This window comes from Camelus bactrianus, chromosome 21, assembly GCF_048773025.1.
Source record: "Camelus bactrianus isolate YW-2024 breed Bactrian camel chromosome 21, ASM4877302v1, whole genome shotgun sequence".
NCBI classification, from domain to species: domain Eukaryota; kingdom Metazoa; phylum Chordata; class Mammalia; order Artiodactyla; family Camelidae; genus Camelus; species Camelus bactrianus.
This window is the reverse complement of record NC_133559.1, coordinates 16,587,353-16,823,650: the sequence shown is the minus strand read 5'-3', so window position 1 is coordinate 16,823,650 and position 236,298 is coordinate 16,587,353. Positions and strand designations below refer to the sequence as shown.

Sequence of the window (236,298 nt, the reverse complement as noted above, 5' to 3'; positions counted from 1 at the left end):
GTTAAGCATTTAGAAGCACATCCATTATGAAATATGGCATAAGCAAAAAAGTTTATTAAAGTGTATATGTTGAGTTGGTGTTTCACATCCTTTTCATTAAAACCTGTTCTTTCCTATGTTGGTTCTCCTAAGCCCCACTGTCAGTCAGATTCATTGTAGCATTTAGATGTAGCAGTCACACACAGTCTTCTTGGTTCTCAGAAGCTCCACTGACAGACCGTCTCATGCTTCCTTTCTGCCCAAAAACTTTCATCCATCCCATTATTGAATCTTAAAAATAAAAGACTCCAACATGTATCCAATTGAAAACTCTCGCTGCCGGTGATCAATTTCACAACTGCTCTCAATAACTTAGAAGGTAGAATCTGTATACTAGAAGTCCTTCCTATCCATGGAGCTACTCAACTCCATAAAAGAACCCTTCACAGTGGTAAAAATCACTTTATCAGTCCAGTAGAGCTGAATTCTATATCAAATTTTCTAACAAATCCTTATTGATCACTTCATTGGGTAAATTTTCTCAATGCCAGGTCTGACAGGCCTGTGTTTCAGCTCAACTCTGCCACATATTAACTATGAGACCTTGTTAATGTTTGTTTCTGAGCTTTAGGATTTTCAAGAGTAAAATGGGGATAATAATAGTACTTACTTAACAGGATTGTTCTAAAGATAATTGAGATAATGTTTTAACACAGCTCCTGGTCCATGATGGGTGTCAAATAAAAGGTAGAAAGCTTCAGAAAATGGTAAAGTTAATTGAAGATAGACCTGAAAAGTACTTTCTTAGACAAAGGAGTTTTAGCTGCAAAAAGGATATAGTATATTAACCTATTTGCACATCTTCTGAAGTAATAACTATTGGAACTCTCACGGCTTTCACAGGTTAAAGCAGAAAACAAGCTGCTTGGGGTGGTGGGCCAGAAACAGGGATAGAAAAGGCTCCGTAAGAGATAAATTCTTAACCTAATCTGTTTTGTGGCTTGGCATTCATTTCAAAGAAACATTGATTCAAAGTACATCAATACTGTTGTTTCTCCATCGTAAACAGATTGTTTTTTAAGTTGTTAAAATGATGGTGAAAGGTTGAATCTTAACAAGGATTGACCTCAAAGCCCAGATTCCTCTCTATAAAGCAAAACAGTTTCTACTGGAGCTTTTTTAGATAAAGGAATAGAAATAGAAAGTACTGGTATTTATTAAGACTGGCTTTCTCTCTAAGGGGTCTGTTTAATTATATGAACTATGATTCCAATAATATTAAGACTGGTTTCCATGGCACCAGAAAATTTACTCAGCAAACATAATTAAATGAGCCTCTCTTTTTTTCCTCCCTTAAGACAACTATGTTTTACAACATTTTGAAACACAGAGTAAATTTAATTATAGGGCTGGACCTTGAGAATGCTTGTTTTTTCAGCTCAGCTTTTTAAAATTCAGGTTTTACAAATGTGTCACCAAATATTAATTGTAGTTGTGATATACATAAGAACAGCTAGAAAATCAAAACTCGATTTAAGCTGTTAGAAAATGTGCCATCCTCTTAAAACACATTTTGCCAGTGTCCATTGGATGAAGAGACAGATCCAGTGCCACATTGGACTGCAAGTCATCTTTGGGATGAATTTGATCAGAAGTATGTACTTGATCAGTAGGAAAGGATGGGTCAAAAATTAATCTCACAGAAATCTCTGAAGATACGTATTATAACTGGTAAATTTCATTGTCCTGGTAAAAGTCACAATCATTATTGACCAAAACTGGGTGTTTACTCAGGAGATACTTGCCTTTACAATAATCACCTACCAACAACTGCCTAATTTCAACCACCCTCCACGTAGTCAGGGAAAGAGTTGTGAAAATGACTTTGGGATCAATCAGTCTCCCTGACCCTTGACCCAAACATCCAGTCAGGAGAACCTGAAGCAGTACAGGTACCAGCTATAGGCCACTGGCTGGTGGGGGAGGGGAGGGCAGTGCCAGCCAATCAGAAGCAGTCAGTGCCCGTGAAACAATGAGCTTCTGATGAGGGTGTGGCCAGCAAAACGGCTTTTAGACAAAACTGTCATTTTATGTTCAGCTCTAGACAGACATGGCACTTTTGCTGTCTTCAGAATAATGTCACCCAGTCCCCTTTCCTGTTTTCTGCGCTCCTGAAAGAGCTAGTCCCTGATCTAGGCTCTCGCTCCTCCTCAACCCTGGAGAAAGGAGGTACGTGGCAGTAGGAGTCTGAGTAGGAAGAATGGTTGCAGAGCTAAAGATGAGGGCAACCCTTGGGGAAGAAGACAGGTGTGGGAGCTTAGAGAGGAGTGGGAAATCCTTGGGCTGGGAATGGAGGTTCAACTTAAGTATATCAGTCCTTTAAGCGAGGTTAGAAGCCTGAAGGCTTAAATGTTATCACATTTATCCTAGATGCCCTATTTTTCTAGCTTACTATCTATTTACTTCTCTTCTGCAACTTCTCAGATGATAACCTTATCAGTCATCAAATAGCAAATGCCTACCATGGGATGGGGCTCTAGGAAAATGCTGTGGAGAAAGCAAAGATAAATATGTAGAACGTGACTCTAACATAGAGGAGCTTACAATTCAGAGGAAGACGTAATATGAGCAGATCAATAGATAATCAAGGATTTTTAAATAGATAATAAGGCATGTAAGTTTATAGACAGTAAGTGCCCTGCTGGCTCAGAGGAAAAATTGCCTTGGCTAGAGTGGTCTGACAAGCTTTCCTGACAGATAACATCCCTTTAAGTTCAGAGTATCTCCTTTGGATATATGTAAAACCTGATTTTACATATTGATGAAAAATTGGATGAAAACTGAAATGTATTAGAGGTTTCTTAAAAAGATATTTAGAGAAACAATCATATATATAATTGATCTTTAGTTTTGTTTTCATTTAGGGAAACGGTGGTGTTTTCTTTAAGCAGAATAAAGCCAGACACTCTCCTTCACTCAGGAAGGTCTGTCTTGGTCTGTCTTTGGGGCCATGCTCTTTCACTCTGTCATGTATCCTCATCCCTAGATGCTCTCTTAGTGCCCACTCTCCACAAGCTCTATTCTTGACTGTGATTGAATTGGCCAAATAATTGATGAGGCTTTATCATCAATATGCATTGAAAGTGCTCTGAAATTAAATATGTATTTTCTCTAGGTCATAAACATCCCCCAAGTGTCATAAAATATATACACATGGGATGTACCATGGTCTAATAGAAAGAACATGGACTTGGACTTTGCAAATTCCAGAGGCCTGGGCTTTCCATCTGGGTAACCTAAGGCAGATTCATCCAAGCTGCAGTTTCTGTATTTATAAAATGGGCATGAGGCCTACCCCACACCACAGTGCTGTTTTGAGGATTAAATTAAGCAAGCCTGTAAAACGCTTCACATAAAAAGTCTTAATGAATTATAGTTACAGTGTGGGATGTGCCATATCACTAACCATTTTCTGACACTGCAAAACTTAAAGCAGAACACTAAGTCTTCAAACACAGAAAATTTCGATTGTCTTCTTATGGGTCTTCATGAGAAAAGCTCTACCAGGTTTTCATTTTAGATAGCTTTGCCTCTTCAGCCCATGAACAATTTTGTTATTCTAGTTTCCCTTCTCCATTTGTCATCTTAATCTCCAAATGCATCTACTTTCCTTGCCTAGTAATCATAAACTTAGAAAAATCTGTCCAAATCTTCAAATCACCTTATTTAAAACAATGGAATCTTAGCAGTCGTCTAAGTCATCTTTCCACTAAAGACAGGAATCACCTCTGCAACCTTACAGAGCCAATAGACATAACAACCTCTCATAAGGAAAGCCAGTCCTTCCTAAGACGGGTTTCCTAATTCCTAGGGAACGTTCATCCTCACATTGTTTGAGTTTGCCTCCCCGTGATTGCCAGCTGTCGATCCTACTTGATCCTTTTGGAGGAAAAAAATAAATAAATCTAACCCATTTCCCATGGTGTTAAAACCAAAGCAAAACAGTCTGTCCTGTGCACATGAGGAGGGTATGGTGCTGTCAAGACTGAAAGGACTGGTAAATGATAAAATGCAATATTTGGAATATATTTAAACTAAAAAAGTATTCACTATTTATTTAAAATTCAAATTAAACTAGATGCCCTATATTTTTATTTGCTAAATCTGACAGTGTTATAAGCAGTAACCAAGGAGAAAAAAGTTAAGATAGTCAATGAACAGGGCCAGGAGAGGGAGAAATAGAGCCTCCCCCTGCTCACCTCTGCTCAGTCCTGTCTCTGTTCACATCTGCCCAAGCACATCTGTTGAAGCCTCTTCAGAGCACCCATTCCTACAGAAATCACATTAAGCTCACCTATTTGATTAACTAGCTCCCTCCACTGAAGAAAAAGAAAAAAGAAACTTTCCTTTCCCTCTTCAACCCTTCTGTGAACTTTCTTCTTGCTTAGCTAAACTAAATCCCTACCTGAAGCAAAAAGTAGGGGAATTCTTTTGTTAAATGCAGGGATCAAAATTAGACTTTGAACAGGGACCTATGTTTTCTAGTTACTCCACAACCTTCACATTTCAGTTCAAATAAAGTGGGCAGAGCTAAACCCAACACTCTGGATCAGATTTGAACACTGTTTACATACCTTAAGATTTGCATTGCATCCAAATGGCCAATTAACATATGAAAAGTGCTTAAGTTCCTTAATACCACCAAGGAAACAAAACTACCTATATTACCACTCACCTACCAACATGGCCAAAATTTTAAAAGACTGACAATAGCAAGTCTTAGGTGGGATATGAAGTTTCTGCCTCTCATTTTTGCTTGTGGGGTGTAAGTTGGTACAACCATTTTGGGTGTGTGTGTGTGTGTGTGTGTGTATCTCTCCTATGACCCAGCAATTCCACTCCAAGATATATGCCCAAGCATATGTATGAAATGCATATATATGTTCACCAACACACACAAGCAAGAATGTTCTTAGCAGCATTATTCCTAATAGCCTAAAACTGGAAACAACCCATAGGTCAATAGTAGAATAGATAAATACTTTGTGTATAATCTAGTGATGAAATACTATACAGCACTGAAAATGAATTTTTTTTTAATGGAGGTCCTGGGGATTGAATCCAGAACCTCATGCATGCTAAGCACATGCTCTGCCACTAAGCTATACCCTCGCCTTCAAATGAACGATTCTTGATATACACACAACATGGATGAACATCACGAATATTTGAGAAAAAAAGAAAAGAATATATATAATATTGATTCCATTTACATAAAGTTAAAAAATAAGGTAAAGGTGATCTTTGATGTTAGAAATTAGAAGACAGGTTACCTTTGGGAAGAAATGGGGGAGTGACTGGGAGATGGCATGTAAAAGGGGCTTTTGTAGTGCTGGTCATGTTCTTTCTTGATATAAGTAGAAACTACATGGATTTGTTCACTTTATAATTCATCAGGCTATACACTTAGGAATTTTGCATTTTTCTGCACATACGTTATGCTTCAATAAATAAGTTTTTTAGAAGTTAGCACTGAGTTTGCAGTTAAATCTAGTTTTTCACACCATATGCTTATACATTTGATTTTGTTAAAATTCTAAGTACAGCACACTTTGCATTTATTCATCCGAAATTTCATTGTTATTTCAGTCGATTAAGATTTTAACATCCTGATTCTATCATTCAGTACATTAGCTCTCCTTCCAACTCTATCTTTATCTGAGTCCTCTAGCACACCCATGGAGGCTTCCCTCTGAGTGGGCACTAGAACACAAATCCTTTAGGTCTAATTGTTAACCAGCTAACTATATTTTCATCACTTCTATAATTTGTATCTTACCCACAAAGATGTGAGAAGTTCGGCCAAATGCCTTATTGAAGTCAAGATATACTTTGTCTATAGCATTCCCTTGATTTAAAAGTTTAGTAAATCTTCAAAAGAGAAAATAAGGCCAGTTTGTGCTTGGCTCTAAATTCATTTTGACTCATATAAGAGCTCGCATATTACCAAGTATGATAACTCAATAAGTATTCCAGCTCTCTCCCGCTGCACACATGGTAGGATTGCACCTTTCCACTTAGGTAAACTTAGATGTGTCCCATAGCTTGCTTCGGCCAATGTCATTTGAGTGGAAGTGAAATATGTCACTTCTGGGATGACACTTTAAGAATGAGTCTGCCCTCCAGACAGAGAAAGACAAATACTGTAAGATATCACTTACATGTGGAATCTAAAAAAATACAGCAAACTAGTGAATATAATAGGGAAGAAACAGACTCACAGAGGTAAAGAAGGAACTAGTGGTTACCGGTGGGGAGAGAGAACGGGGAGGGGCAAGATGGAGGTGGAGGATTAAGAGGTACAAACTATCAGGTATAAAATAAGCTACAAGGATGTATTGTACAACATGGGGAATATAGCCAATATTTTATAACTATAAATGGAGTATAACCTCTAAAAATTATGAATTACTATATTGTATACCTATAACATGTAATATTGTACATCACCTATACTTCAGTTTAAAAAATATGACATTGTAAAATAAATTTTTTTTTATACAAAAAAAAAAAAGAAAAAAAAGAATGAGTCTGCCCCCTTTTCCCAGTGCCTTGGCAACCAGAATATCCCAGCCTGGGTCCCAAAGTCAAGGCAACAGTGGAGTAGGGCCTCAGCCAACCTACAATGAACATGTAGCATGAGCAAGAAATGAACAAAAATAGGCCTTTGTTATTTCAAGACACTGAGATGTTGGAGCTATTTTGGGGGTTTTTTTTCCCTTTGTGGGGGGAGATAATTAAGTTTTATTTTATTTACTTATTTTTAATGGAGGTACTAAGATTGAACCTGGGACCTAATGCACACTCTACTACTGAGTTATATCCTCCCCCTGCTGGAGATATTTGTTAATGAAGCAAAATCTAGCTTATATAGACTGATTCATCATGTTTACCAGACTGTGTCTTCTGGAATCCACATGTAGGCTCATCTTTTGAAATTCAGAAGAGAATATACCTGTCCCTAGTTTTCTAGCCCATTTCTCATTCTCCATTATTTTTTGAGATTACTGATATCACATCTGTGAGTTCTTTCTATATATTTCAGTGGATGTAGGTTATCTGGGGATAGCTACTTGAATTTAAATGGCTTTTTCACTACTTTCTTAGCACGGACTTCAATTCTTTCTTACCAGTATTTGTCGTATTTTCAGTTCTCCATAGTGGAGAAGGTAGAAACAAAAGAAGAGCTGTGTATTACATCATAGTCAAGCTTCATCCTTGTTCATCTAAATTACCTTGCTTTCAATAAAGTCTAAAACTCCCTCCAGGTTTTCTTAACTTCAACATTTTTCCTACGTCTCAGCTCATTCTGGGCATTCATCCTTCTTAGAAGTTCATATACCGCTTATCAAACTCACTATCTGAAATTATTTATTGGATGTACTTGATACCTATTGTCTGTTCCTGGCATATGCTGTGGTTTAATGATACTCTTTTTTTTAACCTTAGTTATATGCTTTTCTTTCTACCTTTTGTTCGCTTCTTAATATTTGAGTTTACCAAGGTTTTCCTTTTAAAGGTTATATGAAACCTAATATTTAGTGCCCATTTTTAGAAGTTTCTATCCATTTTAAAGTTTGTTAACTATACCAATATACTGTTTTCCCTGATTAAAAAAAAAAAAAGCTTCCCTGAAGTCTAAGATATGTTCATCATCTCACTTTTTCCTTCTAATTCTCTCATGTACCCCAACATGACCTGTGTCTGGTTGAAATTACTAACCAGTTCCTCCCTGTTGGTGAGTATCAGTTCCCCCTTTTTTGTTTTTAATTCTGTCACCTATTCCAGGTACTTGGATTGCTCTGAAAATAATCAAGATGCTACTCCTGTTCAGGGTGGTAGAGCATGGTCTTGACAACATTCAGGCATGAGTGTCTCATTAGCTCCAGCAGCTAAAGGCCTTAGTAAATCCTAGTTTTCTCAAAACGAACTAGGTAACAAATTAAAATTTCAACATTCCACTTACAGTTTAAAGCCTTCCACACACACACACACACATACACACACTTGAATTCTTTCCCTCTCTTTCTTTAGAACTAGATCCTAATTCCCTTACTCTCTTACTTATATATAATACTCCACTTTGCTACTCACCTTTACATAAATATTCACACATAAATTTACATTTATACTTTTTTAATTTTCAAAAAGGAGAGAAAAGATGAGATGTCAATAGAGGGGGAGGGAAGGAGGAAACATGAGGAGAGAAGGAAAAGGGGCCTGGTCTGAGGAATTAGTGCCGTGGGCCCCTCTACCACAGCACTAGCACCCTGAGAGGCTCTTCGTGCAAATGGATGGACCTGTTCAGCTACCCCCTTCTCCCCCATGCTGTTTGTAGGGGTGCTCATTGATATAACAGCTGTTCAGGGGTGGAGGCCTGGAGTGCGAGGGGTTCTCCTCTGTATAGAAAACTGACCCTTTTGAAGTATAACTCAACAGCCCACCCATTTTCACCACTCAGTCACTCAAATAAGTAGTCCACAGGTGAGACAAGGCAAATGGAGAAAAAGAAATAGGAAAGTGAGTGCCTGGATATAAGTCAGATTGCCTCCATTCTCAGCTTTGCTTTTTAGAAGGTCTATTTGGGGACTGTGTGCTGTGACCATAAAAGCCTGAACATTTGCCTTGAGCATGAACACTCGAAGAGAAGCGTCACAGGACCGAGCCATCGTCAAAATAGCAGCGCATTTACCGGACCTCATTGTCTATGGAGACTTCTCTCCAGAGCGACCGTCTGTGGATTATTTTGATGGCGTCTTGATGTTTGTTGATATTTCAGGCAAGCGCACAAGGGATGTTTAACGTGGGTGAACGACAGGCTCACGTTGGAACCACATGCAGAGCTTGATGGCAGAGTGGGGGTGGCATTTTCGAGGTGTTGTGCTGTTCCCGCAGATGTTCCTACTGAGAAAACAGGAGGGAGCAGGGATAACCTGTGGACCTGGCTCTCGTCTTCCCTTACCCAGCATGTCCAGTCATGGGCAAATCTTTAAGATGCCCGAGTCCCAGGCCTAGAACTTCAGGCTTCAGTGTCCCTGTCCCAACTTTACTGACTCAACCCTCCCAAGCCTCACACCCCCCCAGGTAAAACTGACCTCAGGAAACGGTCTCTCTGGAGACAGCAAACTTGCCACCTCTTCAGAAGTCTTTGAATTTTGTGTGTTTTCATTACCATGAACTAGAAGTTCTGTACCCAGTTAAAGAAACTGCAGTCATCCCTGTACTAAGTTGAGAAATTTGGAGGGAAAAGGTATCTGGTGCCTTTCCTTGACCCCTAAAATAATAAACGCAGATAGAAGAGGCCCCATCTCTGACACTTGACCAGTCACAAAGATCATTAAAAAGAAATCCAGCCAGTTCTTAAAAGTGGAGTCCCGCTGCTTGCCAGTGTGGTCCTCGTCTCTTAGCTGTTTGGTTCCTCCAAGCACCCACGGAAACTAGCTGCATATTTGTTCCAGGTTTTACTGCAATGACTGAGAAGTTCAGCACAGCCATGTACATGGACCGAGGGGCTGAGCAGTTGGTGGAGATCCTCAACCACTACATAAGTGCAATAGTGGAGAGTAAGTGTCCCCAGAGCTTTCTGGCTTATGCATATTCCAGTTCACTGTTTTTCTGTATTTGTCCATTATAATCTGATAGAGTACTGCTGCTTAACACTCATGTTCCCCATGCAATGTGTATGGCAGCAGTCTTTTTGGAAATACAGTACAAGTGAAGGAAGGTAATCAAACCTCCCTAATACAGACTATTTGAGGGATTAGTTTTGCATTCATTACAAGACTGAATCAGAGACTACTTTTCAAAGAGCTGTAATTCAAAAGAGAAACAGACTCACCGATATAAAGAAGCTTACGGTTACCAGGCGGTAAAGGGGGTGGAAAGGGATAAATCAGGAGTTCAAAATTTGTACCTCCTGGGGAGAGGTGGAAATGTTAGCTGTCTTGATTGTGGTGGTGGTTTCATAGGTGTATACACCTATCAAAATTCATCAAATTGTACATCTGAAATACGTGTAGTTTACTGTACAGGAATTATACAATAAAGGTGTTAAAAAAAACAGAGCAAAAAACAAAGGAAAACAAACAAAAAATGGATATGAAATGTGATGAAAGAACAAAGTTGCAATTCTTTTTATTAGTTACTTGATTTCATTTTTTAAAATTTTTTTATGGGGGGGAGGTAATTCGGGGATTGAACCCAGGACCTCCTGCATGCTAAGCATGTGCTCTACCACTTGAGCTATACCCTCCCCACTAGCTGAATCACTCAGTATGGTAATGTCTCCCGGGCTGCTGGGGAGTCTATATATATTTTTATATACAGGTGTACCTCATTTTATTGCAGTTTGCTTTATTGTGCTTCCCAGATAGTGCAGTTTTTACAAATTGAAAATTTGTGGCAACCCTGCATTATCAGATAATAGTTAGCATTGTTTACCAATAAAGTATTTTTTAATTAAAAATAAAACTGTAATAGTAATACTTTGAGTTGTATTCAGTAAGTCAAGAAAGCGAGCATCAGTATAATTCAAATGTAGTCACTAAGAGAACACTTTTAAAAGAAGAGAATATTGTATGAATAGATGAGTGATTTATAATTAACATATCAGTAATTTGTGTCCTAATAATGGATTCTGAAGCACTTAACTGCCAACTGAAAACTTTGGTCTCCTTTTCAACCTCTACCTACCATCTTGTTTGCATTATCAATTTGAAACTATCCATGAAAAAAGGATTCTTTCCACTCTATTAAGGTAAATTCTAGGTCTAGTCTATTATCAGGCTGTGAGTTCCCTGGTAATATCTTAATATCGCCTACTACACAAAATTTTAATCCTCGTTAAAAGCAGAAACTGCATCTAATTCCTTTTTGCATTGCACTCAGCAGAACAGTGCTCAACAAATTTGCAATGATGCAAAAATAAGAGGGAAAAAATGTCCATTTATGCCATAAAGCCTAAATAAACTAAATGCAAGTTGGTGACAAACAAAACCCAGGTTGACCATAGTTGTAGTTTTCCAATTTTCTGATTTTCAGTTCTCATGGAGTCCTGTCACTCATCCACTCACCCATGCTCACTGAAGCCCCCGCTCATAACATACTCTGATCAGTAAAGAACATTCCACTATCATGGGAGTAGGGTAGCTGTCCTCAGGCCTCATCAGAAATCCCACCTGCTTCTCTCCTGTCTTTTCCCATTCACAGAAACAGAGCACGTACATAACCTAGTTCACTGTTCATTTTACAATTGAGGAAACAGACTTAAATGGGTTTAAGTGACTTGTCTGAGATGACAGCTTTATTATAAGTCTATTTTCTGAATTGTTCCTCTTGATCTGCTGAATTCTTTTTATTAGCTTTAAGAAATGAGAAATATATATGTATGTATAACTGAATCACTTCTCTGTATATCTGACACTAATACTGTAACTCGACTACACGTCAACAAAAAATAAGAATTAAAAAAAGACATCCAGAAAAGTGACGCTGTACACCTGAAACTTATATAATTTAAAAAAAAAAAGTAACAAACCAGCAATTGATTTTACCTTCTTTTCTTTTTTTTTTTTTTTTTTCTCAGAAGTGTTGATTTTTGGAGGAGACATCTTAAAATTTGCAGGTACGGGGGCTTTCTGAGACGGCAGGGGTAAGAAAGGAGTGCCGAGATGCCTGTCCTCTGACAGAGGAAGCACCTCAGGGAGAGCAGTGGCCAGCACACAGGATGGAGGGATGTTTGAAGAGTAAGTTTCTGCACAGATTTCATACAAAATAGACTGATTCCCCAGGGCAGGTCAGGAGCCCCTGGTGTGTCTGTCTCTTCAAGGTGATGCATTGCTAGCCCTGTGGAAGGTGGAGAGGAGGCAACTGAAAAATATTATCACTGTGGTAATTAAATGTAGCCTGGAGATCCATGGATTGTTTGAGACCCAGGAGTCTGAAGAAGATCTGGATGTACGAGTCAAGATAGGTAAGCTTTTGTGAAGGAAGAGATGCTACAGCAGTCTGGATATGGGACCTGACTCCTGAGGCATCTCTCTCCTAAAGAGGAAACAGTGGAATGTGGTACCTCAGACCCACCTTCATGTCTTGAGCTTTGGAATTAGGCTAACCAGAATGTGAGTTTCGGTTCCTTCACTTGCCAGTTAAGAGAATTCAGGGGGGTAGGGGAGGGGTATAGCTCAGTGGTAGAGTGTGCATGCATGAGGTCCTGGGTTCAATCCCCAGTACCTCCATTGAAAAAAAGAGAATTTGAGCTAAATCCTAGTATCTACTTCATAGGCTCTTAGAAAAAGTAAATTTAAGTGGTTAGTATACTACCTGGCACACAGTAACCCCTCCACAAAATAGTCTTTATCATGACTATTGCTGTTATTATTATTAGGTCTTGCTGCTGTCAATGGTGTGTATCATTAAGCACAACAGGGAGTAGCTTGTGAGTACGTAGATTCAGCAATGTCGTGAGGCTGGTTATCCCTCACTTCATAAGAATTATGTGCCAGAAACGCTTAAAGGGTCAGCCTACAGCACAGCACCATGTAATAGAGAGCTTCCTAAATTCACACATATCATAACCATCACACAGATTCCCAGATTGTGCATATTGTGTTGCAGACATTACACACACCGTCTCATTTCCCCTTCACCACAGTCCTGAAGTATAGGCATCCCGGGGTCCATTTCACAGGTGGAGAATGAGATGCTGAGAGGTGTAAATGAGTCACAGCTGGTGCCTTTGGTGTTAGCTCCTGCCTAAACTTTGTAAACTTAGAATTCTCGAGTATCAGAGGTGATGAAAAGATCAGAGGTTATCCAATTAACTGTTTCTCTGTTTTCTTTAGGTTATTCAGAATTTCCAAATATGTTAAATCTTCTGTTGGAAAAAAAATCCAAGTTGTTATAATACTGGGTATTTTTTCCAAGTTAACACCCCTGAGAGCTGATGTGTTCATCCTTCTTGAAAGTGATGGAGACCATTTAAAAGTGCATGCTGACTGGCTGTTAGAAAACTGGTGCCAGTACCTTTCCTTTTAAAAACCCTATGCATCAGTGTGCTTCAGAGGGGAAACAAGCCACATGCATATATCAGGGCAAGTCAGCCTTGACAAATCAGCACGGTGGAGAGAAAAGTTTAAAAACAAACTTTGATTATGTTAATTATAGTCACTTAAAAGAACTGTGTGTCACATATAGTTCATTTATACATACATTTCATACACATGTTCTGTTTTACACCATTCTGTCTTCTGTTGCTTCGGTACAAAAACCTTCAGCTCCCAACATTGTTGGGATAGGATACTTGACCGTCAAAATGCCCGAGCCTCTCCCCCGCCTTTTCTTCTCTGGCTTTTGCGTGAAATTCCACCCTAAGGGGTTCTTTTTAGCTAAAACCTCAGTCTCTGATAAGATGCAAATCCTTCCCAAATAAGAATTATTAAAGTTGTCCTCCATTGCCCTTAAGTATACATAAATCGAAGAAAAGGTAAAATAACTTTGGGGGCCAATAGGGCCATCTAGGGAGCTAAATGTCGCCGAAAGGTAGAAACTTTCTAGCTTTGGGAGGAGCTTTCCCAGAAGAGGCATTCTTTGAAGTCTCCTGAAATTTTAGAAACTAGATTTTGCTGAGATGCTCAAGTTCTGATTTTTCAAGGAACCCACGCTGCTGGGGAATAAGCCAGACCTTCTCGTGCACTCACCGCTTGCCTTCTCACCAGGACTGGCCGCCGGCCACATCACCATGTTGGTCTTTGGAGACGAATCTCGAAACTACTTTCTGGTGACTGGGCAGGCGGTGGATGACGTGCGCCTCGCACAGAACATGGCGCAGATGAATGACGTCATCCTGTCACCAAACTGCTGGCAGCTGTGCGACAGGAGCATGATTGAAATTGAGAGGATTCCAGATCAGAGAGCAGTGAAGGTAGGTCGTGATGCGGCCACTGGCGGAGAGTTCCGCCAGTCTGTGCCCTGGGCCGCCTCAGAAAAGCCACTGGGGAGGCTGCTGTCAGGAGGGTGCTGGGCCGGAGACTGGGATGCGGTCCGGCTGGGTTAGGTTTACACCGTATTGGTCCAGGACGCCGCCTCTGGGAGGAGCGAGGCTGGTGCGTTCAAGAGGAAGTGGTCAGGCTTCTCTGAGGTGATTAAGGGTGTGGAATTTGGTATGGAGGCCTCCGGAGGGACTAGTGCCCTTGCTTAATGAAAGGAAAAGTCTCCTGGCTGTTCCCCCGGAGCAGACGGTTGCCGTTTTGAGGGCTGCCTTTGGCCCTCACGTGCTCTACTCCACACCCTCCTAACTCAGGGCGAGGGAGGATTGGAGGTGAGCGGGGGCAGCAAAGGTTAATGAGGGAAGACAGACTTTCCCCATGGCCTTGCCTAGTAGAAAACACTGTGGTTAAGCCGAAGATTGACTATAAGCAGAACTGGGTCCTTGGGAGATAGCCAACTAGAGAAAGAGGAGGAGAGCTGTGCTGCCAGCTGAACCAGGAACGGGAATGCTTGGCAGATGGAAAGAAAAGATGGCGAATCCATGTAGTTGGGAGCAAAGATGAGAGGCACCCCCACACCATGCACTATGCATCAGGCTACATCCCTCATAGCCACTCGCTCTTTGAGTCATTCAATCCCCGACTACTTGACCTAGCTGGCTGGCAGCATTGTCCGGTTTCCAATTTTCTTCTATCATTCCTTTAAAACTTCTTTCCATTTTTTAAAAATTTAAAATTTATTTTTATTTTTGAATTTTGTTGAAGGGAGATAATTGGGCTTGTTTATTTATTTTAATGGAAGTGCTGGGGATTGAACCCAGGACCTCATGTATGCTAGGCATGCACTCTCCCACTGAGCTATTCCCCCCTCAAGATTGTTTTCATTTTTAAATTAATTTTAGATTCACAGGAAAGTTCAGACGTAATACAGTGTTTCCATATACCCCTTACCCAACTTCCCCAAATATTAACATTTTTCATATCCAGAGTGCAATAGTCAAAACCAGAAAATTAACATTAGTACAACACTATTCACTCTAATTCAAGGCCTTATTTGAATTTCACCAGTTTTCCCAATAATGTCCTCAGTGAAGTATTCCAGGATTCTATCCTGATCTCACATTGCATTTTAAAATTTTTACTTAGTCTCCTGCAATCTGTAACAAGAGTTCTTCAGTTTTTTCATGTCTTTTATGACCTCGACACTTAAGAAGAGTGTTAATCAGTTATTTTGGTGAGTGTCCCTTCATTTGGCTTTGCCTGGTATTTTCTCTTGACTGAACTAAGTTTATCCATTTTTGGAGGCAAGAATATCACAGAAATGAGGTTGTACTATTATCTGTGTATCACATGATGTGGTTCATGATCTTGATGTGAATCTTATTATTGGTGATGCTCCTAATATCCTTTTGGGCATCAGCCCCCTTTGTCTTTTTACACTTATAAGAAAGAAATGGTGTACAGTTTAACCAACTTTTATTTTAATTAAAATGTTACAAAGGAAAAAAGAAGATGTTCTAAGAGTACTAGAAGAAGATTATACAGGTTAGCCCTGGAATGGCTCTCTCTGTATATACTGAAGATTGAGATCTTAACAACTAATTGGAGAGATTTTTAATGTAATCACACGAAATGAAAGATCTTCATTATTTAACTATGCCAATCTCTGTTTATCACGTCCTGGATATTCAAAAGCATACTCCCTGCCCTTTCTGCTGAGAAATTACATTCAAAGGATCACACAGCCCTCAGAAAAACCAAAAACTTCTCTTTTTTTTTTTTTTTTTTTCCACTTAGGTTAATTTCTTAAAACCACCCTCTACATTTAACTTTGATGAATTTTTCACAAAGTGTATGACTTTCATGGATTATTATCCTTCTGGTAACCACAAAAGTAAGTACCCTCCATGGACAAGAGCCTTTGCTTCTACCAGTGGTCATTAGGGTCTCGTACCAATGCCAAGGGCTCTGTTACAAATGGCTGGTCTCCTGAGTACAGCTCAGGAGCACATAAAGGGGACCCCCTTCCCATTCGCCACAACAGCCATTCTAGGTACAACCCTCCTTTTCCTCTCCGTTGGCAGTGACCCCTTTCCTTCATCTTCCAAACATCTGCAAATTTCCCTCATCGTGAAAGGAAAAACTAAAAATCCTGTGAACCCTGCTCTTTCATCCTAACCTTCACCACCATTACTCTTAGAAGAGTAATCTGTCCGTGCCGCTTCTTCTAGCCTCTCACTTATTTATTCACCCAGTAAGCACTGACTTCCTGCTCCTGGGTTGGGGGTGGGGGATGTGTTCCCCTAACTTGTCAGGCTTGAACTTCTGACATCTAGCTTCTGTCCACTTCTCTTCCCGTCTACTGAGACTGTTTATGTCGAGGTCACTAATGACCGTCAATTTACCGAAGGAAACAGGAACCCAGAGAATGAAATTTAAGGCAACACTGCTTTCAAGGTCTTGCAAGTTGCTTGCCTCACCCAAGTCCCAGCCTTAACTGCCAGAATTCAGGCCAGACTTTGGTCCTAAATTCTAGACTCATAAAAAACTGCCATCTTTACTGGATGTCAAACAGGCACTCCAACCTTAACATGTTGTTAAAAAAATTATTAAAGAAGACGCTTTAGGTAATAAAAGCAAACCTAAGGCAAGAAGATTTTACAGGATAAAGAAAAAGAACAAAGAAGAGACAAATAGAAAACATCTGACTGACTGGGACCTCATGGTCAACCTTGTTTGGGGTGAGAAGGCCCAGAGTTGGCTTGGCCTTTGGGGATTGGCTGGCTGAACTGTTGCATTTCTGGTTAAACAGAGCATTTACAGGGACACTAAAGTTATCTAGATCTTGGTTTGCTGACATAGCACCCAGGGCAGGGAGCAGCTCCATCTTGGGCCTAGAAATTTATTTCAATAATGTCTAAATTCTATGCTACTTATCTTTCTCTACTTACCTTCATCCAAACTAGAAACTTCAGAAACATCTTTGAAACATTCTTTCTCATCATTTATGTATAGGTCCTGAGTATTTTGAACATCACAAATAGTAGACTGTAGTTTTACAAAACTGCAGTGGGTAATGGAGTGGGAGGGAGGCTGAGGGGAACTGTAGGAAAATTGACCAGGAAAGAACGAGAACCCTAAAGCACCAAACATGGAGAAAATCTACTGACACTCCTCGAGCTGTACCCCATCCCATCTCCTGGATCTTAATGGTGCCTTCAACAAAGGGCTTCTTCAGGCCTTATTTGGAGCACAATACCACACTGCAGTTCTGGTGCTAACTACCTGGGGTTAGTGCAGACAGGTGGAGTCCTTCACAAGATTCCCCTTACTTCAGACACCAGCCACAAATTCTGGGATCACCAGGCCACCTGCACTTCTGACCAACTGGCTACATATCCAAGGGTTCCCACAATGCCCTCATGTTCAATAATTCACTATAATGACACATGGTGTTCAGGGAAGTGCTATGTTTATGATTATGGTTTTATTGTAAAGGATACAAATTAGGACCAGCAATAAAAAGACACATAGGGTGAGGTCTGGGAGAGGGTTCATGTTTGGGAACATAAAACTTCTGTATCCTTAGGACACACCACTCTCCCTGCACATCAAGGTATGATTACCAACCAGGGAACCTCACCCAAGCTTTGGGAGTCCAGAGTTTTTATTGGAGTTTTATTAAGTAGGCGTGTTGATTGGATCATTGAAATCTCCAGCCCCCTTCCCCTCCTCAGAAGTCTGGAGGTCAGGCTCTTATCACTTGGCTCAAAGCCCCAGCCCTCTTAGCACATGCTTGGTCTTTCCAGAAAGATCAGCCTCTTTCCTGAGTCATCTCATTAGCATAAATTCAGATGTGATCCAAAGGGCCCACCATGAATAGCAGAGACAATCCTATGACCTGGGAAATTCCAAAGATTTAGAAGCTACTCTCAGGTCCTAGAAACAAAAAGACCAGCCAACTTCTGTATTATTTGTCTCCATACCCATTGCCACCATCATGGCCCAGGCCTTTACAATGCCTGCTCTTTTCCTGAACTCTTTGCCTCTCTCCACATTCTGCTCACTGTCATTTCTTCTTAATCTCCAGTTCTCACATGGGATTCCAGCCAGGCTGGAGTCTTCTCTAGTTCTTTAACATACTCTGCTCATTCTTGACTTTGACCTACTTGGTTCCCTCTGCTAGGCATGCCCTCCTCAGTCCTTCTAGTAAAAAGCCATTAGTCATTCAAGATTCAGTTAAATTCCTAGTTCTCCTGTGAACCCTTTTCTGATTAAACCAGTTTGGCTAGACCACTGCTTCCTCTGAATCTCTCTGGTCTTTATAATCTCTTAGCCCATTTGGCCTGAGTTTTTTCTATTTAACTTTTCCATACATATTATAGTTGAATGTCCATAAATAAGTGCTTCCAGGAAAAAGCTGAAGTCTCTAATCACTTTTTTATCCCCATGGAGTGCCTAGCATGGCTTTTTAAATATACTAGGTTTGGAATATATTCAATAAACACTTTAAAATTAAATGTGCTTCTTAATTTACATCCCTTGCAGACTCCTTTTTTACTTTTCATCTAATTTTTTTTAACATTATCATTATTCCATTCTCTGCTGAAAGCATATCATCATTTCTTTCTCCCTTATTTTTTGATTTCTTCAAGCTCATTCTTACCACCTCCTATCAGTCTATACTAGAGTATGGAACTATCAACCATTATAGTGAAGAGAACTGTAGAGATAATGAAACCCCGGTGCTTTTTTCCCAGATGAGGAAATAGGAGCCAATCAGGGCAATGAAGTGACAGGTCCAGGGTTACACTGTGAGTGGGTATAAACCTGGGATCAGAAGCCAGTCTCCTGAATCTTCCTCCTGCTGTTCTTTCAACTCTATCCTCCCCTGCATTCTGTCACCATTGTCCTCTGTTGTCATCCCCTTATCTGTCCCTTCCCATCACCTGTGGCAATACTTTTAGTTCAAGTATAGAGATGAAAACCTCCTTAAGTTCTGAAGTGTGATGACAGTGAGAGCAGGGTTTTGAGCTACATGCAACCGAATTTTGGGAAACCTGAAACTTCTAGGAACTTCTCATTGGATATCCCTTGGTCCTATTTGGCCACTGGGTATCCCAGGGTTTCCTGACTGAACGGTGAAGACCACTGCCCAAGGGAGTGGGGGCTGGGCGTGTCTTCTCTCTGTAGCACTGCAGAGCCAGGCTTCCCTTTCTAAGCCTTCCCTTCCTTCTGCCCTCTCAGACCTCCTGAGACTTGCATGCATGTTGGAGTCGGATCCGGAACTGGAGCTGTCCCTACAAAAGTATGTGATGGAAAGCATATTGAAGCAGGTATCTTTGTAACTTAATCTATTGCCTTTGGGGCTGTCAGGGATCTTGGACAGGTGTTAAGATCAAGAAAGCCAGTAGCTTGTAAAATGTTTTATTGAAATAAAAAGAGGTGGGGCTGACATACACCATGTGTAGGTGACAAAAAAATTTGTTTAAATCAGGATACTTGTTTTTTTTAAACCATAAATCAGGATACTTTTAAGAGTTAAAGGGGGCATTATTCATAATTACACTGTAACAATAGGCATAAACCAGAGCTGTGTTGCCTTATACAGCTGGGCAAACTGAAACCATCACAAGCATATAAAAATATATGGTTACCCTTTCTACATGCTGCATAGCAGAAAGACATCAAGTGAATAAGCATTGGTACAATGTTTCTTTAAGTCATTTGCATTAATTAAATCTTAAGCTTTGAGAGTGAATACAGATAATTAGAACTCTCAGAACTACCTCCAAGCCCCCAAAGTTTCCCCTTTTTAGATCTAGGCTTAGATCTCGGCTCTCTCAAATGCTTTAATCCTTGCAAATTATAACTGTTTCTTAGCACTCACTGTATATATGCCAGACATTCTGCTGTTTCATGTATTTATTCTTCACAATCCTTGGTAGATATACCCTTTATATCTGCACAATCCTTCATCCTTTATATATGAGAAAACTGAGACCCAGAAGGACACCAGGAACTTTCCTGAGGTTGTAAAGTAAGAAATGGATTTGAACCCTGTTCCCTGGAACCCTGCATTTTTTGCACATGCTATACACTCCCCTAATATATGCCTGTTTTAATCCTTAATCCCATCAAAATGCAGTTGTGTCCCGGAGGAAATCTTTGAAGGAGCAGCCTGATCAGTGGGCAGCTGCCTTCGCAGCGTGGGTTGAGGAGCTATCAGAATGCACCCCTCTGCCTTCAGCCCAGTTTAGAAACACTACCTCTGGTACCTGCAGTTGTTCGACTCTTCAAGAGTTTTGAAGCTCCAGAGAGCCACACCTCTTCCCCTCCCTTCAAGGGCTATAACACATTATGCGTCTTCAGTTGTAGCCACCTGAGAGCGAGGTCCACAGGAATGGGACGCAAGAGAGACTCCGTGAGTCACTGTGAAAATTGTGGGTAGGAATGATGAACACCAGGTGAAGAAATACAGCTAAGGGGGCTGAAAGGAGGCAAAAGACAAATCTTTTACAGCTTTCCCAAGGTCTGCCCTTGCACCTAAAGAACAGAGATCCTTAGAGATACCATGGTTGTATTTTCTAAGCCAAAACTGAGAACACGTGGCCTGATAGAATAGTTTTAAATTAATTAATTGATTAATTATTTTAACGTATTTAATATTTAATGATTTATGTTTAATATCAATTACTTATTTAAGAAATTCATTTGAAAAATCAAAGAAAATTATTACATTGGTTAGTTAGAAATTATTACATCATCTTCTATGAAAAGACTAAAATTACATGAAACCAGGACTAACTATCCCAGCCAGTTAAGAAGCATGGTTGCAAGATTCTCTATACACAATTTCTTCTTTCATCTAGAAGATGTGTTTCATCTTGTCAGTGGAGAATCTGACACTTTTGTGCTATCTGGGGGAGAAAAAAATTGCAACGATTCTCCCCCATTGGTTTGCTACGTACTTAATTTAACAAAATTCAGGCCTGGTGATATAGGCAGGGATGATTTGGGAACACTCTCCTTTCCTTTCATTTTTCTGTGCCTGCTGTGGATAGACTTGGAGGGAAGAGGGGAGCTGAGTGAAATATACCACCCCAGAGAGGCAGGGCAGTGTTGTCAAGGGACTGCTGGACAAGAAGTCTAGATTTGCGTTCTTGTTTGCCAAGAACAACCAAACCAATGGTTTGCTAAGAATACCATGGGACTTGGGAAAATGGTGTTATTTCTCCATGCCTCAGTCATCTAGTTAGTAAAATGGGGATAATAATGCTGATTTTATTTCATTTGAGGATAAAGTTGGATAGAATATGAAAATATTCCGGAAGGGACCTGGCTCTGAAAACATAAGGTTGAATTACATAGCCTGGCTGTTCTTATTGTTAAATTGTAAGAGAGCCAAAAGGAACAGTAGTCTTTTCTTTTATTGTGATGGCTTATATTGGCATGAGGGAGCTGGCAGTTGGGGCAAGGGAGTGGCGGCTGGCCCAAAATTAGCAAGTGCACAAGTGCCCTTTGGAAGAGATTTTGAGAGTCCATTCCATTTCGATCTGTTTGGCTTTCAGGTGGCTCTACTGTGTCGTACCTCCCAACTTCTGATAACTTCAGCTTCACTAGAGAATCTCAAAAGGCTACTTCCCTCTTAGTGATATTTGGGGTGTGGGGGTGATGTGGGAAGGAAAGATCCACCTCTGAGGACCTGTGTTAAGGAAAGCATCCCTCTACTCTGCAGATTGATGACAAACAGCTTCGGGGTTATTTGTCTGAGCTTCGCCCGGTGACGATTATGTTTGTAAACCTGATGTTTAAGGACCAAGACAAAGCAGAAGTCATAGGCTCAGCCATCCAGGATGCTTGTGTGCACATTAACTCTGTCCTGAGGGTCTTCCGAGGCCAAATCAACAAAGTCTTCATGTTTGACAAGGTAAATGTGAACTAACAGTGTGGGGACCTACCAATAATTTAAGGTTAGCATTCACGTCCACTGACACTTGGGAGAGGGAGGGAATAGGCACCTTCAACCTGGAACTGTCAGTCTTTATTTGTAGTTACAATAACGGCTTACATGGTGGATACGGAACATAAGTGCCAGGCATTGTTCTTAACACTTCACGTGTATTACTCATTTTTCCCCATGACTACTCTGAGAGGTAGGTACTGTTGTTGTCCCCATTTTACAGATGAGGATGTTGAGGTAGAGCTAAGGCTACTGAGACAGGATGAGATTAAGTTTTGCTCAGTCAGTGGTGGGCTGGGATTCAAACCCAGGTAGTCTGCCTTCCTAGTCTGTGCTCTTAACCACTATGCCCAGCGAGCTTTCACTACACATATATCTTCAATCCAGTGTATAATGAAACTCCCAGAGATTTTAGGTCAGGTTTCTAGTAATCGTCATACCTCTGAAGCTGTAATTTCTTTTAATCCCCACCTGCTATATCTATACTCCCAGTTCCCCTATCAGTGTCATGGGAACTTGGGGTCGGAGCAGGGGGGCGGGGGTTCCCCTCTGGCTTCCGGTGTTCTCAATCTGCTCTTAATCAGTTCAGAGAAAAGTGATGTGATAAATTATCACAGAAGTGTTAGTGAGACTTGGTTCCCCATCTCAGGTGTTTTTGTATCTCTCTGCTCTTAATTACTGCCCCACACTCATTCACTCAATAAGCATTTATTGTTCTGAGGGAGTGGGGACCTCCAGCCCAGTGTGCTCCAGTACCGTCTTCCATATTCATCCACGAGTCTCATCAGAAAAGAGCACAGAACCTAAGGGAACAGTCTTTAGTGTCTTGCAGACACTCCAGGCAGTTCATGGAGGGACAATTCCTGGGTCCAACAATTCCCAGCTGTGTGACCTTAGCAAGTCATTGAACTTCTCTGAGACTTGGATTATTCATGAATCATAATAGGGATATTTAAATAGGGACAGTATTTGCCTCAAATGATTGCTGGAGGTTTTAAAACATTTATGTGTGAAGCACTTGTTGCGATGCCTCGTTCACAGTCAGCACTCAGCAGATGAGAGCGGCTGGCCTCACTGCCAGAGCGAGTCAGATACTCACCTGGCCACACCTGCAGGTCAGATTTCCAGGCAAAGCAGACCCAATGGTGCCCCAAAGGGCTGCCCTCTGTCTCTTCGCAGACCTGGAATCAGGGCTTCCCCCTCATGTCACCACAGAGCCCAGGGCCAATTAGGATATGACACTTGGTCACTTTCTTTTCAGAGAGGGTTGAGGAAATTGAGGCGTTTTGCTGTTCTTTTGCATTTGATCAGGATATAACATATATAGGCTCAAATTTTTAACCCATTGGCTTTAATTTATTTTGCCCTTTTCTTACAGAAAATGGCATCTGACTGAGGTCATTTTTAAAGTGACTGATAGTAAAAGTGCCAAGCTTTAGTGTTTAATCTCTACCCGAAAGAGTTAGCTTTATGCAAAGAAAAACCACCTCCAGCTTAAGCCTTTATCCCCGAGAATAATGAATAATAATAATATCTGAAAAGAACTGCAGAGTTTATAAGTTATATGTATAGACATATAGATGTATAATGTTAATCCTTTTAGTAGCCAAACTTCAGGAAGTCTAAGTTATACCCATTTTCAGGTTGATAAGCTGCAGTTGATAGAGTATAATTGCCTTGTGCAAGTTTCTACACTTGTGAAGTAGCCTGAGATTTTCTGATTCCAGAGCTGGTGATTTTTCCACTACCCGAGCTGCTTCTTAAACTTAGTATCTTGCAGCCTAAGACCTTGGCCGCAGGCAGAGCAGACAGGAGGGTGAATACAGATAAGCTCAGTACAACCCACGTGTCTGGAGCCAAACAAGCCCTTCTCGGGTTCAAACCCTACTGCTCATGATACACTACAAGTTACATGAAGTTTACTAAAATTAAATTGGTGTGAGAGAAATCATGATGAAATTTGTCTCAGAAAGTGAAAATTGTTGCTCACCTTCCACTGGGCCTTCTAACTGGTCCCGTTTAAAGCTGACTGTCCAGCAGCAGTGTTTGCTGACTCTCTCCCTCACAGGGCTGCTCCTTCCTCTGTGTCTTTGGTTTCCCTGGGGAAAAGGCACCTGATGAGGTCACACATGCCTTGGAAAGTGCTGTGGATATATTTGACTTCTGCTCTCAGGTCCACAAAATCCAGTGAGTAATGATCCTGACTGCATCGGGTCCCTGACCCTGTCGTAGGATACAGGGAGACAGGACAAGGGGCAGGGAAGAGGAAGGCAGGAGAGGGCTGTCCTTGACTGAGTACCCTTCTGTCTGCATTCGTTATTCACCTAATGTACAGGTAGGGTGAGCAAACCCAACCTGATGCCATAAGATGGGGGATGGTAAAGCCCAGGTGGGGAAAGGACACTCCTAAAAAGTCAAAATGTACCAGGTCTGTGATATAACCTAAATGGGTTGTCTCTCCACACTTCAGACTTACTTCTTGGTAGAGGTCGCACTCCCAACACCATGTTGGAGACCTGAGTTGATTTTTAAGAACTGAGAGATAGAGTGAGTCCTTGGGTTGGAAATTTATATATTGATCTGACCTCAAGATGGTCCACTGAGTAAAACAGTTGAGACAGGTTTACCGTCCTCAACCCTGGCTGTCCCCGAGCCTGAGCACCCCAGTGACCCTGACTTGCTGCCTACTCTGGTCTGCTCTGACAGGTGCCACCCTAGCCCTAAACAGTCCACCTTCTCAGCCCCTAGTTGTGTATGCATGCAGCTGTCTTCCTGTATTAGCAAAGTTAACTTTTGATGCCACACATTATACCTGAGTTACTTCCCTTCAAAATAATGACTTTGTTCTTTTTAAAAATCAAAAAAGATAGTTAAATTGTTTACAACCACAGTCACTCTATGTTGAAAGTCCATTGGGGTGACGGGGTAATCTTCCTGAAAAATAGCTCAGACGAATACTTAATAATAGCAGAAAAATGGACTGAGTTATCACCTCTAAGAACTTAGTTCTGTGTCTCCACCGCTCCCGCCTTTACACCTCCAGGCCATGTACCATTGCCCTAAACTAACTACAAAGGGAAGAGAGTTATTTCTTGCAAATCCCTTCCTGCCCCTCCCCACCCTGTTGGTCACCATGCCCCAACACTCCCCGCCTTCTCTGTGCTCATTATCTTTATCTCTTTCCCCACAACCCCCGAGCCAGCACTGTTTCCATCGGCGTGGCCAGCGGGATCGTCTTCTGTGGAATCGTTGGACACTCTGTGAGGCATGAGTACACAGGTGGGCCGAGCTAGCTTATCTCTGTTTCTCCTTCAGCCTTGCCACTGGGCTGTGAGGGAAAAAGGACGAAAATACGCGAGACGTTTGCCCTCAGAAAGCTGATAGTCTTCCAGATGGAACTAAGCCATGTAGCTTTGCCCCTTGACAGCTCAGTGATTGCAGAGTGTGTATTTTTGGGGCTATGACTGACTATAAAAAATATGCAGTCATTAGAGGGGAGCGGTGGGAGGCCATGAGCTTGTGGAACAATGAGCCTTTATAATAACTTCCTGTTAACATTAAACAGTTACTCTTCTTAATTCCTCGGATAGGTTAGGACTACTTATTAAAAATTATGACTATTGGCATTACTGATAAATAGCACTAATCTCAAAAGAAAATAGTGAGTAGATATTATCACAAGATTTCACTGCTTTTCTCTTTAACCCAATTATTGGGGCCTTAAATGTTCACAAATAATACATCTAAAATACTGGGTACATCCAAGTTACTATAATAGTTATGTCTGAAATGACACAATGTCTGAGATTTTCTTCAAAATGATACAGGGTTGAGGGGAGGGTATAGCTCAAGTGGTAGAGCACATGCTCAGCATATACAAGGTCCTGGGTTCAATCCCCAGTACCTCCTCTAAAAATAAATAAGTAAACCTAATTACCTCCCCCCTCCAAAAATTTTTTTTCTAAATAATAATACAGGGTGGACAGTGCATGGCATTGAGGAGGGGCAGGACTGGCCATGGGTAGTAGCTTTTGGGATTGGCAGATGGGTATATGGAGATTCATAATACCATATGTTATTGTTTGGTCAAATTTCCCCATAATAAACAGTTTTTTTTAAAAAGGAATATCTTAATCAAAAGTATTCAAGTTTATGTTAAAGTTGAACATTTAATGCCTGATTAGTAGTATTAACTGAGGACTTACTAGCATCCCAGCACTGTTCAAAGTGTATTAACTCATTAATCATTATAAACTACCCACTGTTATCAACCCCATTTAACAGATCGGAAAACTGAGGCATGAAAGAGTTCAAGTAATTTGCCCAAGTACTTTGCACTTAGTAGTTAGAAGTAGAGCTAAAGATCAAACCTGCACAGCCTGGCTTCAGAGTCCTTGCACTGTAGTTTATCTCTTAAAATATCCCCTAAACCAATCTTCCACACCCTCCCCTTCCAGCCACATTTACTCACTCTTAAGAAATCACCAAACGAAAGTTCATGCATAGGAACATGCAGACCCAGTTTTGTGCCTCATTTGGAGGTCAGTGTTACAGGCTCAAGCTCATGCTTGTCCGTCTTATAGCAGCCCACCCGGTATACCTCACCCGAGAGCCCTCAGGCCTGTGACCATCCCACTTAACAGAATCTTCTGCATATTCAAGGCCCTTCTTCCCTGAGCAGAACATCCTCTTATCTTCCCAGATGAGGTAGCAACTTTATGAATGGCTGATTGAGTTACTCCCTGTATATTTTAATATTTTTTATTGAGTTATAGTCAGTTTACAATGTTGTGTCAATTTCTGGTGTACAGCACAATTTTTCAGTCATACATGAATATACATACATTCATTTTCATATTCTTTTTCCCTGTGAGCTACTACAAGATCTTGAATATATTTTCCTGTGCTGTACAGTATAAACTTGTTTATACTCCCTGTATATTTTAAAATAGCCATTGGCTCAATCTGGGTAGTAGAAGGTGAGATTGCAAAAGGAGTAAAGGGTGACAATGCCATTTGGGGACAGTCTGCCTCAGATTACACTCAGTTCAATGGCTGTTTTCTACCTGCTCTTTGCCTTTCTCTCTCCCTCCTCCTATAGTCATTGGTCAGAAAGTCAACATAGCTGCCAGGATGATGATGTACTACCCGGGAATCGTGACCTGTGACTCCGTCACCTACAATGGCAGCAACCTACCAGCCTACTTTTTTAAAGAGCTTCCAAAAAAAGTCATGAAAGGTGTTGCAGATTCTGGACCAGTGTATCAGTGTTTGGGCCTTAATGAGAAAGTGTGAGTGTGGGGCATTGATCTTGCAGTAATTTTTTAGTAAAGAAGTGGGAGAACTATGATAGCAAAATGAGAGATCCCCTCATTTGAGGATCTGTTTGGACCCAGATAGGGCCAGTCACCAACCATTAACTATAGATCATGTCAACTATGCGGTCAGGTGTTGGTAAGGCTAAAACACCTCCTCTAGGTGTTTACTGAAATACATCCCCTGAAAACCCAACTTGGTCTCTTACTTTAGGGCTTAAAGTCCTTCAGAATCTCCCAGTCATTTTCATGATAATGTTCAAATTCCCTGCAGTGACATACAAGGTAACCACCTGCCTTTCCAACCTCATCTCCTCCAGTGCCCCTTCCTCTGGGGTATCTGAGGGGCTTACCCTCCCTTTCAGTCATTCCATCCCCAGTCTACTGAGGACACCAGGGTCATATTTGGAAATCCAGCTCAAGGATCTATTCCCCTCTGAAGCTGCTTCTGGAACTACCTAACCCCCATTCAGACAGTTCAGTCTTCCCTCCTCTGCATAGCTCTGTAGCACATGTCTCTACCAGAGCACTCATAGCACTCATAGCACTCATCACAACCACTGCCTGGATGTGCTTTTCACTTCCTACACTGGGAGCTTTTTGAGAGAGTGATTATTTCTCGCCATTCTGATATTCCCAGTGCTTGGTAGGCATCCATAGTGATGAATAAATGGATGGTGGATGGAAATTGAAAAGGTATTATTCCTTATATTAACAAGCTAGAATCTAGGTCTTAAAGGGGTCAGATAACAGAATCAGGGCTGTCATTGGTTCAAGGAGTCTTTATTATTCACCTTTGTATTCCCAGGGCTCAGCACTGTTCTTGGCATGTGTAGACCATCAATAAAAAGCTGTTTGAATAAATGAATGGATAAGAATTCTTGTGAGCCCTTATTAAATATTAGGCACTTTTACATCCATATCAAGTATATGAGGTAGAAATTATTATTAACTCCATTTTATAAATTTCAAAACTGAGACTCAGAGATGTTAAATGACTTGTCCTGGGTCATAAATCTGGTAAGCAATGGAGCCAAGGTACAAAATGCCACAATAATGCTACATTATAGTCAATCACAAAACCTCAGTGGTATATGACAATATATGCTTCCTTATCTCTCAAATATATGGGGTTCGACTGATCTTGACTAGGCCTGGGGTTCAGCAGGTTGTTGGCTGATCCAGAATGACCTCAGGTGGGATAACTGAGAATCTGGGCTGACATAACTGGGACAGTTTGACTCTGTGTGTCTCATCTTATATCAGGCTAGCCCAGGCATGGAGTCGTGGCAATATCAGAAGAGCAAGAGAGAGCAAGTCTAATGCCCAAGCTTTTTTAAAGCCTCTATATCATGTTTGCTAACATCCCATTGACCAAAACATTCACAAGGCTGAGTCAGAGTGGGAGGGCGCTGCCAAGGTATGTTAACAAAGGGCACAGATACAAGTAGGGGTGAAGAAGTGGGGCCCTCAATCTACCACAGAAAGCCAGGACTATCTGAGTCCAAAGTCTGCCCTCACTATGGTTTCTCTATACTGTCTCTGCAAATAAGAGACTGTGGGAGTACACATGCAAATATGAACACGGCCTGGTTCCTGTCCTGAAATCTAATGGGCAAGACCAGCATACATACAATTTGCTGTGTATTACATGGGAGACTTCAGTATGTGCTATAACAGAGGTGTAACAAAGTAGGATGATAGTATAGACAAGGGAGTGGTCCATGTGTCTAAAAAGGCCCCTTCAAGAGATGCTGGTTGACAGTAGGCAAGCATATGCCCCTGGCCTAGCTTTAGATACTGACTCTGTCTGTATCCTCTGTCACCACTAGCCATGGGAATCTTGGGCAACCCTAACTCTCTGTATTTCAATTTTCTCATTTGTAAAATGGACATAATAATATTAATAATACCTTCTTAATAAGGTTTTTTGTCAGGAGTAATGGAAACGATACATGTAAAACACTTGAGACTGGGCCACCCCCAGAACATGAGCTTTATTTTTTAAGCAGTTGGTGGAATCTTCCCAGGATGTGAGACAATGTATCACATCTAATTTTATTGGGTCCCCTGTTGAGTGTGTGGCTTCCCGAGAGGGAGGTCAGTTCTACCAACGCAGACTCAACAAGAATTTATTGAACAAGGTACCAGGCTCTCTGGTAAAGGCCACAACATAGGTTGTTTGGAGACTCTGTCACCAGAAAGGAACTTCTCCTTTCCCTTCCTTTTGGTAACTGCATCCCTGACTCAGAAAATAGACTCTTGTTAGAGATTGAAAAGGAGGCTTTCTGGGAACTAAAAACTAGTCCCTCTGTCTCTCAGTGTTTCCCTGTTTTGATGCTAATGTCTTGTCTTCTCTTCTCTTCAGCATGTTTGGGATGGCATACCTCATCTGCAACAGAAATGAGGGCTACCCTTTGCTGGGTAGGTAGTGGGCCTTGATTTTTAAACTTCTTTATTGAACTACAACAAAACATTCAGAAAAGTACCCCCATGATAAGTCTTCAGCTTAATGAATTATCACAAAATGGACATATAACCACCATCCAGGCTGAGGAATAGAAAAATAGCAGTATTCTGCAAAACGTCACATGAGTTAGCCCTCTCTTTACCCAAAGACTTCTTTATTTTTTTAATTTTATTTTTTTGGGGAGCGGGTAATTAGGATTATTTATTTATTATTTATTTATTAGTGGAGGTACTAGGGATTGAACCCAGGACCTCGTGCATGCTAAGCACACACACTTCCACTGAGCTATACTGTCCCTCTTACCCAAAGACTTCTTATACACTAAATTAGTTAGGTCTGTTTTTAAAATGTATATAGATGAAATCATACATTGTGTAATTACATAAGTCTTTTTAAATCAATAGTATTTTATGAAATTCATTCGTGTTGTTGAATGTAGCTATACATCATTTTCATTGCTATGTAGTACAGTTGGCCCTCTGTATCTGCAGGGTCAAGTATCCATGGATTCAAACAACCACAGATCAAAAATATTTTTTAAGTGGAGGTGGGTATAGCTCAGTGGTAGAGCACATGCTTAGCATGCACAAGGTCCAGGGTTCAATTCCCAGCACCTCTTTGTAAAAGAAATATATATATATATATATTTGAATTTCCAGAAAATTCCAAAAGGAAGAACTTGAATTTACCACACACTGGCAACTATTTTACATTGCATTTACATTGTATTCCATGTTATGATTAATCTAGAGGTGATTTAAAGTATACAAGAGGCTATGTGTAGGTCATATGCAAATACTACACCATTTTATATAAGGGATTTAAGCATCCGTGGACTTGGGTATCCCCTGGGGTCCTGGAACCAATCCCCTGTGGATACCAAGGGATGATTGTATTCCATTTTATAAATATACAACAATATATTCATTATGTTTTTGTACATTTGAATCGTTTCAAGTTATTATTCCTATGAATAATGCTATAAGGATTCTTGTGCAAGTCTTATGGTGAACAAAGTTATGCATTTCTGCTGTTGAGTGTGTATATATATATAGGCAAAGAGTACAATTTTGGTAGATGATGCCAGTTTTCCAAAATGGTTGTATTTGGTTATATTCTGACCCATTCTGTTGGGTTTATAGTGGTATCTCATTGTGGTTTCCATCTGTGTTTCCCTGGTGTGGTTGAGCTCTTTTTTCAAATGTTTACTGGCCATTTGGAAATCATCTTTTATAAAGTGTCTGTACAAATCTTTGGCCTACTTTTCAATTGGATTGCATTTTGTATAGATCTTTTGGAATTATTTATGTATTCTGAAAATAGGTCCACTGTCATTGGTTTCTGCTATATGTAGCTTCTCCCATTCTATGCTGGCCTTTTGACTCCACTAGTGATGTCTTTAATGAACAGAATTTTTTATTTTAATGAAATCCAATTTACCAATCTTTTCTTTTATAGTTAGTGCTTTTCTATACTGTTTAAGAAATCTTTCCTCACCCAAAAGTCATGAAGATATGTTTCCAGAATCTCTTCCAGAAATTTTGTTTTACCTTTTACATTAGATCTACGATCCACTTGGCAGTGATGTTTTTGTGATTCTTGGTGATAGCGACTGATAGGGACCCTATCATAAAAAAGCTAACTCAAGACGAGACAGGGAAGTAGACATAAAATGAGGGAGGGTTACACCCTCTGAGAGAAGAGATTCAATGAAGATTAGCTTGTGGATTCTGAAGGCAGTCATTTCTAGTAACACTTGTAGCTTCCTTCTGTTAGACCTGAACATCCCAAAAAGTGTCATTCTGGATTTAAATCCTGGTCATAACTGTGTTAGCACAATTCAGAGGATGCTCTGCCTCAAACTTTGGGGGAATATTAGGACAGCATCTCGATGTCACCAGAGTCTAAAGATGGCAACAGTTCCAGAACGGCAAGAGCACCTGGGCCAAAAGCAACGCCCCACTTTCTCTGTGTTCAGGTAGTTTGCAGAGCCTGTAGGCTTGTCACTCCTTATAAGTCCAGATGCCCAAACTCCTGAAGGCTAGGAAGGAGAAGGAATGCCCATTCTCACTGTCCTCTGAGGCCTTCCTTTCCATCCTGGGGTATGTTTGTTGTGATAATGATTGACAGTAAATGGAAGTCCTAACCCCCTTTCTACAAGATTGAGGACTCACTGTGATAGTCATATTAGAGCACGGTGGTATACTATGCAATATATTTCTCAGTCTAGTCTAGTTGCCTTTTTGCCTTGAGTTCACCACTGTAAGGAAAAACCAGGTCCACATATCTTTCCTTAAAGCTATAACCAAAAACAGACTGTTGGAGGTTAGGAGTATGGGAAATACCCTTCTATTACAAGAGCTCCTGTAAATGAAATTTTATTTGCTGACAACAAAACTAAAATGAAAAAAGGTGTTTTCTTTTTTAGGGTCAAAAATGCATACAACAGCCTCAGATATTAGGGTCTTGTTTAAATAGAGACAACATACATGTAGTTCAAGTTGAGTTAGCTTCACTTCAGAATCCAGCTAAAAAGGCAGTCCCTAAGTTCTTACCTGTATGTACTCTATACAAACAGAACACAAAAAGCTAGAAGATTCTGCTGTGTGGCCTTCTGGGCCTTATCTTCTGAGTTCCTATGTGAGCCTCAGACCAAAGAAAAACCCTACCCATCTCACAAAACTGAAATTCGAATGCATTTTCAGAAAGGGAATGTTTCCCCTGAAATAAGCAATATGGTGTATAGAGTAGTTCCCACTAGATCGTAGCCAGAAATTCCCATTACCAAGTAAACACTTAGCTTCCCTGTATGAAACATCTACACTCAAGGTAGTGGTTTTCAGTGTTTTAGATAACAGTTGGGTGTGTGTTTACTTGATCAATGGGTAACCAGATGGGCCCTCCTCAGTGACCTCCCCAGCAAAGAAAGAAAAGTCAGCCCCACTGGGTCTCCAGCTTTTTGGACAGAAATTTGTCATTTCCTTCCTGCCCACCAGGTTTCAAAGATTGTAGGCTGAATTTCAGATTTCAGTCAGGGTATCCTGTTACACATACTTAAAAACACATAAGAAACATAAGACTGATGGGGCTGGAACCCAATGTGACTTTAATTTTCTTCTTTTCCTTTTCTAAGTGTTCTATATTTTCTACAGTGAGCATGTGTTAGTTTTATAATCAGAAAAAAAACTACAATTTATTTTTACCAAGAATTTAGGTTGTTCTTAGGGTAGAATTAATCTATACATGATTTTTTTTTAAAGCAAATTGAATTTTCCTCTCCACTGATAATGCTTCTAGTAGCCCTGGGATAAGTATAATTTCTCATTTGCAAAGAGCAAGTTTCTTTCACAGAATTGGAGATAAAAATATTTCATCCATATTGTTGAACATAGGAACCCGAACTTCAATAAGTTTATTTCTTAGTGTAATAATCTCTAGTTACCTCTAGTGTGTTACAGAAAAAGAGAAAAAAGAAAAGAAAACAAACATTAGTGTCAGATAGCCATGGTTTAATTCCTGGTTCTGTAATCTAAGCAGATCTCAGTTTTCTGCACTAAAATTAAATGGACATCATAATGAGCATTATAAGAATACTTTCCCTCACAGCTTGTGGGGATAAAAAAATCTGTAAAACCACATTGTTAACTGAAAAGTTCTAAAGAAAGATTTTTTTAAAAATGTAAAGTGCACAGGACCTAAAGAAGCTGCATGAACAACGCCTTGGAAACCCCCGGGGTGTCCTTAGAAGCAGTATCACTAGGTGCTTTTTTTGGTGTCTCTGTTTTATGTTGATTGGGTTTGCTCCCTTTTTAAAAACTAAAAATAACAGGACGTGATAAGGAGATCAAATACTTCATGTGTTCTATGAAGGAATTTTTGATGTCTAACTGCAGCCGGGTCCTGATGTACGAAGGATTATCGGGCTATGGAAAAAGCCAGATACTTGTGGAAATTGAGTACCTGGCCCAAGGTGAGAACCACAGGTGAGTGTCTTGCAAATGAGCATTTTTTTGTGAGCCCAGAGAATCCCGATATTCCGAAGAGTTTCACTCGTTTTAATTCTCCTCTCCTTTATGTAAATTGCCTTATGTAGTCTGTTCACAATCTATCAGTTATTATTGGGTGTCATGTCTCTTGTGCTAAATAATTAATGATAGACCTACTGAACTGAGAAAATGAGAAGCTGAGCTGACCCCTGGAGATCTTGATTTTATGCCAGGAGGGGCTTGGATATTGATATTGTAAAGTTTTCTAATATGCAGGCAGTTTGAGAATGACTGGTTTAGATGTTGAGTCCAAGGCTAGATGGAGTCTGCAGAACACACATTAGATTATTTGTGTAGTCGACAGGGCATCACCAGTTCAAACCATTCAGCCCTGAGAGTATGGTTAGAGAGTAAAAGGCCTCTGGACTTTCCTCTGGAAGTCAGGGCTAACACACTTACCTCATGCTGTCTGTCTCTTTTCATGTAATGGGTGTCATGCGGGCTCCCTTTGGGACAACCCAGCTCATGGAGGTGAACAGTATTGTACTCAATAACAGTGATGATGCCAAGACAATGGCAGTGGTCTCTCACATCCTTTCACCATCGAACCTAAAGGCTTTAAGGGGAAAATTCTTATTAACTTTACATTATTTTTAGCTGTGTTTCTACTCTTTTTTAATGTCAGGCCCGAGAAAGACTAGTTTTAAAATATCTTTAACATTGCTGAGGGGATAACTCAAGACAACCAGAAGACACTCATTTCTTCATTTATTGCATCGCTTATTGAGTACCTACTATGTTCCAGGAACCAAGAACTGCATGGGTTTGCTAGAGCTGCCAGGACAAAGTACCACACACTAGGTGGCTTAAACAACAGAAGTATATTGTCTTTGTGTACAGGAGGGTAGAAGTCCAAGATCAAGATGTTGCAATGCTGGTTTTTTTGACAGCTGAGGGATGATATGTTCTGTGCCTCCTTCCTAGCTTCTAGTGGCTTGCTGGCAATTGTTGGCGCATTGGCTTGTAGAAGCATCACCCCAATCTTCGCCTTCATCTTTACATGACATTCTCTCTGTGTGCTGTCTATGTTCAAATTTCCCCTTCTTATAAAGACACAGTCATACTGGAGAAGGGACCCACCCTACTCCACTAAGACCTCATCCTAACTTACCTAATTACATCTGCAATGACCCTATTCCCAAATAAGTTCACTTCAACATACGCATTTGGGGAGGGGAGCATAAATTAACCCACAACAAATTCCAAAGCTTTGAAGATGAATAATAACTGATCCCTGCACTCAAAGAGCTCTCACAAAAGAGCAGGAGAGAGAGAGAACAGTAAAAATAGAATGTAGCGAGGACAATGACAGAAGCATGCAACTGCGTATTGTAGGAAGCTAAGAGAAAGACGGGCATGTAACCCAACCTTGGGGCATCAGGGAATAGTTCCAGGAGGTCACCCCTGAGCTGAGATTTATGGACGAACAGGAAATGAGGGATTAGGAGGAATTACAAGAAGTAGTAACACCCCAGGCTGAAGAGGCAGCAAAAACAAAGACGTAGAAGAAAGAACTGGGTATGCAGGGAACTCTCACCAGTTTGTTGGTGGTGAAGGATAGACTGCGGGCAGAGAGTAGCAATAAATGACATAACGAGGCCTTGGAAAGTCTTACATGTCACAGAAAGGAATCTAAACTTAACGTGTAGGCAACAGGAGCATTGAAAATCTTACGTAGGAGAGAAGATTTGCATCTATCTGGACGCTCCAGGCTTCTGTAAAGGTGATGCTTTCAGAGAGTCATGGCGCCAGGCAGGGATAATACCGTGCTCTTTGGCAGTTTAGGTGAGAGTGTGAGGGCCTGAACCAAGGCGGTGGGGGCAGGACTAAAGAAGAGGGGATAGTTACGTTAAACTGTCAGGGTTTAGGGATGTAGTGGAATAAGGGAGAATATCTGAAGCACAAATAAAGAACAGCTTCCAGACAGCTCAGGAAATCTGTCATGATAACCAAATATGAAGGGTCAGAGCTTTCCTTCAAGCTTTATTGTTTTCAAAAAATATATTTTAAAATGCTCTTCTGATTCTTGACTTTCTTACAAACAGGACTATTGCTATTGGGTTGACTAAGATCAGCTTCCATCAAAATTTTAATACCATCCAGATACTCATGGCCAATGTACTAGGTCTGGATACCTGTAAACATTATAAAGAACGACAGACTAACCTTCAAAATAAAGTCAAGGCACTGTTGGATGAAAAGTTCCATTGTCTTCTTAATGACATCTTCCATGTGCAGGTAACTAGCTAGCATTAGACTTCTGCAAGAAATAGTGAAGGGGCAAGTGTGGCCACTCCTCCCTGATCCTTTATGACTTTGCGTCTCTTTGGCCTTTATTATCCTTTTCTTTCCTCATCTGGAGCATCCAGGTGTTAAGGAAATGGCCCCCAATCCTCCTGGAATGAGCATGCACCTTCCTGAGATATATTGGAGGTGTCCAGAAATACCAGATGCAAGAAAACCCAAATAGTCACCTGCTGACCCATTTTTTCCTCACCTTTCCATCATAGCCACACTATCCTAGCTAGTCCAGAGCACAAAGTCACCCTGCTCCCACGTGTAACTGTCAATACAAAGATGAGACTGTGCCCTTCCTTTCCTGTGTCTATTAGATTCAATGACATGGAGTATTAGAGCTGGAAGGCATGTTATGGACTATCTAACACATGAAGATTTTAAGACACAGGACAGTACAGTGATTTGCCCAAATTCATACAACTAGTGGTTCCCTTTGCTACTTTCCCACACTCAATATTCTCATAATTCTTTATACAGTTCCCCATTTCACGAGAGGTTTCCAAGATGAGCACCTCAAGAAAACAAAAGCAGTTGGAAGCACTGTTTATGAAGATCTTGGAGCGAGTAAGAGCATCTATGGGTCAAATAATGGGGAGGAGGAAACTGGGCATCTCACCACAAAGCTGGGTGGCCTCAGTCCAATGGCAGGAAGCTTTAAAGTATGTGAAAGCTTTAGCCTAAAGTGTTTCCTTTCCCTCCATCCTTCTGTTAGTGGATAGAGGGACCCCTAAATCAGGAAGCCCACCAAAGTGTGGGTCCATGCCGCCGGCTGGGAAAGAATGCACGCAGGAGAGGCAGAGGGATGAAGTGAACAGCCGCTTTATTGCTCAGAAGGGGGAAGTGGAAAGAAAGTGCCGGAGCTGAGAAAGGAGCGGGGAGCCGTCAGCCAAGGTGGCCGGTAGAGACAGCTCTGGCCAGGTCCAGGTCCAGCTGTGGGGTCTTTTGTTAGGAGGCTTGGCCAGTGGTGGTGGTAATTATTTCCTGCTATAGGCTCCTTCCTCAGAGCTCAGCCCTGAAACAAAAAGCAGTTAGCAGAAACTTCAGCGAAAAAAACAAAGGAAGAGATACTGGGGTATGTCCTCGGATTTTAAGGCGCCAGCCTTGGGGTAAGAGAAATGTCCAGCCTTTCCATCAGCTGTGCACTTCCTCTCCCTTGTTGTTAATTAACCCAGGTCCGTGAGTCCGCCTCATCACCTCTCTCACTTCCCAACCTCAAGCTTCTTTGCTGTTTAGAATTTAATTATGCTTGAAAGGAGACTCTTTTTTTTTTTTTTTTAAATATCTTTTTTTGTTTTTTGAGACTTGTAATAGTACTGCTGGGAGCTTGGCCTCTCCCTAAAACCAGCCTCCACCCCTTTTCTCGTGCTGTATGAGATGCAGAATATCAAACTGACTGTGTTTGTAGGCTCTGTAGTCAGTCAACCGAGGTTTGAACCCTTACTCCTGTCACTTGCTACCTGGGTAACCGTGGTCAAGTGACTCAACCTGTCTGTGCTTTTATCTTCTACAAAATGAGGAAATAATAGTACCCAGCTCAGAGGTTTGTAAAATTTAAATGACTAGATTATGCGTAAAACACTTAGCATCGAGCCTCCTTCCTCAGAAACACTCAACCAGTGTTAACTCTCTCTCTGAGTGATCTCATGACTGTCCGCTGTATGTTGATGATCACCAAATTTATATTCCATTCCCCAGCTAGAGAGCTCTTTGAGCACCAGAACTGTATTTCCAAGAACCTCCTGTGTATTCCACTTAGATACGGTGACTCACACTCAGTTTAGTGTTTAGTACTAAATTCTTTTTTTTTCTTACTCCAAAGCTCTGTCTTCCTCACCCTGATCCTTGATGCAGTTAGTAGCAGACTTATTCACGCATCATTTAAAGTTATCTTTGCTCCCTTCCGCACCAGTTGCCACATCTACTGCATCTGCTCAGTTGCCAAGTCCTCCTGTGTCTACCTCAGGCCACCTATGGAACCTCCCTGTCCTCTGTTCCCTGCGGTAGTTCAGACAGTTTCTCTTCCTGGACTGTTTCCATAGCTTTCTAGCTAATCCCTGTGCCTCCTACCATCTCTGTGCCTCACCCTTTCCACTCTAATTCATCCTCCGTGTAACTGCCAGAGTATAAGCACATTGCTCCAACTCATGCTTTATACTATCCAAATAATTCTTGATGCTAATGAGATAAAAGACAAAGGACTTTTTTTTTTTTTTGACCCAGAGAAATGCTACTCATCCTTCAATGTCACCTCTTTAGTGATAACTCCCCCAGATCACAAGGCATGACTAATTCCTCTTCCACTGTGCTTCTGTAACACTTTGAACATACTTCTCATTAAATTTACCGTACTGGATTGCAATTCCTTACTCACTTGTCTCTCCCCCTCAGGAGATTGTGAGCTTCTTAAGGAGAGGGAGCCTCTTACTCATTCTTGTATCACTCTTGACCAGCAGAGTGTCTGGCCCATAATAAATAAACAATTCAAGCCGGTGGCATTGTAATAAGTTTATAATACAACTTTCTCCTCCTTCTCCACTTCGGGCAAATAAGCGAGGCAGTATCAACAGCTTCTAAATATCAGGCTTTGTGGGGGGTGGGAACTAGCTCAGTGGGAGAGCTCGTACTTCGCATGCACGAGGTCCTGGGTTCAATCCCTAGGACCTCCATTAAAACAAACAAACAAACAAAAATAAATAAACATCAGGCTTTGGACTGTTTGCGCCACAAGTATCCGGGAAGCTCCTCACAATGTATGGATTTATGAGTTCTACTCCTAATTTAAAAGGGCTTGTTTTGGGCCTATGTTTAGTGAGTTCCACAGCTAACAATCTAGTTGGAAACCATGACTAAAGCCGTGCTTTGACTTTGTGCTATGACAGCGATCTTTAGACTGTTTACTATCCATATGACCTTGGGCGAGTTGCTTAACACCTCTGCGTCTAAATTTGCTCAGTAAATAGATTCAATAGTGCCACCTCCTGTATGTTATGAAAATTAAATGAAGTCATTTATCAAAGAGAGCACCGTGCTGGGAACATAGTCGGTTCAGTGTAAATGCTGGCTTTTATTCACATCAGAGAGGACCCGATTCCGTCTCCTAATTTTAAATGTGAAGAAGCTGGGGCCAAATGATGCATTATTGAATTCATGTGAGGTTTTTGGTTCCTGCTTTCCTCTCCTTAATTCACAAATACTTCATGGACGAGGCCACGATATGACAAAAACTCACATTTCTGTCTGCCCCGTGGTTTTAAAGACATTAATCAAATACCAAGCCAAACAAAACAATGGGATGCTAATCCCTGTTCGTTAAAATGTTCTCAGGGTCGGTGGAGAGCTAATGACCTGGTGACAGAACGGGGCCGTAAGAGGAGACGTGTGTAGGTGACAAGGCAGACTAGAATGCTGTATAATGAGTGTCTTCTGAAATTTGAAATTTGCAAGCAGCCTGTGCTGCTTTGGTTTATAAAGAACATATAGAGGGAAAGAGTGGGTTAACCTAGTCTCTTCTCAGAGGGAACCAGAAGAAGCCAAGAGCAGTCTGCAGCAGTAAGAGTGGGGAAGGTTTTTCTCCACTTAGACACTTCACACGGTGAAAATGCGGGGGCTCACACTAAAATGTAAGCTCTCTATTTTGATTAATACTGTATCCCCAGCACTTTGAACAGCACCCTAAAAGATGCACGATAAATGCTTAACAAGTAAATGAATAATTCAGACCAGCTAGGGAAGGGTAGCCTACACAAGAAAAAGGACACATGATCTATTTTTAAGTGTAACATATGCCATAGTTCAAGCTAGAGTAGTGTCAACTGCCGGCAGGGCGAGCACCAGGTCCGTTTCCCTCAGTTCTCTGTGTCCAGGACCCAGCCCAGGGGGTGCTTGAGAAGTACGGGCTGGATAGGTCTTGGCTGAATAAATGTCTATTAGACATTTCCAATGACTTGTAGCGCATGTCAGTTATTTTCAGGTCGTGGTGTTTGCCTGGGCTGCAACCCCTTCTATCCTCTACACAGCCGTTACCTTTACACAGAGGCTTGACCAAGTTGAGAGTCCATTCCAGCCAGTTCCGTCCCAATTGCCACTGAGTCCAAGTTAGCAGAATCTGAATTAGCACAAAATTGTTGGAAAGACAAGATTTAACTTAGCACCACCGAACTCAGTGGCTACATGTGCACACCCACACACGTGTATAAAAACTCAAATTCCTACAGCATTGTTCTTTCTGTTTCTCCACCTGGCCCAGACAATGAAAGAGGAAAGGATTATTTTTATCATTGACGAGGGCCAGTTTATCGATCCGGCTTCCTGGGCCTTCATGGAGAAGCTTATCCGGTCTGTTCCTGTCTTCATCATCATGTCCCTGTCTCCCTTCATCGACATACCCTGTGCGGCTGCCAGCGCCATCATGAAGAACAGGAACACCACCTACGTCACCCTGGGGGCCATGCAGCCCAAGGACATCCGCAACAAGGTCTGCCTGGACCTCAACGTCCGGGGCATCCCCAAAGAGCTGGACACGTGAGTGACCTATTTCTGTCCTGAGGTCTTGACAGCTGCATTCATTCCCCAGGTCCAGACTTCATCAGATTCCTTAAGATGTGTCTGAAAGCACCCATCTTGGTATTCGTGCCGGTGTCCGCCTTTCAAAGGGACCACAGAGCACACTTGGTGGAGTGGATGCTGCTCCCCTTTTCCTTGTCGTGTCCCCGTTACCCCATCCCCAGCTTTGCTGGGTGACACCAGATTTGTTTCCCTTTCATCACACTGGGTATGGGTACACCCACTCTTACCCACAGTGACCAAGGGCAAGTGACATGGGGAAGTGACACGAAAGGCAAACCGGTACACATTAAAGACCACACCCGGCAACTAAGCAGGGACTTACTCAGCTGGCGATAATGTGGTCTTGGTGTTCTCTGTCGTGGGGAATGGTGAAGTCAGGGCTTTCTGAGCTTCTCAGGGACTCCTCGACTTGGGTCTTGACAGCGGTCCCCTTAACCACACGACAGCGCCTCTTCCGTAACTGGCTGTTTGCAACCCACCTTGGTATCTGTATCTGTTCTTTCTAATGAGGTTGGTTGCCTTGCCTCTGGAAGAGAGATGTCTTGGACAAAGTCTCATTTAAAATAACTCTAGGCAAGGTGGGGGGTGTAACTCAAGTGGTAGAGCACATGCTTTGCATGCATGAGGTCCTGGGTTCAATCCCCAGTACCTCCTCTAAAAATAAATAAATAAACCTAATTACCTCCCTCCAAAAGAAAACTAATATATACACTAATATAAATACTAATATATAATATATATGTACATACATATATATATAATAACTCTAGGCAAAAATTTGGCATTCTCTCTCCCTTTGTCTGTTTCTCTCTGTATTTATTTACTTATTTATTTAATATGTATATGTTTATTATATGTGTATACATTTATTATATATGTATATGCATACATATGCATTTACCTTTTGATCTAGTCTTCCCAGTTCTAGGAGTATATCTCAAAGATATATTGACAGAAATGTGAAGTGACATATGGACAAAGTTTCTACTGAGGCATGGTTTATACAAATAAAAGACTGAAAATTATCCCAATGTCTATCTCTAAAGGAATAGTTAGAATAAACTAGGATGTATCCACAGGATGGAGTCCTACATAGCTGTAAAAAGAAATGAGAAAGATTTGCTGATGTGGAGGGGTGATCAGGATACAGTGTGGAGTGAAGAAACAAGGGGTGGCCTCGTGTGCAGTATGTGTAACATGCTGTCTTTTATCAAAGGAAGGGCTTGAAATATGTGTGTGCATGTTCTGTAGTTTTCAAAGGAAACATTAAAAAGATAAACCAGAAACTTATTTAAATGGTTACTTATAAGATGAGGAAGGGAAACAAGACTGCGGATGTACCTTCCTGCATAATTCTGACTTTGGAAAGATTTCAATGTTTTATGTAATTTTTTAAATGAAAGAAAAAGGGGAAAAAACCAATCCCTAAAAATGGAAAACAAACCAAAACAAATGGAGAAAGAGAGGCAGTTATTTTCAAGTGATTGAGAAGACTCAAATATTTTTTCTTCCTTAAAGATGGTTCTTAATCATAAACAGGTTGCCTTGTCTTCACTCCAGGTACCTGGTGGAGGGGAGCTGTGGGATTCCATTTTACTGCGAAGAGTTGCTTAAAAATCTCGACCATCACAGGGTACTTGTTTTCCAAGCAGTGGAGTCTGAGGAGAAGATAAATGTGACCTGGAATAACCTGTTCAGTAAGTCTCATAGTGATGGTCCTTCTCCCTATGTCGTCTACAGAGAGGGTGGCAAGGGTGGGCTTTTCCACAGGCTGCTTCCTGTAAGGGTCAGAGGGTTTGGGGAGACAGAGTATGTTGGACTTGGTAAGATTACCAGCCTCCCAAATACTTTACTCTGAAAAATTCCCCAGCATAATGATGTTCTCTTACATCACTGGAGTGTGGGCCTTACCAGATTGTGAGGGAACTTGACATTGCCTGGACTCACTGAGCTGGGAGAAAGAATGTAGACCTGTGATAGAAATGAAAGAACACTGGAGAATCTTAAAGCCCAGGATCAGAACCAAAAGGGGATTTAGATGTTACCTGGGAAAAAGGATAACTTGTTTTCCAGAGATAAAATTATTAGCTCAAAGTGAGTTGTCAGCCAGGCTCTCATGCTACAGACATCCAGAAGGATGAACTCTGAGACAATGTGTCAAAGAGGCCAAGTGGAATTTTTAGGAAAATGGTTTGAGTGAAGGGAGAGGGTGGGGGTTGGAGAATGGGGTAAGGATGCAAGCTGAGCCTCAGAGGACTAAGGCTAACAGGAATGATAAGAAAATGTCTGTGGTGGATGTCCTGGTTGTTTAGGGAGGTAGCAGTAATGGGAAGAAAAATTCATATGCTAGCCAAAAACAAAAGAAGAAAGACGCTATGTTTTGACACAAAGGAGATGTGAAGGTTTAAGGGATAGCATCTCTTTCATGAAAAGAGAGAGTATAAAGATGTAACCAAAAGAAAAATTTGAACTTGAAGTTAGGGATCTGGAGTTTCAGTTCCACATATGCCATTTAATAGCTGATATTTGGGGATTAGTCATGACCTTTATTGCCAGGTACCTGCTATAAAATGGGGGGTAAAGGAACTCAAATCATTTTTTATTTATTTATTCAACAAGCATTTACTGAGCATCTTCTCTGTGTCTAACATCACAGTAAGCATTTTACGGACCTCTTGGAGTATAAATGAAGTGACGGAATACAATAAGACTTCGCTGCCTCATTGGGTTTTTTTTTTAATTGAACTTTTTGAGATGATCATAAATTTACATGCCATTGTAACAAGTAACATAGAGAGATTCTATGTACCCTTTCCCCAATTGTCCCCAGTAGTAACATCAATAAAATTACAGTGTAATATCACCACCAGCATATAATATTGATACAGTCAAGACACAGAACATTTCTGTCACCACAGGGATCCCTCATGTTGCCCCCCTCAACTTCTCTCCCATCTCTACTTCCTTCTTAACCCTGGTAGTCACTAATCTGTTCTCCATTTCTATAATTTTGTCATTTTAATAATTTTTATAAGTGTAATGATACAGTTTATGTAATCTTTTGAGAGATTTTTTTTTTTCACTCAGCATAACTCACTGGAGACTATTCAGGTTGTTGTGTTTATCAATAGTTTGTTCTTATTAGTTGCTGAGTAGGCTTCCATAGTGTGGATAAACCACAGATTGTTTAACTATTCATCTGTTGGAAGACATCTGTGTTGCTTACCAAAAAAAAAAAAAAAAAAACACACACACACACACAAAAACCAAAAAATACTGCTAAAGAACATTATTGAATCAGTTGACAAAACTGAAATCTGGACAATAAATTATTGTATCAATGTTAAATTTTCTGAAGCTGATAATTATTCTCCAGTGATGTAAGAGAATGTCATTATTCTGGGGAATTTCAGAGTAAAGTATTTGGGAGTAAAAAGGCAAGAATTATGCAACTTACCACTTACCAAATGAAGTGCTTCAGAAAAAATAATGTACCTGGAGAGAGAACAAAGGATATAACAGACTGCATCTCCTCCTATATTTCCCAGCTTGGTTATTGGCAACATTCATGTCTCTCTCACCTCCATCACTATCTTGCCTGGGCCCCTTTTTCTCAACATTGTTAGTATTCCTTGAACCACCACTTGCCTAGACCTGTCTGTCCATTGTCACTTCGTGATATTCCATTGTTATAGTTTCTTACCGTTTTCCCTCTCCCATTCTCTCACCTCTCCTATATGCTACTTACAGTATTAGCTTTCTAAAAGTAATTGGATGGATAACCACTGTCCTCTCTTCAGAAACCTGGTGTATTTCCCCATTGTTGTGGAATAAAGTCCAAACTTCATAGTGTGATGTTAAATGCCCTCCATACTCTGCTCCCAAACTCTCTCTCCAAATATATGTCCCATAGTAGCACTCCAGCACACCATACACTGGTTTAGCCACACTGGTCTCCCATCCAAGTGCTAACCAGGCCCAACTCTGCTTAGCTTCCGAGATCAGACGAGATTGGGCACGTTCAGGGTGGTATGGCCATAGACTAGCCACACTGATCTCATTACACTTCCCTAACTTGCAGAGTGCTCTGTGCATTGGTCATCCCTCTATTTTCCACTTGGAATATCCCTTCATCCTTTAAGGTTCCATCAAAATGCTTCCTCCTCCAGGAAGCCTTGCTAAATCCACCAAGACTGAATTCATTGTTCTTTCTCCTCTATTCCTCTTTGCTCTTTAGCTCTTAGGTTGCTTTTCCTGTATTATGATCAGTTACTTAAATATCTGTCTCCATAAATTTGAAGATCCGTGAGGGCTGGAAGCATGCATTAGCCACGTTTATAGCCTTCACAGGTTATGGTGCATAAAAAGTCTGTACTGGGTTGACTTGAGCGCTCCAGCACTCACTGTCTGTGCCTACTGATGTGACACTTGTTTACTGCCTGGCAGTCTAGCTCTTTGTAGATACACCTTATCTTTCCAGGAGGTCAGGAGCTTAGTTATGTTCGCTCTCATCCACATCACCTATCACAGTGTCTTTCAACTCAGGTGTTAATGAATGACTGAAGGGACAAATAAGTGATGCATTTTGGAGTACAAGGAGAAAAAACTACGAGGCAAGCTTACTATTCAGACTTTACCATTATTAATATCTCTTTCTGACAATAACCACACATGGAGAGTACGGTCTCCCTCAAAATGTATCTGCATCTGAGTGTGGGTATTTCAATGTGCATACAAGTATATGTTACTATATACTATAAGATACATCCTGATAATCTTCAAATCAAATTTTTGTAAAACTGCATGTATTGTGGAAGGCATCCAGTAGTTATTATCAATCCTCTCTTTCCTGGAGGGAGGGAGAGAAAAAACATTTTTTGAGTAAATTTAGATTTTCATACATCAGTTTTCTTTAAAACACAGTATTCCAGAATATTTGAGGAGCCAGCAGACATCTCTGCCTGCTCTTTTTTGTGTGAGACCTAACTTAAGGTTTTTGGAAAATGGAGACAATAATAGGGCAATGGCTCTCAACTTTTCTTCCCTTTTATCGCCCTCTAGGGAATTTTGCCATGCCAACAGAGGAATTTAAAATGCTTGCTTTTGGTTATAATAAGGGAAATGAAGAAGTCTGTAACCTCACCAGTGATGTCAGATTGAAAAACTTGTCACCACCAGCGTCGTTAAAAGGTAAAGAAAATCTGACCCGATGTTCATTTTCCAGGACCTAGATCCCCCTTTGCTTTCTCTAGGATGCCTCCAACAAAGGAGAAAGGCAGATAGGCATGGCTTGTTGTCTGTTTTATGTTGCCCAGATGGTGGGAAGTCTCCATCGTAGGCTTGGCTTTTCTGCTTCTAAGTAGGAGCCACCTTCCCCCTGGGCGTATTCTGGAGTCTGATTTGAACAAAGTTGTATTCAACTGCATGAAAGAATGAGGTATAGTACATTTTCAATTAAACAGAAATCAAATAATGAGAGAGAAAATCTAACACTGATGTCTTTTCTGCTATCTACTTCTATAAGAAATGACAAACAGAATTTATATCAGAGATGTACTATTATTATTCATTTCAAGAAAAATGAATTTCAAGTAATGTTCTAGTATGCATTCAGCTCCAATCCATGCTATCAAATGTTTAGTAGAAGGATGATGTAGAAACCTCAAGTTCTCAGTCTTCAAAAGAGCATCATGTGTGTTTCACTCACTATGTCTACTCAAGTAGCAAAGTGGACTCGCTTGGTTCCTGCTGTGTTCTGCAGACAAGCTGAGAAGTTCATATTGTGTCCCCGATGAGGGTGATGTGATAGGAGGACATCCTGGTCAAGATGTCCAGGAAGCCACGTGAGCTACGATACTTGAGCTTAGATGAGAAGATGGAATCGGAGCTAGGAACTCTCTGACACTTGGTCATGAGCATAGAGATGGTAGTGGGGTGTCACAAGAATGAATGAGTCCCTGGGGCAGATAGAGAGAAGCAACGGCTAGGAGCTTCCAGGAGAAAGAGTAGCCAGTGAATAAGACAGAGGGTGACCAGCTGGAGAAGTCAGCACAGAACGTGGATGGCAGGCCCTACTCCTTTTGACCACTGTGGCCTCTCCTCTCCTCACACACCCTTGTCACACTTTAACACAAAAGCAGAACACCTTGAAATCAGTCTTGTTGCCTGGCCAATGGGACACGTGTATTTTTAGGTCATAGTGTCTCCATCTTTTGTGCTCCCAGTGCAAGTGCTTTCTGTGAAGTAGGTACTAAGCAAACACTTCTTTTGGCTTAGCTTGGCTGGGTACTGTTCTGTGAACTAGAGCTGTAGAGCAGGCCAGCTGTCCATCTCTAGAATGCTTATGATAAAGATGGATGACTGGTTTCCACCTGCAGAAATCTCTCTGGTCCAGCTGGATAGCATGAGCCTATCCCACCAGATGTTGGTGAGATGTGCTGCCATCACTGGCCTGACCTTCACTACTGAGTTGTTGTTTGAGATTCTCCCTTGTTGGAACATGAAGGTGATGATCAACGCCCTGGCAACCCTCGTGGAATCCAATGTCTTCGATTGCTTCCGGAATCGCAAGGAGCTCCAGGTGGCCCTAAAGCAGAACGCAACTTCTTTTGAGGTGAATTATCGCTCCCTCTCTCTGAGGCCCACTGAAGGAATGGGTGAGTAGAGCCTGGAAGTGACCCCTATTTCTTTTAGTTAAAGGCACATCTCGAGAAAAGAACGGATCTGTGTTTTGTAGCGGGGGCTGACTTGTTGGCCACGGCCTGCCTGAAAACCCCTCTCTGTCCTCTCCAGCCCTTGGTGAGGAGGAGGAGCTTCGGGAGCTGGAGAGCGAGGTGATTGAGTGCCACATCATTCGATTCTGCAGGCCAATGATGCAGAAGACAGCCTACGAGCTGTGGCTGAAGGACCAGAAGAAAGCCATGCACTTGAAATGTGCCCGCTTCCTAGAGGAAAATGCCCACAGGTGTGACCACTGCCGTAGTGGGGACTTTGTCCCCTTTCACCACTTCACGGTGGACATCCGGCTCAACACCTTGGACTTGGATACCATCAGGAAGATGGCTAGGTTCCATGGATTTCAAAGTAAATTTACTTCATTCCTAATTAGTCCTAACTATTCCTGGGGAATGTGGAGACTTAAGACCTAGAACAAGTGGGTCTGGACCATGAGGGTTTCAAGTCCCCTGAGGGCACAGGCACCGTGGGCGGTGGGCCTTCAGCAGCATAGATCCCCGAGGCAGGAGGAGATGGGGAGTAATGTGCAGCTGGGTGGGCAGAACCAGTCACCCTCTGAGACTGTCAGGGAGGATTTGGGGATGAGGATTCTGGAAACATGTGGTGTGACCAGAGCTCAAATTAAAATGTCCAAAGAGATAAAACAGACCTAACTTCACACCAAGGGATGGAATCCACGGAGGGTCAGGGGTGGGGAGTGCGGTCTGACATCATGAACTGGGAAGAAGAGTAAGACCCAAGAGGGAGGGGTGATTCTTGGCAGGTAAGAATGTTGTTGCTCAGTCAGTCTTGTTTGAAACAAGGTTCCAGTGGAAAGAGAGTGTGGGTGGAAGAGAATTAGGCAGGTACTAAGCAGGCCAGGGCCCCAGAAAAGAGGGCTTGGGTTCAGGTTAGAGATTCAAGACAATCTGAGACCCAAGTAAAAAAGTTACAAACCGATAGCACAGACCGGCCACAAGATCTGGGACAACACAACAGAGGGTTCAGGGGTGTAAGGGCCCAGGGACTCACCGGTGGGCACAGTGGGTGCCAGACTTAGGGCAGCGATGCCAACTCCAGCCCTCATTTGTGGGTGGCCAGGGAGCTGCCTGCCCTAGTCACAGGGCCTCGGTGATTATGGCTAAATCTGGTCGGGGAAGTAGAGGCTGCAAGTAGAGGCCTCCTGTATTGTAAGGATATTAAAAATTTGGCAGAAATGTATGTTAAGTGCCTGGCACATAGTAGGTACCAAATATTTATTCTCACTTATTCTCTATTTTACCTGCCTTCTCCCTTCATTCTCTTATCAACCCTCCAAGGTGGAGGGTTATTTTCATTTTATCGATAAGAAAATTGAGGTTCTGGAAGATTAAATACCTTGCCCAATGCCACAGAATGAGTAATAGACTTTATTCAGTCCCAGGTCAGTCTAACCCCTTAGCTCATGCCCTGCCTGTCACACTTGAGCTTTCCAAAGTGCAGGACTGGATTTCCAGGTAATACTGGCCAAGGAGATTGGAAGAGGTCCATAGTTGAGCATTAGGTATGAATCAGCGAGTGAGGAAGGTGACCCCGTGCTTGATCAGGGAGAAAGGAGCTTTGTACTGTGGTGTAAGCCTGTCGTTGACACTACACTAACACTTGCCAATCTCCCTTTTTAAAAAAGAGAAACCAGGCTTTAAATTCAGAGCCTTATAGAGCCTATACATACAGAGAGTCTATACGTGAAGCTTTCAAGTCCTTGAGGGCTTGGGCAGAAAAGTAGTGAGACTTCAGCAGTCGTTCCCCTGGGGCAGGGAAGAAGTAAGGGGATTGGACACGTGGCTGAGCCCAGTGTTTACTGCTAGTATTTATTACAATTCCCCTCATGTATTATGTTTTTCCGAATTTGGAAACACATTATCATCATTATACTTTTAGTAGTATACGTGTAACATGATATTGAAACTGAAATTCATACCAAGCACCAAGATGTGATGGATGTTGTAATCCAAAGTGAGGGAAATGGCTGGATATACAGAATCAGTTATAATCTGGGATCCTTCATCCACATTCAAGACATAACAATGAGGAAGAGTGTGGAGCGGGCCAGGATGTGTGGGGTGATTTGGCAAGAACTGAAGAGGTACTGTGTACACTCCTCAAGTGGATGGCTTCCTTCATACCTCAACCCTAGGAAGGTGTCTTCCTTGGAATGGGTTAGAGGACACCGAAGGTCTCATGCCTAAGATGGCTAAAGGGGCCTGTGGCTGCCCTCCCTGAGTTCGGGAAAGGATGTGTGAGGATTTCCCATAGAGCAGATATAACTCACCTGGGAGAAAAAGCCAGCCTGGAGCCATTTTAAGTTGTTCTCAAAAGTACCCTTGGGAGTGTGAGAAGACCCCAAGAAATGGCCTGCTAAAATTAAAATACAGGGACTAAGAAGGCAGGCAGTAGAGGGCGAAAGAGGCTGCATGCCTAGATCAAGGGAGCTTCAGTGAAGGATCCAACACAGGGCCATAGCCAAAGCACCAATGAAAGCATTAACAGTAGAGAGTAGACTGCCAGAGATAAGAGGAAAGGGAAAGGATATTCCAGACTGTGTGGGATTCATGAAACTTACTTTATATATAATAATATATGTGATGTAAAATACATATTAATAAATTATGTATAAAATACACATATAATTATGTATAAAATACATACACACATATATGTATAAAATACATATCTATGTATAAAATACACGTATAATATTATACATGGTTTGATTTATTTGGTGAGGGGTAAAATCAGCTGACAGCTAGCAGACGGGTCAGTCTGAGCAGTTGGGTGATCTTAAGCAGGCTGGCTAGGGCCATCAGAGAAACCAACTCACTATTTTGGGTTCTCCAATGTACTTTAACAGCTTCGCTCTGGAGCCCACGTGACCAGATGTCTCTGAGTCATGTCTGCTGACACCCTTCCCTTAGCACCTCCACCTGAGTGAGGCCAGGACCCTATTATTTCCCTTATCAGAATTTTTCACCTGTTTAAAAGGCTATCAACTCGATATCTTTAAATAGAGACATTTTTAGAGTTCCTGAAAGTTCTGCCATAAAAGCAATAATCCCATGGCTGACTGCCATGCATACCTTTGGGAGTTTTTCTCTGGGGCGAACATTTTTAACTTAGCTGTTCTTTCTGGTCATTACCTCCACATACTAAGTGGTGTGTTACGCTGCTTTTTACAAATTCAAATTGTGACATTATCTGTTTTAGTCTTGCCATGGTAGATGAGAATGTAACGCTGTTATACCACTCTTCGGCACCTCTCCCCTAATATTGTTATAGTACTACCTTAGATAAATCAATCAAGTGTTTGCATTAAGACTGTGTAAATGCTGTCCTTTAGAGAACCAAGTAATATACTGTAAATAGATTTCTTAACAAAAGCTTATTTTTCTTGGAGTTTCTAGGAAACTGTTTTTTGGGAAACTTTTCTTTTTGCAATGTCTTCCTTATAAGATCCTACTTCAATCTTGGTTGGACACTCTGTCCTTTACCCCTGAATCTCCCAAAGTGTGGGATATGCTTTTCGGTAATATTGGAACAGGACATAATTGTAAAAAGTTCAGGGACACAGCATTAGATATGAATCAGATAGTGAGGAAGTTGATTCCCTTTTCAATTCTCTCTCAATCCTCACATCCTTTCTGAAAACTTATTGTCTGAGTCTTGGTCCATTCGAAGGATCTGTAGCCCACAGGCTCCCTCCTGGGCTCCTTCCTCCCACTTTCTCCACCTATGTCTTCAGTGACCGCTTCTTTCATTCCTTTATCTTCTGGACATGCCTTCTCACCCCACGTTTCATTGACTCGTTCAGCAAGTATTTATTGGGTTTCTGACATGTGCCAGACATTGCTCTAGGCACCTGAGATACACCAGGGAACAAAACAGCATTCTGCTGGGGAGAAGTAGACAATGGAGAAAAAAACCTAACAAAGAAGTAAATTCTGTAGTATGTGTAAGTGATCCCAAAGAGAAAATGAGAAAAGAGTTATTGGGTAGGGCAAGGGGGATTCAGCATGCAGTGCCATGAGGATAGCCCTCAGTGGAAGGCGGGACAAAGGAAGTGAGAGATGCTGCTGGATGGATGGCTGGGGAAGAGCATTCTAGGCAGAGGGGACAGCCAGTGTAACGACCCTGAGACAGGAATTGACCCCTTCCAATCTGTACCTTAATTAAAAATTATTTTATTCTCTTTTTAATGGGTAAAATGTCCTGGTCTTGGAGGTCAGGAGATAAACAAAAGAGGTTAGCTTTTCACCTTTAAGTCTTATTTCTGAGTCTTTGAAACCACAAGGTGAGCAAGTAGTATCTACTTTTCTTCTTTCTTCTGAGAACCTATAAGAATTTTGCATATTTCTTTTCTTTTGGTGTTTACAGATCCTATTTGAAGAAGGAATTTTTAATATTTCCTTCATAAATGAAGAAAATGGAGAGCTAAAAATAATATGATTCTCCCAACGGATACATGATCTAATGACAAAAACTATATCTTGTATACCCTGACTTTATTTGCTTTATTTAACCAACATTGTTTTTCTCAGAATCTCATTCTATCACTACTACAATTTGAAATGTAAAAAATATATATATATTTTTATATAAGGTGTTAAATGAGGAATAGAATTTTGTTTTTACTAATTGATTTTTTTCAACAAACATACATTTATTCAGCAAATATTTATAGAATATCTTCTACGTGTCAGGAAGTGATCAAGGCACTGGGGATATAGTGATGAAAATGGTAGACACGTGTCTGTTCTTATATATTTGAATTTTAATGGAGGCTGATAGTCAATAAACAAATTCATTAATAAAAGCATCAGGGCTTGTAGGCCTGGAGAAATAGTCTGAATTTTATTCTAAATGGATTAGAATACATGGGGAAAGTATTGATTAGAATTAGCATTGGCTACCTATAACAAGAACCAAGCTAGAGTGGCTTAAATTTATTATTAAATTTGCTAAATTGATTTCTCTGTATGTAAAATCCTCTCTATGTCTCATCACTGGGACTGTATGGAGGCTTCATGATCATCAAAGACCCTTGGTCCAAAATGGCTGCTGGAGCTCCAGCCATCATGTTCACATCTAACACTAGAAGGAGAAGAAAATAAACCAAAAAATGAAATTAAAAAAATTCTTTTTTCAGAAATTTTCTAGATTCCTACCCAATACTTCCTCTTATAGGTCAGTGATCAATACTTTGTCTCATGGCTATATCCAGTTGCAAGGAAGGCTGGAAAATGTAGCTGCCATGAGTAAAATTGAACTCTCTTACTAAGGAGAAAAAGGATAATGGAGGTTGAGATAAAAAAAACAAGTTTCCACCATAGAGATCTGAATCATGTTTTTTTAAAAACTTATTCTATCTTCTCAATAGAAAACAGATTGAAGAGGATGGGAATAGAAGGGAGAGCAGTTTTTCACACTCGTCTAGATAAAATTTGGTAATGGGCTAGGGTGGTGCTATAAAGATGGACAGAAGATGGATCGAGGTATGCTTTGGGGTAGAGTCAGTGAGACTTTCTGATGGACCAGATGGGGATAGGAATGAAGGAAAGAAAAGAATCAAGGACATTGCCTAGTTTTTTTGCCTTGAGAAAATGGATATATACGCTTACTAAGCTAGGGGAAGTGTTGGTGGATATAGGTTTACGGAAGAGAGATTCAGGAGTTCCGTCTAGATCGTGTTAATTTTGAAATTGGGCATCCAAGTGGCGGTTGCCAAGGAGGCACTTGGATATGTGAGTCTGTAGTTAAGGGTGGATGTCAGGTCTTAGAAATGTAAAACCTAAAGTTATTGGCATATGAATAGAATTTAAAGTCACAGGCAGATGAAATTACCTAGGGAGAAACTGGATGGAGAAGGGAGCCCACAGTCAAACTGAGGCTTACCAACAATTGAAGTGTTGATAGAGGATTAGGAGCCGGCAAAGTAGGCAGCCAGTGAGAGAGGGAACCAAGGGAATGGGTGTTAGGAAAGCTGGTAGACGAGGGAATGGTCCCTTATATATAGTAAATGATGCCAAGGAGTGTAATAAGATGTGGACAGAGATGTAACCTTTGGATTTGGCGATTTGGTTGTCAACGATAAGCCTGACAAGATGAGTTTTAGAGGAGCAGGAGATTAAAGGCATAATTCAATTTATTCAACTTGTAGTCACTAGAGATGAACTAGACTACAGACTAGGGGAGGTGGGCAAATTAATCCTTATGCAGTGTGATAAAGGACTGTGATAGAGGTCTGCATGGGGTCAGTGGGCACACATGAGTTGAGGCACTAATTCTATGGGGCAAGGGCACAGAAGGCTTTCAGAAGATGGTGATAACAAAATGCTCAAACTGCACTTTATGAATTAGAGGACCTGTGGAGTAATATATTCCCCTTGGAGTCAGGAGACCTAGGTTCTGGTCCTACTTCATCACTAATAGATATATTATCTGAGACAAGTCCCTTCCTCTCTCCAGGGTTCTTCCTTCTCCCCGAATAGAGAAGTGGCTAGATTCGACAATCCTCATTTGTTTTCTGTCTTAAGATCATTATGGAATTTTCTAACCTATTGAAGTCTAGATAGACTGAAGCTTTTAAATTCAAAGCTCTCTGCCCTTAAGTTAGCTTTTTGGGGATGTTACATTTAAATGTCTGTATTTCGCCATTAGAAGCTGACGTCACTTTCTTCAGCATCATTAATTCATAGTTTGAGTTATTGCAGGGTAAATTAGTTAGGATAGTATTACCATCTATAACAAACCCCAGCATCTGAGTGGCTAACACAATAGGATGATCGCGTTTTCCTGCCCATGTCATGATGCAGTGAGAGTTTTGACAAATGGCCCTGTACACAGTCATTCAGGGACCCGGGCTCCTCCCATTTTGTGGATTTGCTCCTATCCCGTAGGTCCCCACAAGTGATTTGTTTTCTTGGAAGGAAAAGGTGAAGATATATAACCGCCTCAGTTCAGAGGTGACATATATTACTTCTGATTGAATCCCATTTTTTTTTAAACTAAACACGTGGCTTTACCTAAGATGCAGTGGGGAATGGGAAATGTAGATCTTGGCTGGGCAACAACTTTATCATGGAAGGGGAACAGGAATCCCTGTTGGGGGGTGGGTATAGCTCAATGGTAGCATGCATGCTTACCATGCACAAGACCGTAGGTTCAATGTCTGGTGCCTCCATTTAAAAAAAAAACAAGGAATCCTTGGTGAATACCAGACATCTCAGCCAATGACCTATACAACTCATTTGTGTGTCTGTTTTCCAGCTGAAGAGGAGATCACCTTTTCCAGAATAGAGACTCTTAAGAAATCTGAAGGATTTTCTGGAAATCCCAGGTACATGCACCGATAATTATTTAGGGGGTGGAGCATGAATAGTTGGCATTAAGTAAGAACACTGTTAGACTCATTTGTCTGGTCAGTCCTTTGGGCCTTTTAGGTACAAGTGGGCTATGCCGGAGGGTAGGCATGGTGAGTTTCTTCAGTAGTTACCTACATTAGGTTTTCTTATCTTGCTCTTTTATTTGTTTTTGAAGATCTTTTCATAGCAAAAGCTATACTATATCTACAAGTTATTACCCCTATTTATTTCTGCATTTGGACAGTTTTGAAGAAGTAAGAGAAAAGATCTTGACTTTCTTTGACATTGTTATAACAAGAATGAGGACGTCTGAGGAAGACATCACTCCTCTGGAAAACTGCCAGTGTGAGGAGATCGTGGAGATTGTCATCATTCCTCTGGCTCACCATTTTCTGGCTTTGGGAGAAAACAACAAAGCCTTGTATTACTTCCTAGAAATCGCATCTGCTTATCTCATCTTGGGTGATAATTATATGGTAAGCTGTTTCTACCCAGATTCCCTTCACCGTTGAAACAACGTTCAGACCCCAGAGCCAGCAGAGAAGCTCTAGTGTGCTTTTTTTATAGCTTCATGTTCTTGATTCCTACCAGCACACCCCTTTCCTCTGAAAATCAAATTGCTCAGAAGGGAAATGACCTGAGACTGAGAAAAGAAAGTCAGAACAAACTGCAAAACTACCATTATACATCATTTAAAATATTGCCACCTTTAGAAACTTGCTGTGAATTGTCTACCAATATGGGATCCCTGGCCTCAGCTCTTCAGTTTCAGTGGAGTCTTTCTCAGAAATATCCCAGCAACATTTGCCCTCTGTCTTTCCCAGATACCTGTGAGCACAAATTCCCATAGGTCTTTGAATAAGCACAGATCTGGATTTAACCTAGTGATCCCCAAAGGTGCTCACTCACTCTGGTCTTCGTGTAATTTGTGCTAAATTATTATACATCCCTTTAGGCCACTGAAGCACTAGTGAAAGTTTCTCCAGGATAATTGTAAATAGGTTTCCAGGGCAACATGCCCTCAGAAATGGGGGGGATTTGATACATATAATGAAATAAAAATAATTAATTGGTAAGTAAGTTGGGAAGTGCTGAGCTGAATAAAGCTAAATAGGTTTCTGTACTACAGGTATCTCAGGGCCTTCACATGCTGAGGTACATAGAAATCTCCCAGAAGGTCGGGCTAGGACTGGGCCAGTGTTTCTCTCAAATGTATTTGACGTTAGATCACTTTTCATAGAGCAGCTGGCTGGACTAAGCTTCCATGAAACTCACTTGAGGAGATGCCTTTCTGGGCCTCGCTTCATCTGACTCCAGCCAGCTTCAGGAAGAGCTTCGCACACCTGGGTAGCCAGGACCACCATCCTTCATTCCTGCACTGGTGGTTCCATAGTTTACAGTTGCTGTTGATCACAAAAGCCTAATCAACCCTCGCACCTTAGATTTATATAAAATTTTGAAATAAAACCATTAAAAATGTCAGTAAGCCCTGGTTCTTTCAAGTCTTTGTGTTAAGAATGAAAGTCTCCTTGGAGCTGGGGGAGGGTATAGCTCAGTGGTAGAGCGCATGCTTAGCATGCAGGAGGTCCTGGGTTCAATCCCCAGCACCACTATTAAAAATAAATAAATAAGTAAGTAAACCTAATTATCCGCCCCCTCCCCCAAAAGGATGAAAGTCTCCCGTGCATACTTTATACACACATGTGAAGAAAGGAGTGATGTGGCCAGCGGGTCCCAGGAGAAGAAGGTTTAAGTAGCCTTGGAGGGCAACTTGCTGTACCTCTGCATACCCCCATCTCGCTCTGAAGGGGGTGGTGAATGATCAGGAAGACAATGATTGGAAGCAGAGCCCCAGTAAAAGGTCCCAAAACATGCCTCTCCCACTGAAACAAATCTGGTAGGACCAGCGCTGGTGGCCAACTCATGTCTCCTTCTCTCTGCCTCCCACACATACTCGTTAGGCTGTGCTAGACTGCCTCACCTTATTTTACTCTTCAATTCTGACCTTACCTTGGTGTTCCCAATTACCAAGACACTCCTCATGATGTCACAGAACGTTGAAGATGAAGTGAGGAAGGCTGCCCGGGGCCTTACCTTCCTCTTCCACCTCCCAAAGATGGCCCTGGCAAAGGAAATGGGGTGGTTCATAACGCACTCCAAAGGTAGAGGCTGGCTTCCCATAGATGTGGGGATGTTCTCAGGGGCTGTGAGTACAGTGTTGGAAGTAGGGAGGTTGGGGGTGGAATTACTTTAAGGAGGAAATTGCCTTGGAGAAAGCTTCAGGAGAGGTGACTTCTGTGACAACATGAGGAAAGGGAGAGATTTCTAGATTCATCCTCTAGCGTGAGAGATTCAGTGGACCAAGATGGGCATGAAGGTGGCCTACATCTTCAGTGGGAACTTTCCCTGTCACCTCTGTCTAGAGCTTGAAGGCCCTTTATAATCAGGAGCTGAAGGTAGAGAGGTGGAGGTGGGAGCTGGAGTTGTCCTGCTTCTCTTCCTTCAGTAGAGACTGGGGCAATGGCCCCTCTGTGGTCCAGATCCCTGCTGACTCAACACCTTCTACTCCTTGTGCTGGTTGCAGGCTTACATATATTTGAATGAGGGAGAGAGGATGCTGAAAACTCTCAAGAAGGAAAAATCTTGGAGTAAGACTTTTGAGTCAGCTACCTTTTATACCCTCAAAGGTCAGGTAAGAAACCATTAAAAACATGATTACTCTGTTATTTACCATTGAGGCTTTACATACAAGAAGTAGAAGTCATCCCTATACTTTCTGCATCCTCCGCCCATCCTCTGCCACACATCCTTTCCAAGACTCCAGAACCCCAAGCCCCAGGACTCAAACCTCCTCACCATCATTTGCCAACAGCAAGATCTTCCTTATCCTCTTGCTTGACATCTTTATGAAATATTTTTCTATCAACCTCCCAAAATGGACATGAATGGATAGACATTTCCTTAGGGGTAGATGATGAACAAGGAGGATGCTAAATCATAGCCATTTAAACATTTTTCATGTATACATCCAATAAATATTTACGATTGTGCTAGGCACAGGGGGATTTTGTTCCTGGGCCTTAAATGACCTTTTTTGTTGTTAAGATTCCAAAACTACGTGATTTTGGAACATACCAACCAAGTCTGGAATCACTGCTTTTCTTCTTTTCCTCTCTTCCCCTTTCTTCTCCTTGTAGGTCTGTTTCAACATGGGCCAGATGGTGATTGCCAAGAAGATGCTAAGGAAGGCCCTGAAGCTCCTCAATCGAATCTTTCCTTACAATTTAATTTCCTTGTTTCTCCAGACACATGTTGAGAAAAACAGACACTTTCATTATATCAATAAGAATCAGCAGGCCCAAGAGAGCTCACCTCCAGGGTAAGGAGGAAGCTGAGTGTCTCATCTCACCACGCGTAGTCCAACAGTCAGTCCCCAAAGTCTGGGCCTCTAGGGGGCGCAAGGACTCCTTGTGGCTCACGGGTAGGGGAGGGAGTAAGTAGGGGCGGGGCTCCCAGGCCAGGGCTGGGTTACCTCAGAACAACTTAACAGATAGCTATTGCCAAGTGGAGTTCAGGGGACAAAAACTTCAGGGAGCTCCTTTCAAGGTGAGCTCCAAGCCCCTTCCTACTCATCTCACCCACTAACCCCTCTGGCCATCCATGTTCCAGTGGGAATCTGCACCACCTGTTCCTAGAGCCTCAATCACAAGCCCTCTTTCAATTAGGTGCTGAAACCCTGGGTATGGTCCCTGCCCCAAAGAAAAATGGCAGGCCCTCAAGACATCTGCCAAAAGACAAAACGGCCCACCCATTTTTGTGTCTCTTAGGATATATGGGTTAAATGGTGGTCGGTATCCATCGGTCAAGATAATACCATTAGGGACTTGTACTTTTCAATGTATGTAAATTTTATCTATAAAAGAACAACAGAAAAAATAATGAGGTGGGGTGGGGGAGGGAAGCAGTGAGTATAAGGATGGGTGCAGTAAGAATGTTGATAGTTGTTGAAGCTGAGTGCTGGGTGCATGTGGTTCATTATATTTTTGTTTTACTGTGTATGCATGTTTGCAATTTCCGACAGTAAAAGTTTTTAAAATATATTCTACCTACCTAGCAATTCATACCAAGGGAGAGGCCACCTAACTGGGGATCTGGAGAGCTGGCAGAAGAAATCTCTTCCATCTTGGGAGAGGCCAGCAGCAATATTCCTACAGGTTCTGCCTGAGACACAAACATCTATTTCTTTAAGCAAGTTGCTGCAATTCATTTGCAACCCCATGAAAAATGGCCTTCCCCAGTTTCCCAAAAGCATTCCCTTGACTGTGGGGGAGCCTAGGGTGGAAATGAGGTGGAGCTGAGCTCCTTTGTGGACTGGGGACAGGCTCCCAGGAATCTAAGCCTGCTGCCTCGGGAGACACCAGGATGGGGAGGAAAGGGGAGAGGTTCAGGAGTGATCTCTCTGAGAGGTAAGAGACAATTGGAGTTTGGATTACAACTCCAAGGATGGCCAGGTGAAATACAGGAGGCCTAGTTAAATTTGAAGTTCAGATCAACAATGAATGATTTTCTTTTTTTAGTGTACATTATATCACACAAAATATTTAGGACATATGCATTCCAGAAGAATTATTCATTGTTTGAAATTCAGATTTAACTGGGCATCCCTAAATCTGACAAGCCTAATTTACAACCACACTTTGTAAAAGGAATAAGAAGTACCCTCACAAAGGGAGAAGGTGAAAAAGTGATACATGAGAAAGAAACTACAGAACTATTGGCTTAAAATTACTCTCAGATCAAAAGGTTCTCATCTCAAGAATGAGGCTAATAGGAAAGAATATTTAATGTCAGAGTTTCTACAACTTCATGAACTCCCTATATTATAAGGGGTTTTACCTTCTCCATGTTTCCTTTAGAATCTTAAAAAAAAAAAATTACCACAACAGAATATGTGTCATAAGTGTCTAAAGTACTTGGAATTATTCTTAACTCTAGGATATCTCTTTCTTCTCATCTTTATTCAAAATCTACATTTGATAGCCATTTCTTGATTTTTTCAGTTGGTTTTTGGTGGGGGGCAGGGAATTAGGTTTATTTATTTTTAATAGTGAACCCAGGACGTCATGCATGCTAGGCACACACTCTACCCCTGAGGTATGCCCCACCCCTCATAGCTATTTCTAATGATATTTTGTTTTCTTGGCTTTGTTAAATCACTAATATTGCAATCAGTTCAGGATTCCATTTTTATCACCAGTAGAGAGGATTCAGGGCTGCATTATCAGTTAAATGACTTGTTGAGGCTGAGACCAAGACCCCGAGCATTTTTGGTAGGTGCTCAGCCATCGTCCCCTTGAATACTTCCAGCACAGGAAGCTCACCATCCCCTGTGACGTCCCATTCCATCATTGGAATGTAGTCTCTTTGGGCTCTAGAAGAAAACACCGCAGACTGAGTGGCTTATAAACAGCTAAGTTTATTGCTTACAGTTCTGAAAGGCTGGAAGCCTGAGCACCAGCATGATTGGGGGAGGGAGGGCCCTCTTCGGGGTCACAGACTTTGTATCCACACATGGTGAAAAGAGTCCAGGGAACTCTGTGGAATGAATCTCTTTTATAAGAGCACTAATCCCATTCATGAAGTTTCCACCCTCATGTTCTAATTATGTTCTCAAGACCCCGCCTACTATTACCATCACTTTTGAGAGTTAGAATTCAACATATAAATTTGGAGGGGGAAAATGCATTCAGACCACAGCAGACTGGAGTTGTTTAAAATGCTCATTTCCTTTTTTGAGCTGAGACCCTAGCTCCTGACAACAATGTGTAATGCAGGAAACCACACGCTGGACTGGCCAGGCTGGAGGTGGACAGGGCTGGAGTCCTGGCACCACCACATTCTAGCTGTGTGACTTTGAGTTAATTACTTAACCCGTCTGAGTCTCACCTTCCGTTTATGTAAATTGGGGTTAATTATTCCTTCCCTTCTTACAGGGTTGTCGTCAGAATCAAATGTGATGAAGGATATAAATGTGCTTTTTAAAATAACTTCATTTAAATGGCAATGACCTGACAGGGGACAGGTGATTTACATAGATTATCTTAATTCATCATCACAAAGTAGGTATTATGGTCCCCACTGTGCAGTGGAGAAAATGTGCATCATAAAAATTAACGTACATGTTAATTTCCATATAAAGGAAACAGACCTCAAACTCAAGCCTGTTTTGATGCCCAAGCCAGTAGTGAGAACTCTGCACCTGCGTTCTCCTCAAGCATGCTGGTGACAATACCTTCTTTTCATGTCCCCTGTGTATACTCTAATAGGAAGAAGAGGCTGGCGCAACTTTACCAGCAAACCACCTGCTTCTCCTTGCTGTGGCAGATCTATAGCTTAAATTACTTTTTTCACTACAAGTATTATAGCCACTTGGCAGCTATGATGCAAGTGAACACTGCACTGGAAACTCAAGATGACTTCCAGGTAGGGTGTTTTTGTAGCTGCTTTTTACATTTCTGAATCTCATTTGAAGAGAAAAGCCTAGTTAGTGAAAGCCAGTGGAAATTCAAAACCATGAAGATTTAATAAAAGCCTTCCTGGCTGGCTGGTTCTGCCGAGCCTTCAGTTCTCAAACATTTTGGTCCCAGGATCCCTTTATGCTCTTAATGATTGCGGACCTCACATGGCTTTTATTTCTATGGGTTGTAGCTATTGATACTATCATATAAAAAACAAAAACTAGATAATAAAAAAATAATTTGTTAAAGAAAATAAACCCATTACATATCAATATAATAAACATCTTCATTGAAAAAAAAAAAAAAAACTCATTTTCCCCAAACAAAAAATTTAGTGAGAATTGTATGTACTTCATTTTTGCAAATATCTTAGTGTCTGACTTCACAGAAGACAGCTGGATTCTCCATCTGCTCCTACCTTCACTCCCTTGTACTTAATTCTCCCCTGGAAGACTCCTTATTGTACTTCTGAGACAATGAGGGTGAAAAAGGAAAAGGTAAAAGGATAATTCTTTTTAAAAAGATAAAATCATGACTCACACAAATACAAAAAGAACACGTCAACGATTTTACTGAGCTCATTAAAATTAGTGAGAGAACTAGTAAGATGTTACAGCTGGTCCCAAGGAGAATTTGATTTATGAATGGATGCATAACTAGTCACAGGGCAAGAATCTATTCTACTGAACACTTATGTTTCTATGAAAAAGAATAATTTACATTATTATGGTTTCTACTGCATGCAGAATTGTAAAGCAGCCCAAAGACAATGAAAGGCAGAGACAACCTTGATGAGTGAGCTAGACAGGACACCCACTGAATTTTTTGGTTTGTTTTGGCCCATTTCAAGATCTTTCAGTCTTTTTCCTGACACAAATAATCGCTTGATGTCATGAAACTAGCTTTGCTTTCTTTGTGTAGTTTTTGAAAGGGTCTCAGGGACCCCAAGGGGGTTCCTGTTTTCTCGTTTACACCCTGAGTTCCTAGAATGGTGTCTAATACATAGTAGGTACTCGACAAATATTTATTGAATGAAATGGTTTACTCCTCCTCCACCCTTGGGGCTGTCTCCTAAAAATGTGATGGAGTTGGGGGGCGCAAGGGAGACTAAAATGGAAAAGTCACAATTGGAAAGTGAATCAAAAGATACTTGTTAACAAGAGGGCTGTAACTGAGGTCAGAAGAGCTGGGGAAAATGCTTCCCTAGAGAAAGAACCAGAATGAGTGCCCAGAGGGAAGTTTCTAGGACTCCACCTATATGTGGTGTGACCACTGGCAAATCATAGAACTCTGAGCTTTATATTTTTCTCATAAAGTGAAGCAGTTCAGTTGGGTTCAATTCTCTTGGTCCAAATACCAGAAGAACTAGGCTTCATTTCAGCTCTGATTTTTCATTTGCCCAATGATCCTGTCTTCCACCACAATTCCTTCCCTCCTGGTAGGGTTATCTGAAACATGTTTTAATCAAGGAATAAAGGAATTCCTTGAGATTCACTCTGTGGTTTAACAAGCACCCACAGACTTGCCTATAACACAGAATTTTCGGACTGTTTCTTTTCTGCGATGTGAGGAATTTCAAGAAAAAAGTTCCCTTCTCCAAAATGCCTCCCCCACCATTCTACCATGAGGGATTCTGTATTTCTCCTGTTTGCAGTTTCTATGTATTCTATTTTTGTTTTTGTTTTTTATAATGAACTGTCACTTTAGCAAGAACTGTTTTCCCTTCATCCTTCCCCAAGCAACTTTATCATTTTAAAGAGTTGTTTGAGTAACCAACTTCTCTTAAATCTCCCAATTAGGTTTAGAATTAGTCCTTATATATAGTTTTAAATCAAACAAAACCAAACCAACCTTCCTTTGCTATTAAATAACAAAAGTAACACATGCTGTTATAACAAATTAAACATCACAGAAATACATGCAGTAAAAAGCAAAGTTTCTCTTCTTAAATCTCTCCTTCAACCCCAGCAAATATGTAACTGCTATTTACAGTTTGGAGTGAATCCTTCCAGGCTTTTTGCTATGCAGTCATATATCCACATATTGCTTTTATTTTTCCTCCAAGTTAAAATTCTTCTGTTTTGTTTAAGGATGCTCTGAGGGCAAAAGGGGCCATTGAGCTTGTCCTGGATCATGCATTAAATAGGTGGCAGAAACTCAACTTAATTTCTGTGTCGAGGCCCATGGTTTGGTCAAATGTCCAGCTCCATTTCCAAGCTTCGTAAATCCCTGTTTACTGGCAGGCGTTGGATGATATCCTGGACTTTCTGCTTTGGGTTCCATCCCAGTCTTGCCCTGCTCTCCTTCTCTCACTGCTGCCATTTCAGATCATTAAGGCCTACCTGGACTATTCGCTGCACCACCATCTGGCTGGCTACCAGGGCACATGGTTCAAATATGAGATCATGGCCATCGAGCACATCTTCAACCTCCCCGAGAAACGCAAGAGCATTGAAATTGTGACCTACGTGGCCCATGCGCTTAGCTACATCAAGCTCCTAATGGGTGACTTGGACTTGGCCATTGACTTAGGTAAGGGCTGGCTGGTCAAGAAGGGATGTGCAAACGCAAGTAATGCCCAGAAATAGACTGGCATTGTTTTCTTCCCAGGCTCTCGAGCCCACAAGATGTGGGCATTGCTTCAGAATCCCAGCAAACACTGTCTGGTCCTCTGCTGGCTTAGTAAATCCTTATTCTTGAAAAACAGGTATTTATCTTAAGGTGTGTTCCAAAATTAGGGAAAGAAAGCCATATTAGTGGAATGTTCTGGGTTCACTTCACCCTGGCATCGAGTGGGGGAGGGAGTACAGTTTACCCTAAGCTGATGTAACTGATGACCGTCATCCTTTGGAAACCACCGCTCTGGTCCAGTGACTGGAGGAAAGTCAGACAGTCACCCCCACTGCGGAAATCAGGCCTCCGTCACAGGTGACAGAAAGGGAACGGTCTCACAGGGAAGGCAAATGCCCCGAGGACAGCAACCAAGACCAGAGACCCAGGCCAACATGGCCTGACTGCGGTCACTCTGATAGAGAAGTCTGTGAAAGAAAAGTTTGAACAAATTGCCCATTTGAGATTTAGGAGTGGGTTTGAAGTCTGTTTAACTGATTGCGTTTGGTCCCGAATCACTGGGCAGGACTGAGACCAGGACTGGACTTCCTCACCTCCCGCACACCACGTTTTAATCCCACCACTTTTCCTTTCCCGTAGATACAAGCAGCTGATCCAGGTGCTGGGGTGGCTGTGGGATCTTTCTGTAGCAGAAGAGCACATTTTCAGCAAGGCCTTTTTCTATTTCATCTGCCTGGACATCATGCTTTATTCTGGTGAGCGCGGCCTTGGAATTGATAAGAAACTGAGGGCATGACACTTGTGTAGGTGTGGGGTGGCAACTATCAGGGTGGGGGCTTTGAGACCACTGGGTTTCTGGCTAGGACAGGGAAGGGGGAAGAGCCTGGTGTTTGGAGCTCAGGAAGCTGTCTAGAAGGTGCAAGGATTTTAAGGGACCAGCAAGGAGGAGAATTTAGAATTTAAGCTGCCAGTTAGAAAAGTGTCAGATTAATTTGCACACAAGAGACACTGACTGATATTGTCAGTATGTGCCTTCTACTTTTTTTTTTAATTTAATTTTTAGCAGGATAGACTTGGAGACTTCATGCTTTAAAATGAAGGTTTGGGCTGCTAATGTGAGGGTTCCAGGCACTGGTAGCTGCTGGTGATTTGGACAACAAATTCTTCCCTGGTAACTTTCAGGTGACACCGGGTAGGAAGGCTTCAGGGTACATAATAAACCAGAGGGGCCAACCTGAGCATTCTTTTTCCGACAGGTATTTTCAAAGGGGATGCAGGTATCACTGCCAATGAGGGAAGTATGGGTGGGAAGACGAAGTCCCAGCCTGCACTGAGGCTGATTCCTCAGTCTCAGGCAGGGAGGGTTGGTTTAAAGCCCACTCCTGCTCAGTTAATACTGTGGCATTCTATCGTACATGTGTCAGCTTCCACAAAAGCAGGGACTCCGCCAACACAGGGCAGTGCAGTCACCTGGTTGATGTAATCCAGGGGACCCTTTGGATACATAAAGTCATCAGAGACGGTGGAAAATTCTCCTCCATCCACCAGCCAGGCTCTCCTGTTTCTCTCTTTTTCAGGCTTTGTTTATAGGACATTTGAAGAATGTTTGGAATTCGTATATCAAAATGAAGACAACAGGATCCTCAAGTTTCAGAGTGGAATCCTCCTGGGACTTTATTCGTGTGTTGCTATCTGGTAACAATGTGTTACAACCCCAAGTCCCCAAACTTGGAAATGTTGAATCCTGAAATGTTGAATCTCCTGAGATTTTTTTTTTTTAAAAGAAAAGAAAGGAAAAGTAATTTAAATTTATACGTGAGGCAGACTGAAGGTGACAGAGTGGATTTACACTGAAAGACACCTTAAGGGTCACCTAGTTCATCCCTCTCAACCAAGGCCAGAAAAGCCATCCCACTTCCATTGTATTCAGTGCAACAAGCATTTATTACATGCGTATCATGTTGAGGTAATACAGCGATGAATAAGAAAAAGGAGTCCTTGCTTCTGAGAAGTGCTGGGGTTTGAGGGAGACTCATAATTAGCACTACTTGCCCCCTCCCCCAAGATCTAATCATAATCATTGGTGATTAAGCTGATGCTGTAGGATATGGCTTAGATCTGCAGGCAGGTGGGCTTCCTAATATTGAATCCCAGGATTAGATTTACCCATCAGCAGCAGGCAGTTCTAGGAAACTCCATCCCCATCCCAGCCCCCTCAAGGCAGGCAGTGCCATGCCCTCTGTTGGTCTCTCTGGCTCTCAAAGTGAAGAAGAGGGATAGCTACCAAGGTGCAGCTGCCTAATTCCTCCCCCAAAGTCATCATCCAAGTCACTGAGTCACTCCTCATCGTTGGGGGAGGGAGCAAGACTGGGAAAGAGATGAGGTGCTTTGCCCCCGTGGAGCTACCTCACATAGAGGGGAACTTCAGGAGGGTGGGAGAAGCAGGCCTCCTGTACCTCACGAACCCATTAAGCTTGAGGCTGAATCTCTCTAACCTGTTAAATTTTTTCTTTCTGTCTTTCTTTTTTAATTGAAGTACAGTCAGTTACACTGTGTCAATTTCTGGTGTACATCACAACGTCCCATAGACCGGGTATCTTATACAACAGAAGTTTGTTTTCTCATAGTTCTGGAGGCTGAGATGTTCAAGATCAAGGTGTTGGCATCTTTACCCTGTTACATTTTTAACTCAATAAGCCTGCAGCTGGGGCCTCAGCTTCAAGGAAGTAGGTCAGGAGTCAGGCTCCAGAACATTAATTGAAGGACTTAAGTCATTCCCTCTTCTACTTCACACCTCAAATTGTACAGGCAACTGTGTTGTCCAGTATTTAGAGATTTTGTGCTAAGATTCAATGACAATATGAAAACATTCCAATATAAAGTCCTGCAAACTAGAGCAGTTCCAAATTTGAACAGAAATCTCCTCTTACTATAAAATTCATTGGGAGAAATGAAAGTCCTCAAACGCCCTTGCCAGTTAAAGTCAAAAGAAAGTAAAGTTCAATGTCAAATTAACTTGCCCGTGTGAGTTAAAAGTTCAAGGGATGTAAAGTCCAAAATGCGTCCTCATTTCTTATTCCGCTCTATCTCACCAGAGGAGTTCTCTCAACAGCTGTGGCCCAGGCCAATGCTGGTCGCATTTGATGGGCGTAGGAATCCTCTGCGGAGTTTATTAACTCAGTTTCCTGGCCCCATCCCCAGAGTCTGTCTCATTCAGTAGATCTGGATTTGACCAGAGAGTTTGCATTTCTCAAGAGCACTCAGATGACACTGAGGACACCAGGCAGTGGCCCACACTTTGAGTAGTCTAGTGTAGCCTAGGTGCTCTCTCTTTGGAATCAGAGCAATTTCTTCAAGCCTCAGAGTGAATAGCTCCAAGTGTCTGATCTGCTTCACATTTTAAAGAGTCCAAAGAGTTGAATAAATGATGGCTAACATTGCCCAAGTGTTCCCCCCAATTCTATTCACATCAAATCATCAAAAAACTATTTATTTTCCCTGAATTGGTCAGTGGCAGGCTTCCAGAGGCACAGGTACCTCCAGAGAGACCCATTTCAGAAATCCAGCCCATTCCAAGGATGCTACTGATTTTTCTTACTCTTCTGTGGTGGTACAGGTATGCCAGACTTCAGGAATGGGACAACTTTCAGGTCTTTTCCAATAGAGCCAAAAGTCTCGTGTCAAGAAGAACCCCCACAGCTCTTTACTGTGTCAGCATCTGTAGGTACATGGAAGGGCAAGTTCTCTACCTTCAAAAGCAAATTGAAGAACAATCTGAGAATGCTCAGGACATTGGAGTCGACATACTCAAGGTAAGGCCTATTCTCTGGTCCCCAGGATAAGTCACTCCTCATGTGGATTTTTCTCTACCGCCTCTGACAGTTATTTTCTCTGATGACAGAAGTTATACACGCTTATAGTGCAACTCTCTCCCCCAAATTAGAAGAAAATATAAATTGCCCATAACCTTACTACTCAGAGACAACCACTTTTTACATATTTTTTTCTCTCTCTCCCTTTTCTTTGGCTGAAGTCTGATTATTACAGTGTTGTGTCAGTTTCAGGTGTACAGCAAAGTGATTCAGTTATACATATACACACATACATACATACATATTCCTTTCTCAGATTATTTTCCATTAGAGGTTACTAACCACTTTTTACATATTGAGGAATCATTTTTCAAGTTTTCTTCTACGTGTGTGCATGCATTTCCATTTTTTAAACTTGCTACTAAATGAGACGTATTTATGAATAACCTCCTGTTGTTAAATTGCTTTCTACACCGTTAGTTAAAAGGAAGCATAGTATTTTATCTTGTAGATGTACTGTTAGATGATCTTGCCAAGGTATTCTTAGATAGAACTTTTCTGTAGTACTTTGCTGCTGTTGCTGAGATAAATATCTTGGAAGAGAAGTCTTCTGTGCACAGAAATTTTAAATATTCAACTGCTAGATAGTAAGCACCAGGTACTAGGTGCTGGGGTACAAGGGAAAGCAAATTAATCCTGGTGCCTGCCTCCCAGAGCTCATAGCCCAGCATGGGCAACCCCACCCCCACCCCGAGAGAATGAAGGGCTGGACCTCTCTGGTCGCCTTGGTGCCTGTTTGCCTTGTCCTGTTAAAGGCTGAGTGCAGGTGTATTCATTTTCTATTGCTGTGTCTCCAAGCACCACAAACAGCTTGAACAGCATCACTTCCTATCTCACGGTTTAGCAGGTCAGAAGTCTGGACAGGCTTGGCTGAGCGCTCTGCTTGGGGTCTTTGTTTTTGCGGGAAGTGGGTGATTAGGTTTGTTTATTTATTCTTGGAAGAGGTCATGGGGATTGAACCCAGGACCTCCTGCATGCTAAGCATGCACTCTACCAGTTGAGCTATGCCCTCCCCCTTAGGATCTTAACAAGGATAAAATCAAGGTGTTAGCTGAGCTACGTTCTCATGATCTAGGGAAGAACCTGCTTCTAAGTTCCTTCAGGTTGTTGGCAGAATCCAGGTGCTGACGATTTTAAGGCACATCCCTGTTTCAGAGCTGTTAAAATGTTTCGAAACAAGGCATCTTGGGCCCAGTGACGTGTAGCAGCTCATTTAATTGTCTGAGGCATTGTTATGGGGTGGGTCCTTTTCACTCCCGCTGGGTAGAAAAGCCCTCAGTTTGCCCAGGTGGGAGCCTACTCTCTACCACTCTCCCACCACGCTCAGCCTCAGCACCTCTTCCTGCGGCTTGCTCACAGCAGCTTACCTCCCTGCCCCCAAAACACACAAGTTCATTGTCGTCACTGCCTGGAGGTATGTGCTCGTTGGCATAGAACTTGTCTTTATATTTCTGATTCATAAAGCATTCTGCTGGCTCTCACTCAGAAGACGGAAATTGCTTGGTGGCATAAAATGTCATTTTGTTTTATGTGATTATTACGTATTATGGAGTTTATTTCATGTAATTTGATAGAGCAAAGGTCTTTCCTTAAGAAAATGACTTATGAGGGACTTAAAACACGCCTCACTTTCTGTTGTTCAGAAAAAAAGCAGATTTTTTTTTTTGTCATCTTAAACATGGTTTAATTGATTCCAACATTCTCTTCTTTCAAATACCAGGCCTGTTACATATGACAAGTGAGTTTGACTGTCATCATCACTTTTAAATATTGATTGAGGTCTAGTAAAGGGGTACCACACTTTTGGACAAACTGGTATATGAAAATCTAGGTAGATAGATTAGCTGGCAGTTAAAAGAAAGCGCCTCTTTATTTAATGAGTAGTAAAGTGATAAAACTCACCTCTCCCAAAGACAGTACAGGTGAAAAACACAATACGTGCTATTGGGATTACAACAAAGATGAGTAAGACACTGTACTCAAGGAACGTGTGATTTGAATTCCAGAAGCGGGTGGGGGTGGGAAGCCCGGGAATGGGAGGGAGTGGTGGGAGTGGAGAATCAAAAGAATACAAGAACACAAAATCAGACTTGGTATCTTGCACAGTACACAGAACAGTGCCTTGTACACGTTACCGAACCAAACTTGGGTCCGCTTGCCCGTGTGCAGTAAAGGCAATCTACTGACACGGGTTGTGGTGAAGGGCAGTGCAGTGTTCAGCGTAAGGTGCCAGACAAGGAGTCCAGGGCAGCCAGTGCTCAAAAGACCCCAGTTCCCCGATGGGTTTCAGGAAAGCATTTTTAAATGCCAGGTGAGAGAGGGGAGTCACAGGGTATGTGATCAGCTCGTGCACCGTTCTCTGATTGGCTGATGGTGAGGTAACAGGGCGGTGTCGCAGGGGTCAACGTGATCAATCCTCAGGCTCCAGGAGATGGGGGTGGGGAGGATACGTGCTCCTGATCATCAAGTAGTTAACATCTTCCATTTGGTGGGGGTTTTAGCATCTGTGAAGCAACTCAGGAAATGTGCATCAGATACTGTTATCTAGGTACTTCACAGAGGAACTAATGATTCTGTGACTGCCACATGGCTGATTTATTGTTTAAATTCTTACCAGTTCTCCTGGCCCAACTGCCATTTTTGTCACTGTGTGTTCACATCCTCTCAATCATTAATTCTACAGCCAGGCTTTTGGGACTCAGGGGAGCCCTGGGAAACTACAGCTTTCCTACAAACAAGGGGAAGGCAGAGGACATGGAGGGAGGGGTCTGTTCTGGGAAGGCCCCACGAGGTCCTGCCTGGATGCACAGAGATGTTTAATTTCCTGAATAAATAATGATAGACAAGATAAACACGTAATAGGTTTGTCAGGAAAGTTCAACATTTCAATTTCATTTCTATGATATTGAAGTAAGTGCAATAAAAGAATAAGGCATTGTTTTATTAACCATCAAATTAGCAAAGATATGAGAGATGTCACATTCATGCTCTGAAGGACTCTCGTAAAGTTTCTAGAGAGCACTCTGGCAAAATGCATAAGCATCTTCAAATTTTGCACATCATTTAATTCTCCTCCTAGTAATTACCCTAAAGAAATAACCAGATGGCAAACAAAAATTTATCTATAAAGATGTTCATCTCAGGTTTATAGTATTAGAAAAAAAAAACTAAAGGAAAATAAAAACTATATGCCCTTCAAAAATACTGGTTAAGTCAGAAATGGTATGTTTAAATATTGGGATATTTTCACATTAAAAAATCTGAATTTCTGACTCTTCTTTTAAAAATTGGAGCATCTGGTGACTCCAGGCCCCAATCCTAAAGGTCAGCTATTGGCTGGAATTGACAAGGGGTGACAGGGCATGCCCCCTCCAGTATGACATAATCCCCTCTGTTTCTTATCTTGTCACATTCAGCCTCTTGTTTATGTTACTTGCCTGGCTTCTGTCAGCATTTGAATTTATGAAACCTCATAAAAAATAATCATGTCATTGGAAAATGTTCATAACATGATGCTAAATGGGAAAAAAATGTTATCCTATGGGTGATGAGTATGACCCCATTTACGGTGGGTATGAGCACGAGAGTGTGAGTGTGTGTAAGTGACAGGCAGTGTCACAACCTAAAACCTGCAAGTTAAGTTTTATTTGGGGGTCTTACCGAGGACCACAGCTCTAGCCCAGAGGACAGCCTCTCAGATTAACTCTTGAGTAACTGCTCTGAAGAAGTAAGGGAGGAGCCAGGATATGGAGGAGATTTTTGCTGGGGAAAACGCCAGAAGATAACTAATTGTCCTGGGATTTGGTGGGTCAGTGCACAGATGGTAAAAGAATTTACCAAAGACAAAGGATGAAAATAGAAAAGGAGTTTATTAAGTGTGCTGCTATAGGCAACAGTGGGCCACTGGCGAGAGATATCTGTGCACTCCAACGGTAGGCTGCTGAGGTCTTTTATAAGGGAGGGTGACCTTTAAATCCTTGTGCTTACATGACATCGGCACGAAGAGGGTCACAGGGTGCGGGTGCGTGATCAGGCTGATGTTGAAGTAACAGGGAAGGGAGGATGTCGTGAAAGGGTAGGGCTAGGGATTTTGGTAGGGGGTTGTGACCGCCCCTGGTGGCTTGGTTTCCGGTCATTGTGAAGTTGATCATTGTCTAGAGTAGTTAGTTCAGCTAAGGCAGGTAGGTATTAAGAAAGGAACGTTCTTTGTTACCTTTAAAGGGCAGCACTGGATGCTTGAGGGGTCTTAGAGCAAGGATCTGCCAGATGTCTGTGGACCCTATGCTAATCACAAAGAACAGACATCTCAAGTTAATGATTTTAGCGCTTTTCTATGTATGGAAGAGGCAAGGATCTAGGTTCACTGAATTTATTCCTTAGATATGCATCTTAACTGTCTAGGGCCAATATGCGTCTGGTGGGTGGCTGCAGTGGCTAATGGCTTGGTTCTTGTAGAACTGGGGTGGTGGGCAATATTCCCTGCCCACAGCAGAGAAATTAAAAAGTGGGAGAGTGTGTATCCAAAAGCCAAAAGTATTTCTTTTTTAGGTGTTAGGGTTATGAGTGGTTCTTTTTTTTTTTTTTTCCAATCCTCATTATTTCCCTAAATTCTGGGAGTTTTGTTTCTTTCTCCTTTTTTCCTCCCATTTCCAGTCTCTACATTTTTTTTTACAGTTGAAGTATAATTCCTTACATTTTGGAAATTAACTTATATTGCTTTGGTAATCAAAAGAAAAAAATTTTTTTTGTTGTTGTTACCACATCGAATTTGGGTCCACTTACCCGCCATGCAGCAAAGCCAATTTACTGACACCAGGTCGTGGTGAAGGAATGTACAGTGTTTATTGTAGGGCCTTGCAAGGAGAACGGGCAGCTCATGTTCAGAACTCCTGAACTCCCCCAGTGGCTTTCAGGGAGGGATTTTTTAAGGTAACATTTGGAGTGAGGGCCGGTGGGGTGCATGACTTTCTTTGGATTGGCTAGTGATGAGGTAACAGGGTGGTGTTTCGGGGAATCTTAATCATCAACCTTCTGACCAGTCTGGGGTCTATGCACTTGTGGTCAGCATGTAGTCACCATCCTCTACCTGGGCAGGGTCTTAGTTCCTGTAGAACAACTCAAAGATCTGCATCAGATTGTATCTATATCCCTTCAGGTGGAACTAGAAACTAGTTTTATCACTGAACTGTGGTTTCTTGACTGCTTTTCTGCATTCTCTCACCTATGTAATTAGTAACTGCTTGAGTCTGCTCTTTGGAACTCAGAGATGGCCTAGGAGACCAAAGCCTTTTTCTACAAACAAGAAACGGGGATGCACATGGGCTTCTGTACGTGGGAGGGTCCTGCTTGGTTTCAACCCCACCCCCAACTTTCTTTGATACTCCCCAATCCTGAGGGGAACAGGGGGCAGGACAAGCAAGAGAATGAAGTTTGGGATAGAGAGGGTGACCATGAACTCAGCAGGGGGACTCAGTTTTAGGGGGATTCAGTTTCATTTTTTAAAAGTGATTGCTGAAGGAGACAGATTAAGGCAGGTTTACCTGGGGCCAGGAGGTTGAGCCCTGAACAGTCTAGAAAGCCCTTGGCTTTTCTCTCATTCCCGAGGAAACGTATAAGGACATTGTAAGTGTCTCTGTGAAAAGTTTCTTTCCTTTTTGTGTGCAGCTCTTTGACAAATATGCATACCACAGGCCTGATAAGTAAAACCCCTGTCTCACCAGCTCCCATCCCTCTTCATCCCATGAATGTTGATACAATACTTATTAAATCTTAAATAACACTGTTAAGTGCACATGTTGATTTAGAATGGTGGAGTGTGTCAACACAAGGAACAGGAACTCAGCTGCAGAGTAGTGACCCCCAAAGGACAGGTAGATGTATCATTAGCTAAAGACCCAAGCTAGCAAATGTCACCAGCAGGGAAGAACAATTCTTTAATTAGGGCTTTCCAAAAAAAAAAAAAAAAAAAAAGGTAATTACCGAGAAGGGTTAATGAGCCCACCCATATCACATTCTTGGTCTGGGTAGACCAGGGGGCTACTCCACCTGACCTTCACCATCTAGTCTCCACTACTTTCTATGTGTGTCTCTGTCATATGCTTTTTTCACTTGGTTGCTTATATGTTTGAAATGACCCCAGATCATCTGAGAAGTTAAAAATCTCTGCAGTCAGGGTCCCCTTTCTGATTCTGATGTGTTGCTTTTTCTTTAGAACTTGGAGAGTCTGATGGCTCAAAACACCACCGGGCCTGTCTTCTACCCAAGGCTTTACCACCTGATGGCCTATGTCTGCATACTGATGGGGGATGGGCAGAACTGCAACCTCTTCCTGAGCACAGCCTTACAGCTCTGTGAAACACAGGGGAACGTGCTGGAGAAATGCTGGCTGAACATGAGCAAAGTATGTACCATCAGCCAGCAAGCTGGGGAAACGGGTGCTCGCGGGGGAGGCCAAGGAGCCCCAGAAGCCCACTGCCTGCTGGGTTTCACCTGATGTGGGAGGCCATCGTGGGCCCTTCTGGGCTCTTACTGAAAGGGATGACATGTCCATAGGTCGGGTAGTCACACCTCCCCTCCTCCTTGAGTTTCCGTGGGATCGCCTCCTCCTCCAAACCCCCTTTAGCAGGATCTCTGCCTTCTTGTGGCCCTCACCGCTTTCCACTGTGTGTTACATTCTTGTGCGTGTCTCGTCTCCTCTTGAAAATGTGAACTCTTAAAAGGCAGAAACCACTTAGTCCCTCACACAGTGCCTTCTACTCAGTATTTGCAGAATTAGTGAATGGATGTACACTTTATGTGTTTATTTAGAGTCATGTGTCAGTATCCTGGTTTGGGCAACAAAGTTCTTTTCTTGTCTGTGGGTTCCCCTGGTTTTAAACGCTCAAGGACATCTGTCCACTTATGGTATTGGACCACTCTTGACCACGCAAGGTGAAGAGCACTGATGAATTCTGTGTTCTCTGTCTCTCCTCTCAGGAATGGTGGTACTCAAGCTCTGAGTTAACCGAAGACCAGTGGCTTCAAACAGTCTTGAATCTCCCCTCATGGGAAAAAGTTGTATCAGGCAAGGTCAACATGCAGGATATTCAAAAAAACAAATTCCTGATGCGAGTTAATATCCTGGACAATCCTTTCTAACGTTTCGTGAAAGAGAGCAAAGATTTTAGTAAGACTCCTTCTCTTGAGATGATCTGTTATTAACCTGTCTCTGTAGCCAGCATCCTCTGGGTCCTTACATACTCCCTTCAGTTCCAGACACAGAACCAGACATGGTTTCTCCTCTTTCCGGAGGGTCGGAAAGGGTCAGCAGTGTCCATGCTCTACTTTCTCAGCTTTACACAAATTCCCTTTGCCTTTCATGTTGTTCTCACTTAACCTGTTGATTTCTGCCCATGCAAAATTGTATCAGATCAAAAAATATTAATATCAAAATGGTACATCGTACAACTGATGCCCTTCTAGTTAATCTATTAAACTGAAAATGGCTATTTTTAAATGTCCAGTTGTTCAATCTTTTGTATGTAGCCCGAGATTACAAATAGCAAATTCTCATCATGGTCCCTAAGGGCAAGATTTGAAAAGACACATCTTCATCTTGCTTGACTGCAGCCTCCAAAGCCCTTGTAACCACATGCATCAAATATCTATGGAAATAAACTTTTAAAAAATGAAAATATTAGTAATTTTCATGTAGGTATCTTTTGCATGCTGAGAGTTTATATATTTCTGTATTTAGCAAAGTGATAGCATGCAACTTCATTTCCCAGATGTTGGAGAAGCTGCCCCCAGAGCCACCTGCAGTTACTGTCTCTCTTCATTGGCAGAAAGAACAGTTTTTGTAGGTATTTTGTGATTCTGAGGATGCAAGTGGAACATGTTAGATTCAGCCCCTCTCTGCATTATATGTATATAAATATATAGACAGTGGAATACCACTCACCGCAACTTCTTTACCCAGGACAGATGACTGATTTTAAACATAAACACATCATATATTAAACTTCATGTAAATATTGTCTCCTTCAAAGCTGTCATCCTGGAATTTGCATACTTGTTCCATGTGCTACATAAAAAACTCCTTGCTTTCTAATTACCTTCATTATTTTGTATATCATTCGTCTTATTCATTCACTTATTTACTCATTCAATTAACATTTTTTTTTTTGACTAATCACCATGTATCAGGCATTGATGAGGTACCAGAGATTGAGATACAAAGACATAAAAGCCGCAATTCTGGACCTTGGTAGGCCCGTAGGTCCAGAGAGGAAACAGACACACAACTAAACCTTACTTAGTCCGTATTTCACTGGAATCATGTAATAGAAGTGTGGACACAGCGAACGGAACATGGTGAAGAGAGTAACACATACAAAACTCAGGCATCGCAGAAGCTTGGCTGAACTGCCCCTGAAGTCATTTCGGTTACACTGTCCCTTCTGGGTGTGAGTAGAGTGCAAGCAGGGTGCAAATGGGTGAGTGTGTAAGAGCGGGTGTGCACACGAGGAGACAAGTGTGAGCAACGCTTGGCCTTTAGCAGAGAGGTGTGTGACATGGGGCTCCTAGGAGATGTAGGCCAAGGGCCTGGGGGTCCGCTCTCCAGAGGCGGCGCTGTCCTGGAAGTGAGGAGCTGCCTCCAGACCCCCAGCCCACACCCCCTTCCCGGGCAGACCCTCCCACTTGCACTCCTAGCTCCTCCCAGATGGAGTCCTCCAGTGAGACGCTGGGGGCTGGGCTGTGTCCACGATCCTCCATCCTCCAAAACTTCAGAAACTTCTTTCACGTCACTTTATTGGCTTCCGACCAAGCCAAAGCTCAGACTGGGAGGAGGTAGGCATCGGGAGGACAGGCTGTTACTGGAAGTGCAGTGAGGTCGTTCCCCAAGGACTGAGCAAAGAGAGAGAACAGAGGAAGCAGGAGGAAAAGGCCAAACTGAAATTTAAAGATTTTACATTCCATGGGTCTGAATCCAGAGGAGCGGGCATCAGGCTTTACGGGAATCCTGAACTTGGCTTCGGGCCCCAACTACAAAACAAACCAGTTATGGGACCTTTTTGTCGGTGTCCTCACCTCTAAGCTCAGCGGGTAGTGACAGGTTCCCTTCCTGCCCCATCAGGCTGCCATTCAGTCTCCTATCCGCCGGCGGGGCCTGGGTGCATCTCTGTGGCCAGCAGGTGGCGGCACCAGCTCTTTGCTATGGCTGTGCTGAAGAAAGAGTTTCTGGTCAAGCTCTGCAGGTTTTTGTCTTCAGACCCACAGCCTCAGTGCTTAGAACCTCATCAGCCTCCACAGCAACTCCCCTCATTACCTACAGGAAGCTTCTAGCATTGTCAAGAACATCACTGAGAAAGTAGATTCTGGCTAGAATTCTTTTTAGGAGAAGGCAGATAATTCATGAAGCTTTCAGGAACAGAGAGTGATGGAGAAGTGATGATCTTTTTTTCTTTTCTGCTCTCTCTTTCCTTCCTTCCTTTCTTTCTTTCCTCTCTCTTCCTCCCCTCCTCCCTCCCTCTCTTTCTTTCTTTCTTTCAGCATAAGCCTTTGAACTAACTCTCCTCCCCAAGTCTATGAACTCCTAAAGGGCAGAGCCTCCTTCCTCATTCTGTATCTCAAGATCAGTGCCTGGACATGTAGTAAGTGCTCAGAAAGTGTGCATTAGTGAATTAAAGAATAGTTTCATTTGATCATCTCAAGTTAATTCTTACAGGCACTCTTAAAAGCAGGAACCTAATACTTAATGGAACAAATAAACTATATGAACAAAAATTAATTATCCACTGTACTAGCCAGGCTTTGTACTAGGGTTACAACAATGAATAAGAAACAGTCTGCAAAGTAGTTATAGGTGTCGATTTTTAAAACACACACACTAAATAAATAAAGCCAATTACCCCACCCCACCCCTAATATGTTGGAAAAAACATAAGAGCTGTGAGTTAAGTTTGTTCAGTGTCTTACCGAGGACTGCATTGCAGGAGACAGCCTCTCAGATAGCTCTGAGAAATTGTTACAGAGAGGTAAGGGAGGAGCCAGGACATATAAGAACTTTTTTCCTGCGGGAAAAAAAAAACATGTGGTCAAACATAAAAAGATTACTGCTAATCACAAAGAACAGACATTTCAAATTAATGATTTTAGTGCTTTTCTATGTATGGGAAGATGCAAGAATCTGGGGGTCTTTGAAACTTTTCTATAAATATGTTTCTTAACCATCCAGGGCCAGAAACCAAAGCACAGAGTGCTTCCTGTTTTCCTCCATCCTCAGTTCCTCCCAGGCTCACTGTTGATGGGCGACTGCAATGGCTAATGGCTTAGTCCTTGAAGAACAGGAATGAATGGCAGGGAATGTTTTTCTTTTCTTTACACAGTTACAGACCTGAGGCCTCCCTGGATTGGATCTCCATACTACCAGATGCTAGATTTGTGTCCCTGGGCAAGTTCTTTAACCTCTCTGTGTCTCAGTTCCCTTGTTTGTAAGATGGGGACGATGATAGTGTTTACCTTGTAAGGTAGGTATGAGTTAATTCAGGTAAAGCACTCAGAATGGGGCTGAAGGGACAAACAGACAATTAAAATGCAGAGCTATGGAGGACATTGCACAGGGTTAGCCAGAGAGCAAATCTAGAGGTATGCACCCTCATATGGCTTTAGAAGTTTCTCGAAAGCTTCCGGGAAGAGGAAATAGGATTTAGCCAGGTGACGACTTTCCATGGTGGGACCTGGTATTCAGTGCCGGAGAAGTTTGGAGGCCATGGAGAGCCCGGCTTCTCCCATGTGGTCTGGACAGAACTCTAGTAGGTGAGGGGAGGCGTGTGCATGAGGACATGGGGACAGTAGGATCTGGATCATTAAAGGCCTTGAGGGCCAGGTGGTTTAGGGCCAGAGACCTTATCCTGCCAGTGACATAGGAGTCACTGAATGGTTTTACTGAGGAAGTGCATGGACCACATTTCTGTTTAGAAAGACCATCCTCTCTTGTTGAGAATGGATTGGAAGTAAATTGGGCCAAGATGAAGGCTGGGAGATGGTTGCTGTTGCAAGCTTGGAATAGGATGTCCTGCAATAAAGAAGGGACAGTGGAGATAGAGATAAGGGCTCTGACTTGAAAGATATCAAAGGAGGTAAAAAAAAAAAAAATCAGAGATTGGCTTTTCAAGGAGGCTGTTCGAAAGGAACAAACACATAGATAGAGGTCCTGTAAGCTAAGGACTGGGACGCTTCAAGCACTTGCGTGCTTCCTGGACTATCCAGCCTATCATATTCACCCCAGCCCTCCCCAGCTCCAACCGTTCAACCCCGCCTCCCCTTCGGATCACCTACTCGTGGCCCAGTTTGCCATCTCTGTTGACGGTACCAGTCACTGCTCAGCAGGATTCCTCTCTCTTTAATCCCCCAGCCCATCATTTTCTGCCAATGCCCTTTACCATTCTTCCTAACACTTCTCAGACCCCTCCGCTTGGTCTCCATCCCCACCACTGCTGAAAACCCAGGTCGGTCCTCTCCGCCTGAGCTTGGCAGCAGCCACGTCATTCACTGGCCGCTCACTTTCAGATGTCCCTCCTCCACCAGCTGGCAGGCTAAGCTAGCCGAACTGCAAATCCCCATCTGTTGCTCCTCTGCTGAAAGTCCTGTTTACCTTCAGGACAACATCCCAGTTTCTTAGCCTGGAGTGGAAGGCTTTCAAGGCCTGGCTCCCCACCAAATCCAATGCTGCAATCACAGCGGCCTCAGTCTCTTCCACCCTGAAGATTTGGGCTGGTCCCTCCGACCGGCATGGTCTTTCCCAGAGTCATGTGGGCTTCTCCCATCTTGCTTTCAAATGCTTCTGCCCCAGTGCACCTTCTCCCTGACCACTGGGTTAGGTGCATTCGTTTCTCCCTGTTATTCCCCAGCTATTTCTCCTTCCTCCTCCGAGCTGCTCCCACTATACTGCCTGGACCTGTTGGTGTGGGGCTGTCTCCTCTCTGAGCTCATCAAAGGCAGGGATTCTGTCTCCCATCATCTTGGTATCCCACTTGGCATAGGGCCAAGCATTAGAAGGCTACAGCATGTTCTGTCTTGTTCACAGTTGCATCCTACACACCCTCAGTGTAGGGGACACAGTAGGTAATAAAGGTTGACTGAGAGAGTGACGGAGTGTAACTCTATCTACCCGCCCGAGACTAGCGACCACCAGGACCACCACTGGGAGGTGTAGCCCCTTCCCTACCCACCATGCCTCAGAAGGGTGTGGGGAGATGCTGTGAGCATGTGTGTGTGTAACCTGGCACAACTATCCAAAAGTTTGACAACTCCTGCCTGGTCTACACTGTTGCTGTCCAACAGAACTTCCTGTGATGAGGGAAATATTCTATCTGCACGGTCCACTGCCACACATAGCTACGGAGTGCTTGAAATGGGGTTAGCGTGAAGATCTGAATTTTAAATTTAATTTTAATTAAATTAATGGCTGCATGCGGCCAGTGGCTATTATAATAGGACAGTACAATAAAGGCTTTAACCTTAAAATGCGAAAACAGATCCACTGAAGCTTGAACTGGGATATTAGTATGGCAGAAAATAATACCAGCTTGGATCAAAGGGGAATTACTAATATATAAGAGAAAATATAGCAGGCCACTTAGGCTGAACCTCTTGCCAATATGTATTTCTCCAGTTAATGTGATTCCAGGATGTCAAACTAGTGCTTCATAACCAAGCAGATGTTAGTCTAATGCCCCGGTCATACAGCAGCTCGGTTGCTTTACCAGGCCTTTGCCTCTACAGGAAGGGATTGCATTTGCAATGACTTTAATGCAAGCAGGCTGACAGGGAGGAGGAGGCCTGACAGGTGGCCCTGGAAGAGTCATAATCTAAAAGCCTGAAATGCATTGAAATAGAAAATTTACAACGAACCCAAATCTTTCACTTTCTTTTATGGTTATTTTTTTAGAGAGGACATGGAAGGAGGCCGGTTATTTCCAGCCAAGTGCTAGCTCGGCTCCTAGGTTTACTTCACTTTTCCCCCTTGGGCTTTTTTCTCTCTTACTCCACCTCAATTAGCCAACATTAAATCATGAGCTCAGCCTGCTGTCTGAGAGCCTGGCGTGTCCTGAGGTGTCCTGTGTCCGTGGATTCACGCTGCGCCCTCTGCAGTGTATGCTCCTTCCTGATGATGCAATGCTGGCTCATATCCTTTACCTTGGGAGCTCAGGTTGGCTGCCTCAGAGAAAGGATGCGGAGCAGCGTGGCACTTGCGGGCTGCCAGCATGCTTGTGTTCCACAGATGTTTTACATTCTTTGGGACCAAGATCCTCCAGCAAGCTTTTCAGAGCCATCTCCCCTTCTGCCAGACCTACTTCCTTTAGGAATGGCTTACACATAAAAAAGGCCAGGGCTTTTTTTTACACAGATGGGAACATCCAGGCATGTTATAAACAAGGCCTCTGGGGTTCTGCTGGGCCAGCAAGAGCAAAGACAGGGTTTTGCAAAATGATCCACATTCCTCTGGGTCTGTTGTACATTTTAAGCGATTCCCAACAAAGTAAGTTTAGATTTTTTTGTTTCTTTCATCTAGTTGAAAGAAACTCTACCTAAAAACAAACAAAACCAAATACACCCCCCCCCAAAAAAACTCTATTCAAAGCAAGAGAAAGAACCAAGAATGAATCTATATTCAAAGCTCAGTGTCCACAGAGTCCTTATCAGAGGAAGGAAAACTTCAGCTTTAAGCAAACCAGCCTTAGCTTTGCCACATCCTCTGCACCCACAGCAGAGCAGTGACTCAGGTACCCATGTCTGAAATGACTTAATGCCCCAAAGGACAAAATGAGCACAAATGTGTTAGCCACACAGCACTGGAGGGCAGGGCTGGAAAGCAAATGTGAGACTATTAAACCTGTCTGACCTCCTCTTCCCAGATGTTGGGAGATTAAAAAAAAAACAAAACCAAAAAACCCAGAACTTTCTGGAACAAGAAAGGCCAGGTCCACAAAGCCCACAGTGAAGAAATGAATGGACAATCAAATCCAAACCCTGAGCCAAGAAGGGACAATAGTTCAACATCCTGTCTGCAGGAGGAAACACACTAGAAGCCACAGCTCCCCTGGGACTCCGAGCTTGAAAGATTTGTGCTTCCTTCCCTGTAAACATAGCCAGGGCCCCCGGAGTTTCTAGAGCGCCCTCCTGCCTTCCGCCCCCATTGTTTTCCTTACAACCTGACTTGGACTTGAGAGCGACTGCCCCACAGATGGCTTTGGAAGGATGTGAGGAGGGGAGGGGAGCTCGATCGCCAACCTCAGACTTAGATCCCATTTCCAAGGTCCAGGGGGACTTGTCTCTCATCCTGAGCTACTTTTCTGTGGCTGCAAGTGATTTGCATTTGGCTTTTTTTTTCTTTAATAGTTCACACTGGACAAACGACAATTACAGGACCTCCTGTAATAGACAAAAAACAAGACGATCAGAAACAACCTAAATATCCAGACCCGGTTTATGGCGCATCTATACAAGTGAAGGCCCCACAGGTGTTAATAATGATGGCCTAGTTCTTTCCATGCTCACATGCAAGCTGCTCTGACAACGCCAAGGGGAGAAACTGCACAGCATCGTGGTCTCATTTTTGTTTTTCAAACAGGCAAGACATCTTTACTGGAACCATCTTTGGATCCTGATTTGAAGAAACCACTTGGAAAAATGACATTTTTGAAACAAGGGGGAATTTGAGTATGAACAGAGTATTAGAGGAAATCAAGGCATTGTTTGTTTAAACATGTTTTTTTTTTAATGTTTCTACTGAATGTCACAAAACATTATGGTTATGTAAGAAAATGACCATATTTTTAAAAAGATGCACGTCAAAGAACGTAGGGGGTGAATGGATACGATTTAGAGACTTATTTATTTATTATTTTTTTAAACAGAGGCACTGGGGATTGCACACAGGACCTCGTGCCTGCTCAGCACACGCTTTACCACTGAGCTCTACACCCCCACCCCGGAGATTTATTTTAAAATGAATCAGAACAGAGGAGAAAGGGAAAAAGGGTGGATGAGGTGATTATTGAGGATGCGAGTAGGAAAGTTGATTTTACTATTCTTTCTTCTGTGCATGTTTGAAATTCTTCATAATAAAAAACTTTGAATATACCAGAAAAACGTGTGTGGGGAAGCCCACTGTATGATCAGGCCACTCCAGGTGGCGGCTCTCTTGGTCTCTGTAGGTCCCCTGCTCCCAGTCTCCGCCTCATTTACACCCTGCACACCTGACTGACCTTCCCGCTTAATCAGGGAGCCTAACCAGTAACTGCCCACCTGCCTGGCCCTGCCCACCTTCCTCCCCAATTAGAACAATCAGCAATGATTGTTCTAATCCTTTAGGCCAGAACAGCTCCACTCAGCTAGTTTGCTTAAGGGAAAATCTGCACCAGGGGGCTATGAGGGACTTGCTCCTCCCCCTGGTTCCCCCTGGTAATCAATGAGCCAACCTGACGTCAATTCCTCCTACAACTGGCAACGTCCTACTCCCTCCCGCCCCCTGGTAGCAAAGGCTGCTGCCGTCCTGCCTGCTGTCTGTTGTCCGCAGTGGGGTGTCGCTCCAGGACTTTGCTTCAGACAGGTAAGATCCCCTTTCCCATGAACCACTGATGTTACTTTTGGTCCCTTTGAGCTCTTTCTTTGGTCTTGCAGGCCTGTGGGGTGCAGTCCAACAATTGTCAAGCCAGACAGGAGGCCAAGGAAACTCCTGTGAACACCAAGATGCTGGGAATTAAGGGAAAGGGGAAAGTCATGGGGGAATCCCAGGGTGGCTGTCCACTAGCATGTGGGGCCCCGTGGCGGCTGTCCTTGATGAATGAGGACCACCAAGAGAGTATGGAGAACTCACAGACACCCCTAAGGGTATTTATTGCAAAGCTATTGGCCTCTATTGTAGCGGGAAAAAAGAGGTTAGACAACAAGGCAGTGGCTGCAGCTGTGGGCTGGCCGTTGCTTGCTATGTTAAGAAAGGCCACAGGTACTGAGCTAGTGGTCAAAGCCAAGGTTAGGCATCTAGAGGAGGGTATAGCTCAGTGGTAGAGCACATGCATAGCCTGCATGAGGTCCTGGGTTCAATCCCCAGTACCTCCATTAACAAAAAATATTAAACAAACCTAATTAATTACTTCACCACCACCACCAAAAAAAAAAAAAAAAAAAGCCCTCAAAAGAAACACTAGGCTAGCCCAAATCAAAACTGCAGATGTGTCAGTGGCTGGATTGTGGGAACAAGATGGGAAGTGAGAGACATTAGCCCACCATGTGGCCCAGCGAAAGGGGAAGCAGCCTCCCCAGGCCTCCCTGACAGAGTCCGGATGGTCATAGCCGGTCCAGGTGGGGACCTCAAAGTGTAGGGCCCTCCTGAGAGCACTGATGAGGAAGAAGATTGGGATGAGGTCGTAGAAATCCCTCACTAGAAGTCCCAGTGAGGCCAGTGTCTGGCTCGGTGGTGACCGCGAAATATAAATCAGATCAGCCTAGACCACAAGGTGTAGATGACGATCTGCTCCCTCCCCTAGAGCGGAGGAGACTGACCACCTGGCTGAACTAGTTGAACTGGGCAATGAATTTAGGCAAAAGGGGAGGGAGGGAATCAGTCGCGGTTTGGTTGCTCCGTATATGGGATGCTGGCAGAGAAGGCATTATGTTAACTGGCCAGATGTCAAAAACGGCCTCTGTGCTGGGCACCTGGCCCTCTGGCAGCATTTATATGGGGCAGAAATAGAAAAGATACGGCACCAGCATATCTTTCAGAGCCACCAATTCCCGAGATGTAGAAGAAGGAAGTAAGACGACTCCTTGCTCCTCCTGCGGACCCACCTGAGTAACTAGAAAACAGATGTGGCAGGACCTAGTGGTGGTGGGGATCCCCCTAAACAAAATAGATAAGCGGCCCCCTGCCACATTAGTGGAGCTGTGGCAGACGCTGAAGCCTGAGCAACAGTTTACCAAAATGAGACCCAAGCCACTCCTCCACTCTTCCAAAGGATGAGGCCCTACCTTCAGAGGTAGAAGGAATGTACCCGCCCCCAAAGCCACTGGATTAGGGGTTTGGCCAAGGTCCCAGAAGGTCCTGGGCCACAGTGATGCAGGTTTCAGGGGACCAGAGGCCTCACAAAGAATTAACTATTTATCAGTCCCCAAAGAATAGGCAAACTGTTTTAGCCCTGGTGGACACCAGGGCTGAGTGTACATTAATATGTGGAAATGTCAGCTGGTTCTGTGGTCTGACTGGGATTTGGGGGTCAGTTGCCTACCACTGTTATCTTTTTATCATCCTGGTGTGGATGTCATTTGGGGGTCAGCAGTCTTTTCTATAGACCAGTCCAGTGTAGAGGCCCTTCTTAAGTGGGAAATATGAATTCCCATTAATTTCCTTCAGTTCTGTTGTATACTTAAGATGATCTAATAAGGGTCCTTTTGGCAAAGCCTCTGCTAACCCCCTTTATCGTTCACATTTGTAGGTGAAATTCCCCTGCTGTAGTTTGTAAGGTGAGATCTGCTACCACATCCGTCCCAAGTATATATTCTGGGACTGCGGCTATGAATCCTTCATATGTTCAGGGGGTAACAGCCCAATTTTTTAACAATAACTTTTTGCTCTTACAGTCCCATGCCCATCAATGACTTGTGAATGCGGTTACTGCTTGAGTTTTGCCTCATGGCCGTGATCTCCCCTGTGTTGTGCCTGTTACATGTCTAAGCTTTCATCCCTGGCCTGAGTGGAGGAAATCTATTCAGGGACTGGGTGGCAACGCCGGCCTGACGGCAAAATGAGTCTAACTGCTGGGTCTGCAGCAAGATGCTGCTGCCGTCCTTCTCCGGACTTCCACGGAAAACTGACCTGGCTTCCCCAGCCATATGGGGACAGCTGGCCATGTGGGGAAAAGACTGTCACCACCTTATACCCCACATGCCCGTACATCAGAAGGACTCCTGTCAGTAAACGTTACTGTACAACATACACACTTTGCCAGGGTGACTGCCCGCAAGCCCTCCCAGGCCATGCTGTGTGGAGTGGAATAGGCTGGCTCCTGGCCACACACATCCATGTAGTGAAATTCATTGCTTTTTGTTTGCAAGGACCTAATGGGTCCATCCCTAAATGGTACCCAACATAACATAGGGTGGCAGACCTGTACTGTGACTGCTGACTCCTGGCTAGGCCACCAGCATGCTTTCTTTAGTGTTCTGTTTTTGTTGTTGTTTTTGTTTTTTTGCAGGGGTGGGGGTGGTAAACTAGGTTTATTTATTTAATTTATATATATATATATATATATATATTTTTTTTTTTTTATTGGCATGTAGTCAGTTTACAATCTTGTTTCAATTTCTGGTGTACAGCATAGTGCTTCAGTCATACCTGAACATACATATATTCGTTTTCATATTTTTTTCAATAGGTTACTACAAGATCTTGAATATAATTAGTTCCCTGTGCTATACAGCATGAAATTGTTGTTTATTGGATTTTGTGAGAATCCTGTATTTCAAAGCGAGAGACACTCTTCCGGAGTTTAATAGACGTTCTGTGTGATTCAGTGGGTTTGTAGATGTAATTCTTGGTGTATTTGTGGGAGAGGGCAGGCTGTGGGTCCCCTCTACTCTGCCATCTTGGCATCTCTCCTCTATTTAATTATTTTTTAAATTAACAAACCCAGGACCTCATGCATGCTAAACATGCACTCTATCCTTGAGCTATACCCTCCCACCCCCAGAAGTTTTTCTTTAAAGCCAGGGCTTTCCCTTCCCCTTGGGGGTGGCTCTAGGTTTGTGGAAACCAGAAGTGGTCTTTGTTTCCTTATAACTCAACCCGACATTGCTGCCTTTGTCTCCCTCTCCTTTGACCCAATAAGCTCTTGGCTCCAAACTTTGCTCACACCCTGGAGAGCTACCATCTTTAGCATATTAGGTGTCCTTCTCTTAATCAGATTTAGCTGCTGCTGTCTGTATTGTATCTGTGGTATCTGGTTGTAGTTTACCTCTGCATACCTGACTCCAGGGATGTTGAGGAAGAGGGGTGGACCAAGACTGTGAGGGTTGTGCAGGGTGTGTAGGAGTGGAGTGTGTGGCCAGGCCACTCACGATGGCTGCTGTCTTGCTGTCTGGACGTTACCTGCTCAACCTGTCCCCTGCCCCCAGCTAGTGATTGTTCTAATCCTTAGGCCGAAACAGCTGCATCCTGTTTATCAAAAGGAAACACCTGTCCATGAGTCTTAACCCTAGGGGTTATGAGGGATGTGCCCCTCAGGTGGTTTCCTTGGTAACCAGTGAGCAAACCTGACAATTCCCCCCATAACTGGAAACCTCCTTCTCCCCCTGGTAGCCAAGACGGCTGCCCTGTCATTGGTTCCTAAATCCAGTTGGCAATGTGATCGCCTAGAGTCAGAAGGCAAGAGAGCACCTGAGGTTACGTTTGAAACACTGCTAAGCCTGCTCCCTAGGGCTGTAGCCATCCTCAGAAATAAGCATGTGTGGATTTGGTTGGTCTGTTCCCCGTGTAGCTTGGAAATCAGAGCCTCAGCCCAATACTTAGAGATGAGAGAACCCGGAAGATGTCATTATACTGCCCTGTGTGCTGGGGGAAGGAGCAGCTCTGGTCTCTTTGGCCACATCACATGTGATGTGGTTCACAGGGGATTCACCCCCACAGGCGAGCCTGCGCTGAAGAAAGCATCCATGTCTGCAAACCAGGAGCTTGCAGTGAATCCACGGTAATTTATAAAATAAATCGGGAAAACTTGAATGCTTTACTAGGAAGGCGTTGTTTATGACACACCTTTCAGTAGATAAAGTCACCATATGGTCTTCCAAACTGAGGTTAAGGCCTCCAGCTGGGCACCTGTTTCCACAGCCTACCTCCATCATTTCACCCACGCAGCACCTTTATTTGAACAAGGAAGAAGTTAGATTGTTCTCTTTGAGAAGCTGCAGGGCAGAGTGGTTAAGAACAAGGCTTTGGATCAAACAGCACCAGCTGCAGCCCTGCCTCCCTGGACCTTGTTACGGAGTGACCTTGGGCAAGTTATATGCCCTAAGCCTGACATTGTTTTTTTTTGTTGTTGTTCTTCTTTTATTGAAGTATAGTTGATTAACAAAGTTGTGTTAGTTATAGGTATACAGCAAAGTGATTCAGATTATATATATGTGTATTCTTTTCCAGATTCTTTTCCATTGGAGGTAGTTACAAGGTATTGAATATAGTTCCCTGTGCTTTATCATAGAACCTCATTGTGTATCTACTTAATATATATTAGTGTGTATCTATTAATCCCAAACTCCTAATTTATCCCTCCCCCTTCTCCTTTAATAACAATACATTCGAATCGTCTGTTTTGTAAATAAATTCATTTGTATCATTTTTTAAAGATTCCATATATGTGATACCGTATATTTGACTTTCTTAATTCACTTAGCGTGATAATCTCTAGGTCCACCTATGTTGCTGAAAATGGCATTTTCATTGTTTTTTATGACTGAGTAATATTCTCGTGTGTGTGTGTGTGTACACATACACACCACATCTTTATCCAGTCATATGTCAATAGACATTTAGGTTGTTTCCATGTCTTGGCTATTGTAAATAGTGCTGCTATGAACATTGGGGTGCATGTATCTTTTTGAATTACGAGTTTTTGTCTTCCGGATATATGCCCAGGAATGGGATTGCTGGATCATATTGTAGCTCTATTTTCAGTTTTTTAAGGAACCGCCATCCTGTTTTCCATAGTGGCTGCACTTACATTCCCACCAACAGTGTAGGAGGGTTCCCTTTTCTCCACACCCTCTCCTGTATTCATTATTTGTACTTTTTGATGATGGCCATTCTGACTAGTGTGATACTTCATTGTAGTTTTGATTTGAATTTCTCTATTAATTAGTGGTGATGAACATCTTGTCATGTGCCTATTGGCTATCTGTATGTCTTCTTTGGAGAAATGTCTAGGTCTTCTGCCCATTTTCTGATTGGGTTGTTTGATTTTTCTTTTTTTATTGAGCTATATGAGCCGTTTGTATATTTTGGAAATTAATCCCTTGTTGGTGGCATCGTGTGGGTATTTTCTCCCATTCTGTGGGTATTTTCATTTTGTTCATGGTTTCCTTTGCTGGGCAAAAGCTTTTAAGTTTATTTAGGTCCCATTTGTTTAGTTTTGCTTTTGTTACTGTAGGAGGCAGATCAAAAGAAATATTGCTGCGATTTACTGACACTGTTCTTCTAAAAGTGGGCTTAACATTAGTACAACTAGCATTAACTCACAGTGCCAAGTGCCTGCACACAGCGAGTACTTAGTAGCTATTAGTCCCTACTAGTGTCACCTTCTCTCACCTCTACTGTGACAAGCTCTTTGAGGAGCTTTGTGTTATTTCCTTATGCTTAGCATAGTGCCTGGCACAGGACAGTTCTCAAGCATAGATTTGAATGGATGAATCCATCTATCCATCGTCTATGCATTCAACATTTATTGAGCAGGTGCTAAATGCCAGGTACTTATTCTATGCACTAAAGATGGAGCAATGAACCAAACTGCAAAGTTCTGGTCTCTTGGTGCTTATGTTCTAGTAGGGAAAACAGATAAGCACATACATAGTTCAACACGGAGAAAAACAGAGCAGAGTTAAGGCGTTTAGGGAGAGCCAGGGGTGGGTGAGGCTGCTCTTTTACTACCATAGAAGGTCCCTCTGAGAAGGTGACATGTGAGCAGACACTTAAAGGAAGTGAGGGAGCAAACCACACAAATATGTGCAGCATATGTGTTCCAGGCCAAGGGAAAGGCAGGTGCAAAGGGCCTGAGGCAGGCACATGGGGGGTGTTTCTGAAGAATGAGATGCTGCTGTGACTGGAGGAAGATAAACAAAAGGGCTTTGATCTCTTGATTAAAAATGAGCATGCAACACAATCCAGTAATTGAAAAAGATGTATTAAAATATTCACAAAAGTACAGCAACTGAAAAAGAAAACAAAATAATGAGCTTGATGGTTTTTTACCTAGCTGGATACATTTCCATTGAAAAACTACAGATAGTTTGAAATGTTAACCTCTAATCCCTTTTAGATGTCCCCTTAGAAAAAATCATGTGTAATTTTAAGAGGTCTCTTTATTGCCCTGCCACTTGGAAGCAACCCCACTGTTGTCAAATCTGTGGCCAGGGACAGGGATGCTGGGACACAGGAGAAAGGGCCAAAAAAGATCCTCAGGAGGTGGCATGAAGAGGTTTTTGGAAAAAGCCCCAAACCTGAGGCACTCACACCCAAGCGTGAGCAGCTTCCCTCGGATGAGTCAGTCACAGCCCAGAGTGGGAGGCTCGTAACCGACCACCCTGTCCAGCAGTGGAGGGTGGAGAAAGGTGGGCAGGAGAAGGCCAGGCCGAGAAGGAGGCCCGGAGGGGAGGCAGGGCAGGGCAGGCCCACAGCAGCGGTCAGCGGCAGTGCCAGCTGGTGCTCTGCGTGGCAACTTCGCCAACATGCAAAGAAATTAGGGCTTCTGCTATCAGAAGATGTCAGAAATGTTTAGTAGATTCACTGGATCTGTCAAGAAAGGAGGAAAAGGAGAATGCCCCTTTTCTGTTAAAAAAAAAAAAAGACTACAAGGAAACTACACTTCTCAATACACATACTTGGTCTTAAAAAGTCTTGGATGGCAGTACAATTCTGACAGAGGCGAGGGCTCACCAAGAGCATCATTCTCCTGGCATCAGCCTGCAGAATGGTGCCATCCCAGCCCCCTCCCACCCCCTCCCCCACACACAGAAAGGTCTTAAAGCCTCCTGCAGTGATCACCATGGAGGCAGCACAGAGCTAGGGTGCAAGGCAAAGCTGGCCACTTGGCAGGGCTGTCTCGGGGGGAGGACTCTGTGTTCCTCTCCGGCGCGGGGCCTGTGAGCACAGAAGAGGGAGACACAGGACAGCAAGCACCTGTCCTCCTTTCACACCCGACCAGACCAGACGCATAAGACGGCAGGCACGTGTGGTGACAAAACCCCTCCCGTCTCCATGCATATAAAGGGGCTGGGAGTCTGAGCCCCTTTGTGGGAATAACAGCAAACAGTCCCTCAGAACATAGACGATCGATCGCAGGTGCGGGGTGGGGACGGGGCGGGGCTCGTTTTCATAGCCTGTGTGCCCTCTCTCTCTCTAATCACCTCATGCACACCTTTACCTCTGAATCCTTCTTTATTCCCGTAGAATTCGGCCTTCAAACGCCCTCACAAGGATGACAAGACAGGAAGGAAAAAACTGCATGGGAGAAGAACTAACATTACCCGTCACCCCCACTCACCCGACCACCTTCTGGGACCAGATCGTCAGCATTCTTCCTGTAACTGTGGGCTTTCCATTTGAAATGGAAAAAAATTCTTTCAAAACAGAAGAATCCAGAAAACGGGGGAGTGGCAATAGAAGTCCACGTTTAAAGATTTTCACGAGGCTTTTCACTCCCAGTTCAAAGAAACAGACATCGGTTTGAGATGGGGGCGGGGGCATTCAACGGCAGAAGGTGAGTTTTTGGGAAGGATGCCCAAATTATCTACATTTTTCCTCATCTAATTGTTTATCAATTCCATGTAATGGGGGGCGGGGGGAGAAGAAAACAGAAGGGAGAAAGGAAGAAAAAAAATAAGACAACCAGGATCAGAGAAGAGATTCCCAAAGCACAAGTACTACCCTTGTTTGCTGATTTAAAAACTCCAGACCCTCTGTAATGTCACAGGTCCCAGAGGCACCAGGAAGCTATGTGGACGCACCGTGACTGACGCTGCTCTCGCTGGAAGCACGACTGAAGCTTTATAAAGACGACCCTCTGCAGAGAGCTCTGTGATGCTGGAGACTGGCAGTCTAATTATTCCGTGTCTGCCTACATAGAGGGAAATGAAACGCCTCTCCTTCAGCTGAATGGGGACTGTCATGATAGGTAGGGAGGACTTCAGCAAAGAATACAAACCGATACCTGTTACTCTCCCAATGGTACAGAGCTCCTCGCCTGGGGTCACTACTCCAGGTCCATGTACGGGGTTGATCTACCAGTATCTGGGAGGAAGTGGCCTCCGGCGCTAATCCTCTGCACAGCTTGCTCTGATGACGATATGCTTGAAGGGTGTAATGTTAGAGTAAGTCTACACAAGAGAGAAAGCTAAAAACTGCCCTGTATCTTAGAAAAACACCAACAGAAACTTCTCAAACTGTCCTCAGGTGGCATAGCGAATCGACGCTTTCTAAAAACAATAACCCAATAGGTGGTGCACGTGGTCGAAGGCCACCCTGGACGTGCTTTTTTCATAGTATCTCCACTCTCTGGCTAAAATCAATGCTAAGGCGGGTTAAGCCCTTAGACTAAAAGGCCATGTCTAGTATCATACTAAAAGATCTGCTGCCGCCTCCATTAAGGCAAACCACTTCTAAACGATGGGGAGAGGAATGTGTCTGAATTTTCCCAACTGTAATTGAACCCTGAATGGAAGTACAAAAACCTCAAGACAATTTACATATACGTAGAATCATACCATCTTCTCGTCATGCAACACTGGCTCCTCACATCAGGAAGATTAAATAGAATATTTATACACATCCTTTATACACATCTTTTTCTCCCTCTCTGAATAAACATGTGCTTGTCCTTGCCCAGGTCTCCAAGGCCACACGTGGTCATGGGCTACATTTTTCTGCCCCAAGAGTCCAGTTTGGATTTGTTTCTTGCTTAGGAGATGATCGGGGTCGTCTCTTAGTTTTTCCGGATGTCTGCGTACACCACAGACTCTGACTTGTTAATCTTGTCACTGTGATGTCCGCCGGAGTGGTCTAGCTGCGCGTATATGACTGGGCCCTGGGGAAGAGAAGTACAATTAGAGGTCTGGAAAAACTGGGGGCCCCGTCAGGTGCAGGGACAGAAGCAATCACAAAGGTGGTATTGTTAGGGTTCCGGAGCAAACAGCTCCCTCTTTTGAATGTCTTCAGGAACATATGTTCCTTCTTAGGAACAACATGTCCAGGACAGACTTTTAAAACAAGATCGGGTACATGTCCGTAATTGTTAAAGCTGGTACGTGAAGATTTGTCACATTATTCTGTCTACTTTTGCATCTGTTTCAAAAGTTCTGTAACAATATAATACTCCTTTTCAGGAATTACCCTTATCTTAATATCTGCCACAGAACTCCTCACCTCTTGTAATGGGGATCAGAGTCTTAAGGACCAAGATGGATACTCCTAACAGCCTGAGACCCGCTGAAATCATGACTTTCAGAATGATACAAGAAACCAACATATTCAGTGCCGTCCAAAAATACAATCAATCTGAATTGGTCACTTTATAAACAGGTAAGTACTTAAAAGTTTTTCAAATATTCTTCCATGTACCCCCTTATATGATTCTTTTAGTCTAATCTTATCATAACCAATAAAATGATTGCTTCTTTGATATCTAAGATCAGGTAACCATTTTTCCTGATTTAAAATAATAATTAAAAAAAACTCCAAAAACTACAATCTATAGAGCTATAAGGAGAAGCTCTGGATGGACTGAAGTAGGAGAGGGCCTCGTCTTAGCCTTGGCAGTAAGGAAGGCAGAGAGCTGCCGGGGTGGCCCCCGAGGAGAGCAAGGGAAGGGTGGGAGGCTGGGAGTTCAAACATCAGACAGGTGATTGCACTGCACAACCCTGAGAGGCCCTTCCAACCCAGAGATTCTAAACTTGTAAACAACAACCAAATAGTCCTGGTTTTAAAAGAGAAGGTTCAGAAAACCCAAAGTCAACTTTTCTTCCAAGCCGGGGATACTCTCCTTAAATTGTCGACTATTGTGTTTAAACTCTCAACTTTGAAATCATAAGCTCAGTAGCCAAAAGCATGTGGCTTAAGATAAACATCCTCACTCTGCCTAGGAGCCCCACCACCTGTATCCTCTAGTGTGTTACGCGGATCCTGTAGTTCAGGGCCCTTGACTTCTAGGAAGGGACAAATGCAGCTGAAAGGGTTACAGCCCTAAAAGCGGAGCTGTGACACCCAAGGGCTAGACCCAGCGGGACTCGGGCAGATCCGCAGCCTGAGTGGATGAGATATTCTTCCCGAGCATGGCAGGAGCACTGGTGAGCATGAGTTGTGTGCCCTGGGGCATGTTTTTAAACCCCCGAGCACTGGCTTCTTCATCTCTAAAATGGCACGAACAATAGTCTTCTACCTCTTAAGGCGGTTGTGAGAATTAAATGAGATGATATCTACCAATGAGCAGTGCCTGACAGACAGCACTCGATACACATTAGGCATTATTGTCATGAATGTCTTGTTATCGCGATACACTTGAAACTACACCGAGGCAACCAAGCAAGTAAATCAAGCAGTGGAAGTCAGTGTGTTTGTCTTTAGTCAGTGTGTGATACCCTCACACCTGTCATGGGTAACAGAATGGATCCCACTGTTAATGCTGAATCAGACTGAGGCCCTCTAAATCCAACTCAGAAAGCCGCAAGTTAAATGTAAATCTTGGGGAAAAAGAGGTTTTAAATGCCTTCTATTTTCTACTACTAGGAAAAGAACGAAAACAAAGTGTTTTCTAGCAAGTTAACCAATCCCTGGTAACAGTCATTTCCAATAGGACGGACCCTGGAATTAAATTACATAACTTCCCAGACAAGAAGACCTCATATCATTAGGCGTTCTGGGGGAAGGAGTTTATACCATGTGATGGATTGTACAAACGGATATAAACGCTTTTCCCTACACCCTTGCAACACAGTGCTACAGCTCCCCGCACCAGGAATAAGAACCTGTTTCTTGATCCCCTGAATCTGGGCTAGTCTTGTCACTTGCTGTAACCCACAGAACGTGGCAGAAGTAACATATGCAAGTTCCACCCCTAGATTTCCACAGGCCTTGCAGCTTCCACTCTCTCCTTGATCTTGAGACCCGTGCGGTCACCACCACATGTGAAGGAAGGTCACACCATGTGAAGGAAGCCCCAGCTACCTGATGGCTGATGGGAGACCCAGGGCCCAGTTGTCCTTTGTCTCTCTGGCCAACTGCCTGCCAGCTGTCAGCCTACGAGACTGTCCAGCCAACTGCAGATGCACAAGTGAGCCAGCAGAGGTCAGCTGAACTGCCCCAGACCAGAGGGTCTGCCCAACCAGCCCACAGGAGCTGGAGCCAGATAAATGGTGGCTGTTGTTAAGCCATTATCTTTTAAGGCGGTTTGTTACATAGCAATCGATAACCAAGACCCTGTGAGGGTGGAAAAGAAAGAGAACAGATGAAGTAGAGAAGAAAGTAACAGAATAACCTGAGACAGTCAGTCAACATTAAAACACCCGTAAGGTCATTCACGTCAGACAGTACTGTCTCTCATGGCAAGAGAACGCAACAATTTGTTGAAAATGACCGGGAAATCATTGAAGAACAAAAGGAACTCCCTCCTATGAATGAACTTGGTTTCTTCAAATTGCTTCCCACTCTGATGTCCTCACTCCCTTTGCTCCTTAGAATTTGATAAGGTCCTAAGGTCAGACTTTGTTAGTTAAGTGCCTAAAACAGACCATAGGTGGTGGGTGAAAGGACAGATGAAATAATGGATCTAGAGGAATTCTGGGGTGTGAGCTGAGGTCAGGAATCTCCTGATGGATCTAGCTCAATCTAGAATGGCTCCAGCTCGGTCTAGAGCAGTTCTCTGTAGCCTGGTTCCGAAGCAGATTTGGAAGCTGAAGGTACCCTGGTTCTCTGGGGAACCTGCCTCAGGACCCTAATACTCTGAGGGCAAAAAAAACCACTCAGGACTTCAGGAGGAGCCAGTGAACCCAGATCAATGGAAATGAACCTGCCATCACTAAGACCCTCACTTTTGTGTGTTCAAGAATTAACACCAACACCACCACCTACACTGACTTAGCTGTTTTTACCGTACATCTTCACATTCCTCCTCCTTTTTTTCTTTTTTGGCTTCGCCACAAAGAATTACAATAACCAAGTGAAAAACTGCTCTGTATATAATATTTCCCCAACTATTTACTACACAAATAATCTGAAAATGTTTCAAGAAACTTTATTGCTTGACCTAAGTCTATTCTTTTAGTTCCAGTTAGAGATAAAACTATCCCTGAACTCTACCTGCAAGAAACTTACTCCAACATAAAAACATACTGGTGAAGGTGTAGGGGGAGGGTTCTGGAGGAGCAGGGAGATCTACCTCTAAACATGTATTTATCACTCAGAAGCTATTATGTGATGTCCTGAAGTGCACTTTCCAGTCTCTGTAAGCCCTTTATAACCTGAATCTGGACCTTCAGGCATGAGCAGAAACACACCTGACACCCCAGCAGAGGTATCACTAAGCGAGAACACCTGCTCCTAATGTGCTCGCTGACTGTTCACAGAACACATTTTCAGTATTCATTTCACGTCACCAAAATAGATTTGAAACACAGCTGTGTACTGTGACGTTCTTTGAGATAAATGAAACTGATTATCAAAACGAAGCTGAAAAGAACTGGACAGGCAGGACGCAGTAAGTACATGCCTCAGAGCCACACAGATCTGGGTCTAACACTAGCTCTGCCACTAACTCCTGACCTTGAGCAAGTGACTCAACCTAACTAAGCCTTCTTGGGTAAAATAGAGGCAATAAAAGAACTTAGCTCACAGGGCTGTTATGAGGTCTAAATGAGAGAACACATATGCTGTATATGTTTGGGAAACACAACACATCTACATACCATAGCTGACACGTACGTAACTATTCCACACAATCACTGTCCTCCAAAAACATTTGCCTTTTGCACACAAAGCATTAACCATTTCCAGAAAAGGATCTAGAAAACCAACGGTTCATATACTATAACAATAATTATTTCAAACTAATGTCAGTCAAAACTAAGCTTTTCGCAAAGAGAGGGTTGTACTTATCTTTTCCCTAGAGCCAGAATTCTCCAAACCCTAGGTAGTGCTTACCTACCAGCTTCCCAACTCAGCTTCCCACTCTGCTCACTGGAAGAGCCCTCCTTTGGTTCCGGTGTTCACCCTCCCTTTGCTCAGGTAAATGGCCCCCCCTCCCCTGCCCCCAGGGGTGAAGCCAGCAGCAATTCCTGTCCCCCTGCAGATGACTGGAAAAGGCATTAGCATGTGAGCCACTCTGACCAAGGGGACTAGAAGTTTGCTGGGGAGGCGCTTCCGGTCAAGATCTTCCTCTGTAATAAAAGCTGCCTAGGGGTGGATTCAGCTCTTCCTGCAGGTGCCTTTTTTCATGAGCAGCCAGTTTGAGGCTGAGGGAAGGCACCTGAGAATAAAGACAATATGCAGAGGATGAGCGACTAAGATGGAAAGAACTTGAGTCTTAACAAACTAACAAATAAATAACTTACCTTAAAAGAAAAAGTATTTAATCTCATCAATTCCCTAATAAGATAAACCTATCAGGCCAAGTGAGTTTTCACTAAACCGCGAAAACCTTTCTGCCTCAGTCTGAACAAACTGAAGGTGGAGTGTACCAAAAGGATTCTGGTGAGAACAACTTTCACAAAGTCCTCCACTGCTCTGACAGAGAGGTGCTTCCGGGACCCGTACTGAAGGCGGCATGTGAGACAAGTAACCAACAAGTAACGGCACGCCCCAGGGTCACCTGACACCCTGCAGTGCTGAGGAGCTGTGTGGAGGATCTGCAGGAAGTGTTTTAACCCTAGGAGAGCAGCCCCTGTTACGAGCTGACCACTGAATGCAAATCTAAGTAAAATAAAAATTGGAAGATAAATCTGCAAGGAAGTCACACAGTCCTCTTCCAAGTCTTGTGTTAACTGGCAAAGGATTTTTAAGCTCCAGAAGCTGGTAAGGCAGAAAAGAGCTTTAACAACATGTGTAACTGTAAAATAAAAGAGGCATCGTGACTTGATGAAAAGTGACCGAGTGAGACGAAGATGCTCCAGGTACGTGTCACCGAACAGAAACCTTGATCTAAAAAAATTAATAAATAAGTAAAAGATTTATCTATGTAAAGAAACCCTGATCTGCAGCAGGTTGAAGAGAGAAGAGGCCTTCGGGGCCTGCACTGAGCGCAGTGGGGGGAACCTAGGAGCCAGCCCTGAGGAACACTAGAATTTTCCTCTCAACGCTGACCTGGTATCATTCTGCAAATGCCGAAAAAATGATAATGTAGATTGACACAGTGCTTGAGTTGCTTCTCACTAACCTCCAGAAAATGCCAGTCAGGCCTGGGCAGAACCCCGGGGGTTTACTCACAGGAGAGCTGAGCCAGTCTGACTCAGGGACAGCAGGCACAGGGTGGGGTGTTGGCACTGAGAAGAGGCGGGCAAGTCGGCTGACAGCAGTGAGCCCTGCTCTCTGCTCCCTCTGCTCCGTTCCCAAGCATGAAATCTGAGGATTTCCTTCTGGAGAAGTCGACTAACCCAAGAGAAAAGACTCTTAGCAATTAACATTTAGAGGCCCCCCGATGACAGCCAGCCAGCACTTTATACAAACAGGAAGCCCACGATCCAGTAAACTCTGTCTCTGCACAAAGAGCTTGGGATCAGATTTGAGTACCTTCAGTGTGAACAGATAACCAAGGACATTTGAGGAAAGCTTCTATCATGAAAGGCAAAAATTATCAAAGAAAAAGGGAGTTCAAAAGAAACAGCAAAATCCAGTAACAGAAGAAAATATATTTTTTTAACGCATATAAAACAGAAGAAAAAAATGATATACTCAGAGAGATAAGTCAACGCATCCAGGATATTAGAATCAGAGAATAACAATAGCTCTTGAAAATCAGGAAAAAAATGATAGCAGAAATTAAATATTCAATAAAAGCTGGAAGATGACGTTGCAGAAATGTACTAGATAGAAGAAAACTGTAAAACAGGAAAAATAAGAAAACTAAAGGATTGCTGTGGGAGATGATTCAATTTCTAACAGGAATTTCCAAAAGAGAGAACAGAGAACAGAAAGTGGAAGGAGGAAATTTTCCAAAGAATAATGGATGACGGTATCCTAAAACTGAAGGACACAGTTCTCAGACTGAAAGTGCCCACTGAGTAGCCAGCACAATGAATAAAAAAGGCCCACAATTTTATAAAATTTCAGAACACGAGGGGTAAAAAAGATTCTATGAGAAGGGGAATAAAGCTGGTCTCACACAAAGGAAGAAGAATCAGAACAGTGTCAACTTCTCAGCACTGGAAGCTAGAAAAAGCAGCAATGCCTCAAAATGCTGAAGGAAAAAGACTTCCATCCTGGAATCCTACCCAACCAGATTATCAACCAAGCTTAAGGGAGAAGAATAGTAACAATTTTAGGCCTGCTCAAAACCAATGTGTTATCTTACAGTTCTGGAGGTCAGAAGTCTGAAATGGGTTTCACGGGGTTAAATCAAGGTAGCAACAGGGCTGCATTCTTTCTGGGGGCTCTGGGAGAATGTGGTTCCTTGCCTTCTCCAGTTTATGGGAGCTGTTTGCATTTCTTGGCTTACGATCCCTTCCTTCATCTTCAAAGCCAGCAAAACAGCATCTCTAAACTCTTTCTGATTCTGATCCTCCTGTCTCCCTCTTTTAAGGACTCCTATGATTACACTGGGCTCACATGGCTGATCCAGGAAATCTCCCATCTCAAGACCCTTAATCATAGCTGTGAAGTCCTTTCGATAGGTAACGTAACATATCCCACGGGTTCCAGGGATTAGATGTGGGCATCTTTTGGAAGTCATCATTCTGCCTCTCATACAAAGCCTCAAAATTTGTATCTCCTGTGCATCCTTTCTCAAGAAGTTACAGAGGATATATTCCATCACAATAAGGTAATAAACTAAAAAGGTAAAGCTCTGAGGTCCAAAAGAAGAGAGAAAGAAAATTACTTGGGAGGGGAGGCCCCAGATGACTTCCACACAGCAGTCTAAAGCACAACAAAGCCAGAAGACTCTTAACAAGTATGTCTCCAAGAATAAAATGAAACCAACAGAATTTCTGATGTGTTTGAATGTGCTCAGAGGTTTTTAACTGGAGAGTTTTGAGAAGGAATATAAATACGCACTTAGAAAACTAAGCAAATAAACAACAAGGAAATATTAGCTCCATGACAAACAAAAATATTGTACAAGAAAACAAATGTATGTGGTACAACAGTGAAAAAGACAGGGACATGTAACACTGAAAAAAACTACCTAACTACAGTGAGACAATCATACTTAGATGAAGCATGTGGGTATATATGTGCACGTAAGTGTGTGTTGGGAAGAAGGGTTGGTGGGAGAGAGGCTAAATTCCCATAATATGGAGTCAATCAGACTAAAAAAAATCTAAAAATAGCAATAGTATAGTTATTTAGAAATATGAAAAAATGGCCAAAAGAAGGGAAAGTGTTTGGCTATTGTTTCTTTAAATTGTTTTTCACTCTTCTCTCTTCCCTTTCCATCTCAGACTCCATTCAAACTGCTTGATACTGTCCACTGGCCTACTGGTCTACTACTGCATTTCTGCTCATGTTCCCCAGCCTTTCTTTTATGCTTCATTTTGGACAGTTTCCATTGTTTCTTCTAGTTTACTGAACTTCTCTTCTACAGTGTCTAATCTGTTGTTTAAGCCACCCCAGGTTTTTTTCATTTCCAGAAGTTCCATTTTGATCCTTCTTCTAATTCTCTCCTCACTGTTTAGCTTGCCTTTACATCCTTAAGTTTACTTATAAGATTTATAATACTTGTTTTAAGGTCTTTGTGTATGAATTCCATTAGCGATGTCATTTCTGGGTTTGTTTCTATTGATTGATTTTTCTCTTGGTTAGGTATTTTTATTTTCCTCGTTTTTTCATGCTTGGTAATTTTTGACTGGTGCCTGACATTGTGAATTTTTCACTGGCAGATGTTGGACTTTACTGTATTCTTGTAAAGACTATCAGATTTTGTTCTGGTGTGCATGTAGATTACTCTTACATTAGTATGATTCTCTAAAGGCTTCCTTGTGGTGGGTCCACAGTATCCATCATCTGGTGCTGATTTAGCCCCACTTCTAAGACATGACCATTCTGAGGACTCCAACCAATACCCTGTATGTTATGAGTTCTCTCCTCTCTGGCTTTTAGGAACACAAATGATTCCCAGCCCTGTGTATGTTCCAGACATTGTATAACCTAGTGCTTTTCAGGCGGTTCTTTCTCTGGTCACGGGGAGTTTTTGCCCAAACATGCACAAGTCTGTACTCAGCAAAGGCTCAAAGGGACCGACTCCAGATCCTGAAGCTCTCTCTCTGCATGGTTTCTTCTTCTCTGGTACCCTGCCCCCTACATCCTAGCCACCTTGGCCTCCCCAAACTCTGCTCTCTGCCTCCTCCATTCAGTGAGAGACAGCCGAGCTCCGTTTCCAACTCCCCTCAGCTCCGCAGTCTGGAAACTGCCTGGAGGCACTAAGCTGGGACAAGCACAGGGCTCCTCTTGTTTATTTCCCTTCTCTCAGGGATTACGGTGCCGCACAACCTGCTTTCCAGTGTTTAAAAACCATCGCTTCTTTTATTCTTTTTCCCCTAGTTTGTTTTCAACAGGAGAACAACTCCCATGGCACTTCAAGGGCAGGAGGAAAGGTTTCCATGGCTTCTTTAGGCGTTACGCCTGTCTGCAAATCTAATGCCTTTATTCACAACCCTATTCCCAGTCACAAGACAAAATAAGCGAACCAAGGTATCTGAAGTACATGATCCGAGAGAGAGAGAGAAGGAAGAGATGATGAAAGACCTGGACAGACAGACTAGGAACAAGGAGCCTGATTTAACACCACGATGCCTCAGCTTTTTCAGCACATATGACAACTGTGGACTACCCATGTGGGGGACTTCGTCCACATAACACAGTTATTCCTTTCTTCACTTCCTCTTAAATCCATCCTCCCCACCACACCCCCAGCGCCTCCTCCTCAGGGCAAAGTTATAACTGGCCAAATTCCTTATCGTGCTTTCTGCCCTAGAAGAACAGAACCACTAAGCTACGGAGTTTCTGCTACGCCACAGTTACAGTTACACCGGCACAGCCAAAACACAGCAGTAACCACAGTGCTAGATTCTGTGCTAAGCTCCAAATAAAAGTTATTTCTTCCCTGTACTTTCTATAAGAAGTAGAAGCCAAAGTCTTTACTTGTTCATCAGGCCTACTAATTATTCAGTAAGTGTTTACTGTCAATTTCTTTGAAAGGATTCATACAAAATAGCTTTTCTGTTTTACTATCAATACCAATTACATCTTCCTGTAAATTCCATGGCTTATAGGGTACCTCAGAATAGTCTCTAGTTCACTTTATTTCCTTGAGCAATTAAGGAAGAATCATTTACATCTGACAAAGCCATTTCCTAATTTCTCTTGGGCCAGAAGAACTACATTTTTTGTGAACAATCTGTTGGTGGTTTGGTGGAAACCTTTACTCAAGTCAGATTCTTCTCTGCCTATTTTCTTATGGTCCTCCTAAACCAGCCCTTTAATCCCCCCTGCTTCTCTTGCTCTGTCTGTCTGTTACTGTCTCTCTGTCTGTCACTGTCTCTCTGTCTGTCTCTTACAGCTCAGTACTCCCTGCTGCACGGCGGAAAGTGGCAGAGCATCAAAGGGCAGAGCGGGGGACAGTGGGCAGAACTGCATTCAGCTGTTACCTGGTGAGATCCAGAAGGCAGGCTCTTTACCAGACCCTCTGTGTCGGAGGGGGACTTCCGTGGAGCCTGCTTAACCGGTGACACATTCTCTGATGTGTTGCAGCTGATGAGGTGGCAATTTGGAGAACAAATGTTAAAAAAAAAAAAAAAAAAAAAAAAAAAAAAATTAAAATAAACGGAAACAAAAAAAAAAATCACAGAAATGCAAGTGATGACAAGACAGGGTAGCAGATGTATAAAAACAAAATTCAGCGAAACAGTGGGTATCAAAACAATCACATATCTTGAAACTACTTTTTATCCCTGACCCTGATTCTTCCAAGTCAGTGAAGCTACTCTGGGGGAGGTACAGAAACCAGTGCTGTGTAACCTCTTTGCCCCAGTTTACAGTAAAGGTATCTGCTAAATGGGATTCTGGCTACAATGTACATTTTTCCTTTTGGGGCTTTGGCTTTTTCCTCCTGCTGTCAATCCTCCTTTGGGATCAAGGTTTAAAGGAGCAAGCTCTACCTTCTTAATAGCAGTTCACTTATGTGATCATCAAAGGCAAAAGCTCTTCTAAATGTGCTTCCAAAACCACAGCTACAGATCTAGGCTCGCAGTCTTGACCCGTCTCATCCTTCCATTCCCCAGCTCCCCACAGTTTCCTTCCCTACCAATTCTGCAACCAAACTAAAGAAAGTCCAGGAAGTCATGAATAGAAAAAAAAAAAAAAAACTTGTGGAATGCCACATCACACAGGCTGAACTTTTTCAGAGGCACAGAGGTCTTTAACAGCAAGCCCTATCTTATTAAAAAAAAATCAAGGAAAGTGAATGCCAGCAGGTAACTCACTAGGAATTCCCCAGTGGGCTAGGTCATCAGGAAAGCTTAAATCCTTTATGATGTACATTTGAAAAATCTTAGGAGTTTGTAGAGGATCACATTTAAAGTGTCGTTACTAAGACCAAAGCCTACAATGCATTCTGCAAACTGTGTCTTCTCTGAAATGGGAGGCTATCTGTATGCCCTAAACCAAAACGGTTTGAGTACTCTAACACAAAGAGGGTCTCATTCATTAGTAATACAATTCATGTTTAAAAAAAGAAAACTAACACACACACACACACACATACACACGGCACTTTACATGAAGAACATATATATTCAGATGACCAAAACACCTCTGTGTAACCTGACAACCCAGTTTCATTGGGATGGCACACTCAACATGTTTCCAACACAGACACGTGACGTATTTGTGGACAAACCATGATAGCTGTCGGGTTAGCTCAGAGCTAGCCGGCTAGTTGTCAACAAGAGAGATGGGCTGAATACATACACATGAATATTAACAGCAACGGCCAATGTGATTAGTTACCATGTGTCTAGTGGGAGTGGAAGAGGAGACCCTGTTACAGTCCCAATGTGTCGTCTATGTCAGCTTTTCTTAAGAAGTGGAAGATAAGCAGGATCTGATCCCGGCACACCAAGGTAGCACAGGTAGGGGAGGGGAGAAAAAACCAAAGTAAGAAGACGAGCAGCAGCATTCACGATGCCATGCAGGATTCAGGCACACATGTCCGCGCCTTTATTAACCCGAAAGCATGAACTACAGAGACTGGCATGTGTCACCGCCCTGGATTAGTCTCACGTTGAAAACCAACGCCCCAGTTGTATTTCACCATAAAGCACTCACCATGCAAGGGGGCAGGGACAGTCAGCAGAATAGAAACATTTCAAGCAAGTAGTGTCTGAAATTTGAACACTCAAACCCGTTAAAACACAGCACTCCTGAAAAGTAGAGCAGCAGAACCCCAAGAGAGGGGAGCCCGGGGCATGCAATCCTCTCAGGTCACAGGCCCTTCCGTGCACCTGGGACACAGCTCGTGCTGCATCAGTGTGAATCCAGCCTTCACACTGTCTTACCACGTGAGCTCTACATAGCGTCTATGGGCTGGCTTTCCAGCTGGAGTGATGAAAAGAGAAGGTCCTTGCATTAGACACACACCCTATGCTCAAATGTGTTCTCTTTGAGATGCCGTGAACAAAAAGAAAGTCTGCTTTTCTATATTGCTGGTGTACTCTGGTGTTCAACTCTTATTATCCCAGTTTGGATGAGTCTAGCCACGCATTTGAGAATGACCAAAGGAAGGAAACGGCTTGCAAAACCACAAACAGGAAAAGCCCTGCATCATCACATGTGGGGGTCATTTATCAGCACAACTCCTCTTACACATTATATTATAATTATATGTTATATTTACCTAACTGAAAAGATGAACCTTATGAGATTATTACCAAGAGATTCAAATTAAACTCATACTGGGTAAGTGATGTCTGTGGCTTAGTAACACTAGCTGCAGAGTGGACGTTACTGAAACACAGAGCACAGGCTGCTGAGCAGTTCATTTCAGCAGACCTAAGAAAGAAACTGGAATGGGGATTAGTGTCACAGCCCACGTAAAATAGCAGGCCACTAATTTCCGCTTGCCCACATCAGAACACCTTCTAAGGAGATGACGGCTCCATTCCGACGAGAAAGCAAACAGTAGCTAATTCTTCACAATTCTTTTTCCATAAAACGTATAGAAGTTTTCATAAACTCTGATTCCTTCCCTCCACCCTTCCCCTCCCAAAGCAGGGTTTCTTACCCAGTGTAATCCCGTTTAGAGTTTTTCCTTCTATAGAGGACAGCCAGAATCATGGTGATGAGCAGAGTGAGACCCAGGACCACAGCTGTCACTATGCCCACCACCACCCAGACTGGAAAGGAGGGCAAAATCTCTAGAGAGAAAGAACAAAACAGTTTGAAGGTACATTGCTACAGACAAAAGAAATGGAATTTTATTAAATGAATAAACAGGTGTCTTCAGCAATTACCACACACTCGTTTACTATCCAAATAATGAGATCCTGGTGTCTAATCGATGACATAAGTTATCAGCTGATAAAGAATGAACTTCAGAACTGAAAACATTTCTGCATACACAATCCCTCTCAACGTTCTAAAATCAAAGAAAACCTGGGGATGTGAATTCACCTCCATCTCTCCTCCAAAAAAAGCAGATTTGGTCTCAAAATGAGACACCAGAACCTGCATTTCCCACTTAGTCTTGAAAAAGGGAAGAAATGGCTGTACTGTTTTTGCCAATATTAAAACCTTCTCCTGTAGAAAGTGAAAACAGTATTAATCTCCTTCCTTCCCAGTATCCACCCCATCCAACCATAAGCAATTTGGTCTTTCTTCTAATGAACACTGAAAAATTCACGGTCCTCGAATCAGATCAATACGCTCCAGGCAGCAGGTATGTAAGTGGAGAAATCGGCCACTCCAGCTGGAATGAGTTCCCTGACCCCTAGTCATGTCCGATAGAGCCGCAGGTCCATGGAAACAGGGAGCATAACTGTATGGCAAAAATATCCCTTTCAAACACACCTTAAAATGTAAGCTCTATTCTCTAACTGAGCATGAGACGAAGGGGACTGCATTGTTGCTGCAAAAATACTCAAGGAGGTACCTTTTTCTACGACATAGAGCCTAATGTGTCCCGGCTGGACGACAATGTCAGGAGGGTTTTTGACATCACAGATGTAGGTGCCATTGTGTATAAACTGCATATTTTCTATGCTGATTGATGCATCTTTCTTGTCAAGGTCTCCAGCCCAGCTGATTCGGTCCTTAAATGGTGGATAATTCCCAGCATACACTTGCCCTTGGGAGTAGTGGAAAAACTGCAATTAGAAAAAAGGAACACGTGAGCTATTCTCAAAGGCAGAAGTTCGAAACTCTGTTATAGGCGTGCTGTGAAAAAGGGTCTTTTTAAAAAGACATCATTCAGAAGTGCCACACCATAGTAGACTCCCTAAGCTATGAAACCATGGAGCTCAGCCCTGTTTTTCGGTTGAAGAAATAAACCTGTACATTTCCTTTAATCCTCTCAGTATCCCAGCGACATGGCAATTACCCTGTAGTTTTATAAATAAGGAAATGGAGGCTCAAAGAAGTCATTGCCCAAGGTCATAATGATAACAGGTGGTAGATCCAGAGTCAAAGTCAAGGCTACCTGACTCTTCAAAGCCAATGCTCTGACACCATGATTGAGGCCAGAGGGTCCAAAGGTTTCAGCATTAATTCACAAAGCTTACCGTTATGATGCACAAAGGTATCGAGAAAAATAAGCCTAATTATCATAGATCAGTTAATCTGATGTGTTTCTGCCTCTTACTTATTGGTTTCCTCCAGAAAAGTCATGGCTGTGTGAAAGGAACACAGCCCAGATAACCCAGAATGTTCCCACCTGCCTTTGCAGGTTCAGCCCTTAGTCCCATTCTCTTTCCATTCACACTCTCTCCTCAGATCTGCTTTTGGCCAAGGAACTTATTTCTCAAAGCAACTTTGTCAAACTCAGCCCCCTGGTAGCAAGGTCAGGCCTAGTGGGGGCAGGGATCCATCCTGCTTCCATCTGAGCAGCTCTGCTGGAGGCTTGCTTTGCTCTAGTTCACGGATGGGGCAATAGTGGGTCTGGAGGTGGAAATCAGCACTGGGCAATGACTGAGCTCCGCTGGCAATCCAACGCACCATTTCCAGAACCCTTTGTGGAAGGTGAAACCCCTGTGCAATCTCTCCCATTCCTATGATTTAATGGCCATCTACATTTTGTGAACTCCCAAACCTCTCTCTCATCCATAGCATTCCCCTGAGCTCCAGATCCCTCCCCCAGCTGCCTACTCAACTGTATCACCCAGCTGTCCCCACCCTCTCCTATAAACTCCACCTTCCACCTGGGCATCACCTTGACTGGATGGCTTCATGCCAGTCTCCCAAACCATAAATCGTTGGAGTCATCCCTGACTCCTCTGTCTTCCTTCCCATCCAATTAATCTCCTAATTCTGTCGATTTTATCAACTAAATTTCTCTCTTCTATTTAATTCCCAATGAACCTGACTTTATGCCCTCATCATCTTGGATTATGACCTCTTAACTGGTCTTGAGATCCTCTAATTCATCCTCCACCTAATGCCTAAATGATGACTGAAAAAAAAAAAACAACAACCATTTATCAAATATATACCTTGTACTTAATATAACCTCATGCTTGTTAGGAACCGTGAAGGCTCTGAGATTTTACCCTCCCAGCTAGTCTGCCACAGGTTTACAGATGCTGGCAGAAGACACAAGACTCCTGTGAAGTCTTTGTTCTCATGAAGAAGACTTGGAGACAAAGGACCCTATTACTTACAAACAACAAGCAGTATGTTTTTATCTGTGGCCCTTGCCCCCCATAGGGATGGCACGGAGGGGCTCAGGTGGACGCTGTGCACAGAGGTTTTGCATCACAACCAAGGAGCCCCGAGCTTGGGAAACTCAAACTTTTTACAATGGGCAGTAAGCTTGTCTGACCTCTGCCCCAAAGGGAGACATCCTCTTTACTATATTGGACAGTAAGCAGATCTGTCCTTTGCTCCCACAGGAGGCGCCATGTCTGTCTCCCAAGGTCAGTCACTGTACAAGAAAGGCAGCCAGTGCCTCCATTTGCAAGATGTGCAGAAACGTGAAATACCATGGAAAGTAATGCTCTGATGCTCAGAATCACCCTGCAAGGTGAGATTCGCCTGCCAGGTATTTCGCAAGTGAGGCTCAGAAAATCTGAGTGGCTTAATCAAAGTCACAGGTCTTAGAGAGAGAATTCAAATCCAGCTTTGATTTCAAAGCTTAAGCTGTTTCCACTATTTAATGCCTCTTGTGTCTCATCATGTCTCCCCCGCCCCAAACTCCTCAGCCTCTCTTCTTTACCAGGAAATGAACCATAAACTCTTAGCTTAGCGAACCAGTCCTTGTGGCATTTGGCCTCTGCATTCCTTTCCTACCTCAGCTGCAAACACTCCCTGCCCTGCATTTCTCAACTGGTCATGAAGACCCACACCACGCTGTTTCCCACCGCTGTGTCTGCACAGCCCTTCCGCAGCCGGCCTGCCCTGTTAGACCAGGCACCCTTTGAAGGCAGGGTCTAAGCTTTGTTTTTCTCCATACTTCTCCGCACTTAGCACATCACAGGAACTGGGTGTGTTTGCTGAAATGAACTGATTTAACAATGCTTTGGTCAGACCAGTAAGAAAGAGAGAAGTGAAACGGTTTAAAAAAAAAAGCTCACACACAAAAAAGGGACTAGATCTCCTAATTAACTAATATTTATTAAGTACAAGCCATGGTGCTAAAACCATGAGGGTCACCAAAGGTGTAAGATAGGTCTCTACCCTCAAAATACTTACATTCGAGATGAAGAAGAGAAAAACTGTCATAGAAAGGGACGCTACCTCACAGGACTGGCCCAGATAAGGTGGGGAGTGAGGTTTAAGAACAGCTAAAAAGGTCAAAAGAGATCTTACGGAGACATCAGAATGTGGGGATGGGGTAAAACCTAAACGGCAAGTGTTCAGAAGTGGAAAAACAAAGCATAAAGCACTTTTTATTAAGACTGAAGGTGATCCCATGAGAGGACAGACTTGGGGCTGGAGGCGACCTGGGAGGAGCTGTGAAGCCGAGATGAGTATGGTTGGCGGCGGGGACCTGCGAGGATTTGGACGAGGGTGGGGCGAGGTGGAAGCACCGCTGTAAGACGAGGTCCCTGGCGGACTATAGGGGTGGGATGAAAGATGGACGACTTGAAGTGGAGGAATAAGCAAGGGGGCTAGTGCGCCAGTCCCGGAACAGCATTTATTACTTAATGGAGAGCAGAGGAGCAGGAAGACTGACAAAAACAAAGTAGGAAGAACCTGCAAATGTCCTTATTTCTTGGGATGGGTATGAGGGGTGGCAGGGAAGGGTAGTGGATGGTGGATGGAAGGACAGAAAAAAAAAACAAACAAAAAAACCCCACAACTCTGAAGATTTAGAAAGTCAAGTCCCTAGAGGAACAAAAGTACCCAAAAAGAACCAGCAGAGAAGGGAAGCAGAGGGGAGAAAAGATGAATTCTGTTTTAGACATGCAGATCTTAATCTCATGGACCAGAAAAGCCACCGATGGCATGTCAGGCTTGATTTTACTTTTCCTGAAAATCTATAAAAATGAAGAGCATCCAGCTCATCTTACTGACTGTGCACTGACATCTGGGAGTTAAAGGACCCTGTATCAGTAGCTGAAAGTTCTGGAATTAACTGTAATCGGATTGGTGTGTAAGTATAAATTGATGAGCTAAAAACATTACTCAGAAATCCAGCATGTTCTTAAATATTAAGTCTTGAGGTGTGTAAAGACAGGAATGTTTTGAGCATAAACGGAACTGTTCTTGTGGAGAAAGTTATGACCTGTGGGTGTCTTCCCGATGACGCTTCACTTTCTAGAGATAAAACAATGCCCTCACGTCCAGGCTGGCCAAAGGTGTCAGGGGGAAATCTTCACCGGTTTCAGTAATTCTTTGGACCCTCCTGAGTAAATGTGTGTGTTTAATTCTGCATCCACAGGACACGTGTTTTGCAACAATGCCATGTCAATGGGAAGCTGGCTCTGCTTCTGCACGACAGTTGTGTGGGCTCCTGTCCTCACTCACTCTGGGACTCTGTTTTACACAGAGTCATACCCAGCTGGACGCAGTGAGGAAGTTACCTACATTTGTAATCTCTGACTGTACCTCACCTTTCCATCCTTCCCTTTCATACATCCTGAGGGACACAGGTCCGCTCAAAAACTTCGAAATCAGGTATGTATTCCAACCCAGCACCTATGTATCGATACTGACAAAAAGCTGCATTTAAGGGATGCTGAACTTATTTTTTCCTAGAGGGTCCAAAGGAAGAGAAGGGCCTTGAAGTCTGTAGTAGATAACAAACTCAGTCATCTTGGAAGTGGACAATCCAGAGAATGGATCACTAATTACACCACTGCAGGAAAGCACCCCGGGGGGCAGGACTAGCAGAGAGCAGACAGTCGTTCCTACCGACACAGTGGTGTCGGCTCCTTCCGGCTGGAAGCTCCAGGTGACTGACGTCAACGTGCCGGTCATGTTAGTAGACTTGAACGTGCACGTCAGCTTCCCTTGCGTCCCATTGGCCACGAAGATTTCTTTTGGCGTATATACCTCCAAGGCCGACACGCCAGCAGTCACTGGGGAGAGAGGAACGGGAGAGCTAAGGAGTGGGATTTATTAGCATCAATATCACTGTGCATCTTTATCAGAGGACAAAGAAAAGATACAAGAACGTTACCAGACATATACCATAATCCACCGCCACGGTGTACTACACATTTCTGGCGGAGTACTGTATAGCCAGGTACTTCCTATAAACAGGATAACTGGCTGAGAGTCTGGGATTTGGTTTTTTTTTTTTTTTTTTTTTTTTTAGTAAGAAGATATTTTTTACTAGTCCAGCTATACCTAATAGTTACGTTTTCTTTTGAATTAATAGACTTTATCTTTTAGAGCAGTCTGAGGTTTGCAGAAAGGAGAGAGCTCCTAGATATTCCTTCCCCTTTCCTGCAAGCTCCAGTTCCCCCTATTACTAACATCTTGCATTAGCGTAGCACTAATGTCCAGAATATTCTACAGTTGGAATCAGAGAGTAAATGTAGCCTCTTCATACTGGCTTCTTTCACTTAGCAATATTCACTTAAGCTTCCTCCGTGTCACTTCGTGGCATGACAGCCCGTTCACTGTATTGCTGAATAACAGCCACTGTGTGCATGGACCACAGTTTATCCTTTCGTCTACTGAAGGGCATCTCATCAGACTTCTCTGGTGGCCTGTTTTTGACGTGGAGGCCATATTTTTATTTTTCTATTTTTTTTTTGCAAAGAGGAGGTAATTTGGTTTGTTTATTTATTTGGTTTTTCAATGGAGGTACTGGGGATTGAACCCAGGACCTCATGAGTGTTAAGCAAGCGCTCTACCACTTGAACTATACCCTCCCCTCTACTTTTTAAAATTATTCTCATATTCACCCATTACATTTCAACTGAAACCACGTGGAAATGTTCTCATCTTCCATATTTAAAACAATTAAAACTATTCTAGGTAAGATATCACTTCATTTTAAAGCCATGTTTATTATTGAACTGATCCTTTTCCCATAAGGGATTTAAAGCAAAAAAAAAAAAAAAGTACATAACTTATCTTGTTCTCATTAGTGAAATCTTACTTACTGTGAGACTTCAGTGCACGGGATATGTGTGTACTCAAGAAACAGCTGACCACGCTGGGTCACATTTTCATGTACCCACCGAGTTTTTTCAGTCAGCAGAAGCTCAGGAAGTAGTAATTAAAATGTCTACTACTTGGAACACAAAAACAGCTTTTTTTGAGATTTGTAATAAGAGGCAACTGCAGGAATTCAGAGATTGCTGCTAAAGTAAAATAACCTGCACTCAAAAAGGACACTTTCGTGACTGAAGGTTAGAAAGAAGCTTAGTTGGCCTAAAAGTGGAAACAATGAGAGCTTGTGCGGGAAAGATTAAAAACACCCGTCTTCAAAAGAAGATAGTTTTTAAAGGAATAGTTGGGAGAGAATCCCTGTGTGCAGTGTTCCAGTTATTCTTAGAATGTAACCGATGAGCAGAATAAGGGAGGGTATTGTCACCCGGGGCTGACGGTCATATTCAGAATTTTTTCTTCCTCATGTCTCAACTCTGACTCCAGGCCAAGGAGAACAGGAGGCTTCCCCCACTCCTCCCAACCATCTTCCAAATGTTTATCCTCAGGAAACAATGGGCACTTCTGGCCATTCTTCTAAATAAACTGATAGCCACACTGCATCAGGCAGATTTTTTTCTGCTAAAGAGGGTAGATTATTATTCTAGGGAACAATGGATTATTATTTGTGGTCCAAACCTCAAAACAAGCCCTTCTTTCAAACAAGAAGCAAACAAAAGACGTTCCTAGCTATTGTGGGTAGGCAGAAAGCAGCCCTGGGGCACTTGAGTTCAAAATGAAGGACAAAGCACAAGACTGGACGACTGGACCGGCTTATCCCAGGGAGCGGCACTGGCGCATAACCCTTAGTTACTCTGTGTGATTTCGACTCGTTTTCTCCACCATGACGAGCGCTGCGAGGAAGGCCACGGTCTTTTAAAGTCGACAAATAAACTTTCCCAAGGACGTTCTCAAACCAGACCCCTGCCACAAGGCCTGGTTCCAAGAACATTACCCTGAGACGTTATTTAAAGATGGAACTAGGCCAGGTGCCCAAGTGTACAGTCATGGAATTTTGACCAAACAGACCAACCAAATTCCTAAATGGGCTTTCAGACAATCTATTTAAGGCAGACAATTTAATTGTGCCAAAGCTGGTTAATAAACAGGTGGCTTTTAAAAACAACAACATACCATCACTCTTTAGCTAATCTGGACAGGTAGCTCTCAGAGCCAGGATTATGAATTCCAACTCCAGCCAGTCAGCTAGTTCCAGAGAAATGAAACGACTCCATGCCAGCTAGTTAACTTCCTCTTACCCCTGGATAGAAAGATCTCCTATCTGTCATAGTTCCTGGAGATTCCATTAGTCATGAGAAGAGCCTTCCAAAACCCTGGCCTCTTTATCTTCTCCAATAATTGTATCCTCAGGCCTATCCCAGATGTTAATTCCCATGATCACACCCTAGACCAGGGCTTGTCAACCTTGGGACTGGTGATGATGGGGCCAGATCACTCTTCGTTGTGGGAGCTCTCCTGTGCGTTACAGGATGTTCAGCAGCATCCCTGACCGCTACTAAATGTCTGTACCATCTTCTCCCCTTCCAGTTTTGACAACCAAAAATGTCCTTAGACAACAGCAAAATGTCCCTTCCTTGGGGGCAAACTGCTCATGGTTGGGAATGACTGATTCTACCATCAATACCTGCGCCCCCTCCACAGTCTCAATTTCAGGCTCTTTACTCTTTGACTGACCACCTTGGACATTTCCAGAGCATTTCCTCCAATGTCCTGATCTTGAGACAGGAGGGAAGGGGGCAGGGCACAGCCATTCAAGGAATGGCACAGCAATTAACACCAAAATGGAGGAAGATTCAACTCCCAGCAGACCTTAAGGCTCAAGACGGCAGGAGATTTGACTTCTAGTAGACCTTGGGCTTCATCATATGCTCACTGTAATATTAACATGGTAAATGACACTCACACAGGTGCCATGACAGCTTCGAGGCTAACCATAAAAGGTCAAAGAGTGGGTGGCGGCCTAATTCCTGGGAATCCCAGCCCCTTCCCCAGGGTAGTTGGAATGGTCCTCCCACTTGTTGGCACGTGAAGCTACTGAGCCCATAAAAACTGGCAACACTGCGTGGCCACCTCTCTCATTGCCTCGTTTTCAGAGATGGCCCGCACTCTGCGGAGTGTGTACCTACTTTTACTTTAATTTAAGCACCCAACCCCTACATGTCATGGCCTTTCTCTCGCCTTCTGAAACAGCCTACACTCTATGGAGTATATATCTAAATAAATCTATGTTTACTCAACAGTGGCTCGCCCTTGAATTCTTTTCTGCACAAGGCCAAGGACCCACACTTGGTGGGCCACGTCCCAGAGAGTCAAATGAGAGCTGAGAAACAGCCCTCCTCTCACCCTACATTAATTTTTTTCCGGTATCAATTTTATTGATCCTTTAGCCACATCAGAGCCCAGAATCCTTCAGTCTTCCAGTCCTTTTACTGTCTCATCCCCAGCATGTCTTCATTTGCCCCCCTCAGATTAGATCCACGGTGCAGCAAGAGACTCACCCACTACCCTTGCCTCTCTCCTGGCAGTGCATTCACCCCACCAAACTTCAATTCTGGTTAAATCCACTTCTCCACCCACACTGCACAGACGGGAGAAAAGCAAACACTCCCACTGACTGGTTTCACTTTAAATTCATGACCACTAACTTCAAAGAGGACTCCTAACGGTGCCCAGCAATCCTTCCACATTTCCCCACACCATCTATACCCCACTCTCCTGCCATCAGCCATATAATTACATTTGTTTATATCTCAACGTTAGGGGAAAAAAACCTTGACCCTGCATCTGCCCACAGCTATGATCCCTTTGCCTTCCTCTAATTTACAGATCGTGAAAGAACTGCCTAGACTCACTGTGCCCAGTCTCTCTCCTCCCACTGTCTCCTGAACAAGCCCAGTTCCAGCTCTCATCCCCGGTACTGCACTCAAACTGTTCCTGTTCAGGAATCCAATGACCTCCATGTGGCTAAATCAATATTCATTCTCAAACCTCATCTTACTGATCCACCTGCAGCATGACAAAGTTATCTCTCCCTCCTTGGAACCTTTTTTTTTTTTTTCAGTTTGGCTTCTGAAACTTCATTCCCTTTTGATTCTCTTCTCATCTCATTACCTGCTCCTTTTCTAGCTCCCCTGACCCCTGTAAGGTGCAGAGTCCCAGATCATTCCCCTGACCTCTTATCTTTTCATCCTTGTGGTGACCTCATCTAGTTTCAGGGCTGTAAATGCCTCCTAAGTGCTGATGACCCCTGTACACACACACACACACACACACACACACACACACCCCCTTGCATACATATACAAATGTTTATCCAACAACTTCACTTGGATCTAATTGGCATCTTAAATTTAATATGTCCAGAATGAATTCCTGATTCCCACCCCAATACCTGTCCTTGCACGGTCGTCTCCATTTCAGTAAGTGATCACTCCAGCCTTCCAGGGGCTGAGGCCAAAACTCTGGATGCCTCCTCTTTCTCACAACTTACCTCCAGGCCATCCCAAAGCATGTGTCTCTACTAAGAACCTATCTAGAAACTGATCTCTCCTGCTTTTTCAGTGCCACATCTTAGTCCAAGCCACCAGCGTTGTTCATCCGGGTCATTTCAGTGACTTCTGGAGGTGATGTCTCTGCTTCCACCCTCAGCCACTTAATTGTGGCTAAGCTACGGACAGGCCAGAGAGATCTTGTCAAAATGCGAGTCAGATCTTATCACTCCTTGGCTCAAAACCCTCCAACGGTTCCCCATATCAGCCAGGATCAGGTCCGAGTCCTCAGAGTGGCCCACAGAGCCCGACATAAGCTAGTTCCCAGCCACCTCTCAGACCCCATCTCCCACGCTTCCCCCACAAACATGCTGAGCAGACACCCTGTCACCTTGTTGCTCCTCTACCTGTGACGAGTGCCCCAGTTCAGAGAATGCTACGGACACGGAGACAGGAAATCGTGATCCCATGAGAGACAAGAGAAGAATAATCAACCATGCGAACGGCTGAGTCAGGTGCTCAGCACAGCTGATCTCAGGGAGAAGTTTCAGCAGAGACCCTTCCTAAAACTGCACATAATAGAAGCCCAAAGCGCTTTTGCCAAGAACGGTACAACAGCTTCTGATCAACTGTGATGAGCACCAATGACATCTGCTTAGCAAGTTTCTCCAGTGTCAGGAAAGAAAGGAAAACAGACAGAGAGCTCCCCCTCATACATTCCACACAGTCCAAGTCAGGGGATGAACTCGCTGGGTTCTTAAACCAGGAATTGTTAGCCTTGCCCAGCCTTTTCTTTCTTCCTTTTCTCCCTTCGTCTCTTTCTCCTTCCTTCCTTCCTTCTATCCTTCCTTCCTCTTTTTCTCTTTCTCTTTCTTTCCTTTCTTCCTTTCTCTCTCTCTAAGTGCTAGGAGTATTATGGAAGTGCACAGTAAATTTATGGTGGAATTCAAATGGCTCACCTTCAGAGTCACAGAAGAGTTTTAAGGGGCTAGTTAGAATGGCTAAACAATGCAAATATAAAGGGCATTTGAAAGACAGAAAACTAACAAGATGGCTATTGAGTTGTTCAGGCCTGTACTTTTAGCTAAACTGACCTTATGACTAACACGCTCCCCCCCGCCCCCTGTGCACTCTTTTCTTCAAATAACTTATCCTTCTACCCTAGAGGTCTTGAAAGAAGGTCACGGGCTGAACCTTAAGAAAATGGGCAGACTCTTCTAAATTCCTCCATAACAGCAAGTTCCTATCAAGATGGAGAGAATGTAACACCCTGTAGAACGCCCTGATTGTTACCACCTTTTCTGTTGCATCCAGTTTTTCTATAAAACCTCAAGACCCCAACCCCACGATGGCTTCAGTTTCCAAGGCATGAGCCTGCTGTGACTCCCCTTTGCCGGGCAAAGCAATAAAGCTGCTCTCTTCTTTGCTCCCAAACTCTGTCTCCCAGTTTGAATTTGCTTTTCAGGGTGCAGAGGCCGATTTTTTGGTAACAACTTTTCGGTAACACACTGAGACATAGACAAACTACTGTTCTAATCTGCATCATCCCATGTCCCTGCGGACTGGAATCCCAGTCTGAGTAAGGTTATTACATAAGTTTCTTTCAGGCCTAAGATTTACAATTACGGCATGGTGGTAAAAAATCGCTGTGAAAACTATTAAAACTTTAGTTTAAAAACTCATAGATGGTTGGTGCATAGGGGGAGCCTCTTGTTGAGTCCTGGAAAAACCAACTGCCTCAGGAATAAAAACACAGAGACGAAATGAAATGAAATAAAAAGATTAAGTGATATGCACATGTTTTTATAACCGGCCAACTTTGGACTCTGAGTTACATATTAACTTACAGATAAACTTCAGAACAGTAATGGAAGCGGGGCTTACTTTCTTCTTGGGGAAGGAATAGTGCTAGGTACACTAGAGCTCAAAGGGCAAGAAAACAAACAAACAGAAACAACCCTTCTCCTGCTGAGCTCTGGGAAAGAAACTTCTGAAATACACTAGGTTGCCCCAAAATATCATTTAGCAGCGAAGTGACAATGACCTTCAAAAGAGGGAGAGCAATTCAAATGAAAAAAGGCTGCAAAGTCATTTGACAAGCAGTCAAGAAGTCTGTGAAATCAACTCACTAAGTAGTCAGATATGATACTCAGAACTTGATATTCTCTCATTGTGGATGGAGAACCTGACAGTTTAAGGGGAAGGGGGGGTGCAGATACAAGAAAACAAACAACATCCATCACAACCACAAAGAAAAATGCAAATTCGAACATGGTTTGCCCAAAGGGCTATTTCTGACATGATCTATTTCAATATTTTGAATCACTTAAGTCATATCAATGTCCATAAGGGTTTCCAACTAACATGTCAAGATAAACTTACTCCAGCAAATTCAAACTCTGATACCACAAAATCATTTTAAATACACCGGGGCAACATTATGACGAACAGGCACACCTTCACGGCCTGGCTTGAAATAACAGGGGTGTCACTGGCTTTGGTGGAAGCAACTCCTTGTCATGTTCCTGCTACGTCCATGTGTTGTACCCTGGTTTGTAAAAACCGTTTTTTAAACAAACTCTGTTAAGGTTTTCCTTGAAATCGAAAGGCTTTTGTTTTGACATGTTTTTAAAAGGGCTTTGATGTTACCAGTATATTCTCCTCCTTAAAAGAGTACAATCAAGCAATTTATTCAAACAGCTTTCTGGCCTCTCTTGTGTTGGCCGATGGCACACGGCAGTAGTCTGATACTGTAATATTTCCTAGTGCAAAAATAAAGATGACCTTTTAAAACACAGTAAAAGAGAGACAAAACAGAACATTGAACACAAAATTCAGACTAGTGGTTATGACTGGAGCTGGGTGGAGGGGGCAGGATGTGAACAGCGCACACTAATGGCCATGTTTAATGTCCTAGGCCAGGTAGTGAGGGCCTGGGAGCTCCTTTTAATGTGTGCTCTGCGAACTGCACACACACACACACACTCTTTTGTGTGTGTTTTATTTTTCAGAATAAAAACTGGGTTTTTTTCAAGAGAGAAAGGAAGACTTCAGTAGGTGATAAGAGAGTTACTCCTTTAATTTCCGAATTCTCCAGCACGGGGTCCCCTCACAGTGCAGCTGGGACTCCTGCGACCAGGCTGGATAAAGGAAAGCCAACAGACCACGTGGGTCCGCGGAAACAACGCTGGTGTCGGGTCAGAGGCCTCACAGCCCCCTCGGAACAGGGCCACCCTGCGGCTGACGTGGGCTCCTTTCCTCCGTGCATCAGGGCTATTCTGGCACTCCCTCAGCCAGATGGCACAGTAAGGGGAGGCGACGAAAATATACTCTATTCAATGAGCCACAAATACTAATCAATTAAGCTTTTCATTTGTCAGGGACACACTCTTCTGTACTCGGTCTGCAGTTAGGCTTCAGGCCACAGTGGAAAAGTGACTTCCTCCTGGCGTCTGCCCCCTTATACCCGACCCGGCCCCCCTCCCACTCTACTGGGGAGACTGGGGCCGTCCCCAGGGGAGGGTGGGGGGACTGTGTCCACCTTTTTTATCACACCAACCCCATTACCTCGCAAATGCCTACCCCCCTTGTCAGTGTGTTCGACAAATGTTTGTTTGAAAGTTGGAAAAAAATGAATGAATGGATGGATGAATGGAGAGAATAAAAAAGACCAACCTCAACTCATTTAAGCTCAGCCGTAAACATTATACTTGTGCCACAGCCAACAGCTTCAGCATCATGCCCAACACAAAAGGTATTTGCAGAGACTACTCAGGGTCAAGTTTGAATGCTGACACTATCTCAGAGGAGGCTTACACAGGTTTCCTCCAAGAGCCACCTTCCTCTTCAGGTGAGACTATCCCAGACGTGACTCATCTTTTGAGGTGTTCAATAATAAGAATAATTTAAAAATCCATGCACTTTAAAACACACAGGGTTACACATTCCTCTCAGAGCTGACTCCTTCCACTCATGATGGATGGCCAGCTGGCCACATCTCTATCCTTGACCTCTGTACCAACAAAGATCTTTCTGTTTCTCAAATGAGAGATATTCAAAAGGTCCTGAATCAGGCCAGTCACTGAACGAATCACTTGACTCCTTAAAGCACTGGTATTTCTTGTTTGCCCTCCTCTATGTGTCTACTGTTCATCTTTCTTTCCTGCTACGGCTTTCCTTTTTTCAATCAACCATTCATTCTTTCAAGCCACGCTGGGACTCAGCCTCTGCCCTCGAGGGCCTGACAGTCCCATGGAGACCACGGACACACATCTGCAGGGCAGGAGCAGAGAGAGGCCCCGTGCCTGGCCCCTGGGAGGCACACGGGGCTGGCGCAGAGACAGGGCAGGGCTTCCGCTCAAGACCAAGGTCTCCAAACAACCAAGCAGTCCACACAAATGCCACAGTTGTAGACAACCTGCATTGCATGATTTGCATCCAAACATTAGTCCAAAATTGTCCAAACATTTCTCAGTTCTTAGCAAGCAGATGAAAATAAAGACGTTTTGGGGAAGAAATCAGATCGCTTTACTTCCGACAGGTTACAGTGGACTAAAATGTTCAGCATAAAGAACACGTTGACAGCTCTGGGGGCAGATCTCATGGATAACAGAGTAACACTCTCACATAGTTTATACTTCCCAGGGGCCGAAACAGCATATCGAACTTTCCATTGAAGCAAAAGACCACTGCTCTGGAAATCTATTTTTCCGAGCTGTTAAATTTTATCAGAAAGCCTGCAGTGTGTTAGAAGATACCTGAACCAAAATTTAATCTAGTCCAGAAAAGGCTACTACACAATATTACAGGAACAAAAAACCAAAAGATGGTAAAGTACTTGCCTACGGTTGATGGCAAGAAGGGTAACTCCTTGTCTCCAAAACAGGGCAAAAGAGAATGTGCAACGGCCAAACCACCACGTATTAAGTGCTTACTATCACTTAAGCATCAATAAACTGTGGTACGTTTATTATTTCTCAGCATCACTGTTGGGTATTTTCTATTAGACAGAAGCACAGGGAGGCTAAGGAATTTGCCCAAGTGACTTATTCAGCAAATGTGGAGCCAAAAGTTGAATCTAGGACCCTCTGACTCCAAAGCCTGGCTCTTTCTACTACGATGATTATCAATCTTTAACAGAGTCCTTTATTCAAACAGAGTCTTATGTGGAACCCACTATATAATGGAGACAGAGGTAGTTTTTACATACAAGTCAGACAAGAAGTACTCAAAACTGACAGTAGTAAGTCCCAGAAGTAGAATATAGCACAGTGGTTCTCCACCTTGGCTGAATTTTGGAATCACCCAGAGAGCTTTGAAAAATAGTGATGGCTTCTGAAGCCACTCTGCAATGATGGATGTATGTCTTTATACGGTTGTTCAAATCCAGAGAAGGTACAATACCAAGAGTGCACAACACCAAGAATGTAAATGACGGACAAGAATGTAAGCGATTTACAAAAATGTAAATGGTGATAATGATCTGTCAATGTAGGTTCCTCAGTTGCAGTAAATGCACCACTCTGGTGGGGATGCTGGTAATGAGGGAGGTTATGCATGTGTTGGGGCAGAAGAAATACGGGTATATAATCTCTCAATTTTTCTGTGAAAAATAAAGTCTATTTTAAAAAAAAATCACTTACACCTGAAATTAGCATTGTAAATCAACTACACTTCAATTAAAAAAAAATTATTCATGGTTGGTTCCTGTCCCTACTCCCAGGGATTCTGATTTAATAAGTATGGGGTGTGGCCTCGGCATCAGGATTTTTAAAAGGCCCCAAGGTGATTCTAAGCTTGTAATCACTATCCAGCACATCAATGAGACACTGGACTTCACTTACGATACTATAATAAAAAAGACCATGCCTAAAACATGAGCCGAGCCTTGCCTGGCGTTTGACTGAGTGTAGGTTCAGGTATGTTGGCTTGTAAAATATATATGAGTGCACATGTATAGACCTGAATTTTTCAGAGGACTAGGGCAGTGTTCTACTACCCTCTTAATCAGTCACACACAAGTTTAAATGTATACACGGAAATTACAAAAATCTGCTTAATTCTAAAGAATGCACTGGCTGCCAGAGTTAACATGGCAGTGGTCTCCAAAGTCCCCAAATTACGTATATAACCTAGTTTCTGGCATGTTGTTCCTTACTATTATTTTAATGGTTAAAAATACACTTTCGAAACAAATGAAACGTACATCAAACATTCAGAAGTTCTAAAGCACAGTTCCTGAAATGCCCTAGAAATCTGAAGAGAGCTTAAAAACCACTTCCCCGCTTGGTTCTTGAGAAGTTCAAGTTTACTGAAGGTGTGTAAAACCAGAGCCTGCTGCCAGAGCAACCTGAAGCTGGACAAGCAGACTGACCACATTTTAAGCCCGCAGGGGGAAGTGAACTACATGAAGGAGGAAACACTCCATCCTTTCGGGGACCGTAGGTACTGACAGAGCTGTACCTTCCACCTGGTAATTCTTTGGGCAGGTTCCCAATTAAATGCAAGTTTGCCCAAGCTAATTTCTTATTTAAAATCCAGTTTTAAAGCTCCCCCATTGCTTCCTGAGCCTGAAGTTCTCAGCATGCTATCCTAGGCTTTTCAAAGTAACACTCCCCGCCCCCTCTGCCCTTCCAGCTTTATGTTTGGCCAGGGCTATTGCTGGTGAGCTGGTATCGGCCTGCTCTTGCTTCCTGCAACATGCCACACAGCTGGCATACCTCTGGGCACATGATGTGTGTGTTTACTCAGTTTGGAATGAGTCCACCTCTGAAATCCTACAGAATCTCGACTCCAACCTAAACATGACTTCAGTGAAACCCTCCCTGATCTGACCGCCTCTTGTTCCCCCCAACTTAGTCTTTGTCACACACCTCTCTGGGTCTGCAGTCTACTGAAGCTACACCTTCCAGTGAGAAGCCAAATCTTTTTGGTATTAGTCCCGCAGTTTTCTTGAGCTCCCCTACCAGACTCTCGGCTCCTCGAAGGATGGAACTACCTCTATTTGAAGCGTGTGTGCCCAACACATGAGATACTTCCTGGCCGTCAGAAAGCTCTCAAGGAACATGTAAGGAGTAAACAGACTGAGAAGAGCTGCATTTTTTGAATTCCTATAATGTGAGGCTTTGGTTAATGACACGTATAAGCACCTTTTTTTTTTTCCCTACAATAAAGAAAACAAGTTGCCCTTAAATGGAAACTTAACCCCACTCAGTCAAGCTCTCTCTGGCTTTAAGAAAAAGCTGGCAGAGAGTCCAGATTAATCAGCCCTAACTTATCAATGCCAGAAAGAGCTCAAAGGGTCAACGCTCACTCTTGGACATGAAGAAAAATATCAGACAAGAATGGAAATATGCGCCCCCTTTTCCTATTGAGATGCAGGCTTTGTTAGAATAAAACCCCAAAAGTAGGGGGGGTGGTTATAGCTCAGGTGGTCGAGTACCTGTTTAGTACGGACAAGGTCCTGGGTTCAATTCCCAGTACCTCCTCTAAAAAGTAAATGAATAAATAAAACTAATTATACCCCCCCCCAAGAAATCAAAAGACACTAATATCAATTAAATAACTCACTTACGGAATAGCAAATAAGTGCTAGGCTTTGTGGGAGGTACAGTCTCATTAGACACGATGCATGAACATACACACAGGAGACTGTAGACACGAAACAGTGGTGCCCACAGTGTGCAGGGTCTGGGCCCAACAGAGGCCACAAGAGAACAGCCTTCCCAACCCTTGTTACATGCTACCTGGTCTGTATTTTATCTCTTGTTTGTACCACCTTATTCTGCTGTAAAAAGTTCCTACTAAAGCATCTCCCTAAAGTAGCAAAGAGGCTACATGCAGTTAATTAAAGCTGATGTTTGAAAAATGAAGAGGTCGGTCAGGGAGTGTTTTATAGGGAATACACTTGAATTTTATCTGGAATGTTGACAAGAATCAAGGTAGACAGATGGGAAGGACATCTTGCAGAGACAGAAAAACATGAGATAAAGTTTCCAAATGGGTTATGTAGATTAGTTTGGCTGGGATAGAAGAAAACTTCAAAGAAAAGGTAGGCTGAGAAGCTGGAACGTGACCCTGTGGGACGTGGGTAACCACCGAGTATTTTTAAGCAGGGAGACAAGGTAAAAGTGGACCTTGGGGCAGAGATAATGAAGAGACACAGGGAAAGGAGGGAAAGGAGACACATTTAGAAGACTTTTTTCTCAAGGAAGTTTTGTTTGCTTCATTCTTCCCTTAACACTGGACAAAGTAGAAAAACTTCCAGGAATGACTCATTCCTAAATCTTTCAAAAGCAACGATACTACTAAGAAATCAAATTACTTTTACATTAATAAGCTTACAAATTGACTTTAGGTATGTGAGGGATATTTTAAAACACTAAGTATTGCATACACCTAATTTCTTTGAAATAATTAATCATAAGGAATTCTACGTGATTCTATTTGTCATACAGTGGCCACAAGCTCCTTGAAGTTATTTTTTTTTTAACACTACAACCATTTTGATGAAAATCTTGCTAAAATATATTTTTCTTCTGTGTTCATAAAAAGTTAATCCAATGAGAGAAGGTCAGCAATATTTATACAGTTTCAAAGCATTCCTCCAAAAGATAGTCATTAATTACAAAGGGAAAAATTAGTTACTTTACAGTGGAGAAATATGACAGACACCATCCTAACAAAGTTAACATCATTAATAATAGAACCAATTGGTAACCAACGTCTCCTTGATGCACTGAGAGGAACAGAACGTCACTGCTGTGGTACCCCTGCCACATCTGTATTACACACGTGTGCATAACCTGATCATCATCAGATAAACCCGATGGAGGGACATTCTACTATGTAACTGGCCTGTACTCTTCAAAAACGTTAATATGAAATTAAGGGAAAAAAGACTCAGGAAGTGCTGCTGACTAAAGAGACACGACAAGTGTACGAAACACATGATTCTGGATTTTCTTCTGCTATAGGGGACGTTATTGGGAACAAATGGCAACACCTGAATAAAGTCTGCATACGTGATAACAGTACTATATCAGTACTGATTTCCTGATTTTGATCATTACACTGTGGTTATATAAAATGATGTTCTTAACCTTTAGGGAACACATATTAAAGTATTTAAGGATAAAGGTACACACACACACACACAAAATATTTACAGATAAGGAACCAGCATTTCTGCAGCTCTCACATAGTTGAGAAACACACACATGAGGGAGAGGGAGAGAGATTAAGAAAATATAATAAAATGTTAACATCTAGTTGAAGGGTAGATGGTATTCTTTGCATTCTTTTGCCACTTTTCTGTAAGTCTAAGAGTATATAAAAAAATGGAAAAGAACATACTGTTTTGTTGAATTTTTTTTTTTTGCTAACTCTTTGGTAACACAGGACTTGTGCGGCTGTCAAGAACGTAATATAATTTTGTGATACCCTCTGGGGCCACTGAAATATGTAGGGCTATTTGCCCCTATCTAGCTGCCTTCAGCCATGACTATTTTTGAACCTTTGTAAATGCTTTTCATTTTCTTACGATTACCCTTCCAATCAGGTAATCTGTTGTCACCATTGTTGACTGCAGTTTGCCTCCAGGAGCCCCTATGCCACCTCCTAATTAATTGGTCCAATCTATTACGTGCTTGGAAACTGATCTAGCTCATGTTCACTTTACAGATGAAAAAACTCTAGTCCAGAAAGGGTGAGTAACTTACTGAAGGTGTCCATTATCATCAAGAACGGAAAAAAGATCTGAAAAATTCCAAAGTGCTTTTCGTGACATCATGCTAATTTAATTAGCGTATAAAACAGGAGGAAACAGTCTCTTAATAAAGAACTGTGTTAGGAGTAAAGCTCAGGAACTTTAAGGAACAGACGTTGTCATATTAATCCTAGCTGTCCCTTAGCCTCTTTTTGCTTACCAGTGGCCAGATGATCAAAGTGTTGGTGTATTTCAAGATTTTCCCCTAAGCTTCCTCTTTATTTAAAAAAGAAACCCCCATGTTTCACAATCTCCAGACACTCTACTGCTTACTGGGTGGCTGGCTGAATTGCCCAAAGTTTGAATTATTACCCACTGAGATTCTATACACGTTGAGAGACAGCAATGCCACAGAACAGTAAAAGGAGAGGACACATGCTACTAAGTCATATGTAACTGAACAGAGTTTAAAATGTACAACAAAATTCTAGAGCATCATGTTCCTCCAAAAGTATTTTTACAGATGTTTTCAGATAATTGAATCTTCTGCCTCCTCTCTTACTGTAAACATTTAGTGGAGTGAAATCTCTTGAAATAATTCCTTGGAGGGGGGTCATTCTTCACAGAGGACTGGCATTTACTCAAAGGCTTCTGGATGGCAAGAATTGCTTAGAACAAAGTCTGTCAAATGGTTGAAAATGCTACTTTGAGGAGGCTGGTATGAAATGACTTTTTAAACCACATAAGATTTTGAAATAATCTCCAAACCCAAATGTTTATGAAAATTTTCATCAGCGGGGGAACTATTTAAATAAATGTAGTGTATCTTCAGGGGAATACCCTGGTATCATAAGAAAGAACGAGGAAGTTCTTTAGTGCTGATAATGGAAGTGATCTCCAAGACATATTATTAAATGAAAAAAGCAAAATGTAGACACATCACATACAAAAATTAACTCAAACTGTATCACTGACTTAAATGTAAAAGCTAAAACTGTAAAATTCTGAGAAGACAACAGAGAGTAACTCCGTGATGCTGTATCAGGCAATGGTTTCTTAGGTATGACATCAAAAGCATGAGCAACAAAAGAATAGGGAAACTGGACTTAATCAAAATTAAAAGCCTTTGAGCCTCAAAGGATGCATTAAGAAAGTCAACCCACAGAATGGAGAAAACATTTGCAAATCTTGTATCTGTTAAGGGACTTGTAGCCAAAGTAAATAAATAACACGTATAATTCAACTATAAAAAGACAAAGTAATTAAAAAATGAGCAAAGGACTTGAATAGATATTTCTCCAAAGAAGATATATTAATGGCCAATAAGCAAATGAAAAGATGCTCAGACATTCCTAATCATGAGGGGGACAGAAATGAAACCACAGTGAGATACCACTTCATACCCACTAGGCAGGCTATTAAAAAATACAGTAAGTGAGGATGCGGAGAAGTTAGATCTCTCTACATTGCTGGTGGGAGTGTAAAACAGTGCAGCCCTTTGGAAAACAGACTGGCAGTTCCTCAAATGGTTAAACAGACAGTTACCATCGACTTAGCAGTTTTCCTCCTAAGCATATACCCAAGAGACCCAAAAACGTGCCCATCAATTGATGAATGGATAAACAAAGTGTGGCATATCCATACAATGGAATATTTTTCAACCATAAAAAAGAAAAACATATTGATACATGCTGTATCATGGATGAACCATGAAAACATGTTAAGTGAAAGCTGAATACAAAAGGTCCCATATTATGTGAGCCCATTTACATGAAATTTCCAGAATAGGCAACCCCACAGAGACAGAAAGAAGACTGGTGGGGGCTGGGAGCAGAGGGGGATGGGGAGTGAGCACCAGTGAGTATAAGGTTTCATTATGGGGTAATGAAAGTATTCTAAAATTGGACAGTAGTGATGGCTGCATTATTCTATAAAAATACTAAACACACACACACACACCCCACTGAATTCTATGCTCTAAAATGGTGAGTTTCCTAGTATGTGAACTGTACTGCAGCAAAGCTGCTGTTAAAAAAAAAAAAGCAAACTGTCGAACAATGTGCTATTGCTGACAGATTTGCTCGTATCTCCATAAAATATCCCTGAAAAGATACACAGGAAACTAACATTGGCCTCCTCAGCAAGGGGACAGGAGACAGAGGAAGATTCTTCACCATGTACTCTTTTTTAACTTTTGAACCATATCAATATAGTACTATTCAAAAGTTTTAATTAGAAGTGAAATGAGGGGGGTGGGTATAGCTGAAATAGTAGAGCGCATGCTTAGCATGCACAAGGTCTTGGGTTCAATCCCCAGTTCCCTCACTAAAAAATAAATAAATAAGCAAACCTAATTATCTACCACCCACCAAAGGAAAAAACGAAAGAAGTGAAAGGAAATTAAAAAGTGCTTTTAATAGACTAGTTCCTTCCATTGGTTTGACAAAGCCAAATTCTATGCAAAACAGCACACTTAGGGGCTGTGGATGGTAATAAATGCTAAAATTGGCCTGAAGTAACAGAAAAATCAGTACAGTTTTCTTTTTTATACTGTTTAATTCTGGTTCCATTAACTTTTCCCTTTTGGTCTTCTAACTCTTTATATCTTAGGGGCTCTTTGATGAAGACATTGTCTGTATCTCTTTTATTTGGAAACCCAAACTGAACAAATTTCTCCTATAATTGATCAAATTTCCAAACTTGTTAAAAAAAAAAAAGGCAAGAAACCTATTTTTTTTAAAATTTCTGATAAAACCTCCCTCTACCAGACATTATACTTTAGAAGACATTAAGGATAATAAGTGACCTTTGATTTAGGAATAAATTTAAGAATAAATGACCTTTAGGAGAAAGCCAAAAACAGCTAGAAACACTATTTCCTACATGCTCCATTCCTAAATGCCCATGCAAGTGGATTAAAACTGCCCTCTGAAAGCCACTCTCTATTTTTCACCAACTTTGTCACTGGGCTAGTCCAGAAACAGGCCTCCAAAACAGGCCCCTGAACCCCAGCTCTGCTCATAACTGGGGCAGAAGGAAAGAGCCCCACTTGGTGAAGAAGGTCTCTCTTCCACTTAATTCCACACTCTCCAGCTGCAAACAGAGCGTAGTTCCTTCCATTTTGGAGAGTTCTGTACTGCAGATCTGATGTGATATACAGTACTACCTACGCTCTTCTGTTACTATGCCTGCGCCACGCACACACCCCCTTGCCGCTGCAGAGGGGAGAGCTGCTTTACAAGGCCACAGGGCTGTGCCAACCCAGCCTCGACGCCCTAGCACGGCACACAAAGCCCTTCAAAGGCTGGCTCCGGGTTACCATTCTGGCCAGTTCATCACTCTCTCCATCTCACCCCAGACCATACATTTCTGCCACATCAAACTTCTAGCCCTTTTGCCAACACAGTGCACTCTTTGACAACCATATGCTTTGTACATGCTACTCTTTTTGTCTGGAATGCCATCTCCACCAACTCACTCACTCAAACAACGCCTACTCTTCCTTCAGGGCAACTCCAAGATAATCACGTCTGAAAAGTCTCCCCTAACTTGGGGTCTAATTGTGTGCATTTTTTTCTGAAGTTTAAATGCATTTCTATTTAAAAAGACTTACCAAGTTATAAAAATTAGCGTATTTCATCAATTCTAAGACACCACTGATGGCAAGACATTATTTTATGTGCCACCAGGAAGTAAAAATGGTGGCTCAGTGACTGTAAGGCACACTGCAACATGAGAGATATTAAAATGTGCAAAAAATGATTGTTAAAATTAAAGAAACATAGTAAAACAAATCTGAAAGGTAAAGATGTTGTCTTCCAACTATCTGTTTACCTGTAACACATCTCTTGATAATTGTTTCCGTCTCTTCCAGGCCTTTGGCATCTAAGATTTTGGATTTTACTCACATTTGATTCTTCCCAATAATTAGCTCGGAATCTAAAACCGGAGCTATGCACAGTAAGAGTCCCATTTATTAAATTTAAAAATAAGAATTCCTATTTATTAAGCATCTGTTTAATCAAATATAAAAAGAATGTGATAAAACTTAGAAATCATTAATGCCATAAAAGTAAAACTTAAAACAGCTTCTTTGCCCACAGTGACCCAGGCAATACCAGTATTTCAGCATCGGTGTTACCGCTAAACATATTGGAGATGTTAAATATTCTCAGCCTTTTAAAAAGATGCATAGGATATGCCCTTGCATTCAAGGTTCCAAAAACATTCTTGACATTCGAGTTTGCCAAATCTCCCATTTGCAACATTAGATTAATGTGGCATGGGATTTACTTAGTACAGAGACAACATTTTTGCCCCATAACATAAACAATGATAGGCACTTAAGAATATATTTGTAATAAGAGAGTCTGATGTTTGCTGACAGCTTTCAAGCTGTCCCCGTCCCCCTCTCCCCAGGGGAAGCTGATAAGAAACCCCAGATGACCCCTCCTTTGGAGCAGATGGGAAGTTAAAACCAAGCCCCGGCCAGCAGCACAGATGGAAACCCTGACCCAGCCCCACCACCTAATCACAATAAAAGCAAAGCCAGTCTCCTTCCTTGTTCTTTTAAGCCACTTTTGGGCCTGCTTGAGAAACCTGCCCTGCTCTTCCCAGAGAGCCTCATATGATCAACAAACCTTTCGATGCCCTCTTGGTGCATAGGTGGCACTCTCAGCTCCTGTATCCAAACCAAATCTGGTGTGCGTTGCGGGGCTGGGGGGTGTCCTCTCACCTCTGTGGAGCGATCACAGCAATGCTAATTCTCCAACTGATGGCAGCAGATAATACCGTTATGATTTCACTCCCAATTTAAAGTAAATGTAATGATACAAGTGGATAAAAATGTTCATTCATTGTTGTAAAGGGCCCATGGTAAGGACTTTTATTCGGGCCTACATGTAAACTTATTCCAGAGGGCGGGAGTGGGAAAAGCATCTGTCTACCTGCAGGTTCTTATAGAACTCATGGGCCTCAGTTAGACAAACTTTCTAACGGCTCTTATTCATTTTACATGTCACAAGTTCTCCCCCTAGTAAGGCAAGCTGTTTACAAGATAGCTCCAATTTTTCCTGGAAAACCACCAGTGTGGCTGTGTGGTCTGCAACTACGGAAGCCAGACGGCTACCTGAAACAGCGAGGAATGATGTATAACCTTGGGCAAGAACCTCTCTGTGCCTCAGCGTCTTCCACTATTTATTCTAACAACTGTACCTACCACACAGGGTTATTACAAAACAAAATGAGTTAATATTTATAAAGGGCTTAGAAGAGTGCCTGGCCTATGATAAGCTCCACATGAACCTTTGATATATAAATAAGCAGCTGCAAGGACATTTTAGGTGTATTTGTGCAATGGGATGCTTTTGGGCTATAAAAAGTATCTATCAAAATCGACAGCAGCCTCTCCTTTCTGAAAAACTGCATTAGTAAGGAGTCTAAGAATGTCGGTCCCATTTACTTCATGTCATTGGTCATCTCCCCAAATGGACTCTGAGCACCTGGAGAGCCTGGGTCACCCCCACAGTCCTCTTCTGTTCGTGCCAAGCACGTTCACAGCGTCAAGCACGTTCACAGCGTCAAGCTCCTCAGGTACATACAGGGATGCCAGTGGCTGGGCTGGCTTCGGAATGGTGTCGACAGTGCTGGAACTAAAGCACAGAGAGGCTGCCCAGCCCACCTCGGTGAGCTCTACTTTTCTTGAGATGGGAGGTGTTCTAGAGTAGTCTCTAAGTAAAGGATGTTCAACAACTGTTCATGTGGAGTCTGGAGACAGAGGCCAAGTTAGCCAGGAGCAGAGCAACGGAAAACAGATCACTGTGGCTTGACTGCTGGAAACAAGAGGCGTCGTTACTTTCATTTATTTACACTCTGCCTAGTTATATGAAGCTTACTACAAATACATACAAACATAAATCCTAAATAAAACACGGTATCAGGAAAATATCAAGTAAAATCTCAATGCTGGGGGTAAGGTAACAACAGAGACATGCAGGAGATACGGTCTTTTCTTGGCTGGCATGTCTAGAAATCTCTCCTACACTTTACAGCCTAAGTAATGCAGGGAGTATGTCTTTAAGAACAACCTATAATAGTGCAATTGTGTATTTTGTAAAGCAGGCTCTCCTGACACTCCCCGTACAAAAAAAAAAAAAAAAAAAAAAAAAAAAAAAAAAAAGCTGATGACATTACACCACAACAGGACTCAAAGAAAGCATTTGTGTAAGGAGCCAAAGCATGACTGTCCAAATACAAAGCCAGACCAAGGATAAGACGTGGAACAGCTACAGAAGTCAATGGACTGCACATCGCTTGAACAATCCTTTACAAATATCCCTTCCCTTGACGGGGCTCCTGATAAAAGTTGTTCGGCAAAACGTTTCCCATTACACCCTTTGCCAGTGTGGTCTGTGTTGATTATCAAAGGAAGGTCCACATTCTTGACAGATCAAAGAACAAAGCAGGTTGACAGTTCACTGTAAAAGCTGAGGTGCCAAACCAAAGCTCTCACCTAGGTCCATGGCCATCTCGCCCCCTCACCCCCCCGGTGGGAGGTGAGTCATGGGAATGCCCCGTGAAGCCACAGCAGCGCCTCTCCTAGAGAATGACTTTGGGATTGCTCCAGAGTGAAGTACAAATGATAGGTCACACGGCCAACTACAGACCATAGAGCACAGGCAATACGATTTTAGTCCAGAATTTCCCATAGTACTTGCTAACAGTCACCCAGAACAGTCAGCAGCTACACACTTTGCAGGGCCTAAGCCAGGGATGGGAGGGGGCTTGGTACTTGGTTCGGGAGGGTGAGAGGTCCCTGCTGAGATGTCCACCAAACCTGCCAGGGTGCTGCCAGCCAAGGGGGATGGGAATGGTCACCATGTCGCTCTGCCCAGATACCCCAGAGCAGTGGGGGCTGGAGAGCAGTGGGCCAAAATCCCAACCCCAGGAGGCAGCACGGGGGCAAGCTGATATGTGAGCTGAGGCTCGTGCACACAACACCCCACTATCTCAGCAGACTTCATCTATAAACTACACATTCAAAGATAACATTAAGACTTTCAAGACGGTGACCTCAGAGCATGTCTGAGTTGGTCACAGGGTGAGAGGCCCTGAGTGACAATGCTGATTGCCTGCCTGTGAAGCTGGCTCCAACAGCCGTGAAAGATTCTGCAAAATGTTCCCACAAAATGTCTGACTTTGAATGATAAACCTCATCAATAACCCGATCAATTGAATGAGTTAAGAAAGATATTCCTCTGTCACATTTACAGCTCTCCACCATATCAAACATAGTACACACGGGTTTCAAGTTACCACCACCACCACCACAACCTAAGAAATGACATTCCTAGACTTTTGGCTCTAATTACAAAATGAAACTATTATTCCTATTCTGAGATAAGAGACTAGGGACTCCTTACTGAAATCTCTTCAGGCAATCCATATATACTTATTTTAAAATTTGGAAAGTATCTTTTTCATTTGAAAGTTACTATTAATGGGAGGTGGGTACAGCTCAGTGGCAGGGCCCACGCTTAGGATGCACGAGGTCGTGGTTCAATCCCAGTACCTCCATTAAAAAAAAAAACCGTATACAAGATCTTGTGGTAGCTCACAGCGGGAAAAAAATGTGACAATGAATACATGTATGTTCATGTATAACTGAAAAATGGTGCTCTACACTGGAATTTGACACAACATTGTAAAATCACTATAACTCAATAAAAAAACAAAAAAAAACTAATAAATTTTGGGGAAAAAATGGAAAAGAACAAATTTCTGAAAGTTACTATTAATGTCACAACTAAGCAATACACTCTTATGCTTATATTTCAGCCTTCTGACATTATGGAAAATAAGAATAATTTGATCAGACTGAAAGGCTTTAAACAGGAAAGTGACATGCAATTTAAAACAGTTCCCGCTTTTACGCAGAAACTAGAATGGAGGGGGATGTGGGCAGAAACAGGGAAATTGGTTACGAAGTTATGGGACAGAGTGGTGGTGACCTGGACCAGAGGGGAGGAGATGGAAAGAGAAATGTATGATCGACAGCACTTCTTGCAAACTGAATCTGGGGACAAAGAAAAAGAATGAACCAAGAATAACTGCTGGGTTTCTTGCTTGAGCAACTGGATAAGGAAAGGTGCTTACAGAGCTAGAGATCTAACTTGGAGAAGGAAAGGAAATCAACCTACATTCTCAAAAATGTTAAGTTTGTGATGTCTATGAGACCTCCAAATGGAGCCAAGTAGGTAACTGGATATGCTGGTCTGAAGCTCAGAGGAGTCTGGGCTGTGTATAAATTCCTGAAGTGACCAGCATACAGGTGGTATTTAAAACCACAGAAGAAAAGGCCATCACCTAAGAAAATAATGCCGTGAAAGATGAGGGTCAGGCCTAACTCTGGAGGAGCCCCAACATGTGGGGTCAGGTATGGAGGGAGGGAAGGCCTTGCAGAAGGCAGCTGACATGGAGCAGACTGTGACCAAGGAAGAAAACCAGAGAATGGGGTGTCAGGAAAGCCAAAAGAGGAACGGGGGCGGGGCAGGTCTCAGCAGGTGACCACAGAGAAGGATCAACAGAGTCTGGCAGCCTGGCATGTGTGATCCAGGACAGGAGAAGTTCAGTGGCGAGGAGGTCGGTCTGAAGCAAGGGTGCGAAGGGCGGGGGTGTGTACAAAGACGGGAGTACAGACAGCTCTTCAGAAATTCTGCTGAGAGCTGGAGCCTGGAAATGTAGCTAAGGGGCTTGTGGGACCAAGAGAGGGTCTTTAAAGATTAGAAATTCTAGAGCTTGTTTATATTGTAATAAGGACAATCCAAAGAGAGGTGGTAATGAAAGCAACAAACCCCTGAGGAGATGAAAAGAGATGACGGGGTGGGGCTGGCCAGCTGATTACAATGAGGGGACAGAAGGGCAAGGGAGGCAGGAGTATTTGAAAGGGAGTGATTATAATAATGCACCATGGAATCTGAGCTGGAGACGGAGAGAGGAGCAGCCAGGAAGTGACTAATGTGAGTAAGGGAGTGGGAAAGAACCAGAAGTCTTAATGAGTTCCAGAAAGTGTTGCAGTAAGACTGCAAGAGGGAAGTGGGGCTGGAAAAATAGGATGAGTTTTTAGAGTTGTTGCATTTTCCAGCAATGACGAGGCTCAGAGAAGACAAAACTAGAAGCGAGATGGCCAGGGAAGGAGATGTTCAGAGTGTTAAAAACACCTCCTCAAGAGATGGCACGCACCCAGGGACTTCTTGCAAGTGACTGGCCAACAGGGACACAAGAATGAAAGGGAGGAAGGTACCAACAAGTCCTCTGGCTGCATTCCCCAGGTACAAAGCTGCCTAATGGGCTCCCCGGGGCTTCCTGGGGTGTCGTGGCGATGCCTCCTGAGAATTTCAGAGCTCAGTTTCCACATTTGTTCCAGGTAAATTATACCTTAGAATTTCAGAAAATTTAAGTTGTTTTTAAAATTCAAAGAGTCCTTTTATTTCATAACTTTCAACTAACAAACTTTAACAAAGTATAGCAACACTCTGCTCACCACCAACAATATATATTCAACAGACATCTACTGGGTTCCCTGCTGAGCACCTTCTAGGCTTTATCCTCCTGTGGGAGGACCCAGAAAGAACAAACAGATACAGAAGAAATAATATATTTTCAGCTATAAACAGTAGAAAGAATATAAACTAGAGCAATGGAGATCAGCAAAAAATACAGTTAGCAGTTGTATGCTCATTTTTTGTTGGTTTAGGGGGAGGCAGTTAGATTTATATATCTTAATCAATCAATCAATCAATCAATCTATTTTAGTGGAGGTACTGGGGATTGAACTCAGGACCTCGTGCATGCTAAGCATGCACTCCACCTCTGAACTATACCCTCCTCCCTTGCTCATTTTATTTTGTGCCACTGTGCTGTTAGCTGACACAAGTGTTCACTGTGTGTGTGTTCATTTTTCTGTATGGTGACTCCTAAGTCCGATGTTCTTTCCATGCAACATTAGTATATTAAATACCTTGAAATCAGGTGTAGAACTGCTTATTTAAAGGGAAAAAAAAAAAAAAGGAAGGTCCATGAAGCTTGAAATAAGAAGTAGCAACACTCAGCAGATGCTGTTGTTCAACTGTAGAGAGAATCCACGCCACATGACACGCTCTCTGTCTAGGAAAACTCTCAAGATGCAGAGAACTATAAAGGAGTCCAGTCAAGGTTTCTGGGCCGTCTCCTCATGTCTGAAGTGGCATTGTCAGCACGTGACAGCACTCTCCAGTGAAGAGGGTGACTTAACCAATCCAACGTGTCTGTTAGTTACATGCCTACCATGGGGAGAGGGATGTTTCAGGCTACCATGGCTTGACGACCATAACCATTCAATAAACATCCACAGAGCTGATGCCATATTCCCTGGGCAATCTTGTAAGGATAGTTTGTCTTTGGACACAGGGAGAAAAATGCACTAACAACTCAATCCACTTAAGGATTCTAGCCCCCTAGTATTTATAATGCTCACTGAAACTCCATAAGCTGACATGATGTTCTTACTGGATATAATGCCCTTGAGAGCCTGGTTAGACAGTTTCCCCCCTGAGCCATATCTCTGTCAAATCCAATGTCTGGACTACAAAGCTGACATCTGCCTGCTCCCTGCATCTTAAGATCCTGAATTCTGGGAAGACCTACCTCTCTATTTTCACTCATTCTCTGTTCTATTGTTTATAGTTTCTACATGGGGTTCAGCTCAACACTTCACCTCATATCTACTAAATGCTTACTATGTTCCAGGTATTGTGCCAAGTATCAGAGGCTTAAAGATGAACACAGCATAGTCCTGCACTTAGAGAAACAATGATATAAAAAGATAATTTTAGACAAAGTGATAGAGAAGAAGCTTAGAGGCAGGGCACCTGGCCTAGCCTCGGATTATCTGCCAGATGAACTTGTAATTGAGATAGAAAGTTTAAATAGGGGTAGCCAGGTATATAAATGGGGAGAAGGGTAATCAGGAGGGAGTGAAAAATACCATATACAAAGCCAAGTAGACAAGATGATGAATTATGCAGAAATGTTGCAAACAATTAATGAAGTGCAAGGAAGGGGATGGCAGATGAGGAGGGCAGAACATACGAGTCAAGCTAGGGACCTGAGCTTCTCCTTAAGATAATGGGGAGAGATGGAGGGTCTTAGCAGAAGGGCAGCACAAGTAAGTCTGCCCAGGAGACCCCTCTGGCAACAGCTGGGAGGGTAGACCTGAGAGGAGCATGACAAGCATTAGGGAGACCGCTTCGGAGGCTCTCACAGTCATCTGGACTTACAGCAATCGGCACTTGTCCTAGCACAATAGAAAAGCAGACGTAGACTTAGAAATAGAAGGTAGACATTGGCAGGGCTCTCATTAAACCCATGGAGGTGGGGTGAGGGAAAGGAAGCGCATCTATCTTGGGTGTTCGAGGGAAAGGCAAATGGGACAGGGAGAAACAATGAGAACAATGGCCAGTGGAGTGACGCGGAGACACAGTTTGGAAAGGAGAGATATATGGAGTTAAGTTTTGAACATAAAAATTTGAGGTGCCTCTGGACATTCAAATGGACGTGGAGAGTGGGTAAAAGTCTGCACTGCAGAGCACTGGAGATTTATTTGGAAGTCACCATTTATTTAATAAATCCTTATCAAACGCCTGTATCTGCCAGATATGAATTGTAGTAAAAAGGACAAAATTGGATGAGATCACCAAAGATGAGAACATGATGAGACAAGCAGAGGGCTGAGAGCAGAATCTATGGAAAATCAATGTTGGGGCACAGCCCCAGACACGGGATTCTTGGAGCAGACAGGGAAGAGAGATGAGAATCAAAGTAAGATCACAAAGATAAAAGAAGACCAGGGTGGTTAACAATGTCGAGGAAGGAAAGAAGGCCAGAATGAAAAGACCTTTCATAGGTCAGTTGGTTTGGCAAATCAGGTGGCCTTTAGCAAAGCGTCAAATAGGTGAGAGGAGGCAGAAGTCAGGTAATGCTGGCATGAGGTGTGACTAGCAAGTGCCAGAATAGAGACGGCAAGGAACAGAACCACTCGTGAACAGGGGAAATCAACAATTTGAGATTTCCACCTATGCCTTATCTTTTATAACTCACTACTGGTGTGGTGGTTAATTTTAAGTGTCAATTTGGCTGGACCACCAGCTGGACCAATAATCTCTGGTCAAAGATTACCGTGGATGTTTCTATGAAGGTGTTTTTTTGGATGAGATTACCATTGAAGCTGGCAGACTGAGTAAAGCAGATTATCCTCCATAATGCAGGTGGGCCTCATCCAATCAGCTGCAGGTCTTAAAAAAACAAAGACTGACCTCCCTGAGAAAGAATTCTACCAGCAGATTGGATTTGGACTCCAACTACACTACTTCCCTGAATTTCCAGCCTGCCAGCCTACCCCACAGATTTTAGATTTATCAAGCTTCCACCGCTGTGTGTGTCATTTCCTTAAAATATCTATCCATCCACCCATCCATCCATCCATCCATCCTGCTGGTTCTGTTTCTATACAGATTTTGGTACCAAGAGTGGTTCTAGAAGAACAGACTCTTAAGGATGAGTTTTCTGAATTGATTCTGGGGCTTCTGGAATTGGTCTCTCATCTGATTTGGTTTAAAGACACTAATGACTCAAATTCCAGTAGTAAAGTACGCACTAATAATCCATGGCGTGATGTGGCCATAGAGACATGCAAAACATCACCACTGGATTCTCCTAACCAAACACTGACAAAAGGCAAGGTCTGGATGACCATGTAGGTAATACCTTTGAACATTCTGTTCAACTAATGAGTATAATGATACTGGCCAATTGCTCCTAATGTCACTAGACAAAGTGAAGAAAGCAAAGGATGAGCTCAGGGATTCGAATGCCCAGCTCAAATGTTCATAAATGACCAAAAAATTTCTATGTTTACCCTGAAAGGGACCCTTACCTCCTACAGCCACAGAGCTGAGACTGTTGAAAACTGAACCCAGGACCTCATCCTGAGAGTGGCTGAATTACAGAGCAAAATGAATCCCAGACTTCACAAAGTAAGGGCATTGACTTCACACGAACAGGGACCCGGGGGGAAGACTCTGATGAAGCTGGGGGACTCTGAGCTCCTAGTAACAGTGAGTCTTCTCTGCCAATAAAAGCAGACCCCAGTCTGAGGAGATAACCCTGTTGTGCCTAAGGAAAGCTTGATGCCTCACTGAGGCAGCTGCCCTGAGAGACAGGCTGATTCTCCTGAGGACCATCCCCCCACTCCTCTTTGCTTCTGGACTCATCACTAGACTCAAGTCACAGAAGGCCCCTACAGGTATAGTGTGACCCATGAGGACATGCACTACACAGCAAAAGAACTACTTGATTTTTCTAATTTATACAAACAGAAACCCAGGGAATATGTGTGGAATGGACATAAAGCGTGTGAGATACTGGTGGAAGGAACAAAGTTGAATAGGGCCAAACTGACTGAGATGAGCCCATTAGACAGAGATTTTACGTTTACCGCTGCAACTCGGGGAGTTAGGAGGAGCTCTAACAGCTTGTTTTGGATTCCTTGGCTAAAACATGGACCAAAAGTGGCTCACAGTAAGTTAGCCTGAAATGCCAGCCTGCCTTGGTTTTATGGAGCGGAAGGGATTCGAAGGCTCGGGGAGATTGGAATGTCAGCGTGGATCTGTCACCACCCTGGGAAGGTCATGTCTTTCAGCATCACTGTGAGAAATGCATTAGAGCCCTGGACCACTCTTCTCTGTAGGCCAGAACTCACAGTGGGCACCGCTAACACCGAGGCAGTGCTTCCTAAATGCAGGGACGTAAGTGGGTCCTGGAGTAGCAGCGGGAGGTGGCAGCACTCAATCGCCAAAGGCAAGGCAGGTATGGTTACTACCATAGATGGCAGAGCGAAAGCAGCAATCAGAACAGTCTGACTCAGAGCCCTGCAGCGTTCCTGGAAATGACACAGCCGTGCAGCCTGCTAAACTCTTACTTGATCTGGAGAAGCAGAGAAGTTCAAGGTCAATTGAACGAAAGTCTAACGTGAATATAGAAACAAAGTCACATCGCCTCAATCAACTCCCAGACTTGAGCCAGTTTACAGACCCAGAACCCCTTGAATAAAGGGGAGGCCGGGTCCAAACCAGCATAAATTAAGAAAAGAATCTGAACGAAGGAATTCAAGTGGCAAGCCATCGGCTTTAGGTATGAGATGTACTTCAGAAGGTGGAATTTTTCAGATTTTAGAAAATCAATACAACGTACACACTGTATTTCATCAGCCACCCCACCTGGGCCTAGGGCAGCATCTCGTTATCAAACACATCAGTATTTCTGTGCTGAAACATATGATTTGTCTCACCAAGTGGATCACGACTGAAAATCGTCTCTCATTTGTAGTTGAGGTCAAATTTTGCAGCCAAAAAAGTCTGTATAGAACTCAGGAAAATTTTCAGTTTTCAGAGCTTTGGGGATCTGGGAAGTGCTGATAAGAGACTGTGGACCTTTAACTTGACATGAGAAATTAACCCTCAGCATTTTCCGTTCTGAAATCCACATACTAGAGCCTGATTGCAAATCTGCATCACTTCTGCTTCTAATTAAAACATCCTCTAATTTTTCTAGTGTATAAAGTTCCACAAGCTTTACTGGGGCTCTTCTACACTTGCAGTCACTGGGGGGAAAGAAAAAGAAATTCCAAGCAGCTGAAAGTGATCAAGACTGAAAAGTCCCCATTCGTCATGAGACAAGGGCTGGGACTCCTGCTCATGGAGGCAGCAGGGCCACAGAACTGTTGCCAGCGGGGTAGAGGGGCCAGGGAAAGGCGCCGGTGAGCAGCCTCTGGTTTCAACACCCTGAGCCTGTTTGGGCCTCCCGTAGGGCAAGCCTGCGAGGAATCTAACTGCAGAGGAATCTGCACAGCTCCAGGGAGGAACTCAGCCCAAGGGAAGAGGTAAGGCTTGGTGGCTCGGGCAGTGCTTCTTGATGAGGGACAAGGAACCCTCCTGAGCTTCGCTCGTGTGGTGTCAGACACTGTGTTAAATGGATGTGTGCTGGGTCCTAGCCCAAGGGAGCAGAATCAGAGTGAGGGGAACCTACAAGAACCACACCACTGACAATCCGTGAGGAGCAGTCAGAGCGTGGTTCTGCACTGTTGGCGATGATGGCTTCTGCACGGTAGCTTCGTCCCTCTACACTGGAGTGGGCAGCATCAAAGCATCGGGGTTCTTGGCACAAACACAACCACAGAGGGGAGGACATCGGTGGATGCCCTGGGACAGTTAAAGGACTCCCTGCAAACATCTCCTGCAAAGTCAGAGACTTTGAAGGAGAAATTCTGTAATAATACAGAGTGGTTGAAATAAATGCTTTGGAGTTTTGAGTCCCAACTCGACCATATATTAGCTATGTGACCTTGCACAAGTGATACAACCTGTCTGATTCTTAGTTCCTCATCTGTCAAACGAATATAAATAATAATTATCACACAGAGTTGTAAGGAGCAGATGAGATAATGCATATAAATTGCTTAGCAAAGGCTTGGCACATGGTAAGCACTCAATAAATGAGGTCAGAACAAAAATAACATGAACCGAGTTTCATGTCCAACCTTCTAAGTTATACCTGGCAGAAGAGAGAAAGATATATATATTATATATAAATAAAATCTATACATAGACAGATATGAGTTAATTAACTTAAAATTTCTCATAACTACTCACTCACTTTCTCTCTGCTCTTCTTAGCTATTTAGGAGATCTCAAATATTTGAATTTTAACACATTTTTCTCTTGGGAACCTGAATCCTTTACTTATGTTTCCTAGCAACACCCTTTAGAGGAAGGCATATGGCAATTACAACCTGCACATGACTGGAGAGTAACAGGAAGAGACTGCCTGGCACAAGGTCATATAAGTTCTCACTGAACCTTAGTCTCGAACAGAGCACCTTATCTTTTCCAGTGTTATCTGGAAGAAGCACAGGATTATGTTGAATTTATATAACTCTACATTGGGCTCTTTAATTTCTGAAGAGAAGAAAATTTCTTAATTTTGATAAACGCACTTCAGAAATGGTTTTAAATTGCACATAACAAACTCTCCAGACCCTAAAGTAGACCATCAGAGTCCTAGCACAGAAAATGTTCATTGCAAATTCATCAACATTTGTTCGGTTGGTTACAGCACAATACTAACAAGCCTAAGTCATGGATTTCATTCTACGGGCCAATCTTATCTACAAGAGTAAATATTGCTCAGGCTCAGCAAAGGCATGCTGCATTCCCAACCCCAATTAGGCAAACCTAAGTACTGGGTACATACAACGTATCACAGTTGTTAGAAAATCTACAGGCCCAGACAGCCGACCAGAGGTATTACAAAGGATCATAATTTCTCAAGTGTTCAGAAGAAAAAAAAAAAAAGAAAGAACAAATTACTGAAGGAGAACTTATCAATGCATCATCCTTCTGTTCTTGGATAAAGGCTTAATGGGACCAAGGGAAAATCACAAATGAATAAAAAATTACAGCTGCCACATGCATTCAGAAAGATAATGAATAAATAAGGAGGTTTAAGGGCAAAGATATAAAGGTCCCAGGAGACAATTACAATTTCTCAATTTAGGCCCTACAGATGGTCACAAAGCCAATTGACCTTTGCCTTCTTAGCAGCCAAAATTTCAAGGACTTTTCCAAAATTCCAAGGTCTGGACTCTAGGGCATTGCTAATGTCAAGTACTTGGCAAAGGAAGAGTGGAAAAGGAAGAAAGGAACATCACCCCAGATACAGAAAGGCTTCATGTCTCACCACCCTGAGGGACCAAGACCCAGAGCCACGTGATACTTGAAACCTCAGTCAATGCTTCTAGTTCTTCTAATAATTAAATTTCCTTTGATGGGGGGTAAAGACCAAACTAATCTATAGTGAACTCCATGCCAAAGCCAACCATTTATTTTCTTTTTAAAAATGACAGCAATGGTCTTAGAAAGCAAGATTAAAGTCTTTCTAAGGTTTAGGTACACTTAAGATGCATGTCCTATACAGAGAATTAAAATTCTCAGATAAAAGACACAACTTCAACAAAAACACAATAGATTCTAAACATTCAGGAGAAATGTGATTGTAGCTTCACTAAATCAGCTTCAGTGGCAACAGAAAGGAATGCGAGAAATACTTACCAGGTTTTACCACCATTTACTAGATGGAGGGGAGGCAGCCATATTTCAAAAAAAAAAAAATGTGTATATCAAGTTTTTCCCAATTAAATCACATCTTAAAAACTCAACAGGAGAGCAACCATTAACGAAATCCCACTTATCTTTTAAGTTTTAAAAACATCTATTTTGTAATGCCAATAGTATTCTTTTTTTTTTACTGCAAATTTTCATAAAAGACAAACCATATTATCTTAGATGCGATGACTGTCAGGAATTTAATCTGTCCTTTGGTATTCATTATTTATGTGAGTATGTGCGCCCTGTCTGATCTGACACCTCAAACTAGAGATTCTAGCCTCCCTGATGCATTTGTGGTACTTAAAATAGTGCCTGGCACCCAGTGGGTGTTCATTTAGTTGAATAAGTGAATAATAAGACTTTGTGAAAACACAAATTTACATTTTGTGTACTTTTCACATCATATATCCCTCTTTCACTTAATCTTTGTCTTTATTTCTCTTTTGGCAGCTTTTAAAGCGAGTAAATATCCTGGAGTTAAGGTTAAAAAACAAGTGGTAGAATATTAAAAAAAAAAAAAAAGACTAAGTTTTTGTTTTATTATCCCAACTAGGAAATATGTATAAGTGAGGGAATTGGTAATGGGATTTGTGGTCTTTCAACTACAGGAATAGTGTCTCAAGTCAAAATTTGGTCAAAAATCAAAAAATGGAAAAGCTTTAATGATAAAACACTTAGATGCTACAAGAAACATGATAAAATAATTTAAATATATAAATAGTGATTCCAAAACTATAGCCTTTAAAGTGGTTGACAAGTGTTAACTCATTCCATACATTTCTGAAGAAATATGAAACGGTACTAAAAGCATGAAAATTATCAGACAGGGCATAAAAATCACAGTTGGAAAAAAATACTCTTTCTTTCAACAAACATTTATTTGATATGTACTATGTACCAGGCTAAATCCTAACAACATGTTGTAAACTACTAATAAAGGGTCATCAAGACATGCCTATGCCTCAGTGCCATTTAATACACATTTAATGGTATCTATCATAGCTACAACACTAAGCACAAGGGATACCTCTATAAACAAGACAAACACTATCTCTGTCCTGGATTCTAGTAGAGGGAAAAAGAGAAAAAGAACCAAATAGTGAAAAACCACAATAAGGATATAAACAAAGGGCCAAGAAATGGTAACAGGGGACTCCTCTGGACAGGAAGGTTGGAGAAGGCCTCTCTGAGGAAGTGACATTTATGCCAGGGCCTCACAGATGAAAAGGAGACAGCGCTGGCCAGTTCTGGGGAAAGAGCACACCAGGCAGCAGGAACAGCAAGTGCAAAGGACCTGGGGTGGGAATGGGAGTCAAAGAGCAGAAAGATGGCAGGGTGGCTTGAAAGCAGTGAGCAAGGGAGTGCGTGGCACAAAGTGAAGTCAGAGAGGTAGGCAGAAGCTACATCCCACAGAGAACTACAGGCCGTGGGGACGTCATTCAGAGCACAACGGGAAACCATGAAAGAATTCTGAACAAGAAAGCGGTATGATCTGATTTGCATTTTTATAAAAATCATTCTTGCTGTTGCATGAAGAATGGATTAGAAAGAGGCAAGAGGAGAAAATGGGGAGTCCAGCTGGGAGGCTCTGGCGGTATCACTAACATAAGGCAAGAAAAGACAGTGAGTGTGACTAAAATGCAGGGTGCGACCACTGACAGAAAAACAGTGTGCGTTCCAGTCGTACGCTGAAGATGGGAGAACTGACTGGATGTGGAGGACGGATAGGGAGGAAATCTTAGGTCTTGGGTTGAGCCATGAGACAGATGATGGGGCCATTCACTGAAATGGGTGATATAAATTACTGGGATTTATTCTTCATGTATCTTGTGTTCATTCCTACCTAAGTGTTATCAAAGATGTTCCAATTGCCAAATTCAGTAATTCTTCCTGCATTCACTCTTTCTTCATCTGACACTGTTAACCATTTCCTTTTGGTTTCCAAGACACCACACTCATCAGGTTCTTCTCAGGTTTGTAAACCCCGAGACTCTGTCCTTGGCTTTCTTCTATTTTCTTCAATACACTCTCCCTGGTGACTTCATCCAGGTAATCCATAGCTTTAACTACTAACCACATAAAGCCTCCCAAATCTGTATTTCCAACCAGAACTTTCTCCTTACCTCTAGAACCATCTACCCCACTGTCTTCTGCCCATTTCTATTGAGATGTCTTAGCAGCATCTTAAACTCAACATTTCCAGAAGTAACTTCATCACCCTCTTCCTTTGACACTCCAATTCCCTCATCCGATAGTCTTCATCTGTGAAAAGCCCCACTTACCAAAAATATGAACCCCCTTCCCAAGCCCAAAACCTCAGGATCATCTTACACTCTGCTCTTTCAAGCCCATATCAAATCAATTTCCAAGCCCTGGGGTGGGGGAGGGTATAGCTCAATAGAACGCATGCTTAGCATGCATGAGATCCTGGCTTCAACCCCCAGTACCTCCATTACAAAACGAACAAACAAACCTAATTACCTCCCCCCCCTAAAAAAATTTTTTCTTTTAAATTTTCAAGCCCTATCAAATTTACTTTCTAAAGAGCTCCTAGTTATATCATCTCTTCACATCCCACTCCTTTAACTCAGGTCTTCATCATCTTTCTCTGGTTTATTACAACAGCCCTCTGCTTTCTTCAGCCTCACATCATTCTAACCCACCCTTCGCATCTCAATAGACAGAGGAATCCTTCACAGGCTCCCCACAGCCCTTAGGATAAAATCCAGACCTATGAATGGCACACAAGGTCCTTTGTGAGTTAGTATCTCTGGCTGGCTCTCCTGCCTCAACTCCCACCATCTCTCCTATACACTCCAACCTCCTACCACACAGACCTACCAACAGGTTCATTCACGACTCTGCATATACTGTTTCCTCCCCCAGTGCCTACTCAGCTTAAGCATCTCTTTCTCCAGGAGCCTGACCTTCTGTCTAAAGATGACTCTCCTTAATGCTCTGGCAGCAAACCATTCATGAAAGACTTCTTACATTACTTACCACACTGTGTTTCTCCCACTGAACTGTAAATTATGTGAGGCCAGGTCCTTTCTAGAATACTTCTGGTGTTTAATACTTCAAAAATGCTTAACAAATGTTTGCTGAATAACTGTATCTGGATCAAACTCAAGAAGGCTTTCTGTAAAATATGAATTGCTATGTATAGTATCCATGACAAGGAAAGGTAACTTGGCCATAAGAAATATTCCATAGTCTTCCAAAATGAACCAATAACATCAGCTGTGACTTCTCACGTAACAGTGTTCATCTTTCATAAATGAAGAGCTAGGTGTGTCCAAGGTGGGTATAGATGTTATTCTGCTGATCTTTTTATATTAGTATCCACTAATACTTAGTTTTTCAGTTCTCCAACTTTTTAATACCCTGAGTTTAAGATTACTCTGACTGCTTCTGCCTCAGTAAAATCAATGTCTGCCTCTCATGCATAATAATTCTGTCTGAACACAGATTTCTGATAAGTCTTAGTTTTAAGCTATTTCCTCCTTGTTCACCTAAAACATGAATATTACCACCATAACCAACAAAAAACTTCCACACTTTCAATCTTTTTTTTTCCCCTTAGAAGAGATACAGAACAGACTGTCTTATATATACAAAGTATATATCTTTATCTGTCAACCTCCAGAGGGTGGGGGGGAACTTTTACATGTATACTTTATAGTTCCTGGAATCATTCATTAAATGATATTTTTCCTGGTTCCAAACACTACACTAAGGACTTTTCCATGGAAGAAATTACTGAGTTTACTCATGTTCAGACACTGTGATGCAACTGACATTCTGCAAAACAAAAGAGATGAGCAAGTCTCCGTGGTTTCTTAGGAGCTGGCCCTCCTTATAACCATTTCTTAACCACATTCTGAGGCAGCAACAAGTACTCTGAACAACAATACAAAAAAAAGTCCTGTGGCAGACACTACTGCAGATGGCCCTAAAACGACTCATCCAGGTCAATCAATCCAGCCTCAGATTTACTTTATATCTCACTCACGTAATCTGGCAACAACAACAAAAAAAGTGAATTTTTTTTTTTTTTTTTTTTGGAAAAAAGAAAAATGCGCCTTTTAAAAGGCAACGTGTTAATGGCCTACGTCTTGCCAAACCATGGTGACTATGTCTGGAGTTATCATGGGATTTGATCAAAATCTTTTAAGCCAGGTCATTTCAGTGGAATTCCCCCCTCTCTGCAGAAGCAATGTAGATTTCTTCTTGGTGCTGTGCAGCCTACAGGGACGAGGCAAATGAGACTCGGGACGCTTCTACTTCGGACGCTTTAAAAAATGGGTTGGAAAGCAGTAAAATTTAATTTACAAGGTAAAAGAAAACATTCGCTTAAAACAGGGAAACAAACAACAAAGGCCCTACCGATGAAAAACCTGCAACCTTCCGCCACCTCCCAAAGGTGGAATACGCCAGAAGCCTGGGTTCCTGAACTGGAATCCCAGTCGGGCCTGGGCGACCAAGAGTCACCATGCGGAGAAGGGAGGCGACTCGGCGAGGGTGCAAAGCCGCCGCTTGCTGGCCCCACTCCCCAGGAAGCCCCCCACGAAGGAGCAATGTAGGGAGCTCTCCCGGTCTCCTCCACACGCAGGCTTCCAAGAAGAAGAAAGAGGCTCCGCGCCTACCCAGCCCTTCGAGGGGCCACTGCTCCCCGCCCGCTGGCTCAGGTCCCCCGGCCCCAGAGCGCGCAGGCCGCGCCCCCTCCCCACCTCGGCGCCCCGCACGCGCAGGCCCCGCGACCCGGCCCCGGAGCCCCCGCCGCCCCCGCCCCCGCCCCGGCCCGGCATCACTCACAGAGCCCGAGCGCCGCCGCCAGCACCGACCACTGCCAGCGCCTGCGGTCTGGAGCTGCAATCAGTGCCCCGGCCCCGGTGGGCGCTGCCATCGTCCTCCCGCTGCAGCCGCAGCCGCCGCGCCCCTGGGCCCCGGTCCCCACTGCGGTTAGCTCGCCTTGGAGCTGGGGTCTCCGGACTCGCCGCCGACCGCGTCCGCTGGCACCTCCACGCCGCGCTCCCCGCTGGCGGCCCCAGCCGCTGCCCGCCCGCCCTCCGCCCTGGCTTGGGCCCCGCGCCGGCCTCTGCTGTCCGCTCATTGGCCTGCCCCGCACCCTTTAAGGGACGCGATTGGAAGGCACCGACAGTCCATCATTCCGTTTCTCCAAGCAAGGCCCCGCCTTCTCGGTCCCACCCAGGCTCCTTATCCTGGCGCTGGAGGCCCGGGTCCCGGGAGGTCCCAGTCTACTGCTGCCAAGCCCTCAGCCTGCCTGCGTGGCCGTCCGCCTGTCCCGGGCCGCCTGACTGCCTGCCAGTGTCTCCTCTGCATCTCTAAGGGCCCAATTCCCCAGATCTCTTTATTTTCTTTCCTAACCGCAGGGCTTTGCCTGGTCTGTCCTCGCTTCTGTTTCCGCTCTTCTCGGTTTCTCTGAGCCTCACCTAAAGAAAAAGAAGGTCGTTTACAAAATTTTAAAGAATAGTAATATTAAGAGATGGGTAGGACGAGGAGAGGCTTCGGATTCAGTCGTCCGGATAGAATCCATCACCCCCCTTGCCCTGTCTTCAAGGCCTGTCCTTTGACTGGACCAGGTAATTTACGTGTTGCAATTTGAGACATCTACTAGTTTAGAAAGAAGTCTCCATCTTGTCTGAATCTCCTAGGAGCCCCTTCTTTTGGTTTAAGAATGGTTGGGAACTGGGAACTCTTTCCTCCTACCTGGAGCACGAATGAATGTGGTTTTGTTTGTTTTGCTTATGTAAACAAACTGTGTCTCCATTTATCAATATAAATTGGGCTAGGGCAAGTTCCCCACGCTGACTCTCAAGTGCCGTGGCTGAGCCCACTCAACCTGGTTTCCTTGGCCCAGAACAGTGTCTGCCACTTACTGGTTGCCCAGTAAATACTGGAAAGTGTTTGGAAGGGTCCTCATGAGAATGGCCCACAAAAAAGAAGTGAAAAGGAAAAATTTAGGTGGGAGTCTAATCAATAGTGTGAGAGAAGGAAACAAGTATTAGACAGGAGAGTGGGGGGAAGAGCTTGGTGAGAGAGCCCAAATGCAGCCCCTCATTTCAGAGTTTTGTCTAAAGTCAGTCTCATCAACGCCCTTCCTGATATTTCTGCTGTTTTAGCCTGCTTGCCTTGCAGTACAGCAAACTCATAATTAGCACTAGTGAGAGAAAACTAAAAACAAACAAACAAACAAACAAAAACAGAACCATTTTGCCTTATTTCTCTCTCAGTAAGATCCTTATGAAGTATTTCTGGACTGTCACAGGTTGAAAAGAATACAAATGCACTAAATGAGAAACTACTATGTGTTGTAGGTACAAATACTTAGACTTTATGCTCAAGAAGCACAGAGTCCACCAGTGTAGCAAGCCAGTACCAAACAAAAATTTTTTCAGTGCTGGAAGAGAAGGTTGAGTAAAGAAGAAACTTAAAGCCAACAGGCACAGTGATTCTCAAAGACACATGTAAGGTTAAAAGCTTCTCCTCTGACTGTGATATACCCCAATGCACATACCTCCCTCTTCTGAGAACCACTGGCCAAAACGGTGTCTGGAAAAGATGCACAAAGGATGTAGTGTTTGAGGTGGATTTTAAAGGATGAGTAAGGCTCACCACAGAGAAACAGGAAAACAAACTCAAAAACAGGAAAGCAATACCAGGTGCAAAGAATAGTGGGTTTATCCTGTGTGGCTTGGAACTTCAGGGGAGTGAGGGAAAGAGGGGAAAGAGAATGCTGGAAAAGGAGGCTGTGGTCATATTCTAGCACCACGCTCTAACCAGCTGAGCCAACCGGCCAGCTGACGCTGTGGTCGTACTTTGAAGCGCCTTGGTTGTCTTTATTCTGTAGGCAGTGGCGGGGGGGGGGGTGTGATGAAAGGGAAGTGATAAGTTCAGATCTGTGTTTTAAAAGGATGACCCCTGCAACAGACAAGAAGTGAAGAGAGCACGACTGAAGGCATTGGCAGTGATGGTGGCGAGGAAGGCAAGGATTGGAGAAGCATTTCAGGAAAAGAATGCCGGGACTGCCTATAACCTGGATGGGAAGTCTATTCAAGAGAAAAGAATCCTCAAAGACAGATGTGACTTCCGGTTTCTAGTGGCAAGTGGAGAAAAATGCTACCAGTTAACTAAGACTAAAAACCCAGTAAGAGAACCTGGTCTTTGAGGAAAGCTGATGAGCTGGGCCTTGGACACAGCTTACAGTGCTGAGAATACCCAGACGGTCAATCAGAAGGCAGTTAGATATCGAGGTCTAGAGCCCAGGAAAGCAACCGAAGGGCCAACGTGGAACCAGAGACAGCTGTGGAAGCAAAGTGTTTTCACAATAAGCAATAGTAGATGCTGAATAAATGCTGAATGAACAGATGAATGAATGTTTATTCAATTAATTTAGAGACATTACAAAGAAAAAAAAAATCTTGCAATGGTGTTTTAGCCATAGTCCTGGCATGGCAGTTTCTGATCCTTCTGTAGAGATAGTACATGGAAAACAAGCAAACCAACAAACCCTTTGGATTTCAATCACTGTGGTGAGCCTGCAGGTATCACTCACCAAGCCTCCTCCTCTTCCAGATATCTGCTCTTTCCAGCTCAGACAACACTCTCAGAATCAGGTGAGGAAGGTCTTTTTAAATTTAATTTAATTATTATTTTCATTAGTGGAGGTACTGGGGATTGAACCCAGCACCTGGTGCATGCTAAGCATAAGCTATATACCCTCCCCTCCTCCAAAGGGGTGTCCTTTTTAATGGGCTGTTGCTTCCGAAAGAAATGGGCTCCTTGAGGAGAATTTGCCCCACAGAGTTAGTAATAAGGAAAATCATGTGCAGAGTCCTGTCTACTAGTTATCTCACAGACGTCCTGCTCCATGCAGCGCGCAATAAAGGCACTGATAAGGAGGGGTTTGCCTTTGGAACATCTCAGGGTTTTACGTTGTCTCTTAATGGAGACCAGATGAGGGGCACCCAGGAGCAGCTAGTACTGGCAAATATATATGGGAAGAATTTTCTAGAGCTGGAATTTTCTAGAAGTAGGCAAAGGGTGGCCAGCACCAGCATTTCAAACATCTTTGTGATTGTGGAAGCATGCTCTTCCACCTCCTGTGCTCTAACTGGCGTTCTCTCCCTCTTTGTCTCTTAAGATCTGTGGCCAGAGGAAAACCGGAATGCTGTGATCTGAGGGTGGCGATAGCAAGCCATTCAAGGAACACTGAGATTTGATGAATATCAGATAAAGAGTCAAAGATGAATTTCAGGTCACACTGAGAAAGATTTACCTGGAGCTAAATCAGTTTCACTAACATTTCTACAGAGAGAATGTCTTAATCTGGGAAAGGGGTTGCATTTTTGAAAGGGAATTTTTGAAAATCTGAAAATTAGATTTGTAGTGTCTTTGGTGTCTCTGGGCTTAGAGGCACTGATTTGGGGGGAATATGAGTAATGGGGTCTTTAGGATTCATTGTATAGGAGAAGGATATATCACCAGGCTTCTTTATTCACTGCTGCCAGGATAAAATATTCCTCAAGGTTTTCTATCTTCCTGTGCTCTGCAACTTCTAATTCACCTTTAAGGGGAGGATGTGCCCTGGAGAGGGGTCACAGATACCTCTCTTACTGAGCAAGAGGTATTTCCCATTGTGTTGGGCAATTGAGGTCCTGAGTTTTGTTAGTCAGTCTTTCTGTATCATTGTTGGGGGGCGGGGCAGATGAGGTAACGCTAGTGGCACCTGCAGAGTAAAGACAAGCTCAATCACTAGAGAAGTAAGAGTAAGAAAAAAAAAATTTTTTTAAGCCCAAAAAGGATAATAACTGTAGTAAATTCAAGTAGCAAAGGTGAGCATAGAGGCAGATCTCTTAGTAACTGCAGAGAATGGAGGTTTTCAGAAATCTCAGGTGAAACATTATTTTACTTAATGAATTATATTTTGTAGTTTCTTCATTCTCAGGAGAAATAGAAACTTAAGTGTCCAGGGCACATTTTTTCCAATTAGGTTCTGATGAATAAATTATGCCGGCACCTAGAACTAATGAACACTTTTAAAGGCTATTCTTATCCTCTCTGCCTTGGACCCTAAAAAGGACTGAAGACTCAAGTTAGGACAGTTTCAAGTAAAACAAAGAAGGGTGGGGAGTGAGCCTTAGTGCTCCAGAACTGTAAGTAACTGGTGTCAAACAATAAGAAGAAACTTAACAACTCAGAGTCAGGCAAATATTGCCTCTAAATGTTTGTTGAATGAATGAGCAAGCAAATGAATGAATGAACTGATGAATGAATGGTATATAAAATAAAATGAATGAATAGGTGTATTTAGGATAGTCACCCTGTTGACTTGTTTCCTGTCTGGTTAATTATTTGCTAGAGGAACAATTCACAATTACTGATTGTCCAAGTACAAAAATAGGAATTTTTAAGGGATTTGGAACAAATTGTGGTCATTCAGCAATTACTCATTGAGTTCCAGCTTTGCTAGCATGAGCCTCAATGCTAAGTATTTAACAATGTAAAATACATTGAAGAAGCCATGCCTTAAAGATACTGGGACAGTTGGGCACCAATTATAACAACTGGTTATCAATTATAGAGTAGAATTCAGTGTTGGTGTTGGTGTCCTGTCCCGATAGATTATGATTAGAGGAGACAGGACTGCAACCCAATTATATACCACACATAATTGGTTTTAATATGTTAAAGGATCTTTTTCTAGGAAGTTAGAGTTTGGGATTTATCAAAAAGAGAAAGAGCATGCGAGAGACAGATTTTCCAACTGAATAAAACAATTTGAGTAGAAACACAGAGATGGGAATTCGAAAGGCTGGAAAGGTGGTGCTTCGAACACTAGGCTAAAAGGTGTAAGCATGAAACCGACAATTTTACTATTACTGGGAAGCGCAACGTCCAGAACTCAGTAAGGGAAAGAGTCTAGAATCCGCCTGCCACAGGGATATTGCTACACACTAACTGCAATTTATTAGCCACGAATATAAACAGAATTATAAACATTACAGTGGTAGTGACATCATTGTTTTTCTCTCTGTCACTGATTTTCAAAAATCAAAAGAGGAAAGAAAGAAAATCGAAAACACTAGAATGCAAAATAGCTTAAGAATATAAACACATCAGGTAGACAACCACTTGAGGGCGCAGGACCGAGTCATTTCACCTTCCTTTATGATGGCGGAAATGCCAAATTCACGACGGCTCGTTGGTCTAGGGGTATGATTCTCGCTTAGGGTGCGAGAGGTCCCGGGTTCAAATCCCGGACGAGCCCTCTTTTCTTTCTCTAGAAGAATCCGTTTCTAAAGGAACTAATTTTTTTTTTTTAAAAATAGATCCATAAGTGTAATAAATACATGTTGGCGAAAACCACAAAGTTGAGACATTTTGAACTTAGAGCACATTTTATGTTCAACTATCGTTTAAAGACGTAACCTGGGAACGTAGAAAGTTCGTCCCCTCTCCTGCCAGTTCCAGGGTCGAGCATGTGTGTAAGGGACGCAGAGTTCGGGTCTCAGCTGCCTACAGGTGCTGTTTAAACCTGCTCACGCCCGCGCACGCCCACCGGCACAGCGGGGCAGGGGTGACCGCTGGAGGAGGCCGGCGCGCCCCATCACCGGGGTCCCGCTCATCCACGGCGCCCCTTGCTCACGTTTGGAGTGTTCGAGGGGCACCCAGGATTCCGAACGGTGCGTATCGTCTGTTTTACATGTTACATTTTAATGCCTTGCCCTCGGACGTACAGAAACTGCATATTGTATGAATTGACCATATTCGATCCTTTACTTCGTAAAGGGACTCAATATTCGAGCTCAAGGGACTAAAAGAGTTTCATTTCAGTCTTTAAATGGCTTGTGTGAGAAAGAGAAACTGCTTTTTAAATTTTACGCTTAGACAGAAAAAAAGCCTGGGCTCGTCCGGGATTTGAACCCGGGACCTCTCGCACCCGAAGCGAGAATCATACCCCTAGACCAACGAGCCGCTCTCGGCGAAAGCGTTTCTGGTTCCTCCCTTCAGTCTTGCCCCGCCTCCGGCCGCACTGCCCGACCGACCGCAGCCGGCGACCCTTCTCTTACTCCGGAGGTCTCGGGTCGGAAACTTCTCGCCACTCAGAGAGAAAGCAGGAAAGGACGCGCATTTTGCCCAGCAGAGCCGGGCGTATCACCCAGCGACCGCGCTCCGCGCCTCGGCCTGCGGCCGTCCGCACTCGATCCGAGAAGCTGCCTTCCCCGAGCCGGGAGCGCGGTGGCGGCCGGGCGCCCGGAGCCCGGGAATAGGAGGGCGCGGGGCAGGGCCCTGGGACACGCCGGACGCCACCGGGTGCCCGCAGCCCAGTCTCCCCGCCACCAGTTTCGCTCCTTGCGGGGAGCTCAGACCACCCTCCGCCCACGCCACCCTCAATGCCCCGTGCCGCGTCCCGATCCCGTCCCCGTCCTCTGCACTGCCGCTGGACCACGCTAGCGGTGGGGTGGAAAGGACCGCGGAAGAGACACGGGGAGGGATGCACCTTATCCCTGGGAGGGAGTGATGTGGCCAAGAAATCTCAAAGGAGAGAGTATTCACAGCTAACTTTTTTAGAACGTTCGTTTTGGGATCGTGCTCTCTTTTACGCGCTCTGCATGTACTGAGCTCACTGTATATACGTAACTGTCTGTCCCTTAGGTACTACTGTTACCCTCATTTTGCAGTGAGGTAATTCATACCCAGAGACGTTAAGTAGCTCACTTAAGGCCACAGTGCGAGGAAGTGGTAGCCCCGAGATCTTGGAAGGGGTGGGGGTGGGGGTGAATGGGAAAGGCCATGAAAGGAGCTGGGGAGGGAGGGGATAGATTTGGGTGTCTTGGTGGCTTGGAGGAGTGGAGAAGGCATGGCAGGGGGGAGGACCTTCGCCCTGGGACCAGCCCACCTCCATCCCCTGCTGTAACAAGGAGGAACAAATCCGGCTCTATATTGAATCCCTTTCTTTTACTTTAACCTTTGAGTTTGATTACTTTTGCTACAAGTTAATCACTAAAGGGATGTTGCCTGTAGCGTAAAGTACACATAATGGCTCATTACTGGGAACCCTGCCTACCATGCCTGAGTGTTAAGCTAAAATACCTTTGTTAAAACTCACAAGAAACGTCCTGACCAGGCCCACCTGTGAATGGCTGCAGGAAAGAAGAAATTAACACATCCCCTCCCGATTCTGGCCAGAATCAGGAAATATTTGCAACAACTTATCGCCTTTTTTTAAACTTTATCTCCTCACTTCCCCCTCGTTGTTCTATAAAAGAAACTATCATTTAAACCTGAGCAAGAAGATCCTGTCCCAAGGAACCATCTTCTCTGACTGGCTTTCCAAATAAAGTCGCCATTCCTTGCCTGGACAACGTCTCTCGATTTCTTGATCTGTCCTGCTGGGAGCAGTAAGAGCTTGGAGTCGGTAACCCCACAGTTCCAGCCTATCCTAAGGCCCTTCCCCAGTGGACAGAGAGTGCAGGGTCTCTTTTCCGTAAGGTTTCCCGGCCTGGGATCTTTAGCAAGCCTTGTCTGCTTGAGGCCTGCACTCCCCCCTCCTTCCCCACCTGCTACCTCCTTGTGGTTTGTGGTTTGTGGTCCGCTTGCAGAGATTCCTCATTTCTGGAAACCCTCTTCCATTCAGCCATCTTTCATTCTGGATCCCTGGAATGCATTGCTCCGTAGCCTGGTCAGACGGTTCTCCTAGGGTCCAGGTGGTGTTTTGTTGACTGACAGCTCCCTATATGCACAGCTTCTCAGCTCTTCCATCCCATCCTTCCTCTGGATGCCAGTGGGCACTGGAGGTGCCAGTCAATGATAGAAGGTCAGGACCAGAGCCAACACCCTTGGGGAGTGTGACAGAGGAAATACAAGTGGACGTACTTCAAAACAAAGAGAGAAAGCAGAAAAATCTTTCTATAATCCATTCTGGCCATGTAGAGAGATCCCAGAGCCTTGCCGCTCCCTGGAGGAGGAGGACATGCCTAGGGTGGGCAACTCTGTCTGAGTCTTCCTTTGGCTTTGAAAGCACATAAACATTTTAATTACGCCTTCTCCCTGTCTGAGACCACTTTTCTTCCTCCTACTGAGCTAAGGTTTGAGACCCGGAGATTGCTTTTAACCTACTTTCGTATAGTTCAAGACTGGGTTCAGGAAGGTGAAAAAAGAGGAGTTCTCATTAGGAGGAGTCCTGACCAAAACAGGGTTTGCCCTCCCCTTTGAGACCATGGCTTTGCTGGGGCTCCCTCTGCTCTGTCTGAGCTGTATTCCACTCCTGGGAGCTCCCGGTCATTCCCTTTGCTCGCCAAGGTGTCATGGAAGATGGCAAAGCTGGAGACATCTCCTGCCTTTGCTAGGGTCCACTCTCAAGGTTCTTGTTATTACTGTTTTTCAATTTCCCACATCTGTTTGCCCATCCTTTTAAATTGTTTGTAATGATTTTTTTTTCTATTTCCTCAAGATAATATAGCATCATTTTCTTAATGATTCTTCTGTGTGATAAATTACTGGTGTCCAACGTTTCATTGATTATAAATATTGTTTGATCCATTTGTGTATATACTTTCCCCATGTTTTGCATGATTTCCTGAGGATGCACTCCCAGAGCTGGCACGGTCAAAAGGAATGATGGCTTTTATGGCTGTCCATGCAATTCCATGCCAATGAGCTTGGCTTGGCAGGTTACAAGTAAGACGAAAACAGATGTGGAGGAAGAGGACTAGTGGCTCTCAGAGAATTTTGAAACCCATGATTCAATCTTTTAATTTAATTTAAGGAATTTGGTGGCTTCTACACTTTTGAGAATGGTGGTAGGTTAAAAGCACTATTGAACATAACAGTTTTGACTTGGGGTCAGTTGCTGAGAGGGCAAAGATGACATGAGAAAAAGTGGGTCCATTAGGAGACGATTAGAATAACTCTAACTCTGAAATGCTGTCAGGGTTGGTGCCTTGAAATTGTGAACGGCTTTTAAAATCACTTATGTTGATGGCTTGGTGACTATTTTATAACTAAAATTTGCTTGCCACTGAGTTCTGACCTAATTTAGGCTTAAGTGATGCAGAGATGGCTCTGACTAGGCATGGTCAGCCCCTGGAAGTGAGAATACAATTTAATCACACGGATCTGCCATTCAAAGGAAACTTCTGGCTAACTCAGCCCACGGGACTGGCCTCACGACTGCGTGCTGAGCCTGGTTTGCTGCCTGTGGGGTTGGCACTGGCTCACAGGTCATCACGGTTGCCATGCAGATAGGTTTGCTTCCACTGCAAGCCGTGTCCTGATCCACACAGAAACTTGGATCAGATCGAACGTATGTGTCTTTTTTCTGGACATACCAGTCTAATAGCCGACAACAGCTTCAGTTACATTTTACTTCCTCTGTGGTTTCCCTCAGCGATCCTTTTTCTGAGACTTACCTCATGCCTCTCCCAGAATTTTACAATCTGTGAATCAGCAAGAATGAATTTTTGCAATTGCCCCAGCCCTTTCATCTTTCGTTAAAATGTTTCCACTTGTGTTAAGTTTTGAGTGTGCCTGAGGTCATAAATCCAACAGGAATCTAAGATCTAGATTGTGAAAAGAACTGCCTTCTCCCAGGACACCTTCATTTCCCCCAGGGGGTATTGTTACTCCTCCCTTTTATACAGATTTGGTCTTACTCTGGGTGTTATTGGATGAATAGAAGAAGACAAAAGTGTATAGTTTTCATGATCAAAATTGTGACTGTTTATGAAGCACACTCACGATCGAATGTTGCAAAACAGAAAGATACACAATTACATATAGTAAGATCCCAGTTTTGGAACCACGACGAATTCAAAACCAAACATGTACATGTCTATAGGCATTAAAAAAAAAACTAGAGGAAAATCCTTAAAATATTAATACTAGTTATCTCTGGGTAGAAGGATGGCAAATAATTTGTATTTACTTAAAATCTTTTCTTTTCCTGCATGAATGTTTAAAAATAATGATATAATACTTCTATAATGAGAAAAAATAAAGATAAATAATATTTTTAAATCACAGAGAAAACAGGGTTCTTAAATACTGTGTTTCCTTGTGCTTGGTAGGATGAAAAGAGACACAGAATTAGAGGCAAGTGATGCAAAGCAGGCCCTTTTGCCTTTTCCCATCCCAGCTGCTTCCAGAAGTCGTCAGTAAGGCTGCTACTGTCGTTCCTGAGGGCCCAGGAGTAGCCAGGATGGGAAGTGCCCAGCACCATCTAGCACCCATGGGGCCCTTAGATAGTCCAACAGTAGGGACCAGTGTCTGAGTTCCTGCTATTTTCTTGGAGGGGAATGAGTATACCATTCTTTGAGTACCTACCATGTAATCATTCTAGAATCTTGTTTCTGAACGTTAGTTAAAGTGCAGTTCAGCCCACTCATGCTTTAAAACGGGAGCAGGTGGTAAGTGTGATAACCGACATGACAGGGTTATTCAAGTTCAAGTAATTTTTTCAAGTTTTCATGGGAAACTACGCCTTAAGGGGCCAGAGTCATTACTTATGGGGGTTCCCAGTGAGGAGTCGTAGCCTGTGCCAGCCCCTTCCTTCCACGTCCTGTTTCCCTCATAGCATCTCCCTGGCTGTGCCGACCAGGATGTTGCAGAGTCCACTGAGGGCCCACAGCTTTCCAGGACGAGGAGGAGAAAGAAGTCTCTTTGTTCCTGTTTTTGAAGTGAGTGGCTCCCTTTTTACTGTGAGGCATTTAACACATCCTCTGAGGAGTCTTAAAGAACCAGCGTGTCCTGCCCCATCTGACCACAGTGGGGCCTCTCCAGAATTCCCACAGCTTTCCTCAGATGTGAGGGCAGACCTGTAGTAATGGTCATCCCAGCCTCGTGGCCACTCTGGCCAGGACGTCCCTGGGCTAGGAGGGCACCGGACTTTCAAGCAAGGCTGGGAAGTCGGGAAAGTGTGTCTCCTGCTTTCTGTGGGCCTTGCTTTGCCTCAACCCCTTCTGGGAAGGCTTTCTAGAACTAACTCCACACAAAGTGTGATGACAAAGGAGGCTTAAAACCTTACTTCACTCAGGATGTGCGTTTTAACTGGGAAGGAAGGCTACAGCCAGTGAAATCAGTTGTTAATTACGACCCTTCAGGCATCTGGTATCAGATGAGCGAATTATTGGGCAGCGATAAGTGTTGAAAAGAGTCCTATTCCAGCTCTGAAATCACTCATTACTTAACAGTTACAAGCACCTAGAATGCATGAGGCACGGGCGTGAGGAGGAACAGCACAGACACCACCTGGACCCTCACGGAGCTCCAGGCTAGCTCTGAACACAGCAGAACAGGATGACATAAAATGGGAGCCTAATTTTCTTCGGTGCCTTATGAAAATTAATTCTGTTTTATTTGCCCAGCAGTTGAATTTTACTCAGTTCTCTCTTCTTTTTTGCCTACTCAGCATGACTTCCTTTAGCAACAGCACCCTGATTTCACCTGGAGGCCCCCCATTGCTCTTACTCAGAGGCCTTGCAGGTGAAAGCGAACTGACTCACCTGGCCCCTAACCGCAGGAGAGGGCCTGGGACGGAGGCCCGGCCAGTCTGATCTCTGCATCTTCTTCATCATAACGATTGGTTCAGGCATGGCTGTAGGAGCCCCATGGAGCCTAAAGAAAACCTTTGTAGGATTCCCTGCACCCCGTATCCCCTGTTACTGGGAAAAAAATAAGTTTCTTCCATTGGGTTTACAGGCTGCATAGAGCCTGCTTGAGAATGTGGCCAACACAGAGGAAAGCAGTAACAGAGATTTCTGGCATTGCTTAGGTGATTGTATTTAGGTCTATCCATGGATTTTCAATTATATCATTCAGTATATAGGTAAACAGAGAGAAGGAGGGAGGGAGGGAGGGAGAGAAGAAGGGAGGGAGGGAGGGAGAGAAGGAGGAAGGGAGGGAGGGAGAGAAGGAGGAAGGGAGGGAGGGAGAGAAGGAGGAAGGGAGGGAGGGAGAGAAGGAGGAAGGGAGGGAGGGAGGGAGAGAGAGAAGGAGAGATTCATAGATGTTAATTGTTTTGTATCAGCCAGTTTGAGTTGAGTTCCTTTCATTGGCAGCTGAAGGTCCTCATTCATTCAACTGTATTAAACTTTTAACCTCGCAAGAGTTCCTAATCAAAAGAAGATGATGAACTGGTTGCCTGTCCACTCCCTTTTCCCCGATCTGATATATATTTATGGAGTGACCAGTCAGCTGCTCACAAACCCAAACTGGTCTGGCCAACTGGGCTTTGTTCAGGGTGACAGTGAGGAGAGTGGTCTGTGGCCCCAGCCAGGGCTTCTGGCGGTCCTGTCTCATTACACTTGGCTGAAACAGCATCACAGCCCCCCTTTTAAAATTGGCATATTCCTTCAAAGCATTCAAGTTGGTCCCCCCCCCCCCCCCCCCGCTCCCTCTCTGAAGGAAGGAAGGACACAGGTTATAATTCAAGCTAGACTACAAAGGTGGTGGAAGAATGACTCTGATGCGTCTCTCTAGCCTGTAGCTGTGAAGGACCAGTGTTTCCCTTCAAGCTTATTAAGAAAGCCAAAATGCAAGCCTTCCTGGCCTGGTGATGGCTCTGTGCTACCTAAGACACAAACGGATTTCTTTAATCCCCACTTTGAAATCCCAGTATCAACCATGCCGATGCAACACCCGAATGTGGTTGCTCTGAGAAAGGAAAGCAGTAAACAGCCAGGTTGCGGCACCAACAGAGAACGGGTCCTGGTCCTGCCTAAGCTTCGTGAATTCCCCACCAAGAGCCCCATCTCAGGTAACAACCCCTGGGGGTGGCAGCCTCTGTGTTTTCACAAAATAGATCAACTGCATGATGAACAGGGAACTGGGAAGACAGAAAGGTGTTTTGACAGCATCACACGTGTTCCTTCAGCATCGCGTTCTTGTCATTTTTGATTGCTCCTTCCTTACCTGCTAGTGTAAGGCATGGACCCTCCAGAAGGAAAACAGAGTTGTATTTTCACATCTACATTCCATCTATACCAGTCCTCTCTAGGAAAGGCAAGTGGTAGATTTCCCCCTTTCATCACACACCCCCCAACAATCATGCTCACATCCACAAATCTCTTGCCCTGTTATGTGCATGAGTATATAAACAACCCAAAGACGTATATAAATAAATCCACGTATTGTTTAGGGGGTATACAGCTCCATCAGTACACACATAGATGACAGATGGATAGATGATCAATCTCAAAATAATTGACACACGTATCTCCCAAACTCTGCTAAAATACAAGGCTTATTATAGTATAAGTCTTCACTCAATTACAAGTCGTAGAAGCTGCATTAGATTTAAAAATAGTTTTTGAAAAATATATATCCCAAATATTAACACTATCCTGGAATTAGGAAAACTGTAAATGGGATGATAAACTGAGGTACCAGCGGTGAGATAAGGCCTTTTAGTCTGGGAGAGTGCTTTCTGAAGTCAGAGTTGAGTGTGGTCCAAAAGACCTCTAGGAAAAGCGACTGCTCCAACGACCAAATCAGCATGTGGAGACACTGAAATACTCAGATCTGAATAAGGACCAACCCTAAAGATTGAACATTTATGCAGATTAGCATCTTTCAGCAGGAGCCTTTGAAATGGGGAGACGATATGTGGTATGTTGAGGAAGGGGCAGTCAGGCTCTCTGTTTCTGGGGAAGCCTCCCTGCTCTCCAAACCGCATGTTAAAGCAGCAGCGACCCAGCGAGAACAGACAGAAGACCCAACCTGAGTCGGAAGGAGAGCCTGGGCTTCTATTCAAGAGCTTCCCAGGAAACCAGGAAGGACGCTCTCATTAGGGAGCCTGCACATCATGAAGCTCAAAGCACCTCCCAGGAGACATCCAATCCGTGCTCAAGGGTGCCCTTCTGGAAGTGCAAACTTCAACCTCCCAGGATAAATCAGAGGGCAGGTATTGCTCAGGTATCACCTCTCTGCTTTCAGGATGAGGAAATGCAGTGTGAGACCTCTGGATGTTCTGCCTCTCCAAAGGGGTTGCTCCCTGCATCTGCCTCCCCCCACCTCCACCCGCGGCAGAAGCAGGTGAGCTGAGCTGGTCTCCTCCCAGTGTATCATCAACCAGAGAATTACCGGGTGGGAGAGCCCCTGGTGCTGGACCTGACACTTTTTTTTTTTTTTTTAATGTTTCAATGATTTTCTCTTCTAGTCCAGTGTTTTCAAAATTGGCAGGCCAGTTCAAATTTGGACCCAGCTGAAAGGTCGTCTTGGGGTCTCCATATAATTTGCAGTCTTTGGTAACTTACAGGATTTCTATTTCCAGTGATTATCTTTTGTTTCTAGCCACCTGAAATGAGTTTTGACTTATATTTGAGAACAGTGAAAACTTTAGTCAAAAGGCGCTCACTTTATACAAACCAAATCTGATTGCCTAAATCCTAGACCAGTCCCAAGGTGGGTGTGGAGAGCAGCCAGCCCCACAAGTTGACCAGTATCCCTGGGGAATTGTCACCACAGTAGATTGTTTTAAATAAAAAAAAATTTTTTTTAACAAAGTCCGTCAAGTGACATAAACTCAAGCTGATAAAAGTCTGCTGCACTCAGATCCAATCTCCGACGGCGACGGTGTGTGTGTGTGTGGGGGGAACGGCACCCTGTGTCTTCAGGCTGACCTCTGCCCTCAGCACATCCCGCTTCTGCCGTGGCTTCCCTGGCTGCCGCTACTGTCGCTGCTGCTACTTCCAAAGAGACGGCTCCAGCAGCTTCCTCACAAGCACAGTCAGCTCCTCTTCACATTTTAGTGTCCTGGACAGAGGTTTTATCCTGTGAACAGAGGAGGAAGGAATAAATTGGGAGGAGAGTAGGGAAAATCAGACACTCAGTCTATCTCCTTGGGGATGCTAGATCAGTCAATAATAGTAATAATAATGCTGTGTGCCTGATACTGAGGCGGGAAGCCCCATAAAAAGACTGGCAGGACCCCTAGGAAGGGCCACTACTCTCCTGCCAGCACCATCCGGTTCCCTAACCCAGAGGCTCTATCTCACTTTTTGCCTCTGAAATGGCTTACCTACCACTAAAATTCTATTGGTTCCCTGAGCTCACTCCTGATTGGTTCATTTCCCTAACTTCTGATTGGTCCATTTGTAGTACTTCATTTGCATGGAGCTCACTCCTGATTGGTTATTTCTCTCCCTCCTGATTGGTCCATTTCTACAAAGCTTGTTCCTAATTAGTCAACTTTTGTTATACTTCATTTGCATATGATGTTGCAAAGTGTAAACTAGCAGCCTATAAAAGCCTGTGTAAACTTACCAACGGGATTCAGAGCTTGGAGTGTTAACTCCTCTGGGCCCGCTGGAGTAATAAACCTGAGTTCTCCAACTCTCTGAGTGCTGTAACACTGAGCTATAACACTGAGCTGTAACACATTTTATCTGCAACAATATAATTGTTCACATGCATTGACTCATGTATTCCTCACAAAAGCAATATGAGTTTGGTAGTTTTATTAGCTCTGTTTTATAGCTGGGGCAGTTAAGGCATAGAGAGATCAAGTGACTTCCCTGAGGTCACACAGCTAGTAAGTGGTGGAGTCAGGATTTAAATCCAGGGACCTGAGCTTGACTGAGCCCTCAACTACTAGGTGACACTGCCTATGTCTTGATGCGTGGCCTCCCATGTCCTCCCTGCCCTAGCTTCTTACTCCTTCACTCATTTCCATTAATTTCATCATCCTGAAACACTGCTCAAGAATCTTCAGCAGCATACAAGTGGCAAAAGAACAGAAAGCATCAAAAATAAAAGACTGATACTAAATAAAAGGACAGGAAAACCACTATTTGTTCAGTGTCCATTCAAAGGGTGTTACTTTTAAGCTCCTTCTGTGCCAGGAGCTGTACCAGGCCTTCTAATATCATCTTTAGCTGAAACTGAGATATTTACAAATGCATCCACAGTACAAGGTATGTGACATGGGCCATCCTATTGCACTATACAGAGTGCAAGGAGCTGGGGGCATTTGTCATCAGAGCAATCAGAGAAGAAGGCCTATGGAGGTCAGAGGTGCAGTGAGAGGACTTCCAGGTCATAGTGAGGGCTGGGCCCAAGCGATCTCAGCTGGTGGTGCAGGCACTTCCAGTGGAAGGGACACCAGGACAGCCTGTGTTACCTACTGGGGAATGGTGGGTGATGTAGGCTGGCTGAAGCCCTAGGTCCCATCACAGGGGACAGGACCAGCAGAGTTCAGCACACAGAAGAGTGAAAATTCAATTTTCCAATGGGCAGAACCAAAAGGTTTTGGCAGGGAGAGTAGTCAGTTGACACAGCATTCCCAGGAAGATGCATATGGTGCTAATATAAAGGGTGGGTCTGGAGACCAGGAATTCTGTTAGGAGTGACTTGTGATTGTAGCGAGATGAGGAAGAAAGGGCAGCACGGGGGTCAGGGCAATGGAGATGGAGAGAGAGAGAAGGTGAAATGCCATAAGTGGGAGATTTCCCAAGACTTGGGGACTGATTAGGTATGGGGGGAGGTGACACAGAGAAAGAAGAAAGTACCTTGTGAGCAGAAATGGGTGAGGCTAGCAAAGGAATTTTGGGTTTCAGTTGAATGTAAGTGAAGAAACAAAGTGAGCAGGAGCCTGGTTTTGGAAATGTGGAGTGCGAGGGACTGGTGGGCCTTCAGGTGCAGAGGTTAGGGGCCCATGGTCAGAGCCTGGCTGGTGCTAAGCTGTCAGGACTGGTCTGGAAGGCAATGGTGAGGACCAGGTGTAGGAGTCATTGGCAAAACGAGGTGCATCCTGGGAGTGGGGGCCAGAGGAGACTATCAAGGTCGGGATGTGGTGACTCTGCCCTAGGAGGCAGGGAGGATGGTGGGGGGCCCGGGCAGCCCAGCCAGATAGAGGCTAAAGGAGGAAGGTGGTCTCAAGGGCAGGTTGCCAGCGTCAGCTGCTTGACAGAAGTGAGGATGACAAGAACCAAGACACAACCGGTCCTTGGGGGCCGGGAGGGTATTTGTGAGCTTCAAAATCATTGATAAGAATGCGATCAGAAGGGGAAACATAGGAGGGAGACAGAGAGGACTCGGGAGGCGGGGAGCAGAGTTGAGAGGTTTAGGATGAGAGAGATCTGAGTATGTGCGTAGGCAGCAAGGGGTGAGCTAGTGAGGAGCTAGAAACACAGAAGCCTAACCAAATGGGAGGTTCGTAGTCTAACCCCTCGCTTCACATGCACACACATGCACCACAGATACCTGTGGAAAAGTCCAGAAAATGGTGGTTGGGGTGGGGGGAGCCAAACACAACCAGCCTCAGGCAGGGTGCAAAAGGATTCCCCAGTGACAATAACTGTGGGCCCCTTGGCTCATGGGCTCCCCGGGCACCCCATGCCTGTCCCAGGTCTTTCCTGCATCTGGCGGAGGCAGCACACACCACCAAAGAGACAACTTTCCAGCCCCTGATCGAATCCCCATCTTGGTCTTTGATCAGTAGAAACTACACATAAACTACAACAAGATGGATATGCTCAAAAGACTGTCAAGAGGAAGGGACAAGCATATCTAGCAGTTAAAAAAATACATCTTTGTGAAAAACAACTGCAGCTCAGCCCATCCAACCCAAATCCCAAATAGGACTGAAAATATGAACGCCAAGTTGTTTATGGTGATGACACTAAGGAGAGAGGTGGAGAGGGAGAGGGTAGAGATTCAAAATTCATTCTTAGAGATAAACAACAAAGATTTACTGTATAGCACAGGGAAATATAGTCAGTGTCTTATAATAAACTATAATGGAAAAGAATGGGAAAAAAGCATATATATATATATATATATATATATATATATATATATATATATACACACACACGCACACACACATATGTATGTATAACACATATGCACACACACACATATATATGTATAACTGAATCACTTTGCTCTACACCTGAAACTAACACAATATTGTAAATCAATTACATGTCAATTTAAAAAAAGAAAAAAATTCATCCTCCATACTTCTGTTTGTTAGAACCTTTAAAATGAGAATGTATTCAATAAATAAAAATAAATAAAAATTATTCTAGACAATTTAATCAGTAACTTTATACATAGGTCAGTTGGAAAATAATTCTAACACATTACTACTTAAGTCATTAATTTATTAATTGAAATTAACTAGGCAAAATAGGAGAAAGCCTATGCTATGTCTGCCTGCTTGTATTTTAGAACAACAATCTGAACACCTTATCAAGCTTTGCCAATTCCTCAAGAAAAGTAAATAAACTGAAAAGCCCCACTGAATAACATATTTCCCTTTGAAAGGCCAAAAAGGAAAGTTTAGATATACAGTTTCTGGAAAAGACATATTTTTCAACCAAGTTTTTTTGCTGTTTATTTGGCACTTCAAACACATATCTATCTTTATCCTTGTATATTAACAAAATTAATATACTAAATACTCAATAATTTTCTCAAGAATTTTATAATAGTCTTCAATTAAAATCTCCTCGGAAGTGGATGTGTGTGTGTTTTTAACACACACACACACATACACACACACACGACAGCTAGTAGAGTGTTCTGCACATAGTGAGGCTCTGATATGTGCAGTTAAATGAGAAATTAGATGCTGTTAAGTTCTTATAAAGAGGTAGCACCTGGCATTTAAGTAATAAAACAAAAAAAAAAGAACGGTTTTTGAGAATAAAAAAATCCCATTTTTTTTTAGTATTACTATATTAAAGAAAGTTTAGTGAACATTCAAGAGCAACATGTTTAAGACCTGAACACTATCAATTTGGATTATAAAAATACAACCAGGAAGAAGAAGGGCTGGAAGGACGCACACATGCCAGCTGTATGCAACTTAAACCACGGTCCTAAACAACAGTTCTCAGATGACATATTGGAAAGCCACAGGTTCTGATTCTGGTCAGCCAATTTTGTACTTATAAATTACTTCACCAGGCTGCTTCAAGGATCTAGGTATTAACCACTGCAGAAACCAAACCAAACCAAACCAAAAAACAAAAAAATCAGCATGGTTGGGGCAAGGTGAGGGGGAGAGTCAGGGAGAGCTGGGCATGGGCCTCACAGAGGGTTTGGATTTTATATTCTGAGTGCACTGGGAAACCACAGGACAAGGGGGAGGGGAGGTATGGGGCACTGTGTCCTCTCCCCAAAAGACCTGTCCAATCCTAACCCCTAGTACCTGTGAATGTAATCTTATTTAGAAAGGGGATCTTTGCAGACATAATTAAGGATCTCAAGATGAGATCACTCTGGATTTAGGGTGGGTCCACACTGGGTGACTGGTGTCCCTGTAAGAGAAAGGAGAGGGAGTTGTCACACACACACACACACACACACACACACACACACACACACACACACACACACACACACACACACACACACAGGAAGACCATGTGAAGACAGAGGCAGAGGTTGGAGTGATAAGTCTACAAGCAGGAAACGCCAAGGACTGCTGACTTCGGCAAGGAAAGATTCTGAAGGTTGCCGGCAGCCACCAGGAGTTAGGGGACAGGCCTGGAACAGATTCTTTCTCAGAACCTCCAGAGGGAACCAACCCTACCAGCACCTTGATTTTGGAGTTCTGGCCTCCAGCGCTGAGAAAATACATTTCTATTGTTTTAAGCTGCCAGTTTGCAATAGGGGAGTAATTTTAGCAATGAGAAAACACACATGGACACTTCTGGTTTCTGTACAGAGTGGACTGTGTAGGCAGAAAAAATGGAAGCAAGTATCCAGATAAGAGGCTTGTGTAGCTGGAAGCTTATGGTGGCTTGAGTGAATGAATGAATGAATGAATGAACTGACAAAAAGGGAACAGGAAAACACTGGAGAGTGACTTTGTGGATGAGATTGTCAGGGAGTGCAGTAGAAAAGGGGCACATGGAGCTTTTGTTGTGGAACTTCTAGTCTCAGCAGGGCTGGTTCTGCTTCTAAAGCATACGTAGGGGAGTTCAAGGTGGGCTTCCTGGGGGTGGCTGGAGGAGCCGGCTGAAGGACAAATAATTGTGAGCCCAGCAGGAGGGCAGGGACTGAATCACACCCCCTCTCCTGAGAACTAGGTGTCCAACACCTGTGCGTGGATGGATAAAACATAAAGCCTCCTTTAAAGGCCCAATTCGCATACCACCTTCACCCTGAAGTTCTCCAACAAAAAGGGAGCGGGTAGACAAGCCGGGCCACCTACCTCTGTCTCGGGGACCTCACTGCTGGTGTGTGGCTGGGCATGGCTGGTGCCGGCGTCACAGCCGGACTCGGGAAGGGTCCCCTCGTCTTGCTCTTCCTTGTCTTTCCCCTGTTCGGGGCTGTGGCCACCCTCCACTCCTCTGGGAGGACTTTGGGGGGTCTCCTCTCCCACAGCTGCCTCCTCCGGCCCCTTTGTGTCTTGGCTCCTTTGTCCGGGTTCATCCTCTTTGCTGGCCGCCCTCTCCTGCACCTCCGTAGGCCCCTCCGTCTGCTCTCCTGCCGGTTTCTCCTCCGTGGGGCTCCCACACCCGTTCTCTGCCTCTGGGCCGGAGGCCGGGGCTGGACGCTGGCCGGCCCCCTCTTCGGAGCTGCCCACGGCCTCCTCACGCTGCGGGCCTTCCTCCGTGGCTGTGCCCATCTCCTCCTGCTTCTCTGTCCTGTTGGAAGTCCTCCTCAGAGGAGGGGACCCTGGGGCCTGGCTCTTGGGTGGGAACACCTCACCCCCGTTCTCTTCCTTGGCACCATTCTCCTGGGAGAACTCCACGGCCCTGAAGTCCCCCAGGTCCCCGCAGTCCGACTGGGACCTTCGGAATCGCCTGGAGGGAGGGCGCCTTTTGATCGAGCCCCTTGTCCGCACCTGAAAGAAAGCGTTAAGGACAATGACCCACAGCCTGTGAGAAAGGCCAAGGGGAGGATGATGTGTTCCTTCAGCGCCGGCCTCATGCACGGCCTCACAAGCCCCTCCGAGGATCAGGTTCTAGGGGGATGTACCACTGCTGGCTACTTACCAGAGGTGGAGCCCTGTGGGATTGTGGTTTTACATGGTAACCTGCAGATTTTTTTGTGAAGATGAAAATGCTTTGTATCCAGTAAAAAAGATAACCTATGATTTTATTGGCCTGTAAAACATCAGTCAGTTTGGTGTCTAACTTGGCAATTGTACTCTAACATTTGTTCTTTTGAATTGCCTATAAATAATCGGTTCTTCGAATGTTCTCTGAATGAGCTTTACCTCCTTACAGGTTTCTCATAAATTAACAAGCTAAATAAAATCTCTTTTTGGATAAAAGTCATGTTTTGACATTTTGACAATTCTACTTTGACAAAGATGAACCTAACAGAGGAGAAGGTGAGGGGCCTGCGGGTGGCCTGACCCAGAACAGGGACCTTGTGGGTGTGGAGCTGGACGGCTGGTGACCAGCTTTCTCTCTTTCCCCAGCTCGTCCTCCCCGCCCCTCACAAAGCTGGCTAACTCTGGGAGGCCTGCGCAGCCAGGGTCCTTTGCTTTCCCTTAGCAGAAGCCACACTAAGCAGCAGCCAGCACAGCTGCCTGAAAATCGTTTCCTCTCTGGGAAGGGTGCGGATCTCAGAAGCAGGTCTCACCTCAGTCCACCTGACTTTGTCAAAAGTTCGACGGACATGTTTGTACCAGATGCCCCGCTTAAGTGACGTGGCCTTTAAAAATGTATATGCAAATCAAATCTTATTTTCATAAATCTTATTTTCTCGCTGATTTACATTTTGGTATTGGTCAGTCCTAGTTCTGTCTCAGAGGTTTGGAATAAACAGTTCATTTTAAGAGGGTTTCCTGCGGGGTGGGTATAGCTCAGCAGTAGAGCACATGCTTGGCATGTACAGGTCCTGGGTTCAATCCCCAGTACCTCCGTTAAAAAATAAATAAACCTAATGACCTTCCCCCCAAAACAAAAAATATTTTTTAAAAAGGGGTTCAGGCCAGACTAGCCAGGCCTCAGCCCTCATGGCCAGCAGGGTTCAGAAATAACCTGCCTGCTCCCTTGCTGCTGTCACAAGCCTAAAGTTCCCCAGTAATATGACCAGGTGGCAGTGCCTCCCTCCCTGCCCCTACTCCCTACTGACATCCTGACATCCTGTGAGAAGACAAGCCTCTCCCCTGGGTTCCTCCTGGGTTCCTCTCTGCCACCACCAGAGGGTCTCTCCATCGCCCTGAGCTGGAGGAGCGCCACGATGTCCCCAGCCAGCAGGCCCGAGGCCTCCCCATCACCTCCTTGCTGCCAGCCCTTTGTTTCCTTGGGCGCTACCTGTTTCAACAAACTCATTTGATCTTTTTTTCCTAGATGGACTTTCTGGAAAGAGCCCAGAATATCCCTCTCTCTCCATCCCTCATTCTAAAGTCACATCCATTTACCATTTCTTGGCATCAGATCCCTGTAACTCTTGGCCCCTGCTTGGCTCTGGTCCAGCTTGCCGGATACCTGCTTGGAGTGAACTGGACTGTGTGTGCCTCTGATTCTTACATCCTCCTACTAGGGCAGGGATCTGAGGACAGCACACACAAAGTATCGGGCACAACGCATCTACAGAAACAGGCCGTGCCATATATCTTTTTGCAAAGGAACAGTTTGGATGTTCTTTAATTGGGGCAAGATGCAGTAAGAACGACCTGACCCCATACTGGGACACAGGAGTATTCCTATTACACCAGGACATGGTATTTTAAAGACCTAGTGACCCTGCCCTCCCTTCTGATGAGTCACTGATCAGGTCTTTAGCTTTTGTTTTTGGCTTTTGACATAACTCTCTGTGCAGCTGGGGTCAGTCCTGAATTCCCACCCTTCTCTCCACAGAGGACAGAGCACTCCATCCCTCACGCCTGCCTTCCAGGTGAGGGGTGCTGTTACAGGGAGAGGAGCTGAGAGAGGCAGGCTAGACAGAGGGAGATCTTAGTTCGGGGATCATTTGCCAGGAAGAAGAGAAATAAATGTCCCTTGTTAAAACCCAGCTCTGACCACAGCTCAAATGCGGTCTCCTTCCTCCAGGACAACAACAGGGTAGAGGTCATTCAGGATCTCCCAGTGCCCACATTCTCGCAGACACACCACAGTGCTTTGTGTGCAGACATTACCTTATTGTAACAGGGCAGGTGACTGCCTTCAGGAGGCTGGTCAAAGCTGACGGGCACCTCCTCTGGCTCGCTGGCCCGAGACCGCACGCCAGGGCTGCTGGGGGTAGAGGGCGGGCTGTGAAACGGCGACACCATGGCCTTGAGTCCGGGACTCTTGGGTGAGGCCCCAGGTAGCAGGGCTGCTGGATCAAAGGCTAAATTGGCCTGTCGGGAAAACACAAGAAATGACAGGGAGTGGCGGTTCCCTGGCCTCAGAACTGACTGGTTGGGCCTAGGTAACACGAGGCTCTTCATGTTACTTCCTAGCCAGTTATCCATTGTCACATCATGTCCTGCCCCTCCTGGAAGCACCACCTCCACGGTCTATCTCCTGCTACCTGGCTTACCCCAGGCTGCATCCCAGAATACCCAGGAAGCACTGATTTGATCCAACAAAAATGCACTAGAACTGCCCCACTTTATAGACAAAGAAGCCAAAATAGCAAGTGCCAGCACCTGCAGGCACCCGGATCTCATGGCAGGTCAGCACCTTTTACCATCTTTCTTGTCAGCGTCAATCGTAGTTACCGCTCACGGGGTGCCTGCTCCTTGCCAGGCATGTACAGTTTTCCCCTCTACAACCACCAGCCACCCCACATGTTTGGTTTTGTCCTCCTGCCATAAATTAGGAACGTGCCTCAGGAATCTGCCCTGGGATTCAAGCCAGGCCTGTGTGTCCCTCAGCCTGCAAGGACAGGGTGTCTCTCGGTGGACACAGCAGGCCACCGAGCCCTTCCAGAGGGGAGCCAGCCGAGCAGACACCAGTGTGAACTCCAACCGGGGGCATCTCAGTGCAGGTGAAACAAGATTAAAATGAACCCTAAGAACAACAAAGGGGAGAGGTTACTCAAAGGTAACCTGAGGCCTGAGGGAGTCATGAGTTTGGTGGGGAAGGAGGCCCGATCCATTCTACTGCCTCGGAGACGGTGGTGGGGCAGGTGTCTATGGAGGGACTGAACGTGAGCGCCCCAGGTCCTCTCCAGCGCCACCTAGGGGCCAGTGCACCTCCTGCTCCGCCCTCTGCATTTCCAAATCATCGCACAGTTGTCCTCCAGACCAGCAAAGCCAGTGGCAAGGCCTCACAGGGAAGGGACCAGGCTCGAGGGGCAGGTGATGCTCTCCACGCAGACACACTTGACTCCAAATATCAGCTTTCACTGAATAGCTGCGTGACCTTCAGTGAGTCCAGTAACCTTTCTGAGTCTCGCATTCTTTGTTTGTCCAATCTACTGAGCCTGATCTCCAGAATCTTTTTCGATCCACCCCATTACTATCTCCTGCCACTACCTGGCTCACACCCTTCCCCTCCAGACTCCCCTCAGTGCCACCCTTCCACCAGCTAAGACTGTCATCCCAGAGAACTCCTACATGGACTCTGGGACTTGGAGAGTACAGAACGTTACACATGTTAAGAAGATACTAGTATTTCTATTGTGAACTTAAGAACAAACTTATGGACAATATTGCATCATGGTAAACTTAAAAATATAAAAGTTAAATGGCAACACTGTGGGCCCAACCAAGCCATGTCTAAAAGCAGCACATGGCAGGTACCAAGGGGCAGAGGCTGTGGGAGCTGATGCACTGCGACGGCGCAGAGGGCTTCATGGCAGAGGAGACGTTAACTGAGCATTAAAGGAGGTCTTTCTCCCTTCTCATTGTCAAGCTGGGAAATTCCTTCCGTAAGGCTGCTTGCAAATAACATGGGTCTAGCTAGCCAATGGAAAACTTGAACTTTGAATTATGGACAGTAGTGAAGAAAAATCATAGTTCCTAACTCATCCAATAAAATATTTAGAAGAACAATCCAGCTTCTGGTGCATTTCTTAGTTCTTTGCCCACATGTTTCCAACAAAGCAAGGCTCCTATGGGATTTGGCCAAATATACATTATCCCTGACACCCTTCATAAGATTAAACCGTTAGAGATCAAAACCTCATTCTCAGGTTGTTGTGCTTCCCAAAGAGGCTCATTAATGGCTGGAAAGGGGAGTAAGGCCAAGACTGCAGGGTACACAGCATTTGGGAACTAATTTCCTGCACCTGGATGAGGGCGGGGCTGGCTGCAGGCAGGTGGAGGTGGCTGTCCTGGGCTACACCTCTTAGATGGCTGTTAGGAGGGAATGTCAAGTTCTGGGGTCCTGTCTGAGAAATCCCTGTTATGTGCATGGGAGCCCTGCAGCCTCCTACAGTGACGGACAGCCCCCCTCCCTCCCTGCAGCGGGGGTGGAATCAGGGCTTCTCAGAATGAATTAAACTTCAGGGGAGATGCCTCCCCACCCTCCACAGGGCAGGCTCATGACCCAAAACCAGGGATGCTTTCCTTCACCCCAAATCAGGCTGGGAGCCAAATCCTGGGCTCTCCTGTAGCTGGGAACTGCAGAGACTGTGGCTACTTGTCTCCACACATCCCTGATAATGGCTTCAGAACAAGGCTGGTGTGCCAATTTTGTTAGTTGGGCCCAGATGGGAGGATCCAGGGCATGAGAGCCTTGCTGTTCTGGGTGGCTGCACAGAGACTGTGGTGAAAGCCAGAGCATCTTCTACAGGCCCCACCCAGACATGTCACGCCTGCCCCTCCTCTGCACTCAGCTCATGCTGTTCCCACAACAGGTGCGCTTTCCTCTCTCCTTTCCAGCCATCATCCCTAAGGACCAACTCAGGGTATGCGTTAATTACTCCTGCCCACTCACTCTCTTCTTGCTCAAAAATTCTAGAGCAGTGGTTCTCACCTGGAGTGGGGTAGGGGATTTTGCCCCCAGGAGACATGTGGCAACATGTAGGGACATTTTTCTTTGTTACAATTTGTTGACGAGTTCTGCTGGCACCTCGTGGATTGGGACCAGGGATGCTGCTAAACATCTTGCAAATGTACGAGGCAGCCCCCTGCAACAAAACTACCCTGCACAAATGATGCCAAAGTTAAAAAGCCCTGGTCTAGAGCAGTAGAAGTCGGGTACTTACACACAATTTAGATCTCCGGTGTTTGCTTCACTCTCCTATACAGCTTTTATTGGATCATGTGTGAAAATTGTGTCTCCCCAACAAGACTGTGAGATCAAGTGCAGTGTCATGTGCAAGCTGGTTACCAGAGGTCAGGAATCCAGGTGACATTTGGGACTACTCTTGAGCCCCAAAGGCATGCAAATGTTGGATAAGAGGTGGGGAAGGATAAGAGGTAGCAAGAGCTAACTGTTCTGAACTTACCTGAAGCTTCTCGATCAGAGGCGAGCTCTTCACCTTGATTTTAGGAGGGTGGTTTGCATTGGGCGGTGACTTCTATAAAAGCAAATGGACCAAAACAACCAGATAAATAAGGTGAAGGGAGGTGGGGTTCTGGCTGGAGACCAAAAGCCACCGTTGGAATAAGAGGAGAAGAAAAAGTTGGTTTCACCACTTGAGCTTCAAAGCCCACTTCCCTCATCGGGTCCCGGGCGGGGCAGGCTCCCCCCCACCCCCGCCCTCATCTTACTACTGACAAGACCACCTGAATCTATGAATTAGAGAAGGCAGGACAGACGTCTGCAACATAGGCGGTCTGTTCTAGGAAGAAAGCCTTCGTGGTCATTATGAGGGAACAGGCTATGTCGCAGGGGGACAAGATTTTCACCTCCTGACCTTCACAATGTAGGCCAATATTTGGAAGGAATTTCAAAGAGGACCATTCTGCTTGTCACAAACAAAACAAGAAACCACAGAGCCAGACTGAAACCTGTCAGGGGTATTACTGAAATTCTTCCCTTGAACTAATAATATTTTGGAAAACCCCACCAAGAGTGTTGTTTATAAATTATCATTTTCTAAAACATTAGCTATCCATTTTGATTAAGCAGACATTTATTATCTACTAGATTCCAGGCATTGTGTTGGTTACATAAAAATGAATATGATTTAGTCCCTGCCCTCTAGAGTAGTCAATGCCTGATTTTATATATACACTTTATGTATATATAAAATCTCCATATAGGTGCTCTGTTAGTTGGAGATTTTTTTTTGGTGGGGGGGTGATTAGGTTTATTTATTTATTTTTGGAGGAGGTACTGGGGATTGAACCCAGGACCTTGTGCACCTAAGCATGCGCTCTATGGCTTAAGTTATACCCTCCCAGCACTGGAGATATTTTTTTTGTGATGAATGCATGTCAGGAATCTTGTCTGTCTTTGGATTTTATATTATCTAAAAATACCATCTGCTTTTTGTTTTGTGTAAAATCTCTAAAACTTGATTCTAGTTCCACAGGTATATTGATCCTCACTCAACATGTAGGGATGATGACAGTGATGATGATGATGATAATGAAGAAGAAAAAGAAGATGTGTCTGCTGGACAGAGACCAGAGCAGAAAAAGAATTTTCCTTTAGTTTGGGGACCCTCACTCCTAATTTACTTGAATCATAAGAATAACCCTAATTTCTTACAACTATTCTGAGATATTTATTGTGTGAGATGATTGGATTTTAGTGATGGAAGGAGAGAGACTCACTCAACCGAACTCCTTGTAACCTTTTTAAGGTCCAACATTGCGGGAGAGGTGCTGGAGTGGGGCAGTCACTGGCTAGGATGCAGGAGCCTCCCTCCCCAGCCCCCTCTCACTCTGGCTTTGCAAGGAGCCAGATGGATGCCCTGGCCTCAGGCTCCTCATCCAAGACCCAGGCTGGCGGGTTGGAATAACTGATTCTAAGGACAACTCCAGCTCTCCAGTGCCTCTGAATCCACGAGTCTACAACGTGAGACATAGTCCCAGAGCACTCAGTCTTTCAGAGAGCTTTGTGTCCATGGTGGCTACAAACAGCTTCCAGCCCAAACTCGGCTGTCCTTGATTTCCGGGCTTTACAGTGGAAGTTCACAGGAGCCAGTGTTCCTGAAGACACCTGTTTTGGAACCTGCAGCAACAGATGTGCTGACAAAACTCACTTTACATAATACTTTAAACTCTTCTCTTCGGCAACTGACTACTATCTTCTGAAAAGAGGGAAAATTAAAAAAAAAAACACAGTCCCTTCCCCATAGGACAGTGCTGGGAACTTAGCTTGTTCTCCCCAAAATCCTTGTTGATTTGAATTGAACTGCAAAGCAGGAAGAATCCAAAATAGCCACCAATGCAAGAAATGCAGTTCCTGAGAAAGGCAGTAGGTGGCAGTATTTCCATTACTGTTTAAGAAACAGCTCCAGGCAAGTGGCTCGGGCTAATAGTGTTGGTGCAGAAAAGCCAGGCTTGCATCTCTCTAAATGTATGTATATGTGCCCATACACAACATTCTATCAAGTTTAGAAATTACAGACTATATTTTTCAGATGGAAGTGTTTTTCACTTCTCTGGGCAGGTGAGGTAGGGTCAGGGGCCACAGTAAACACACTTTTGAGGTGGGAGGTTACAGCACAGTGGTAGAGCACATGCTTAGTGTGCAGGAGGTCCTGGGTTCAATTCCCAGTATCTCCTCTAAAAATAAAGAAACAAATAAACCTAATTACCTCCCCCCTCAAAAAAAAAAAACCTAAATAAAGTCACTTTTCAAAAAATAAAAAGAAATAAAATAAATTTAAAACAATTTTTTAAAAAACACACTTTTGGGTGGGTCCTCCAGAGAGGGGTAACTCCAGGACACCCAGTCTGCAGGAGCTGGCCCCACCATCTCAGGCCCTGCAGGCATAGGGAGGGGGCAGGGATGAAGAAGGGATGGGAAGGCCCTTTCCAGCACTGCGCATCAAGAACCGAGGAGCAGCATGAGTGGGGCCCTCCCTGCAGGTCCCCAGCGCTCCCGGCATTAAGGCTCCTGCAGGCTGTGATATGGGAGCATAGAGGTGTGGGCACAGCTTCCGTCTAACCCGGACAGACAGGGCTGGCTGTTCGTTTTATTTTTATGTGGATTTCAAGGTGATGAAGTCATTGATCTCTGGAAGCAATGCCCTTCCTGTGTGCAAGCAGCTTGTCACTCCACGCAGGAATTACCCTCTCAATCCCACGCTCCCACCCATCCAGCCCTTGGTTATATATGCCACTTAGCTGCTGGTGTACCCTCTGGGATGAGACCTGTAAATGCATTTCTCCCAAAGCTGCTGAACTAACCTATCCAGCCCTATCCAGCCCCATCTGCTTAGTGTTCTTGTTCCTTTTACAAAAAAGGAAATAAGCTCAGTGCAGTGCAGTGACGTCTACGGGGCCAAGTTCAGGTCACGGAGGCAGCCTCACAGTAGGCTCCTAATGGCCACGGCCTTCGCCTGTTGCCTAACACAGACTCCAAGCCCAGAGAGTTGAAGGTCACAGGAGAAGTTGACACTCAGTAAAGAGAAATTGTTGGTATGTATTTGGTCAGGACATTGGCTGGTGACCCCAAGAAGCCACAGAATCATGTCAGCACTTGAGGAGGCCCCAACAAAAGCTTCGTGGTTTTTTGTTGTTGTTGGGTTTTGGGGTTTTTTTGGGGGGGAGGGGTAATTAGGTTTATTTATTTTTTTAATGGGGGTACTGGCGACTGAACCCAGGACCTTGTGCATGCTAAGAATGCACTCTACCACTGAGCTGTAACCTACCCCCCCAAAACTTAGTGATTTTTAAACTGTGTTTCTTGGGGGTTCTCATCTCAGAAGACCCCGATCCGTACGGGTGGTGGAGTATTCTCAGAGCAAGTGGGGCGTTGACTCCAACCCCACTGTGCCCCACATCCCACTCAAGCAGTTCTGAGCTTCATCTGATGGGTTTCTGCTTATACATCTTGAGTTGACAAAAAGGTTTGAAAAATCGCTGATCCACTCCAAATGGCTCACTTCATAGGTGAGGAAATGTAGGCCCCAAGAGGCTCGCCCAAGTTCACATGTCTATCTGGTGTCTGTCGTCAGGACACCAGTCTCCGAAAAGGAAAAGAGAAAGACGTGGTCACAATGGGATGTAGGAACCGGACTGCCTTGCTCTATTTTGGGGCTGGCCTCCCAGGCTGGACGAGGGAACATGCAAATTCATTTCTGGCCGGGACCATGATGACCACAGTGAAGGTTCATGGATGGCTGGGAGGGCATGGACAAGACACTCTTACAGCTACAATTAGATAAATAAGAGTAGGTGAATATGCAGGCTGGGACTCCATTGCTGGCTATGATCTGTGATACCAGACCCTTTATTATGTTTGTAACACTGGCTATTTATATCTGAGGGCAATGAGGTCTCCTGTGTGCTCTGGTTTTCTTCCAGTGATCCAGAACAATAGTCAGCCTTTATCAGATCCCGCAGAACCTCACGACTCCCTCACACTGCAATTCTGCCTTACGTGAGTGCAGCCCCTCTTTCCAGAGCCTTCTACACATAGAAGATTCTGTCTACGCGTGGAAGATCATCTAAGTCAGACCTGACAGTAAAATGTGACTTTCATAACTCCTGAATCCGGTGTGGCAATACTGTGTGGTCCATTCTCTTTGCTGAAATGCTGAGGCTTGAAAAAGAGTGCTCCTGCCCTTGAACAGGAGGCTCAGTAAGAGAAAGCAGAAGGAGCCTCGTTTTCAAATGATAGGGTTCAGGAAGCATTAAGAAGAGGAGACTCATCCCTGAATCTGAAATGTTGAAGTTCCCCGTGCAGGTTTCGAAGTCTACAAGTGTGACTGTGGTGCCTCTTCCTCTAAGGAGGAAGAAAACCCATCACCAGCATCCTCTGAGCCCCCGGCAGCAGTGGCACTTACCTCCTCACCATTCTGGCCCAGCTCTACCTTGGGGGGGAACAGAGAGAGGGAGCAGGGTGGTTTCCTTCTTGTTGGTTTACTGGCTGGTGTCTAGAGGGAGGGCAACAGACGGACACATAGAGAGAAAAAGAGAGAGAGCTAATCAGGCAACAAGGAGGAAGAGGAAGGAGGTGGAAACTGGTTTTAGGAATGTTTAGGGATGTCTGAAGGAGAAAAGAATGGAGGGAGCCACTGCATGTCTTTGTGACCATCCATTAACCCGAACCATAAATTCATTCCAGTGAACTGTTGGCCCGTTTTGACTTTCAACTTCTCCTCTCCTGGTCCTTTCCTGCTGGAGCATCCGCTTCTACTTGAGGTGCATCAGCCTGAAGCAACATCTCAAAATGACACCACATCCAGCTGCTAAGTACTGCTAGCACCTTAGATCAGGGTCTCTCCTTCACCCTTTATGACATTCCTATAATGTCTAGAAATTATGGGCCGATTTTTCAGATGAGAAAACAAAAATGCAAAATAACACACCTAAGAAAGCATGACAACCATATTCTCGTCTGCCCCAAGGGGCCACGAGAACCCTCCTTCTACACCGGGGCGTGAGTTGGGGGTGGGGAGCTCTTCCTCACTTCACTTCTAAAGAGCTCCTCACACTGTAGGACTAGAGAAAACCTAGCTCAGATCTCTCCAATGCTACCTTCGACTCTGCCCTCTCTAGCAGGTTCTTTCTAGAATCCACTGGTCACTGGCTCCCTTTCCATCCTGATCCCTGGCTACCTATATCTGACTGTGCTTCCCTTGAAGTCCTCTCTTTCTTCCCAAGGCTCCATTTGGAATCTGTCCTTGCTCTGGGTTCCTAGGTTCCGGCAGGAGCCTGGTGCGGGGGCTTCTTTATTCTGCATGAGCCCAGGTCTGGTACAGCTGTGCAAGATCTAAGTCTCCATCAGTGGATCCAGAAGGAGATGAATTCAGACTCTCTCCGACGGGCAGGACTTTAGCTCGCGGCCGGCCCTGGGTCTGCTCCCTCCACGCCAGAGTGTAAGCCTCACTCTGCTGGGGAAAGATCCCGCCCAGGCCCAGCGGCATGGTGACATTCTTCACATTCAGGGAGACCCCTCTCCGCTTCTCTTCCTAATTTGGTAATTACCAAGCCTCCTCCCGCCTTCTCCTCTGGGCCTGACCCAGACTTCCCCTTCCTCCAGCCCCCTCCCAGGAGAGGGGCTCTGAAGCCGCCTGACTCACCTCCTTTGCAGCGGCTGCCTGCTCCCTAAACCGCCCGGCCAGCTGGGCTACCGACGGGGGCGCCGAGTCGTCCACTTTGGCGTTAGTTTCTGCCGGCCTTTCCTGGCAAACCAAGGACAAGCAAAAGTATGTACTTGGCACCGCAGAGAGTCGGCACTGGGTGCCACACAAGGTGCTGAGTATAAGGCCACGATGTGTTATGTGTGTCACTGTGCCAGGACAGTGAGGTCTTTAACAGCATTTTGCAATTGGCTCCTGCATTCAAAGATTTTTTAAAAGACCTGTTCAGTCAACTGCATTTAGTGAATATTTACAATGTCCTCAGCCCTGGGTGTGGCTCTGGGGACCTGGAGAGAAAGACAACTTGGTGCTGTCCTGAGAGGTGGGAAGGTGCCCGGAGATCTGGGAGGCAGGATAAGGCCGGCTTCCCCCCAAATTCCACAAAGACCCGGCCTGAGGAGGGGTATATCAGTGACAGCATCTTCCCTCGGTCAGCCGAGGCTTAGGAAACTGGGGGCTGGCAACATGCACTGGAGAGAGACGCCTGTAACTACATATAATAGGATGAGCAAATGCCGTCTATTGAACTTGGACAATATTTTTGTGTCTTGTCTCCCCTGCTTAATTGAGTGCCTTGGACATAGAAATGTTCCGAAAATATTTGTTGAATTAACAGATAAATAACATGAGAGGTGGGAAGCATGGCGGACAGGAACCAGAGTGTCTGGATTTGACCACTCGTACTAGTTCAGTGACCTGAGGCAAATGACTTTACCTTTCTGTACCTTGACAGGGATAATGTTAGCACATCACTCACAAGGCTGTTCTGCGAATTATATGATTTACTGTATAGCTAGAGGGCAGGGACAAGGCCCCGGGACATAAGAATTTCAGAAGGGCTGTTATGACTATGGGCAACAGGGTCCTTCCAAGAACTCTTGTGATGATTTCAGTTAGATATTTGCATATCTCATTACATTCTCACAGTGTCTGCACTGAGAGACTCACTTCTTTTACTGTTCTGTTCCTTTCTGCTGGGAGTTTTCTCCAAGCCGGTTACCATGCCCCTGCTCTGCCACCAGGGCAGTCATCAGTTTCCTGCAGCCTCTCCTCCCTTAAGGTGCCTCCAGGCTCCCTGAAGAGGCCACGATACATCTGGACACCGCTCACTCCTACTTGTCACCCACACACACACATGGTGAGTCAGCGAGTGCTGGAAGCAGCCACCTCTCTTCTGCCTTGTTACACGCAGCCCACAGAACCACCCGGTTTTAATAATTTTATCAAATGTCCAGTCCCAGAGATGCTAGGCTTTAGTTTTTGGTGACCGTGATGATGGCATTTTTTATGCAGACTGCAAACTCCCTCTCCACGCTTCCCTGCTCGTGTCTAGCCTGAAACTGGGAGGATCTGGGTAGTACATGTGCCTGAGAAAGTTCATCTCTGTCTTTCCATGGGGCTCATGGCCTTCCAAGACCAGGCATGCTCCTCTCCAACTGCAAGCTTGCATCCCTGTGCACCACACACCAGCACAGACACACAGACACACGCACACACACACACACACACACACACACACTCACATACACTTCCTAGGCCCTCCTTTTTGTGCTAAAATTGTTTCCAAGCTTTGTTATTTGGGTGTTCCCTCCAAAGTAAATGTCACTGGTTATACCAGATGCTGCCCGCTTGGAGCAGAGGAGGGGCAGACGCCTGACCGCCCGCTGAACTCCAGCGCCCTCCGGCGGTGAAGCTGAGTAGGTGGGGGCAAAGCTTTGTGAGGAGGGCTTTGCTTAGAGATAGGAAAGAACTACTGGGATCTGTGAACAGGCTGTTCTAGAGAAAAAGACGGGTCCCTCTTTACTATTTCCCGCTGTTATTCAAGTTTATCCCCAGTGCATCCTAAACATCAAATGCTGACTTCACATCAAGATGTAGAAGGATTCACTTCTTTTCAAGATGCCAGAGTTCCCCATAAAGCTGGGGGAAAGCAGGGGAGTGGTGCCCACCCTGACCGTGCCCCGCACTTGCCGCACTGGGCCTTGTCGGAGGTGAACATCTTGTCCTCTCGGAACAACGGAGACGCTCCAGGGACAGTGTGATTAATTAATTGAGCTGCTCTTGGCAAAGATGCTGGGCCCATTAGTTTGTCCATCTGTCTAACTTCCTGCCCCGGAACAGCTCAGTCTCTCTGTCCGTTGCTATTTATCGCTCACATCCTGCTGACAGCGCACTTTACCTCGGCCCCAAAGGCGCCAATCACTGGCGGTGCAGGAAGATACATTCCAGACAAAAATAGAGCTACAGGAATCAGAAACTCCTCCCCAACTTCCCTGTCTCAAAACTGGGCTTGGCAAGGAGCGAAAGAACTACAAGGCTTCTGGAAGCATTTAGGACTTAAAAGCTGGGTTGAAGGAAAGATTATAATACGTCTGAATTTGTTTTCTTGGAACCTAGTGAATGGCTTTTCTTTTGAATGTCCACGGACTCCAGGGCTTGCTGAAGCCTGGCAAATCCACTCACCACCAGCCCCTCTCCAGATGCTTCTCATTCTATGTTATGAAGAATGACTGATTGTTGCCTTCTCTCAGTCGGGCACACCGAAGCCCAGAGAAGGCAAGTGACTTAACCAGAGTCACACAGGACAAGCTAAACAGAATACTCTGTGAAACACTTGACTCCAATGCCTGATAAGCCAGCAATGGACATCAGTTAAGTAGGATAATTTGCGCAGGTGCTTTGAGAACTGTCAAGTGATACATAAACAGTGAAGCTATCCCAAGCCACTAGGTTGCACAGGAATAGTGGGAGCAGCATGGCTCTGGGGAGGGACAGGCGCTGAGGCGCTGCCTGGATTTCTGCCTTGCAGTTCTGGCAGGGACCACAACTAATCTCCTCCAGCAGTTCGACATCACACCACCTCGGCCCCAGGAGGGTGAGCTCTCTCTTGGCCAAGGCTGGTTTGGTAAGGTCATGCTCCCACCTTGATTGCTCTTAGATCTGAGAATGACTTCAGCGTCCATGCCTAGTCCCCAGTTCTCCTGGGACACCCTCCCCACCCCATCCCTGCCCACAGCCTCCCTGGGACTAAGTGTTCTTTCTCTATTCCAAAGAGAATATTCTCTATTCTGTTAAGTTCTGAACACAGAGCAGGGAACACAGAAAGTTCCCATCAAAGGATGCTTTCTTCCCCTCCCCCACCACCCAACCCCCAGCAGGTGCCCAGGTATCAGGGCAGGGAACCTGCTCCCAGAGTCACTAACACCCTCCCCTGCCTACATCCACATTCCATGTTTTGTCGTTGTTTTGACCCCAGCTCGTCCTTTCTTTCTGGGGCCAATCGCTACATCTTAAATCCGTCTTCTCACCTCATTCCTTTTTGGGTCCTGCTTCAGTTGACACTTGTCTTTCCAGACTGTAGCCCCCTACTCCATCTTCTGGGTCCTGGAACTTGCTCACCAAGCCCTCGGTGCCACCATTTCAGCCTGGCTCTGCCGGCAAGCTTGGAACCCACTCCCGTGGTTCGTGCGACTTTGCCGAGGCCAGAAGAAAATCACCTCTTGTGTTTACTTTCTGTTTCTATGGGACTTTCTTCTGAGAACTGAGGAGCCCCTGTGTCTGGATGGCATGGAACTTCCCTCTCGCTGTTGCCATGTTGAGTCAGTACAATTTGGACGCCGCCGGCCACCCACACAGTGGAATCTTTGTGGACACGCCCAAATTGGGCACTACCTACCTCCCTGCCTCTGCCCCATCCCGCCTCCTTGGTCCAAGGTCTATGTGTCGAAAAGTCTCTGGATCGTGGTTTAGGAAGACAAGGCACGTACAGCTTGGAAGAGAAGCAATGGGAGGGCTCTGCCTAGGGGCTGAGGAACCCCTGCCCTTATAGCTAAAAGGAAGGTTCTCTCGCTCACCAGAAACAAGCCAGACCAGCCAGAGCCTCGGAAGTGCAAGGTGTGCTTGTTTCTCTGCTCTTCTAGAGCAGCTGTGGATCTTAAGACCATACTCACCCCCTTCCAATATGTCCTTACTTAAACCATCATTTCAGAAGGATCAACAGACAGTCTCTGTGGGATCTCACGATGGTTCCAGCATCTTTCTTTACCCTCACCTTGTCCTTAACTCTTTAATTCACCCCAGCATTTCACCATTACCATCCTGGGACGATGGAAAGGACGAGGGACTGGGAGCCCAGGTGGCCCCTTTGACCTACCTGCCTACTGGAACAGCTGCTCCGTGGGAGGCACTGTCCTTAGAGCACCTGATACATTTTCTGTCATCCTCATACTTCTTCTAGAACAGAAAATGGCCCAGAGTCGCTAACGCCTCAAGTTACTAAGTGTAGCACCAGCTTTATCTGGATTCCAAAGATCTAGCTTTTTCCGCACCGACATGCTGTACCAACTCTAGACTTCTGCGCCAAAAGTTATCTCACTCAGTCTCTCATCAGTAAACATTATTGCCCTGGGCCCTGGGGTGAAGCCATGACAGTTCTTGCCCTTAAGGAGTTTCTATTCCACCAAGGGTAGCAAAGAGTAAACACAGATAAACAAATAAGATACCTTGTTAAAGGCCATGAGAAAGAGAAAACAGGGTATTTTATCTCTGGGGGTGTGAGCAGACATCTCTGAGGAGAGGTCATCTGAGTTGAATCCCAGCTGGGGAAAAGATGGGAAGAAAGTTCTTCTGAGCAGAAAGCGCAGAGAGGAACAAAGCCTGACAAACCGAGAAAAGAGAGGTGTGGCGAGGACCTGTCTCATCAAGGACAAAGGAGGGGAGATACAGGATGAGAAGCAGTCTGGGGGCCACCGTGTGGAGCCTCGAGGACTGTGGCAAGCAGTTTGTGTTTTATTTTAAGTAAACTGGACGCAGGAAGGGGCAGAGGAGCTAAGACCCTGAGCAGCGGACAGGGCCAGCCACCTGTGGGGGAAATGGCCAGAATGAAAGGAACCTCTGGTGATGGGGTGGCCAAAAAAAGGGTTTTGGTGAACAGGAATCTCTAGTCATTGATTTACAGTTGTTAGCTATGTGGTGTCATCACGACCGCCTCCTGCAATCCGCAAACCTGCAGTAGAAGTTCTACTGAATGCCTTTTATTTATGGGTGCTTTGTAAAGGGTTAGAGTGAGAATGAAAAGGGCCCACATTTGGTAAAGGAATGCCTTCAAGAGGCTGACTTTTTTGATTTGCCCACTCAGAGGACATTAATGAGCCCGACACATGCCAGGGATTCACAGGGGAGCAGATTCACAGGGGAGCAGATTCACAGGGGAGCAGATTCACAGGGTGCTTAGGTCTACTGGGCTTACAGGAGAATGGAGGACAAGGATTCAGAAGAGGCAGAAAACTGGGACCAAAGGTGACCATGGGCAGATAAATCTGGGAATTAGTAACTATGAGAGTGGCTTAGACATAGGGTTGGAGCCAATACTCTGCAGATCTCAGGAGTCTGTGAGACTAGCTGGAATGGTGTTCTGAACTGCAGTTGGGTCTGTGGGGATGGGACATTAGCAGAACTCAAAAGCAAATTAGGTGAAGGATTGATCAGAACTGACGACTGACCAAGTGAGTGTAGGGAGGTGGCAAGATGCTGCCCAGGTTTCTGGCCTCTGCTGGGTGAACAGGGATGCTGTCTACAGAGATGGGGAGCCCAGAGGAGGAGCAGGGCTGGAAGGAAAGAGGTGAGAGGTGCCAAGGGAAAAGTGCCCAGAAGGGGTGAGTGGACAGAGCAGAGAGTCCAGGACAGACCTAAAGGATCTGCCTGGGATTTTTGGAGTCAGACAAACCTGGGTTTGAAACTTGGTTCCTGTTACAAGGTAATGGCCAAAGACAGGCAAGGTTAGTGGAGGGTGGGAGGAGGTGGAGAGGGTGCTGGGATGAGGAGGCAGAAGCAGCGACCTCGTGGTCCGGGCTGGGGTGCACGCACCACCATCTCCATCTTCCTCCTACAAACCAGTGGGCGTGCAGAGGGGAGGAGCAGATCAGATTCAACCTTGTCAGTCTGTCAGCCTGGGAGCAGCTGGCTTTTTTTTTCTTTTTCTTTTTAGGGCAAAGGGGAAGAGTGTGAAAGAAATGCCTCTGCATAGCTAACATGGGTGATTCAGAGGGCCAACATGTAAATCTACAACACATTGCTCTTCAAAGGGAGTTTCTTCTGTATAGCACAGGGGGCTATATTCAATATCTTCTAATAACCTTCAATGAAAAAGAATACGAAAACAAATATATGTATGTATATGCATGATTGGGACATTGTGCTGTACAAAGAAACTGACACATTGTAACTAACTGTACTTCAATACAATTTTTTTTAATAAAATAAAAATGTGATTCAACTTAAAAAAAAAAAAGAGCTCAGAGACTCCTGTCATGTGCTCCTCTCTTGCTGGTTAGTCCCATAATAAACCTGATTCCACTGGGAGCCCCTCCAAGTCTGAGAGATGGATTGCATTCCAGGCACCAGGGTTGCCTGGAGTCCTGGGGTTTGCTGCAGCCACCCGGAGGCCCCCCAGGAATACCCTTCACTGGGGGCCGTTTCTGCTTCCTGAGTGGGAGTGACAGTGAGTGTGTCCTGAGGTCTGGGACATCTGCCCTTCATGCCACAGCAGAAAGCCCAAGCATGCCTTCTAAGATTAGAACAAGTCGCCGGAGGACCAGGGCCTGCCTCCCAGTCAGCTGCAGCCTCTCCTGTTACAGCAGCTCCTCTTCCCTCCCCTCCCCTCCTCCTTGCAGCCTGGAGCTGGACTCTTAGTAGGGAGCCCCCTGGGATGCTCTGTGGGTCGGAGCACCATGGGTAGGACGTGGTGCTGGGTCTTCTGCTCCTTCTTTTTGCTTTATCACATCTTGGGCTCATTCACTCATTCATTTTTCCTGTACTCCAGGCCCTGCGCCAGAATATAGCAATTAACAAGATAATACAAGTCCTTTCATAATGGAGGTTACAGTCTAATGAGGATGAATGTTCAACAACCATCATTTTTGACCGAGGTTATTGTTAGGGTAATAAATGCTGCAGAGGGAAAGGACTAGGAAAGCAAGTGACAAGGGGACCTGACCCAGAGATGTGATGGTTAAACTGAGACCTGAAAGATAAGTAGAAGTGATCCAAGCAAAGTGTATGAGGTGGGGAGGGGAGAGGGGTAGCCAAGGGCATTCCAAGGAGAGTTTACACCAAGGTCTGGAACTGAGAAGACTGGGAGGTGTTTAAGGAAATTAAAGAAGGTCGATGTGTCTGAAAAACAGAGAGTTTATCAAATACCGTGGTTTTGCAAGCCTGTCTCTTTCTGCTGTAAGCACAGGGACAGTGTATTATTCATGTCCCCATCCCCTAGCCCACTGTGATATTAAGTGCTTGATAAATGCCGGTAAATGAATGAATGAATAAATGAATGATGTCCCAGTAAACCAACACCAGTGGGCTAACATTGTGAGGGCTTGATAAATATAGATCAGGACCTTGAAGTGGAAATGGAAACAAAGTGTCAGCCAGGGTTGGCTCTGGGCACACCTGGCTTGAATACGTTCATTACGATTCATTGACTCGTCCAAGGTCAATGGAATCGTATCTAGAGGGCAAAGAATGAGACCTTCCCTGATGAATCCAAAGGTTAACAACCTGAACCTCCAGTCTCTACTTGGAGCTAAGAAATCCATTATAATTTCTTATTCCCATCCCTGGGTATTTGTCTTCTCCACTTTTAATAATCCAATCTCTCCTAAAACATGACATATCTTAAAAAAATACTTAAAATTTGTCTATTTCTTTATCTAGAATGGTTGGATCCTTCTGTCGGCAGCTGGGATTTTCAGACACATTTCCTCAAGGATCAGATGATGCACAGAGAGGCATGGGTCCCTATCAGTGCAGAGTGGTGTCTGCACAGGATCTAAAATCCACATCTCTGGTCTGTCCCTGCAGCTGTCCTCAGATACCAAGGCTGTCCTCCCCTCCTTGCTGCCCAGGGATGCTCCAGGCGGGAGCCCACAATCTCTGGTATGTCAAAGAGGCCCCATGCAAAGTACAGGGCAGGCGCTACCTGCCCAAGAAGCCAACTCACTGGGGTGGGGCCAAAAGGGTCTTGAAGCAGTTATTTTAATTATCTTTCCCATCTCCTCTTGCCACACCGTCCAAAGAAGAGAAAAGGAAAGGAAACCACCTAGCTGAGTTGAGTTGCTTCACTTGAAAGGTCTGTTGGGTTCCATAGAGCAAGACAGCTGACCCCTGGTATGAAAAGGGGGAGCTGGGAAGGGTAGGGGGATTGGCTTTCAGGCCGCAGAGGCTTGCAGATGGCCTGACATCGCTTTTCCACCTGCTCTTCCCTCTGGCTGCTCCCCTTGGGCCTGGGACTGATTCATGGTGTGAGTGTGCCCTCCAGCAGCTGACTGAGAGCACTCTTGGGCCAAGAGTCCCACATGAGTCCAGACCTGCTGGGCTGCTCAGGTCCCCTCTGTGCCCAGCATCATCCCCGTACTGGGTGATTCTATCTACACCTGCCATCTTTGCTTAACTATCTCTCTTTAGCAACTGATTTTAAATTAATAAGAGTAGACTTTTGTCATGTCATTCTCTCAACAACAATAAAGCAGCTGATTTACTGAAAGTTTATTGTGCCAGGTACTGTGTTAAGATTATCTCATTCAATCCTCATAGCATCTCTGTGACATGGGTTTCATAAGTACCTCCATGTTACTGATGAGAAAACTGATACCTAGAGAGCCCAAGTAAATGGTCCAGGATCGCACAGCTACTAATGGTAAGTCTAGAATCCACACTCCAATGATCTCCTGAGGCCTGTGTTCTGAACCACAACACCACATGCCTCTGGCAGCCAAAGCTTTCAGGAGTTCACATTTGGGGATTAAAAAGTGCTCATCAAATTTTGTAATAAGACAAATAACCCAATTAAAAAAGGGCAAAGGATCTGAACAGACGCTTCACCAAAGAAGATATGTGAATGGCAAATAAGCACACAAATCATTAGGTAAATGCAACTTAAGACTGCAAAGAGATATCACTGGATACCCACAAGAATGGTTACAGTAAGACAAACTGACAACGCCAAATGTTGGGGAGCCTGCAGAGCAACTGGAGTGCTCATCCATTGTTAGAGGAAATGCTACATGGTATGCCCACTTAGAAAAATATTTTGGCAGCCTCTCAAGTTAAACATACACCAACCAAATGACCTGACGAATCCCACTCTTTGGTATTTGCCCAGGACAAATAAAAACATGTGTCTACATAAAGACTTGTATGTAAATTTTTAGAGCAGCTTTCTTACTGATAGCCCAGATCTAGAAAACCAAATGTCCATCAACTGGTGAGTGGATAAACGAACATGCTGTGTTACATGCATATCACAGAATACCACTCGGCAATAAAAAGGAGCAAACTAGTGCTACATGTGCGGCATGGATGAATTTTGACAGCTTTATGCCAAGTGAAAGAAGTCAGATGTGAAAGACGACCAGAATGACTCCACTTACATAAGAACATTCTTAAAAATGCAAAGCTATGATGACAGAAAGCAACTCACTGATTGCCAGGGACCAGGGGTAGGGGCCGGGGACTGACTACAAAGGAAATGTTCTAGATCTTGATTGTGACCTCTGTCTTGTGGTGGTGGTGGTTACATAACTGTATACAGTCAATACTCATCAAATTGCACTCTTAAATTACGTGACTTCTACTATATGTAAGTTTTATCTCCTAACTGTGATAAAATTTCTTTTTAATTAAAAAAAGTGCTTAAAGAAAAAGTTTGAGGCACACTCCATCTGCATAAGGTCTCTCTTTTCTTAAAGTATTGGCCTTTACGTATTATAAAATGCATATATTTATTTGAATAAATACACATTGTTTACTTGTGTTTTTTTTGTTTGTTTTGGGAGGAGGAGATAATTAGGTGTATTTATTTTATTACTGATTTTTTGATGAAGATACTGGGGATTGAACCCTCGTGCATGCTAAGCATGTACTCTACCACTGAGCTACCAACCTCCCCCTATAAGGTCTCTTTTCATTTGCCCAGGACTACGGGACTCGGCTTAGTCCCAGGATGCCAGTCCCATGGGCCCCACCGTATTGGCAAGAAGGCACCATGGCTGCAGGAGGTGGGCAGCCTCTGGCAGCTGCTGGGAATAGACCACACCCAGCCATTCCTGTCCAACCCAGGGCAGCCAGCAGCACTCAGGAAGCAAGAATGGTGAAGAGAGTACAGAATTTGGAGTCTGACAAGCTCAAATTTGAATCTCATTCTAAAATTTATGGATTGTGGGTCTTGGGCAATTGACTTAACTGCTCAGAGTCTCATCTATAAAATGCGGCTAATAACACCCACTGTGGGGTGGTGAAGATGCTAAGAGATTGTCTGATAGGACAGTTTGGGTTCAAATCCGAACCTTTCCTCTTACTAGACGTTTGATATTGGGCAAGACTTAACTTCACTCAGTTCCCCCACTTGTAAAATAAGGATTATAATAGCACTTGTCTCATATGATTGTTATAAAGCCCAAATGCATTAATGCACATGAAGTCCCAGCACAGTGCCTGGTGCATAATAAGCCTTCCCTCCCATCTGAGCTATTGTTCTTGCCGTCACCTAAGACAATGACTGCCACACAGCAGGGGTTAGTTGGAATGTGGGTGCCCTTGCACTCCTTGTAGGGATGGCAGGCTGTTGCCAGTTGGCCCTGAAGAACTGCAAGGGGGAAGCAGGGATCTGCTGCTGCCACGTCATTTTCATCCCCACTGGTAGAACAAGTCTGCAGATCAGGTGGGTTGGCATTGCACGTTAATATCAGAGGAATATACAAATGGGGGTCTTCTGAATCACACAGAAGAGCAGACTGGCTACTTGGAGTAAGATTTTGGGCTCCAGCCACGAATAGCCTATCTCATAGCAGGGCCATTCATGAGCTGAGGTCATCTGGATGTTTTGGAGCTGTGGGGTGGGGTAATGGGGGCAAGACCAGCCACCAGAGATAAGTCTGCTTCTGGCTTCTGCAGGTGGGGAAGGTCCTGCCTTTCACCCACGGCCCTGAAGGGGCCATAAAAAGGAAAGCACCATGGCCAGAGTTTGAGGGTTGGGCCTGCCCCTGCAGGTCCAAGCCTGATGAGGCTAGTCCATCAGGTAGGAGCAGAGACCCTCAGGGGCTCCAGTGGGTGAATGGCTGGAGCAGCTCTCCAAGGAACATGCTTGGATCCAAACAATGCAGCGAGTGGAAACAAGAGGTTAAATCTCTGGGCAGACACGCTCTGTCTTGCAGAGTCAGAAGGGAAGATCCAGATGAACTATTTCAAGAGCTGAGCATCCTGGTGGAGGAGGAGGCCACTGACCCAGCAGTCAGGAGCACTGTGTGAACTCTCCACCCCTCTCTGCCCTTCCGTTTCCTCGTGGTAAAGTGAAAGGCTTGCCGGGGAGGCTTCCCAAGGCCCCTTCTGGCTGGCTCGCTCTTCATTTTCTTACTTTAACATCACTGTGAGGACAGTTGGGAACACTCAGGTTATCTTCCTCATGTAGATACAAACAGAGGTGGATACCTGACTAAGTTTAGACAGAATAGAGCAAACTCTGCCGGCAAGCTCAGGAACCCTAAGGAAATGCAGTGCTATATCTCCAGCCATCTTCACACACAGCTCTGCAAAGTAAAGAACCCCATCTCTCCTGCTGCTTCTTCCAAAGACAGTTCTAAGAATGGAACCCTCTCCTGTTCTCAAATGGCCAGGAATCAAATGGCCATGTGATACAATCCCTTCATTCCAAATTAGCAAACTGGGGTCAGTAATTCTTTGAGAACGAAGAGCTTCTTCTTTCTCAAGAAGATGAGATGGCACATAGTCTAGGAGGCATTTAAAAGCCAATAAAAAGGAAAAATGGGTGAGAAATCAGTAAGAAAGAATCATGACCAAGCCAGGTCAAGAGCTACAAGGTCAAAAGAAGCATAATTGTAAAGGGGAATTTAAATGAGGAGAGTCCAGGGTTTTCCCCAGGCGTGTTGCTGCCCAGCTGGGGAAAGAATAACCCCCACTTTGGTTTCCTTGGGAAGTCATACCAAGAAGGAATGACTACAGGTTTTGTTTTCTTTCATTCACACCCTTCAGCGTGTTCCTTTGTTTTGCTATCTACTACACCAAGGGCACAGGCTCTGAGTCTCGGCCAGCTTGAGAGCCGCACGGTTCTGAAGCAGGAATCAGGGGCTCTAAGAATAGAATGGGCCTGCAGGGAAGCGTTTGGAGTAGATACAGACAGGGCTTTTCACAAACCCTCTAGGGTGAGCGAGTGATGCTCTGGGGCCCTGTGGGAGGGAAGAAGGATTAAGCCAAGAAAGATCCTCCCGCTAGTCAGCACAGAAACAAACTGACCCTCAGCCTGAGAAACACAGAACACAAGGTCTAAGAGACAAACGAGCCAGCCTCCTCTTGCTCCCCTCTTATCAGCACTTGTACCGCCCTCCACCCTGTGCACGAGGAATCTCTCCTTGGACACTGGCCAATCGGCTCCTCATGTAGATATCTGAGCAGATGACTCACAAGATGGTTTGGTTTTCTTCTGGGCAGTGGAGCTGTGGACAGACCAGCAGTACTTTATCCCATCACTCCACACATCCACACACGTCCCTCCGAGCTGCCACCAGGGAGCCTGGCAGGGTGGCTGTCATGGCTTTTCCAGGAGAGGTGGCTCCACTCTAGTGGCTTTCAGGTCACTTCACACAAAGGGGATATGGGATTGCAAAAGGACCTCCTTAATCCCCACAGAAAGCATAGAGGGCAGATACGGTGCTCATTTCCACCCCAGGATCAGCATGGTGCTGGTAATAAGATCAGACCGGCCCACGCTGGCCTGGCTGCAATCATCCTGCCATCCAAGCACAGGCTGTTGTGATGCAGTGACAGGAGGACTCAGAGTCCGAAGCGGAGTCTAGCCCCAGACCTATCTCCTCTGGACTTCATTTCCTCCTCTGAAAAATGGAGATGAGATTTACTACACAGGTCATTATCAAGATTAAGTGAAGGGTGCATAGAAAGTATTTTACAAGCCAACATTGACTGAGGGATCACTCCTACTTTCTACTGATTTTACTTAATAAGGCCAAGAACTGGCTCATGCTGGAGTCAGAACCTATTTGGTAGTCAAGACCTTAAGTTAAACAGGGACATCGGCAGGTTCATAGTTGCAAGTATTTTAAAGTCAAGTGAGATTTAAGAATATTTAATATCCCTACAGAGTCTGGGCTAAACATCATTTTAATGAAGGCTGGAGGAAGTTCCTGAAAAATAAAAAGCAATCAGTCAACAAATTTGTGGGAGGAGGCAGTTACAGAGAAATTAAGTCATGGTCCCTGTTCCATTGAAGCTGACAGTCCAGTTGGGGAAATACAAAGCAAAGGTAGATTAAATACAAGAGCAAGTTAAGAAGACAATGGTACAAGAAGCTGTATCCATGGTGGCATGATTAACGGGCCAAGGAGCAGTCCAGGCTGTAAATGTGGCTGCATCTGAAGACTCAGGAAGGAGAAGCGATGGAGTAGGAATAGGGGGTAAGATGGGCTCAGAAGGTGGTTACAGATGGTGTTCTGGAGACAGAATGTTTGATTCACATCCTCATACTCTCCTCCTTATGTGACCATGGGCAGGTAACTAAGATCTGTAAATTTCAGTGGCTTCCTCTGTAAAGCGAGGATATATTTGCATCATAGGCTCCGTAAGAACCAAGAGAGAGAACATACATGCACAGTGCTCAGCAGAGTCTGGCACATAATAAGTGCTCACTAAACACAGGCTAGTATTACACATAAAGCCAAGGTATTTGGAATTTATACTGAAGGGGTAAATCCGACAAGGAGTTTAAAGGAAAACATTTGTCCTGACTCATAACATGCAAACCACAAATGCAAAGAGGCACTTGGGCAGCCCCGACAGAGATGCAGATATCTTTTTGGAGAGAGGGCTGGATGTTCAGGGAAGGGTGGGCTACCCAGCTTAGATGGCAGGAAAGGACCCTATGACCCTAGGAGGCCCTGGGGAAGGGGCATGAAAAGTTCAGGGACATTCCACATCTCTCCCACCAGAAAGAAGGACAAAGTATAGAAGAGAGCTGGGAAAATGGAAGGAAAACTTCCATTTAAGGAGCAAGTGGGGGAGGGAGCTGGCAGAGGAGGGAGGAGAAATCAGGGTCTAAGAGCTGGAGATAGAAAAATTCCAGACTGGTATCAGCTATAGGATCTGGCCAGAGAATTGACACGTGGCCTAAGGGAAGCCTGTGATAACAGCTCCCAGCATGCTTTGCTGATTTCCCACGCTTGACTCTGGGGTTCGTGTCCATTTGAAGGCAGACTGAGATTAGTTAGCTGAAACATAGGATGTAACAGCATAATAGGACAAGAGTGTTAAAATGAAACATTTTCCTTTTTCACTAAAAAAGAAATCCCAGAAGATCTCTCTCTATATATGTATATTTAAAAGCCCTCCTATTATTAAAAAATGGACAACTTTATTGGCGGGGTGGGTATAGCTCAGTGGTAGAGTGTGTGCCTACCATGCATGAGGTCCTGGGTTCAATCCCCAGTACTTCCGTTTAAAAAAATTAAGGAAAAAACTTCCACTATTAAAAAAAAGAACATTAAAAAGTACAACTTTTTAATGGCAAAAATACTGTAAATGAAGTGAAAAGCAAGCAATAGATCTTAAAAATTATTTGTAACACAAATGAAAAGATAACATCTGTTATACAAAATGTTTTTACAAAATAACAAGAACAATATATATAACAAAGAATATAAATAAGCAATTCATGGAGAGGCAAGTTCAAAAAGCCAATAAACATAAAGAGATGCTCAAACTTACTACTTATCGAGGAAATGCAAATTAGATTAACACTAGGATTTCTCTTTCTGCTTATCAGACAGGCAAGGAGAGAGAAGGGAGAGAGAGAGAAACAGCCACCGCTATTTGGGAAACAGGAGGAAGGAACCATCATAGGTTGTTGGAGGAGATGCGAGCTGGTACAGTCTTTTAGGAAAGTTATCTGGCAACATTTATTATCTTAGATCACACAAACCTTCTGACTCAGGCCCACCCTCCTGGGAATCTGCTCCACAGACATACAAGCCCCAGTACTTAAGGACGAGGAGGCTGACTGCTGCACTGTTTAGAGCAGCAAAACTCTGGGAGCAAAGTGAATACCCATAAAAAGGAAATGTTTTATGGTCCACTCACATAACAAGCTATTATGAAACCATTAAAAAGAATGAATTGGAGCACTCCAAACTTCCATGAAGAATTGTAAAGTGAGAACAGTTAGATGTAGAGAAGTGTGTATAATATGATCCCAGTTTCACAAAGCAACAATTGAACCATCTACCCCCATATGTGTCTATGTCTATGTATACCTATAGTACGTGTGTGTATAACATAGTAATTTATATAGTTAAAGAATATGACATATCCTACAGAAAGGTACACGTGAGGTTTCTGGAGGCTGGGGTAATAGGGAAGGGGAGCTGATTTGGGGGAAGGAAACCAAAAGAAAAAATACTGCCTGTAAGGACCCAGCATGCTTGCTGTGATCTCAGTCATGTAAAATTGTGTATGTGTATTTGAAGAAGTAAATTAGAACTGATTCATGGGGCTGTCTAAATGTTTTCAAGGGAAAGAAAGCAAGTTGTCAAGATATAATATGAAAAACATCAAATAAAGGAAAACTTTTTAAAATACTGAAATGAGAATTTCAAGCTCTACTCCCCAGATCTTCTGGGAAAGTTTGATTTGAACAGGGGAACAAATACTTGAAAACAACTTTGGAGTGAGTTGTCAGTCTTCTCAAAATACCAAAACCAGGGCCTGAGCATCTGTCTGGGAACAGGACACATATGCCCAGAGGGGAGGAGGAGAAGTTATTCATAATTCCATAAAGATATTGTGCCACTAAGTTTAAACACATGCACCTTGCAGCTGTTTTTAGGTTTATTAAAATCTAGGTCAATGGATCCCATTTGCAGTAGCCCCCAAAACATTTTAAAATGTTGTCTCTTCTCTATTACAAATGGCTCTCTGCCCAAGGAAATGATCCATTCGAAGCCAAAATGTCCCCTTCCATCTCAGCAGATACTCTTAGAAAAACGAAATTACAAGACGAGAGAAAACAGGAAGAAACAGGTGATTTCCTTTAGACTCCACACTCTGATTTTCTAAGGCCGTGGACAGCTCAGCACAGACTCACTTAACATCCCTGGTGATAAATGGACAATGTACCTGGGGGGCTACATATTCATCACTTCTGGAAAGCGAAAAGAGACCAGGAATCAGTATTGATTGAGTGCTTACGATGGGCAAAGCACATCACAGATATTGCTCACTGAATCCTCTCAACAGCTCTGGGAAGTAGATATTATTAGATTACTAGTCCTATTTCACAAGGAAGCATGGAGATAAAAAGTCGCTTTCCCGGAGTCAGATGCTGGTATAGTGGGGCTAGGCTCAAAAATCGGCCAGTCTGACTCTTAGTACGACACAGCCATCCTCTCTTCTATGAAATCTATTTCTATTCCAGATGTTAACAATGCAAATTCTGAACAGGAACTGCCATTCACAGGAGCCATGACCCCTTTTGGAGTAGACGGGAAACCGAGACCTTCCCAATGTGCAAGACCCATTCAGATCCTGGGTGTATTTTTGCGGCCTGTTTCCACGCCCCTCTCCCATATCATTTGGGGTGGGCTTTGCAAACGCCAGTGCCTTCAGAGGACAGGCAGGAAACGTAAAGAAGGGCACGGGAAGTTGGGAGAAACCCCTGACTGCATCCCCAGAGGAAGAGGCCCTGCTACTCAGCTCCAGCCCGCCACTGGCTTGGGTCACACTGGGCCACGTTTCAAAAGATCATTCAAGTCCCAGATCACCAAATAGTCTTGATTTTTCAAGGGATTAAAATCCAGATTTTTAAGTGCCATTTACTGATTTTGTTTTTCATATCGGCTCAGTCGGGAAAAAAAAAAGGAAAGCCTCAGTGGGGCTAGAAAACATCTGCCTGCAGCATTGGGCCCAAAAGGCTACCGGTTTGCTACCTCTGATCTACAGGAAGACTGTTTTTATCCTAGTCTGCCTGTTTTCCTGGATAATCCCAGGAGCCATCTTCTGGTTTAATATATGGATTTGTCTTTAATTACCATATGTACATCACTACATAACGTGTATCAATGGTACCCTTGCTGTCTCATTGAATTCTAAGGTATATTACACCCAAGGTATATATTACGGTATAGAACTCCAGACATGATGAGCTGGGTTCAGGTTCTACTCCTGTCCCTCAGCAGATACTAGACCCCTTAACTAGTCTGAGCCTTAGTCTCCCAATCAGTAAAATAGATCTGTAAGACTCAACTCATAGAACGGCTGTGAGGGCTTCATTTTTTATTTTTTGGGGGGAAGCAATTAGGTTGGTTTGTTTGTTTAATGGAGGTACTGGGGATTGAACCCAGGACCTCATGCATGCTAAACACAGGCTCTACCACTGAGCAATACCCTCCCCGCTGTGAGGGTTTTAAAAGACAAGCTGTGTCATAGAAGTATGCAACATGTATTTGTTTCATTCTTTCTAAAAGACAGATGTGAGTCTCCATAAATATTGTAAAACAGATCAGTCGAGAGAGATTATGTTGCTTTACTAACGGTTTCTTCAATTTATAGAAAGGATTTCTCATTGCGGGCTTCTGTGGTGCATGGGAAACATGACGGTTTCCCTGAAGTTTCAGTTTATGCACAACTTTTTTGGGGTCGAAATAAACAAGCATTCTGCCTTTTCAATAGCAAGGGCAACCTCACCTGTCCTACCAGGCTGTCATAATTGGTTGGACATGGGAGAACTCCTACATGTGAGAAGTGAAGAATAATTCTACTGGAACTATTCAGCACCTGTCATTAAGGCCACAGTTGGTAGGGACTCAGCAACCAGAGCAATACTGGAAACCAGAGACTCCCTCCTGTCCACTGTCCCCAACAGTACCGCATATCAGTAGGTTTTTGGAGCTAGCCCTGCCTTAAATGGTACAGAACACAGTTCACCTCACCTTGCCCAGAGGGGATCTGAGGTGGCGCACACAGGCCAGAGTGGAGAGACTTTTTGGAAATCTCAGGAACAAAGCTGACTACGTCATGGGCTTTGTCTTTTCTGACAGCAACACCATAGGAAACACCTGTGGACAGCCGGAAACTAGAGGAATTAAAAATATCTGCCTGATCCCTAAAAAATAAATAAAAGAGGAAAGGAAAATGGTCTCTTTTCTTCCTAGGGAAAACAAACAAGGTAATATCTGGTTTGAGCCATTTCCGCTCTGCAAAGTACATCCCTCCTGTGGGCCACCGTCCCCAGGCCGACATGGGCCTGGACCACACACTTCGACAGCCCCAGGACATCCGGATGTCTGAGACGGCTGTCGGTGAGGGTCCTGAGCAGGTTCCAAGTCCCCAAGCTTGAGATTTCTTTTGCAAGAGGGAGGGTTTGAGGAGGCTGAGCTCATTTCCTTGGGGTGAGGGGTAGCCTCCCTCTCGTTTTGGAAATAAAAGGCCCTGTGTTCTTCCTCCACAGTCCTTCCAGTCCCAGGAAGTCAGCTCCTCAGAGCCATGAAGGTCAGGGATGGCAGGCGTGTTTGGGAAGGAGATGACTGCTGGGCCTGCAGGGTCTGGCTGAGCACAGGAGCAGCTTCAAGGTGGGAAGATTAGGAAACCTCACATCCTGCTCTCTCTCCTGCCTCCCCACATCCAGGAGGTCACCAAGCCTGGTCATTCTGTCTTCTAGCTCTGCTTCCAGCCTGGCGTCTTCATCGTCACTGTGGTCACTGCACCTAAGGGCCCCTTTCATTTCTCCCTTGAGTGGGGAGAGACTGTGGTCACCTAACTGATTTCTTTGCTTTGACCTTCTTCCTCTCGTCCATTCTCCTGACTCTGTTGCCCAAACAATCTGTCTAAAATCTGTCCAACCATGTCTTTGCTTGGCTTACCTACTATATAGTACCTACTACACAATCAAGACATGTTAGTGTAGAACATAAGGCTCTGTCCATCTTTCTTCCCTAAAAGATAATTTTTTCTAAGAACAGCCAAAACTTACTGAACATTTACCATGTGCCAAGTGCTATGCTTAGTGCTTCATAAAGATGATCTCATTTGATCAATCACCAGGCTGGCCTGGCATTATGATCATCATGCTGTGGAAGGTGGAATCAAGAGCTAAGAGAGGCTAAGTGACTTGCCCAAGGTGATGAAGCTGTTGTGGATCTGGGGTTCCAGCCCCGGCAGTCCAACTCCACATCCTGCTCTTCCCACCGTGAACTTCTCTGCAGCCCTCTAAACACACTATGCATTTTCATCCCTCTGTGTCTTTGCACATGCTGTTCCTCTACCTCAAATGCCTTGATCCTTATTCCCTCCACCTGGATAGCTCTTTTTCATCATGCAAGACCTGGCTTCTTGCCACCTCCTCCTGGAAGCCTTCCTGGACCTCTTCCCTGGGTTGAGCCACCCACACAAACCTCTCCTAAAGCACTTCTCTTGGTATATTGAGCTGTCTGTCCCCCTCACTACAGTATGAAGCCCCTTGAAGATACGTACCATGGCCGTCTTGACTTTCCCCTGTTCCTAGCAGAGTGGCCAACATACAGTAGGTGTGCAAGAAATACTGATTGATTTAAAGACATCAGCCATTGGAAAAGATGGAGGCTCTGGCTTCTGGATCAGGTCTCTGGGTCTCAGGGTCTCCATTTGCTAGATGAGACCAGCAGTCTGCTCAGCTCCTCTCCTTTATTTCCAAAGAGGGCCCAGATTCCATATTTTGGAAGCGGGGTGATGCCCTACTCCACGTGACTCTTAACATGCATCCAGGGTTGAGAACCATGGCTTTGATCTAAAGAAGACTTAGTGGAGGCAAAGGCTGCTGCCAGGGAGAGGCTTGCTAAGGGAAATCACACAACATATTTATAAATGTGAAATCTGTGTAAAAGAAACATCAGAAAGCATCAAAGGAGGTAAAGTTCCAAAGCACGAGGAGAAAATACTGACCCAAATTTGGGAAGACACAGGACTTTGAGAGTCAACACTAAAATGCAAGTTAACTTTAAGGTTACCAATGCACAACTACAATAAATATATTGTAAATATAACACATAAAATACGTTATAATAATAAAAAGCCAGAGCTGCCAGGGTCATGGGGAAAATCATTCCCTTAAAAACTTCTATTAGCGTTACGCATCGATTAATTCCGTCCTCTCTAGAGACAATAATCTGGGACTACGTAACAAGAAAATGCTAGTTCTGTTTTTTAGAATATATGCTAAGGAAATAAAGAGGAAAAGTACAGCTTATACAAAATTATAGCATTGCTATTCACATTAGATGAAAACTCAGAAGCCATCTGAATACTGTATTTTAGAAAACAGTTGAAGTAAACTATAGATCATAACGGCAATAAAACACTATGTTCCCATTAAAAATGACAAATACACAACCTTCCTAACACATGGAGATGTGTATGGAACAAAAAGAAAAAAAAAAGGGCTGAGAAATCCACAGCGTTTTGTGCACGGTGATGAGAGTCGCACAAAAACATATAGATACACTTCGACAAAAACTGGAAGTAAATTCAGAAGGATGGAGGAATGAAAGGAATGTTCATCAGCTTTGAAGCTGTTCAGTTTTCGTCCCTAGAAAACGTGTGCCTCCAGCTGGGGTAGCAACTAGTAGGTCTCTCTCTACGGCGGGGTAGGCCTGGTTCAAGTCTGACAACTGCTTGTATCTTTACCTGGGCCTCTTGGCTGAAAATGCACTCCCGTATCTGGCCATGGTGAGGCTTCAACATAAAAGGGGCCCAGTTCCTTTTAAACTCATATCCTCTGCAGTCCAGATGATAAGGGGGAATCACTGGCTCCACAAGGAATGGAGAGTGAGGCGATAGGAGCCAGTGGTGGGGAAATCTCTTCTGGGGGCCTGGTAACCGGGCACCACCCTCCTGTGGGAAAAGGAAACATCTGAGGCCCACCCCCTAGATAAGGGTGAATGTGGGGGCGGAGTGCAGCCCCTCTCAGAGCAACTGGGAGATTGCCCGCCCATCAGAGGCTCCACCTCCTCTTTCCTGCCCGGTGATCTCAGAACAGAGGGCAGATAGGCAGCTGGTTATCAAGGCTGACCATGGCCCCCCGCCATGCCTTACCCCTTTGTCTTGGCTTGATAGACATGGCCCCCAAATGGACTAGTGACTGGGGAGTAAGAGCCCAGAGTAATAAAACTTCTCACAGGAGGGAGGGGAAGAGCAGGGAAGTTCAGGGCAGAGGGACCCACAGGAGCAAAGCCCTACAAGACAGAGAACGCCAGAGCAACTCCGAGAGGCTGGAAAATGCACGGTCGGAGTCCATCGCGTCGCACTCTGTGTTGGCAGCAGAGGTGATGCGAGGGTATCTAACCAGGAGGAGGTGACAGAAGCTGTGCCTGGGGCAGGTGGGGGTGGGGAGCGGAAAAGTGGGAGAACTGGGCAGCAATACTGCCAGTGCACAATGCGGTGTGCCCTGGTGCCCTGGTGCCCTCTCTCTAGGATGTGTCCCAGGGACAGGCGTGACAGAAAGCATCCCGACGTGGAGTGAGTGAAAGGTGGGCCCTGGGCCACGGGGTGTTCAGTGTCCTTGGAGTTCTATTTCCACCCCGTGGCTTGGTGACCTCCACTGCGACTTTTCCGTTCTTACCCACGCTGAAAGTGAGGCTATGGGTATGCGGGGTGTCATTATATATTGAATTGTGTCCCTCAAATTCATATGTTGATGTCCTAACCCCAGTACCTCAGAATGAGACTATTTGGAGTTAAGGTCTCTAGAGGTCATTAGGGTGAATAATCCAATGTGACTGGTGTCCTTGTAAGGAGGAGATTAGGACCTTTAGTGAAGGAAGATCCTGTAAAGACTGGGAGAAGTCCATCTTAAAGCCAAGAGGAGAAGCCTCAGGAGAAAGCAACCCTGCTGACACCTTAATCTTGGACGTTTAGCCTCTAGAACTGTAAGAAAATAAATCTCTGGGTTTAAGCCCCTCCCCATCTGTGGCACTTTGTTATGGCAGCCCTGGCAGAGAATCCAGGCATCGAACCTGGCTTGTGGAGGCTGCCTCTGGGGCTGTGCCCACATCCCCCTCGCCCCATCATACAATGTATATACTCTTGCTCCTAGCATGTCGTCAGGGTAAAAGCACCTTGAATTCTTCGATCCTTCTCTATCAGAACTGCCAGACTTCACACAAGCAGAGCCATTGGCTGGGCTGGAATTCTTGACCTCTGCCCTCCCTGCTCTGTCCTTAATTGGTGCTTTTGCTTCTAAAGCTCAAAACACTTCACTGGGCAGGGGCAAGTCCCTGTAGCTCCTGAACTTTGCCCTTGACTGTGGCTGGAACAGAGCCCTTGGATGGAGGGACGGGGCAGTGGTCCCCCTGGTGAGGAGAGCAGGTCTCTCCTTATGTCCCAGGGCCTCCTGGTGGGCCCCTGGGGTGTCAGGCCAGAGACAGACCCATGTACTAGAGTCAGGAAGTCCTGCCCACACCCCCCACACCCCCTGCTGGTTTCCTCTTTGTAGCTTCAAACGCAGACTGTGCCTCTGAGCAGAGAGATCTGGGCAGGGCCCAACCTGGCCTCTCATGTGTAACAGCTGCTCCGAGCTTCAAAGAAAAGCCACAAGAGGAGGAAGCAGAGGCCCAAGCGGAGGTACCCGTCCCCTGGAGCCCCCGACCCCCACCCCGCCCCACACACCCCAGAGCGCCTGCTTCTCTTTGAGGCACCAAGTCGTTTCCAGACATTTCTCTGTGTTTTCCAAAACACAGAGGTGACAACACCTCGCATCTGTCAAGTCCTTTATACCTCTTCCAAGTCCTTCATGATGCACACACACGTTAACTCATTTAATCCTCCTAGTAAGTCAGGCAGGGACAGAATTATCATCCTGGTGAGGGCCCCAAATCTTGTGCCATTGATTCAACAACCCACAGCAATTTCCACAGGGATGGAATTTGGTCCAGAGCCCTGGACTTGTGCACCCCCACGCCTGGCTTCTTCCAGCTAGATGGTAACACTCACTTGGTTGTCCTCCAGCACACACATACCAACATGCACAACGTACCTGTACAGATGCCCAAGAGACACAGGTGAACTGCTCTTCATTACGGACACGAGAAACCCAGCCCCATGTCTGTGTGCCCTTTAAATGCCATGGCCATATCTGGGCATATCCCCACGACAGCACAGGCCCCTTGGAACCATGCTGCCCCTTCCCTTCATCCTCAGCTAGGGCTGAGGTAGAAAGTTCTTGGCCCTGTGAGGGTTGCCCTCAATCTCCTCTCTCTCCCTCTACCTCCTCTCTCTCCCTCTACCTCCTCTACCTTCCTGAAGCCCACCTTGCCTGGCTGTTAGTCCAGACGACCAAACAGCCCCCTAAAGGTCTCCACGTGATGCCCTCTCCAGTCCATTCTCTGGGGACCACAGCTACAGCGAACTTTCTAAAATGTAAACCTGATCACCTAACTCCCTGTCTCCCACTGCTTTGGGGATAAAACAAGTGGCACCACAAAGAGGTGGCTTTCGAGAGCCTTCACGTTCCCCATAATCTCAGCAGCCATGCCAAGTACATATCCAGTTTAAGATAACAGTGTTCCTGCCCTACAGCTGCAGCTTCAAGGCCGGCCCCTTCAGCTCTCCCTCTGCAATGTCGCTGTGCCTCCACATGCCTCTGTGTAGAAATCCTGGCGCCTCCCAGATCAAGTCCTATGGAGTCTTACACGGTCTACCGAGTAAATCCAGTTGCTCTCACAAATTCACACGCCCTCCTTTCTCCTGCTGCTCCCCCAGCTGCAAATCCTTCTCTTCACCCTTCAACTGGCCAGCTCCTCCTCCTCATCCTTCTGTCTGAGCTCAAGTATAACCCTCTTTGGGAAGCCGTTCCTCCCCCCAGGTCATACCACGATCTGGTCCTGAGCATAGCATACTTGACCATACATTATCCTGTTATCCTTCTGACTGCCTTACTAGACTGCAAGCTCCTCGAGGGCAGGATCCAAGTTTTATTCCTTTTTGTGCCCAGAATTTCCAGCATAGAACCTGACATAATGGGCACTCATGAAATCTTTATTAAGTTAGGGACTGAGTGAGTGCTTTTCCTCTCTAATCCAGACCAGTCTTGCTCATGACCTCAAGGGAATTTCCTAGGAGCAAGTCTATTGCTTCCTAGAGGCCAGCCCAGACAGGCTGTTCTGTCTCCATCCCTGACCAGTGGGTGAGGTTCTTGGTGTCCTCAGGCTCACTCTGCCCTGCCTCCCTCCCACTGGTATGTAATTTCCCCCAACTGCAGCTGCTCCAGCAGGAAGTCCAGATGGTTGCTTCACTTCCCAGGGTGTCCACACCCCTTTCCTGCCCTCCCCTTCCCCTCCCTACTCGCAGAGGGGGACCACAGGAGTACCGTGGGAGGATGGAGCTCTGGGCTGGACCAGGCTCCGCGGGGTGCTCTCACCTCACATCCCCCTCCTGGCACATTTCTCTGAGCTCGCAATTTGTGAACCAGGTACAGTGAGACTTTGAGAAAGGAAGGTAGCCCAGGGCTAATTTGGCAACACTGATCAAAAACCATAAAAACATTCATATCCTTTGGCCTAGTAATTCCACTCCTGGGAATTGCTTCCAAAAAAATAATTCAGAAGAGGAAAAAAAGATACATGTACTGTTTATAGCTCTGTTATTTACAATAAGAAGAAAGTGGAAGCAAATGCCATGTCTCAAAATAGAAAAATTACTAAATAAATGATGGTACATTTGTGTTAATAGACTATTATGCATACATTTTAAGTGAAAATATGACCAGAGAACAAGCATATTGTCTTGGAAACAGCATTAGGTGAAAAGATAGAGTACAGAGCTGATTATAATTTTGCAAGAATTATATATGTGGCTAGAAATAATAAAGACATAAAACTGGAAATAGTTATATTAAGTGGAATTGTCTATTTCTACCAGTTTTTTTTTAAATGATAAAGGGGGTAAAACTGAGGACCAGAAGGGAGTAAGAAAAAGAGAAAAAAACAGTTGTGTAAGGATGATAATTTTTATATTACCTTAAAATGTTTAATATTACCTTAATAATAAAGTAATATTTTAACACTAAAGAGAAAGCCCTGAACACCAAATCCTAGGATTTTCTAAAAAGGATTTGTTGTTGATTGTGATTTTATCATTGTTTTTGAAATAATAACAAGCAACTATAATGAAGAAGAATATGAAAATGAATACACGTGTGTATGTATGACAAACATGTTGTACATCAGACATTGACACATTGTAAACTGACAAAAAATAAAAAAAAATTAGAAGAGCATGCCTCATTCAGACCTTCCCAGTGTGTGGCTGTGGGTCTATGAATTATCCGATGTGGGTGGGACCCATGACCTGATCGCCACTAAAAGCACTTAGAAGATCTCTGCCCGATGGATAAATAATTCTGTCCTCTCTCCCTCCAATCTCTCTCTGTATCTCAGCTACCACATCCCAGCCCCTGGGTGACAGCTCAGAGCTGAGAGAGGGTTGGGGAACAGAGATAGGAGTACAGAGAGTCCTGGGGAGGTCACCTGGGCAGGATCCAAAACTTGAAATCCTACACTTGTGGGATATAAAGCCTGGGATTGAGTCTTATTTTTTTTTTTTTTCCAAGAGAAAAGTGTTAGTTTATGGGAAGTTTGTGGTCAGCTAAATTCCCAACCCTTTGCACATAAACTGCTCCTTCACTGTCCTTAGTTGTTCAGATGTTCCTCCGATGTGCAGGATGCCCACGGTGTTGTCCTCGGCCTGCTCTCGCACTGCTCCGGCTGCAGAGACCACTTCTGTGCAGATGGCTGCTGAACCTCATCTCAGCCCAATGCCCCTCCACACTCCGGTTCCGTACTTCCAATTCTGAATATCCTGCCATGGTCTCAACGAAACCCAGGCTCTCCTCCTCCCAAACCAGCACAATTCTTCTCCCTGCTCCCAGAATGAAAATGCAGTCACTCTGATTACCTTCCCTCTAACCCCTACCCTCCAGCAGCCTCCCCATAAATACCAAATAATAAGGATCCTTGCCTCAATTTATTCTACAACTTCTCTGCCTTTCCAATCTCAAGGTCCCCTCTCATTGGTGCTTTAGCGTATCAATTGGTATTTCGGCCTCTGAAGTCTCCCCACCCATTCATCCTATACACTGGGGCCAGATGAACAGGCCCCTAGTGCTCCTTTGATCCCGGGAGCTCCTCTTTCGATGAAAGTCCACATCGTTGGCGCTTTCTGGTCGGCACACAGTCTAGTTTCATCCTCTGTTCGGCAGTGGAGCCCTCCTCTCCCCATCCCCATGCACGCATGTGTGCACACCCTCCGTTTTCGCCACACAGGTTACTCATACCTCCCCTCTGCCCCTCCATTCGTCACGTTAACTGCCCACTACCGTTACTTCTTTGCCTCTTCACTATTGCCACCTGTTTAAAAAAAAAATCTTCCTGGTTTTCAGTGCCCACTCTGAAGTCACCCTCTCTCATAAAGCCTTCTCCAGTTGTACCAGCTCAGCATCACCTGGCTCCCAGAAAGTCCCCCAGCCCTGTGGTCTTGTCACTTACATGATGCTTCATACCCTGTGCCCTGTATTTATTTGGAGACACATCACATCACTTCCCACCACCACTACTAAACCTTCAGCTTATTGAGATACCATCTTTATATCTGACTCCCTCTGAGAATCCAGACAGCACCTTTCACACGGTGAGCCCAATAAACGTTTGTGGAATTGACTGAACACATGAGCGTGTATTTCCAAGCCAGGTCTGCCCTACACCGCCGGTGCCTGACATACCAAAGCTAAGCAGAAGACTTGACGTTCATCCCTGGTTAATTTCATTATGTTGGTTTTGGCCCAGCATCCCATCCTATATAAATCATTCTGAACTTGAGTATGTCATGTATCATATTAAGTATCCCAGCTGTGGGTCATCTGGTTTCTTTCTATTTTTCATCCAAGTCATTAACAAAAATGTTTAACAAGCCAGGGCCAAGGACAGAGCCCGGTGGCCTGTCCCTGGAGAGTTCCCCGAGGAAAGACCTGGGATGGATGCAGAATGAAGCTACGGTATGCTAGGGGCAAGGTAGCTCAACCGGCCCTGAGTTCATTTTGCCAAAAAACCAAAAACAAAATCCCAAAACCAAAAGCCAAAAACAAAACCTTTGCAATACATGTAATTACTCTGGCAAGATGAATTCAGAGCAGGTTGAGCAACCTTCACTATTTGAGAAATCAGAATACCCTTGTTGGCGTATGAAGGCACTCAATTCCTTCAGCCTAGCAGGAAGCTCGGGACTGATGTCAGCTGAGATGGGCTCTGAATGGTTAGCTTCTTCTCCAATTCTTGCAGCTGTCTTTGCAATCATAGAGCCCCACCCTGTCCAGCTCTCCAGCAGGGGACTCCCATGCAGATGTGAAAGGTGAGGACAGGTCAGGGAAGAGGTACCCAAGGGAAGCAAGCGAGAAGGAGGAAGAGGAAGGGAAGCCATACTTCAGTCAGACTGTCCTCTTGTCATTTCCTGCTCCTCTCGTCACCCGCTCTACCAGGGTGAACCTGGCTCCTGAAATGCATTTATTGAGCCAATGATATTCTCTTCTTCTTGAAGACTCTGGATGCTCTGTAAGCCTGCAGGTGGGATTTGCTATTCTGGGCCTAAGGCTCCCCCATCCACATTTTCCTGGTTCTACGCTGAACTTATGTGGGTACCGTTCCAGCGCTGCCTCCAAGGACCAACCACATACAGAAGTCCCAGAGCTCTACCAGCAGAGGTCAGCACGTGCTGCGCACTACCCACTCATCTCCCCAAACACTCTCAGGCTGGAGAACTTCAGGTGTCCTCTTGTCCCTCCTGGGTCCCAGTCAAAGCTGCACCAACAGCAAAAGAGACCATTCTCTTTTAAATGACTATAAAAAAACCGTCTTATTTCTTAAACAAACAATCATATCACACATATGTGCCAGGCGTTGTTCTAAGCACTCTACACAAATACAGTCAGCCCTCCATATCCATGGGTTCTATATCCTTAGATTCAACCAACTGTGGGTCAAAAATATTCAGGAAAAAAATTTTTTTTGAAAGTTCCAAAAATCAAAGCTTGAATTTGCCACACGTCAGCATCCACCGCATTTACATTGTATTAGGTATTACAGATAATCTAAAGGTGATTTACAGTATACAGGAAGATATGTGTAGTTTATATGCAAATACTATGCCATATCATATAAGGCCTTTGGCATCCACAGAATCAATTTGAGAGAGGGGTCCTGGAACCAATCCCTCACGGATACCGAGCTACAGCTGTATAAATTCATTTAAGCCTCAACAACCCAATCAATCATGCAGGTACTATTGTTACTTCCATTTTATAGATGGGAAAACCAAGGCACAGAGAAGTCAGGAGCTAGTAACTGACAAAGTTGGGATTCAAACCCAGCTGTTCGGCTCCTGAATCTGTGCTTTTAACCCCTACATCATGCTGCCCCTCCATGAAGCAATATGACGCATTCCTGTGTTCATTCAAAAGGCTATGTTGAATACACAGCTGATTCTTGAAAAACGAGGGGGTTAGAAACACCCCCTTCCTCCAAAGTGGAAAATCTGTGAAAATTCATGTATAACTTTATAGATGACCCTCCATATCCAAGGTTCTGAACCCAAGGATTCAACCAACCGTGGATCGTGTAGTACCTACCGTAGTACGATGTGCTTAGTGAAGGAAACCCGAGTCTAAGTGGACCTATGCAGTTCAAACCCATGTTGTTCAAGGCTCAAATGCACTGTGTTCATCGTAGGATCCTAGGGCCAGTGATGGGGATTTTTTAGAGCTTACGGTTTAACTCAAGAGATATGGGAAATGCTTTGAAAAAAAAGTGTGAGAGAATTGTAAAGTCTTTTCCTTGCTGCTCAGGTTAGAGTCTCTTTTGTGCGTCCTTTTTGGTCTATAACGGAAGCCTTAGTTTCATTCATATTCACCGATGTCACCTTCTTTCCCTCCCCCTGACACCTTCAATTAGGCAAAGAAAACACCAGAATGTTCTTACAGAAGACACACTCGGGAAAAAAAAAAGGACACACTCGGGATTATTACAACTTTGCACAATATCTCTCTAATAAACATTAGTAATCATAGCACCATGACTTTATGGGATATTTTACCTTTCCAAAGTACTTTCATAAATTATCTTATCATGCATGATTTTATTTCTTTTTCAAAATAGCCCTATTAAGGTAGGTAATGCAGGTACCAGTTTCACAGATGGAGGGACCAACCAGGACCCTAAGGCTAGTTACTGATTCTGGACCTAAACTCAGGTCTCGTGGTTTATCTCTCTACACAGCACACCCCTTGACCTATCCCAGATGCAATCACACAACAAAGGAAACCTAAAAAGAACAGAGGGCAGAGGACAGCCTGGTGTTCCCACTTCCTTCAAATTCCACTGCCTAATTCCAGTATTATTCAGAGGTGGGCTTTTACTGACCCTTTTCATAGGCAGAAAGGGCAGAGCTTATGTATGGGCTTATGGGGGGGGAAAGGCAATTCTAAGTGTTGTGTAACTGCATGTAGAAAAAGGCACAGGTTCTCTATTCACTATGTGGAGCACTTCCAATCAAAAAGGATGCCTATAAGCTGTCTCTCTTGATGGCATGGTCTAGGGAGTTGGCTGTTCTGGGGCTAAGATATTTGGGAAACATTTTAAACAGCAGCACCCCATGACATGTCTGTGTTTCATTGATACGTTTACCTATACAAATAGGGCATATATTCACCCCCTGACTTCCTTTTCAAACCTACCTGCCCCTCCTAATCACACCTCAAAGCATGAAGAACAACGGAAATCACTAAAAACACTCGTTGTGCTGGCAAAGCAGCTCTCGTTGTAATCAGGAAGGACATCTCTGACCACAAGAGTTGTGTAAGTCTCAAGGGAGTGAGCCCTGAATGGCAGAGATAAATGCTTTCCTCCTCAGCCTTCTCACCTTTGTCAGCCGGGAAGATAGTCTTACTTCAAGACCCAGCTCACAGTTCATCTGCTCTGTGAAGTCTTCTGAGATTCCACCAGGACATACATGATGTTTATGAAATATTTCTAGCTCTCATCATTTGGGGCACGTGGGAGGACTGTACTTCCTTATCCCTGTGGTTGAGTTGATGTGGCTAGTTCCGACCCTTCCAGGTCAGAGCCATGGCCGGGACAAGCCCTCCAAGGACCTTCCCTCCCTCTGCTGTGACAACTGACAGCTGCACCGTCAACCTGGGTCCCAGAGGGAGGACAATGACATGGAGCCAAGCCTGGGTGGACATGTAGCGTGAATGAGAAGCAAGCCTTTGTCGTTTTCAGCCACTAAGACCGTGTGGAGTTGTTTTACAGAAAGGCTAGCTTGCCTGGACTGCTACAGTCCCTCGTCCTCACTTGCGTCCTCACTGCCCTTAAAGATCCAGTCACATTATTCTGTAACCATTGCTTCCATTTCTGTCCCCCTCTCCTCCTCCAGACTATATGGGTCTTGAGAGCAGGTATTGTGTCTTATAAATTCTCATTTGGTAGCTGCTTAGCACATGAATGAATGTGTGAATAAGGTATTTGATAATTTGATAAGGTATTTGATAACACTTGATATCAAATGAGATCGGATAAAATGTAGTTCTATAATCTTGTTAGGAGCAATCCTTTCTGAAGGTGGAGATGATCCTGGAATCTTAGGTAGCTCTTCCCAGCCTGCTGGCCATAGTTATTCACTGGAAAAGGACCAGAACAGGTCATCGCTCCTGGAAAGGCTCCACAGCACCCTGTAGACCTTCTCTCCCAGCTGTAGCTCTGAACGGAAAGGGTGGTGGCGTGACCCATGAACACATGGGCGTATGTGGGCTACCCCAGAGGCAGGAAATTAGTCCCACCACAGGAATCAATGAATATTCATTGGCAATTCACCCACAGGGCAGTAGGGGGAGGAGTGTCACAATATAGCCTAGAAATAACCAAGAATTGACCCTACCAAGCCCCAAGTCCCCTACTCCTATCACAGACAGCAGGTTGCCTGCTGTCATGAGCTAAATGGTTGCCCCCCCTTCTCAAAAGACAGGACCACTTCCCAATCTCTGGAAACTGCTAATGTTACCTTATTTAGTAAAAAGGTCTTTGCAGATGTAGTTAAAGATTTTGAGATGAGGAAATCATCCTGGATTATCAGTATGGGTCCTAAATCCTAGGACACATGTCCCTGTGAGAGACTCAGAAGAGAAGGTGAAGTAACGGGAGGCAAGGATGGGAGTGGCCTCCAGCCAAGCAAGCCAGCAAGCACCAGAAGCCACAAGATTGTCCCCTAGGGCCTCTACAGGGAATGTGGTCCTGCGACACTTTGATTTCAGATATCTGGCCTCCAGAACTGTGAGAGAATAGATTTCTGTCGTTTTAAGCCACCTTGTTTGTGGCAATGTGTTATGGCAGTCCTAGCAAATGCGTGCATCGGCCAGCTCCTCTGGCTGCAGACGCCCACCTGGGCAGCACTTCAGCATTCATCCTGCAGCAGCCTGGCGCTCTGCTGTCCCTGAGTCTCCCGTTCATTTCTCCCAGGAAACACAAGGGCTTGGAGTCATCCTTGTTCTTCTCTCAAGTACTTCGATTCAGGACTTTGTGAGGGGATTCAGGCATGACGAAGCAATGTGGGCCAAGGGCTCCCCCAAGATGACTCCTTGAGGGTCACATTCTAGAAAGGAAGGCTGGTAGGATGAGGTCGGGGTGCAGCCCTCTCAGGCTCAGCTGAGGTCTCCTGTTACTTATTGATTAAAACAATGAGATAATAACAGTTGTTCCTCTCTTCTCCTAGCTAACCACCCCCTGCCCCCAATAATGGTAAAACCTAGAAAATGGAGTTCCACTGGTGTGGACTTGGAAAGCCTCCAGAAGACAATATACAGAAATGGCAGAGGCAATCAAGTAATTATGAGCTGACAAACACATGGATCACAGCGCCCTGTAGAAGGGAGGTTCCTGTGCTGGGAGCTGGGAGACCTTCATCTTCGTTCTGACTTCGCCACTAATTGACTCTAAGTGTGACCAGCACTTATGTTAGTTTCCTCATCTTTAAAATGAAGGGAATGGGAGAAATTGTTAATATTCTTTCTCATTCTCAAAACTCTAAACCATAAAAACGAATTTTTATGTAAACTTCCTTTTTGCCATAGATGTCGGCACTTGTTTCAACCAGAGACACAAGTGGAGCTTTTCAGAAACCTCCCAGATGTGTGGATGAGGGCTCAGAACAACTCTGTGCCAGACCTCAGGAGCCCCAAGCCTTGAGCCGCCTGGCCGCCACCATGGCCTGGGCCTGAGCTGGAGGAGGACTGGCCAAGTTGAGGGGCCTGAGGTCTCCCTGTGAGCCCATACTGTGGGGACAGCCAGAGCCCCTCCAGTGCAGGAGAAAGAACAGAGGCCATAGGATCCCGTCTAATAGGTGGGTCCAAATCAGGGCTGCTCTGGTCATCACCTTCTAGACCCTGGGCACACAATTTAATCATATCGAATCCTTAACATCCTCATTTAGAAAACAGATGTAATAGGACTTCATGAGGATTAAAAAGATAAATTTACATGCAAAACATCGGTATACAGTAGGCATTCAAGTGGTAGTGGTTACCATGACAGCAAGTCTAGGTTTTCCTCACACTGACATCAGTGTGGATGCTCAGAAATGGATTTCCCACTATCTATCAAAACGTATCTTGAAAGCAAGATAAGCCAGGGACCTGACGCCTGGGAATGTATTTCAGAGACAGGGGCGGTGGGTGGTCGTGGGATAGGAGGGTGGCCCCATCAGGGTGGCAGCACTATCCGTCTAGCTTGTGTGCTATTGTGAGTGGGGTCTAGGGAGGAGGCCCCGAGGAGGCCTGAAGCCCTCTGCGGGATGCTGTAAGACATGAATCCTCCTTGACCCCTGGTGTGGGTGCCTGGGTTGTGTAACAGCAACCACAGGGCTCAACTTCTCGTTTCTTTTGTGCTGTTTTTGCTGGGCCCAGACTGGGCTGATGCAGGCAGCTGACTGCGGCTCCTGGGCCCACCTCGGTTTGTCCCTGCCATGCCTTTGGACAAAGAAGAGAAATGCTGGCTTTTTGGAGCATGCACAGGATGTGCGACCACAGTGGGAAGAATGAGTGGGGCTGCAAGAGGAGGTGTGAATTGAAAGAGGAGATGTTTGTATGTGAATGGGGTTTATTCCCAGAGGCCTCTTTCTGTCAGAGGAGGTAAGAGGGCCTTGGGGGTGGCTTTGGGTGAGCTCAACTAAAGGCATTCCCTTGGGGCCTGGAGCCTGTTTCAAATGGACTTCTTCAGTAAGAGCATTTAGGTGCAGATCCTCCCCACGCCCACCCAGGCAGAGCGTGCTAATCACTGGGGTGAAATCCCCTGTTAGCTGTGCACCCCCAGGACTGCCAGGAGGCCTGGGAGGAGCCACACTTGTCGGGGGAATCCCCAGCAGAGGAAGCAAGTTTTCTCTAGCTCCCATTAGAGCAGCTGAATTTGAACTCCCACACACCTGGGAGCTTATCAAGATACTATGTTGTGTTTTTTTATGTTGTGTCATATGTATTTATCTTGCTTCCTCAAACAGAAGTGAGCTCCTTTTATGGTAGAAACTGTAACTTATATTTCTCTGTATCCCCCATCTAGGCTCCCAACTTCAGATACCTTTATCTTGCTTTATCTTCCAGAAACAAGCTGCTCGTAACTCACACCATGTTGTTTCTAGCAATGGCGCGTGCTCTCATTCCCTGATTGGAAAGCTTTTCCTGGTTTTCTGCACTTGGTAAACTCCTATTTATCTCTGCAGACTCCACTTCGACACCGTCTGTCACAGGAAGCCCCTCGGGACCCAGGCTGGGTATGACACCTCTCCACCATCCACGTGAATTCAACCCCCTGTTCTGCTGACACCTGTTAGGCGCTTCAAGGAGCAGCAGGGTAAAACATTCATCTTTGTATCTCTGCTGCCTGGCAGGCAGTACGGCCTCTACATGTGTCTGCTGGACCTAACTGAAGAGCTGGTGCGTGGCTATGAATTGAATTGTAAATATGAACTGATATCGATCGATATAGAAGATCCTGCCTGGAAGATGGCTGTGATTGCTAGCCCAAGGCCAGGAGGGTGGCCCTGATATGGTGCAAGTAGGTTCAAAATTAAGGGCTGGGGACATCTTGAGAGGAGAGAACGTTCAGCTCCAATCTCTGAAACATCTCAGTGCTCCCAGCCTGGGGTCCTCAAAGCTACCCATTAAGAATGGGCTCTGACGGCATCTTAGGTGGGTATCTTATGGAGGTAAGGGTCCTGTATGCCCATCTCACCTCTCCCAGGGAGGCACTGGGATTTGCAGTTGCAGTGGCTGGAGCCCCTTCCCTTCAGATAAGATTTGACCCACCCAAATGAGACCTTCCAGGTGAGCCGCACAGGTTCAGCAGTCATTTCCCACAATGCCCAGGACGCAGATGTTCAGGAAACCCAAAAGGAGAAAGATGGGGAGCTCACTCTCCAAAAGGCCAAGGTTTGAGGGCAGCGCCCTCCAGGCCTGGTTCAGCTACATCCACTGGGGCGATGAGGTCCTGCAGGGCCTAGAGCAATGAGGCTGATGCTGGTGACCAAGGCTTAGTACTGTGTTAGCAGTTTCACTGTATCTTCTTTTGCACAAAGAGATTAAAAATGTCTACATAACACTCTAAAGGCCAAACACAAGGTGGATAGTTTTTGTGATGAAACTGACCATCTTATTCCTTAAGGTTTAAGCTGAACTACTCCCCCGATGAGAGAACAATTACAACTGTTGACCTTCCAAAGATCCAATGGTCCCTAAATCCCCAGGCAGCCTCAGTCTCTCTTGTGTCTCCTTTTCTCCTTTACAATGTGCCAGTTAGAGATCAGTTCATTCCACCCAGAGCTTTGAGATGTTTAGAGCTAATGAGTTGACTGGAGGTGGTCAAGCTGGCTATGCAAACATAAAACCTGAGGAAGGCAGATCTGCCTTCAGATTTCTCTGGAACCAAAATGTTCTCTTGAGGCCCTGATAAGATTACTAGGCTGCCGAGCCGCCAGCGTTCAGATTTCCCACGGAACTGCGCCCCGCCAGGATCTGGCTGGCCTGGCTGTGAGAAGCCACGCTGTGGATCAGCTCTGAAACCTGACTCTCTCCAGGAATGCACGCTCGCCCCCTCCCGTGATAGTGCCTGGGCCCTTCCAGTCCACCTCCCAGAACTTCCCCCTGTCATTGCGGTCCAGTGAATGCAAGTATCTGCTCAGGGAAAGCCAGGGTTGCTCTGAGGGCCCCACAGAGCGGGAGCCAGACAGGAACGTGGGGGGCACTCGGGCAGGCCCGCAAGTACACTGAGCCAAACTCCAGCTCCCAGAGGCCAAGCAATCCCTAATAATCCTAGGCTCCAGCTAGCAGCCAACCTATGGCTCAGTGAGAGGGTGGGTCTAAAACCAGCAAAGGCTGTTGGTGAAGCTGTGGTAGAAAATATTCAATGAAGTAAAAAGATTGTCATCGAAAAAGTAGGTTACAAAATGACCATCATATGTACCAGTATGTATACGGATAAACTCTTTCTCTCTCTCACCATCCGTAATACTGACAGTCTGTGAGGATGGAAAGGCATGATAGCTCAATAATATTGACAAGATCTAGTAGGTAATAAATGCTCCATAAATACTGAATAAATGGATGAATGACAAACAATATTTGGAAAGGAGCGACCTCAGAGAGAAGGGCTCATTGTTTCCATCTATTCGGTGACAAATTGAATTTCCACGTGTCTATTATTTCATTGAACAAATGAAGACTTTGGTCAGTGAAAATTAAACTTGTTCAAGGGCTCTTAGGCTATTTGGTAGTGCCTACCATTTATATTTAAGCAACTGAGAATATTAGTTTAATTTCAACATCCTAAGTCTCCAGCTCTTTCTTGACACTTCTCTCTTTCGGATTCCTATCCAGAGTAACTTCACCTATTAATTATTCTAGAGAAGAATCATATTTTCATCGTAAGAGGCCTGTACGTCTCATGGAGTGCTGGACATTCCTGCTCGGAACAATCAAAACCAACACACCTAAACCTTGTTTTTAAAAAATCTGACTTTTCTCCCGTTTTCAACCATTTATTTACTCATTCAACAAGCATTTGAGTGCCATCAGGCCCTAGATATATAAGATGGACCCCGCCCTTGAGGAATTTTCCAGAGAGAGAGCCAGGTAAGCAGACAGTTACAGTTCTGCCTGGTACACTAATTCGGTTTGAACAAGGTGCCCCGAGAGTGCTGTAGAGTCTGAGGGCATCAGCGAAGGCTTCCTGAGGTGGAGATATTCGACCTGCAGACTGAGAAGGGAAGGAGTTCCCTGTTTGTTAATTCACTTATTAAGCAAACTATCCTCAAGAAATTATGCAATTATATTCTAGGCTAATCTCTGGAGAGCTAACGACCAATAAGATAGTCCCTGCCTACAGAAGGCTTATACAGCCGTAAAAGGGGTACTGCCATTCTCCTTGGCATCTTGGAGAACTCTGCTCTTCTGGGTACCCTGGCGAGTTCGAACATGGAAGGCATTTCTGGCTTCTCCTACTACACGTGGTCTTTACTCTTCCATCTTTTTTATTCTTGCTCTCTCTCAAAGTCAGAGTATGCCTGGATTCTAAGAAGCTCCTGCGTCCAGTTTCCTTGCTCACTCCATGAACTGGTGTTTCTGCCATATCAGCCCTGCTACATCGTGGCCACCGTCTTACTCAAGACCACTCAGCTTCCTGCTATCCATGGAGCAGAATCCTGGGCCATCCCCTCTCTGGCCTTTGAGGGCTGCAGCTGGCCTCTGTCTGAACTGTAATAAGGCAACCCTTCGGGGCACAGCTAGGCAAGGAGAATTTGCATGAAGGAAAAGTAACCCTTTCTTCCAGATGGATTGAATTCCAGCTCCCACTCATCCACTTGGCCAGCATCCACTGTACTCGGAGGCCCTGTGGTTTTTATCTTATTACTTTCATTTTTTTTTTTTTTCTCTCGCTTCCCCACCTTCCTCTCCAGCTAACTGGCCTACTTTCCTGCATAAAGCTGGCATGTTCTCCCTGTACTCTTTCCTTATGCCTTCTCCTCCTCACCACCCACCTTTCTTTCAAGACTTCTTTTGAGTCTCACGTTGAAATACTGAAATACTGTAGAACTTACAGTCTGCAACAGCCGTACCTTTGGCACTTATGCATTTCAAAATATATACATGACAAGAAATAATAGTCTCACTTTCCCTATTGGGAGCTTTTAAAAGGTGTCCTTATCTTGTTTACTCCACAGGGCTTAATGAGGGCAGAAGGAATGATTGATATTATTGGTAACAGTAACTTAAAAAAAGAAAAGATTTCCCAAAGACTTCCAATAGGTAAATGGGTTCTAGAGAATGAATATTGAGTAAGTCTTGTTGGCCTGGTTTAAATTCCTAATACTTGGAAGTAACAGAACTCAGTTTCTCACTAAATACAGTGGTCCCTTCATTTCTCAAAAGTGGGTTTCACTTCCCAACACAGGGTTTTACTCAGAGATTTTTCAGGAATTCCCAAATTCCACTCCTGCATATCACGCCCCACCACGAAAAGTTTACTTCCTGGCTAAGAATCGACACTTCCCCAGCCTTTTGGTTTCCTCTTTACTTCCTTTACCAGTGCTAACAGTTGCAGTTCTTTTTTTCAGGCATTTTGACAAAGAAACTTCAAAAGTAGTCACCGTGAACCAGCAAATCCATGCCCTGTACAGACCCAGTGCAAACTGACAGGCTTCCTGGCTGGCTGAGCAATGCCCCCATCTCGGCAGAATCCCCCATCAATGACTATGCATCTCGGTTTGTAGACTGGAGGACCTTCTCTTTTCATGCTCCACTCCCCCCTACCCCACCGAGTCACACAGGAAGTTGTTTGGGTGACAGTTTCAGGGCCTCTGCCACACACTGTTCCTTCCTCAACTGATGGAGAAGAAAGTACCTTTGAAAGGAGTCCCTCGTGTCTTCCTACACCAAAGTTCAACCTTGTATTTGGCCCTCAAGCAGCAACCTGCTTTTAAGACTAACACTTGCTTAGTCCTTATCTCCCATCCATTTCTGCAAGAGACTAGAGGATCCTAGATCATACCACAACTCTAGCAGGGTGCACTCTTTCAGAGGAGGAAACCCACTCCTAAAGCAACTTCTTCAGGAAACTTCACCCAGCCTGTGGGTGTCCCCTAGGTCATCTCCCTCCCTTGCGCTAAAGCTATAGCCAGCCAGAGAGGATCTTGTTGCTCTGGGCTATCTTTGAGTAGACGTGAACACTCACTGCTGTGTTCCCTCCCACCCTTTCCCAGTCCTGATCTGCCCTGGCTTACAGGTGTTTCTACAGAGGGTCTGTCCTAGCTCCTGGTGGATCCCACTGTCCCCTGAACTTTATAAAGCCTCCCTGAAGGTGATCCCTGGTCCTTGAAGCAACTGGTAGAGCTGGATGCCTGAACGCAACTGCTTAGGACAGACTTACTGCAGAGAAGTCATAGTACTTTGAAGGCCAAGCAGTAGATTAGCTTAGAAGAGCCAACCAGAGCTCCAGTGTAGAGCCGGACACCGGAAGAACTAGCAGAACTGACTATGAATCTTGACGGTGCTGACCACAGCCTTGGGAGGAGCGGTTCAGCTTTTGAAAAGGGTGGGAATCACCTTGGAAGCTAGATGACATTTGCACCTTCTCTTCTTTTCACAAGCAAGCCCAAGTCCCGCTAAGACTGGCTTAGGGCTAAATGTCAGGTCTCAGTTTCAAGGGGGAAATCTATGGCAACCTCAAGATGTGGAGAAGGCAGGGAGGAGGGGAATACACCCAGCCACTCCTCCACTGGAGGGTGGTTCCTAGATCCCACTGTCGTTGGAACGGTCCCAGGAAAATCCTATGCAGAGCAGTGGTGGGCCTCACCCTTGTGCCCCAACAGATGTGGCAGGCACACCCCCATACACGCAGGGACATACAAGGGAGTCTCACGTTTGATCAGAAACAGTGCCATTTGGACAAGAGGGGAGTTTTTCAGAAAGTTCTGTAAGAAGATGTGACAGACAGAAGCGGGACTTGAGAAGTAAGAGGGCGACCAGACTCATCGGGGGAAAGAGTCCAATCTTCATCGAATAGGAAGCCCACAGACTGGCAAAGAAGAGCTTCACGTTAACAGTACTGTTTCTTTTTCAGTACCCATCTCTTCAGACCCAGCGGCTTCTGCTTTCTTGACTTTTTTGCTCACACGTTTGCCCATTTACAAAGTTGGCTGCACCTAACTTCCCACCACCACCACCACTCCCGCCCCGAAACATTTAAGTCCCTAAGCAAAATACCTGGACCCCTGGGAAGGCCCTTCCCCTCTCCCCGAGGTCTTCCCCTGCCGAGCCCTGCCTGCCTGCCGGGAGGGGTCCCCTAGGTAGGACCAGAGGCGAGTCTCCCTAGTTGGTCGGGAGGCGTGGGAGCGGCGAGCGTTCGCCGTGCCCCTGGGTGGCAGCGATGAGCCCGGTGCGCCCCGTTGCCCGCCCGATCGCCGACCCGCCCGCGCGCCACCGCCTGCGTTACCTCCATGTCCTCCAGGTGCCGACTCGGCGGCGGCTGCGCGCGCTCCTCGCTCGGGCCGGGGCTCGCGATCCCCGCTATCCGCTCGGCTCCCGCCCGGGCCAGGTTCGGCGGCGGCGGGCACGGCGCAAGTGGGCGGCGGCGCGCCCGGCTCGCTGGCTGCGGGACTGCCCCGGCCCCCCGGCCCTGCGCATGAGAACGAGGAAGGAGGAGGAGGAGGGAGCGAGCGAGGGAGGGAGGGTGGGAGGGGAAGGGGTGGGGAGCGGGGGAAGGAGGCCGGCGATCAGGGTTTAAATTTAGACACAAATCTAAACAGATACTGTCCCCTCCCGAGGCAGGACTCAAGCGAGGGAGCCACGACTCCATTAATCTGCCCAAACATGGGGATGGGACAGCCGCCTGGCCCCTCTTTCTCGCGAAGTTCCTCCAGGACCCTGGTCTTTGCCTGGGTGTCCGTCCTTCTCAACCTCTACCTCCTTTAACATGCCTTCCTTCTTTTTCTTCCCCTAAAGTTAGAGTCGTTCTTTCATTCTTATCTCCCCTCTTTTCTATTTACTTCTTTTATGTGCATACCTACTCTTTTTTACGTCATTAAAAAAAATTGCATTCACCGCGCACCTGGTTTTCCTGGCGATCGTAGGCGGAGAGTGAGGCCCTTCCTTGGTTGATGTGTCCGTGTTCTCTCACGGCCCCAGAAGAGGGCTGTTCGGACAGTGCCATCAACTCTCAGTGTGGGACGGAGTCGACCACTTTTCCCTCTGGTGTCTCTTTGACTTTCCGCCTCTCATTTCCTCTATCAATCTATCCATCTCTCATCTGTGTATCATGAAGAGGAGGAAGAGATAAATAAGAAATCCAAGCAAAGCTATCCAGGCTCCCTGCAGCAGTATATCTTTCCCTCTCCCCTTGATTTGATTGATGCATTCGATTTTGCGGAATTTCAGCTCCCACAAGCTTCTTGCTAAAGAGCCTTTTTGCTATTCCTAAGTGTACTGTAAGAAACAGAGTAAAGGGCAAGATCATGAACATCCGATTCCCATAGGCCCAGTTTAGCAACCCTCCCCAAGGGCCATCCCAGCTCTCTGGGCAGCAAAGAGGATAAAAAAAAAAAAAAAAAAAAACAACCAAAGTTGCATGGGAAGGACAGGGGAACTGAAATCTGGAGCAGCTTCTTTCTCTGCTACAAGTTTATACACTGACCACCAACCCTAGGTGTCCCTCCAGGATTCCCCCGACCCCACCCAGAGAGGAAGAGGAGAAACGCCTTCAGACACCTGTGAGTGTGAAGGGGACTGGTTGGCAGGCATTCCTTTGCGACTTTCTGCAGGGTTCTTGCACCCCCAGCCCTACCCCAAACCTGACCTGATTCACCCTGGGAAAGGGACAGTGGGTCAGGTGATGGGGAGCTCTATGAAGTGAGATATATGGGCAAACAAGTAAAGGAAACAAGCTGAGAGTCTGCTCATACAACAAAAAACTGCCCTGATTCTGCTCCTCATGGAGACACCACCCTTGCACTGTCAGGTACATAGATTGCTGCTTTGGGCCTTAGAACATGGCCTCCTTCCTGTAGAATCCTCTAAGGCCTGACTTTCTAAAACACTAACAACCCTAATGACAAGGGGTTTTCTAGTTCATTTAACTCAATTGAACATAGAGGCAAAATCCTTAATTTCAGAAACAGCTTGCAAGTTGAACTCTAGCTCTGCTACTTTCCAGCTGTGTTTCTTGGACAAGTCACTTAACCTCTCTGACCCTCATTTGCCTCACCTATATAGTTTAGTAGGCACTCTGAAAAAGAGAAGCTGTTTTTATAACTCTTAGCCTCATGTCCAAGCTCAAATGAATTGGAACCCAGTATTTCTTTTATTGCCAGGCATTCTAGGGCCCAGTGAATGGGGCCTCCACTCCCAGGAATGCCCCACAGGGGAGGGCACTAGGGCAGAACTGACAGCAAGAAAGGAAGTTTCCTGGTATCTTGCAGTGTTATCTTGTGCTTGTGATTTTTTTTCCCCCTTTCTTCTTTTTAAAGGTGCAGGACTGATTTGGTGATGGGAGCATGGTCTTTTCATATCTGCTAGTTCTGACTCACGAGGCCTTTTCCTTTCTGCCTCCACCTAGTCCTCCTTTCTGCTCAGAATGGGGCTGCCCCGGCACAGGTTTCTGCCTTCACAAACAGGAGGGCGGAAGTGCCTGCCCGAAGGAAACCGTTAGGCCTAGATAGCATCACAGTCACTCAAGGTGACTCGCAGCTGTGGCCCACGCCTTGCTCAGGCCTTCACGTCCCCGTGAGAACCCATGACCCACAGTGCAAACAAGCTGGCCTCTGCCATGCTTCCGGGTCTCAGAACATGCTCCTCCTGAGGTCTTGGACCCCTAAGCAGAGACCTTCATGGGAGGAAGGAGTGGGAAATGGGGAGAGAGGGGCAGAGGACCAGAACTCAGTTCCAGCAGCCATGAGTAGGTGTGGGGCCTGTGCTCTCTTTCCTTCCCCTCCTGCCCCTCCTGAAGATCCCCAGAAGCCAGAATGGAAATACCCCAGCTGGTAAACACCCTGTTTTTGTGGGGCTGTCTGAGATTGTGACTTGCTTGTGTGCCTGGAGAAGCTGACAGCCCAAGAGGAAGGGAAAGTGGCTCTGAGGGGGTGGTTCCCCTCCCCACTAGGGGACTGGTTGGCTCACAAGGACCTACTTCCTGTACTCTCCCCTCTTCACACACCCTAGTAGTCTGAATCGGCCAAGCAGCAAATAGAGGCCAGTGCAGAATGAAGAACAAGAAATTTCAGAGAGACAGCTTGAGCAGGGGAGCCCATCTTACCATGGGCAGCCCTAGGCACATAGCAGGCCTTCAATAAATATTTGGTGAATGAATGACTGGATGAATGAATGAATGAATGAAGCAAATTAATAGGATCTTTGCCTTTAAATCAAAGGCAGAGGCTTTTTCCATAGATGTGTCTCCAATGGTAGAAAAGGCCCAGGGGGAAGAAAAGATCATGGAAGGGTACAAGTTAACCAGTAACTTAATTAGTTTTTAAGCAGAATTGCAAAGCGCTCCACCCAATCAGCACGTAGTAAGTGGCCACACTGTGCTGCTAGTTGTCCATATAAAAAATCAAAAGCAAGAAGCAAATATTCTTTCATGGCTATAGATACTAACCTTGCAGTCTATATACTTCAGCCCTAAATCCTGGGAATCTTGGCAAAAATAAAATGAAACAAGTCACTCTGCTACAAGTGACTGTCAGTGAGGAACAGAGTTAAATATACTGAAACTAAAACAACAAGGCTTGAGTGCTTTTATGTGTTCAAGGAACGCCAGGAGAGGGTTTCCCAGAGGCACAGGGTAGCATGTGAAAGGCAAACTGAGAAGGGAGGTAGCAGGGCAACAAGTGGGCCACAGGGGGGATGCTGAAGTGTGGGAAGAGCAGCCAGCAGGGGTTGGCGACTTCATGAGGAAGGCTTTTGATTGGCCCTTTTGATTTTGATGGAGATCAGGAGATTGGTTACATAGGGAAATTGAACAAATAGGTTGAAACCTAGAGGCCAAAGGAAGCCAAGATTCTCACTAATGGGGAAGGGAGATACAAATATGCAGAGGGATGGGAGTGGAGGGACTAGGATGAACCCTGTGCTGCTGGGTGGAATGGGAGGTATTGGTGTGAACTCAAAGTTCTCAGCCTGTAGGCAGATAGATGTAGAGATAAGCGTGCGTACATACATAGATATATTTCTTAGTTTGAGCTACTGAGAGGGCCTGGGGGAGATGATACCTCAGTAGTAATCTGTGTACACAGAGCCCAGATCTTGGTTTCTAAATACCATTCTCCACTAAAGGAACCAAGGGTCCTTGGAGAAGAAAGGCTGATTACAAGGTTGGGGCATGTAAAGAATAAGATAAATGTGGAACATCTTGTTAGGCTAGAAAATATGGAAGTGCTCAATAAATGGCAGGGAGATGTTACAACAACAAAACCTACAGAAGCCAGATTGCAGAGGCTTCCTCCTGGGAGAATACTGGGATAATAAGAGGATCAAAATACACAATCATAGCAAGGCATTATAACCCTTAAGTAAAACAGGAGTTCATGAGTTCACACTTACATAAACAAAAAAGTAAACAAGTCAGTGGGAGAAGAGAAAGCTCTTCCTTACAGCACGATGCTAACAAATGTGAAAAAAAAAAAAGTTAGAAGAAAATTGCCATAGGACAATTATAATACTTTTAGTTAAGAAACATCATTGGGTGCTAAATCTAGTGGGTAAAAATGGGATGAGGAATGGAATTTTACACAATTTCAAAGTATCTCCCTATAGGTTACTCACTAATTACAGAGGTTACTCACTAATTTACAGAGAATAAGCCTAGCAGATACCATAGTAACCAAGTGATCAAAATAAACACCACCAGTGCTGGGACAAATTGACATCACATTGCTACCTGATGGGTAAGAAGAACACAACAACACTTCCGTGGTATTCTGGTCCAAGGTGTACAACCTGAATCTAATCATGAGGAAACACTGGACAAGTCAAATAGGAACATTCCTCAAAGTGACTGGTCTGTGATCTCCCAAAGTGCCAAAGTTGAGAAGGCCAGGAAAGGCTGGGGAAGGGTTCCAGGTTACAGAAGACTAGAGCCACGTGACTACTGGGTTGAACGTGCGCTTCTGGGTTGGCTCCTCTGACTACAAAGTATATTAAAGGAATTAGTCTATATACACATACCAAATCATCACTGCATATACTTTAAGCATCTTAGTATGTTATTTGTCAATTACATCTCAGTAAAGCTGAAAAAAGAGAAATTATTAGAATTGGGAAAACTGTAAGGAATCCTGGGTGAAGGATGTATGGGAGTTTTTTGTACTAATCTTACAATCTTCTCAAAGTTTAAAATTATTTCAAACTAAGAAGTTAGGGAAAAAAGCTGGTGGCGGTTAAGAAATGAGCCGTCCCTTTTTCTTTGATTCCAGACTGACTCCCAACCCAGTCCCTTTGCTGTCTGTTCCTCTCCACTCCACCCCAACACCAGAGACCCGCAGGATGAGCCAGGGCCTGTTAACATTGATGACAGAGAGACAGCGGGCAGAGAGCCAGTCTTCTGGAACGATAGAGGATGGAGACAGGAAGGGGAAGATTATTCAAATCTTTCTTTGTATAAATATCTTTGTGATGGTTTAGTGGTTGCAGTAAATATATGTATTTTTAAAGTTTTAGAAGAGAGATTTCACAAAAGAAATTTTTTTTTAAAAAAGGAAGAAAACATTATACATCTATCAAAAGTCATCAAAGTGTACACCTGAAATATGCATAGCTTAATATACAGGAACCATACCACAATAAAGAGGTAAAACAAAAAACGTTATCAGAAACCCAAAGAACAATGGAAATGAATAAACTATTTGTGATAATAAAAAAAAAATTTAGAAAAATTTAAAAAGGAGGAAAACACAAGAACCAAACCAAACTGGACTGAAGGAAGGTGGACATACTGATGGAGACTGGTCAGCCCAGGTACCCTGAGAAAGGGGCTGGGAGTCTGTGGCTGAGAAGAGCCAACTAGGGATTTCCTGGGGTGAGGCTGAGGGAAGCCCAGCTAGGACTCTGGTCTAATCACCAACGCCAAAGAACACTGTTGACAAAAAAACCAAAGGGGATGGTCTGGAGGCCACAAGAGATTGCACCCTTCTCCTTCTGAGGCATAGCCCAAGTTGAGGAATGAAATTATACAGATCTACAAGGAAACCCAAACCTTCTCAACCCTAAAGTATATTATGCAGAGCATCTGAACACCAACCTCAGCACTAGATGTAAATTAGAATGGGCCTGAAAGCTTTGCAAAAATTAGCTATGCCTGAGCCTCCCCTACGCCCACCCCTGCAAATGAACAGGGAGTGGGGCCTGGTGTCAGTGCTTTTTTAAGCTTCAGTAAAAAGGTAAATCTTAAACAGTCTAAGCCAATTACAGAAATACCATCCTCTTGCCAAAAATTGGTTTAGAGAGAAATAAGTGAGGAAATTTTGGCCAATGAGATAAAATGAGAAATCTTTATCCTTTCTGATAAAGAAACACTTAGGAAGAGATGCCCTGTTGTCCTACCTGATGTGATGCCTGGAACTACAGCAACTATTGTGCTACCGCGAGACAAAGCTAGGAAGATTCAGTATGTAAACTCCATAAGGACATAAGGACAGAGGTTTTTGTTTCTTTTTTTGTCAGTGTATATCCCATGTACCTAAATCAAGGCCAGACACAAATAGCCATTCAATAAATATTCATTGAAAGAGGAACCCAATGGCTTTGCTGACCTAGTGGTTCTGTTGAGGCACTGAATTGACCAACTCTTGAGGGACTATCCCTGGTATTCTTATGTGAAGTAATAAATTTCTTTATGATTTAAGCCACATGGGCATGATCTTTTGTTACAGCTGAAAGCATCCAACTGATTCAGATTTATGCAAACTTAAGAAAAGGAAGACAAAATCAGATGCATATATCAGTACAAAGAAAGAAGCGGTCCCTCGGACAACTGTCCAGCAGAGATGTGGAGAAAGTCTGGCATGGAAGTGCAGATGCACACACACACACACACACACACTCACACACACACACACAGAGTTGGGGCAAGGGGGTGGGAATGAGGAAATATGAAGCAGAAAAGAGACTGGGAAACCTAACTAATATCCATTGGGGAAGAAAAAAATTCAGAGTGAAAAAAAAAAAGAGTCATCACTGTCAGAATTTTTTTTTTAATGTTTTTAAATTTTTTTGAGGGAGGAGGTAATAAGGCTTATTCATTTATTTATTTTTAGAGGAGGTGCTGGGGAATTGAACCCAGGACCTCATGCATGTTAAGCATGCTCTCTACCACTTGAGCTATAACCCTCCCACCACTGTCAGAATTTGAAGTGTTTTAATTTCTATCTAACTTTCAGACAGCACATGGTCTAGATAATCCTTTATTTTTTCTTATTCTTGAAAAGAAGGACTGATGTCTTCTAGAAAGAAAGTGGGGTGATATTTACAGAAATAAAGGCGTGTTTTCATGAAGTAATTTCACAACACAATTTCTTTTAGGATATTGTTAGTAACGTTAAGTGATGTTGCAGTTTTGCTGCTAAAGGAAGGCATTTACTGATACGAATCACCATCTTGGATTGGGCAGGAACTTGTCCAAAGCTGGAGGTTACCCATACAGCCTCAAAATGAATTACATCCAATGATTCTACACTAATAAAGTGAAACAGTTTATAAGAATAGTGCCCAAGTCCCACCTGCCACTCATCCTCTTTGTATTTAAGATGGACAACAGGCAAAGAATCGTGCAGAAAGTTTTCTGCACAAAGTACACGTTTGCAAAGTTCTACTAAAAACCTGTGTCCCCACCTGTTAGTTTCTCTTTCCTTCTTGTGGTGGTCTCCCTACCCATCCATCTGTCCATCCCAGTAACCTGGGAGTTATTCCTGATTCTTCCTTTATCTTTACCAACCGGGTGCTGCAATTCTAGCTCTGAAATATCCTGACATTTCTCCCCACAACCTCGCACCAATCAGTCATTGCCATTTTTCATCTGGATTAAGAAATCGGTGTTCTAGTTGATCTCCATGTCTCCTAATTGCTGTCCTGGTCTCCAACCTTGATTCACTATCTCCCCACGTCTACTTCCCACTCTACAAGTGGTGATTTTTCTAAAGATTACTTTAGAGGGTGCAACTCACACTCTTTCCTGACATGGCCATGCTTACCTCTCCGCCTTGTCTCAGCAGAGAACGCCAGGTACTCCACCCTCAAGCCGTCCTGAACTGCTTTCAGGTCCCTGAACGAGCTGTCTTCTCTGCCTGGAACACATTCCTTCCTTTGTACAAAGCACAAAGTTAACTCTTATTCATTTCTTGTTTCTCAGATTAGGCTTCCTCCAGGAAGATGGTCCTGACCACCACCCCGTCTCCCCCAGATCCCACCTCCTGGAAGAGATGTGCTTCGTACGTGTACCTGACGCATGCACTATTCCCGCCATTGCAAAGATTACTTTACAATTGCTTGTTTACTTTCTTTACCCATCCACAAAACTTTAAAGAGGGCACATTCCATTCTACTTTGGTTAAAGTTCCATGATCAATGTTGGGTTTAAATTTGGTTAGTAAATACATGTTGGATGAATGAATGGACACTGGCTATATGCAAAACAGGTAGATAGTCTGTTTTGTAACCCAGTTCTCGAATCTCCATCTAAAAATGTAGTACACAAGAGGTCCTGGGTTCAATCCCTAGTACCTTCATTCAAATAAATAAATAAATAAACCTAATTGTCCCTCCCTTCCAAATGTAGTACATAGACAGTTGTAACAAAGAGGATAGCATAGAGATTTAAAGATCAGCACTGAAACCAGATGTCCTGGGTCCAATTGTGACCTTGATCATGTTACTTAATTTTGCTCCCCATTTCTCTATCTGTAAAATGGGGATAGTAATAGAATTTACCATGTAGAGTTGTAACGATTAAATGAGTTAATACATGTGAAATGCTTAAAATCCTGCTAGCAAATAATGAGTGTGATAAAGGCTGGGTCGTTATTGTCATAGAAGTAATAGGAGCAGCGGCAGCATTTTATCGTGAAGAAATGATTGTAACCAGGGGCAGGCAGCAAATCCAGCTTCCCCCAGACATGATTCCACGTTCCTCTCTCAATTCCAAGCTATCCACTTGTGATTTTCACCTACTTTTAATAGATTTCTCTGCTTGGCTACAGCCTCACCCTGTTGGAAAGACTCATCTGTGTCTTATTTCTTCTCACTTGTACTTTATCTGACTGTTCTAGAATGTTCTACATTCAGATTCAGTTCTGCATTTTTTGCTTGTACATGCTGGGAAAAAAAAGGTGCGAGGGGAGCTCCTCATATCTCAATTCATTATAAATTTTCACTATCTTGAATAGTGTTTCACTTTGGAAACCAGTTTTTAAGTTACACTGATTTAAATAATGCATAAATTTGTATGCACAGAAATTATGAGTTTTTATCTGGTGTAGTCAAGGATTTGACCTATCCTAAATCTTACCACTCATCGACTAGTTTACTTGCTCTCATCCCGTTGTACAGCCTCACAACTCCTGATGACGAAGCTTTATCCAAGAGTTTACAGCTTTGGAGTATGTCATTATTACATTTCCTACACTCATACACCTTCATCCACCTTTTCTGCTTCCTGACCAGTGACAGTATTAGAGACTTTTTCATATTTTTCTCATCTTGGTGTACCCAGTACCATCAACCCGGTGAGGCCCACACAGGGTCCCTATCTTACAAGCCTGTCATTTATCTGAGAAGGCAATACACAATAGACCCTTGGATATTTGAATCATAATACAAACTAAATGCTAAATGTCCTGAAGCAGTGTAAGACTGGATGCTTCTGAGTCCTAAGGAAGGCTAGACTGACAAGGACGGAGGGTTCAAAGAAGGCCTGGGGCAGGAAGTAGAGGAAGCTGACCTAGGTGTGCTTGGTGAAGACAGGGATGGTGGGGCTTGGGCACCTGGAAGGTCATGTGAGCTGAGGGCTCCCAGAGCCTGAGGAGGGGATGGAGAGTGACATGAAGGTTTGTCAGAGGCCAGCTTTGACTGTCCTCAGGTTTGCAGGGTCTACTGCATATGGCACACGTTAGCTCTTTAAGTGAGCATTAAGTTTGGAATTCATCCTGGCCTCCTTATAGTGAGCTGACTGACCCTAGAGTTGTTCTGGGAATGTTTTATGCTTGGTACTTGCCTCTGTAAAAATAGATGATATTTGCATTTTGAAGATTACTGACCTTGAGAACAGTTGCTTCTGATTTGTATTTTCTGTTTCTGCTTCCTTTATTGCACATGGGGGGATTTTTAAGTGGCAACAAAGAGAAAGAGATTGGGTAAGAGTGAGTAAGGAAAGAGATAGGACAACCACTTACCTGTAAAGACTCCGTAGGCAAGGCGGCCAAGCTGAGGACTGGGGACTCCAGGATGCTACCGCACTTGTGGTTTCTAAACGGCAAAGTTACTCAACCATTCTCATTTCCTTATTTGATGATAATTCTCGTTAGTCACCCGGGGATATGGCAAAGAACTTCTAATCAAAATGACCATAAATCTAAAACCATCATGAAGCGAGTTAAGCACTCAATTTGGCCTCACACAGCCCAGTCAGCAATGAAGCAAAGGACGCACACAGCCCCTGCTGGGAGTCACACAGGGAGACGAGTGCATCTCTGCTGTGGAAGGGGGAATGGAGTGGGTGGCAGTGGTCCGGAGTGGGGTGGGGGTGGGGTGGGGAAAGAATTTGCATCTCATGGCCTAATCAGATCTGAAAGCTAACATCCTGTTTTTCTGTAGGTTGGGCACTTCAGTAGCTAAAAGCCTCCTCTGACTATGACCAGGCTCAGGAAGTGAGTGTCAACAGCCTTGCAGATGGGAACCCAACTCCGAGTGACCATGCCTGCAAAGGCATCCCACTCCCATTCAGGCCAGCCGCCCTGCACTCCCGCTCCCCTAATTCTAGAACTCCAGACCTCACCCCCTCCTCCCTAGAGAATTATCAACAGGAAGTTAAGTCAGCTGGAACACTCTGTTCCCTTGACATTTTTGTTTTAATTCTGCAGCTGTGTTTAAGGCTTCATGAATTCTCTCTCTGGCTCTGTGTCTTAGGTCTGTCTGTCTGTCTGCCTGGTGCTTTTTCTCTCACATTCACGTACCAAGTCGTGATTACCATAAGGCTGGTGGACCAGAATGAGAACTTAGGGTTCGTAAGAAGGAAGTGGGGGTGGTGAGGGGACGGGTAAGAAAGCACTTTAGGGACTGTAATACTAGCTGTTGATGAGCTAAGAAGGGGACCATTTGCTCAGGGATTATTACTGAGGGGAAGCTGTAAACGCTGAGGAGGAATTCCTAAATCATGAACAATGTGCACTGCCATAGCCATCCGTCCTCATCCCTTCATGGTGCTTATCTCTACCTCATATCAGCGAGATGTGTGGGCATGTCTTCTCAATATTCTATACTGCCTACTCAGATGTCTTATATACCCTTATTCTCTCTTAGGAAGCAGTTGGTAAATAAATGAATGAAGCCTCTCTCCCTTGTTTTATTCCAAGTCAGCTTGTCACTTAAAAAAAACCAAGACACAGCTTCCAACTACAACCTGGTCTACTCAAGGTGATATCTCAGTCTCTGGTAGCTGCAATTACACGGTTCCTTACTTGCTGAACGTCTTTTTAATTTGAGGTACGTTGTTTCAAGACTCATCAGGGCATATTTTGTTCGGCCCCAGTTGCCTTTTTCCCTATTGCCTCTCATTTAAGTCTAGAGGAAAAAGACCTCTGAACTGAGAGACCCTGAATCTCTAAAGACCCTAAATGGCTAGAAGGAAAGTGATGATTATTATCTTTCCAAATTCTTCCTCAACAGACCCAAGAGGAGTGTCTCCTATTTATTATAGTAGCTGGTCCATTGAACTCACATGTGTGTACTGCCAGGGTTGGTTTAAAGGGCCATGTGAAGCAAATGACTTATAGTCACACAGGTTATATGCTTTGTCAATCATTGCCCTTGAAATCTAAGTCCAAGGAAACATAGCTCACAAGACAGGTATGGTACCACGTGTCCCCACAAAATCACATCTAAAGAATCCATATACAGATATGTTGGTAGTTGGTAACCTTGAGCTATCATTTCAAATGCCTGCTAGTGTCTGCCTGAATTTTATATTTATATTTCAAACTTAGTCCAGGAATCCTATATTCTAAAAAAGTAAACTATGGGGAGAATAATAGCTAAGTGGTAGAGTGCCTGCTTAGCATGCACGAGGTCCTGGGTTCAATCCCCTATACTTCCATTAAAATAAATAAATAAACCTAATTACCCCCCCAAAAAATAAAAAATAAATAAAAAAAAAAGTGTAAACTATATGAAGCCCACAATGCACATCATACTCAACAATGAAAAACATAAAACTTTCCCTCTAGGATCAGGAACAAGGCAAGTTTGCCCACCCTTGCTACTTGTATTCAACATAGTACTGGGAGTTCTAGCCAGAGAAACTAGGCAAGAAAAAGAAGTAAAAGGCAACAAATTGGAAAGAAAGAAGTAAAATTATCTTTATTTGCAGATGACATGAACTTATATGTAGAAAACTCTGAAGATCCCACACGTTTGTTATTAGAACTAATAAGCAAATGCAGCAAAGTTGCAGGACACAAAACCAATACACAAATCAGTTGCATTTCTACAGCTAACAATGAACAATTCAAGAAGGAAATTAAGACGATAATTCCATTTACAATAGTATCAAAAAGAATGAAATACTTAGAAGTAAGCCTAACCAAAGAGGTAAAAGACTGATACAATGAAAACTACAAAACATCTGAAAGAAACTACAGGAGACACAAATAAATGGAAAGGCATTATGTGTTCATGCATTGGAAGACTTAATATTGTTAGAATGTTCATGCTAACAAAGCTATCTACAGATTCAATGCAATCCCTTTTAAAATCCCAATGGCATTTCAGAAATAGGAAAAAAAAAATCCCCAAATTCATATGGAATTTCAAGGGCCCCAAATTGCCAAAAAAATCTTGAAAAGGAAGAATGAAGTTGGAGGCCTTACACTTCATGGCTTCAAAACATATTACAAAGCTACAATGAGCTACTGGCATAAATACAGACACACAAACCAATGGAACAGGACAGAACAGAGAGCCCATTTATGGTCAAATATCTTCAACAGGATGCCAAGACCACACAATGGGGAAAGGACAGTCTCTTCAACAAATGGTGTTTGGATATTCACATGCAAATGATTGATGTTAGACCCTTAACTTACTCCATATACAAAAATTAACTCAAAATGGATTAAAGACCCAAACGTAAGACTTAGAACTATAAAACTCCTAGAAGAAAACATAGGGGGACATATTCATGACACTGGATTTGGCAATGATTTCTTGGATATAATGCCAAAAGCACAGGCAACAAGAGTAAAAATAGACAAGTGGGCCTACATCAAACTCTAAAACTTCAGCATGTTAAAGGAAACAATCAACAGAGTGAAAGGCAATCTATGGAAGGAGGGAAAAATAGCAAATCATATACCTGATAAGGAGTTAACATACAGAATATATACAGAACTCCTATACCTCAACAACAAAAAAACAAATGACCCAATTTAAAAACAGGCAAAGGAACTAAATAGATATTTCTCAAAGGACACATACAAATGGCCACCATGCATATGAAAAGATACTTAACATCACTAATCATTAGAGAAATGCAAGTTAAAACCACAGTGGGACATCACCTCATACCCATTAGGATGGCCACTATAAAAAACAAAAAACAAAAACAAAAACCAGAAACTAAGTGTTGACAAGGATGTGGAGAAATTGGAACCCTTCTGCACTGCTGGTAGGAATGTAAAATGGTATAGCCCCTAGGCAAAACAGTATGGAGTTTCCTCAAAAAACTAAAAATGGAATTACTATATGATCTAGCAATCCCACTTCTGGGGACCCAAAAGAATTTAAAGCAAGGTCTTGAAGAAGTATTTGGCCACCCACGTTCACTGTAGCATTATTCACAATAGCCAAGAGGTGGAAGCAGCCCTGATGTCCACTGACAAACGAATGGATAAAGAAAATGTACACACACCACCCCAAACACACTAGAATAATATACAGCCTTAAAAAAGAAGGAGGTCCTGTTCACCTGCTACAACATGTGTGAACTTTAAGGACATTTTGCTGAGAGGAATAAGCCAGTCACAAAAGGACAAACGACGTATGATTCCATTTATGTGAGATAGCTAGAGTAGTCAAATTCATGGAAACAGAAAGTAGAATTGTGGTTGCCAGGGGCTGGGGGAAGCGGAAAAGGAGTGTTGTTATTTGATGGGTATAGAGCTTCCGTTTTGCAAGATGAAAAAGTTCTAGACATCTGTTGCACAACATGACTATAGTTAACACTTCTGAACTGAACACTTAAAAATGGTTAAGAGGGGAAATTTTATAGTATGTGTGTGTTTACCACAATTAAAACTAAGAAAGAAAAAACAAAAAGTAAAAGTATAAATGCTTCAATATGCCTAACCATAAATTACCTGCTCCTCCTCTGGGTTTACTTAAAAGGCCAGGCCTATGTCTGAGTTAAAATTTCTTAAAAAGCAGATTTGGCGTCAACAAAGAGAACACCTTTATAACAACTAGCCTTCCAGCTGTGCTTTCTCTTAAGAAGGAGCGTGTCCTCCAGTAGCGGAGATCACAAGCCAATCTCAGCAATCACTTAGAGGGATGTCACAGGGCATCCACGTTCTGATAGGTTCAAACTGCTTGACTTCTGCAGTTCCCCACATGGAGATTCTAGGATTATAAACCGCAAAATTGGGCTGAGAAGTGGCGACAGGAGAGGCAGAAGCCCCTTTGAACTAAAACTATGTTAGGTCCAGAATTTTCTTTAAAATATTCCAGGAAAAAAAAATTGATGAGGAAGATAGATGAGGCAGGGTTGGGAAGGTATTGATCACTGCTGCAACTGGGTGTGGGTATCTGGGAATTCACAGCACGATTCTCTCTGGGTTTGCATATCCTTATAAATTTCCATAATAATGGGAAAACAGTGAACAGACTCAGGTTGACTGGGTATCTGGACTGGAATTGGAGTAGGAGAGGAAGGAGCACTAAAAACTTTCAAATCAATAAATACATCTTTATCTACTTTAGAGGTTCACTGAAGGGCAATCTCCTTCAGATGATAGGGGAGTTGATATCATTTCCTTAAAACTTTGAGAGTCAATTCCACGACCCAGCAACCCCGTATCTGGAGATGTTCCCAAAAGAAATGAATGGATATACCTATCAAAAGCCATGTACAAAAATGTTCACATTAGCTTTGTCCTTAACAGTACAAAACTAGAAACAACCCAAATACCAAAGGACAGATCAATAAATTGTGGATCATTCATACAATAAAATGTTACTCAGCAATTAAAAGAAACAAACTACAGACACACATGACATAGGAGAATTTCAAAAACATCGTCCTGAGGGGAGGGTATACCTCAAACGGTAGAGCACATGCTTAGCATGCACGAGGTCTTGGGTTCAATCCCCAGTACCGCCTTTAAAAATAAATTAAACCTAATTACCTCCCCACCCCCATCAAAATAAAATAAAAAATAATAATTATAAATTAAACAAAAACATCGTCCAGAGCAGAAACCAGACATAGAAGGATGCATGTTGTGACATTCGGGAATACGTACAACTAATTGAGGTTGATAGACACCAGAATAATAGTTGTGCCTGGGCAGTGATATTTGACTGGGAAGGGCACGAGGGACCCTTTTGAGGCAAAAGAAACGTATTACATCTTGATCTGAGGGCTGGTGTCTCATGTGTAAGGATCCGTTTAATAGCATGCTTTGTGCATTCTACACTATAGTAGATGTTATAACTCAATTCTTAAAATGATTTTTTAAGGTAGGATAAGAAAAAAAAACCCAAAACTTGGGAGTGTTTTGAATTTCTAAGAGAGATCTAAGTGGTGGTGAAATTTAAAACAATATTTTTGGGGTCTAAAAAAACCATTCTGAGTTTCTGACTCAGAAAGCAAAAATCTCTTCCTAGGAAAATGCTGCCTGGAATGTTCTATAGCCCAGGGGTCAGAGAAAGGGTTCCAGTTCTACCCTAGACTTCCATCCTGCTTTTCCCTTTTGCAAAATGCATCAGCTGCCTGTTTAGCCAACTGTTTGCCCCAGTAGCAATTAAAGAATCCATTCTTTTTTCCTTTTTTTTCCCCCCTGGAAACATTCATGGCGAAATCCTAATCATCGCCAATTCAACATACTAAGCCAAATGAAGCTGTCATCTACAGAATGATGAACTTGCAGCCTACAAAGAAAAAATGGTTTGTTTTTCAGAGACTCGTTCTGATATAGCGGGGGCATCGGGGAGGAAGGGACATGTCGGGGGGGGAGCGGTGCGGTGCAGAGTTCTGTAAATAGTACCGGACTTACAGTAAGAAGATTTGGGTTCTAAGTCTAGCTATTTTTAGTTATGATGAGTTATGCATTTGGGGCCAAATCACGCAACTTCTATTATCAATTCCTCATTTGAGAACGGCAGGATGAGCCTGCAGGGCTGGCAGGAGGATTAAATGAGATTGTGTGCACACAGCGGCGAGTGAGCTCCTGTTGCTCAATAAATGGTGACCAAAACAGGAGAGGAGAAGGAAGCACCCACACGTCCAAACTTCTTTACACCCTTCCACTCGTCCCTTTCTTCTCCTCCTAAGCTCCTGGTGCCTCAAGAGTCCCCAGACCCCTCCTGCTACACCTCCTGAGTGAGGACCCCACTCAGGAACCTCCTCTGGGATGCTTCACTGCAAATCTGAGGTGGAAAATCACAGATGTGACCAGTGCCCTCCAGATGCCCTCTGCCAGAGGCAGGGAGAACTGGGGCACTGGAGAGGTTTCACTGAGGAGGTGACACTGAGATTAAGGATGAAAGCCCAAAGCTGGTTTTTCCAGGCTGTGAGGTTAGCAGAAGCAAATCCGAAGATACATGAAAGGGTACACTGTAGGGAGGGAAAGGCCAAGTCCAGTGTGGCTGGGCTGGTGGAGAAAAACGGGGGCTAGATTGGACATGCTAAGGAGTTTGGACTTTAGTGGGAGAAGCAGCAACATGGCAGAGGCTGTTTTGCAGGGGTCAGAGTTGCATTGTAGGACGATGACTCTGGCAGCAGAAGGAATCAGAGGCAATACATCTGCAGCCAGAAAAACAAGTCAGGAGATCCTGACCACATCAGCTGAACGTGATAAAGACCTAAACTAATGAGGAGGAAAGGGGTTGAAACATACTACAAGGTGGATTTGCCAGGATTGGCATGCAGGATACACAAGGGAAGCTGAGAATAACAAACTTTCAGAGTAGGGTTGCCAGATTTATCAAATAAAAATACAGGACGGACATCCAGTTAAATTGGAATTTCCGACCATCGATGAATAATTTTCAGTATAAGTATGTCCCATGCAATAATTAATCTAACATTCAAATTGAATTGGGTGCCTTGTATTTTTCTGGCAACTCAGATGGTTTCAGAATCATCTCCCTAAAATGGAAATCTGGTTTGCTTAAACTACTGCTATCTTTTAAAAATTATTTTTAATTGAAGCATGGTCAGTTACAATGTGTCAATTTCTGGTGCACAGCTTAATGTTCCAGTTATGTATACACATACATATATTCATTTTCATATTCTTTTTCATTATAGGTTACTACAAGATATTGAATATACTTCCCTGTGCTATACAAAAGAAACCTGTATATCTATTTTATATATAGTAGTTAATATTTGCAAGTCTCAAAAAAATATGGAACACCTCACAAATTTGCATGTCATCCTTGCTCAGGGGCCATGCTAATCTTCTCTGTGTCATTTCAATTTTAGTATATGTGCTGCCGAAGCGAGCACAACTACTACTACGACTGTCTTAACTCAACTTCTGAGGTAAATAATCCTCCGGACAAGAGACTGCACTTGTTAGCTGGAAAGAGTATTTGGGTCAATTGAACAATCTTGTTGCTCTTTTTTCAACTGGA

General features: G+C 44.2%; 3 protein-coding genes, 1 long non-coding RNA gene and 5 other non-coding genes across 13 annotated transcripts; 4 read left to right on the top strand and 5 right to left on the bottom strand.

Annotated features, from left to right (window-relative positions):
• Positions 1–8,670: 8,670 nt before the first annotated feature.
• ADCY10 (adenylate cyclase 10) lies at positions 8,671–76,936 on the top strand. Its single transcript, XM_074349776.1, has 32 exons — positions 8,671–8,818; positions 9,498–9,602; positions 11,624–11,662; positions 11,867–12,010; positions 13,755–13,960; positions 15,822–15,918; positions 19,272–19,360; positions 21,763–21,954; positions 24,056–24,174; positions 25,190–25,266; positions 27,089–27,278; positions 29,671–29,726; positions 33,602–33,755; positions 35,864–36,056; positions 36,594–36,680; positions 40,363–40,637; positions 42,243–42,379; positions 45,744–45,872; positions 47,060–47,338; positions 47,475–47,765; positions 54,699–54,768; positions 55,038–55,269; positions 57,378–57,485; positions 57,991–58,172; positions 61,120–61,276; positions 63,639–63,843; positions 63,922–64,018; positions 64,522–64,637; positions 65,460–65,577; positions 67,499–67,694; positions 73,966–74,154; positions 74,730–76,936. The coding sequence occupies exons 1-32, from the start codon at positions 8,671–8,673 to the stop codon at positions 74,889–74,891; spliced, it is 4,839 nt and encodes a 1,612-aa protein (XP_074205877.1). The 3' UTR covers positions 74,892–76,936.
• Positions 41,264–41,336, top strand: TRNAA-UGC (transfer RNA alanine (anticodon UGC)). Its single transcript has one exon. It is a non-coding gene; the product is annotated as a tRNA-Ala (tRNA).
• LOC141574381 (uncharacterized) lies at positions 76,820–83,309 on the bottom strand. Its single transcript, XR_012501376.1, has 3 exons — positions 82,029–83,309; positions 77,712–77,806; positions 76,820–76,958 (listed from the first exon to the last, which is right to left on the bottom strand). It is a non-coding gene; the product is annotated as an uncharacterized LOC141574381 (long non-coding RNA).
• Positions 83,310–89,670: 6,361 nt separating this feature from the next.
• Positions 89,671–147,114, bottom strand: MPZL1 (myelin protein zero like 1). Of its 2 annotated transcripts, XM_074349774.1 has the most exons (6): positions 146,802–147,114; positions 110,266–110,432; positions 105,848–106,061; positions 104,981–105,113; positions 102,348–102,450; positions 89,671–92,584 (listed from the first exon to the last, which is right to left on the bottom strand). In XM_074349774.1, the coding sequence occupies exons 1-6, from the start codon at positions 147,097–147,099 to the stop codon at positions 92,483–92,485; spliced, it is 1,017 nt and encodes a 338-aa protein (XP_074205875.1). In that variant the 5' UTR covers positions 147,100–147,114; the 3' UTR covers positions 89,671–92,482. The 2 variants fall into 2 exon arrangements, with proteins under 2 accessions (XP_074205875.1, XP_074205876.1); XM_074349775.1 differs by lacking the exon at positions 102,348–102,450.
• Positions 147,115–152,205: 5,091 nt separating this feature from the next.
• Positions 152,206–152,277, top strand: TRNAP-AGG (transfer RNA proline (anticodon AGG)). The gene has a single exon. It is a non-coding gene; the product is annotated as a tRNA-Pro (tRNA).
• A 635-nt stretch (positions 152,278–152,912) lies between these two features.
• TRNAP-CGG (transfer RNA proline (anticodon CGG)) lies at positions 152,913–152,984 on the bottom strand. The gene has a single exon. It is a non-coding gene; the product is annotated as a tRNA-Pro (tRNA).
• A 7,138-nt stretch (positions 152,985–160,122) lies between these two features.
• RCSD1 (RCSD domain containing 1) lies at positions 160,123–219,563 on the bottom strand. Of its 4 annotated transcripts, XM_074349760.1 has the most exons (8): positions 219,296–219,560; positions 218,681–218,863; positions 179,004–179,105; positions 177,765–177,854; positions 173,304–173,375; positions 170,059–170,262; positions 167,176–167,811; positions 160,123–161,780 (listed from the first exon to the last, which is right to left on the bottom strand). In XM_074349760.1, exons 1-8 carry the CDS (start codon positions 219,395–219,397, stop codon positions 161,748–161,750), a joined length of 1,422 nt encoding a protein of 473 aa, XP_074205861.1. In that variant the 5' UTR covers positions 219,398–219,560; the 3' UTR covers positions 160,123–161,747. The 4 variants fall into 4 exon arrangements, with proteins under 4 accessions (XP_074205861.1, XP_074205862.1, XP_045371815.1 ...); XM_074349761.1 differs by lacking the exon at positions 177,765–177,854 and having other exon boundaries at positions 219,296–219,563; XM_045515859.2 differs by lacking the exon at positions 218,681–218,863 and having other exon boundaries at positions 219,296–219,558.
• Positions 193,505–193,577, top strand: TRNAG-ACC (transfer RNA glycine (anticodon ACC)). Its single transcript has one exon. It is a non-coding gene; the product is annotated as a tRNA-Gly (tRNA).
• A 16,500-nt stretch (positions 219,564–236,063) lies between the features above and the next one.
• On the bottom strand, positions 236,064–236,170 carry LOC123616559 (U6 spliceosomal RNA). Its single transcript, XR_006724571.1, has one exon. It is a non-coding gene; the product is annotated as a U6 spliceosomal RNA (small nuclear RNA).
• Positions 236,171–236,298: the final 128 nt, after the last annotated feature.

Excerpts from the sequence above, each read along its gene's own strand:
- ADCY10 (XM_074349776.1), top strand. The coding sequence starts at position 8,671 with ATGAACACTCGAAGAGAAGCGTCACAGGACCGAGCCATCGTCAAAATA. Across the intron at positions 24,175-25,189 it reads TCTCAGGTCCACAAAATCCA|CACTGTTTCCATCGGCGTGG; the intron begins GTGAGTAATGAT and ends CCCCCGAGCCAG. Across the intron at positions 25,267-27,088 it reads TGTGAGGCATGAGTACACAG|TCATTGGTCAGAAAGTCAAC; the intron begins GTGGGCCGAGCT and ends CTCCTCCTATAG.
- MPZL1 (XM_074349774.1), bottom strand. The coding sequence starts at position 147,099 with ATGAGCGGACAGCAGAGGCCGGCGCGGGGCCCAAGCCAGGGCGGAGGG. Across the intron at positions 106,062-110,265 it reads GAGCCGACACCACTGTGTCG|TTTTTCCACTACTCCCAAGG; the intron begins GTAGGAACGACT and ends TTCTAATTGCAG. Across the intron at positions 105,114-105,847 it reads GCTCTATGTCGTAGAAAAAG|AGATTTTGCCCTCCTTTCCA; the intron begins GTACCTCCTTGA and ends CTTTCTCTCTAG.
- RCSD1 (XM_074349760.1), bottom strand. The coding sequence starts at position 219,397 with ATGGCACTGTCCGAACAGCCCTCTTCTGGGGCCGTGAGAGAACACGGA. Across the intron at positions 170,263-173,303 it reads CTCTGATCGAGAAGCTTCAG|GCCAATTTAGCCTTTGATCC; the intron begins GTAAGTTCAGAA and ends TTTTCCCGACAG. Across the intron at positions 167,812-170,058 it reads ACCTGCCCTGTTACAATAAG|GTGCGGACAAGGGGCTCGAT; the intron begins GTAATGTCTGCA and ends GCTTTCTTTCAG.